Source organism: Crinia signifera, chromosome 3 (assembly GCF_055691185.1).
Source record: "Crinia signifera chromosome 3, ASM5569118v1, whole genome shotgun sequence".
Taxonomy (NCBI): domain Eukaryota; kingdom Metazoa; phylum Chordata; class Amphibia; order Anura; family Myobatrachidae; genus Crinia; species Crinia signifera.
Window position 1 is genome coordinate 341,684,203 of NC_139219.1, and position 288,358 is coordinate 341,972,560.

General features: G+C 48.4%; 2 protein-coding genes and 1 pseudogene across 7 annotated transcripts in view; 2 read left to right on the plus strand and 1 right to left on the minus strand.

The window, feature by feature from the left end:
• The first annotated feature begins 16,393 nt into the window (after positions 1-16,393).
• Positions 16,394-16,512, plus strand: LOC146065260 (5S ribosomal RNA; annotated as a pseudogene).
• A 30,162-nt stretch (positions 16,513-46,674) lies between these two features.
• Positions 46,675-187,805, minus strand: ABHD1 (abhydrolase domain containing 1). Of its 4 annotated transcripts, XM_083178991.1 has the most exons (11): positions 187,724-187,805; positions 187,537-187,635; positions 152,107-152,230; positions 108,909-109,069; positions 92,688-92,870; positions 75,411-75,456; positions 75,230-75,342; positions 59,661-59,834; positions 57,470-57,518; positions 47,168-47,333; positions 46,675-47,075 (listed from the first exon to the last, which is right to left on the minus strand). In XM_083178991.1, the coding sequence occupies exons 1-11, from the start codon at positions 187,726-187,728 to the stop codon at positions 46,885-46,887; spliced, it is 1,311 nt and encodes a 436-aa protein (XP_083035117.1). In that variant the 5' UTR covers positions 187,729-187,805; the 3' UTR covers positions 46,675-46,884. The 4 variants fall into 4 exon arrangements, with proteins under 4 accessions (XP_083035117.1, XP_083035118.1, XP_083035120.1 ...); XM_083178992.1 differs by lacking the exons at positions 187,537-187,635; positions 187,724-187,805 and adding an exon at positions 177,137-177,206; XM_083178994.1 differs by lacking the exons at positions 187,537-187,635; positions 187,724-187,805 and adding an exon at positions 177,164-177,200.
• Positions 187,806-199,113: 11,308 nt separating this feature from the next.
• CGREF1 (cell growth regulator with EF-hand domain 1) overlaps positions 199,114-288,358 on the plus strand; it is a 181,835-nt gene continuing 92,590 nt past the window's right edge. Inside the window, exons 1-3 of one of the 3 annotated variants that reach the window (XM_083179000.1) lie at positions 199,114-199,196; positions 220,138-220,221; positions 257,053-257,115. In XM_083179000.1, coding sequence (XP_083035126.1) covers positions 220,148-220,221; positions 257,053-257,115 — 137 coding nt within the window. In that variant the 5' untranslated portion in view covers positions 199,114-199,196; positions 220,138-220,147. Of the gene's footprint in view, positions 199,289-211,708; positions 211,828-220,137; positions 220,222-257,052; positions 257,116-288,358 lie in introns of those variants that run through there. The other 2 variants (XM_083178999.1, XM_083178998.1) reach the window with 2 other exon arrangements.

Here is a 288,358-nt window from a genome sequence, read left to right on the forward strand (position 1 = left end):
TGGCAGCTTTGCAGAGCTGTTCTGCTGAAGCTCTGCGGTGTGCTGCCCATGAAGGCCCTACTGACCGTGTAGAGTGGGCCAAAATGGAATTTGGAACTGTAAGATTTGGTCTTGAATATGCTTCGGAGATTGTCATGCAATGCCGCCGAGCCAACGTTTGTTTTGTAGCTGGCCATCCATGCCTGTGAAAACCAAAAAGTACGAACGGAGTATCTGTACATCTAATAGATGTAGTGTGATCTACGTAAATTTTGAGAGCCCGTACCACATCCAAGGAGGCTTCTCCAGGATGACAGAAAGGCCCGAACCACAATTTCCTCATTGACACCACTTTAGGGAGATAGCCCTTTTTTTGTCCGTATCATGATGAAAAATCAAGAAAGGTGACTGGCAGGATAGAGCACTTAGATCAGAAACTTGTTGCTGACGCAATGGCTAGAAGATACACTGTTTTAACAGTAAACCATTTAAGATCCATGTTTACAAAGGCTCAAAGGGAGGACCTTCCAATACTTTTAGAACAACACTGAACAAACGGAGGCTGAATGTGCAGCACTGCCTGCATGAAAGTGCGCACATCTGGTAAACAAGCAATTTTGCGTTGAAACTTGAACTTTAAAAGAGGCTAAATGTAAGCCTTCGTTATGAAAGAGGGAAGCCCTTCACCTCAGAAAAGCACTAGGAAATAAATATTACTCCCCTGTTAATCGGCACGTATCCAGGTTGAGTCTCTTACGGTATTTTTGTCAAATATGGAAGACAAAAAGGGTGAAAGCTCCACCCTTGTGTAATACTGATTGATATATATGTGTCAATACAGTATAAACGTATTGAATAAAACAAATCTGATAGTGTGGATCTGATGTCAGCTGGTATTGCAATCGGGGGGGGGGGGGGGGTCCCCCCTCTCAGAATACTCACACTAAAAAATTTAAAAACGGCTTATTAATGTCAGATGGATGGAAATCCTTATCCTACAGCAGTAGCCAAACAAAGTCGGGGATTCCCCCTTTCCAGGTACTCACTCTTTGGCGACTTGAATGTAGCGCGTATCACAAAGGATTCTCAACCTTCTTATTCTGTATAATGACACCAGAAATCCGCCAGAATAAAAGTAGAATGGATCCTTTATTTAAACAATGAATAAAAAAATATACACATGAGCTGGCTTACTCCTCTCAGGAAGACTGAAGCTCCAGAGGTCCAGATGGTAAGTAAAAAACAAGACCCCGTTTCTGGTCCCTCTGGTTACTATCAGACTGCCCAGGTGAGGTTTGCTGCTCCTTAGAGGTCACCACCAATCTTTAGAGAAGATCTTTTTCAAGGTGTCTGTGACCTCCATTAAGTGGGTTTAAATAGCCCTCCTAATAGTTGGACTCAAAACATCTTTGGGGCGATTATATCTATGTTTAATCTATACATTTGCCACCTTTTTCCTCTATATTATTATGGGAATTCATGTTCCCGGGTGCGGGGGTTTGTGCGCACACTTCCGGAGGTGAGGCCATCTTGTTTCTGCCGGAAGTGACGTGCCGGAGTGTGCTGTATTTTATCCCTAGTCTCTGCCTAGGGATACTAAGATGGCCGCCGATTATGAAAAACGGAGCCTAAGTACCACACGCGTCACTTCCGGGAGGAGGAGGAAGAGACACGCAGGACACAGCACTTCCGGGAACGCACAAACAGACAGAGACTAGGGATAGAATACAGCACACTCCGGCGCCTCACTTCTGGCGGAAACAAGATGGCCGCACCGCCCAAAGTGTGCGTAGGGGGCTGACCCCCCGATTGCAATACCAGCTGACATCAGATCCACACTATCAGGTTTGTTTTATTCGATACGTTTATACTGTATTGACACGTATATATCAGTATTACACAAGGGTGGAGCTTTCTCCCTTTTTGTCTTTCATATTTGACAAAAATACCGTAAGTGACTCAACCTGGATACGTGCCGATTTAACAGGGGAGTAATATTTATTTCCTAGTGCTTTTCTGAGGTGAAGGGCTTCCCTCTTTCATAACTTAATCTCTTTGGAGGTCTGGTGTTTCCTCCTACCTCTCATTCACCTCTAACAGCTGCTTCTTGCGCAGCGGGAATTCCACCTACCTATCTAGTTAAATGTAAGCCTAAGTCCAAGCCGAACTTAAGAAATTCCAGAAGTCTGGAAACTTCAAACATTTGCGTATTATAGGCATGAGCAGTGCACCACTGAAAGTATGCATGCCAAACTCTGTAATACTGTATATGCGAGAATAGACTGTTTGTTTTTCTTGCCTTAATTAAGATCTGAACCACTGCAGGGGAGAAACCTTAAGCACTTAGGACGGATGACTCAAGAGCCAAGCCACCAAAGAGAGCCTAGCTAGATCTGGGTGTAGGGCCCCTAAGACAATAAGTCCGGCCGTAGAGGTAGTGTGAACGGATCTTCTACTGCAAGAGTCAGTAAATCTGTGTACCAATGGCGCCTGGGCTATGCTGATGCAATGGGAATTAGTAGTTTTCCTTCCTTCCTGCTTGAACTTGTGCAGGACTCTTGGTATTAGGGAGAACAGAGGGAAAAGGATACGCCATGTGAAAGGTCCACTGTATCGCCAGAGCTTTTCATTTGTGTCTTGATAAAGGGTGTACAAGCCCGAAATGTTGTCACAGCAACCACTTGTGTGAGCTTGACTTTATTTCTTACTTATTGCCTTGAAAAGTGTTGCGAGTGCCTCCGTTTATCTGCATGCTATATATATATATATATATATATATATATATATATATATATATACACACACACACACACACACACACACATCCACAATATGCCGGCACTCAATTACATTGGAATTCCAGAAGGTGCCATGCCTGAATCTAATGTACAAAATCCAGCGGTGGGAGGCACGCAGAAAAAAATCACTCAAAATACATGTAAATGGAAAAAGTGTATTGGATCGCCAAGCGCTTTCGGGGTTACCCCGTGCTCAGGGCACAATAACGTTTCTCTCCTGTGTTATTGCGCCCGAGGACGGGGGTAACCCCGAAAGCGCTTAGCGATCCAATACACTTTTTCCATTTACATGTATTTTGAGTGATTTTTTTTCTGAGTGCCTCCCAGCGCTGGACTATATATATATATATATATATATATATATATATATATATATATATATATATATATATATATACATATATATATATATATATATATATATTTTTATATAATATATATATATATTAGCAAAAGATAAGAGGTGTGCTAGCCTTTGGCTTAACACTTAAAATGACTACACCTGTCTCAGTGGTAGTTTCTCAAATTACAGTCCTCCAACAGAGTCTGCTCCAATATGCACTAGATCCTAAATATCTAGGACCGCTGCTTCCAGGGAATCCCTGGATCCAAATGGGATTAGAACAAGATGTAGAAAAAGGTGCAGAAGGAAGCGCTTCTTAGTGCAATAACGTTTTCCCCCCCTACTGCATCCCAGACTCTTCAGTTCGTGTTAGGTGCCCACTGGAGTGGGTGCTATTCTAAAGGGCTGCGGGAGCAGCCGAAGGATTAGAGTTAGTTAGGGTTTTTTATTATTTTATTAACTTTTCACTCTAGCTAGGTAGGCACAGTGTGAGGATTCTCACTGAATCCTCACTCTGCTAGCGCAGCAGGAGCTGACAGAAGCGCGTCCTGTCAGCTCGCTGTGCACAGGGGAGACGCTGTCTGGCCTCCCTGTGCAGCGCTTACAGCTTCTTTTAAGAAGCTGCCTGGGCTCCGGAGCGCTCTGAAACCGGCTTCACGCTAGGTGGGGATCATGGGGGACAGGCGCTCCTTGATGGCGGCGGCCATTTTCTGCGGAGCTTACACACTGAGCTCCTATATGAGAGGAGAGCAGTGTGTTACAGGCATGTTCCAAGTGGTCCCCAGCTGAGGGGGAGATACTGGAACTAGGAGATCCTACTAAGGGAGCGGCTGACTGGGGGTGGTTGGTGCCAAAAGTCACGGACCCCGCAGCAGCAGGGACTTGGTCTCTTCCCTCACTCTGTTTTGGCGCCATTCGGAACGCTTGCAGCGGAGCTGAGCTGGCTGACAGATCCTGTCAGAGTGTTTGGATTTCCTGGGCATCGTTTCCCCACATCTGAAACCGACAGACAGATAAGTGGCTGGGTGCATTGACTCTGTATAAACGCAATTGTACATTGAATGCACTGTGATTGTTACTTTACATCATGTCTGAGCAACAAGCTGTGGTTTTGGGGTAGGGAGCCCTTAATACATTGAGCGCTTGCAGTGTCTGTACACTAAAATTTATCCCTGAGCAGATGGCCAAGGGGGGCTTGTGTATTACTTGCGCTGCTGTGAGACCCATGGGGAGTGAACCCCAGAGGGTAGAGCAAATTGAACCTGCGTGGGCCAGTGCCCTGGGCAGGTCTGTTAATGCTTTAGTGCAATTGCTGGACAGACAAAGTGATGTCTTGGTAGATTCTCAGAGACCTATGTCATCATCTCAGCAGTCCTCTGGCTCCTTGCCTCTTACCCAGGCAGATCCTGCTTTCCTACAGGTGATGCAGGATACTGCAAAGGGGATTAACAGGTTTAGTGAATTGCTAGACAAGATTGATGCTGTGGGGACCCCTAAAAGGTCTTACTCAGTGCCTTTAATGATTGATGAAGAGGAGGGAGCATATGCAGACATCCCCTGGGAGCAGGGTGATGATTTGGAGGATTCCTCAGCCGCAGGGGTGGAGGATTTTATTACTGCTGTTAAACAGGCTTTAAAATTGTCTGTGGAAGATAAAACACCTGCAAAAGGTGTATTTAAACGGCAGCGTAAGGAAGCTGTTACCTTCCCTTCAGATGAAGGTTTACAGGATTTATTGGAAGGGGCTTGGAAAACGCCAGATAAAAGGCTGCAGATGCCTAAGAGATTCTTAAGTCTGTACCCCATGCCTGAGTCTCATGCGGATCTCTGGGAAAAAGTTCCAGTGGTTGATGCTTCTGTGGCACGTTTGTCAAAAGCTACTGTATTACCAGTGCAAGGGGGAGCAGCTTTTAAGGACCCTGTAGACAAAAAGCTGGAGGGTAACCTCAAGGCAATATTTGAAGGGGTGGGATACACCCTACGTCCTCTGATTGCTTCAGCCTGGGTCTCTAAGGCCATGATTTGAGTGGGCCAATGATTTGTGCACGATTTTACATGCTGACCCTTGTGTGTTGTTGCTTGCGGAGAAGCTTAAAGCAGCTGCAGAGTATGTGCTGGAAGCTGAGGAGGAAGCTCTCAAAATGGCTGCCAGAGTTTCCACAGTGTCTGTCAATGCCAGGAGAGTGCTCTGGCTTAAGGCTTGGGAAGCAGATAACGAGTCTAAGAAGGCCTTGGAGGCATTAGCTTTTAAAGAAAAGCTGTTATTTGGTTCAGAACTGGAAGAGATTATTAAGCAGGCCACAGGTGGCAAAAGCACTTTTCAGCCTGCTCCTGCAGCCAAGCAGACATCAAGGTTTTCTGCTTTCAGGCCGTCCTTTCGGCCCTCCCCTAGAGGAGGTGCGTCCTTTCGAGGAGAGTCTTTTAGGGGAAAGTTTCAGTCCTCCAGGGGCAAGGCCCCAAAGTCAAAATTTGGTTCCTTTCATAAGAAACCAAGCACCAAAGGAGAGGACAAACCCTCCGCATGACTGCCAGGGGATTTGCCCGGCGGTGGTCAAGGTGGGGCGTCTGTCACAGTTCAGGGACACATGGGCATTGTTAGACCAGGATACCTGGGTGTTAGACATTATATCCCAGGGTTACAGAATACCCTTCAAAGGTCTTCCTCTGAGAAGATTCATTCCCACACCACTACCAAAGGAGGCTCGGCTCCGTACAGCTCTCTTGGGAGCGGCTCATTCTCTTTTAGAGAAGGGGGTGGTGATCCTGGTCCCCAGAGCGGAGTGGAAAAGAGGTTTTTATTCCACTCTGTTTCTGGTGCCCAAACCAGACGGGTCTTTCAGACCAATTCTCAATTTAAAGTCATTAAATATCCATTTGTGGGTAGACCATTTCAAAATGGAGTCTCTACGGTCAGTGCTGCTAAGCCTGGACCAGGGAGAATTTTTGGCGTCCATGGATGTCCAGGACGCGTACCTTCATGTTCCTATTCACCCAGAACATCAGGCCCTATTGAGGTTTGCGGTAGGAGACCTGCACTTGCAATTCCAGGCGTTGCCCTTCGGCCTGGCCACAGCGCCAAGGGTATTCACCAAGATAATGTCTGTAATGGCGGCTGTGCTTCGACTGAGGGGAATCACGGTGATTACATATTTAGACGACCTGCTGTTCAAAGCGGAGTCAGCAGACAGTTTGAGGAGTCACTTGGCAGAAGCCATCGGGTTTTTGCAGGCTCACGGCTGGCTTTTAAATTTACCAAAGTCTCAGTTGGTGCCGTCACAGAGACTCCAGTTCCTGGGAGTTGTTCTGGATACCCACCTACATCGGGTATTTCTACCAGAGGCAAAGGCCAGGGATCTGGCTGCCTTGGTCCAGGAGATCCTCGGGTCTCAGAGCACATCAGTATGGAGGTGCCTCAAGCTGCTGGGGAAGATGGTGGTGTCTTTCGAGACGTTGCAGTTCGCCAGGTTTCACTCTCGGGTGTTCCAGTGGAACATTTTGACAACTTGGTCAGGAAACACTCAGACCATGAAGTCAGAACAAATAGTGTTGTCTGCAGAAACTCGATCCTCCCTGAAATGGTGGATGGAGGTGGATTCCCTTCAGTGGGGTCGGTCCCTGCAGTCCTGGAGCTGGCTGGTAGTCACTACCGACGCCAGTCTCAGGGGCTGGGGGGCAGTAGTCTTGGACTTGCGTCTGCAAGGCTTGTGGACCTCAGAGGAGTCTGCCTTGCCGATCAACATCTTGGAACTGAGGGCTGTGTGGAAGGTGATTTCTCTGGCCGGAGAAAGATTACAGAGGCTCCCTTTAAGGATTCAGACCGACAACGCCACAGCTGTGGCATATCTGAATCACCAGGGAGGCACACGCAGCAAGCTGGCTATGTGGGAGGTGTCCCGGATCTTCATGTGGGCGGAACAGAATGTTCCAGCATTATCAGCAATATTCATACCAGGAGTGGAGAATATAGAGGCCGACTTCCTGAGCAGGGAGGAGCTGATGGAAGGGGAATGGAGCCTGAACCCACAAATATTTCACCAGATTACACTGAGGTGGGGAACTCCGGATGTGGACCTGATGGCATCCAGGTTCAATCATCAGGTACCCAGGTTTTATGCCAGGACGAGGGATCCACTGGCAGGAGCAGTGGATGCCATGACCATCCCCTGGGAGGGGAATCTACTTTATTCTTTTCCGCCAATTCCAATGCTGGCAAGAGTGTTGAAAAAGATACAGGCCCAGACAATCCCAGTGATTTTAGTGGCCCCAGATTGGCCAAGGAGGTCATGGTACTCGAGGCTTCAGAGATTGTCTGTGGACTCGTGGCGTCTACCTCTGAGGTCAGACCTTCTAAAACAAGGACCATTCAACCATCTGGATTCAGCTCAATTAAATTTGACGGCCTGGCTGTTGAAACCGCCATTTTGAGGAACAAAGGGTTCTCGGAGGCGGTGGTTAACACTATGATTAAAGCCAGAAAGTCAGTGTCTTCTGCAAATTATTATAGGGTCTGGAAGACCTATATTCGATGGTGTGAAAGACAGAAGTCACACACGTCGCGCTTTAAGTTGGCAAAACTGTTGGAGTTTTTGCAAGATGGATTTTCCTCCGGGTTAAGCCTTCAGTCACTCAAAGTACAGATCTCGGCCTTATCCATTTATTTCCAAAAGAGGATTGCTTTATTACCGGAAGTACAGACTTTCCTGCAGGGGGTGTCCCGATTGAAACCCCCCTACAAGCAACCAGTAGCACCATGGGATTTATCTCTGGTTCTGGAGTGTCTTCAAAAGGCACCTTTTGAACCACTAAGGTCGGCTGACCTTACATTTCTTACATGGAAACTGGTATTTTTGTTGGCAGTAGCGTCTGCAAAAAGAGTGTCGGAATTGGGAGCATTGTCCTGCAAGTCTCCCTTCCTTATATTTCATGATGATAGGGCTGTCCTTCGGACAGTACCCCAATTTTTACCAAAAGTAGTCTCTGCTTTTCATCTAAATCAGGAGATAGTTCTACCTGTGTTTCAACCCCCAGAGGGTTCAAGGAAAAGGGACAAATTGAGGAATTTGGATGTTGTGCGCGCCTTGCGCGTTTATGTGGACAGAGTTAAGAGTGTAAGAAAGACTGATACTTAACTGGTTTTGTATGACATACACAAAATTGGTTGGCCTGCTTCGAAGCAGACCATTGCTATGTGGTTGCGCTCTGTTATTGCATTTGCATATACTAAAGTTGGTAGGCCTGTACCGGCCAGGATTAATGCGCATACCACCAGGTCGGTTGCCACCTCTTGGGCGGTTCGACATGGGGCAACAGCTGAGCAGGTTTGCAGGGCTGCCACTTGGTCATCTGTTCATACCTTTGCCAAATTCTATAGGTTCCATGAGTTCGCGTCGGAGGACGCATCATTTGGGCGAGCAGTGATGAGAGCTGCAGACCTGAGCTTACCCACCCAAAGGACCGGCTCTGGAACGTCCCAATGTTGAGCTGTGTCACCAGGACCATTGAAAGAGAAAAAGGGATTTTTGTAAGAACTTACCGTTCGAATCCCTTTCTCTGATATGGTCCTGGTGACACAGCGATCCCTCCCTTACGCTCAGTAAGTATGCCAGGTTCATGATGTTTCATGTTATATGGTTAAAAGTTATTTTTGAAAAAATGTGCATGTAATGTGTGCAGGCGTTTGTACTGAGTTAATGTATTCCAGTGGCTTTAAAAGATTGAACTGAAGAGTCTGGGATGCATTAGGGGAGGAGCCTACCCTCAAAAGCTTTAGGATAGGTGCCTGGCTCCTACGGACCCTCCTACATCCCAATGTTGAGCTGTGTCACCAGGACCATATCAGAGAAAGGGATTCGAACGGTAAGTTCTTACAAAAATCCCTTTATAAAAAGCACAAATCGACAGGTACTCGTACCCCACAATTCATCAGTGTGGGCTTGGATACCACATGGTTTAAAAATCAATAATACCCCCCGGTCACCGTCAGTCTCCTACTGTACATCGTTGGGGACTCGCTGCAGCGTCTATGTTCAGCATAGGAATCTCACGCTGGTTCATGTCTCTCCCCCTTCTGACGGCGGCCGGCTGGAGTTTGCGTCTGCTGAGACACGCCCAAACGCGTTTCATCATGGACTTCGTCAGACGCCTAGCTAACACTTATCTACCCAGCACAATTAGTATTACATATCCCACCTAATGAAGAATACGAGTTTCCTGCTCCCAGCAGTTGGTTATACAAAGTTACATAAAACATCTACATTCACACAACATAGGACTTAAAACTACAAATACTGTCCATACAATCCTATCAAATTACCGGCAGAATTCCTTAGAAGGATATAGGGTCATTTTCACATGGTTATTGTATCAGGGACTACATAGTAGAAATACAATATTTCCTTCAATATATATCCAGCATTTTAAAAAATGGCTTCAAGTATAGATTCAGAACTATTTTCCCTGTGAGCCTCAATAGGTGAGACCTTACAGGAGTTACATATCTATAATCAATAAAACATCAGGAGACTTTGTTACAGAGACCTTAGTGGCATCACAGTATCGAACCCCTATTGGTTATGGTTAGATGTCAATAACCGTCTACTCACTTTAACAATAAACCATTGGTTACATAGAATATGGCAAGATCTAGTAGCCTACGGCACCCAAGCTAATCTTTCATAACTTTATAACATAATCTACCAGATATACTGGGCAGACAACTGGTGAACACATTCAATCCTTTTTCTATTTTTAGAGTTTCTTTCCGATATTACTGTAATGGTGAACTGATAGGCTTACAAAAAAGGATTATCGTTTCACTATATCCCTTTATTCCTATTTCTAACGATATATCGGTTTCTTTAGACCAGTGTTTTTCAACCAGTGTGCCGTGGCACACTAGTGTGCCTTGAGCTGTTCTCAAGTGGGCCCCCAGATCTAGAGATGCCCAAACCCATTTACAGCTACCAACAGTTCAAATGTTATTTACTGGTCTCTTCATCTAAAGGGCCAATGTATTTTATTTTTGTTACCTGTGGGGATCAGTGTGATTGTTTTTAATGTGGGGGCCAATAGGTTTTTTTTTTTTCCTGTGGTGTCCAATGTGTTTTGGCCTGTGGGGATCTTAGGGTGTGCCTTGGCAATTTTAAAGTCCTATTTAGTGTGCCGCAAGGTAAAAAGGTTGAAAATCACTGCTTTAGACCATAAGTCAATCACGAGTTGTTAATAAAAGGTGTTTTCATCACGGGCATGATAACACATATACTACGAATTTAGAATTACAGTTTATAAATGTCTTGATCGGGAACATTTTCCCGGACCTGTCTGTAAAGCTTTTAGCACCTTTATCTCCCAACGGGCATATTTTACACCCTCCACACGGGTAAAAACCTGTAAGACCCCCTAGGATTCTGACTGGTTCTTTTTTCATTAGGTTCAAGATAACTTTTAGATACCATCGATTTAAAATGTTTTGCTTTTTTAAAGTTTAGATCCGGTCTGTCCGACCGTTCTTTACTTAACTTGTTTTTCAGCATTATTGTAATGTGTAACAAAGTAGCAAAACATTTTCCTAGCTTGCATATCGATACTTGCATTCCTCCCGACCTTATTTTTCTTTTTATCTTTATAGACCAACATACTGTATCTGCTCTTTGCAGATTTTGTGCCCTATGTTTAGAAGACTCAATAAATGATGGCGGAGAGCCTCTCTCCAAGAATCTGTTCTTGTAAATATCCGATTGTTCTTCAAATCTATTAGGTTCACTGCAGTTACGTCTCAACCGTGAGAATTGAGAGAACGGTATATTGTTCTTCCAGGATGGAAGATGACAGCTAGAATATTCAAGATAACTGTTTGCATCCACTAATTTAAAATTGGTGGTTGTCTTAATCTTACCATTCTCACTCTTGAGACACAAGTCCAAAAATTCCAAACAGGACTCATTTATGGTATGCGTAAATTTTAGATTGTACGTATTTGTGACCGGACGCCTGCCCTTAGCTCTGGCTACGCCCTTCGGGTCCACAGATAGCGTTTCCTGGTCTCACGGGACCTGGCCAATAGGGGATTCCCTGTTACCGTCTGAACTGCCTGTTACTGACTCTGCCCACTACGCAGTGGGCGGGGTTATCGCTGCCACCACCAGACTCCTCCTACGTGTCGTCTGGAACCACGGATACTGACTCAGGTCCAACCATTGGCACCTGAGTACTACCTGCGTCGACACGCTGCTGGCGTCGACTGATCCCCCACTGGTCACGGACCAGACCTCTGCTTTGGTAGCTGGCAGAGCGGAGACTCGGAGACGCTGGATGCTATGCCCAGAACAGCCGGAGAACGGAATTATTGCAATTAATTCTGATGGTCGCAGATGAAGCAGACTTCTTGGGCAAAAGATGGTTCATTGCCAATGGATCTGAAAAGATCCCTTCTCCTTTCAGAGGTACAAAGCATACAAGTGATGTTTACAGCATTCAAATCAGGCAGATTGTACAACAACTTGGGCTCACAGGCCCTCCTTTTAAACTACTCCAACACACAGTACCACAGGGGGTAATCCCACCCTGTTCTCCCCACCCACTCAGCGTTGGGCAGGAGGTGTACATGCCTGGGGCATTTACATTCACATATCAATTGGAACATTTTCCTGTCATAAATAGATCCAGATTACATGTCAAAGGGTTCACTCCAATTTCCTTAGAATATTTACTAAATGGACAGGAAAGCAGGGATTTGTTGACACATCACATATACAAGTTTCCTTAGCAACACCTTTTACACAGGGCCCACAGACACCAAGCCCGCCACCTGTGGTGCAGTGTCATTCTGTTAGCAAAAGGACAATTTAGCATCTAATTTCCTTATCGCAGGAATTCCTTCCTTAAGTCATTTTCAAAGTGCATTTTCACATTTAAAATACATTTGGTACTTGTGAGTTATCCGGACGCCCGATTTCAAAATCGGGTCGGATCGGGCACATCGCATCGCATCGCATGCGACCATCGGATGCGATGCGATGCGATGCGATGACCCGATTTTTCCATAGGAATCAATGTTAAAATGGACTGAGTCCATTTTAACATGGAATTCAATGGGAAAAAGGGGTCCTTTTCATACCCCTACTATCCAAGTGGGCATGGAGTTGGATATAAACCTGTGGCGAGCGTAGCGAGCCACCGAGCCCGAAGCGTGGCGAGCGTAGCGAGCCCCGCGAGGGGACACGGAATACCGTCCCCTCGCGGGGCTCGCTTCGCTCGCCACGCTTCGGGCTCGGTGGCTCGCTACGCTCGCCACAGGTTTATATCCAACTCCATGCCCACTTGGATAGTAGGGGTATGAAAAGGACCCCTTTTTCCATAGGAATCATTTTAACATTGATTCCTATGGAAAAATCGGGTCATCGCATCCGATGGTCGCATGCGATGCGATGCGATATCGCATCGCATCGTATCTGATTGTATGCCTTAACTTAAGGCATACAATCAAAAAATCGGGCGTCCAGATAACTCACAAGTACCATACATTTAAATTACACTTTATACATCATACGGAGCCGGTGCTCAGCAGACGCTTCTGACACCACATAACACTGCAGCTGCGGACCCTCAGTCCCAGCTCAGTGATTCACATATATTAATACATTTAAAATATCTTTATTTAACCCATTTTGCCCAGTTCTGGGCCCCCATTTTGCCCAGCAGCAGGCTACAACTTACAGCAGCACTGCCGAAGGGGTTCTGTCCCAGCTCAGTGCTGCTCATACAGGTTAAAACATGTCAAGTGCCCTTGTGCTGAATAACGGCAAAGCATGGAGAGTTAACCCCTTCAGTGCTGTAGCCGCCATTAACCCCGTGTGCTGGGCTCTCCGGCCACACTGTATTCTTATTCATTTCTAGCATGAACTGTTCAAAATCGGATACAGTGCCATCCCAAACCACCAATATATCATCTATATATCGTCGGAGGCTAATTATGCATGGGTTTTTATACTTATCAAGCATTATTTATTATTTATTTATTAACAGTTTCTTATATAGCGCACACAGATTCCGCAGTGCTGTACAGAGAATAGTTATGAGCAAACACACATAACAAATTACAGCACAAGACAGTTTAGGACAAGTACATGGTTAATACAGATAGTTGCATCAGGGGACAGGACAGTGAAGCAATCATCAGGGTGGCAGAGGTTTATATATTCTAAGAAAGGCACATGAGAGAGGGCCCTGCCCGTGAGAGCTTACATTCTAAAGGGGAGGGTTAGACAGACAGGGGTGAAAGGCGAAGAAGTGAGCTTAAACATGTTAGGATGAGAGATGGTCAGGTTTTATGCAGAAGCATCTCGACTTCCCAATAGCCCATGTACAGATTTGCGAGACTCGGGTCACAGATACTGCCAATCGCAGTCCTGCAAACCGTTTGTCTCACCAGACGCTAACTCCAGCTGGCTGCCTGTCAGAAGGGGAAGAGACGCAAACCAGCATGAGATTCCTATGCTGAACACAGACGCTGCAGCGAGAGTCTCCAACGAAGTACAGTAGGAGACTGACGGTGACCGGGGGTTTATATTGATTTTTAAACCATGTGGTATCTAAGCCCTGTCGATTGTGCTTTTTATTTGTGAAGTGGCTAATTGCCTTTTATTAAAAAACTTTATTGCACTAAGAAGCGCTTCCTTCTGCACCTTTTTTATATATATATATATATATATATATATATATATATAATGTCCTGGCCCGGCAAGCGGGATGGGCTGAGCGGCACTCGTAGGTCTGGCGTTTTCTGTTACTATTTGAAGACCCCATCCCGCTTGCCGGGCCAGCACATGTATGGTTGCTGTGAGGCATCACTGAGGGGGCACCGGGCCCACTAACGCTGAGTGATTGGAGTGCTGGGTCATTCGACACTTTATATATACATCAGGCGGTAGTCACATCTGACATATTTATGGCTCACCACTAAATATCTAGTTTAATTACTTTAGAGGCTGAGATGTAAACCTATCTCTATTCGCATTTAGTAAATTTTATTACACTTTGTATGTTTATATAATGTGATTTTGAGCTAATGGCTTTGTATGGCGTACCCATTAATTTTATGGTCGTCATTTTCCCAGTATATTTGTGCCTTCTATTGCACTTAGAAGCGCTCCATTTCCGGCTTTTTCATGCGTTCCACAGCTGTGGAACGCATGTTACTTCCTGGATTGAACATCCTCCAGCGGCTTTGGCCGCTTCTAAGCATTTGGCGCGAACGGGCGCCCCACTTCCGGTTTCCGGGTGCGTTCCACAGCGGTGGAACGCATGGCCCTTCCGGTCCGGCCGGGTTTAGAGATTTAGTTATCTCTCAGCCTCCTTTTGGTCTATTTGTATGAAATTTTCTCTACTAAGCTAGCGCTATGGTACCTCAAGTATGAGGTTAATTTTACCTTTCAGTATTTGCCGCTTAGGTGTTTTTTGATCTACTTCCTGCCTGTCAGTTGACAGGAAGTGGGAGTGTCTTTCAATTAGAACTGTGATGCCATAAATAGTCGCCTGTGACACTGTATGATTACACTGCCTGGTGTTTCCTGTCTGTTGAGTGACATGTTCCTGTCTTGACAAAGGTCCCTGTTGTGGACCGAAACGTCGACTGACTTCTCATGAAAGAAATTGTTTTTCAACTATGAATTACTACCTGTGGTGAGTGCCTGCTTCAACCAGAACTTATATATATATATATATATATATATATATATATATATATATATATATATATATATATATATATATATATATATAGATGCAGTTGTTTGTTTGGCACTCTGGACAATGATATTGAGAACCAAGGTGCCCTCCGCGGGTTTGTAGATATCTGTGGTCTCACATGTGTATCCAGTTCCGGACCAGCATGTGAATAAGAGGCGGCACTCAATTGGGTTTGGTTTAGCTGTGTATTAGTAAAAGCATAGGTGCTCCAAGTGTTCCATTACATAGACAGACGACGTTTCAAGACCTGTGCGGTCTTTTCATCAGGTCAGATAACAGGTACATGGCATGTGAGCCGTGTCGTAGGCGAAACACGTGTCCACAGCGGCCCCCCACGTCACCTTCTTGGAACCAACAGCAGGACGACTCCAAGCCAGCTTTCCTGACCAGTTCCCCGCAGGACTCGTAACACTGCTCGGTGCCGGCTGAGACAGACGTCACTCAGCCCCCTTCAACCACGCAGCTCTGCGCAGGACACTACGGTCACCTGCCGGGATCAAAGCAGGTTCAGGTACAGGAGCAATCTCGGACGGCATTGCCTCTGAGCGCTGCTCCCCCATACATTCACCCACTCCATCTCGACTGTGCAAAGTATGGTAATGACCCATTTACGTGTGAGGTATTCTGGGTGTATCTACAGATGGGGCACTTCCCATCCTGGCTGGCGGATCGCCAGAATGTCCCCGCTGGCGACCCGCCAGCAGCCTCGCCAGCGAATATACTGAGACGTGCGTGCGTCTCACGCGCACGCGCGTCTCTGTCTCCGTCGCCAGCACGACGGAAACCCTGTCCGTCTCCGCCTCAGGAAGACGGACAGGGTTAGGGGGGGGTGCGGGCAGGCGGCGGGGACCCCGGGTTACCGCCGGCAAGCCGGCGTGGACCCGGGGGAACGGATGGAAGCGCCGTCGGAAGGGGACGCGCGCGCCTCTCGTGCGCGCGCGTCCCCTTCTCGCCATCGCCATGGCGCTGGCGGGGGATGGCGGCTGGCGACGCCAGCGCCATCCCCTGCCAAGATGAGACCTGCTCCATCTGTATTACAGCGCACCAACTTCAATCAGAGATAGTAACTAATACATTTGGGTGGATCAGATGAAATGGATTGATTCAGACTAATACCATCCAGTTAACTTTATTGGCAGAACTGAATGACTTAGACTAAATTAATTTAGTCAGCTATACAGGTATCAGTAATCGCTGCAAACACCACTCAGCCTAAGTGCTCTTTTTGTTACACTGTGAGTAACTGTTTTCTTTGTGACTCAATCGTGGAAGTACAATTCAGATGAACGGTTTCACAAGTGCGACTTTGCATATTTGACCCCAATTAAGTTTATTGCGTTACTTTTGGATACCATCAATGTACTATGTACTTGTCTGCACTGTGCTATATTATCCACTCTTATACCACCTATTTAACCACAGTATGTCACTAAAGTTTGAGGGGTATTCTGAAAATACATGTTTGTGCAATTATCCATGATACCGATAGTTAACTGGCGCAGCTGTCTGTGATTTGCACCCCTACCCATTATACCACCATACCTCACTGGCCTGCCCAAAACCCTTCCGAACTTGGAAGCCAAGCAGTGAAGGGCCTGGGCAGTATCCGGGTGGGAGACCCCTGGAGAAGTCCAGGTGTGGTATTACCCATTTGGTAAGCAGATTAGCAGCTTTGGAGCCGCCTACTATCAGTGTTCTAAAATCGGCCATTAGGCATAACTCTACTTTTTTTTCGTACAAGTGACGTGGGGCAGCCTAAATCCCCCCCCCAGAAATAAATCCCTACCCCGGGGGATAAACTCATTTTTGCAGCCTACTATCATCCAGGTCTATATACCTGTGTTGATCACATGCAGTAAATAATACATAAAATGTGTGGTGGAAAGTGATTTATTCGGATGAAAGTATTTAACATCAAAATAGATAACCACACAACAAAACCATCATCATTATATATACCATAATTTTCATTGCGCCCTACTCTTTTTAAGCAGTTCCCATTAAAAGTTAAATTTTAAAATAATTCTATTACACACATCTAAGATATTATTTAAAGAGTGCGCCCACAAAGCGTTCACTGTCCTTGGTTTGCTCCTCTTGCAAACACAAGAAAACAATCCCACTTTCAGTCTAGCTACTGAACGCTGGGCGCACCACCAACACCATAACTACCAGCATCAGCCTGGAGTAGTTTCTATGTTGGTTAGAGATTATTCAACAAAATATTTAACCACCTATTTTTCAGCTGTAGCGGGTCCACTCCCCCCTTTTTCAGAAAGAGACCTGTAACTGTAATCAACATTTCGAGAAGTTTATTCTCTTCATCAGGATACAGGGTAAATGCAAGGCACACAATATATAGCCCCAACCTCTGAGGAAGGCACCCGGTGCCATTACCAGGAGCTGAGCTGAGGAGTGCCGGCCTAACACTGTTTGTATGGCATGATCAACATTGAAGTTGGACATTGCAGCAAGGCACCGTGCTCATTTGGTGAGAACTCTCAACTATTGTGTTAGTTCTCTGTGGACCTATTTTTTCAGTGTGGCTACACTGCTGTGATACTGAAGAGATCCAATCGTGTGTCCAAGTGGAGATTGGTGACACATTCAGTTTTTCTGGTGTGGAAGCAGAGCATATTGTTTACAAAGAATGTCTAAATGATCCTGCTAAGACTCCTAAAAGAGACTGATTTTCTGTACCATTGCATATCGCTATCTGATTACTATAAATGCAAGAAAATACCGCGAGGCTTTCGGGTGAAAAATATTCAGACTATTGGAAGACATAATGCATTATTCTGTAAAAAAAGGGAAGCTATATTGAATAAATGTTCCCTCGACCTGACCCTATTGGTGATAGAGGAAGCTACCAAGGAGTTAAATCTTACAAGAGCTAAGATCCACACCTTTGAATTAAGCCAGAAAGAAACATTAATTGCAGATACGGATAATGGTTGGCTAGAAAAACTACAGAAACAAGTGGACAATTACACTGCGGAATTGATCAAATTCAAGAAAAATAAATGTAATATTGTCAACGATGATTACGACAAGCAGCGAGTGTATCCGTGGCTTACAGGTGCACAAGGCAGACCAGCGCGCACTGATTACCAGCGCCACAGAAACTATCGCTTTAAGGATTGTAGCGGATCATCTGGAGAATCCTCAGCTGGAACAAGTGAAGTGGAGAACACACCTGGTCCCAGCGCAGACAGCCTCACCCCTTTAGGCGTGCATACAAGGGCTGTTACCTCTGGCAAAAAGCCACCTACACGCAGCGGGGGCGCCAGAACCAGAGGCAGAAGAGGAAACTCCCGTCGACGCAGCCGAAGAGAACCTAGTGTTCAAACTGTCCCAAAGGAACCTCTCTACGGATGAGCTAAAACTCCTCAATAGAGGATTATCGTTTGTTCCATCTGTAAGATTTGACCCTTTCCAGTGGGAAATCGAGAACTTTAAACTGAATAGAACTCTTAGGTTAAAAGAACATTTTTCTGATAACATCAGTATCGCAGGGGAAGCGGGGGCAGTTATCCCTGCTAAGCTTAAAAATCTGATGCCTAGATCTAAGTTTAACCAATAATAGTGCTTTAAAAACATTCTCTGAAGTTTTGCATAGAGAAGTGATTAAAGATTAATCTGATGGTGTGTTCCCCAACTTGTCGGTAGTAGAAAGGGAAGCATTAGCAAATCTGGAGAAATGTCAACAAATTGTGATTCGCCCATCTGATAAAAAGGGGCTCTATTGTCATTTTGGACAAAGTGTATTATAAAACCGAAATTTACTCCCAGTTAGCTGATACTAACACTTACTCCAGATTGCTATGCAACCCTACTGCCCAGTTTAAAACTGAGTTAGACGTTTTACTGAATGATGCTTGCCTCAAAGGGATTATACCAAAAACAATTAAGGAGGCACTTACTGTACAATTCGTGCCGTTACTATACACACTGCCAAAGGTTCATAAATTGCTCCAAAACCCACCTGGCAGACCTATAACATCCGCCAGAGGGTCATTATACCAGCGCATTGCTATATATTTGGATAGTTTTTGAAAACACATTTCTTAAACACACCACTACCCTTTTAAGAGCTCTTAGGGGGTTGACTGGTCTGCCGAAAGATTGGCTGTTGTGTACGGTGGACATTAAAAGTCTGTACACTAGCATACCACATTTGAAAGGCTTGGATGCGATTGAACAACTGATTGGTAGTAGTGTGTGGTACTCTGGTCCTGATATCCAGTTTTTTATGCAGTTATTGAAATTAACTCTAGAATGTAATTATTTTTACTTTGATGGGTAGTTCTAGCTACAGCGAATGGGGTGTGCCATGGGATATTCCGTGGCACCCTCGTTCGCTAATGAGTACATGTTCTCGGTTGAAAAGTGTATTTTTTTCTCTGATCCAGTGATCTTGAGTAAGAATCAAATTTACATACGAGATAAGCAAGGATAGTGTCAACTTCCTTGATGTAGAGATCCAGCTGGTAGCAGATAAGATCGTTACGAAGTTATATACAAACCTACGGATAGGAATAATGTTTTGCATCATCAGAGTCACCAACCAGTACTTACCGTACTCTCTATTTCTGCGCATCAGACGCATTGTAAGCGATGATAATGAAGTCTTGCGATTCTTACTGAGAGATTCCAAGCTAGAGGTTTCCCCATCAAGGATTTAATTATGCAAAGTGAAAAAGCATTAAATATACCCAAAGAGGAACTGTTGGTAGCAAGTACTAGTAAAAATAAAGGAGACAGGATACCGTGGGTCAACCACTACAGCTCTAAGAGCGATGTGGTACGGAAGACATTAAATAGGCATTGGCATTTAGTGAGGGATGATCCAGGGCTAACTACCCTTCGTGGAACCAAGGTTATGCAAAGTTTCACTAGGGGTAGAAATCTAAGGGACATCCTAGTCAAATCAGATGTTACTGAGCAAAGAAGCGGACAAGGCACACTAGCACCCCAAAAAATGGGTTGTTTTAAATGTCCTAATTGTCACATGTAATTACATGATCAGTGGTAACACATTCAGACACCCGATGACCGGTATTAACATCCCTATCAAACACTATCTCTCCTGTAACTCTAAATTTGTTATTTATATCATAATATGTCCCTGCAGTAAATTTTACGTAGGTAAAACTGAGACCAGCTTCAAGGAAAGAATGGCGAACCACAGGAGTTCTATTACCAAAGGTCACAGCGACCAACCTGTGGCGCGCCACTTCCTTGAAGCTCGTCACCCATTAACCACCTTGAGATACCGTATTATTGATCAGGTCCCCTGTAACATCAGAGGAGGAGATAGATCGAAAAAACTGTTACAACTTGAATCCAAGTGGATTTTAGATTAAGAACATTGTCCCCGGCCGGTCTGAATGAACACTTGGGGCTTAGTGCTTTTTTGTAAAGCACTTATATATTTGTATACGCTCATAACCGTCAGCAAATTACTAATGCCTCTTCTCTCACTTAGGCCCTTATTCTGGTTGGTGCGGTATTATCCGCGTGCGTTCGTGCCGCCGATGTTTTGTGTCTGCGCATGTGCAGAGGCGTCTCTGCGCATGTGCGAGCGGGGCGTACGGCCAAATTCCGCATGAAATGTGAACACTCCGAACAGGGGGTGGAGAGGGGCGTGAAGGGCTATTTGGGCTCATTACCATATGTTTCCCCCCCTCGTTTCATGGGCGTTCCCATGCAAACGCTGGGCGTACGTATGGTAATGCAGTCGTGACGCACGTGTAGGGGGTGGACATATGACATCGCCGGATGTCAGCTGCCCGCCCAGATCCCTGCTTTTGCATGGAAAAATGTCCGTGTGGTCTGATTTTGCGGGAGCTGGTGGACCACTCGGTCCTGCATTCGATGGTCTGCGACCATCGAATGATGGGGGAGGTTCCCTGAGATGGAGGAGGCGTATTCCATGAAAAATACACGTGCGGTCCGTTCGGCCAGCTTCTTACCGCGTACGGACGGAGTTGGCGATCCGTATGGAAGGCGGAGTTTCGCACGCACGGTCCTGGCCGCATATTCGGATCCGGCCGCACCGATCAGAATAAGGCCCTTAGTGCTATTTGCCTACTCAAGTAGCGATATGTTTATTATCTGCAATCTGAAGATTTTTTCTGATGCCATTCTTCAAATCGACCACAAGATGTCTCTGGGATCGTCATGCTATGCTTCTACGCTGATTTGTATCACCTGAAAAACGAATGAATCTAGGTGTCTGTTTCAACAGTGTAATTTTGTATCTTTGTATGTTTGTATTTTTTATTATTTGTTTTTGCACTTGTAGTTCACTTTGTTTAAGTGATTTTGTATAATGATAGATGTATTTATGAACATGTTTTTTTGCATGTCTTTTCCACTACTCTGATGATTAACCCTCCCTCAGGTGTGTGCTGGGGGGTGTTGATTGATCAGCTGACACAGAGGTTGGGGCTATATATTGTGTGCCTTGCATTTACCCTGTATCCTGATGAAGAGAATAAACTTCTCGAAACGTTGATTACAGTAACAGGTCTCTGTCTGAAATTATTCCAAGTCGCCGGAGTGCCGCCTTCCTTCCATGATTATATATATATATATATATATATATATATATATATATATATATATATATATATATATATATATATATATATATATATATATACTGTAGCAGGGTGAGGCACTCCAGGATTCAGGCAAACAATTGACCGGGGTGCTGTCCAGGGAATTTGCAGACGGGGGTACACGGCAGCACTCACACGGATTTCGAAAATAACACGCCACACAGTGGAACTGGTGTCAAATAGCCGACGTTTCGGATATAACTCCTTTATCAAGACCAACAAATCCAACAATACAAACATATACAGCGCTTACCTAAATACCATGTCTACAGACCGCCTCCAGTCACGCCGCGCCCACAGCCGGCATGCTCTGGTCCCACAGGCGCTTCCGGGTATTGCCTGACCTCTCACCTTGCGCACAAGCGTCATGACGTCGGCTAAACTCCGGGTTTGTCTAGCGTTACCTAGCAACCTGACGCTGCTGGGCTCCAGCTGACGGAAGATCTGTGAAAACAAACAAATAAATCACAACAAGTGTACATCACCAACAGAAAGCAAGCATATCATTACAGTATTCAGTACATGTTAGTACAGGTGTATTACAGAAACATGTTGTATGACAGCTGTTCATTTAGACCTTTGGGGTGCATCGTATCCAACTTGTGGAACCAATATGTTTCTAGTTGTAATAATCTACGCCCACGGTCACCACCTCTCATATCTAGAGGTACATGGTCTATAATGACATACTTAAGGTTAGCCAAAGAATGCCTAGCAGTCACAAAATGCCAAGCTACCGGCTGATCGTTCTCTTTGTTATTGAGAGCTGCTTTAATGGCGGATCTATGCAAAGCGATCCGCTCACGGAAAGTCCTGATGGTCTTACCCACGTAGCATAAGCCACATGGGCATTTGATCAAATATACTACGTGGGTTGTCATACAGGTGACAGGGTGTTTAATATATATTTTGTAACCAAGGTGGGGATGGTAAAATACTTTGGTATTGGTCATACCTCCACACGTAGTGCACCCCAAACACTTATAGCACCCTCCTGCTTTCTTTTGGGTGTTGGGGCCCACACGTTTGGAGATATCCGTGTTCACCACCCAGTCTCGGATATTGCGACCCCGTTTATAGCAAGACATCAATGTTGTATTTTTGAGCTTGCTGAGATCTTTATCTCTCTGAATAACCGGCCAGATTTGCTTGGAACAATCTATAATGGTGGTGTCTGCTGCGTTATAATCTCTGACCCACCCAAGCCTATCGGACAAATTATCCCTAGGGGCTGACTTTTGTAGTAGCACACTGCGGGAGGTGCCCTCCACCTTAGACCTGGCAGCTGCCAAAATCTTCGGGGAGTATCCCCTCACCAAGAACTTATCACTCATGGTGTCCAGATCCCTGGACACCTGTTCCTCTTTGCTGGTAATTCTCTTTACCCGGATTAACTGGGAAAAGGGTAGCCCCCTAATGAGGGGTGGAGGGTGATGACTCTGGGCACTCAACAAGGTGTTCCAGTCCGTAGGCTTCGAGTAGATCGATATTTCGATTTTAACACCTTCTATCTCGATGTGAACATCGAGGTATTCAATGGCCTTTTGGCTCACATTATAAGTGAACTTTATGGGGCAATCACGAGCAATAATATCAGCCATCATTTGGTTAAAGGTTGATTCTGTCCCTGTCCAGAACAATAGGACATCGTCGATAAATCGACAATAAAAACAAATATCAGCAGCATATTGTGAGCTAAAGAATAACTCCTGTTCCACAGGCGGTGTTGGGTACAGCGAGTGCCCCCTCCCAGAAGTCGCGGCCTGGTCAGTCATGGGAGCCAGGACCTGTAGTACCACGGCACCTGAGGCGACCTGCTCCCACACACCACCACTGATTGCTGCCCACCATCCACTATGCTAGGGGATTGCTTCTTGTGTGACAACACAGCCAGGTACTCCTACCGACATGAACATTTTCCTGCTCACTGTTTATACCTCTCAGGCACTCCGGACCTATACTGCTACTCCTTTTCAAGGCCCCCTTGGCAACAAGCTATTTCAGTCCCCCTTGGCAACAAGCTATTTCAGTCCCCCTTGGCATCGAGCATATAGCCCCTTGGCATTAAGCATAAAGCCCCTGGCATCGAGCATGAAGTTCCTAGCAATGAGCATGTAGGTAAGTGCCACTTACAGTCAGGGCAGCCGAGAGGAATGCCGGGCCCCAGTAAAATGTTGGGGGTGTGGTCTAAGTGTGGGAGGTGTGACCACCTCCCTCATTTAGGCCACGCCCCCAAAATGTTTACAGGGGTAAAAGAAAACTCTAAAAACTCTAAACTCAGCAGCAGCACACACCTACAGCATGTGCTGTGCTGACAGCAGGCTCAGCATGAGCTATCATGCTGTCACTGAGACGCTCATGCTGAGTCTGTTATCAGCACAGCACATGCTGAAGGTGTGTGCTGTTGCTTCTGCCTGGGAGGGATGGAGGGGGTCGGACCAGGGCCCCTCCAGCAAGCCTGGGCCCGGGTAATTAGTACCCGCTCCCCCCTTCCTCTCGGCTGCCCTGCTTACAGTATGTCAGATGTGTAATGGGCATTACGGTGTTATATAGTATGTAATGGGCATCACGGTGTGTTATATAGTATGTAATGGGCATTACCGTGTGTTATATAGTATGTAATGGGCATTACGGTGTGTTATATAGTATGTCATGGGCATTACGGTGTGTTATATAGTATATAATGTGCATTACGCTGTGTTATATAGTATGTAATGGGCATTACGGTGTGTTATATAGTATGTAATGGGCATTGCGGTGTGTTATATAGTATGTAATGGGCATTACGGTGTGTTATATAGTATATAATGGGCATTACGGTGTGTTATATAGTATATAATGGGCATCACGGTGTGTTATATAGTATGTAATGGGCATTACGGTCTGTTACAGTATATAGTATGTAATGGGCATTACGGTGTGTTATGTAGTATGTAATGGGCATTACGGTGTGTTATATAGTATGTAATGGGCATTACGGTGTGTTATATAGTATGTAATGGGCATTACAGTGTGTTATATAGTATGTCATGGGCATTACGGTGTGTTATATAGTATGTCATGGGCATTACGGTGTGTTATATAGTATGTAATGGGCATTACGGTGTGTTATATAGTATGTAATGGGCATTACGGTGTGTTATATAGTATGTAATGGGCATTACGGTGTGTTATATAGTATGTCATGGGCATTACGGTGTGTTATATAGTATGTAATGGGCATTACGGTGTGTTATATAGTATGTAATGGGCATTACGGTGTGTTATATAGTATGTAATGGGCATTACGGTGTGTTATGTAGTATGTAATGGGCATTACGGTGTGTTATATAGTATGTTATGGGCATTACGGTGTGTTATATAGTATGTAATGGGCATTACGGTGTGTTATATAGTATGTAATGGGCATTACGCTGTGTTATATAGTATGTCATGGGCATTACGGTGTGTTATATAGTATGTCATGGGCATTACGGTGTGTTATATAGTATGTAATGGGCATTACGGTGTGTTATATAGTATGTAATGGGCATTACGGTGTGTTATATAGTATGTAATGGGCATTACGGTGTGTTATATAGTATGTAATGGGCATTACGGTGTGTTATATAGTATGTCATGGGCATTACGGTGTGTTATATAGTATGTAATGGGCATTACGGTGTGTTATGTAGTATGTAATGGGCATTACGGTGTGTTATATAGTATGTAATGGGCATTACGGTGTGTTATGTAGTATGTAATGGGCATTACGGTGTGTTATATAGTATGTTATGGGCATTACGGTGTGTTATATAGTATGTCATGGGCATTACGGTGTGTTATATAGTATGTAATGGGCATTACGGTGTGTTATATAGTATGTAATGGGCATTACGGTGTGTTATATAGTATGTAATGGGCATTACGGTGTGTTATGTAGTATGTAATGGGCATTACGGTGTGTTATGTAGTATGTAATGGGCATTACGGTGTGTTATATAGTATGTTATGGGCATTACGCTGTGTTATATAGTATGTAATGGGCATTACGGTGTGTTATATAGTATGTAATTGGCATTACGGTGTGTTATATAGTATGTAATGGGCATTACGATGTGTTATATAGTATGTAATGGGCATTACGGTGTGTTATATAGTATGTAATGGGCATTACGGTGTGTTATATAGAATGTCATGGGCATTGCGGAGTGTTATATAGTATGTAATGGGCATTACGGTGTGTTATATAGTATGTAATGGGCATTACGGTGTGTTATATAGTATATAATGGGCATTACGGTGTGTTATATAGTATGTAATGGGCATTACGGTGTGTTATATAGTATGTAATGGGCATTACGGTGTGTTATATAGTATGTAATGGGCATTACGGTATGTTATATAGTATGTAATGGGCATTACTGTGTGTTATATAGTATGTAATGGGCATTACGGTGTGTTATATAGTATGTAATGGGCATTACTGTGTGTTATATAGTATGTAGTGGGCATTACGGTGTGTTATATAGTATGTAGAGGGCATTACGGAGTGTTATATAGTATGTAATGGGCATTACGGTGTGTTATATAGTATGTAATGGGCATTACGGTGTGTTATATAGTATGTCATGTGGAATGCAGAGTGTTATATAGTATGTCATGGGCATTACTGTGTGTTATATAGTATGTAATGGGCATTACGGTGTGTTATATAGTATGTAATGGGCATTACGGTGTGTTATATAGTATGTAATGGGCATTACGGTGTGTTATATAGTATGTAATGGGCATTACGGTGTTATATATTATGTAATGGGCATTACGGTGTTATATAGTATGTAATGGGCATTATGGTGTGTTATATAGTATGTAATGGGCATTACGGTGTGTTATATAGTATGTCATGGGCATTACGGTGTGTTATATAGTATGTAATGGGCATTATGGTGTGTTATATAGTATATAATGGGCATTACGGTGTGTTATATAGTATGTCATGGGCATTACGGTGTGTTATATAGTATGTCATGGGCATTACGGTGTGTTATATAGTATGTCATGGGCATTACGGAGTGTTATATAGTATGTAATGGGCATTACCGTGTGTTATATAGTATGTAATGGGCATTACGGTGTGTTATATAGTATGTAATGGGCATTACGGTGTGTTATATAGTATGTAATGGGCATTACGGTGTGTTATATAGTATGTAATGGGCATTACGGTGTGTTATATAGTATGTAATGGGCATTACGGTGTGTTATATAGTATGTAATGGGCATTACGGTGTGTTATATAGTATGTGATGGGCATTACGGTGTGTTATATAGTATGTGATGGGCATTATGGTGTGTTAGTATGTAATGTGCATTACGGTGTGTTATATAGTGTGTAATGGGCATTACGGTGTGTTATATAGTATGTAATGGGCATTACGGTGTGTTATATAGTATGTAATGGGCATTGCGGTGTGTTATATAGTATGTAATGGGCATTGCGGTGTGTTATATAGTATGTAATGGGCATTGCGGTGTGTTATATAGTATATAATGGGCATTGCGGTGTGTTATATAGTATGTGATGGGCATTACGGTGTGTTATATAGTATGTGATGGGCATTACGGTGTGTTATATAGTATGTGATGGGCATTACGGTGTGTTATATAGTATGTAATGGGCATTACGGTGTGTTATATAGTATGTAATGGGCATTACGGTGTGTTATATAGTATGTAATGGGCATCACGGTGTGTTATATAGTATGTAATGGGCAGTACGGTGTGTTATATAGAATGTAATGGGCATTACGGTGTGTTATATAGTATGTAATGGGCATTACGGTGTTATATAGTATGTAATGGGCATCACGATGTGGTATATAGTATGTAATGGGCATCACGGTGTGTTATATAGTATGTAATGGGCAGTACGGTGTGTTATATAGTATGTAATGGGCATTACGGTGTGTTATATAGTATGTAATGGGCATTACGGTGTTATATAGTGTGTAATGGGCATTACGCTGTGTTATATAGTATGTAATGTGCATTACGGTGTGTTATATAGTATGTAATGGGCATTACGGTGTGTTATATAGTATGTAATGGGCATTACGGTGTGTTATATAGTATGTAATGGGCATTACGGTGTGTTATATAGTTTGTACTGGGCATTACGGTGTGTTATATTGTATGTAATGGGCATTACGGTGTGTTATATAGTATGTAATGGGCATTACGGTGTGTTATATAGTATGTGATGGGCATTACGGTGTGTTATATAGTATGTGATGGGCATTACGGTGTGTTATATAGTATGTGATGGGCATTACGGTGTGTTATATAGTATGTGATGGGCATTACGGTGTGTTATATAGTATGAACTGGGCATTACGGTGTGTTATATAGTATGTAATGGGCATTACGGTGTGTTATATAGTATGTAATGGGCATTGCCGAGTGTTATATAGTATGTAATGGGCATTACGGTGTGTTATATAGTATGTAGTGGGCATTACGGTGTGTTATATAGTATGTAATGGGCATTATGGAGTGTTATATAGTATGTAATGGGCATTACGGTGTGTTATATAGTATGTAATGGGCATTACGGTGTGTTATATAGTATGTAATGGGCATTACGGTGTGTTATATAGTATGTAATGGGCATTACGGTGTGTTATATAGTATGTAATGGGCATTACGGTGTGTTATATAGTATGTAATGGGCATTACGGTGTGTTATATAGTATGTAATGGGCATTACGGTGTGTTATATAGTATGTGATGGGCATTACGGTGTGTTATATAGTATGTGATGGGCATTATGGTGTGTTAGTATGTAATGTGCATTACGGTGTGTTATATAGTGTGTAATGGGCATTACGGTGTGTTATATAGTATGTAATGGGCATTACGGTGTGTTATATAGTATGTAATGGGCATTGCGGTGTGTTATATAGTATGTAATGGGCATTGCGGTGTGTTATATAGTATGTAATGGGCATTGCGGTGTGTTATATAGTATATAATGGGCATTGCGGTGTGTTATATAGTATGTGATGGGCATTACGGTGTGTTATATAGTATGTGATGGGCATTACGGTGTGTTATATAGTATGTGATGGGCATTACGGTGTGTTATATAGTATGTAATGGGCATTACGGTGTGTTATATAGTATGTAATGGGCATTACGGTGTGTTATATAGTATGTAATGGGCATCACGGTGTGTTATATAGTATGTAATGGGCAGTACGGTGTGTTATATAGTATGTAATGGGCATTACGGTGTGTTATATAGTATGTAATGGGCATTACGGTGTGTTATATAGTATGTAATGGGCATCACGATGTGGTATATAGTATGTAATGGGCATCACGGTGTGTTATATAGTATGTAATGGGCAGTACGGTGTGTTATATAGTATGTAATGGGCATTACGGTGTGTTATATAGTATGTAATGGGCATTACGGTGTTATATAGTGTGTAATGGGCATTACGCTGTGTTATATAGTATGTAATGTGCATTACGGTGTGTTATATAGTATGTAATGGGCATTACGGTGTGTTATATAGTATGTAATGGGCATTACGGTGTGTTATATAGTATGTAATGGGCATTACGGTGTGTTATATAGTTTGTACTGGGCATTACGGTGTGTTATATTGTATGTAATGGGCATTACGGTGTGTTATATAGTATGTAATGGGCATTACGGTGTGTTATATAGTATGTGATGGGCATTACGGTGTGTTATATAGTATGTGATGGGCATTACGGTGTGTTATATAGTATGTGATGGGCATTACGGTGTGTTATATAGTATGTGATGGGCATTACGGTGTGTTATATAGTATGAACTGGGCATTACGGTGTGTTATATAGTATGTAATGGGCATTACGGTGTGTTATATAGTATGTAATGGGCATTGCCGAGTGTTATATAGTATGTAATGGGCATTACGGTGTGTTATATAGTATGTAGTGGGCATTACGGTGTGTTATATAGTATGTAATGGGCATTATGGAGTGTTATATAGTATGTAATGGGCATTACGGTGTGTTATATAGTATGTAATGGGCATTACGGTGTGTTATATAGTATGTAATGGGCATTACGGTGTGTTATATAGTATGTAATGGGCATTACGGTGTGTTATATAGTATGTAATGGGCATTACGGTGTGTTATATACTGTAGTATGTAATGGGCATTACGGTGTGTTATATAGTATGTAATGGGCATTACGGTGTGTTATATAGTATGTGATGGGCATTAGGGTGTGTTATATAGTATGTGATGGGCATTGCGGTGTGTTATATAGTATGTAATGGGCATTGCGCTGTGTTATATAGTATGTAATGGGCATTACGGTGTGTTATATAGTATGTAATGGGCATTACGGTGTGTTATAAAGTATGTAATGGGCATTACGGTGTGTTATATAGTATGTAATGGGCATTGCGGTGTGTTATATAGTATGTAATGGGCATTGCGGTGTGTTATATAGTATGTAATGGGCATTACGGTGTGTTATATAGTATGTAATGGGCATTATGGTGTGTTATATAGTATGTAATGGGCATTACGGTGTGTTATAAAATATGTAATGGGCATGACGGTGTGTTATATAGTATGTCCTGGGCATGACGGTGTGTTATATAGTATGTAATGGGCATTACGGTGTGTTATATAGTATGTAATGGGCATTACGGTGTGTTTTATATAGTATGTAATGGGCATTACGGTGTGTTATATAGTATGTAATGGGCATTACGGTGTGTTATATAGTATGTAATGGGCATTACGGTGTGTTATATAGTATGTAATGGGCATTACGGTGTGTTATATAGTATGTAATGGGCATTACGGTGTGTTATATAGTATGTCCTGGGCATGACGGTGTGTTATATAGTATGTAATGGGCATTACGGTGTGTTATATAGTATGTAATGGGCATTACGGTGTGTTATATAGTATGTAATGGGCATTACGGTGTTTTATATAGTATGTAATGGGCATTACGGTGTGTTATATAGTATGTAGTGGCCATTACGGTGTGTTATATAGTGTGTAATGGGCATTACGGTGTTATATAGTGTGTAATGGGCATTACGGTGTTATATAGTATGTAATGGGCATTACGGTGTGTTATATAGTGTGTAATGGGCATTGCCGAGTGCTATATAGTATGTAATGGGCATTACGGTGTGTTATATAGTATGTAGTGGGCATTACGGTGTGTTATATAGTATGTAATGGGCATTACGGAGTGTTATATAGTATGTAATGGGCATTACGGTGTGTTATATAGTATGAAAATGGATGTAGTCTATAGGAGAAGACTAAAGAAGAACCAAAAAGGTTTTTGGGGCACACTTGATATGATAAAATACAGTTTAATGGATGTACAAATGATGTAACAATAAAACGTAACTTTTAATAGAAAGCTTTGTTAATAAAATAAGTTCATATTAATATTTCCACACACCGTTTATGTGATTATTGGAGAGCACCATATATGATGGACTCCCGCCAATTATTGTGACAATATCAGAAATCAAGTTATTACAACAAGAGCGAAAATGTTTAGGTAATAAATTGCCTAGTACCAAATTTTTAGGTAATAAATTACTTAGTACCAAATTTTTATATATAATAGACGGTATCGGCAATCGAAAAAGGGCACTGGTCACTGCGCACCGCCACTACGATATCCACCACAGTGTCGGTAAAGGTGGGTATGGACTGTAAGGGCATGAGATGGAAAAGAGAACAGGGGAGGGTTCAAGTTTGTTATGGCTGCACCTCAACAGTATTAACAGGCGTACTGCCCCAGTGGATAAATACAGCACTGGATGTTCCCTATAGGTCCCCCATATAGGTACTGGTCCAGCCTCTCACTGCTTAGCTTCTGTGTTCGGATGGATTACAGGCGGTCCAGTGAAGTATGGCTGTATAGCCCTTGCTGGTTAATTCCGATGTCAATAGGGTGGATGAGCCAAGGTAAGCTTCTGCTGTCCAAACCGTTCAGAGCAAGGCAGACCTGTTACCCATGTAGCATTGCAGGAGTGCTTGTGCTGGCTGGGTGGATGAGAGAGCCACGAAATAGGATAGTTTAGTGGTAGGAGGTGCTAACAAACAGAACCCTCATCTCTGCTGTCAAACATCATGCTAGCATCGGATAGTTTGATGAGAGTCAGAGGATCATGCGATAGCTTCCTCTAAGATGAAACAACGAGGAGGAATAGGGATGTGGGAGCCCTTAGGGCTAAGGAAAGGGTTTAAAGATGAAATGGTAAATGTACCCACGGTCCCTGGATGGAAGGGAAAACGGTCCCTAGTGTCAGTGTATGTGTTACTAAAGACACTAGAAACACACCGGGGAATCCGAATATTGATTGGGATAGTTAGGACTGAGAACAATTAATGATTCAGTCCTTAGAACTCAGTACTAAATAGATATAAAACAACTAAAATAGTAAGTCAGAGGTCTCCCAAAGGACCCTGTAGATGCTGTCAGATATTAGTTAAACAGGTAGTATTTAGCATGTGACACTCAGACGCCATGCATAATTGATTGGCATGTGTAAGTCACAGAGAACCACAATGCAGAGTGCAACTAAAATAGTAAGTCAGAGGTCTCCCAAAGGACCCTGTGGATGCTGTCAGATATTAGTTAAACAAGTAGTATTTAACATGTGACACTCAGACGCTATGCATAAGTGATTGGCATGTGTAAATCACAGAGAACCACAATGCAGAGTGCTTAGGAAAATGGGTATTAATAATATATCATGGAGAAAACGTATGCCGTTACCAGGTATACAGGGTTAAATGCAAGCACAAATGCAGTTGGTAAATAGATCAATATGTGCCTAAGGGGTACCAAGCTCTACGCGAAACACGTGTCAGGACACACGTGGTCACGCCCACCGCCCCCACCAGTGCCGGCTGTGAACTCCAAACTGTGACGGAGTTATCTTCCAGCCGTCCCGCTGTCACCCCCTTTACGGCGCAACAGCGCGCATCACACGGCTAGTACTCACTTCAGCCGCTTATGCTCCTGCCCCGGACTGGCACTTATCTCAGAGCAGCGGTTTCTCCACCGGCCGCAGCCGGCGCAGGTAATGGGGTTAACCCCCCACACCCTGATCTCCCGTGTAACGATCATTACTGTATATATTTTTTCTGAAATACCTACCAAACTCTGAAACGGGGGATTTTTTGAAGTGAGACTCCATTTGTCTATGTGATACATAACAGTACTGCCTGCTTATTTATCTGTTCAATCGCTGCATTTATCTATATGGTACAGAGTGGAATATTAACCCCTTAGGTACATATTGATCTATTTACCAACTGCATTTGTGTATGTGTACCCCTTAGGCACATATTGATCTATTTACCAACTGCATTTGTGTATGTGTACCCCTTAGGCACATATTGATCTATTTACCAACTGCATTTGTGCTTGCATTTAACCCTGTATACCTGGTAACGGCATACGTTTTCTCCATGATTTATTATTAATACCCATTTTCCTAAGCACTCTGCATTGTGGTTCTCTGTGATTTACACATGCCAATCACTTATGCATGGCGTCTGAGTGTCACATGCTAAATACTACCTGTTTAACTAATATCTGACAGCATCTACAGGGTCCTTTGGGAGACCTCTGACTTACTATTTTAGTTGTTTTATATCTATTTAGTACTGAGTTCTAAGGACTGAATCATTAATTGTTCTCAGTCCTAACTATCCCAATCAATATTCGGATTCCCCGGTGTGTTTCTAGTGTCTTTAGTAACACATACACTGACACTAGGGACCGTTTTCCCTTCCATCCAGGGACCGTGGGTACATTTACCATTTCATCTTTAAACCCTTTCCTTAGCCCTAAGGGCTCCCACATCCCTATTCCTCCTCGTTGTTTCATCTTAGAGGAAGCTATCGCATGATCCTCTGACTCTCATCAAACTATCCGATGCTAGCATGATGTTTGACAGCAGAGATGAGGGTTCTGTTTGTTAACACCTCCTACCACTAAACTATCCTATTTCGTGGCTCTCTCATCCACCCAGCCAGCACAAGCACTCCTGCAATGCTACATGGGTAACAGGTCTGCCTTGCTCTGAACGGTTTGGACAGCAGAAGCTTACCTTGGCTCATCCACCCTATTGACATCGGAATTAACCAGCAAGGGCTATACAGCCATACTTCACTGGACCGCCTGTAATCCATCCGAACACAGAAGCTAAGCAGTGAGAGGCTGGACCAGTACCTATATGGGGGACCTATAGGGAACATCCAGTGCTGTATTTATCCACTGGGGCAGTACGCCTGTTAATACTGTTGAGGTGCAGCCATAACAAACTTGAACCCTCCCCTGTTCTCTTTTCCATCTCATGCCCTTACAGTCCATACCCACCTTTACCGACACTGTGGTGGATATCGTAGTGGCGGTGCGCAGTGACCAGTGCCCTTTTTCGATTGCCGATACCGTCTATTATATATAAAAATTTGGTACTAAGTAATTTATTACCTAAAAATTTGGTACTAGGCAATTTATTACCTAAACATTTTCGCTCTTGTTGTAATAACTTGATTTCTGATATTGTCACAATAATTGGCGGGAGTCCATCATATATGGTGCTCTCCAATAATCACATAAACGGTGTGTGGAAATATTAATATGAACTTATTTTATTAACAAAGCTTTCTATTAAAAGTTACGTTTTATTGTTACATCATTTGTACATCCATTAAACTGTATTTTATCATATCAAGTGTGCCCCAAAAGCCTTTTTGGTTCTTCTTTAGTCTTCTCCTATAGACTACCTCCATTTTCAGTTGATTTTCTGAACTTTGTTTGGGAGCACCAACAACCGTTAATAGCCAGTCAGGGTTTTTCCCGCATGGCCTTTTGCTTATGTTGGTTCATACTAATTAATAACGCTTAAATTGTATTCAGTTACTGTCCCCCAAGCCTGTGCCAGCCCAATCCCTATCTCAATCGTGTTATATAGTATGTAATGGGCATTACGGTGTGTTATATAGTATGTAATGGGCATTACGGTGTGTTATATAGTATGTGATGGGCATTACGGTGTGTTATATAGTATGTAATGGGCATTACGGTGTGTTATATAGTATGTAATGGGCATTATGGTGTTATATAGTATGTAATGGGCATTACGGTGTTATATAGTATGTAATGGCCATTACGGTGTGTTATATAGTATGTGATGGGCATTACGGTGTGTTATATAGTATGTGATGGGCATTACGGTGTGTTATATAGTATGTACTGGGCATTACGGTGTGTTATATAGTATGTAATGTGCATCGCGGTGTGTTATATAGTATGTTGTGGGCATAACGGTGTGTTATATAGTATATAGTGGGCATTACGGTGTGTTATATAGTATGTAATGGGCATTATGGTGTGTTATATAGTATGTAATGGGCATTACTGTGCGTTATATAGTATGTAATAGGCATTACGGTGTGTTATATAGTATGTAATGGGCATTACGGTGTGTTATATAGTATGTAATGGGCATTGCGGTGTGTTATATAGTATGTAATGGGCATTGCGGTGTGTTATATAGTATGTAATGGGCATTGCGGTGTGTTATATAGTATGTAATGGGCATTACTGTGTGTTATATAGTATGTAGTGGGCATTACGGTGTGTTATATAGTATGTAGTGGCCATTACGGTGTGTTATATAGTGTGTAATGGGCATTACGGTGTTATATAGTATGTAATGGGCATTACGGTGTGTTATATAGTATGTAATGGGCATTACGGTGTGTTATATAGTATGTAATGGGCATTACGGTGTGTTATATAGTATGTAGTGGGCATTACGTTGTGTTATATAGTATGTAATGGGCATTACGGTGTGTTATATAGTATGTAATGGGCATTACGGTGTGTTATATAGTATGTATTGGGCATTGCCGAGTGTTATATAGGTACTTGTGAGTTATCCGGGCGTCCGATTTTTTGATTGTATGCCTTAAGTTAAGGCATACAATCAGATGCGATGCGATGCGATATCGCATCGCATCGCATCGCATCGCATGCGATATCGGATGCGATGACCCGATTTTTCCATAGGAATCAATGTTAAAATGATTCCTATGGAAAAAGGGGTCCTTTTCATACCCCTACTATCCAAGTGGGCATGGAGTTGGATATAAACCTGTGGCGAGCGTAGCGAGCCACCGAGCCCGAAGCGTGGCGAGCGAAGCGAGCCCCGCGAGGGGACGGTATTCCGTGTCCCCTCGCGGGGCTCGCTACGCTCGCCACGCTTCGGGCTCGGTGGCTCGCTACGCTCGCCACAGGTTTATATCCAACTCCATGCCCACTTGGATAGTAGGGGTATGAAAAGGACCCCTTTTTCCCATTGAATTCCATGTTAAAATGGACTCAGTCCATTTTAACATTGATTCCTATGGAAAAATCGGGTCATCGCATCGCATCGCATCGCATCGCATCCGATGGTCGCATGCGATGCGATGCGATGTGCCCGATCCGACCCGATTTTCAAATCGGACGCCCGGATAACTCACATGTACCGTTATATAGTATGTAATGGGCATTACGGTGTGTTATATAGTATGTAGTGGGCATTACGGTGTGTTATATAGTATGTAATGGGCATTATGGAGTGTTATATAGTATGTAATGGGCATTACGGTGTGTTATATAATATGTAATGGGCATGACGGTGTGTTATATAGTATGTAATGGGCATGACGGTGTGTTATATAGTATGTAATGGGCATGACGGTGTATTATATAGTATGTAATGGGCATGACGGTGTGTTATATAGTATGTAATGGGCATTACGGTGTGTTATATAGTATGTAATGGGCATTAGGGTGTGTTATATAGTATGTAATAGGCATTACGGTGTGTTATATAGTATGTAATGGGCATTACGGTGTGTTATATAGTATGTAGTGGGCATTACGGTGTGTTATATAGTATGTAATAGGCATTACGGTGTGTTATATAGTATGTAATGGGCATTACGGTGTGTTATATAGTATGTGATGAGCATTACGGTGTATTATATAGTATGTGATGGGCATTACTGTGTGTTATATAGTATGTGATGGGCATTACGGTGTGTTATATAGTATGTGATGGGCATTACGGTGTGTTATATAGTATGTAATGGGCATTACGGTGTGTTATATAGTATGTGATGGGCATTACGGTGTGTTATATAGTATGTGATGGGCATTACGGTGTGTTATATAGTATGTGATGGGCATTACGGTGTGTTATATAGTATGTACTGGGCATTACGGTGTGTTATATAGTATGTAATGGGCATTACCATGTGTTATATAGTATGTTATGGGCATTTAGTTCAGTGTGGAGATCAGTGTCCAGGTTGTTCAGAGTAGTGATATAGAATGAGGTTAGAGTGGTTTAGAATGAGGTTAGAGTGGTCTAGAATGAGCGGTGAGAAGGTGATGTACTGGAAGCGTGGAGAGCCTACAGGAAGTATAGTTCGTGTATGAGGGAGACAGAAGCCGTGCGTGACAGCATTTATGTCACACGTAGCCGCGACGGAGCGCGGCGGGTACAGTACTCACCCGTCCGCGCCCGCCGCCGGCTAGCGTGTGCAGGTCCCAGGCTGCGGCGTGCGTGTAGGGGCAGCTCCGGGTAGGGATGGCAGCAGGGGAGCGTCGGGTAGCGGCGTCCTTGCAGATAGCGGCGCCGGGAGGCCGGCGTCGCCATCTTGGTTGAGGGCAAGAGGCGGATTGGCCCAGAGTGGAGGTTCCCTCCTCATCCTGCGCTGACAGCCAATGGCAGCCGCCCCCTGGGGATATAGGGGATCTGCCTAGGCTGTTCAGTGTCAGTGCAATGAGACTTTGGAGTCATTCACAACTCCTAGCTGATTCCTGGATCCTGGCTCTTTCTCTCCTGACTCTGGTGCCTTGCTCCCTGCATCTTTCTACAAGGAAGTTTTCTCCTGACACCAATGCTGCAATTCCTACCTAGTGCTTGTCCCTGCTTGTGTCCCAGAATTACCCTGCACAGCATTCCGCTGTCCTCCTTCATACAACTCATTCATTCCATCATCTTTCAGTCATCCGGATCCATTTCTTCAGTCATCAAATCAACCTCTTTCCGGATCTTCCTCTATGTACTCTGGCTCACCAAGTATACGTTTTCAGAATTACCTGCTCTTTACTACGTATTGTGCTGGACTCTATTTAATTTATCTCAACTGTCACTTAAAGAAGTATTTGAGTGAAGTTTATTATTTATGAAATCCGTTATTAAACCTGCACGTTTCAATCCTTCTCCTCCTGGTCCGTCTCCGTCTCCTGTGCACCACACGACTTCATCCAGCCCTTCAGCCGTGACAGTTTGCACTGACCGGATGGAATCGGGTGAAGCACAGGCCTCCATGACGGATGTTCTTCAAGGCATCATGGCTCGCTTGGAACAAGTAGAGGCTACCCAGCGTCAAGTGGCTCAATTTCTCCAGACCTTGTCACCACCTCAGACGGCTCCCTCAGTTTCGGCAGCACCAACCTCCGGAGCTTCGGCCTTTGTTGTTCCTCCTGGGCCAGCTGCTCCTCACCATATACAGCTGTCAACCCCCAGTAAATATGATGGGTCCCCGAGGGGGTGTCGAGGATTCCTGAATCAATGTGACGTCCATTTTACCCTCCAGCCTTCCAATTTCCCTTCTCCCAAGACTCGGGTGGCTTACATCGTGTCCCTACTGGCGGGTCCAGCCCTGGAGTGGGTGTCCCCCCTTTGGGAGCGTGCGGATCCCATCCTCAACAACTATGAAGAATTTGTGGCTTCCTTCCGTCGCATCTTCGACGAGCCTGGCAGAGTGTCCTCCGCAGCCACGGAGATCCTAAGAATTCGTCAGGGCAGTCGCCCAGTGGGACAATATGTTGTACAATTTCAAACCCTGGCTTCCGAACTCAGATGGAACGAAGAGGCTCTCGTCTCTGCCTTCTGGAACGGCCTAGCCGGGCGCATCAAGGACGAGTTAGCAACTCGCGATTCTCCTTCCACCCTGGCTGAACTTATTTCATTATGTAACAAGGTCGATCTACGACTCCAAGAACGCCAACTTGAGAGGAATCGCTCTGATTGCCTTCGCCCTCGATTTCCTTCCAATGTCGCACCAGCTTCCAGACCAACCCCGCCTCCTGCAGTGTCAACTGATGAGCCCATGCAAATCAACCGCTCCCGTCTTTCCCTCGAAGAGAAGTCCAGAAGACGGCGAGAGAATCTGTGCATGTACTGTGGCTCCTCAGCTCACCTATTGGCTTCCTGCCCGCTGCGGCCGGGAAACGACCGCCCCTAATCTCCCCGAGGGAGGTCCGATTAGGAGTCTTGCTTCCATCTCCCTCTTCTTCTGATTCCACCATTCCGGTTACCCTTGTGTGTCCCCAAGGGAGAAAGAGAGTTCAGGCCCTATTGGACTCTGGAGCAGCGGGAAACTTCCTTTCGTCTTCTTTTGTCACCCAACATGCCCTGCCTGTACAACCTCTGGATCACTCGCTGGTCCTCACTGCAGTGGATGGGAGTCGAATTCGTAGTGGACAAATCACCCATCAGACCACCCCGGTGACACTGCTCATAGGAGCTTTACATCAAGAGACCCTCGAATTCTTCATTCTTCCACAGTCCTCACACCAAATGGTCCTGGGCCTTCCCTGGCTCTCCAAACATAACCCACACATCGATTGGACCAATATGGAGGTCAAGGCCTGGGGAACAGATTGCCAGTCTACTTGCATTCCTCAGATCCTTCCGGTATACCAGACCCATCCACAACGTGAGGATAACTGTCCTTCATCCTCTTCAGCTCCACCCTTGTCTATACCCGCACCATATCATTCATTTACAGATGTCTTCAGTAAAGGAGGGGCCGACACCCTGCCTTCTCACCGTCCTTGGGACTGCCCGATAGAACTGGTGGCCGGGAAATTCCCTCCTCGTGGCCGCATCTATCCCCTGTCGCTACCCGAGACTGAGGCCATGTCCTTGTACATTCAAGAGAACTTAAACAAAGGTTTCATTCGACCATCTACTTCTCCGGCCGGGGCCGGGTTTTTCTTTGTGAAAAAGAAGGATGGCGGTCTTCGGCCATGTATCGACTATAGGGGCCTAACCGACATCACCATTAAAAACCGCTATCCCTTACCCCTTATCGCAGAACTATTCGACAAGATCAGAGGGGCGGCAATCTTTACAAAATTGGACCTGCGAGGGGCCTACAATTTGATCCGGATCCGTCCAGGTGACGAGTGGAAGACGGCTTTTAATACGCGCGACGGTCACTATGAATACCTGGTGATGCCCTCCGGCCTTTGTAACGCCCCTGCCGTCTTCCAACAATTTGTAAATGATATATTTCGGGACTTATTGTACCACTCCATCGTAGTCTATCTAGACGATATACTCATCTTCTCTCCAAATCTTCAACTTCACAGACAGACAGTGTCCGAAGTCCTACGACGTCTTCGCCAAAATCAACTGTTCTGCAAGTTGGAGAAGTGCGTTTTTGAGGTCACGTCCATTCCATTCTTGGGTCACATTCTCTCCGCCACTGGGATAGAGATGGACCCAGAGAAGGTGAGAGCCATCCAAGACTGGGCAGCCCCCACAACGCTCAAAGGAATTCAGAGATTCCTAGGGTTCTCAAACTATTACCGGCGATTTATCCGGAACTTCTCTACTATCGCTGCTCCCCTCACTGCTCTCACTTGCAAAGGAGCTGATCCAAGCCGATGGTCGCCAGAAGCGTCCTCTGCCTTCCAGCAGTTAAAAAGAGCATTCGTGACGGCACCAATCCTCCTCCAACCAGACCTCGACAGGCCCTTCATTCTCGAGGTGGACGCATCCTCGGAAGGGATCGGGGCCATCTTGTCACAAAAAGGTGAGGATCAAGAATTACACCCTTGTGCCTTCCTCTCCAAAAAATTCCTTCCGGCAGAGAAGAATTACCCCATCGGGGAACAGGAGTTGCTTGCAGTCAAAACTGCGTTAGAGGAGTGGCGATACCTTCTGGAGGGGGCACGGCATAAGATCACCGTGTATTCAGACCACAAAAATCTATCCTTTCTTAAACAGGCTCAGTGCCTTACTGCCCGCCAAGCCCATTGGGCCATGTTTTTTGAACACTTTGATTTCCAAATAAAATTCCGACCTGGAACCACGAATACTAAGGCGGACGCTCTATCCCGCTCCTTTGAGACGACCTCTGACCTAGAGACACCTCCTCGTCCAATCCTCGATCCGGTGGTCTTCGCCCAAGTAACCATACAGCCATCGCCTCCTCCAGGTAAAACGTTCGTTCCTCCCGAACTCCGCAAGAAAATATTGACATGGGCACATTCTTCCCGCTTCGCAGGGCACGCAGGAGCACAAAAGATCTTGATGTTCCTGTCACGTTCTTATTGGTGGCCAACCATCCGCCACGACGTAACCAACTTCGTCGCCTCTTGTGTGAGATAAGGTGCCCAGAACAACTCCCGCTGGTTCTCTCCGCCCTCTAACCATTCCCACAGAACCATGGACCCATCTGTCAATGGACTTCATTTGCGAACTACCTCCCTCAAAAGGTCATACTGCAATCTGGGTAGTGGTTGACCAATTCTCTAAAATGGTCCATTTTTTCCCACTAAAAGGTCTCCCCTCTGCTCCAGTACTGGCCCAGCTATTTATCTCAACCATTTTTAAATTCCACGGACTGCCCAAAGAGATTGTATCCGACCGCGGAGTACAGTTCGTTGCAAAGTTCTGGAGAGCTCTCTGTGCCGCGGTACAGGTCAAACTCAAGTTTTCCACTGCCTTTCACCCCCAGACAAATGGCCAGACAGAACGGGTGAATCAAGACTTGGAGGCCTTTATCCGACTGTTTGTCTCGTCTTCCCAAGATGACTGGGTGGATCTTCTCCCGTGGGCAGAATATATGCATAACAACTCCTATCACTCTTCCTCCGGAACCACTCCCTTCTTTACAGTATTCGGCAAACATCCACGGTCTCCGGATTTCTCAGATTTATCCTCTTCCGAAGTTCCTGCAGCAACCACTTCATTACAACGCTTTGCTAAAATCTGGTCGGATGTCCACACCGCTCTTCTTAAATCTTCCGCCCGATACAAGAGGACGGCAGACAGAAAAAGAAGGGCAGCGCCCCGATTGAAAGTCGGAGACCGGGTATGGCTGTCTACCCGCCATATACGCCTCCGTCTGCCCTCTATGAAGCTGGCTCCTCGGTTCATTGGGCCATACCCTATCATCCAAGTCATTAATCCGGTCGCTTATAGACTTCAACTTCCTCCTTCCCTAAGGATTTCGAATTCCTTCCATGTGTCCCTCCTCAAGCCTTTAAGGTTGAACTCTTATCAAAATAAGATTCCCAAACCGCCCAAGATTAACTCCGAGAGTGGGGCTGAATTCGAGGTAAGACGCATTATAGACTCTCGTTGCCGCAATTCTCGTACCCAGTATCTGGTGGAATGGGTTGGGTTTGGTCCCGAAGAGAACTCTTGGGTGGATTCCACTGATCTGCACGCTCCGAAGCTGATAAAGCAATTTCTCCAGAGAAATCCTCACAAGGCCCATAGGCGCCCTGGGGTCACCCTGAAAAGGGGGGGTACTGTCACACGTAGCCGCGGCGGGTACAGTACTCACCCGTCCGCGCCCGCCGCCGGCTAGCGTGTGCAGGTCCCAGGCTGCGGCGTGCGTGTAGGGGCAGCTCCGGGTAGGGATGGCAGCAGGGGAGCGTCGGGTAGCGGCGTCCTTGCAGATAGCGGCGCCGGGAGGCCGGCGTCGCCATCTTGGTTGAGGGCAGGAGACAGATTGGCCCAGAGTGGAGGTTCCCTCCTCTTCCTGCGCTGACAGCCAATGGCAGCCGCCCCCTGGGGATATAAGGGATCTGCCTAGGCTGTTCAGTGTCAGTGCAATGAGTCTTTGGAGTCATTCACAACTCCTAGCTGATTCCCGGATCCTGGCTCTTTCTCTCCTGACTCTGGTGCCTTGCTCCCTGCCTCTTTCTACAAGGAAGTTTTCTCCTGACACCAATGCTGCAAGTCCTACCTAGTGCTTGTCCCTACTTGTGTCCCAGAATTACCCTGCACAGCTTTCCGCTGTCCTCCTTCATACAACTCATTCATTCCATCATCTTTCAGCCATCCGGATCCATTTCTTCTGTCATCAAATCAACCTCTTTCCGGATCTTCCTCTATGTACTCTGGCTCACCAAGTATACGTTTTCAGAATTACCTGCTCTTTACTAAGTATTGTGCTGGACTCTATTTAATTTATCTCAACTGTCACTTAAAGAAGTATTTGAGTGAAGTTTATTATTTATGAAATCCGTTATTAAACCTGCACGTTTCAATCCTTCTCCTCCTGGTCCGTCTCCTGTGCACCACACGACTTCATCCAGCCCTTCAGCCGTGACAATTTAGTTCAGTATGGAGATCAGTGTCCAGGTTGTTCAGAGTAGTGATATAGAATGAGGTTGGAGTGGTCTAGAATGAGCGGTGAGAAGGTGATGTACTGGAAGCGTGGGGAGCCTACAGGTGAGGTGAGGTGTATAGGTGAGACAGAAGCAGTGTGTGACAGCATTTAGTTCAGTATGGAGATCAGTGTCCTGGTTGTGCAGAGTAGTGATATAGAATGAGGTTGGAGTGGTCTAGAATGAGTGGTGAGAAGGTGATGTACTGGAAGCGTGGAGAGCCTACAGGTGAGGTGAGGTGTATAGGTGAGACAGAAGCAGTGTGTGACAGCATTTAGTGCAGTATGGAGATCAGTGTCCAGGTTGTGCAGAGTAGTGATATAGAATGAGGTTGGAGTGGTCTAGAATGAGTGGTGAGAAGGTGATGTACTGGAAGCGTGGAGAGCCTACAGGTGAGGTGAGGTGTATAGGTGAGACAGAAGCAGTGTGTGACAGCATTTAGTGCAGTATGGAGATCAGTGTCCAGGTTGTGCAGAGTAGTGATATAGAATGAGGTTGGAGTGGTCTAGAATGAGTGGTGAGAAGGTGATGTACTGGAAGCGTGGAGAGCCTACAGGTGAGGTGAGGTGTATAGGTGAGACAGAAGCAGTGTGTGACAGCATTTAGTGCAGTATGGAGATCAGTGTCCAGGTTGTGCAGAGTAGTGATATAGAATGAGGTTGGAGTGGTCTAGAATGAGTGGTGAGAAGGTGATGTACTGGAAGCGTGGAGAGCCTACAGGTGAGGTGTATAGGTGAGACAGAAGCAGTGTGTGACAGCATTTAGTGCAGTATGGAGATCAGTGTCCAGGTTGTGCAGAGTAGTAATATAGAATGAGGTTGGAGTGGTCTAGAATGAGCGGTGAGAAGGTGATGTACTGGAAGCGTGGAGAGCCTACAGGTGAGGTGAGGTGTATAGGTGAGACAGAATCAGTGTGTGACAGCATTTAGTGCAGTATGGAGATCAGTGTCCAGGTTGTGCAGAGTAGTGATATAGAATGAGGTTGGAGTGGCCTAGAATGAGCGGTGAGAAGGTGATGTACTGGAAGCGTGGAGAGCCTACAGGTGAGGTGAGGTGTATAGGTGAGACAGAAGCAGTGTGTGACAGCATTTAGGTCAGTATGGAGATCAGTGTCCAGGTGGTGCAGAGTAGTGATATAGAATGAGGTTAGAGTGGCCTAGAATGAGCGGTGAGAAGGTGATGTACTGGAAGCGTGGGGAGCCTACAGGTGAGGTGAGGTGTATAGGTGAGACAGAAGCAGTGTGTGACAGCATTTAGTGCAGTATGGAGATCAGTGTCCAGGTTGTGCAGAGTAGTGATATAGAATGAGGTTGGAGTGGCCTAGAATGAGCGGTGAGAAGGTGATGTACTGGAAGCGTGGAGAGCCTACAGGTGAGGTGAGGTGTATAGGTGAGACAGAAGCAGTGTGTGACAGCATTTAGGTCAGTATGGAGATCAGTGTCCAGGTGGTGCAGAGTAGTGATATAGAATGAGGTTAGAGTGGCCTAGAATGAGCAGTGAGAAGGTGATGTACTTGAAGCGTGGGGAGCCTACAGGTGAGGTGTATAGGTGAGACAGAAGCAGTGTGTGACAGCATTTAGGTCAGTATGGAGATCAGTGTCCAGGTTGATCAGAGTAGTGATATAGAATGAGGTTAGAGTGGTCTAGAATGAGCGGTGAGAAGGTGATGTACTGGAAGCGTGGAGAGCCTACAGGAAGTATAGTTAATGTATAAGTGAGACAGAGGCAGTGTGTGACAGCATTTAGGTCAGTGTGGAGATCAGTGTCCAGGTTGATCAGAGTAGTGATATAGAATGAGGTTGGAGTGGCCTAGAATGAGCGGTGAGAAGGTGATGTACTGGAAGCGTGGGGAGCCTACAGGAAGTATAGGTAATGTATACGTGAGACAGAAGCAGTGTGTGACAGCATTTAGGTCAGTGTGGAGATCAGTGTCCAGGTTGTGCAGAGTAGTGATATAGAATGAGGTTGGAGTGGCCTAGAATGAGCGGTGAGAAGGTGATGTACTGGAAGCGTGGGGAGCCTACAGGAAGTATAGGTAATGTATACGTGAGACAGAAGCAGTGTGTGACAGCATTTAGGTCAGTGTGGAGATCAGTGTCCAGGTTGTGCAGAGTAGTGATATAGAATGAGGTTGGAGTGGTCTAGAATGAGTGGTGAGAAGGTGATGTACTGGAAGCGTGGGGAGCCTACAGGTGAGGTGAGGTGTATAGGTGAGACAGAAGCAGTGTGTGACAGCATTTAGTTCAGTATGGAGATCAGTGTCCAGGTTGTTCAGACTGTAGGTGATGCTGAGTCAGGTAACTCACTGCAGTATGTTGATTGCTGGGGTTTCAGATGGAGGATGAAGTGTTCTCTGTCCTCCTGTTTCCCTCCTGGTCATCTCCTGTATATCTCCGATGTTATATTACTATAGTCTGCATACTTTACACCATAATACTTCGCAGCTATAAGACTACACAGCCAGATGGCTTCACAGCAGTGGCTTAAGTTCGTTCCAGTTGCCTGGAGACAAGATATATATTGGTGCCCCCACACACACACACAACCCTATATAACCTTGTATAAAATATGTATTTCTCTTCAGAAATATAGATAGATAACACATATATATGTTTCAGAAGTCAGCCTCAGAAGCAATATCGTTGGCTTTTAGATAACTGATTTAAACTTCCAGGGGGAGGAGAGGTGCCCCCTTGGGAGCAGGAGCCCTGCGGCAGATGACTCCATTGCCTCCCAGAGTTCTGACTCTGCTTCACAGCCTAAAACTCCACCCAGACCAAATGGTTTAATCAAAGGTGTGATCAATTTCAGTCCACTGCCCCCACTAACATGCAGAGATTTCCTTTTTACTATACATTTGGAGAGGAGTCAACAAGGCCTATGATGAAAGGTACACCATTCCCACTGTGAAACACGGAGGTGGATCGCTGATGTTGTGGGGATGTGTGAGCTACAAAGGCACTGGAAACTTGGTCAAAATTGATGGCAAGATGAATGCAGCATGTTATCAGAAAATACTGATCAGCCCGGAAGCTGCGCATGGGACGTACTTGGACGTTCCAACATGACAATGATCCAAAACACAAGGCCAAGTCGACCTGTCATTGGCTACAGCAGAATAAGCTGAAGTTCTGGAGTGGCCATCTCAGTCTCCTGACCTCAATATCATTGAGCCACTCTGGGGAGATCTCAAATGTGCAGTTCATGCAAGACAGCCCAAGAACTTACAGGAACCGGAGGCTTTTTGGCAAGAAGAATGGGCGGCTTTACCATCTGCGAAAATAGAGAGCCTCATCCACAACTGCCACAAAAGACTTCAAGCAGTCATTGATGTTAAAGGGGGCAATACACGGTATTAACAACTGGGGTATGTAAACTTTTGATCAGGGTCATTTGGGCAGTTTCTGTTGTCATTATGATGTAAAAAGAGTAAACACAGTTGTCTGACAATAAATGGCGTCACCCAACCACTGACCATGAGTGACAGAAACGTTTGTGAGTTACCATTCATATTCTCTGACAGATGGCCAGAAAATCACACATTCTGCTGCTGGGGTATGTAAACTTATGAGCACAACTGTATATAAGGGAAGCTTCTGCTGCCCTAGCTGTACATACCGGGTACATGTTAGTAAGTCTGTGCCTGTGCGTAATGTCCGTGTACATGGTTAGATTATCACTTTATTGTTTTTTTAGAAAATGTACAAAAATTAACTTCAGTGTTGTGTTCCCTGATAGTATTGACAATCCATATTGTTCCCTGGATTATTGTGTGTGGCTACGGACGGAGCTTGCCCTGTGATTGGCGGACATTGTGGGAGGAGATGACATCTACTTATTGGGTTTGAGCATAACTGTTTTCCTGCTTTTGGTTCAAAGCTTATTTTCTGTATCAGCCTCATCTTCCCAATGGCTGAACACAGCGCTGGCAAACTGTTTGAAGACACGATCTATATAGCTCTGGTGATTTGGAAAGAGACCTTCCAAGAAGCCAATGTGGCCACCATGGGCAAGGATCAGTAGAGCCACATGAGGGTTGCTGGAGGCTTCATGTAGTGGAATTCCTGGGACAGGGTAGAAAAGATTGGAAAACTCCGTCACATACAGTGAGAACACCTGCCTATAGGACGTAAGTCACTGGAACCACATTACTCACCATGGATGGGAGAGAAGGGGTCATCTGCTGCATTGATGCACAGAACTGGGGTCTTGATGTTGTGCAGCTTGTTGTCAGGGCTGGCATGGTGGTAGTAATCATCACACGACTTGTAACCAAACACCACTGAGGTGTAACGTTCATCAAATTCCCGGATCGAGCCAGACTGTAACAAGGCAGAAAACAAGCACTGTCAGTTGGGAAAGGTCTAGAAGAAGGGACAGCTACAGTGGTGTCATGTCCTCCATATTTGTCACAAAATCTTTTCAGAATATATGACGAAGGTAACATCAGAAAACATGTCATACAGTTTTTAGAGACATTTATCTAGGACAAAACCTGGATGAGCAGAGATTCTTCCCAGGAGTGACCGGCCAACCAACATCCTCCAACAGCACATCTATGACTTATCCAGGAAGTCATAAAAGAGCCCAGAGGAACATCTAACTCAGGGACGGGGAACCTTCAGCCCTCCAGCTGCTGTTGAACTACACATCCCAGCATGCCCTGTAACAGTTTTAGCATGGCCAAATAGTATAACTGTAGCAGGGCATGCTGGGATGTGTAGTTCAACAACAGCTGGAGAGGTTCCCCATGCCTGATCTAAGGAGACTTTACCTTAGTGTTCATGGTTCCTCCATAAGAGACTGGTCACAATTGTTATCCATGTGAGGTGCAAGGCAATAACCACTGCTTACCAAGAGTCATATTTCCCAAAGAAACACATTAGTCTTTTGGGTTTATGTTCTGTGGACTTATGAAGAAAAAATTTAATTTTTTGGAAGACGTGGGCCCTGTTCCATCTGGGGTAAAGCCAACTCCGGACCTACAATAAGAGTATCATTCAGTACCTGGCAAACATGGCAGCGGTAGTGAGATGACGTGGGGATACTTCTGGACCTGGGAGAGTTCTCAGAAATTCTACTAAATCAGGAATTACATTCTGAGGGACCACTCAGTGCAATTGGGTTATGCAGGAAGATCATGATCCGAGGCACAAGGGAAAGTCCACCTCTGGTGCCTCATGAGAAACAGAATGAAGGTTCTGGAGCAGTCTATTCAAGCCTGAACCGAACCTGAACTGAATCCAATTATGCTGTGGTCAGGCTTTATATACACGTCCATACTGTGATGTGCATGAACAGAAGCAATTCCCCCCGACCATCAGTGACGTGAGAGACTGATCTCCAGCCATCGGAAGCATATGGTGCAGCTGATGCACAACAGTTATTATGCTAGGGGCAATGGGTGGTATCGGGCCTGGATTGTGTTCTTCTGTTAATGAATGGTCATGTGGATACGCCGGTTGTCTTTCTCTTATAATTCATTTCGGTTGAAGATCTGAAACAATTAGATGTGACATATGCAATCAGGATGGGGCAAGCACACGTTGTCCTGCCACTGTAGCTCCAAGTTGTGAATAATCCCTCTGTAGGGTCCGGTTAAAGGTTAAAGGATCCGGTACCCCTGGAAAAAAGGAAATTCCGAGCCAGCAAAATCATCTCCACTGATGCCCCTCACATTCTGTCTACACTGGTAGGCACACGGAGCTCCCATTCACGCATGCACGGAAATGCAACATCACAGTGCCGCTGCCGGCAGAGCAGCAGGTGAGAGACGCGGCCTGCACATGGCAGACGTGAGACCACCTGTAACCTCGTTACAATTAGTGCAGAATATTGGATATAGTTCTTTATCTCTGTAGTTGGAGACCTACGTAGTGTCGGATCACCACCTAATTAGGTGTGATTACACGGTCACACCACCATTTCTGCCACTGAAGAGATTTAACTTTTATGGTGTGAGAGACGCGGCAAACCGGACTGACTACAAACTGCCGGATTCGGGCTAGTCTTCTCTCCTGGCATCTCACTCTCACCCCCATTACCTTGTATTAGCAGGTAGTAGTACGGAGGGCAGTGAACTTTGCACGGAATAGCCCTCCCGCCTCCCGGCATCACCATTACTCAAGCTATTCCTCTATGGAGAGTATTCAATGTTTGTATTCTCCATGTGCAGCACATTTGCTGCCAGCCCTCCCTATCACCCTATTCAATGCAGCAGGCGTTTGCTGCCCCTGCTGGCGAATTTTAACCCCTGCAGCGAATGCCGCAGGGAGCCGGGGGATGGAGGCAGGCAGGGAGATGTAAGCCTCCCAACCTGCCCCAGAATTTATGGAGGAGATGTTGAATGCAAAACGGTGAATCAGGGCAAAAATCAGGGAGAAAGCAGTTCTCCATCCTAGCATTGAATACACTCTCGGCGAATCCCAGTGAAAACCCCATTGAAATACACCAGTGAATTGCAGCGAGCATGAAATGGAGAACTGGCCGGCACTCACTGATCGCTTAAGGCGAACAGTGAACATTGAATAGGGGAGAATCAGATTGTCAGTGGAAAAAATTCACTGCAAGGAGTGAAAACAGCCCGATTCTCCGAAAACACGGTGAATCGGGAGCACTGAATACTGACCTGCAGTATATTGGGACTTGTAAGTATTGCGCTAGTAGTGGAGATATAAACACACACAGACCGGTTACTTATAAGTACTGGACTTTTTGCTTCATTAGATCTGGCTCATCGATTGGGACATTCTTCTCCATACACATAGAGGGGAGATTATTACTGGCTGACTATTGTTAGTTTGTCATATTTTAAAGTAGGAAGATTTTTAAGTAGGGCGAAAACAGTTACATAGATTAAAGCTTGGACTTATTCTGGACCAACTGTGATGTAACTCCTGTCTCCTTCTCATTACAGGTAACTCATATCATCAGTTACACCAGTATTGAAGTAGCTGCATGCAAACTGCTATATTTAGGTAACTCATACTGTATCATCTGTTACACCAGTATTGAAGTAGCTGCTTGCAAACTGCTATATTTAGGTAACTCATATCATCAGTTACACCAGTATTGAAGTAGCTGCTTGCAAACTGCTATATTTAGGTAACTCATACTGTATCATCTGTTACACCAGTATTGAAGTAGCTGCTTGCAAACTGCTATATTTAGGTAACTCATATCATCTGTTACACCAGTATTGAAGTAGCTGCTTGCAAACTGCTATATTTAGGTAACTCATACTGTATCATCAGTTACACCAGTATTGAAGTAGCTGCTTGCAAACTGCTATATTTAGGTAACTCATACTGTATCATCTGTTACACCAGTATTGAAGTAGCTGCTTGCAAACTGCTATATTTAGGTAACTCATACTGTATCATCTGTTACACCAGTATTGAAGTAGCTGCTTGCAAACTGCTATATTTAGGTAACTCATACTGTATCATCTGTTACACCAGTATTGAAGTAGCTGCTTGCAAACTGCTATATTTAGGTAACTCATATCATCTGTTACACCAGTATTGAAGTAGCTGCTTGCAAACTGCTATATTTAGGTAATTGTGCAAATATAGCATATAATATATAAGATTTGAAAGTGAGTGAGAATTTATTAGTGGCTGGGATGGTATGTAACCTCTTACCATTTGTTATCTTAGTTTTATTGCTAGTGGAAGAGGGGCTCTGGCTGGGTGGGGTCTCAATCAATTAACTTAGAAACAGCTTTTAGTATATACTGTATTGTGAACACAAGGCTGACCTCAGCCTGGCTGACTATTGCAAGCTGACTATTGTTAGTTTGTCATATTTTAAAGTAGGAATATTTTTAAGTAGGGTGAAAACAGTTACATAGATTAAAGCTTGGACTTAAACTGGACAGAAACTGCACAACCAACTTAACATCTTCGTATCAAAGTGAATCAGAAAGACACCAGCAACCCAGAAAACCAAGAGACTGCTTTGAGTGAGCTCATTTCATTCTCACATCATACTACTCCTGGCTGCTTAATCTGCCTATTCAGCTGTGATGTCACCATTTCTCCATCTGCTAAAACTTTTTGAATAAACTTTTTGAATATCACTCTTTATGCTTGTACTTGCACTGTCAGTTTTGAAAATGCCCAGCTGTACCTCTAATGACTTTACCTCTCTTGCTGTTCCATTGAGAGTAGGTGTCACTGATTATTTTATTCTTGGCCCTCTTCTCTATCTCTACATGTCCTCTCTGGGTGAACTTATTTGCTCACTCGACTTCCACTATGCCGAAAATACAAAAATCTACCCCTCGTTTCCTGATCGTTCTCCTTCCATCCTAACTCATATCTCCAACTGTCTCTCTGCTGTCTACTCCTGGATGACCCAGCGCTTTTTTAGACTTACAATTTCAAACACTAAGCTGACCTCTTCCGACCCTCCTGCATAAAACCTGACCATCTCTCATCCTAACCTGTTTATGCTCACTTCTCTCCCTTCTGTGTCACCCCTGTCTGTCTCACCCTCCCCTTTAGAATGTAAGCTCTCACGGGCAGGGCCCTCTCTCCTCATGTGCCTTTCTTAGAATATATAAACCACTGCCACCCTGATAATTGCTTCAGTCTCCTGTCCCCTGATGCAACTGTCCGTATTAACCATGTACTTGTCCTAAACTGTCTTGTAATGTAATTCGTTATGTGTTTGCTCATAACTTTGCTCTGTACAGCGCTGCGGAATCTGTGTGCGCTATATAAGAAACTGTTAATAAATAAATAATAATAAATTACCAATCAAAACACTGGTCCAATTTTATGCAGTTTTCATATATTATTTGTGCACATATGCTTATATGATTACATTAATTGACAACTAATTACAGTACGTCTAACTGTGAATGATAGGTGGTTATCTTAAGAAGCATATGAGCATTATAGTTCTATTGTATATTCATATTTTTAAATAATTTTTCATTTTTTTTGTTATATTTATTTATTTTTTTATAAATAAAAAATGATTTGATAAGATTGTGTATAGCTGTGGTTCCCAAACTTTTTTGAATCACGGCACTCCGGAGTATCATTTTTTTCCCCCACGGCGCACCTAGGATAAAAAGGTTCTTATTGAGAAATTTAGAAAAAATTTAGAAAAAAATAAAAGAATAAAATTGTGTTTACAGTATACAGTATGTCATCCTTAGGTTTAATTATGAGGTGAGGGACCAGATTCACATAGTTTATGATTTACAGCCACCAGCACTGGTTTTGACTATTACAATGACTATAAATAATTTGCATTGCTCCTAAACCATCACCCTGAGGCACCCCTGCAAGGGCCCCTAGGCACATAGTTTTGGAACCACTGGTGTAGTATTAATTCAGACCATTATGCACCTTGTTAAAATGAGTGCAGAATATTGGATATAGTTCTTTATCTCTGTAGTTGGAGACCTACGTAGTGTCGGATCACCACCTAATTAGGTGTGATTACACGGTCACACCACCATTTCTGCTGCTGAAGAGATTTTACTTTTATGGTAAAAATCATTTAACAATTTAGTGATCTAATACAAATAATTCTACTAGTGCCCGAATCAGGAGGGTAACCAGTGCACATATTACAGGCTCAGCCGCACACTGTAACAGAATCGCCCATGTGATCCTATGGCCATGCTGCGACATCATATACTATAGAACTGTCCCCTAACCCAACACTGCAGGTTATCAAAGGCTGTTATACAATAAGGGCTAGATATGATCTTATAGATGATGCTAATCCTAAAACTGGCTGCCTAGCGGTGGAGGCGGTTATAGGGGAGGAAGAGCGCTGGTTACCCGGTAGTTGTAGCCTTTAACCCATTAAAAAACCATTCAAATGAATGGGCAGCTGCTGATTGGCTGAGAGCTCTCTCAACCAACCAGTTTTGAAATCTCCTGACTGGGGCATCCCAGTTCTGCAGATTATAGGTGTGTGCCAGCAGTGGAGCACCGCTGGCACACAGCCCTGATTGATTGCGATACAAAGCGTGAGCACCCACGATGTACTGCTGATGGGTCAGATTCCAACTCATCTTATGGTCTGCCCATCCAACCTCTGATGAGCATGGGACAGGGCATCAGATCGAATGCCAACCACAACCAATTTCACAGCACGATCTGTCAGAAACAGGTGAAATCAGGCCCAAAAGTGTATGGGGGCCTTAACAAGAATGATAGTGAATCTACCCCTCAGAGTCAGTGTGCTGCTGTGGCCTCTTTATCTCCACCCACAGTCCATTTGAGTCCCTTTTGTCTGGACACAGAGTAGTGTGAGAGCCACCTGGCCTGCAGGGATCCCACTACTGTGCACTGCCCCAGCAGAGGTATCAGGATCATGAAGGCAGGGTGCTGCAGGAAAGTTATATTTCTTCTATGATCCCCATGGCAGCCATCACTGTTATGATCCCCATGGCAGTGCCCCTCACTAATATTAAGGGTTCGGTTGGAGTTGCCCTATATATGTCCGGTTCATCTGTGGATGGCGGTCGTAAGTCCCGGCTTCTGTGGGCAGGAAAAATGGAACCATTAGCATGGCAGTGCAGGCGCAGTGGATGGAGACACATGCTAGCGCTGTCTGGCTAGCAGGGAGTGTGCTGGACGCCGGCAGAGAGCCAGAAGCGTACGGGATTCACTTCCGGGTGCGGCGTCTATTGCCATCTGCCGGAAACAAAGCCCTGAATTTTTGTCCCACCTAATACATCCGGAAGCTGAGGAGTGTTTGAGCGCCTTGAGGGGTTTATAAGCTCATAGCTCAATGGATGTAAATGAGTTCCATACCTCCCAACTTCTGACGTCCCCGAGGCGGGACGCAACTGCTGCGCGCCATATGGGGCATGACCCAGAGGCTCTGTGAGCCTCTCGCCATGCCCCCAGGCCCCTGGCTGCGGGAATAGACGCTGTGCACATGCGCACAGCGTTTATTCCCCGCTGTTTAGCAGCAGACAGGGGCCCTCCCAACAGCCCCCCCTCACCGCGGGACACTGCCGGCCGCGGGAGGGACAGCGGGACAGGCCCATATAATCGGGACTGTCCCGCTGAAAATTGAGACTGTTGGGAGGTATGGAGTTCGGTTATACAGCAGGAGTACTATGTCTCAAGAAAGATTTGCTGAGATGCCGGATGAGGCCCCTGCGAGGTAAGACCTTGTTTACTATGGGCATCAGTTGGTTTATTTTTGTCAGTGGTAGTGAGACTTGTTATTTCTTGTTTTATTGCGTCTGGATGTGCAATAAGCAAGAAAAAGACGGCTAAGAAGAAGCATTTGGCGTAGACATGTATGGCATGTGAGAAAGTCTTTCACAGTTCTTGTAAAAGATCTAATCTGTGAGGAATGTGAACCCGGGGGAAAAAGACCCGTGTGACTGAACCTGAGGCCACAGTGCAACCAGAGGCCATTAAGCAATTAATGAACTGGATGAGGCAGACGTTTGTAGCTAAAGATGATCTGATGGGTCTGCAAAATGTGAAGAGATCCAGGGATTAAGCTGACTTTAGTGGTCATGAAGGGTCCTCAGGGGACGGTGACCTGGTTAACACGTCTGGTGCAGATTGTGAATTAGTGGATGAAGATAGAACCTTCAATCTAGATGTGGTGGAGAGTTTATTGAAGAATAATCATAAGGCTTAAAGAAACACCTGAAGCTGGGGAGCGTAACCCATTGTTTAAAGATTGAGTCAAGAAAGGCAGGGCTTTCCCGGAACAGAATGGTCTGGCTGGGATAAGAGAGTTGGTAGTCTGACTAGAATCGATAAGACGTTCCCATTTAAAGATGAACAGTTTCTTACTTGGTGTGGAAGTCCAAAAGTGGATGCTGCAGTAGCAGAATTAACCTCTAGTACCACTAGGGCCCTTAGATTATGGGGGGCCAATATGCATACAGACATAGAAGATAGAATATCTAAACAATACATTCTTCGTAGTCTGGAAATCATGCTGAAGGCCGTTGATTACCTGTGTGAAGCCTCCTTGAATACTGTGGTATTTTCGGCGAGGGCCATGGCTGCGGGGGTCACAGCTAGAAGCCATGGAATGCGGATGCACACCCCAAGAACAGGCTGTCAGCTATGCCATTTGAAGGTGACTTTCTGTTTGGCTCCAAATTAGATGATATGATCAAAAGGATTTCGGGAGGCAAATCTTTTAGGTTGCCCCAGGATCGAAGAAATGGATTTCCTGTACTGCAGTCTTACAGACAGCTATTTCACGACACTAGGTCCTACAGGCCAGGCCAATACTCTAGGAGAGGTTATTCTTGGCATTAGTTATTTCATACACCTTTTAGAAGAGGGATGCGGCAATGACTATGCCAGTCCAGTAAAGATAGGGGCTCATCTGTTGTGATATGTGACAGTCTGGGACTGTTCCATCACAGACAGATGGGTCTTAAAGCTTATAAAGGAAGGCTACAAAATCGAGTTTTTAAATTGTCCCAGGAGAGAAAAATTTGTCAGATTGAGTGTTCCGAAGGAAGAAGAACAGGAGAAAGTTCTTCTTCTAAAAGTCCAGCAATTACTGCAGATTGGTGAGATAGAGAAAGTACCTCACAGTCAACGAACAAAGAGTTTCTACTCAAACCTATTTCTCGTTCCAAAAAAGTACAGGTGGTTACAGAACCATTCTGGATTTAAGGTGCCTAAATGCATACGTAAAAACAATAAAGTTTTGGATGGAGACTTTAAGATATATCATGACTGGGATAAGGAAAGGTGATTTCTTAGCGTCAATAGATTTAAAAGACGCCTATTACCATGTGCCGATCAATCGGTACCACCGAAAATTTCTGCGGTTCTGTCTAAAGAATTTTCATTACCAATTCACCTGTTTGCCCTTTGGTTTCAAGACTTCACCAAGAGTATTCACAAAAGTTCTCATGGCAGAGTTGAGGAAGCAGGGCATTCATATATGGTGATACCTGGATGACCTTCTCATTTCGGGTGAGTCAGCAGACAGTGTAAAGAACAGTGTGACCCTGACAGTAGAGTTTCTAAAAAGACACGGTTGGGAGATAAACGAAGAGAAAAGCCAACCCCAGCCGACTCAGAACATCATGTTTCTAGGTATTGTCAGTTCAACATTGTCCTTTCGGGAGAGAGATGCACCAGAATACAGTCTCTGGTTTAGGAATTGGCTTTCTCAATAGAAGTGACTGTTCATGAGGCTATGATGCACCTAGGCATGATGGCATCGGCCGTGGGCTCAATGGAAGATGAGGGCGCTTCAGTGGCAAACATGAGTATAATTCGCCTCTTTCCCAGCCATACATACCATGTTTGTAGATACGAAGCATGGCACAGCTTTATTCTTGCATCTTTGAGGTCCAGGCAGATTGTGTGTTCCTTTGACACCAAGGACACTACAGCAATTCACCTCAGCATCAGAACACGAGTGCCATAATAAAAACACCTTACTCATGATTGGTTGGTTAAAGGCGCACCTCGCTTATTCATATAGAGGGAAGCAAGCGAAGAGCTGCTCACATTTCACAGTTTAACGTATGCAACAAGATAGACTCATAGATCTCTGGCCCCTCTTATCCGTCTACCCTGAAGGCTTGTATCTGAGCCTAAAAACTTCATTACTAAAATGTGTCCCTAACCGCGCCTTCACCGATTACACAATTGTTCCGCATGACTGGAATTTCCAACTCGCAATTTTGTTTTGTTCGACACGCCCTACTGCGGACGCCTCCGAATCTGTAGCTATACTAGTATACTGTACTGCCCGCTTCTTATCTGCTCTAATAGATTATCTTATACATATGGATTCCCGTATATTACTGTATTCTCACCTAGGTGTTTTATTTAGAGATTGTGATGACACTTTGTTCAGCCAACACCTTGTGTAACACACACACACACACACACACACACACACACAGTCACTTTCCCATGTTACCACAACCAATGCTGGTCTATTACTGGTATATGCTGTGTTACCCCACCCTGCTTATGGCTTAGCTAAACCTTCCTAGAGTATTAGCCGTGGTATTAGTAAGTTACCAATGACTGGATATCGGGTGGGGGCCCACAACCAGAAGGGACCGGTAGACTCACTCTCCTCCTCTTCAGTGACCACTTTGTTCTCTGCTACTTGCATCACATATTCCCCCCAGTTAGCGTCAGCAGGTCATTTGGTAGCTTCATCAGTGATTGGCATATAGCAGACTTCTCCAGAGCTGCACCTCTTCTCTGGAGCTCTCCCCTCTGCTCCATCTGTGTAACTATCTCACTCTTTCTGGAACTCATTATACCAGGCTCCTCTCTTTTCCCAGCTCTCTCAGTCCTATGTACAGAACTAGATCTCCACAAATAGAGCCACATATCTTCCCTGGAGTCCCTCATATCCCTACTCTGGAGGTCTCTGCCAGTAATGAAGGATGTGGCTCTACCAGAGAGAGGGGCTCACACACCTATAATACAAATTGTGCATGTTACACAGGAGACCGTCATACCTGTAGTACATAGTCCACATCAAGGACTTTGCCAATGATGTCGCGATACCTGCAAAGAAAGAAATAGTGACAAATGGGTCAATGCCAGAGTGGTCAGGAGACAAGACAGTGAGGTCAGAGGTTCCAGGAGAACATATGTCTACAACTTACAAATCTACAGGGACCAATACAAATGTAACCATGAACAAACACTACAGAGGCTAAGTCTACATATGACATCACAGGTACACATGTCCCCTGGCAAGAACTGTCATTGGGATAACATCCTGGCATAAAAATCAGGCTCTAAGAAGAATTATTTAGGAGAAAATTTGTAACAGGTTAATAGTGATGTCTTCATATCATGTACTGCACGCACCGGGGCAGGGCACAGATGTCTCCTTACCATCCACTGCACAGGGACAGGACACAAATATCTCCCTACCATCCACTGCACAGGGGCAGGGCACAGATGTCTCCTTACCATCCACTGCACAGGGACAGGACACAAATATCTCCTTACCATCCACTGCACAGGGGCAGGACACAGATATCTCCTTACTGTCTACTGCACAGGGGCAGGACACAGATGTCTCCTTACCATCTACTGCACAGGGGCAGGACACATATTTTCTTACCATCCACTGCACAGGGGCAGTACACAGATATCTCCTTACCATCTACTGCACAGGGACAGGACACAGATATCTCCTTAAAATCCACTGCACAGGGGCAGGACACATATCTCCTTACCATCCACTGCACAGGGGCAGTACACAGATATCTCCTTACCATCTACTGCACAGGGACAGGACACAAATATCTCCTTACCATCCACTGCACAGGGGCAGGACACATATCTCCTTACCATCCACTGCACAGGGGCAGTACACAGATATCTCCTTACCGTCTACTGCACCGGGGCAGGGCACATATCTCCTTACCATCCACTGCACAGGGACAGGACACAAATATCTCCTTACCATCCACTGCACAGGGGCAGGACACAGATATCTCCTTACCATCCACTTCACAGGGACAGGGCACAAATATCTCCTTACCATCCACTGCACAGGGGCAGGACACAGATACCTCCTTACCATCCACTGCACAGGGGCAGGACACATATCTCCTTACCATCCACTGCACAGGGGCAGGACACATATATCTTCTTACCAACCACTGCACAGGGGCAGGACACAGATGTCTCCTTACCATCTACTGCACAGGGGCAGGGCACAGTTGTTTCCTTACCATCCACTGCACAGGGACAGGACACAAATATATCCTTACCATCCACTGCACAGGGGCAGGACACATATCTCCTTACCATCCACTGCACAGGGGCAGGACACATATCTCCTTACCATCTACTGCACAGGGGCAGGACACAGATGTCTCCTTACCATCTATTGCACTGGGGCAGGACACAGATGTCTCCTTACCATCCACTGCACAGAGACAGGACACAAATATCTCCTTACCATCCACTGCACAGGGGCAGGACACAGATATCTCCTTACCATCCACTGCACAGGGGCAGGACACATATCTCCGTACCATCCACTGCACAGGGGCAGGACACATATCTCCTTACCAACCACTGCACAGGGGCAGGACACAGATGTCTCCTTACCATCTACTGCACAGGGGCAGGACACAGATGTCTCCTTACCATCTACTGCACAAGGACAGGACACAGATGTCTCCTTACCATCCACTGCACAGGGACAGGACACATATCTCCGTACCATCCACTGCACAGGGGCAGGACACATATCTCCTTACCAACCACTGCACAGGGGCAGGACACAGATGTCTCCTTACCATCTACTGCACAGGGGCAGGACACAGATGTCTCCTTACCATCTACTGCACAGGGGCAGGACACAGATGTCTCATTCACAGGGGCAGGACGCAGGTCTCTCCTTACCGACTACACAGGGGCAGGACACAGATGTCTCATACACAGGGGCAGGACGCAGGTGTCTCCTTACCGTCTACACAGGGGCAGGACAAAGATGTCTCATGCACAGGGGCAGGACGCAGGTGTCTCCTTACCATCTACACAGGGGCAGGACACAGATGTGGCTCTAGCTATGTGACAGTGATGGGTCTTTTCTCATAGGGGACAACACAGTCCTCTACTGACTCAGACGTGGCCCTATACTGACCCAGAGCCGAACAGGTGCACAGAATTGCTGTAACTTACCTCTGTACAGTGTTCCGTATGGTAGCAGTCAGAGTACGATTGAATAACATGTAGTTTAGTGGCTGTTCCAGGGATGCAGAGGACACAAAAACGTTCCATGGAGTGGACAGGACGAGAGCTGCCCGGAGCGGAGAGCTACAGTCAGTGGCAGCCAGGTAATTTAGGAGAACCATTCTAGGATGGATAGAGAAATATATATATAAGTAGGTACTGTGGCTCGGGCACTCTGGATGACAGGTGACTTGCCCAATGCTTTGCGATGTGCATGCTGCCAACATACAGCAACGGTATATAGAGGGTTGTGGCGGCGGCACTCAGGACTTAAAGAACTGACTCAGACAACGGTCAGGTGGTCAACATTTCAGCGCCTGCAGTACTTTTATAAAGAACAAGAACTGACGATAAAGCAGTCACCATATAAGAGGATAGCAAACCGGGCGGGGTGTCCTCCTCATGTCCACCTCCTGCTTTCCAACTAACGCGCAGGTCGCACGGTAGTCAAGTCATATGGCTGCCCACAGTAGCCTAGCAATCAGTACAAGCAATTACAGTGAGAGGAAATACCATGGGGGAAATTTACTAAGAATATGATTTTTCGTATTCTTAATACGACTGCATGCGGCTGTTTTAGCCATATGCAAATTCATGTTCCGGAGGGTAATTTACAAAGCAGTCAAATACGACTGCCTTGTAATCCCCAATGGCGTATTCACGTATGAATTCGTATTAGCAGCCGTACATACAAAGTCTGCACGGATCAGTCAAAGAGCCGGGGCTGGTTTTAATAAATCAGGAAACCAACAAAATAGGGCTCCGCTGAATTTTTAAAACCAGCCCCAGGCTCCAAGACCTGGGTAAGTAGAAATTACTTCCAGAGGTCCCACAAAGGATTTCTATGGACCCTGGACCAAGGATCGCCGGACCCAGGATCAGCAGGATTACCGGACCCAGGGCTACCTATGGGCTCAAGATAGGTAAGTATCAATATGTGTGGGCTTTGGATGCATTAAAGTTTTATTTTTCGCGTGTGTCAGTGTGCTTTTTTAACTATTTCTGTGAAACTGTAAAAAGTTCCAGCGGGCCCTTTAAAGCCCCGCATGCTGGGACTTGTGGTTCTCCAACTCCCAGCACGTGGGGGAGGCTTGCTGGAACACATAGTTCCACAGTATTAGACAATGGTTTATAATTCAATTTTTTACACTATTCATCAGCACGGTACCCAACGCCCAGGGGTACCGGGGACAGCACCAGGCTTCAGCCTGGGCAGGAAAGTCCTGGAGGGGGGGGAGGGGGCCCTTCATTGGGGGATCTCCACTCCCCCAGGGCCCCTGCCCAGGCTGACTGGTCAGTAGGGATGAATGCTTTGGCCGGGGGGACATGTATGGTCTCACCCCGGCTGTTCCCTGTATTTTGGAAACCAGCCCCGGCCCTGGAGCCTGGGACTGGTTTTAAAAATTCAGCGGAGCCCTATTTAGTTGGTTTCCTGATTTTTTTTTAAAACCAGCCCCGACTCTTAACAGGGACTCTATTGTTGCCCGTAATGCTTTGTCTTTCATGCTATTCAACAATTTGGCATCACAACCCCTCACCAGGAACTTTTTCTACATGGATTCTAGTTGGCCAACTTCCTCATCATGGTTGCTGGATATTCCAAGCGTTCTGATGAATTCAGTGGCGTAAGTTTGTCCCAGGCGCCTGGAGGCAAGATAAATGTTGGTGCCCCCGTCCGATAGGTAGATAGATAGATATGTGAATAGATTATGCCAGCGCTGCAATTACCACAAAGTACGGCTGCGAGAGTGGAGGTTAGGGGATAGGTTAGGGTAAGGCTGCTGGAGGGGAGAAGTTAGGGTAAGGCTGCTGGAGGGGAGAGGTTAGAGGATAGGTTAGGGTAAGGTTGCAGGAAGGGATAAGTTAGGGTAAGGCTGCTGGAAGGGAGGTTAGGAGAGAGATTAGAGTAAGGCTGCAGGAGGGGAGAAGTTAGGGTAATGCTGGGTACACACCAGGACGACTAGGGCCCGATCCCCTCAATCTAGATCAAATTCCGACCAATTGGATGTAGATTGTGTGCTGATTGGGCCCTTTTCTGTCCTGGTGTGGATCGATACCGATCCGATGAGCGGTCCCGCGGGTCGGTCGTTATTGAGATCCTACCTGCTGCAGGTAGGATCTCAATGACGACCATACAGCCGGGTGCAGGTCACCATCGGATCGGACCCGCTCACGGTGCACATCGTGAGCGGGTCGTTCCCCCCCGCGTCACCGTGAGCGGGTCGGACGAGCCACTGACGACCCGCTCACGATGTGCATCGTGAGCGGGACGTCCTGGTGTGTACCCTACATAAGGCTGCAGGAGGGGAGAAGTTAGGGTAAGGCTACAGGAGGGGAGAGGTTAGGGGATGGGTTAGGTTAAGGATGCTGGAAGGGATAAGTTAGGGTAAGGCTTCATGAGGAGAGAGGTTAGGGGATAGGTTAGGGTAAGGCTGCTGGAGGGGAGAGGTTAGGTTAAGGCTGCAGGAAGGGATAAGTTAGGGATAGGCTGCCGGAGGGGAGGCTAGGATTAGGGGAGAGGTTAGAGTAAGGCTGCAGGAGGGGAGAGGTTAGGGTAAGGCTGCTGGAGGTGAGAGGTTGGGATAGGCTGCAGGAGGGGAGGCTAGGATTAGGGGAGAGGTTAGAGTAAGGCTGCAGGAGGGAAGAGGTTAGGGGATGGGTTAGGGTAAGGCTGCTGGAAGGGATACGTTAGGGTAAGGCTGCATGAGGAGAGAGGTTAGGAGAGAGATTAGGGTAAGGCTGCTGGAGGTGAGTGGTTGGGATAGGCTGCCGGAGGGGAGGCTAGGATTAGGGGAGAGGTTAGAGTAAGGCTGCAGGAGGGAAGAGGTTAGGGGATGGGTTAGGGTAAGGCTGCTGGAGGTGAGAGGTTGGGATAGGATGCCGGAGGGGAGGCTAGGATTAGGGGAGAGGTTAGAGTAAGGCTGCAGGAGGGAAGAGGTTAGGGGATGGGTTAGGGAAAGGCTGCTGGAAGGGATACGTTAGGGTAAGGCTGCATGAGAGAGGTTAGGGTAAGGCTGCTGGAGGTGAGAGGTTGGGATAGGCTGCAGGAGGGGAGGCTAGGGTTAAGAGAGAGTCTGTAGCCCACTCCCTGCTCTGAATAAACTCCATTATGTCTGTAATCTCACTGACCTGTGTGAGCCATAGACAGGGGAAGTAGCTCCTGGCTGTGGCTGGTGGTACCTGCTCACAATGTTGGGTCTCCTCCTGTGCCTGCAGGGTGCTGGCTGCTGGAATCTGCATTGCGTGCTGTGTGCTAGCTAGCTGGGGGGGTCCCATTTATTGCTGCTGCTGAACATGTCCAGAGGACAGAGGAGCATGTGCTGGGCTCTCCTCCAATCAGAGCTCAGCCCATGATTGCTCCTCTGACCCCACTGCAGTGTCTCCTGGGATTTTTTCTACCCAGTAGTGCACTGCAGATTACTGTGTGCTGCCCCGACCACCCGGAGGCTGCAGCAGAGGTAATCGCCGGCAGAAGACGATTCCCTCCTGCTCCTCTACTTCAGGAGGGAGGGAAGGAGGTAGGGGCTGCTGCTGGTCTGTGAGTAGAGCGGAGCCGGAGACAATGGAGGAGATGTGCCCCCTCCGGAGCAGACGCCTGGCGGCAGGTCACTCCATTGCCTCCGGCAGTTCCGCCACTGGATCAACTGACTATAGGGCAGTGAATTGGTTTTAGGTTCACACTAGAGGCCATGAGCAAATTGTCCCTTTCCGTGAGTTTAGAATACATTTTTGTTGTTAATCTGTTGAGCTGTTTAGTTACATAGGCCCTTATTCTGATCGGTGCGGCCGGATCCGAATATGCGGCCAGCACCGTGCGTCCTAAACCCCGCCTTCCATACGGATCGCCAACTCCGTCCGTACGCGGTAAGAAGCTGTCCGAACGGACCGCACGTGTATTTCTCATGAATACACCTCCTCCATCTCAGGGAACCTCCCCCATCATTCGATGGTCGCAGACCATCGAATGCAGGACCGAGTGGTCCGCCAGCTCCCGCAACCTCAGACCACACGGGCATTTCTCCGTGCAAAAGCAGGGATCTGGGCGGGCAGCTGACATCCGGCAATGTCATATGTCCGCCCCCTGCACGTGCGTCACGGCCGCATTACCATACGTACGCCCAGCGTTTGCATGGGAACGCCCATGAAACGCGGGGTGTAAACATATGGTAATGAGCCCAAACAGCCCTTCACGCCCCTCTCCACCCCCTGTTCGTAGTGTTCACATATCATGCGGGATTTGGCCGTACGCCCCGCTCGCACATGCGCAGAGACGCCTCTGCACATGCGCAGACACAAAACATCGGCGGCACGAACGCACGCGGATATTACCGCACCAACCAGAATAAGGGCCATAGTTACATAGTAGGTGAGGCTGAATAAAGACTTGCGTCCATCTAGTTCAACCTCGGTTTTAGTGGGTATAATCTATTATCTTATCCCATAGTTATACTTGGTGTTTTCTGATGTCCTTAAAGATAGATTATGATTCTTATTTGTACCCCTGGATGTTTTTAACCAATAAATGTTTGTCCAATCTTATCTTAAATGTATTTATTGTGTCTGCCGACACCACCTCGCCCGGAAGAGAGTTTAGTGATGGTGACATCCAGATAGTTGACACTCTCACTGTCAATGGAAAAGGTGAACTTGACTGGGTGGTCTGTGTTGTTATGCTTATTAATGAGTTCCTCTAACTCAGTTGCTTCCCCCAACCAGAACAGTAATACCTGTACATCGTCAATTTAACGATAATAGGCTAGAATTTGGTACTTGTGTATTTTGGCGGCGCCCATCGCATCGCATACCATAAGGTATGCGATGCGACGCGATATCGCGTGATACTGTACAATGTCATACAATTTTAAAATTGTATGACATTGTACATGGCATACAATGCGATGCGATGCGATTAAACATTGTATAAGCACCGTAATGGGTGCTTACAATGTGAAATGCACCCCCACGCCACCCCCCCCCCCCACTATAAACGTGAACCCGAAGCGTGGCGAGCGCAGCGAGCCCGCGAGGGGCGGCGGTACGCGTCCTCCGACCTTTTCATACCCCCACTATCCACGTCGGCGTGGAGTTGAGAATAGAAAGTGTGGCGAGCGCAGCGAGCCACCGAGCCCGAAGCGAGGGGACGCGGATACCTGTGAAGCCCGTGAGGGGACTCCGATACCTGTGAAGGTATCCGCGTCCGCTCGCCATGCTTCGGGCTCGGTGGCTCGCTGCGCTCGCCACACTTTCTATTCTCAACTCCACGCCAACGTGGATAGTGGGGGTATGAAAAGGTCGGAGGACGCGTACCGCCGCCCCACGCGGGCTCGCTGCGCTCGCCACGCTTCGGGTTCACGTTTATAGTGTGGGGGGGGGGGGTGCATTTCACATTGTAAACACCCATTAGGATGCTTAAAAGCACCCTTTATGGTGCTTATACGATCTTTCATCGCATAGGGGCAAAAATCACGTCGCATGGCATGCGATGCGATGAAAACATCGCGCGATGCACATCGGGGGCGCCGCTATAATACACAAGTACCTAGAATTTTACTAGAAATCATCGAATTACTGAAAAACAAATCATGTTCTACCTCAAACATAAATAGGTTAGTGACTGATAGGGCCACATTGGACCCCATTGCCACGCCCCTTAGTTGTTGGTAGAAACTCCATCACAAAATTAATAAGTTTTGGATAAGGTCAATGCTAACAGGTGCATGAATACATCATTGTCAGGGCCTAAATAATATTGGTTGTTAGATAACAATCTCATGACCGCCTGCAGACCCATGGCATGGGGTATGCAGGAGTTCGGGTTGCAAATGTCCAATGAAATCAGCAGACACTGGTCAAGTAATTCAGGGAATTAGGAAAAAAGTACTAAACTGAGCGCATAAAACCTGGTTCGGGTTCATCCTGCTGCTGTTTCAAAAAGGGATACTCGGCCCTTTTAGAAAAGAAAATAAACTGTTTGCAATTTAAACTGCGCTTTTGGACCCAAACATAAAACTAGAACAGTTTATCTTAAAATGATTTTAGACATTTATTCTTTAAAAAAGATAAATCCACCGGCCGGTAGCACACTACATAAAATAAAATCACAATATATAGAACATGGACTCACAGTATAAACATTACTAGCTAGTCATAGAGAAGCAGCTGTTAGTAGTAAAGCGTATCCAGGCTCATCAGAAATGTAGCCGTTAGTGGTTAGTCCCATATTAGACATGCAAAGCAAAGTTCCTTTTCTGGCAATGTTTAGTCTCTTTTAGGATGTAATTAGCTTTTTATAGCACCATTTGAAGCAATCAAAGGAAAATGTTCCGTTAAATTGTTGCAAGCAGACTAAATTACACAGCATCTCCTTCCCCAGAAGCAGCAGGTTAGTAGGCTTGTTAATAGCAGCAGATATATGGCAAAAAAACGGATGTAGCCAGTGAGCAAGATATTCTGACTCCTCTGCCTGGTTTTACAGTCTACCTGCTGCGTGATGGTCTCTCCCACCAGAAACTCGGGGAAACGTGTCACAGGACCGTGCCTGTAACACACAACCACCGATCGTGGGACATTGGAACCGCGGCTGGATATTCCAGAAAAGGCTATATTTATAGGAGGCACCAACAGCCAGGAACAGCTTATGGTGGGAGAGACCATCACCCAGCAGGTGGACTGTAAAAACCAGGCAGCAGAATATTGGGTTACCATGGATCTATTGGGACCTTTTTGTTTGCTGTTACTATGCGAGCCAATAGTTGCTTGTTATATTTTTATTCTGAACGGTATATTGGTTCTGAAAATGTCCAAGACAAAGATATGGTAAAATATCTATCCCCACATTGACGTGTGTCTGGACTTCACTCTAAAATATTTGTCATGTTACATATTGCATATTATGTATTAACTGATATTAACAATAAGTGATATATCAATTCATGTATACAGATAATAAATAATTAATAAAAAGTATGCAATATTTCGTGTTGTGTCTGTTTTTCCCCCCTCAACATTATTGCTTGTAAATGTACAATTCTTTTGTATAGTCGGTACTTTTTAGAATGGTAGAGTTCCTCTAATAATTCATTGTTATACCATGTAGTTCTTCCGACAGTATTTGGTCTTTAGTTGTTGTTTGTGATGGGTTTTTTTTAGGGTAACCAGATAGTAAAGAACTTACTGGATCTAGTTTCCATGTCTAAAATACATTTCCATGTCTAAAATTGAAGTCTAGAGAACATCAATGCTCAGGGCATTGGGTCTCCATGGATCCATTGGGATAAGATAGCCTTCGCTATGCAGGCCAATAATCGCTTTGCATCTCGTGTTACATTTCTATTCTGGGCGGTATAGTGATTCCAAAATGCCCAAGACATGGATATATTAAATGGAATACCCATCTCAACATTGATGTACGTCTGGACTTCTATTATGTCTGCATCCTCAGTAAGACATTTGAAACATCTTGAATTATCTGATGTTCCTATTAAATGTCTCAGTTTAGGGGTAGTATGCTCGGTGAAGAAGTTTATTTTGCATTTCGACGTATGATGAGGAGACTAGTTGTTTATTTAAAGAACTGTTCCATTGAATAATAGTCTGTAAAGTTATATTCTTAAAAGTATCTTGCCATTTGGCCATACCTGTGTTCATTTTTGTAAGATCTATTATTTTCCTAGATAGATCATTAATTAGTGAGTATGGATGGTCCTGTTTATCACGTATTAGTCGGAAATTTGTTATCTGTTAAGAGTAATTGAGGTAGTCTACTTTGTATATAGCTTCGTGTTTGAAAATAAACAAAATATGAAAAAGATATATTTGGATATTTTTCTTTTCACTGATCTAAAGTTAGTATATTTGTACTATTCTTTTTTTGAGAATAGTTTTTGTTTCTTTTGAGTAAGCAAAAAACAATGTACATACGATACAGTTGTACAACCAGTGTACACATTGCACAGGTACAAAGCAATACAGACTATTTATTCAGTGAAACATTAAAACACTGTTTTAATGGATCTCAAGGGTTAGAAAAGCCAAGATGAGACGATTATGTGATGTGGTTAAATATGGTATTTGAGAGTAGCACTCAGCCAAATGTTACAGTATGAAGTGCTAAGGGGGAGGGATGGAAAAGAGGAGAAAAAGGGGGGGGGGATAGCCGGCTGGTTCTGTTTGCGTGAGATGGGTTCATAGTGATAAGAAATCAGTGTGTGAGTCTGATCATATAGTGTTTAGAGGGGGTTCGGCCCCAAAGTGTTCTGTCCACGGTGCCCAGGTCTTAATAGAGAGGTCAGGAGTGTCATGTAATATCGCAGTAATTCCTTCTAGTCTGTAGGTTTGCCATATAATAGTAGTGGTTATTGTTGGCGGTGTGATGACTTTCCAATTTCATATTTGACTGTGTTTAGAATATGTTTGTCTAGCTTTTGTTGGTGACTGAGAGCTTGTGGGATAGGGCGGGACAGTAGAGAGTAATAGGGGGAACTTGGGATTGTGATATCAAGGACGTCAGTTATTCATTAATGAATTTTATTCCTATTTGTACTATTCTTGTTCAAAAACTGGTATATGTAACATAGGCCCTGATGGTGCCAACTGCGGATGGTAGTATTGTTTTCTCCAGCCAGAAAATATGGATTGTCTAAGAGTGGCCTAAACCAAGAAAGTTGTACATGTAAGCCTCTTCTTTTCCTCAGAATTTGCCATGCCAAGCATGGAGTGTAAAGTAGTGGATTTTTTCTTATCTCTGAAGGTATTCTCGGTAGTATCCATTATAGTGCCATTTATACTATATTTAGTCTTTGGATTTCTTAGACCCAAGTGCATGATTTTGCATTTTTTGGCATTAAACTGTAGTTGCCATTCTCTTGACCATTTCTCTAATCTGCCTAGATCATCAATCATTTGTTTTACCCCTCCTGGTGTGTCTACCCTGTTACATACCTTTGTGTCATCTGCAAAAAGGCACATTTTACCCTCAATTCCATTTGCAATATCACCAATAAAGATATTAAAAAGCACCGGTCCAAGTACAGATCCCTGGGGAACTCCACTTCTAACCTTTCCCTCTTTTGACTGTACTCCGTTTACTACAACTCTCTGTTTTCTGTCCTGCAACCACGCTCTTATCCATTCAACTATCTTAGAATCCAATCCCAAGCTTTCAGATTTATTTAACAGTCTGCGATGTGGGACAGTGTCAAAAGCCTTACTAAAGTCTAGATAAGCTACATCTACAGCCCCACCTTGATCTATTACTTTAGTCACCCAGTCAAAAAAGTCAATAAGATTTGTTTGACATGATCTTCCCCCAGTAAACCCATGCTGTTTCCGATCCTGTAAATTGCTGGTTTTGAGATATTCTACAACTCTTTGTTTTAGGAGTGTTTCCATCAATTTCCCTACTACTGATGTAAGGCTCACTGGTCGATAGTTGTTTACCTCTTCCTTGCTTCCACTTTTGTGCAACTGTTTTCCAGTCCTCTGGGATTACTCCAGTAGCTAGTGACTGGTTGAATAATTCTGTTATTGGTTTTACCAGCTCCCCTTTAAGCTCTTTTAGTATCCTTGGATGTATCCCATCTGGCCCCATTGATTTATCCACTTTCAGTTTTGAGAGTTCTGTGAGGACTTTCTCCTCTGTAAATGTACTTGTCTCTCCCTCAGTTTTCTGACTATACTTGCAACTTAATTGTGGCCCCTTCCCCTCTCTTTCAGCAGTGAATACTGAGCAGAAATAATTATTAATATGATCTGCTATTACATTGCCCCCCTCAAGAAGACTTCCACTCTCTGTCTTTAGTCTTATTATTCCACTTTTTGTTTTTCTCCTTTCATGATTTTCATTGCACCATGTCTCTGTAATAGCCACAATATCCAGTTCATCCCTTGTCATTATTGCAATTAGTTCTGGGATTTTATTTCCTAAGCTCCTAGCATTTGCACACATAGCTCTTAAAGTTGTGTTTGTGCTTCTCCTGCTGCTAGCTATGTTCATCTTTCTGTCTATATCTATTGGGTTTTGATCGGCATTATCTTCTGTTGCAGTGGATAGGCTTTCTGTTCCATTTGCCTGCAGAGACAATACCTCTAGGTTGGGGGAGCAGATTTCTTCATTCTTATTTGGTTCACTGCCCCCTCTGCTAGTTTAAATAGTTGCTGATGAAGCTTCCAAACTTCTCACTTAGTATTCTCGTTCCCCTTGAAGATGGGTGAAGGCCACAACTTTTATATAAGGCTCTGTCTTGCCAGGTAGCTTGACTTTGACCTAAATATCCAAATCTCTCCTCATTGCACCAGTTCCTAAGCCAAACATTGAAGTTTCTAATTCTCAGAGTTCTATCTTCCCCTTGGTGTACTGGCAATACTTCTGAGAGAGTTACAGTGGCTGCCACCTATCTTAGAGCAGTTCCTAATGTCATCTTTTACAGCCATTACTTCAGCATTAACCAGGTCCAAGGGTATTTGTACCCTTTACCCAGACCAGGGCATATCTATAGTTGGCTGCCATTGCATTCTCTTCCACAGAGGGCAGGTTCACCCCTCCCAGTATTGTTGGTTGTTGCAATTTGAATAATGAAATTCTCGGGCGTTTATTTGCCCATATAAATTGTGTGAGTGCTCTATTCATAGTGTTATACCAAAACAAAAATGATAGATTATTCGTGGCGCAATGCTGCCTCTAAATCACAATTCCTGAAGTTACACCTTTACTTCAAAACATACAATTGGACAAAAATTGGAACATAGAAATAAAGGCGCAGTAGATACTCATAACTTTGTGCCAAATGTCCTCTTTTTTGATGGGGCGTGGTCTTTCTCAAAGTTGTTGGTTTCAAGCCGTGGTGTGCAGCAACACAAAAAAAAGAAAAATAAACAACACTACATTTCTGTGTGTTCCTTATTTCATAGCTAGGTGTGTTTTACGCGGAAGTGGTTTGTTTCAATGAAGCGTACCGAAATTCGCATTAGATTAGATGGTATCAAGCTTATAACGGTTTCTTTGATACGGTTCTGAGAAGCTCCACTTCCTAATGTAGGTGAAAGTAATCTGCTTTTCCCGTCAATTTTTCAAAATTGTGAAAGAGTGTCTCCACATGTGCTCAAAATAATAAAAAAACAGCTCATGTGTAGTACATAAGTGCAAAATTTGTGTTATTGGTGAGTGAGGAGCTGAGAAAATATATTTAACAGCATACCTCACTTACCCTTTTACAGGTGATAGAAACATATAAAGGTTTCTTTATTATGAAGGGTGTACCTGCACTCACGGTGTTATCTGTGGTTTTCAAACCTATAAAGGTTTCTTTATATGTATGAAGATAACTTCATGTGATAGTGGTCAAATAGATATTCAGATACCCTGTGATCTGGTGACTCCAGTTATTCAAAGTGCATAAGAGAATAAAAATAATTCAGTGTGTGATTGAGTATATTCAATGAGAGAGATTCCACCAACAGTATACTACCATTATTGGTGTACCTTACTCACCCCTTCAAATTGGGGGACAATGCCCGTAGCGGTTTCTTTATCCTCCTGGAGGTTACCATAGGTAAAGGGTTTGCCAGACAAAGTTTGTAAGACCAGGTTTGATAAAAAAATCACACTAATTTTAATCCAAAAAAATATTGCAAATGTCCCACACACACTATGAGGACTGTAACAATTCTTAAAAAAACGAAAGAATAAAAATACAAGTCACGAATAAAAATAGTCCAATACATACATCCAGGAGAAAAGGGGCTGTTCACTCTCCTCTGACAGGATCAACGCGTTTCGGTCTGATGGACCTTTATCACGCAGTGTCAGAGCAGAGTGAGAAGCCAGCTTTATATGGTGAGCAGCCAATGAAAAATGAGCAGGAAATGAGGTTGTCCTATTCATTACAAAAGTAGTTGCAATTATTAAAACATGAGACTAATTTCTTTAGATAAAAAGTCCTTTCCAATTATGCAGTGTTTTCTAAGACAGAGTCTAAAATTATTACAAGAGTCCATACTTTAATTCAGATACAGAATTCGTTCTGGGTAGGTTACCATGGAAACTCTCTGTCACTTCCGGGCACAGGCCTCCTCTTTGAATATCTACTGAACACAGAATAGTGATCTGGTGGTGGATACACCGGATCCATATAGCTAATGTGAAAGAAGCAGTGATCAGCGCTATATCACCCTGGCGATGTTTTACTATCGCTCTCCGGTATTTGTTATAATTGATCAAAAAGCCTGATATCCGATGAAATGTTTGTAGGATATTCATTATATTGGGAAGGGATAGTCTTGGTTCCCTGAGATATAATATCAGATAGTCTAGAAATGCAGAGACCTTGATCAAGTCTGCTTTTAACAAAACATTTTCCTTTGATTGCTTTAAATGCTGCAATAAAAGATAATTACATCCTAAAAGCGACTAAACATTGCCAGAAAAGGGACTTTGCTTTGCATGTCTAATATGGGACTAACCACTAACTGCTACATTTCTGATGAGCCTGGATACGCTTTACTACTAACAGCTGCTTCTCTATGACTAGCTAGTAATGTTTATATAATGAGTCCATGTTCTATATATTGTGATTTTATTTTATGTAGTGTGCTACCGGCTGTTCTTGTTTTATGTTTGGGTCCAAAAGCGTTGCTTAAATCACAAACAATTCAGGGAATTGCTTTACGGCACGTAAGAGAGAGGCTTCGCTTGTACAACTGGTTGGTGGTATCCATCCAGAAATACTGCTGAAAGATTGACCTGTGAGCCGGAATAAAGGGATTCCTGGTGGTCTAGTGAGGTCTAGTGAGATCTTAGGAATTGTCTAGAAAAGAGGCCTAATGGGATACTCTGCCATGATGCATTCTCTACACGGATCCGTAATAAATTGGTTTTCCACCATGGACTCCAAGTAACCATCTAACTCTCTCTTGTATGCCAAAGTGGGATCTTGTAGTAACCGGACGTAGGTGGTTGCATCCTGTAGATGTCGTTGTGTTTGTTCTCTGTAATTGGATAAGTTTTGGATCACAATGGACCCACCCTTGTCCGAATGTCTCACAATGATGTCCTTGTAGGACTCCAAATGTTTTAATGCCTCCCATTCACTCTTGGGTACATTTCAGTGTTTGGGGATGACGGCATCACTAGTTGGAATGTCATGTTTGAGGATTACCACTCACTGGCTCAAAGGTGGACTTTGACCTGAAAGGCATAAGGTGTTTGGGAATGGGTAGAGTGCCGGCGCTCTCTAAGACTTTGTCTTTAAAATGATCCTTTAGTTTCAAATGGCGGTTCAAACAAAATGAGCCTAGTTCCCACTGGAAGAGATTGAAGGGAGCTGTAGGAACGAATGAGAGGCCATGTGATAAGACCTAATTTGCCTCAACCGATCGTATACGGGATAGATTAAAGAGATTTTTGGCCCCGGTGTCAGAAAACAAACTATTTTTGTCTTGTGTCCTTCAAAAGCAGACAAGGTCAATTAACTGTCCCAGGGCCGGACCACAGACACAGTTTAATGAGTGTGGGACAAGCCCTTATTTCCCAACGCAACGGAGCAATTTAATTGACCTTGTCTGCTTTTGAAGAACACAGACAAAAATAGTTTGTTTTCTGCCACCGGGGCACAAACGCATCCAATTGGATTCATATAGCCCAGCACTATCAGCATGAATCATACTTGGAGTGGGAGGCAATTCCCAATACCATAGTGAAGGATACACCAGATATACACCAGAGGGTTGTGCTCACCCCCGGGGCTGTTCAGAAGCAGAGAACATTATTTTTACAGAAACGCAAGGAGATCACAGTACACATGAGAGTCCACAGGACAGAGACATTCTTAAATAAAACGTGAGCACCTTGTCCAATTTCTACCGTGACAAAAAACTACAGAGGGGTTTTATAATAAAAAACACCACCACAATCGAGAGGTATAATTCCAAATTTTGCGTCAAGTGGACATCCATATTAAACAGATGTTCGCTTGATCTGTTATTACTGGCAATAAATAGGCAAAAAGGGAGATAGATATAACCAAGGCTAAGTTAAGTGACCTGGAAAGTGTTCACATGCCTACTGTACCTTACAGGCCGACAAAGATGGGGACTGTATTTCCAAACTATCAAAGGATATCGAACTATACAAACAAGAGCGTCCCCATTTTAAAAAAGAAAATTGTTGCAAAGTAGAGGAGGACTATAATCACCAGAGTCTACAATTGGCTCCCTGGGGCGTACACTAATAAAGGAGACAGTTATTCAGAAGACTTCGCCCCCAGAGAGATTTGCACTTTGACAGAGAGTGAACGTGACAATTTTGAAGATGGCCGGAGCTCTGGTCCAGGGCACAAATCGCAGAACCAAAAGGCGCCACACCTGGAACACCCACCGGCCACCACAGAACTGACACTCACCCGCCCCACCAGCCACCACAGAACGGACACTCACCCGCCCCACCAGCCACCACAGAACGGACACTCACCCGCCCCACCAGCCACCACAGAACTGACACTCACCCGCCCCACCAGCCACCACAGAACTGACACTCACCCGCCCCACCAGCCACCACAGAACTGACACTCACCCGCCCCACCAGCCACCACAGAACGGACACTCACCCGCCCCACCAGCCACCACAGAACGGACACTCACCCGCCCCACCAGCTACCACAGAACGGACACTCACCCGCCCCACCAGCCACCACAGAACTGACACTCACCCGCCCCACCAGCCACCACAGAACTGACACTCACCCGCCCCACCAGCCACCACAGAACTGACACTCACCCGCCCCACCAGCCACCACAGAACGGACACTCACCCGCCCCACCAGCCACCACAGAACGGACACTCACCCGCCCCACCAGCCACCACAGAACTGACACTCACCCGCCCCACCAGCCACCACAGAACTGACACTCACCCGCCCCACCAGCCACCACAGAACTGACACTCACCCGCCCCACCAGCCACCACAGAACGGACACTCACCCGCCCCACCAGCCACCACAGAACGGACACTCACCCGCCCCACCAGCTACCACAGAACGGACACTCACCCGCCCCACCAGCCACCACAGAACTGACACTCACCCGCCCCACCAGCCACCACAGAACTGACACTCACCCGCCCCACCAGCCACCACAGAACTGACACTCACCCGCCCCACCAGCCACCACAGAACTGACACTCACCCGCCCCACCAGCCACCACAGAACTGACACTCACCCGCCCCACCAGCCACCACAGAACTGACACTCACCCGCCCCACCAGCCACCACAGAACTGACACTCACCCGCCCCACCAGCCACCACAGAACTGACACTCACCCGCCCCACCAGCCACCACAGAACTGACACTCACCCGCCCCACCAGCCACCACAGAACTGACACTCACCCGCCCCACCAGCCACCACAGAACGGACACTCACCCGCCCCACCAGCCACCACAGAACTGACACTCACCCGCCCCACCAGCCACCACAGAACTGACACTCACCCGCCCCACCAGCCACCACAGAACTGACACTTACCCGCCCAGGGAGACCCCCACAGCCAGTAGAGGTGATGCTGGTAGCTGGCTGGAGACATGCCTGATCACCAGGGCCAGATCCTTGGTGTTTGCTGCACAGAAAGTCCGATGTGTCTGATAAGAGATGGAGAAGATGAGAGATGGCCGAGCTTCCAGTGGTCGCACCAGTGTCTGATACTCACCAGTAACTTCTCTCCCCCAAAGCCACGGTTATTGAACACCACACTCCTGCCGAGAGAAGAGGTCACTGGTACATCACGTGTACTGCATGTTACATGTACTGGGCGTGCCCTTATGTATGTACTGCATTTTACATGTACTGGGCGTGCTGTCATTTATTTACTGCATGTTGAATGTACTGAGAGTGGCCCTATGTATGTTCTGCATGTTACATGTACTGGCGAGCCCCCTATGTATGTACTGCATGTTACATGTACTGAGAGTGGCCCTATGTATGTTCTGCATGTTACATGTACTGGCGAGCCCCCTATGTATGTACTGCATGTTACATGTGCTGGGCGAGCCCCCTATGTATGTTCTGCATGTTACATGTACTGAGAGTGGCCCTATGTATGTTCTGCATGTTACATGTACTGGCGAGCCCCCTATGTATGTACTGCATGTTACATGTGCTGGGCGAGCCCACTATGTATGTAGTGCATGTTACATGTACTGAGAGTGGCCCTATGTATGTTCTGCATGTTACATGCACTGGCGAGCCCCCTATGTATGTACTGCATGTTACATGTACTGGGCGAGCCCGCTATGTATGTACTGCATGTTACTCGTACTGGGCGAGCCCGCTATGTATGTACTGCATGTTACATGTACTGGGCAAGCCCCCATATGTATGTACTGCATGTTACATGTACTGGGCGAGCCCGCTATGTATGTACTGCATGTTACATGTACTGGGCATGCCCTCTATGTATGTACTGCATGTTACATGTACCGGGCGAGCCCCCTATGTATGTACTGCATGTTACAGGTACCGGGCGAGCCCCCTATGTATGTACTGCATGTTACATGTACCGGGCGAGCCCCCTATGTATGTACTGCATGTTACATGTGCCGGGCGAGCCCCCTATGTATGTACTGCATGTTACATGTACCGGGCTAGCCCGCTATGTATGTACTGCATGTTACATGTACCGGGCGAGCCCCCTATGTATGTACTGCATGTTACATGTGCTGGGCGAGCCCCCTATGTATGTACTGCATGTTACATGTGCTGGACGAGCCCGCTATGTATGTACTGCATGTTACATGTACTGGGCGAGCCCGCTATGTATGTACTGCATGTTACATGTACTGGGCGAGCCCGCTATGTATGTATTTCATGTTACATGTACTGGGCGAGCCCGCTATGTATGTACTGCATGTTACATGTACTGGGCGAGCCCCCTATGTATGTACTGCATGTTACATGTACCGGGCATGCCCTCTATGTATGTACTGCATGTTACATGTACCGGGCATGCCCCCTATGTATGTACTGCATGTTACATGTACCGGGCGAGCCCCCTATGTATGTACTGCATGTTACATGTACCGGACGAGCCCCCTATGTATGTACTGCATGTTACATGTACCGAGCATGCCCTCTATGTATGTACTGCATGTTACATGTACTGGCGAGCCCCCTATGTATGTACTGCATGTTACATGTGCTGGGCGAGCCCCCTATGTATGTACTGCATGTTACATGTACCGGGCATGCCCCCTATGTATGTACTGCATGTTACATGTACCAAGCATGCCCTCTATGTATGTACTGCATGTTACATGTACTGGCGAGCCCCCTATATATGTACTGCATGTTACATGTACTGGGCATGTCCCCTATGTATGTACTGCATGTTACATGTGCTGGGCGAGCCCCCTATGTATGTACTGCATGTTACATGTACTGGGCATGCCCGCTATGTATGTACTGCATGTTACATGTGCTGGGTGAGCCCTCTATGTATGTACTGCATGTTACATGTACTGGGCGAGCCCGCTATGTATGTACTGCATGTTACATGTGCTGGGTGAGCCCTCTATGTATGTACTGCATGTTACATGTACAGTATGTACCTTTTATGTATGTACTGCATGTTACATGTACTGGATGTGCCCCTCAACGTATGTACTACATGTTACATGTGCCGAGCGTGTGACTATGTATATACTGCATGTTACATGTACTTAGAGTGCCCCCTATGTATGTACTGCACCTACCCCCTGGCAGAGAGCATGTTACCCACTGGCATAGAGCATGTTACCCACTGGCAGAGAGCATGTATCCCCTGGCACAGAGCATGTATTCCCTGGCACAGAGCACGTACCCCCTGGCAAAGAGCATGTAACCCCTGGCACAGAGCACATACCCCCTGGCAGAGAGCATGTACCGCCCTGGCAAAGAACATGTACCCCCTTGGCATAGAGCTTGTACTCCCTTGGCATAGAGCTTGTACCCCCTTGGCATAGAGCATGTATCCCCTGGTAGAGGGCATGTACCCCCTGGCATAGAGCATGTACCCCCAGGCATTGAGCATGTACCCCCAGGCATTGAGCATGTACCCCCAGGCATTGAGCATGTACCACCTGGCAGAGAGCATGTACCCCCTGGCAGAGAGCATGTATCTCCTGGCATAGAGCATGTATCCCCTGGTAGAGAGCATGTACCACCTGGCAGAGCGCATGTATCCCCTGGCATAGAGCATGTACCCCCAGGCATTGAGCATATATCCCCTGGCAGTGAGCATATATCCCCTGGCAGAGAGCATGCACACCCTGGCAGAGAGCATGTACCACCTGGCAGAGAGCAAGTATCCCCTGGCAGAGAGCATGTATCCCCTGGCATAGAGCATGTACCCCCTTGGCATAGAGCATGTACCCCCTTGGCATAGAGCATATACCCCCAGGCATTGAGCATATATCCCCTGGCAGTGAGCATATATCCCCTGGCAGAGAGCATGTACCACCTGGCAGAGAGCATGTACCATCTAGCAGAGAGCATGTACCACCTGGCAGAGAGCATGTACCACCTGGCAGAGAGCATGTACCACCTGGCAGAGAGCATGCGACACCTGGTATCGAGCATAAAGGGGCTACCTACGTGCTCAAGGTAGGTAAGTATCAGTTTGTGTGGGCTCAGTGTGAAATAAAAATTTATTTTTCTTGTGTCAGTGTATTTATTTGTATTGCTGTGGAACTACAAGTTCCAGCAGACCCTTTAATGCGCCGCATGCTGGGACTTGTGGTTCTCCATATTCAGCGCGCAGTATCCCTATTTCTAGTTTGTCTGGCTCCTGCACTTTCATCCTGACTCCTACAGATTAGTATTGGTTGTCCCTGAGCGCCCGTGCTTTACCTATTCTACATAGAAGGTTTGCTAGGCATCACCTCCAGTGGTTGGCAGCGGGGCAAGACACATTCACCAGCTCACCTGAGTGACCATTCTCTCTCATTTATATATATATATATATATATATATATATATATACACATATATACATATACACACACACATATATACACACATAATTACATACATATATACATATACAGGCACACACACAAAGGGGGTCTTTTCCGTCTGGTGCGGCCAAACGTGCGTACGTTCCATATTAGCGTACGCTCTCCGTACGCGGCCGTTGAGGTTAAGTCCACCCACAAATCAGCCGCATACGTACGGCCAGAAACAACGTCGAAGGGGAGTGGCGTACAACAGAGCGTACGCCACCGTTTACGGACGTCTCTCGTCCGTCTTCCCACCGACTTCTTGCGGCTATCTGAGCGTACGCCACCGTGCACGGACGGGTCTCTATTGTTTTCAATGGAAAACTCAGCGTATGTCACCGCTCATGAGAGTGAGCGTACGTCCGTGTACGCTGACATACCCTTCACATATATGGACCTGCAAATCTTGCCTTTCAACTATAATGAAGACAATTAATTAATTATTCTAATTGTTATTCAATTATTAACTATTTAAATATATATATGAGTTTACAGTGTCATAAGCAGATGTAGGAATCCTTTGTTAGAGAGATGTGAGTGCAATAATGTGATTGGTGGCATCTTACATCCAGAGTGTAGTAAAATCCAATTCATAGCAGATCAGATAGTGGTACAGTTCTGTATTTTGGGTACTATACAAAGATTGTGTGCAAAATAGTGGGCATGGGCTTAAAACATTGCTGAAACATCCTTTGTAGGTGTTAGATGTGGTTTATGTTATTGTATCATAAATACAAAACCTATGTTTGTATTAGAGTGAACACGTTGACACATGTCGACTTGTGTAGATTGAGTGTGCTACTGTGTAAAGTCTATGAAAGCACGTAGTGAATGTGTCTAACTGTTTAACAAATACCTACCTTAGCATATATAAGCAGGTCTTAAAAAGATTCTTACCTTAAATTAAACAAACCTTTAAATGTCGAGAAGTATAGAAAGAGAAGCTTCCAATGTGTTTGAGTGCTGTGTGTGGCTTGCAGGTAGTGAAATCATGGTTTGGACTTAATAGACTGCAGCATTGCTTATTACATTCAGGTGTATGTGTTTGGTAGTAATCAGCGTTAATTAGCAAACCCAGGCGCACGCTGGCATGCGGTATCTGTAGGGGTGGTCTGAGGTGGCGGTTGGCGGCCGCCTGTTTTGTGTCCGAAATGAACGGTACTTTAGCCGATCGTGCGGTAGTAGCACCGTTCATTTTTTGTGCACACCCCCGTGTACACCCATGTTTACGCCCATTTTCCCTCATTATTTCGGCCGCTCCCCTCAACACGCCCCTATGCCGCCCACAATGACCGTACTCTCGCGTACAGGTTTTTTCGCACGGAAAGACCCGTCCGTGACCGCTGTGGAGTGGTCGCGCCTGCGCATTGCAGATGGTACGCATGCGCAGATGAAAAAAAACCCCGGAACGTACGCATACGGCCCAGCCGCACGAACCAGAATAAGGCCCATAGTGACTGACTTGAGAAGGGAGACCTGTGGATGGATGATCACATATATACCATACGTACAGTATATTGGGACACTGACAATTCTCATATTTTGGGCTCCACACACACCCACAATGGGTTTGAAATGAAACAAAGGTGATGTGCTTTATCTGCAGACTTTCAGCTTTAATTTGATGGTATTTACGTCCGGATCAGGTGACCGGTGTAGGAATTACAATGGTTTCTACTGTATATGCGCCTCCCACTTTTTAAGGGACCAAAAGTAATGGGACAAACTGAATCCTAAAACAACCTTTACTTGTTAATACTTTGTTGCAAATCCTTTGCCTGAAGCCCGGGACACATAGACATCACCAGACGCTGGGTGTCATCCAGGGGCGGATTGGCCATTAAAGTCACCGGGAGGTTTCCCGGGAGGCCGGCCGCCCCTGAGGCCGAAAGCTGTACTGCACGTGGCTGCCCCTCTTCCTGCTGCAGCTTCAAGCATATGCACAGCGTGAGCAGGAGGCCAGCCAGAACGAACACCAGCAGCAGCTCATCAGGTAGTGGAGCTGCTGCTGGGAAGACAGCGGGGATGCCACAGGGGGATTGGGCAAGTATCAAAGGAGCCCCTCTCCCCCCGTGACACACAGGACCCCTTGCCTTTCCCCCTGCTGCTGTTGCACTCTGTGGCTGCCGCTGTCTGTCACAGTACAGGCAGCGGCGCCAGCAGCATCAAGCACAGCAGAGGCTGAGCTGAGACTAATTCCCAAGTCACAAGTCCCAACCCCCTCACCTACATTATAGTGTCACAGCAGCAGGCAGCAAAGCCTGGACAGGGGGGCGGAGCTACACGGTGCACGAGTGGGCGGGGCTACACGGACGAGGGGGCGGAGCTACACAGGAGAACACCAACAGGGCTGATGAAAGGAGAGGGTGAGCTGCCTGCCACACAGATTGCAAGGTAAAAAAAAAGTTTGTGAGAGAGAGTGTACTGTCATAATGGTGTGGGCATTATGTCCAGAAGGAGCCATTCTCATTGTACCTGTCCCCAGCGTGCCAATCGCCGCGGTGCGCTGAGGACTCTGACATGTGTTCGTCTCCAATGCCCGCCCCATTCCCGGCAATGGACATGTGAGTGTCTGAGACACTGGCATGTCCATGTATGCTGGTGGGCCACCTGCTTTTTTGGCGCATCTGGGGCGCCAGCAGCAACAATGACGCTACTACTGTCATCAACTGTTGTGGGCATAACATATAGGCAGCACTACTACTGTCGGCAACTGGTGTGGGCACTACGTATAGGCAGCACTACTACTGTCGGCAACTGGTGTGGGCACTACGTATAGGCAGCACTACTACTGTCGGCAGCTGGTGTGGGCACTACGTATAGACAGCACTACTACTGTAGGCAGCTGCTGTGGGGGCACAACGTATAGGCAGCGCTACTACTGTCTGCAACTGGCGTGGGAGTTAGGTATAAGAAGCGCTACTACTGTCTGCATCTGGTGTGGGTGTTACGCATCACTACTTCTATCGGCAACTGTTGGGGGCACTACGTATAGGCAGCACTACTACTGTCAGCAGCTGGTGTGGGCACTACGTATAGGCAGCACTACTACTGTCAGCAGCTGGTGTGGGCACTACGTATAGGCAGCACTACTACTGTCGGCAGCTGCTGTGGGGGCACTACGTATAGGCAGCGCTACTACTGTCTGCAACTGGCGTGGGAGTTAGGTAAAAGAAGCGGGATGCAGTGTAAATCCCGGCGGTCGGGATCCCGGCGTTCAGAATCTGGACGCTGGAATCCCGTTCGCCGAAATCCCGACACTTTCTCCCCCTGTGGGTGTCCACGACACCCCCGGAGGGAGAAAAAATTAGCGTGTCGAGCGCAGCGAGGCACCGGGCCTGCTGCGTGGCGAGCGCAGCGAGCCCGCAAGGGGGGACGATCCACGTCTCCCCCTTGTCGGGATTTCGGCGATCGGGATTCTGAACGCCGGGATCCCGACCGCCGGGATTTAATACTGAATCCTAAGAAGCACTACTACTGTCTGCATCTGGTGTGGGTGTTACGTATCACTACTACTGTCGACAGCTGGTGTGGGCATAACATATAGGCAGCGCTACTACTGTCGGCATTACGTATAGGCAGCGCTACTACTGTAAGCAACTGGTGTGGGCATTACGTATAGGCAGCGCTACTACTGTCGGCAACTAGTGTAGGCATTATGTATAAGCAGCGCTACTACTGTCAGCAACTAGTGTGGGCATTAGGTAAATGCAGCGCTACTACTGTCGGCAACTAGTGTGGGCATTAGGTAAAAGCAGCGCTACTACTGTCTGCATCTGATGTGGGCTTTAGGTATACGCAGCGCTACTACTGCCGGCAACTAGTGTGGGCATTAGGTAAAAGCAGCGCTACTACTGTCAGCAACTGGTGTGGGCATTAGGTATAAGAAGCGCTACTACTGTCTGCATCTGGTGTGGGCATTAGGTATAAGAAGCGCTACTACTGTCAGCATCTGGTGTGGGCATTTGGTATAAGAAGCGCTACTACTGTCTGCATCTGGTGTGGGCATTAGGTATAAGAAGCGCTACTACTGTCAGCAACTGGTGTGGGCATTAGGTATAAGAAGCGCTACTACTGTCAGCATCTGGTGTGGGCATTTGGTATAAACAGCGCTACTACTGTCGGCAACTAGTGTGGGCATTAGGTAAAAGCAGCGCTACTACTGTCGGCAACTAGTGTGGGCATTAGGTAAAAGCAGCGCTACTAATGTCAGCAACTGGGGTGGGCATTAGGTATAAGCAGCACTACTACTGTCAGCAACTGGTGTGGGTGCATGTATAATCAGTGCTAAAGACTTTTGGCAACTGGTGTGGGTGTTACATATTTAGTGCTACTACTGAGGGCAACAGTGGACATTAAGGGGGGAATTTACTAAAGGAAATTTGTAAAAAATAGGTGTATTTGTATCCAGAAATACACTTATTTTTGACATTTACTTTCCCGAAAATACGACAATTCATATTCGTATTGATAGCACATCAATACGAATACGAATTGCCCAGTGTCCCGTATCAGTCCAGGGGTGCCCACATGTGTGCCGTATAATTCCATGTCTGCCGCTATGTGTGCCTTATCAGTCCAGGGGTGCCGCCATCTGTGCCATATAATTCCAAGTGTGCTCTATCAGATCAGGGGTGCACGCATGTGTGACGCATAATTCTTGGGGTGAGCAAAGTGTGTCATATAATTCATGGGTTGTTGCCAAGTCGGTTGTATAATTCATGGGGTGCTGCTAAGTGTGTCGTATCAGTCCATGGGGTGCCTGCATGTGTGTCGTATAATTCCTGGGGTGAGCCAAGTCTGACGTATAATTCATGGGGTGCTGCCAAGTGTGCCATATCAGTCCAGGGGTAAGCCAAGTGTGCTGTATAATTAATGGGATGCAGCTAAGTGTGCCTTTTCAATCTAGGGGTGCTGCAATTTTTCATTAATATAATAAAACAGTTTTTTTTCTTTTTACTGCAGGAGTGTCACCATGTGTGCTGTATCAGTCCACGGGTTCCGCCATATGTGCTGTATAATACCATGTGTGCCGCCATGTGTGCTGTATCAGGTCAGGGGTGCCACCATCTTTGCCGTATTATTCCTGGGATAAGGCAAATCTGCCGTATAATTCATGGGGTGCTGCCAAGTGTGCTGTATTAGTCTAGTGGTGATGCTAAGTGTGCCGTATCAGGTGATGCTAAGTGTACCATATCAGTCCAGGGGTGAGCCAAGTCTGCCAAATAATTCCTGGGGTGAGCCAAGTCTGCCGTATAATTCATGGGGTGCTGCTAAATCTGCTGTATTAGTCCAGGGGTGATGCTAAGTGTGCCGTATAAGTCCAGGGGTGGTGCCAAGTGTGCTGTATCAGTCCAGGGGTGCTGCCAAGTGTGCTGTATTAGTCCAGGGGTGGTGCTAAGTGTGCTGTATTAGTCATGGGGTGATGCCAAGTGTGCTGTATTAGTCCAGGGGTGATGCTTAGTCTGCCGTATCAGTCCAGTGTTTGTGCCGCCCACTTGTGTCGCTTATCATAGTCATCCAGCTACCTTGGTGCAACCTTTTGTCCTAAAAACCATATTGTGAGGTGTTCAGAATAGACTGGAAATGAGTGGAAATGAATTCTGCGATTTTAGCAGTTTTTATGCTTTTTTTGAAAAAAAAAAAAATCGGCGATTTTAGCAGTTTTTATGCTTTTAAAAAAGAAAAAAAAAAACCTGAGGGTAATCGGAACCCAAAACATGAAAAGTGGTCGGTGTACACCCCTATATATAAGCAAAGCTACTACTGTGGACATTTTGTTTAATTGGCACTACTGTGAAGAGTAATGTGAATAAGGGGCACTAGTTGCTGTGCAGGGCAATAACTAGGAGTGTGCCAGTAGTGCCTTGCTTAGGACTGTCCAGTAGTGCCTTGCTTAGGACTGTCCAGTAGTGCCTTGCTTAGGACTGTCCAGTAGTGCCTTGCTTAGGACTGTCCAGTAGTGCCTTGCTTAGGACTGTCCAGTAGTGCCTTGCTCAGGACTGGACATGACTGGATTACACAGTGAGCAGTACTGAAGGCATACTGTAATAGGCACTTCTCTTGGCATTGTGTGTATAAGCAGGAGTACTTCGGGCATTACGCATAGCATAATGTCATATGGGCATTAAAGTGTGCAACATATTGTGTAAGGGGAATTACGGTGTGTGGCAGAATGTGTAAGTGCATCACAATGTGTGTCATAATGTGAAATAGGCAGTACTGTGTGGCATTACCGTGTGTGTCATAATGTGTAATGGGCATTACTGTGTTATTGGTACTGTTATGTTGCCACGCCCCTTCCCCATGAAGCTTAGGTGGAAAAGCATGCATCTTTCAGCTTCAAGTTTGGCAGCCATACTGATGTAGTAACCCTGCCTACTGCTGTGCTGGCCCCGCCCATTTTGTTTTGGTGCCGCCCACATGAGGCCGCTTCCTGAGATTTTCCAGGGCCACTTTTGGTCCCCAATCCGCCCCTGGTGTCATCCCTGGTGAAGCTCTGCCAGGCCTCTACTGAAAGGTCTCCAGTTCCTGCCTGTTCTTGGGGCATTTCCCCTTCAGTTTTGTCTTCATCAAGTGAAATGCGGAATGGGATTCAGGTCATGTGACTGACTCGGCCACTGCAGAACCTTCCACTGGGATTCAGGTCATGTGACTGACTCGGCCACTGCAGAACCTTCCACTTATTTACCTAAACTCTTATACTCCGGGTCATTGTCCATCCGGGATACGGTCGTATTGTCGACCCCACTTAGGTCAACAGTCATTAGGTCGACACCGTTGGGTCGACAGGTGGCAAGGTTGATGTGTCTAGGTCGACAGGTCACGAGGTCAGTGTTTTTTGAGCCGACAGGTGGTATTTCATGCCCTACCAGCCACTAGGGCGGGAGAATAAAATAGTGTGCCGAGCGCAGCGAATGATGCGAGGGGCTGTGGTTCACTTCCAACCGTGTCCATGTCAACATTCAGGTAAAAAAAAAAAAACCATGTCGACCTTCCGACCTAACGCTATGTCGACCTTATGACTGTTGACAATATGACCCACACCCGTCCATCTGCACTGTGAAGCATATGACTGAATATGAGCAGATAACATTGCCAGAAACACTTCAGCGTTCATCCTGCTGCTTCTGTCAGCGGTCACATGATCAATAAATACAAGGGAACCAGTTCCACTGGCAGCCATACATGCCCACGCCATGGCACTACCACCGCCATGCATCACTGATGAGGTGGGATGTGTTGGATCATGAGCCGTTCCTTTCCTTCTCCGTAATCTTCTCTTCCCATCTCTCTGGTACAAGTTGATCTTTGTCTCATCTGTCGATAGGATGTTGTCCCAGAACTGTAAAGGCTTCTGAGATGTTGTTTGGCAAAGTCTAATCTGCTCTTCCTGTTTCTGAGGCTACATCTTGTGGTGAACCCTCTATAGTCCCTCTTGTGAAGTCTTCTCTGGACTCTGACAAACATATATATATATATATATATATATATATATATATACATACATACATACATATACACCTACCTCCTGGAGAGTGCTCTTGATCTGGCCAATTGTTGTGAAGGGGTTTTTGTTGACAAGGGAAATTCTTCTGTCATCCACCACAGTTGATTTCCATGGTCTTCCGGGTCTTTTGGTATTGCTGAGCTCTCTGGTGCGTTCTTTCTTTTTAAGAATGTTTCAAACAGTTGATTTGGCCACACCGATTTTTTGCTATATCTCGGATGGGTTTGTTTTGATATTTCGGCCTAAAGGTGCCCATACACGTTACAATTATTGTATACAATATCGCATCTCATAGCATATCGGTTTTGCGATGAGATCAGATGAGGTGAGATCTAGTACAAAAAGCACATACTTTTTGAACTAGATTTCATCTCATCTGATCTCATCGCAAAACCGATATGCTATGAGATGCGATATTGTATACAATAATTGTAACGTGTATGGGCACCTTAATAGTAAATGAAAGTGACAGATCTTTGGATCTCATATTGAGAGTCGACAGCAACAGATTGTCACACCTGGAACCAACTCCCAACCTTTTACCTGCTTATAACGCGGGAATAGCCACCACCGGGCCATGAAATAGCTTTTCAGTTGAATTGACTGCAAAGGATTTGCAACAAAGAATTGTTTTAGGAAAAGTTTGTTTTAGGAATCAGTTTGTCCCATTACTTTTGGTCCCTTAAAAAGTGGGAGGCGCATATAAAAACCATTGTAATTCCTACACCGGTCACATAGTTTGGATGTAAATACCCTCAAATTAAAGCTGAAAGTCTGCAGATAAAGCACATCACCTTTGTTTCATTTCAAACCCATTGTGGTGGTGTATGGAGCCCAAAATATGAGAATTGTGTTATGTCCCAATATGGACCTGACTGTATATCCGGCATACATTATGGGCGGTATTCAATGAGGCTGATTCGCCAGGTTTTTATGGCGATTTTGTGCTGTAAGGCGAATTTCTGACTAAAACGGTGAATCACCCTATTCAATGACCAGATGGCGAATACATTTGAAGGTTTTTTTTCGCCATGATTCACCGAGTAGCAATCGCTATCTTTTTATGGTGAAGTGGAAGGTGAACTTTTAAAATAAAGTGTTTTGTTTTTTACAATTGGTGTAAAAAAATCAGGAATTTTATTCTGAGGAGGGGCATGCTATTTTTATTCATGTGCTGTAAGCACATGAATATATATTTAATTTAAAAAAAAATTTTTTTTTTACACAGACCAGCCAGCAGGGGGCCGGAGCCGAGCCGCTCATTAGATATTCATATATTCACTTCACCCGATCATTACATATGCATGATCGGGTGTAGTGAATATACCCGGTCCCCTGCTGGCACCCCCGGGGGGCAGCCTGTGCTGCCTGGCTCCCGGGGAGCCCACATCCCCCCCACAAACGTTCTGGGGCAGGCAGAGAGACTTCCATCTCCCTGCCTGCCACCGTCCTCAGGCTCCCTGCGGCGTCTGCCGCAGGAGCTCAAATTCGCCAGTCAGGGGCAGCGAACGCAGCGAGCAGTGGCGAATGTGCAGCGAATCCTAAACAGGATTCGCTGCACGTCGCCGGTATTCACATTGAATACTGCCATATATATATATATATATATATATATATATATATATATCCTGGAACAGGTTGGCACTCTCTTATATAGGTATAAATGCCTGGGGTGACAATCTAATGGTCCCTCGTCGGAGCCATACAATATATCCACAGAAAAAATAGCACTCACCAGGGCTTTTATCGATTTCTCACTGCTGTCTTTATTCCATCAGCAGGGCATACATCAATACAGATAAGTCAGGTCGACGTTTCGGCCACAGAACGTGGCCTTAATCATGACCACATCAAAGATGTGGTCATGTGGTCGTTCTGTGGCCGAAACGTCGACCTGACTTATCTGTATTGATGTATGCCCTGCTGATGGAATAAAGACAGCAGTGAGAAATCGATAAAAGCCCTGGTGAGTGCTATTTTTTCTGTGGATATATATATATATATATATATATAATATATATATATACACATATATACACACACATAGATGCTACTGGTGAAAGCTGATCACAGAACCACATTCTCATCATCAGACATTCAGAAGTGTAAGTCTAACAGTATGGCGGAGATTAATGCCAGGGAGATAAAGAGCAATAAACGGCCAGCCAATCAGCCCCTGACTGTCATTTTTCAAACACACCATATACAATGACAGTTAGGAGTGGCCGACCATTTGTCACTCTTTATCACCCTCGTGTTTATCTCTTTTTAAGGCATAATACACCTGCCCTTAAGTTGGCTGATGAGTCGTTGCTCTTATTCCCATTGGTCTGTGTAACAATGTGACCCTACTGCCATCTGCTGGTTACCCTGATAACTGCCACTGGTACATCAACACATCTGTATCCTGCTCAGAGTCACAGAGCAGACTGCTGTCTGACAGGTATCCCTACAGATAGCGTGTAACATATTCTACTGCTAACATGTGTGTAACATGTACTCTCACCTGTAGCCGTCACAGCGGGCCTGCCGCACTACGTGCAGTATATAGTATTACTGGCTGTTCCCTGTAAGCCCGGGAAGGAGTAGGACAGTGGGGCGAGCGGCTGCCTTACATGTGTAGATAGCGTGTAACATGTGATACATGTGTGTGTACTCTCACCTGTAGCCGTCACAGTGGGCCTTCCGCACAAGGTGCAGTATATAGGATTGCTGGCTGTTCCCTGTAAGCCCAGGCAGGAGTAGGACAGTGGGGCGAGCGGCTGCCTTACATGTGTAGATAGCGTGTAACATGCAGTTCATGTGTGTGTGTGTGTGTGTGTGTACTCTCACCTGTAGCCGTCACGGCTGGCCTGCCGCACTAGGTGCACTATATAGGATTGCTGGCTGTTCCCTTTAATCCAGGGCAGGAGTAGGACAGTGGGGCGAGTGGCTTCCTTACATGTGTAGATAGCGTGTAACATGTGGTACATGTGTGTGTACTCTCATCTGTAGCTGTCCCGGCTGGTCTGCCACACTACGTGCAGTATATAGGATTGCTGTCTGTTCCCTGTAAGTCCAGGCAGGAGTAGGACAGTGGGGCAAGCGGCTGCCGTACATGTGTAGATAGCGTGTAACATGCAGTACATGTGTGTGTGTACTCTCACCTGTAGCGGTCACGGCTGGCCTGCCGCACTAGTTGCAGTATATAGGATTGCTGGCTGTTCCCTGTAAGCCTGGGCAGGAGTAGGACAGTGGGGCGAGCGGCTGCCTTACATGTGTAGATAGCGTGTAACAAGTGATACACGTGTGTGTGTATGTGTGTACTCTCACCTGTAGCGGTCACGGCTGGCCTGCCGCACTAGCATACCTCCCAAGTTTTGTCTTGAACAAATAAGGACACCGAAAAGGGGGCGGGGCGTATGCAAATGAGGGCGCGGCTTATGCTAATTAGCCGCGACCTCATTTTCATACGAGAATAGACGCTGTGCGCATGCGCACAGCGTCTATTCTACTAGATTGGGGGGTCTCCCAACTGTCACCCCCTGCAGCGGGACAATGCCTGCCGCGGGTGGGACAGCGGGACAGGACCCGAAAATCGGGACTGTCCCTCTAAAATCGTGACAGTTGGGAGGTATGCACTAGTTGCAGTATATAGGATTGCTGGCTGTTCCCTGTAAGCCTGGGCAGGAGTAGGACAGTGGGGCGAGCGGCTGCCTTACATGTGTAGATAGCGTGTAACATGCAGTACATGTGTGTGTGTGTGTGTACTCTCACCTGTAGCCGTCACGGCTGGCCTTACGCACAAGGTGCAGTATATAGGATTGCTGTCCGTTCCCTGTAAGTCCAGGCAGGAGTAGGACAGTGGGGCAAGCGGCTGCCTTACATGTGTAGATAGCGTGTAACATGCAGTACATGTGTGTGTGTGTGTGTACTCTCACCTGTAGCCGTCACGGCTGGCCTTACGCACAAGGTGCAGTATATAGGATTGCTGTCCGTTCCCTGTAAGTCCAGGCAGGAGTAGGACAGTGGGGCAAGCGGCTGCCTTACATGTGTAGATAGCGTGTAACATGCAGTACATGTGTGTGTGTACTCTCACCTGTAGCGGTCACGGCTGGCCTGCCGCACTAGTTGCAGTATATAGGATTGCGGGCTGTTCCCTGTAAGCCCGGGCTGGAGTAGGACAGTGGGGCGAGCGGCTGCCTTACATGTGTAGATAGCGTGTAACATGTAGTACATGTGTGTGTGTGTGCACTCTCACCTGTAGCCGTCACGGCTGGCCTTACGCACAAGGTGCAGTATATAGGATTGCTGTCCGTTCCCTGTAAGTCCAGGCAGGAGTAGGACAGTGGGGCGAGCGGCTGCCTTACATGTGTAGATAGCGTGTAACATGCGGTACATGTGTGTGCACTCTCACCTGTAGCCGTCACGGCTGGCCTGCCGCACTAGGTGCAGTATATAGGATTGCTGGCTGTTCCCTGTAAGCCCGGGTAGGAGTAGGACAGTGGGGCGAGCGGCTTCCTTACATGTGTAGATAGCGTATAACATGTGATACATGTGTGTGTATTCTCACCTGTAGCAGTCACGGCTGGCCTGCTGCACTACGTACAGTATATAGGATTGCTGGCTGTTCCCTGTAAGCCCGGGCAGGAGTAGGACAGTGGGGCGAGCGGCTGCCTTACATGTGTAGATAGCGTGTAACATGCGGTACATGTGTGTGCACTCTCACCTGTAGCCGTCACGGTTGGCCTTCCGCACAAGGTGCAGTATATAGGATTGCTGGCTGTTCCCTGTAAGCCCAGGCAGGAGTAGGACAGTGGGGCGAGCGGCTGCCTTACATGTGTAGATAGCGTGTAACATGCAGTTCATGTGTGTGTGTGTGTGTGTGTGTACGCTCACCTGTAGCCGTCGCGGCTGGCCTGCCGCACTAGGTGCACTATATAGGATTGCTGGCTGTTCCCTTTAATCCAGGGCAGGAGTAGGACAGTGGGGCGAGTGGCTTCCTTACATGTGTAGATAGCGTGTAACATGTGGTACATGTGTGTGTACTCTCATCTGTAGCTGTCCCGGCTGGTCTGCCACACTACGTGCAGTATATAGGATTGCTGTCTGTTCCCTGTAAGTCCAGGCAGGAGTAGGACAGTGGGGCAAGCGGCTGCCGTACATGTGTAGATAGCGTGTAACATGCAGTACATGTGTGTGTGTACTCTCACCTGTAGCGGTCACGGCTGGCCTGCCGCACTAGTTGCAGTATATAGGATTGCTGGCTGTTCCCTGTAAGCCTGGGCAGGAGTAGGACAGTGGGGCGAGCGGCTGCCTTACATGTGTAGATAGCGTGTAACAAGTGATACACGTGTGTGTGTATGTGTGTACTCTCACCTGTAGCGGTCACGGCTGGCCTGCCGCACTAGCATACCTCCCAAGTTTTGTCTTGAACAAATAAGGACACCGAAAAGGGGGCGGGGCGTATGCAAATGAGGGCGCGGCTTATGCTAATTAGCCGCGACCTCATTTTCATACGAGAATAGACGCTGTGCGCATGCGCACAGCGTCTATTCTACTAGATTGGGGGGTCTCCCAACTGTCACCCCCTGCAGCGGGACAATGCCTGCCGCGGGTGGGACAGCGGGACAGGACCCGAAAATCGGGACTGTCCCTCTAAAATCGTGACAGTTGGGAGGTATGCACTAGTTGCAGTATATAGGATTGCTGGCTGTTCCCTGTAAGCCTGGGCAGGAGTAGGACAGTGGGGCGAGCGGCTGCCTTACATGTGTAGATAGCGTGTAACATGCAGTACATGTGTGTGTGTGTGTGTACTCTCACCTGTAGCCGTCACGGCTGGCCTTACGCACAAGGTGCAGTATATAGGATTGCTGTCCGTTCCCTGTAAGTCCAGGCAGGAGTAGGACAGTGGGGCAAGCGGCTGCCTTACATGTGTAGATAGCGTGTAACATGCAGTACATGTGTGTGTGTGTGTGTACTCTCACCTGTAGCCGTCACGGCTGGCCTTACGCACAAGGTGCAGTATATAGGATTGCTGTCCGTTCCCTGTAAGTCCAGGCAGGAGTAGGACAGTGGGGCAAGCGGCTGCCTTACATGTGTAGATAGCGTGTAACATGCAGTACATGTGTGTGTGTACTCTCACCTGTAGCGGTCACGGCTGGCCTGCCGCACTAGTTGCAGTATATAGGATTGCGGGCTGTTCCCTGTAAGCCCGGGCAGGAGTAGGACAGTGGGGCGAGCGGCTGCCTTACATGTGTAGATAGCGTGTAACATGTAGTACATGTGTGTGTGTGTGCACTCTCACCTGTAGCCGTCACGGCTGGCCTTACGCACAAGGTGCAGTATATAGGATTGCTGTCCGTTCCCTGTAAGTCCAGGCAGGAGTAGGACAGTGGGGCGAGCGGCTGCCTTACATGTGTAGATAGCGTGTAACATGCGGTACATGTGTGTGCACTCTCACCTGTAGCCGTCACGGCTGGCCTGCCGCACTAGGTGCAGTATATAGGATTGCTGGCTGTTCCCTGTAAGCCCGGGCAGGAGTAGGACAGTGGGGCGAGCGGCTGCCTCTGGGAACTGGGCGTTGTCATCGTTATCGCTCCAGTCCAGCGATATCTGACCCCCGTCATCAGTCTGGATTATCTCCCTGTATGGAACACGTTATATAACACCACATTAGAATACACAGCAGGTATACCGCAGGTAAGCCTGGCTATTCCGCACAGTGAGGGGGTGCGGCTGCTCCTCACAGGCACATGCCACGAATCACTCTGGCCACATCTTGTGGCACATCCCTATCTACCTGTCTGCTGGGTGAGACGCCTCCAGTGTGCTCAGGAATAGGATAAGGGAATGACTGGATCTGGGTCATGTTGCAGGTGAGAGGGTGAGGATGCAGGGATGCTTCTCCTCCCCGCTCTACAGGCTGGGGGAGGCACAACTCATATTGGCACATAGCCCATGCCTCGGAGGAAAAAAAAGCTGTAACGCCACGGGGGTCCTAATAATTTGGTCGCCCTGCCTACAATTCTGACGCCCCAGCACACAATCTTCACACCCCGGCACACTTTCCTGACACCCGGCACACAATCCTGATGCCCTGGTACACAATCTTCATTCCCCGGCACACTATCCTGACACCCAATCATCATGCCCCGGCACACTATCCTGACACCCAATCTTTATGCCCCGGCACACTATCCTGACACCCAATCTTCATGCCCCGGCACACTATCCTGACACCCAATCATCATGCCCCGGCACACTATCCTGACACCCAATCATCATGCCCCGGCACACTATCCTGACACCCAATCTTCATGCCCCGGCACACTATCCTGACACCCAATCTTCATGCCCCGGCACACTATCCTGACACCCAATCATCATGCCCCGGCACACTATCCTGACACCCAATCATCATGCCCCGGCACACTATCCTGACACCCAATCATCATGCCCCGGCACACTATCCTGACACCCAATCATCATGCCCCGGCACACTATCCTGACACCCAATCTTTATGCCCCGGCACACTATCCTGACACCCAATCGTTATGCCCCGGCACACTATCCTGACACCCAATCATCATGCCCCGGCACACTATCCTGACACCCAATCATCATGCCCCGGCACACTATCCTGACACCCAATCTTCATGCCCCGGCACACTATCCTGACACCCAATCATCATGCCCCGGCACACTATCCTGACACCCAATCATTATGCCCCGGCACACTATCCTGACACCCAATCTTTATGCCCCGGCACACTATCCTGACACCCAATCTTTATGCCCCGGCACACTATCCTGACACCCAATCTTTATGCCCCGGCACACTATCCTGACACCCAATCTTCATGCCCCGGCACACTATCCTGACACCCAATCTTTATGCCCCGGCACACTATCCTGACACCCAATCATCATGCCCCGGCACACTATCCTGACACCCAATCTTTATGCCCCGGCACACTATCCTGACACCCAATCTTCATGCCCCGGCACACTATCCTGACACCCAATCTTTATGCCCCGGCACACTATCCTGACACCCAATCTTCATGCCCCGGCACACTATCCTGACACCCAATCTTCATGCCCCGGCACACTATCCTGACGTCCTGGCCAGAGCCGGCCCTAGGCATAGGTGGCTAGGCAATTGCCTGCCTTGCCGAGATCAGGAGTCAGCTTCCAGTGAAGCTCACACCTCAGAGTTGAGCGTACGCGGCAATGGGGTGGCCAAATCTCTTCACCGGCTCGCCCAATCCCTGCCAATGCAGCATTAAGGTCAGCTCAGCCGCACTGCAGACGGCTGCCACACTTGGAGTGACATGTTTATTACTGGCAACAAAAGCTAGTGCAGAGCCTCCTCTCGCTGCCAGTAATAAACATGTCACTCTGAGCGGGGCGGCCATCGGCACTGGGGCTGAGCTGACCTAACTGGCTGTATCAGCAGGGATCGCGGGAGCTGGTGCAGAGCCTCCTCTCGCTGCCAGTAATAAACATGTCACTCTGAGCGGGGCGGCCATCGGCACTGCGGCTGAGCTGACCTAAGTGGCTGTATCAGCAGAGAACGCGGGAGCTGGTGCAGAGCCTCCTCTCGCTGCCAGCAATAAACATGTCACTGAGCGGGGCGGCCATCGGCACTGCAGCTGAGATGACCTAACTGGCTGTATCAGCAGGGAACGCGGGAGCTGGTGCAGAGCCTCCTCTCGCTGCCAGTAATAAACATGTCACTCTGAGCGGGGCGGCCATCGGCACATCGGCTGAGCTGACCTAAGTGGCTGTATCAGCAGAGAACGCGGGAGCTGGTGCAGAGCCTCCTCTCGCTGCCAGCAATAAACATGTCACTGAGCGGGGCGGCCATCGGCACATCGGCTGAGCTGACCTAAGTGGCTGTATCAGCAGGGATCGCGGGAGCTGGTGCAGAGCCTCCTCTCGCTGCCAGTAATAAACATGTCACTCTGAGCGGGGCGGCCATCGGCACTGCGGCTGAGCTGACCTAACTGGCTGTATCAGCAGGGATCGCGGGAGCTGGTGCAGAGCCTTCTCTCGCTGCCAGTAATAAACATGTCACTCTGAGCGGGGCGGCCATCGGCACTGCGGCTGAGCTGACCTAACTGGCTGTATCAGCAGAGAACGCGGGAGCCGGTGCAGAGCCTCCTCTCGCTGCCAGTAATAAACATGTCACTCTGAGCGGGGCGGCCATCAGCAGTGCGGCTGAGCTGACCTAACTGGCTGTATCAGCAGGGATCGCGGGAGCTGGTGCAGAGCCTTCTCTCGCTGCCAGTAATAAACATGTCACTGAGCGGGGCGGCCATCGGCACTGGGGCTGAGCTGGCCTAACTGGCTGTATCAGCAGGGATCGCGGGAGCTGGTGCAGAGCCTCCTCTCGCTGCCAGTAATAAACATGTCACTCTGAGCGGGGTGGCCATCAGCAGTGCGGCTGAGCTGACCTAACTGGCTGTATCAGCAGGGATCGCGGGAGCCGGTGCAGAGCCTCCTCTCGCTGCCAGTAATAAACATGTCACTCTGAGCGGGGCGGCCATCGGCAGTGCGGCTGAGCTGACCTAACTGGCTGTATCAGCAGGGATCGCGGGAGCCGGTGCAGAGCCTTCTCTCGCTGCCAGTAATAAACATGTCACTCTGAGCGGGGCGGCCATCGGCACTGGGGCTGAGCTGACCTAACTGGCTGTATCAGCAGGGATCGCGGGAGCTGGTGCAGAGCCTCCTCTCGCTGCCAGTAATAAACATGTCACTCTGAGCGGGGCGGCCATCGGCACTGCGGCTGAGCTGACCTAAGTGGCTGTATCAGCAGAGAACGCGGGAGCTGGTGCAGAGCCTCCTCTCGCTGCCAGTAATAAACATGTCACTGAGCGGGGCGGCCATCGGCACATCGGCTGAGCTGACCTAAGTGGCTGTATCAGCAGGGATCGCGGGAGCTGGTGCAGAGCCTTCTCTCGCTGCCAGTAATAAACATGTCACTGAGCGGGGCGGCCATCGGCACTGCGGCTGAGCTGACCTAACTGGCTGTATCAGCAGGGATTGCGGGAGCTGGTGCAGAGCCTCCTCTCGCTGCCAGTAATAAACATGTCACTCTGAGCGGGGCGGCCATCGGCACTGCGGCTGAGCTGACCTAACTGGCTGTATCAGCAGAGAACGCGGGAGCCGGTGCAGAGCCTCCTCTCGCTGCCAGTAATAAACATGTCACTCTGAGCGGGGCGGCCATCAGCAGTGCGGCTGAGCTGACCTAACTGCTGTATCAGCAGGGAACGCGGGAGCTGGTGCAGAGCCTTCTCTCGCTGCCAGTAATAAACATGTCACTGAGCGGGGCGGCCATCGGCACTGGGGCTGAGCTGACCTAACTGCTGTATCAGCAGGGAACGCGGGAGCTGGTGCAGAGCCTTCTCTCGCTGCCAGTAATAAACATGTCACTCTGAGCGGGGTGGCCATCAGCAGTGCGGCTGAGCTGACCTAACTGGCTGTATCAGCAGGGATCGCGGGAGCTGGTGGAGAGCCTTCTCTCGCTGCCAGTAATAAACATGTCACTCTGAGCGGGGCGGCCATCGGCAGTGCGGCTGAGTTGACCTAACTGCTGTATCAGCAGGGAACGCGGGAGCTGGTGCAGAGCCTTCTCTCGCTGCCAGTAATAAACATGTCACTCTGAGCGGGGCGGCCATCGGCACTGCGGCTGAGCTGACCTAACTGGCTGTATCAGCAGAGATCGCGGGAGCTGGTGCAGAGACTTGGCAAGTCTGTATGAGTGTCGGGATGGGATAGAGACTAGGGATGACCATCGATGATTCGAAATCATCGATGGTTCATGGCTGATGTTGAATACTTTTGCCATCGATGGTTTCCCTCCATCGATGGAACAGCAAAACGATGTTTTGCTTTTTTTCCCTTCAAAGCACCCCCGACACCCACGAAGCCCCGCCCCCATGTTTTGATTGGCTCACAGGCGATGGTCAGCCATTGTATAGTTTAGCACTATCGATGGCCAGTTGCAGAATTGCCATCGATGGCAACCATCCCTAATAGAGACTGCCAATAACATATATGTCGGAAGGGGGCTGCTGGGCATACCCTCTCTCAGCAGCTCCTCCTCCCATGTTCTGCAGTTTATCAGGCACCAATCCTCCCTTCCCAACTGAAGAGCAGCTGACTAACCCCGCATATATAACTAGGGACAGAGGTGTATATGTTATCCCAGCTGTCACCATTGGGAGAGGAGGTGCTTAGAGATATTCTATGCTTCGTGATGGGTGCAGTGAGGGGAAAAGGATTCTGTGATAGGGGATTCTGGGGTGTTCTGCTGGGTGGAGCATATATAATGCCTTATATACAGTATCTCTCCATGTGAAGGAAGCCGCTGTCACGGCATGTCAACAAAAACAATCCACGAGCCAACAGTTTGCAGGCGCGCCATATTTTCTCACTTACTTGCACTCACAATATTTTCGTGTATAATTGGATTGACCCCTAAGTGTGGTGGTTAGAATGTCTGCTAGGGGGCATCAGCCAAGATCTTGCCTAGGGCATCAAATTGGCTAGGGCCGGCACTGGCCCCGGCACACTATCCTGACGCCCCGGCACACAATCTTCATGTCCCGGCACACTATCCTCACGCCCCGGCACACTATCCTCACGCCCCGGCACACTATCCTCACTCCCCGGCACACTGTCCTGACGCCCCGGCACACTATCCTCACGCCCCGGCACACTATCCTCACGCCCCGGCACACTATCCTCACGCCCCGGCACACTATCCTCACTCCCCGGCACACTGTCCTGACGCCCCGGCACACTATCCTCACTCCCCGGCACACAATCTTCATGTCCCGGCACACTATCCTCACGTCCCGGCACACTATCCTCACTCCCCGGCACACTGTCCTGACGCCCCGGCACACTATCCTCACTCCCCGGCACACAATCTTCATGTCCCGGCACACTATCCTCACGTCCCGGCACACTATCCTCACGCCCCGGCACATTATCCTCACGCCCCGGCACACTATCCTCACGCCCCGGCACACTATCCTCACGCCCCGGCACACTATCCTCACGCCCCGGCACACTGTCCTCACGCCCCGGCACACTGTCCTCACGCCCCGGCACACTGTCCTCACGCCCCGGCACACAATCTTCATGTCCCGGCACACAATCCTGACGCCCCGGCACACTATCCTCACGCCCCGGCACACTATCCTCACGCCCCGGCACACTATCCTCACGCCCCGGCACACTATCCTCACACCCCGGCACACTATCCTCACGCCCCGACACACTGTCCTGACGCCCCGACACACATTCTTCATGTCCCGGCACACTATCCTGACGCCCCGGCACACTATCCTCACGCCCCGGCACACTATCCTGACGCCCCGGCACACTATCCTGATGCCCCGGCACACTATCCTGACGCCCCGGCACACTGTCCTCACGCCCCGGCACACAATCTTCATGTCCCGGCACACAATCCTGACGCCCCGGCACACTATCCTCACGCCCCGGCACACTATCCTCACGCCCCGGCACACTATCCTCACGCCCCGGCACACTATCCTCACGCCCCGACACACTGTCCTGACGCCCCGGCACACATTCTTCATGTCCCGGCACACAATCCTGACGCCCCGGCACACTATCCTGACGCCCCGGCACACTATCCTCACGCCCCGGCACACTATCCTGACGCCCCGGCACACTATCCTGACGCCCTGGCACACATTCTTCATGTCCCGGCACACAATCCTGACGCCCCGGCACACTATCCTCACGCCCCGGCACACTATCCTCACGCCCCGGCACACTATCCTCACGCCCCGGCACACTATCCTGACGCCCCGGCACACTGTCCTGACGCCCCGGCACACAATCTTCATGTCCCGGCACACTATCCTGACGCCCCGGCACACTATCCTGACGCCCCGGCACACTATCCTGACGCCCCGGCACACACTCTTCATGTCCCGGCACACTATCCTCACGCCCCGGCACACTATCCTCACGCCCCGGCACACTATCCTCACGCCCCGGCACACTATCCTCACGCCCCGGCACACTATCCTCACGCCCCGGCACACTATCCTCACGCCCCGGCACACTATCCTCACGCCCCGGCACACTATCCTCACGCCCCGGCACACTATCCTCACGCCCCGGCACACAATCTTCATGTCCCGGCACACAATCCTGACGCCCCGGCACACTATCCTCACGCCCCGGCACACTATCCTCACGCCCCGGCACACTATCCTCACGCCCCGGCACACTATCCTCACGCCCCGACACACTGTCCTGACGCCCCGGCACACATTCTTCATGTCCCGGCACACAATACTGACGCCCCGGCACACTATCCTGACGCCCCGGCACACTATCCTCACGCCCCGGCACACTATCCTGACGCCCCGGCACACTGTCCTGACGCCCCGGCACACAATCTTCATGTCCCGGCACACTATCCTCACGCCCCGGCACACTATCCTCACGCCCCGGCACACAATCTTCATGTCCCGGCACACTATCCTGACACCCCGGCACACTATCCTGACGCCCCGGCACACTATCCTGATGCCCCGGCACACTATCCTGACGCCCCGGCACACTATCCTCACGCCCCGGCACACTATCCTCACGCCCCGGCACACAATCTTCACGTCCCGGCACACTATCCTGACGCCCCGGCACACTGTCCTGACGCCCCGGCACACTATCCTGACGCCCCGGCACACTATCCTGACGCCCCGGCACACTATCCTGACGCCCCGGCACACAATCTTCATGTCCCGGCACACTATCCTGACGCCCCGGCACACTGTCCTGATGCCCCGGCACACTATCCTGACGCCCCGGCACACTATCCTGACGCCCCGGCACACTATCCTGACGCCCCGGCACACTATCCTCACGCCCCGGCACACTATCCTCACGCCCCGGCACACTGTCCTGACGCCCCGGCACACTATCCTGACGCCCCGGCACAGGAGGGGGAGGAAGCTGCTATAATAGGCTGATAGAACAGCAGGATAACGCCAGTAAGAAGTGGCGTTATTATCACTAGGCTTCCGAATTAATTTTACAATTGAAGGTTAATAAATATGAGTAGATCACATTTCCCATTATAATTATGTGAAATGCGATAATTCGGAATATGAGGAGAAATTTGCGAAAACCTCTACAATACATGGTTTTAAGTGAAACAAAAAAAAAATGCGGAAAGGTACAAAAACACCCACTTTTTACATTGTTCGTAAGAATGGGCCCCAAATGTAATATTAGAACTACACATACCAGTAGACCGTTTAATGCCCTGCATGCTGATACTTGTTGTTCTCCTAGTACCAGCAGGTGGGGCATGCTTGCTGTGACCTGTAGTTCCACAAGTAAAGCATATTATTAGAACTTTAACACGTTAATGTTATGAGCTCAGCAGCCCCCACCTAGCGGTGCCGGCATAACATGGGGCTTCAGTCCTGAAGGGAGGGCACGATTGGGGAAGGGGTCCCCACTCTCCCAGGGACCTCCCACAGGGCTCAATAGCTAGGGCATGGATCTTCAAACTGTGGCCCTCCAGATATTGTGGAACTACATGTCCCAGCATGCCCTGACAGTTTTGGCATGCTCTTATAGGAAAAAATGTGGCAATGCATGCTGGGACATGTAGTTTCACAACATCTGGAGGGCCGCAGTTTGAAGACCCATGAACTAGGGGGTTAATGCCACAAGGACTGGAACAAACGTGTCTCCCGGCTGTGTCATCACCTTACTGACAAGTGAAGCCAAGTTTTGGTCTAAAAAAATCCCAGAGACCCCTGTATCTTTTTTACCCCCGTACTTTTGGAACCAGGACCAGAGCAAGGGCCCAGGGCTAGTTCTTTAAATGCAGGGGAAGCCTATACAAATATTTCCCTGTACATTTAGAACCAGCAGAAGGTTAAACAGCCCAGGGCCAGTTATGCTCTGGGGGGACGGGGACCCCATGATGTTTATTTTTCACCCTTTCTTTTCCTCACGGATCTGAGTGATCTCTGCATTTTGAGCTGAGTTATCGGCAGAGATTGCTGAAATCAATGACAGCAAATTTCCTTGTTGTACTTGCGTCGGTGGAAAGTCCTGAGATTTTGGCTGATGGTCTCTTAACTCTTAATGTGTGTGTGGACTGCCGCAAATGGCACTCGTATTTCAGCAAACTCTGCCGGGTTTTGTAACTTGCTGAGATGCATTTGATGGCTGACACATAAATCACAAAACCAGGAGAAGGTGACCACTGGTGCGCTGTCTGTAATTGTAAACGTGGTGCTGGTCCTCTCATTGGATGGATATTCGCCACAGGTCAGCGGCCACACAAGGATAATAAAAACAAGGAAAAGCAGGTCAGTGGCAACTCCGCAGGACACTATTTGGAATCGGTGAGTGACTCCTATGGACTCACCTGTCTATCAGGCTCTATGTGCATATAAGGGTATATTTGGGTCATCACATGTCCCGTTCCCATGAAATCATGGTTAACCCTAAAATGGTGCCGTTTTCACTCAAAGGTTTCTTTATTCCAGGATATCACCGACTGCCACTGAAGTATCTCATATCCAGACAGTCGTAAATAAATCAATTATTCCAATGATGTGGCCCAAAAAAGCAATATGTACAGTGATAAAACCAAGCCAAAGACGTCCTTCCATCACTGACCCTCATAAACCACCTTAGCTCACCCGGGCTTAGAGACAAGGTGGGATGCTGCTAGATGGAAAATACAGCCTTAAAATCAGTGACGTTGGAAATTCCTCCTCAATACCAACGCGTTTGGGGCCCAATTTGGCCCTTTTGCAAGGTGTGGAGGAGGAAGATACAATGAGGGTTTTTATGCCCCTTCCACAAACCCAGTAATAAGCGCAAAAAATAAAAGTGGGATTAGATCAGTACGGCTTATCTAACACAGAGACATATCAGAACGGGATTTAACAAGATGCGATATCCATACAATCATTCAATGGTATAGCGTTAAAGCGGACATACTGTATACAAGCATGTTTGTAAAATGCATATATAGCAGGGTTGCCGACCCTCCCGGAATTACCGGGAGTCTCCCGAAAATCGGGTCCCCCGGAAGGGTGGGGAACCCTCCCGGAATCAGGGGGACCCCCATTGAGCCCCCCGATCGCTGCATTTAAATGCTGCAATCCGCGGGTCTCAGAGGAGGGGGCGGAGCTAAAGCGACACTCGTGTCATTTTAGCCCTGCCCCCTCCATGGAGATCATTGATTTTGGCTATTTCCCAAAATGAGGCGGGGCTTAATGACGTCACAGTCAAGCCCCGCCCCCGAATGGGTAATGAAAGTCTCCTCTCCGGGCCACTGGGCCCCACGAGGGGACGCGCATTACATCAAAAGTATTACGCGTCCGCTCGCCGCGCTTTGGGCTCGCCACACCATACAAAATCAACTCCACGCCGACGTGGATAGTGGATGTATGAAAAGGTCAGAGGACGCGTACCGCTGCCCTCACCACGCTTCAGGTTGGCGGTAACAATGGGGGGGGGGGGGGAATTTAACATTGTAATTACCCATCTGGGTGCGGATACAATTAAAAATCGGGTCTGGGTGAGCATTTAACATTGAAATCGCGTCGCATGCCATTATAATGGCATGCGATGCGACGCAATATTAAAATTGTACACTCATCCCGGGAAAAGCCTCAAATGGGGTCCATCGCATACCTTAATTAGTGGTATGCGATGCGACGGGCGCCGTGATACTACACAAGTACCTATAAAAGTTCCTTATAGTAGAAGCAGCAAACCAAACAAACATCCCCGATCCAGCGGCAAAGCGCTGCCACCCATGGCCGGCAATCAGAAGCGACGTCAGCCTCTGGAATTGGCACCCAGAACGCACATTGGGGAACACATGAGAATCTGCGCTCTCCATTGGTCCCGGCCTTGACAACCATTCCCCCATGCCATCAAACAACGATGTCCCCACTAGAACACGATATGCAACAAATAAAGGAATGATAAAGGTAATCCTAAAAAAAAAATATATATATATATTTTTTTTTATTTTAAAATTTTTTTTATCTCAAAATCTACATTTAGACCTGGCGGGACCATTGTTTTTAGTTTATAAATGGTCTGCATCTCTGTATGGGCCAGTGTTTGATCAATGTCATTCATTCTCCAGTGTGTCTTCCCAATTCTAAAACCCCACACAATGAAGATAAATGATCCATGTTACAGTGATGAGGTTTTGTTATGTGATCTGATAGGTTGGGAGACTCTAGACCTTTATTACGTTCCGATAGCCTCGTGTTTATGCCCGCGAGGTTCCTCCCAATTACATTCTATTAGGTACAGTAGATGCAATATTTACTATTACATGTAATACAATCCTCTATTGCATATGTACTTTCGGCACTTGTGTAGTATCACGGCGCCCATCGCATCGCATACCACTAAATAGGGTAGGCGATGGTATGCGTTTTCCGAGTGAAAAAGCCCAAATGTACAATTCATTATCACATCGCATCGCATGCCAGCAAATGGCCGGGACCAAGGGAGAGCGCAGATTCTCCTGTGTTCCCCACTGTGCGTTCCATTCGGGGGGCCAATTCCAGAGGCTGACGCAGCAAGCCCCGCTAGTGGACGCGGAAGACATGTAAAGTAATCTGTGTCCGCTCACCTCGCTGCGCTCGCCACACTATCTAAAATCAACTCCACGCCGATGTGGATAGTGGGGGTATGAAAAGGTCAGAGGACGCGTACCGCCGCCCCTCGCAGGTTTGCTGCGCTCGCCACGCTTCGGGTTGGCGTTGATAGTGGGGGTGGCGTTGATAGTGGGGGTGGCGTTGACAATTGGGGTGCATTTAACATTGTAAGCACCCATCAGGGTGCTTGTACAATTAAAAATCGCATCGCATGCCGCTATATTGCATGCACTGCAGTACGATCAACATCGTGGGCGCCAGGATAATACACAAGTACCGTACTTTCTTTGTGTGTGCAGGCTACTCTTGTACGACGGTCACTGAGCTTTTCCATAGGCGGCATAGACTACACACACCACGGCTATAGAAGCCTTTCGGTAAGAGGTGACATATATATATATTTATAGCACGTTTACAATTATGCCTTTAATATTCTTGGTTCTTCTATATACAGATTTGGGATCTGATTTCACAAATGTAGTAAGGTGCGGGTCATTAGAAGAATATTCCGGTGCTTTTTAATGACCCGTTCTAACTGTTGACTGGTAAATTGAGTAATGAACATTGAGATTTGTTTGACATGACATTTGGTTGAGGATTCTGAATTTATTAATAAATCCCTTCCGCTATCCCGTGCTCTCTTAATAATCTTTTTTTTTTTTTTTTATTCAATAATTTTTATTGATTTTGCATACAGAAATTAAACAAGACAACACACAAAAAGACACATCAGTATACAGGTGGTACGCGTCCAATTACAAGCGTAGTACAGTGCCGACATATACAAAAATAAAAACGAGAAGCCATTGTAAGATATAGATAGCAATTCCTGTATAGGTTTTACCAGTAGAAATACCCGAAGGCGCCATTCGGGTATGTGTTTGGTATAAAGGAGTATGAATCTTACAGTAAGTGAAATGTACTACCCCACCTAGTACATATTATAAACAGGATATCCATTCATGCATTCAGGCTGTAATCAGAATATTATAGTGATACTGATGTGTCAACCAAAAACTAAAATAAGAATAAACCCCTTACAAAAGCAAACCTCCCAATAACCGCCCACCCTGTATGACCTAACCCCAACCCAGGTATACTTGGATCCCTTAAACACTACTACCCCCTTCTACTGAACTAACTACCTATATCCCCCCACCCACCCATATTTCTATAATAGGGAATAAATTAGCGGCTGTTAGCTATCAGCTAACCTATGCCTAAAAAAAACAAACTAATTTACCCCTACCTCCCACCCACCCCACAAAAGGATAGCAATAGGATGGACTATCTGGGGAAGCGGACAAATGTTATCAAAATGTTTTGGACACATTGTTTAAGGATAATATCCACCGTATCAAACTGGAGCAGTAGGACAATCACATGAACAAACCCCCCTCCCCCCCATACAGGATAATACAAGTAGACAGTAGGAATAGAAATATAGAAACTGGTCTGCACAAAATGTTGCTCAGGCCGGGCCCTCCGTCTCCGAAATGACATATGAACATCAGAAGCCGGGAAGTCAGTCCAATAATAGAAATATTAAAGAGCATTATCTTTAATCTGGCCAAGTGTCATAGCTTCTCAGACGTAGCAGCATAGCAATAGTATGGCCCCTTCTCATATAGTAGAAAACATACAGGACATATAGTGACCACGGGAATCCGAATATCCCCATAATGAGTCTGTAGCTGCCAAGGCAAGAAGCCTAAGATTCTCCGGTCAAGTCCTGGAGTGGCATATACGCAGGATATAGAGTCAGGTGCATAGATCTGGAAATGCATATTTACTGCTGCAGCTGGATAAACAACACCCTTGTCCGAAGAGTCAGGAGTACCGGGGGTGATACAGGATTGCTCTGTTTGATGGGATAATCCCAGAGGCTGTGAAGGCGTGGAAGTAGTGCAGATCAAGGTTGTAGGATATACAGGAGGAGTCTCCATCTGATCAAATGCATGCAGAAGCCGCTGAGTGGAGGCATTATTGGCCTCGATTATGTGCTGCAAAGTTACTGACATGGTGTGTTTCAAGTTGCCCCACACAACTACAGTGACGAGACGGTGGCGGCTAGCACACCACCAGGTAGATAAAATAGTGCCTCTGGTAGAATCAAGTAGAAAGCATCCAGTACAGCAGTTGGCCCACAATAAAATCCAATTTAACTGTTGAAGCCCTGCAAACCAACATAAAGGATATGTAGCAGAGAGCAATAGTAACAGGTTCTATTTGTATCCAATATAGAAACAGTGTTCCAGGGAACCCGACTCAGAATAAACAAATGTAGCACAGTACCTTTCCAATGGTGTAGAAACAGAAGCACCAGTGAGCCAGACACCGCTAGCCGTCTGCAGCAGGGGAGATGTACACAGATAACAGGGTCCAGGATATGTATCAAATGTCAGGAACAGTGAACGCGGCTGGGCAGGATGTCAGCGGCGGGTGGCAGCAGCAGTATATTCCGTTCCTCCGCTCAGAAGCCGCACGACAGGCCAAAGACCCCGGTCCCCCGTCTCGGAAGGCCAAGATGGCGGCCGGCCGCGATCCCGCCACCCACCCCAGCAGCAGGATAGAACCTTAGCGGTGCCGCGTCTCCTCAGCTCACCGCAGGAAGCAGACCGGAGAAAGGGTCCCAGCAGCAGCGCGCCCAGCCCCAGATCTCGCCGCCACGACTGGCAGATAGGGCCGCAGGAAGAACCGCCGAGGTAGAAGGCTCCAAGATGGCGTCCGCAGCGCGGTACGCTGCAGGCCCAAGCAGCCGCCTCACCCTGCACGCACCAACCAGGAGCACCACAAACGTCCAAGGGGAAGCAGAGAAGGCTCTGGAAGGTAAGCGACAAGGGGTAGAATGTCCGCGGCCCCCGGGGAAGGATATTTAGGCAGGATAGATGCGGAGCCCAGAGCACACACGTCCACTCAGCTAGTAGGTCAAGCCACGCCCTAATCTTTATATCCTTTACTGTGGAATTTGTCCTCAAGTCTAGTCGTCTGGTCTTCAGAAGTTACCAGGTCAGTAGAATTTCACCTGATGCGTTGAAACGGACTTCCAGGTTCTCTTTAACCAGTTGAAATGATGGTTACTCTCAGCACCAATAAATTAATAACAGTCTGTTTTTCTGACAAAATTTATTGTCTTGTGATGTCCATCTTCTACATATCACGTTAGATTCAAGAAGTCTACAGACTTGTGGCTAATAGTAAGAGTAAGTTTTATAATTTGGACATTTAAGTTAAGGTGTTGACAGAATTGATCCAATTCCACCGCAATTCCCTGCCAAACAATTTTTTTTTTTATCATTCCTTTATTTGTTACTGATGTTTTTTGCTGATGTTTTGTTGCATATCGTGTTCTAGTGGGGACCTCGTTGTTTGATGGCATGGGGAACGGTTGTCAAGGCCGGGACCAATGGAGAGCGCAGATTCTCCTGTGTTACCCACTGTGCGTTCCATTTTGCATTCCGGGGGACAATTCCAGAGGCTGACGTCGCTTCTGCTTGCTGGCCGGGGGCTGGGCTGGCGGTTTGCCACTGTATCGGGGATGTTTGTTTGGTTCGCTGCTTCCACTGTGGCTACATTGAAAATGGATCTGTACCATCAGATTAGGAACTTTTATATACTCCGGACTATCTACTATATATGCATTTTACAAACATGCTTGTATATGTCCGCTTTAACGCTATACCATTGAATGATTGTATGGATATCGCATCTTGTTAAATCCCGTTCTGATATGTCTCTGTGTTAGATAAGCCGTACTGATCTAATCCCACTTTTATTTTTTGCGCTTATTACTGGGTTTGTGGAAGGGGCATAAAAATCCTCATTGTATCTTCCTCCTCCACACCTTGCAAAAGGGCCAAATTGGGCCCCAAACGCGTTGGTATTGAGGAGGAATTTCCAACGTCACTGATTTTAAGGCTGTATTTTCCATCTAGCAGCATCCCACCTTGTCTCTAAGCCCGGGTGAGCTAAGGTGGTTTATGGGGGTCAGTGATGGAAGGACGTCTTTGGCTTGGTTTTATCACTGTACATATTGCTTTTTTGGACCACATCTTTGGAATAATTGATTTATTTACAACTGTCTGGATATGAGATACTTCAGTGGCAGTCGGTAATATCCTGGAATAAAGAAACCTTTGAGTGAAAACGGCACCATTTTAGGGTGAGCCATTATTTCATGGGAACGAGACATGTGATGACCCAAAGATACCCTTATATGCACATAGAGCCTGATAGACAGGTGAGTCCATAGGAGTCACTCACCGATTCCAAATCGTGTCCTGCGGAGTTGCCACTGACCTGCTTTTCCTTGTTTTTATTATCCTTGTGTGGCCGCTGACCTGTGGCGAATACCCATCCAATGAGAGGACCAGCACCACGTTTACCATTAGAGACAGCGCACCAGTGGTCACCTTCTCCTGGTTTTGTATGTCTGTATTTGGGGTTGGTATCCCTAGGTCAGGCATGTCCAAACTATGGCCCTCCAACTGTTGTGAAACTACAAGTCTCATCATGCCTTGCCACAGTTTTGCTATTGGGGAATGCTAAAGCTATGGCAAGGCATGCTGGGATGTGTAGTTTCACAACAGCTGGAGGGCCACAGTTTGGACATATCTGCCCTAGGTGATATACAGCACAGCAGCCTTTTGATGCGGTTATACCCTTTAAAATATTTTTTCTTGTAATCTGAAATCAATACAAACATTAGGGGTACATTTCCTAACAGTCTTCTTTCTGACTGACTCTGGGGAACACCATGGACCCATAGTTATGATTTCCCAGCAATAGGGACAACACTAGAGTGGGTTGGTCCTCTCTAGTGTTCCCAGTGTCAGAAGAACTCTGGGGGGGAAATCTTGTTGGGAATTTAACCAGTGCTACTTTCACTTAAGATTAGAATAAGATTGTCTCAAACTGTTATACTGATTTATGAGACATTATCTATTGTGCCAAGCAGTTCCAGGTCACTTACTTCCTGTAGGACACATGAGGTCTCGAAACCAACAGGACCCGGGCAAGGGTCTGCAATCTCCCCCCAGGACACCAGAACGTTGGGCAGAACTTCTCCATTATAACAGGACAATGAGATTCCAGGATCTGGCGGAGAGCTCCGGACGATACCAAGTGAGGTCTCTATAAAAACAAAGTGAGACATGGAGCCACGGACACTAACAAGGCCAGACATGGAGCCACGGACACTAACAGGGAGAGACATGGACAATAACAAGGCGAGCCATGGAGCACCGGACAGTAACAAGGAGAGACATGTAGACACTGACAATAACAAGGACAGACATGGAACGACGGAAGATAACAAGGTGAGACATGGAACCACTGACACTAACAAGGAGAGAAATGGACAACAAAAAGGAGAGACATGTAGGTATGGACACTAACAAGGAGAGACACGGAGCCACAGACGATAACAAGGAGAGAAATGGAGCCACAGACGATAACAAGGAGAGATATGGAGCCACAGACGATAACAAGGAGAGACATGGAGCCACAGACGATAACAAGGAGAGACATGGAGCCACAGACGATAACAAGGAGAGACACGGAGCCACAGACGATAACAAGGAGAGAAATGGAGCCACAGACGATAACAAGGAGAGATATGGAGCCACAGACGATAACAAGGAGAGACATGGAGCCACAGACGATAACAAGGAGAGACACGGAGCCACAGACGATAACAAGGAGAGACACGGAGCCACAGACGATAACAAGGAGAGAAATGGAGCCACAGACGATAACAAGGAGAGACATGGAGCCACAGACGATAACAAGGAGAGACATGGAGCCACAGACGATAACAAGGAGAGACATGGAGCCACGGACGATAACAAGGAGAGACATGGAGCCACAGACGATAACAAGGAGAGACATGGAGCCACAGACGATAACAAGGAGAGACATGGAGCCACGGACGATAACAAGGAGAGACATGGAGCCACGGACGATAACAAGGAGAGAGATGGAGCCACGGGCGATAACAAGGAGAGACATGGAGCCACAGACGATAACAAGGAGAGACATGGAGCCACAGACGATAACAAGGAGAGACATGGAGCCACAGACGATAACAAGGAGAGACATGGAGCCACAGACGATAACAAGGAGAGACATGGAGCCACGGACGATAACAAGGAGAGACATGGAGCCACGGACGATAACAAGGAGAGAGATGGAGCCACGGGCGATAACAAGGAGAGAAATTGAGCCACGGGCGATAACAAGGAGAGAGATGGAGCCACGGGTGATAACAAGGAGAGAGATGGAGCCACGGATGATAACAAGGGAGGACATGGAGCCACGGACGATAACAAGGGAAGACATGGAGCCACGGATGATAACAAGGGAAGACATGGAGCCACAGACGATAACAAGGAGAGAAATGGAGCCACAGACGATAACAAGGAGGGAAATGGAGCCACAGACGATAACAAGGAGAGAAATGGAGCCACGGACGATAACAAGGGAAGACATGGAGCCACGGACGATAACAAGGAGAGAGATGGAGCCACGGGCGATAACAAGGAGAGAAATGGAACCACAGACGATAACAAGGAGAGAAATGGAACCACAGGCGATAACAAGGAAAGACATGGAGCCACGGACGATAACAAGGAAAGACATGGAGCCACGGACGATAACAAGGAGAGCCATGGACGATAACAAGGACATGGAGCCACGGACGATAACAAGGAAAGACATGGAGCCACGGACGATAACAAGGAAAGACATGGAGAGGCGGATGATAACAAGGAGAGACATGGAGCCACGGACGATAACAAGGAGAGACATGGAGCCACGGATGATAACAAGGAGAGACATGGAGCCACGGACGAGAACACTGTGGTACACTTTGATAATGCACCTGACTTCATGACATGTCTTGTTATAATTCAATCTGTTTCTATAGTAGATCATACTGTATATAGAATCAGTTTGCTGTGCAATAACATACAGTAATCAGCTGTTTTGACATCATATATAAATACAATAAAATAATAACTTATAAGGGCTAATTAGGATGTTAGTACACAAATATACCGCACAGGGTAACAGCAATAATAACATATAAGGGCTAATTAGGATGTTAGTACACAAATATACCGCACAGGGTAACAGCAATAATAACATATAAGGGCTAATTAGGATGTTCGTACACAAATATACCGCACAGGGTAACAGCAATAATAACATATTAGGGCTAATTAGGATGTTAGTACACAAATATACCGCACAGGGTAACAGCAATAATAACATATATGGGATAATTAGGGTGTTAGTACACAAATATACCGCACAGGGTAACAGCAATAATAACATATAAGGGCTAATTAGGGTGTTAGTACACAAATATACTGCACAGGGTAACAGCAATAATAACATATATGGGATAATTAGGATGTTAGTACACAAATATACCACACAGGGTAACAGCAATAATAACATATAAGGGCTAATTAGGATGTTCGTACACAAATATACCGCACAGGGTAACAACAATAATAACATATTAGGGCTAATTAGGATGTTAGTACACAAATATACCACACAGGGTAACAGCAATAATAACATATAAGGGCTAATTAGGGTGTTAGTACACAAATATACCGCACAGGGTAACAGCAATAATAACATATAAGGGCTAATTAGGGTGTTAGTACACAAATATACCGCACAGGGTAACAGCAATAATAACATATAAGGGATAATTAGGATGTTAGTACACAAATATACCGCACAGGGTAACAGCAATAATAACATATATGGGATAATTAGGATGTTAGTACACAAATATACCGCACAGGGTAACAGCAATAATAACATATAAGGGCTAATTAGGGTGTTAGTACACAAATATACCGCACAGGGTAACAGCAATAATAACATATATGGGATAATTAGGATGTTAGTACACAAATATACCGCACAGGGTAACAGCAATAATAACATATAAGGGCTAATTAGGGTGTTAGTACACAAATATACCGCACAGGGTAACAGCAATAATAACATATAAGGGCTAATTAGGATGTTAGTACACAAATATACCGCACAGGGTAACAGCAATAATAACATATAAGGGCTAATTAGGGTGTTAGTACACAAATATACCGCACAGGGTAACAGCAATAATAACATATAAGGGCTAATTAGGATGTTAGTACACAAATATACCGCACAGGGTAACAGCAATAATAACATATAAGGGCTAATTAGGATGTTAGTACACAAATATACCGCACAGGGTAACAGCAATAATAACATATAAGGGCTAATTAGGGTGTTAGTACACAAATATACTGCACAGGGTAACAGCAATAATAACATATAAGGGCTAATTAGGGTGTTAGTACACAAATATACCGCACAGGGTAACAGCAATAATAACATATAAGGGCTAATTAGGGTGTTAGTACACAAATATACCGCACAGGGTAACAGCAATAATAACATATAAGGGCTAATTAGGATGTTAGTACACAAATATACCGCACAGGGTAACAGCAATAATAACATATATGGGATAATTAGGATGTTAGTACACAAATATACCGCACAGGGTAACAGCAATAATAACATATAAGGGCTAATTAGGGTGTTAGTACACAAATATACCGCACAGGGTAACAGCAATAATAACATATAAGGGCTAATTAGGGTGTTAGTACACAAATATACCGCACAGGGAAACAGCAATAATAACATATAAGGGCTAATTAGGGTGTTAGTACACAAATATACCGCACAGGGTAACAACAATAATAACATATAAGGGATAATTGGGATGTTAGTACACAAATATACCGCACAGGGTAACAGCAATAATAACATATAAGGGTTAATTAAGATGTTAGTACACAAATATACCGCACAGGGTAACAACAATAATAACATATAAGGGATAATTAGGGTGTTAGTACACAAATATACCACACAGGGTAACAGCAATAATAACATATAAGGGCTAATTAGGATGTTAGTACACAAATATACCGCACAGGGTAACAGCAATAATAACATATATGGGATAATTAGGATGTTAGTACACAAATATACCGCACAGGGTAACAGCAATAATAACATATAAGGGCTAATTAGGGTGTTAGTACACAAATATACCGCACAGGGTAACAGCAATAATAACATATAAGGGCTAATTAGGGTGTTAGTACACAAATATACCGCACAGGGAAACAGCAATAATAACATATAAGGGCTAATTAGGGTGTTAGTACACAAATATACCGCACAGGGTAACAACAATAATAACATATAAGGGATAATTGGGATGTTAGTACACAAATATACCGCACAGGGTAACAGCAATAATAACATATAAGGGTTAATTAAGATGTTAGTACACAAATATACCGCACAGGGTAACAACAATAATAACATATAAGGGATAATTAGGGTGTTAGTACACAAATATACCACACAGGGTAACAGCAATAATAACATATAAGGGCTAATTAGGATGTTAGTACACAAATATACCGCACAGGGTAACAGCAATAATAACGATGAACCCATTTATTAGCTCCTGAAAGTGTACTGGAAACCTCCAGGTGATAAACCAGGTCTCTGCCACAGCTCTGGTGCCTCACTCAGGAGAGGCACCAGGTCTCTGCCACAGCTCTGGTGCCTCACTCAGGGGAGGCACCAGGTCTCTGCCACAGCTCTGGTGCCTCACTCAGGGGAGGCACCAGGTCTTCGTCACAGCTCTGGTGCCTCACACAGGAGAGGCACCAGGTCTCTGCCACAGCTCCAGTGCCTCACTCAGGGGAGGCACCAGGTCTTCGTCACAGCTCTGGTGCCTCACACAGGAGAGGCACCAGGTCTCTGCCACAGCTCTGGTGCCTCACTCAGGAGAGGCACCAGGTCTCTGCCACAGCTCCGGTGCCTCACTCAGGGGAGGCATGGTGAACACAATGAGTAATTGGGAATGATTCAGTCCCTAGAGCTAAAGCTGGATAGAGCCAGACAGTGACCCAATGAGGCGTGATTATTACCCACGTCTGGCATCATTGCACCACACCAGGGCATTGCATTGTCTGATCTGGTCACAGCACTGCCCATACACATATACATACAAACACGCATGTTCTGACACCAACACAAGAAGCACTGAGTATTAGTGCAGGGGCAATAAAGACAATTAGCTCATTACAAGGCAGTCGCAGTGGTTAATGGACACTAGACATATATATTATAGATAAGTGGCGCACGTGGAAAGGGGTGTGGTATAACTCAGACAATGTCTAATCAGACAGTCAATAGTCAACAGCAAAAGTTAGACATTGACTAAAGTTAGACATGCATTAGTTAGACATTGACTAAAGTTAGACATTGACTAAAGTTAGACATTGACTAAAGTTAGACATGCATTAGTTAGACATTGACAAAAGTTAGACATGCATTAGTTAGACATTGACAGAAGTAACAGCACAAATAATAAGAGAGAACATACAGTACATTAACCAATATCAACTGTAATAGCTTTACTAAGGAGAACTGATAAATCTGTTTGTGTCATCTGTGCTTACTAGGGAAGAGCAGACAGTGGAACACACAGGTACCACAAATGGGATGAGCCAACTAGAGGTTAGCATTGAATTCACGACAGATGAGATAAAATTGAGGCAAAATCAAAACAAACAAATCCCCAGGCCCAGATGGGATTCATCCTAGGGCACTAATGGAATTAAGGGAGGAATTAGAAAACCCTTTTCTATTACAATTTTGAGAACTCATGAGAGTATCAAATGCGATACTTGGTTTACACTTGTGTACAAAAGCCATACAAATAATAATCAATAAACCCGAAAATTGGACAGAACCAAGAGATTATCCAGAAAGGGTAACAGATTCCAGTTTTGCTAATAATCATGATATATAAGAGACAAAAGAATTATTAAATTCTCTATATTAAATATGCAAGGTATATAACAAATAACAAGTAGATATAACAGAGAAAGTGCGGTATGTGTGTGTGTGCGTGTGTGTGTGCGTGTGTGTGTGTGTGTGTGTGGGGGGTGACGGGTATATTTCAGACTGTGGGGTAGTCTAAGTAGGCAGTATTTATAACACCCATCCATGCAGTTTTTTACTACAGGGTATCTATAGCTCTGTTGTTTTGTATGCAATCTGACAACCTATTGCATGCATATTATCAATAACTCTCACTGTGCTAGCTCAATTTCTCTCCAATTGTGATCCTACCAATTGTCTTTGACCGCACATTGAATGCATATGGTTTAATTCCTGATGTGCTAGTTTAAATTGTCTCTTTAATTGCTCAAATTACAAACAGAAACTGTTTCCGTTAAGGAATAACATTGTCTCTGAGGCGGTTGTATGAGATACATTACTTTATACTTTATTACATTACTTTATACTTTATTAGAGCATTTTAAGCATTAATTGCTAAACAGTGCAACATTGTCTTTTCTTTTGAGTAACAACTACTTGACCCCTGTAAGTCCATGATTGCACAGCACTACATTGCTGGCAACTCAGACACATCCGAGAAACAGTGGGTACATATTCATTTTGTTTCCCACTATCTAACCTCTATACCAACTCTGCCACTCTCTCATTCAACTGGGTCACACCAGGAGAACAGCAGAAGTGGCACTTAGCTCCTCATACCACTTTGGGGCTCTCTCGTCTGTAAGGTTATACGGCCATACATCACTGTGCCGTCTGACCCCATCCGTACTCAGCATACATCACTGTGCCGTCTGACCCCATCCGTACTCAGCATACATCACTGTGCCGTCTGACCCCATCCGTACTCAGCATACATCACTGTGCCGTCTGACCCCATCCGTACTCAGCATACATCACTGTGCCGTCTGACCCCATCCGTACTCAGCATACATCACTGTGCCGTCTGACCCCATCCGTACTCAGCATACATCACTGTGCCGTCTGACCCCATCCGTACTCAGCATACATCACTGTGCCGTCTGACCCCATCCGTACTCAGCATACATCACTGTGCCGTCTGACCCCATCCGTACTCAGCATACATCACTGTGCCGTCTGACCCCATCCGTACTCAGCATACATCACTGTGCCGTCTGACCCCATCCGTACTCAGCATACATCACTGTGCCGTCTGACCCCATCCGTACTCAGCATACATCACTGTGCCGTCTGACCCCATCCGTACTCAGCATACATCACTGTGCCGTCTGACCCCATCCGTACTCAGCATACATCACTGTGCCGTCTGACCCCATCCGTACTCAGCATACATCACTGTGCCGTCTGACCCCATCCGTACTCAGCATACATCACTGTGCCGTCTGACCCCATCCGTACTCAGCATACATCACTGTGCCGTCTGACCCCATCCGTACTCAGCATACATCACTGTGCCGTCTGACCCCATCCGTACTCAGCATACATCACTGTGCCGTCTGACCCCATCCGTACTCAGCATACATCACTGTGCCGTCTGACCCCATCCGTACTCAGCATACATCACTGTGCCGTCTGACCCCATCCGTACTCAGCATACATCACTGTGCCGTCTGACCCCATCCGTACTCAGCATACATCACTGTGCCGTCTGACCCCATCCGTACTCAGCATACATCACTGTGCCGTCTGACCCCATCCGTACTCAGCATACATCACTGTGCCGTCTGACCCCATCCGTACTCAGCATACATCACTGTGCCGTCTGACCCCATCCGTACTCAGCATACATCACTGTGCCGTCTGACCCCATCCGTACTCAGCATACATCACTGTGCCGTCTGACCCCATCTGTACTCAGCAGCTAAGCAGTGACTGGCCGGATCAGTACTTTTTGGGAGACCACCAGGGAATATCCGGTGCAGTATTCATACCCAGAAAGCAGAAGCAACAGTGTGGATCTAGTGGGCAGCCTTCCTCTATACTGCATCAGCAAATCTAAAAATTTCTCTCTCCCCGTGTGGATGCCCAAACCCAGATTATCTAACAGAGTGTGATCGTATAAAGTGTGGGACGTGCAAAAAGAGATGCACAATGGAAGTGTAGTCTTATTACAAACAGTATTTATAACTAAATATTTGTACATAATACTTTCCAGTGCCAACAGTATACCTATTGTATGTATTGAAATTGGATATCCCGCTGTCAATCATTTTCGCCCTAATTACAGTACAATTTAGAACTGTAAAAGTTTTTTCTTGTCATTTTAGTCTTCTTGTAAGTTTTGATGATACGCTATACCAAATTATTCAATTATTGAATGTATGTATTTTAACTTGTGTAATAAAAGTTATATTTTAATTTAACTCATTTTCACATCACCTTTATACTATAAATTTTCATAAGTGTGCCCCAAAACCCTTTGTGTTCTTCCTCTGTCTACTTTAGACATATCCTTGTAATCAGTGCTATAGCTGAACTCTTTGGGAGCACCACCAACCAAGTACCCAGCCATATAGATAAGGCTAATGGGTCATATGTTGGTTCTTTCTTCATATTTAACTACATTAATCTGTTTTTCATTTTGCCTGTGACAATCCCACCACATAGTAAAGACTGTGGGGTAGGTAAGATTTGCAAAAAGAGACTACAATTTTGATGAATGTCACACCGGCTAGAACTGAAGGCGTAGTCCTCTTTCAAATATCTACTACGGATGGGAGAACAGTTTGTCAGTCTAAGCAAACCCCACTCCGTATGTGCAAATACCTTGATAAGATTTTTTTGTTGAACCTGGTAGAGGGAATCAATATAAGGACCCCAATTTCTGTAAAACAGAAAGACTCCTTTTTCTATGTCAGGGAAAGCAGAATATCTGTTGAAAAACAATGTTTTCAGGAGAAGATTATGATCTTCCATCAACGTGAGGGAGGTTGAGGAAATCCAATGATTTTTCTAGCTACTGTGACCGGGACCATGAGAAATGGCAATAATAATTTCCTCTGCTCAAGGGACAATGGGCCTCATTCAGGTCACACCGGCATTCGCACGCAGGACCGATATTGCGTGTCTGCGCCTGCGGGTATCTGCGCATGTGCAGGCGTATGGTGCGTGCACCCACGGCGACCTTACGGTTCTGTGCGTGAGAACACACGCGCGAGAACACACGCTGTGAGGGGGGGGGCAGGTGGGAATTCGCCGGGTATGGTTTGGTGGACTCACAAGGCTGCAAATTGTAATGTAATTGTTAATGTAATGTTGTATTTGCATATAAGCAAAGTAATAAGAATAGTTCAGACCAAATTTATTACAAAGATCAGAAAAGGAGTAGAGACGACCACATGGACCTTTGCAATCTTACATGAATAACAGGGCATAACAGTATAGCAGAGTATAACAGACTATAATAAAGTATAGGAGTATAACAGGGTATATCAGGGTATAAGAGTATAACAGGGTATAAGGGTATAACAGGGTATAAGAGGGTATAACAGGGTATAAGAGGGTATAACAGGGTATATCAGGGTATAAGAGTATAACAGGGTATAAGAGTATAACAGGGTATAAGGGTATAACAGGGTATAAGGGTATAACAGGGTATAAGAGTATATCAGGGTATAAGAGGGTATAAGAGTATATCAGGGTATAACAGGGTATAAGAGTATATCAGGGTATAAGAGTATAACAGTATATCAGGGTATAACAGGGTATAAGAGTATATCAGGGTATAAGAGTATATCAGAGTATAAGAGTATATCAGAGTATAAGAGTATATCAGGGTATAAGAGTATATCAGGGTATAAGAGGGTATAAGAGTATATCAGGGTATAAGAGTATAACATGGTATAACAGGGTATAAGAGAATAACATGGTATAACAGGGTATAAGTATATCAGGGTATAAAAGGGTAAGAGTATATCAGGGTATAACAGGGTATATCAGGGTATAAGAGTATATCGGGGTATAAGAGTATAACAGAGTATATCAGGGTATAAGAGTATATCAGGGTATAAGAGTATATCAGGGTATAAGAGTATATCAGGGTATAAGAGTATATCAGGGTATAAGAGTATATCAGGGTATAAGAGTATATCAGAGTATAAGAGTATATCAGAGTATAAGAGTATATCAGGGTATAAGAGTATATCAGGGTATAAGAGTATATCAGGGTATAAGAGTATATCAGGGTATAAGAGTATATCAGGGTATAAGAGTATATCAGGGTATATCAGGGTATAAGAGGGTATAAGGGTATAACAGGGTATAAGAGTATATCAGGGTATAACAGGGTAAGTGTATATCAGGGTATAACAGTATAACAGAGTATATCAGGGTATAAAAGTATATCAGAGTATAAGAGTATATCAGAGTATAAGAGTATATCAGAGTATAAGAGTATATCAGGGTATAAGAGTATATCAGGGTATAAGAGTATAACAGGGTATATCAGGGTACAAGAGTATAACAGGGTATAAGAGTATAACAGGGTATATCAGGGTATAAGAGTATATCAGGGTATAAGAGTATATCAGGGTATAAGAGGGTATAACAGTATATCAGGGTATAACATGGTATAAGAGTATATCAGGGTATATCAGGGTATAAGAGTATATCAGAGTATAAGAGTATATCAGGGTATAAGAGTATATCAGGGTATAAGAGTATATCAGGGTATAACAGGGTATAAGAGTATAACGTGGTATAACAGGGTATAAGTATAACAGGGTATAAGAGTATATCAGGGTATAACAGGGTATAAGAGTATATCAGGGTATAAGAGTATAACAGAGTATATCAGGGTATAAGAGTATATCAGGGTATAAGAGTATATCAGGGTATAAGAGTATATCAGGGTATAACAGGGTATAAGAGTATATCAGGGTATAAGAGTATATCAGGGTATAAGAGTATATCAGGGTATAACAGGGTATATCAGGGTATAAGAGGGTATAAGGGTATAACAGGGTATAAGAGTATATCAGGGTATAACAGGGTAAGAGTATATCAGGGTATAACAGTATAACAGGGTATAACAGTATAACAGAGTATATCAGGATATAAAAGTATATCAGAGTATAAGAGTATATCAGGGTATAAGAGTATATCAGGGTATAAGAGTATATCAGGGTATAACAGGGTATATCAGGGTATAAGAGGGTATAAGGGTATAACAGGGTATAAGAGTATATCAGGGTATAACAGGGTAAGAGTATATCAGGGTATAACAGTATAACAGAGTATATCAGGGTATAAAAGTATATCAGGGTATAAGAGTATATCAGGGTATAAGAGTATAACAGGGTATATCAGGGTATAAGAGTATAACAGGGTATAAGAGTATAACAGGGTATAAGAGTATAACAGGGTATAAGAGTATAACAGGGTATTTATAGTATATCAGGGTATAAGAGTATATCAGGGTATAACAGTATATCAGGGTATATCAGGGTATAAGAGTATATCAGAGTATAAGAGTATATCAGGGTATAAGAGTATATCAGGGTATAAGAGTATATCAGGGTATAAGAGTATATCAGGGTATAAGAGTATAACAGGGTATATCAGGGTATAAGAGTATAACAGGGTATAAGAGTATAACAGGGTATAAGAGTATATCAGGGTATAAGAGTATATCAGGGTATAACAGTATATCAGGGTATATCAGGGTATAAGAGTATATCAGAGTATAAGAGTATATCAGGGTATAAGAGTATATCAGGGTATAAGAGTATATCAGGGTATAAGAGTATATCAGGGTATAAGAGTATATCAGGGTATAACAGGGTATAAGAGTATAACATGATATAACAGGGTATAAGTATAACAGGGTATAACAGGGTATAAGAGTATATCAGGGTATAAGAGTATAACAGAGTATATCAGGGTATAAGAGTATATCAGGGTATAAGAGTATATCAGGGTATAAGAGTATATAAGGGTATAAGAGTATATCAGGGTATAAGAGTATATCAGGGTATAAGAGTATATCAGGGTATAAGAGTATATCAGGGTATAACAGGGTATATCAGGGTATAAGGGTATAACAGGGTATAAGAGTATATCAGGGTATAACAGGGTAAGAGTATATCAGGGTATAACAGTATAACAGAGTATATCAGGGTATAAAAGTATATCAGAGTATAAGAGTATATCAGGGTATAAGAGTATATCAGGGTATAAGAGTATATCAGGGTATAAGAGTATAACAGGGTATATCAGGGTATAAGGGTATATCAGGGTATAAGAGTATAACAGGGTATAAGAGTATAACAGGGTATAAGAGTATAACAGGGTATATCAGGGTATAAGAGTATATCAGGGTATAAGAGTATAACAGGGTATAAGAGTATAACAGGGTATAGCAGGGTATAACAGTATAGCAGGGTATAAGAGGGTATAACAGGGTATACGAGTATAACAGGGTATAAGAGTATAACATGGTATAACAGGGTATAAGAGTATAACAGAGTATATCAGGGTATAAGGGTATATCAGGGTATAAGGGTATATCAGGGTATAAGGGTATAAGAGTATATCAGGGTATAACAGGGTATATCAGGGTATAAGAGTATAACAGATTATACGAGTATAACAGGGTATAAGAGTATAACAGGGTATAAGAGTATAACAGGGTATATCAGGGTATAAGAGTATATCAGGGTATAAGAGTATAACAGGGTATAAGAGTATAACAGGGTATAAGAGTATAACAGGGTATAAGAGTATATCAGGGTATCAGGGTATATCAGGGTATAACAGGTTATAAGAGTATAACAGGGTATAAGAGTATAACAGGGTATAAGAGTATAACAGGGTATAACAGGGTATAAGAGTATATCAGGGTATCAGGGTATAACAGGGTATACGAGTATAACAGGGTATAAGAGTATAACAGAGTATATCAGGGTATAAGGGTATATCAGGGTATAAGGGTATATCAGGGTATAAGGGTATAAGAGTATAACAGATTATACGAGTATAACAGGGTATAAGAGTATAACAGGATATAACAGGGTATAAGAGTATATCAGGGTATAAGGGTATATCAGGGTATAACAGGGTATAACAGGGTATAAGAGTATAACAGAGTATATCAGGGTATAAGGGTATATCAGGGTATAAGGGTATAAGAGTATATCAGGGTATAACAGGGTATAACAGGGTATATCAGTATAACAGATTATACGAGTATAACAGGGTATAAGAGTATAACAGGGTATAAGAGTATAACAGGGTATATCAGGGTATAACAGGGTATAACAGGGTATACGAGTATAACAGGGTATAAGAGTATAACAGGGTATAAGAGTATAACAGGGTATAAGAGTATAACAGGGTATACGAGTATAACAGGGTATACGAGTATAACAGGGTATACAAGTATAACAGGGTATACAAGTATAACAGGGTATATAAGAGTATAACTGGGTATAAGAGTATAACAGGGTATAACAGGGTATACGAGTATAACAGGGTATAAGAGTATAACAGGGTATAAGAGTATAACAGAGTATATCAGGGTATAAGGGTATATCAGGGTATAAGGGTATAAGAGTATATCAGGGTATAACAGGGTATATCAGGGTATAAGAGTATAACAGATTATACGAGTATAACAGGGTATAAGAGTATAACAGGGTATAAGAGTATAACAGGGTATAAGAGTATAACAGGGTATAAGAGTATAACAGGGTATAAGGGTATATCAGGGTATAACAGGGTTTAACAGGGTATAACAGGGTATATAAGAGTATAACAGGGTATATCAGGGTATAAGGGTATATCAGGGTATAAGAGTATAGCAGGGTATAAGGGTATATATATATATATATGTGTCAGTGGTAGCACACCCCTAAAGAGTACTACAATATCAATCAATTATCTCAATAAGAGGGGGCCTTCATTCATATCCAAAGACATAACTACCAATCCTGTGCGGAAGACTACCCAACTCTGTCTTTTATAACAGGGTATACGAGTATAACAGATTATACGAGTATAACAGGGTATAAGAGTATAACAGGGTATAAGAGTATAACAGGGTATAAGGGTATATCAGGGTATAACAGGGTATATAAGAGTATAACAGGGTATAACAGGGTATACGAGTATAACAGGGTATAAGAGTATAACAGGGTATAAGAGTATAACAGGGTATAACAGGGTATATGAGTATAACAGGGTATAAGAGTATAACAGGGTATAAGAGTATAACAGGGTATAAGAGTATAACAGGGTATAAGAGTATAACAGGGTATAAGAGTATAACAGGGTATAAGAGTATAACAGGGTATAACAGGGTATAAGAGTATAACAGAGTATATCAGGGTATAAGGGTATATCAGGGTATAAGGGTATATCAGGGTATAAGAGTATATCAGGGTATAACAGGGTATATCAGGGTATAAGAGTATAACAGATTATACAAGTATAACAGGGTATAAGAGTATAACAGGGTATAAGAGTATAACAGGGTATAAGAGTATAACAGGGTATAACAGGGTTTAACAGGGTATAAGAGTATATCAGGGTATAAGAGTATATCAGGGTATAAGAGTATGACAGAGTATAAGAGTATGACAGGGTATAAGAGTATATCAGGGTATAAGAGTATGACAGGGTATAAGAGTATGACAGGGTATAAGAGTATAACAGGGTATAAGAGTATAACAGGGTATAAGAGTATAACAGGGTATAAGAGTATAACAGGGTATATCAGGGTATAAGAGTATAACAGGGTATAACAATATAACGGGGTAGAACAGGGTATAACAGGGTATAACAGGGTATAAGAGTATAACGGGGTATAAGAGTATAATGGAGTATAAGAGGGTATAAGAGTATAACAGAGTATAAGAGGGTATAACAGGGTATAGGAGTATATCAGGGTATAAGAGTATATAAGGGTATAAGAGTATAACAGGGTATAAGAGTATAACGGGGTATAAGAGGGTATAAGAGTATAAGAGGGTATAACAGGGTATAAGAGTATAACGGGGTATAAGAGTATAATGGAGTATAAGAGGGTATAAGAGTATAACAGAGTATAAGAGGGTATAACAGGGTATAAGAGTATATCAGGGTATAAGAGTATATAAGGGTATAACAGGGTATAACAGGGAACCTTGGCAATTACAACGGTGAATTCGCTTACAATAAAGGGATTCAAAGTTTTTAGATATGAGAGAAAGAAGCTGACGACGGCAGTGTGGCAGACCACCCGGGAGAACATCTCAGCGAGGCATGTATAAGGACCAAAAGCGAGTAATGGGAAAAATAGAAATAATAAGAAGAAATAAAACAGACAGGAAAGAGAGGGAGGAGGGGGAAAAAAAGAAAAAAATACACAAAACCATCAGCTCGATGCCCACCGCCCAGGGGCATCGAGGACAGCACCAGGCTTCAGCCTGGTCAGGTAAGTCCTGGAGGGGGGGGACCCCTTTATTGGGGGGGTCCCCACTCCCCCAGGGCCCCTGGCCAGGCTGACTGGTCGGTAGGGTTAATGCTTTGGCCGGGGGGACTTGCATAAAAAGTCTCCCCCCGGCTGTGGCATTACCCTGCTGGCTGGTTTTGCCTGGGGCTGGTTCTTGAAATACGGGGGACCCCTAGTCATTTTGTCCCCCGTATTTTGGGAACCAGCCCCGGAGCAGGAGCCTGGGGCTGGTTGTTAAAAATCAGGGAACCCCTATTTGTCGGGTTCCCTGATTTTTAATTACCGGCTCCAGGCTCTGTCAGCCTGGTGCTGGTTTCGGCTGTGGGGGGGACCCCACGCCGTTTTTTTTTTTAATTTATTTATTTTTCTATTTTTTTACACTGAAGCCTGCACGGATCTGACTGATCCGTGCAGGCTAAAACGCAAATAGAACAGGAAAATGGTGTTCTATTTTCCTGTCGTATTTGCGTGGGTGTTTCACACCACTAAGCAGCCGTATTATCAGTACGGCTGCTTAGTAAATCAGAAACCACCATTCTTTGAATGGTGATTTCTGTCGTATTCTATCGATGGTGTAGACATTCGTATTTGTAAATACAAATACGAATGTTCCATCTTTAGGACTACGATTTGTTGTATTTTTGGGATTGTAAATCCCGAAAATACAAATTCGTAAAAAAAAGGTGTATTTCTCCCTACGAATACACCTTTTTTCTACGAATCCATTTTGGTAAATTTCCCCCTAGGGGTCTAGCAGGGACAGTCGTTACAGGTTTAGAGTGGAAGTGTTGAATTTGTAAGTATCAAAACAATCTGTGGTTGGGACAGACGTTCTAGCACGAATATCCGAGAACTGAGGAAAACTGGGATCACTGGCTATATCGTTCAGAGAACACATATTTCCAAGTCTCCAAGATTTACAAAGACCAGGAGGGAAATCCTGGATATGAAACAATGGGATCAGTGGGGATGGGTTTGGGGCTAAATCCCAGATAGCTAATGACTGGGAGAGTGTTGCACAGGGACGCTTAATCCCAGGGAGGACATTATGGTCATTCCCAACTCTCCTGCCTCAATGTTCACCCAGACCTTCCCCGCACCCCCAGGATTCCACCATTGGACACATTGGGAGAACGGTGCAGCATAAATATATTTTTCGTATTCAAGGAATACCTAAACCTCCCTGTCTAGCAGGGCGTTAAAGCAGTTTAACTCTAATCCGAGGGCGTTTTTTGATACCTGTAAAATGGGTGGATTGATGTTGTAGGAATTTAAAAACATATGGGAGGGATACAGTATATATATATTTTTTTTGGAAGGATTTTAAAATAAGTAAAAGGAGACAATGGAGGACGTTCATTTTAACAGTTTATTCTACCTATCCAAGAAATGAAATAGGTAGACCACATAGTAAGATCAGATTTAATGGTATCTACAAGGCAAGGGAAGTTTGCTGGAAACAGATGATGATGATGGTGGGTCAGAAAGATCCCTAGATATTTGATTTTTCTTTTGTGCCAATTACAGGGAAGCAGGGCCTCCATATCCGGCCTGAGTGATTGTAGAAAAGACTGATGTCCTTGATTTTCATATTCCACATTCATTTTATAACCTGAATGTTCAGAATAAAGCCGTATCTCAGAGAGAAGAGAGGGACGGGATCGGGCTGGATCCGAGATGGATATTAATATATTGTCAGCCTACAATGCAATTTTATGTTCGGATGGCCCTGTATGAATGCCGTGGATAGTTATCTTTACCCCTGCGTACTTCTCACCTGCTCTGTCCCTATCTCTCACCTGCTCTCACCCCTGCGTGCCTCTCATCCGGCCCTCTCCCCCTGCATGCCTCTCACCTGCTCTCACCCTCTGCATGCCTCTCACCTGCTCTGTCCCTATCTCTCACCTGCCCTCTCCCCCTGCGTGCCTCTCATCCGGCCCTCTCCCCCTGCATGCCTCTCACCTGCTCTCACCCTCTGCATGCCTCTCACCTGCTCTGTCCCTATCTCTCACCTGCCCTCACCCTCTGCATGCCTCTCATCCGGCCCTCTCCCCCTGCGTGCCTCTCACCTGCCCTCTCCCTCTGCATGCCTCTCACCTGCTCTCACCCCTGCGTGCCTCACCTGCTCTCACCCCTGCGTGCCTCTCATCCGGCCCTCTTCCTCTGCATGCCTCTCACCTGCCCTCTCCCTCTGCATGCCTCTCACCTGCTCTCACCCCTGCGTGCCTCTCACCTGCTCTCCCCCTGCGTGCCTCTCACCTGCCCTCTCCCCCTGCGTGCCTCTCATCCGGCCCTCTCCCCCTGCATGCCTCTCACCTGCCCTCTCCGCCTGCACGCCTCTCACCTGCTCTCACCCCTGCGTGCCTCTCATCCGGCCCTCTTCCTCTGCATGCCTCTCACCTGCCCTCTCCCTCTGCATGCCTCTCACCTGCTCTCACCCCTGCGTGCCTCTCACCTGCTCTCCCCCTGCGTGCCTCTCACCTGCCCTCTCCCCCTGCGTGCCTCTCATCCGGCCCTCTCCCCCTGCGTGCCTCTCATCCGGCCCTCTCCCCCTGCATGCCTCTCATCTGCTCTCTCCCCAAGCATGCCTCTCACCTGCATGCTTCATATCTGCTCTGTCCCTATCTCTCACCTGCCCTCTCCCCCTGCATGCCTCTCACCTGCCCTCTCCCCCTGCGTGCCTCTCACCTGCTCTCTCCCCCTGCGTGCCTCTCATCCGGCCCTCTCCCCCTGCATGCCTCTCACCTGCCCTCTCCCCCTGCATGCCTCTCACCTGCCCTCTCCCCTGCATGCCTCTCACCTGCCCTCTCCCCCTGCATGCCTCACCTGCCCTCTCCCCCTGCGTGCCTCACCTGCCCTCTCCCCCTGCGTGCCTCACCTGCCCTCTCCCCCTGCGTGCCTCTCACCTGCTCTCACCCCTGCGTGCCTCTCACCTGCCCTCTCCCCCTGCGTGCCTCACCTGCCCTCTCCCCTGCGTGCCTCTCATCCAGCCCTCTCCCCCTGCATGCCTCTCACCTGCCCTCTCCCCTGCGTGCCTCTCACCTGCCCTCTCCCCCTGCGTGCCTCTCACCTGCTCTCACCCCTGCATGCCTCTCATCCGGCCCTCTCCCCCTGCGTGCCTCTCACCTGCCCTCTCCCCCTGCGTGCCTCTCACCTGCTCTCACCCCTGCGTGCCTCACCTGCTCTCACCCCTGCGTGTCTCTCATCCGGCCCTCTCCCCCTGCGTGCCTCTCACCTGCTCTCTTCCCCTGCGTGCCTCTCACCTGCTCTCACCCCTGCAAGCCTCTCACCTGCCCTCTCCCCCTGCATGCCTCTCATCCGGCCCTCTCCCCCTGCGTGCCTCTCACCTGCCCTCTTCCCCTGCGTGCCTCTCACCTGCTCTCACCCCTGCGTGCCTCTCATCCGGCCCTCTCCCCCTGCATGCCTCTCACCTGCCCTCTCCCCCTGCATGCCTCTCACCTGCCCTCTCCCCCTGCATGCCTCACCTGCCCTTTCCCCCTGCATGCCTCACCTGCCCTCTTCCCCTGCGTGCCTCACCTGCCCTCTCCCCCTGCATGCCTCTCACCTGCTCTCACCCCTGCATGCCTCTCACCTGCCCTCTCACCTGCTCTCACCCCTGCGTGCCTCTCACCTGCCCTCTCCCCCTGCATGCCTCTCACCTGCTCACACCCCTGCGTGCCTCATCCGGCCCTCTCCCCCTGCATGCCTCTCACCTGCCCTCTCCCCCTGCATGCCTCTCACCTGCTCTCACCCCCTGCGTGCCTCTCATCCGGCCCTCTCCCCCTGCATGCCTCTCACCTGCCCTCTCCCCCTGCATGCCACTCACCTGCTCTCACCCCTGCGTGCCTCTCACCTGCCCTCTCCCCCTGCATGCCTCTCACCTGCTCTCACCCCTGCGTGCCTCTCATCTGCCCTCTCCCCCTGCATGCCTCTCACCTGCTCTCACCCCTGCGTGCCTCTCATCCGGCCCTCTCCCCCCTGCATGCCTCTCACCTGCTCTCACCCCTGCGTGCCTCTCATCCGGCCCTCTCCCCCCTGCATGCCTCTCACCTGCCCTCTCCCTATCTCTCCCCCTGCATGCCTCTCACCTGCTCTCACCCCTGCGTGCCTCTCATCCGGCCCTCTCCCCCCTGCATGCCTCTCACCTGCCCTCTCCCTATCTCTCCCCCTGCATGCCTCTCACCTGCCCTCTCCCCCTGCATGCCTCTCACCTGCTCTCACCCCTGCGTGCCTCACCTGCTCTCACCCCTGCGTGCCTCTCACCTGCCCTCTCCCCCTGCATGCCTCACCTGCCCTCTCCCCTGCGTGCCTCTCATCCAGCCCTCTCCCCCTGCATGCCTCTCACCTGCCCTCTCCCCCTGCATGCCTCACCTGCCCTCTCCCCTGCGTGCCTCTCATCCAGCCCTCTCCCCCTGCATGCCTCTCATCCCGCCTTCTCCCCCTGCATGCCTCTCACCTGCCCTCTCCCCCTGCGTGCCTCTCACCTGCTCTCACCCCTGCGTGCCTCTCATCCGGCCCTCTCCCCCTGCATGCCTCTCATCCGGCCCTCTCCCCCTGCGTGCCTCTCACCTGCCCTCTCCCCCTGCATGCCTCTCACCTGCCCTCTCCCCCTGCATGCCTCTCACCTGCCCTCTCTTCCTGCGTGCCTCTCACTTGCTCTCACCCCTGCGTGCCTCTCATCCGGCCCTCTCCCCCTGCATGCCTCTCACCTGCTCTCACCCCCTGCATGCCTCTCACCTGCTCTCACCCCCTGCGTGCCTCTCATCCAGCCCTCTTCCCCTGCATGCCTCTCACCTGCCCTCTCCCCCTGCATGCCTCTCACCTGCCCTCTCCCCCTGCGTGCCTCTCACCTGCTCTCACCCCTGCGTGTCTCTCATCCGGCCCTCTCCCCCTGCATGCCTCTCACCTGCCCTCTCCCCCTGCATGCCTCTCACCTGCTCTCACCCCTGCGTGCCTCTCATCCGGCCCTCTCCCCCTGCATGCCTCTCACCTGCCCTCTCCCCCTGCATGCCTCTCACCTGCTCTCACCCCTGCAAGCCTCTCACCTGCCCTCTCCCCCTGCATGCCTCTCACCTGCCCTCTCCCCCTGCATGCCTCTCACCTGCTCTCACCCCTGCATGCCTCTCATCCGGCCCTCTCCCCCCTGCGTGCCTCTCACCTGCCCTCTCCCCCTGCATGCCTCACCTGCCCTCTCCCCCTGCATGCCTCACCTGCCCTCTCCCCCTGCATGCCTCACCTGCCCTCTCCCCCTGCGTGCCTCACCTGCCCTCTCCCCCTGCGTGCCTCACCTGTCCTCTCCCCTCTGCGTGCCTCTTATCCAGCCCTCTCCCTATCTCTCCCCCTGCATTCCTCTCACCTGCTCTGTCCCTATCTCTCCCCCTGCATGCCTCTCACCTGCCCTCTCCCCCTGCATGCCTCTCACCTGCCCTCTCCCCCTGCATGCCTCTCACCTGCTCTCACCCCTGCGTGCCTCTCACCTGCCCTCTCCCCCTGCATGCCTCTCACCTGCTCTCACCCCTGCGTGCCTCTCACCTGCCCTCTCCCCCTGCATGCCTCTCACCTGCTCTCACCCCTGCATGCCTCTCATCCGGCCCTCTCCCTATCTCTCCCCCTACATTCCTCTCACCTGCTCTGTCCCTATCTCTCCCCCTGCATGCCTCTCACCTGCTCTCACCTGCCCTCTCCCTATCTCTCCCCCTGCGTGCCTCTCACCTGCTCTGTCCCTATCTCTCCCCCTGCATGCCTCACCTGCTCTGTCCCTATCTCTCCCCCTGCATGCCTCTCACCTGCTCTCTCACCCCTGCGTGCCTCTCACCTGCTCTGTCCCTATCTCTCCCTCTGCGTGCCTCTCACCTGCTCTCTCCCTATCTCTCCCTCCTGTGTGCCTCTCACCTGCTCTCACCCCAGCGTGCCTCTCGCCTGCCCTCTCCCTATCTCTCCCCCTGCGTGCCTCTCACCTGCCCTCTCCCTATCTCTCCCCCTGCATGCCTCTCACCTGCTCTCTCCCTATATCTCCCCCTGCGTGCCTCTCACCTGCTCTGTCCCTATCTCTCCCCCTACATTCCTCTCACCTGCTCTGTCCCTATCTCTCACCTGCTCTCACCCCTGCCTGCCTCTCACCTGCTCTGTCCCTATCTCTCCCCCTGCATGCCTCTCACCTGCTCTGTCCCTATCTCTCCCCCCTGCATGCCTCTCACCTGCTCTCTCACCCCTGCGTGCCTCTCACCTGCTCTGTCCCTATCTCTCCCTCTGCGTGTCTCTCACCTGCTCTCTCCCTATCTCTCCCCCCTGTGTGCCTCTCACCTGCTCTCACCCCTGCATGCCTCTCACCTGCCCTCTCCCTATCTCTCCCCCTGCGTGCCTCTCACCTGCTCTGTCCCTATATCTCCCCCTGCATGCCTCTCACCTGCTCTCTCCCTTTCTCTCCCCCTGCGTGCCTCTCACCTGCTCTGTCCCTATCTCTCCCCCCTGCATGCCTCTCACCAGCTCTCTCACCCCTGCGTGCCTCTCACCTGCTCTGTCCCTATCTCTCCCCTCTGCATGCCTCTCACCTGCTCTGTCCCTATATCTCCCCCTGCGTGCCTCTCACCTGCTCTCTCCCTATCTCTCCCCCTGCGTGCCTCTCACCTGCTCTCTCCCTATCTCTCCCCCTGCGTGCCTCTTACCTGCTCTCTCCCTTCACGTGCCTCTCACCTGCTCTCTCCCTATCTCTCCCCCTGCGTGCCTCTTACCTGCTCTCTCTCTTCACGTGCCTCTCACCTGCTCTCTCCCTATCTCTCCCCCTGCATGCCTCTCACCTGCTCTGTCCCTATCTCTCCCTCTGCATGCCTCTCACCTGCTCTGTCCCTATCTCTCCCTCTGCGTGCCTCTTACCTGCTCTCTCCCTATCTCTCCCCCTGCATGCCTCTCACCTGCTCTGTCCCTATCTCTCCCTCTGCATGCCTCTCACCTGCTCTCTCCCTATCTCTCCCCCTGCGTGCCTCTCACCTGCTCTCTCCCTATCTCTCCCCCTGCGTGCCTCTCACCTGCTCTCTCCCCCTGCGTGCCTCTTACCTGCTCTCTCCCTTCACGTGCCTCTCACCTGCTCTCTCCCTATCTCTCCCCCTGCGTGCCTCTTACCTGCTCTCTCCCTTCACGTGCCTCTCACCTGCTCTCTCCCTATCTCTCCCCCTGCATGCCTCTCACCTGCTCTGTCCCTATCTCTCCCCCTGCATGCCTCTCACCTGCTCTCTCCCTATATCTCCCCCTGCATGCCTCTCACCTGCTCTGTCCCTATCTCTCCCCCCTGCATGCCTCTCACCTGCTCTCTCACCCCTGCGTGCCTCTCACCTGCTCTGTCCCTATATATCCCCCTGCATGCCTCTCATCTGCTCTGTCCCTATCTCTCCCCCCTGCATGCCTCTCACCTGCTCTGTCCCTATCTCTCCCCCTACATTCCTCTCACCTGCTCTGTCCCTATCTCTCACCTGCTCTCACCCCTGCCTGCCTCTCACCTGCTCTGTCCCTATCTCTCCCCCTGCATGCCTCTCACCTGCTCTGTCCCTATCTCTCCCCCCTGCATGCCTCTCACCTGCTCTCTCACCCCTGCGTGCCTCTCACCTGCTCTGTCCCTATCTCTCCCTCTGCATGTCTCTCACCTGCTCTCTCCCTATCTCTCCCCCCTGTGTGCCTCTCACCTGCTCTCACCCCTGCATGCCTCTCACCTGCCCTCTCCCTATCTCTCCCCCTGCGTGCCTCTCACCTGCTCTGTCCCTATATCTCCCCCTGCATGCCTCTCACCTGCTCTCTCCCTTTCTCTCCCCCTGCGTGCCTCTCACCTGCTCTGTCCCTATCTCTCCCCCCTGCATGCCTCTCACCAGCTCTCTCACCCCTGCGTGCCTCTCACCTGCTCTGTCCCTATCTCTCCCCCCTGCATGCCTCTCACCTGCTCTCTCCCTATCTCTCCCCCTGCATGCCTCTCACCTGCTCTGTCCCTATCTCTCCCCCTGCATGCCTCTCACCTGCTCTGTCCCTATCTCTCCCTCTGCGTGCCTCTTACCTGCTCTCTCCCTATCTCTCCCCCTGCATGCCTCTCACCTGCTCTGTCCCTATCTCTCCCTCTGCATGCCTCTCACCTGCTCTCTCCCTATCTCTCCCCCTGCGTGCCTCTCACCTGCTCTCTCCCTATCTCTCCCCCTGCGTGCCTCTCACCTGCTCTCTCCCCCTGCGTGCCTCTTACCTGCTCTCTCCCTTCACGTGCCTCTCACCTGCTCTCTCCCTATCTCTCCCCCTGCGTGCCTCTTACCTGCTCTCTCCCTTCACGTGCCTCTCACCTGCTCTCTCCCTATCTCTCCCCCTGCATGCCTCTCACCTGCTCTGTCCCTATCTCTCCCCCTGCATGCCTCTCACCTGCTCTCTCCCTATATCTCCCCCTGCATGCCTCTCACCTGCTCTGTCCCTATCTCTCCCCCCTGCATGCCTCTCACCTGCTCGCTCACCCCTGCGTGCCTCTCACCTGCTCTGTCCCTATCTCTCCCTCTGCGTGCCTCTCACCTGCTCTCTCCCTATCTTTCCCCCCTGTGTGCCTCTCACCTGCTCTCACCCCAGCGTGCCTCTCACCTGCCCTCTCCCTATCTCTCCCCCTGCATGCCTCTCACCTGCCCTCTCCCTATCTCTCCCCCTGCATGCCTCTCACCTGCTCTCTCCCTATATCTCCCCCTGCGTGCCTCTCACCTGCTCTGTCCCTATCTCTCCCCCCTGCATGCCTCTCACCTGCTCTGTCCCTATATATCTCCCTGCATGCCTCTCACCTGCTCTGTCCCTATCTCTCCCCCCTGCATGCCTCTCACCTGCTCTGTCCCTATCTCTCCCCCTACATTCCTCTCACCTGCTCTGTCCCTATCTCTCACCTGCTCTCACCCCTGCCTGCCTCTCACCTGCTCTGTCCCTATCTCTCCCCCTGCATGCCTCTCACCTGCTCTGTCCCTATCTCTCCCCCCTGCATGCCTCTCACCTGCTCTCTCACCCCTGCGTGCCTCTCACCTGCTCTGTCCCTATCTCTCCCTCTGCATGTCTCTCACCTGCTCTCTCCCTATCTCTCCCCCCTGTGTGCCTCTCACCTGCTCTCACCCCTGCATGCCTCTCACCTGCCCTCTCCCTATCTCTCCCCCTGCGTGCCTCTCACCTGCTCTGTCCCTATATCTCCCCCTGCATGCCTCTCACCTGCTCTCTCCCTTTCTCTCCCCCTGCGTGCCTCTCACCTGCTCTGTCCCTATCTCTCCCCCCTGCATGCCTCTCACCAGCTCTCTCACCCCTGCGTGCCTCTCACCTGCTCTGTCCCTATCTCTCCCCCCTGCATGCCTCTCACCTGCTCTGTCCCTATATCTCCCCCTGCGTGCCTCTCACCTGCTCTCTCCCTATCTCTCCCCCTGCGTGCCTCTCACCTGCTCTCTCCCTATCTCTCCCCCTGAGTGCCTCTTACCTGCTCTCTCCCTTCACGTGCCTCTCACCTGCTCTCTCCCTATCTCTCCCCCTGCGTGCCTCTTACCTGCTCTCTCTCTTCACGTGCCTCTCACCTGCTCTCTCCCTATCTCTCCCCCTGCATGCCTCTCACCTGCTCTGTCCCTATCTCTCCCCCTGCATGCCTCTCACCTGCTCTGTCCCTATCTCTCCCTCTGCGTGCCTCTTACCTGCTCTCTCCCTATCTCTCCCCCTGCATGCCTCTCACCTGCTCTGTCCCTATCTCTCCCTCTGCATGCCTCTCACCTGCTCTCTCCCTATCTCTCCCCCTGCGTGCCTCTCACCTGCTCTCTCCCTATCTCTCCCCCTGCGTGCCTCTCACCTGCTCTCTCCCCCTGCGTGCCTCTTACCTGCTCTCTCCCTTCACGTGCCTCTCACCTGCTCTCTCCCTATCTCTCCCCCTGCGTGCCTCTTACCTGCTCTCTCCCTTCACGTGCCTCTCACCTGCTCTCTCCCTATCTCTCCCCCTGCATGCCTCTCACCTGCTCTGTCCCTATCTCTCCCCCTGCATGCCTCTCACCTGCTCTCTCCCTATATCTCCCCCTGCATGCCTCTCACCTGCTCTGTCCCTATCTCTCCCCCCTGCATGCCTCTCACCTGCTCGCTCACCCCTGCGTGCCTCTCACCTGCTCTGTCCCTATCTCTCCCTCTGCGTGCCTCTCACCTGCTCTCTCCCTATCTTTCCCCCCTGTGTGCCTCTCACCTGCTCTCACCCCAGCGTGCCTCTCACCTGCCCTCTCCCTATCTCTCCCCCTGCATGCCTCTCACCTGCCCTCTCCCTATCTCTCCCCCTGCATGCCTCTCACCTGCTCTCTCCCTATATCTCCCCCTACATTCCTCTCACCTGCTCTGTCCCTATCTCTCACCTGCTCTCACCCCTGCGTGCCTCTCACCTGCTCTGTCCCTATCTCTCCCCCCTGCATGCCTCTCACCTGCTCTGTCCCTATATATCCCCCTGCATGCCTCTCACCTGCTCTGTCCCTATCTCTCCCCCCTGCATGCCTCTCACCTGCTCTGTCCCTATCTCTCCCCCTACATTCCTCTCACCTGCTCTGTCCCTATCTCTCACCTGCTCTCACCCCTGCCTGCCTCTCACCTGCTCTGTCCCTATCTCTCCCCCTGCATGCCTCTCACCTGCTCTGTCCCTATCTCTCCCCCCTGCATGCCTCTCACCTGCTCTCTCACCCCTGCGTGCCTCTCACCTGCTCTGTCCCTATCTCTCCCTCTGCGTGTCTCTCACCTGCTCTCTCCCTATCTCTCCCCCCTGTGTGCCTCTCACCTGCTCTCACCCCTGCATGCCTCTCACCTGCCCTCTCCCTATCTCTCCCCCTGCATGCCTCTCACCTGCTCTGTCCCTATCTCTCCCCCCTGCATGCCTCTCACCTGCTCTCTCACCCCTGCGTGCCTCTCACCTGCTCTGTCCCTATCTCTCCCTCTGCGTGTCTCTCACCTGCTCTCTCCCTATCTCTCCCCCCTGTGTGCCTCTCACCTGCTCTCACCCCTGCATGCCTCTCACCTGCCCTCTCCCTATCTCTCCCCCTGCATGCCTCTCACCTGCTCTCTCCCTTTCTCTCCCCCTGCGTGCCTCTCACCTGCTCTGTCCCTATCTCTCCCCCCTGCATGCCTCTCACCAGCTCTCTCACCCCTGCGTGCCTCTCACCTGCTCTGTCCCTATCTCTCCCCCCTGCATGCCTCTCACCTGCTCTGTCCCTATATCTCCCCCTGCGTGCCTCTCACCTGCTCTCTCCCTATCTCTCCCCCTGCGTGCCTCTCACCTGCTCTCTCCCTATCTCTCCCCCTGCGTGCCTCTTACCTGCTCTCTCCCTTCACGTGCCTCTCACCTGCTCTCTCCCTATCTCTCCCCCTGCGTGCCTCTCACCTGCTCTCTCCCTTCACGTGCCTCTCACCTGCTCTCTCCCTATCTCTCCCCCTGCATGCCTCTCACCTGCTCTGTCCCTATCTCTCCCCCCTGCATGCCTCTCACCTGCTCTGTCCCTATCTCTCCCTCTGCGTGCCTCTTACCTGCTCTCTCCCTATCTCTCCCCCTGCATGCCTCTCACCTGCTCTCTCCCTATCTCTCCCCCTGCGTGCCTCACCTGCCCTCTCCCCCTGCCTGCCTCTCACGTGCCTCTCTCCCTTCACGTGCCTCTCACCTGCTCTCCCACCATCTCTCCCCCCCACGTGCCTTTCTCCTGCTCTCTCCCCCTGCATGCCTCTCACCTGCTCTGTCCCTATTTCTCACCTGCTCTCTCCCTCTGCGTGCCTCTCACCTGCTCTGTCCCTATCTCTCACCTGCTCTCTCCCCTCTGCGTGCCTCTCACCTGCCCTCTCCCCCTGCGTGCCTCTCACCTGCCCTCTCCCTCTGCGTGCCTCTCACCTGCTCTCTCCCTATCTCTCCCCCTGCGTGCCTCTTGTCATGAACCATCATTTGGGCACCCCCGCACCTGGATCATGAGGGGGTAGACACCCCAAAATTCCTAAATACAGCCCAGAGACACAGACACCCTCTTAGCTGAATTCATAGACTGCAACCTCCTGGGAGCCGTGCCTCTCACACTAATGGAGCTATCTACAGGACTGTGTGTTCTATAGTAATAAAATGTGACTTTATTAGATACCAGTTGTTTCGGGAAGTAGTCCCTTGTTCTTATAAGTGTTGTGCCTATCAGGGCATATACCCCTGAGCCTGATAGATGTCTGTCTCCGTAATGTACTGTTTATTGCATGTGTGCAATTTCCTGCCATCCAGTGTGTGAGTGATACATGGGAAAGCCAGGACTGACCCCCCCCTCTCCCCCTGCACAGGAAGCAGCAATCAGCTGAGGGGGCTGTGACATCACAAATGACTACAAGGGGTTAACATGGCTCATTATACAATCCCAAAGTGGACATTTTCCTTATCAGCATAATTACCTGGCCTTTGTTCTAAGGGCAGTCATTGCAGACTACATGTCTCCAAAACCACAGGGGGTCTCCACATAGCTCTGAGACACCTTCTAAAGAGCAGGATTGAAATCCCTCCAATCAGGACACTCCGTGAGGTCACCAGGGGAGCGGAGCATTCTGGGAGGATGGAAGTTTTGAAGAGGGCACGCACCAGGGGTGGGGGTTGTTGTTGAGTTTGAGAGACTGCAGAGAGAGGCGGCTGCCAGGAACCAAGCCTGTCCGCCTGGTGCTGGTAGATGGGGACACAGCCAAGCATACTGCCCCCACCAGAGCATCACAGGTGCCTGGCTTAAGTGTGCCAGCAGGAGCTGGGTGACTTTTGCAGGGTGCCCTACTCCCAGGAGTAGTGATTGGCGCAGGCCAAGATCAGCAGGACACCATCATCGCCCTCCCAGCAACCAACATCCAGCAGACGCAAGTATTCCCTGAGGTGGATATTCCCGGTATTGGGGCAGGGGTTCTTGCTTTGTGTGGTTCTAGTCATATTGGTCTATTCATAACTGTGTTTAATGTTAATGCTACCTGTATATATATGTACATAGTGTGGTTACGGTTTACATGTTTATTTAGTCTCTATGTAATAAAGGTTCCGTTGGACCTTGCTATTGCGTGCTTTCTGTGTGATCACAGAATCGTGTGTGGCCCCAGGACCCGTGCAAAGCTCTAAACGCTGCCTTTCTCAAGGCGGAAAATACATGAGGCAAAAGTAATGCACATTATGAGCCTGGGGTCGTCACAATTGGTGGCAAGCAGTGGGGATCACACAGGCCCGACGTCCGGGCAGAGCCAGGGGTCCGTATCGGTATGCGGCCAAGCTCTAAAGGCGCAATAGTCCGTAACCCAGTAGTATAGAACCACACAGAGCAGAGCTCTTATAAACCTAGCTGGAACACCGGGGAGGAAGAAAAAGGTTCCTGTGCGAGGGCATTACGCGAGGGAAGAATTCCGCTTAAGTGCCTGCTTGTCCAGGGGACTTTCCCTGCAAGCGTGAGAACGGTGGAGTGTGCCGTGGCCCAGAAACGGAAGCTGAAGTGAGGGGGTTCAGCAAGTGACGCTGGCCAAGCCCTACTAGTGCAGCACGTTTGGAGAATGGGGCCAGGAAAAGGACAGAAACGTCTAAAGAGAGGCAAGAGGTGCCCACAGTCGCCCAGAGCAGTGAGGCTCATAGATGAGGAATCGTCATGGAGGCGTCTGGCCGAGGAGTGGGACCTGAGCAGTCCAGCCGAAAGGATGCAGCCCCTCTGGGATGATTGGGAAGCAGCATGTCGGTGGATTAATGTATGGACAGGAGCTACTACAGAGGTGAAAGCAGCTTACCTGACCGATGAATTTGAGCAGTATGTATTTGAGGCTGCTGCAGGGAACCTGCTGCATACGGTGGCGTGGAAGGCTTTTGCCACAGAAGTAAGTAACGCCACGCATCAGCTAATGCACAGAAGCCGGGTCGCTGAGGCCAGCGTGCCAGCACCGGGTAAAGTGGGTCCTGGGAAGGAGCCCGCGAAGAGAACTCAAAGGGAGGAGGAGTTGATGGTGCCACCGGGGTGGATGACCGAGGGGTCCACTACCGAGATCCCAGGGGGGGAGGCGGAGGATCAGTGGCCTGCAGAATCTGGAGCTCCATTAGCAAGAATGAGTCTGGAGGACCTAACTGACGAATGGAGGCTACGATGCAGCACACCCCCCGAAGGCCGCTCACACTGCACTCTTATTCGATGGGTGTACGAGCAGCAAGAGGACCCGCTACATGCGTTCAGCGCGTATAGAAACTGGGTCCTGTGTCCAGGGGAACTGAGAAGTGTCCAGGAGCAGTTGCAGTGTCTCCTGCATTGCTATGAGAACGCCGAGAGAGTCGCCCTAGCACAGGGGCAGCTGAATTCCCCAGAGTGGCTGGACCAGTGTCAGAGGGTAGAGGCAGAGGAACGTCGGCTGCTGCAGTTTGTGCATCCGCACAGAGACACTGAACTAAATTCCCCTCTGACACCGGGAGAAATCACAGAACTGTTCCCATTCAGTGAGTTGGGAAATGAGGAACGAGCTGTGGAGTGTCCCTGTGATATCGCACCAGGGACCCCGGACTCTAAAGGAGCCCTATCATCATGGACTGTGTCTGTTGCAGATGGACATTGGGAAGGGGATATTTATTCCCCCTGCATTGTGCCAAGTAGTGTGGCAGAGCTGGGCACTGTGGCCCCACATGGTGATGATGGACTGGTGCACACGGAGCCCGTGATAGATGGAGCAGTGCCAGTATACAGTGCAGGGGCTGCCCCAGAGAATAGCCCCAGAGCAGAGCAGACCTCGGAGGCTGGGACTGTGATTGCTGAGTCCTCGCCACAGGAGGTACAAAGCAGTGGTCAGCCACTGCTCCAAGCGGCTAGCCACAGGATGGGGGTGCACACAAAAATGGCACCCCAGGAAGAATGGCAGTACATCTTCCCTTTTGCAGATGTGGGAGATGGAGACTTTGAAACTAGGGGCCAGGGGGTCTGCAATGATTGTGCCCCAGCCGAGGGGGCAGTAATTCTCCCTTACAGGACCACCAGCGGCCCAGCGAATGAGGGCATCTTGCCACAGGATCCCCAGCATATTCAGCAGGGGGAGATGGAAGAAAATGTGTCTGGTGTGTGCTCCGCCGCTCCACCCCCCCAGGAGGATTATCCAGGACTGTTCCCACTTAGCCATCAGAGCCAGGAGGATCTGAAGACAAAAGGCAGGTATGTGACCGGGGTGCCAGAGCAGGGAGCCGAGGCTGGGGTGCAGCGCTACTGTGAGTCCCCTGCAAGAGTGACTGACTGTAATTATGTGCCCGGGGAGCCGCTGCAGCCAACAGGCAGCCAAGCAAGCAAACATGGAGGGGATGGTCAGAGGCATAGCTCATCACCCCCCTGCGCCTCAGAGGAAGACACCTCACCACCCAGCATGGCACGAGCAAGAGAATGTGAGTTTGCACCTGGGGCTGTAAGGGAGATGCCAGCAGTGCTGCCGTACAATGCCACCCCACCAGTCCCTCTCATAGCCAGGCTGGGGAAGATGGAAGTTTGCCCAGGGGAGGCCCAGCAGTTGTTGTTCCAAGGGCTGGGGGAGGTGTTCGGCCCAAAGGGGGAAGCTTTTGAGGGAAGAGCAGGAGAAGGAATGCGGATACCCCCTGCTCTTCTGCAGCCATGGGGTGGAGGAGAATTCCCTGGGCCACTGCCTATTGCTAGGGGCAGGTGGGGGCAGAGTGTGCGGAAGCCCTGCGAGGTGGATGAACAGACAGGGATGGAAGGTTGCCCAGTGGAGGCCCAACAGTTTCCGGGGCTGGGGGAGGTTTCCGACCCAAGTGGGGTGGATGTGAAGGCGTTGGAGGGAGGAACATTGTCGGTACCTACCACTCCTCTACAGCCAACATCAGCACTGTTGTTGAGAGCGGCCAGGTTCCATTATGCTGGTCTGAGTGTGCAGATCAAGCCCCTCCCAGTTGCGCCAGAGGCGGAGGGAGGAGGAACAACCAAAAGGGAAGGCGAGGAGGAAAGCTTTCCACATGACAGGGGAAAACCCGGTCACGGGGATGCGGGAAGGTGTGTTACAAATGGTAAACTGCTGACCTCAGACCCCACTCACCCGGACCAGGAGCCGGTCCTCCCCAAGGGTAACATATGCACACCTTGGGGTGACCCAGGCGGGAAAGGGGTGATGTCGGCCCAGGCCACAGGGGTAGTGGTTATACCTGACCCGCAGCCCCTGGGACGATTCGCCAAACCCAAGAGGAAGAAGGAACGCCCAAAGGGTTGTGGGTTGTCCCGACAGGATGAGCGGGATCATGCCCGCATGCGATCTCTGGGCCCGGTCATCCTGACTGGCTCCGATCGCGGAGCTAGCCCCTCTGACCGGATTTAGGAAGGGGGAGGTGTGTCATGAACCATCATTTGGGCACCCCCGCACCTGGATCATGAGGGGGTAGACACCCCAAAATTCCTAAATACAGCCCAGAGACACAGACACCCTCTTAGCTGAATTCATAGACTGCAACCTCCTGGGAGCCGTGCCTCTCACACTAATGGAGCTATCCACAGGACTGTGTGTTCTATAGTAATAAAATGTGACTTTATTAGATACCAGTTGTTTCGGGAAGTAGTCCCTTGTTCTTATAAGTGTTGTGCCTATCAGGGCATATACCCCTGAGCCTGATAGATGTCTGTCTCCGTAATGTACTGTTTATTGCATGTGTGCAATTTCCTGCCCTCCAGTGTGTGAGTGATACATGGGAAAGCCAGGACTGACCCCCCCCTCTCCCCCTGCGCTCACAACCCCCCTGCACAGGAAGCAGCAATCAGCTGAGGGGGCTGTGACATCACAAATGACTACAAGGGGTTAACATGGCTCATTATACAATCCCAAAGTGGACATTTTCCTTATCAGCATAATTACCTGGCCTTTGTTCTAAGGGCAGTCATTGCAGACTACATGTCTCCAAAACCACAGGGGGTCTCCACATAGCTCTGAGACACCTTCTAAAGAGCAGGATTGAAATCCCTCCAATCAGGACACTCCGTGAGGTCACCAGGGGAGCGGAGCATTCTGGGAGGATGGAAGTTTTGAAGAGGGCACGCACCAGGGGTGGGGGTTGTTGTTGAGTTTGAGAGACTGCAGAGAGAGGCGGCTGCCAGGAACCAAGCCTGTCCGCCTGGTGCTGGTAGATGGGGACACAGCCAAGCATACTGCCCCCACCAGAGCATCACAGGTGCCTGGCTTAAGTGTGCCAGCAGGAGCTGGGTGACTTTTGCAGGGTGCCCTACTCCCAGGAGTAGTGATTGGCGCAGGCCAAGATCAGCAGGACACCATCATCGCCCTCCCAGCAACCAACATCCAGCAGACGCAAGTATTCCCTGAGGTGGATATTCCCGGGATAGGGGCAGGGGTTCTTGCTTTGTGTGGTTCTAGTCATATTGGTCTATTCATAACTGTGTTTAATGTTAATGCTACCTGTATATATATGTACATAGTGTGGTTACGGTTTACATGTTTATTTAGTCTCTATGTAATAAAGGTTCCGTTGGACCTTGCTATTGCGTGCTTTCTGTGTGATCGCAGAATCGTGTGTGGCCCCAGGACCCGTGCAAAGCTCTAAACGCTGCCTTTCTCAAGGCGGAAAATACATGAGGCAAAAGTAATGCACATTATGAGCCTGGGGTCGTCACACCTCTCACCTGCTCTCTCCCTATCTCTCCCCCTCCGTGCCTCTTACCTGCTCTCTCCCTTCACGTGCCTCTCACCTGCTCTCCCACCATCTCCCCCTCCCACGTGCCTCTCTCCTGCTCTCTCCCCCTGCATGCCTCTCACCTATTCACTCCTTATCTCTCCCCCCCTGTGTGCCCCTCTTCTGCTCTCTCGCCCCGTGTGCCTCTCACCTGGTCATTACGTTGTGTGAATGTCTAATGGGCCTTAGTGTGTGGCATAATGTGCAATGGACATTACAGTGTGTGGCATAATGTGCAATGGACTTTAAATTTGAAGTGGACAAAACAAAACAAACAAAATAAAAACTATGTTTTTCTATTGTGTGTTGGGGGGCCCCAAATAATTTTGCACCTTGGCCCACAACTCGCTTGTTCCACCTCTGCTGGATACGTTACTACTGGAGTAAAGTAGATCTACTGAAAAAAAACAATTACTGCGGGAAAGTCTCCTGTCACCCCACAATAAATGCAATGACAGCACATGCAGGAAGTCCCAGTCCCCATTAAGAGCACTTTGTGCACTCACCCAGTGTGCTGCTAGATGTCACTATGCTGTGCTTCCTGTGTGACATCAGGCACCCCTCCTTTCTCCAGCCTGCCCCCAGCACATACACAGCCAACAAAGGCAAATAAGTGCTTCTTAGTGACACCGCCTGAAGCGGTGGGGGCTGAGGAGGGCAGATCACTCTGCACCAAGGCCCGGTTAATGACAGCTTATAGAAATAACACCTTGATAGAGAGCGTCCCTGGTTTAGGTGCGCGGGTCGTATGCAATGTAACAGCGCCATGTCATTATATTGTTAAATCAATGCTTCCAAACATGTGCAAAGATGCTGGGTATCAGCAGTGAGCCGTATACGTAAACCATAGCACCAACCTCTGATGGCACCAAGTGTTAACGAGCAAGTGATGAAGAAAGGGAGGGGGGGGGGGGATGTTGCCCACTTGATACAGGAATTATACGTCCCATAATGCCCACTGATGGGTTACAGGTGATGACATGACAGTGAGGGGCTTACTGAGACCAGGTAGGTGATGTGGTGGAGCCTGCAGCTGTCAGGCACCGTGTCACATGTGCCAGCAGCACCGGGCACCGCTTACCGTGTCCCAGAGATTGGAGATCCGAGCTCCCTGCTCCCGCTGCCAGCGCCGCTTCTTCCCAATCAATGTCAGGTTCATCAGCGCTATAGGAAGGGCAGAGCGGGCGGGAGGGAGGATGGTGCCAAAACCCCAATTTTATCTGAAAAACCCTTAACCCCAGATGGCACTACACTGGGACAAGCTCTAGCTAATAACACAAACCCCAAGACTTAATTCTTCCTCTACCCTGAGTAATGCCTTCCCTCACAGGCTACATGGGAAAACGGTCCTAAAAAGCCTAACAGGAAGTGGCAGAAAAAACTTACAGGTGAAACTTTAGGTGAATCCCAATTTCTCATTTGTAACTATTTAGCCCCTCAGACACCATGCCCCCATCTCAGAGCCCCCCATCTTAATATAAGGGCACGACTGTGCTTTTATAATCAGCGCGGTCTCATAATAGCGATTATCTTTGAGCTTTGCTTCTCAGAAACCAGAACATTGCAGACACAGCGTTGCTGTTGAATATACATTAATGTGGATAAAGCACAACCAGCCGTTAGTTCGCCCACCAGTGTGGTCATTAGCCCTGTCATTAGAGACCGTTATTGTCAACATAGCGCAGTCGCCAATAACAATCAGGTGACTTACAGCGCTCGCCACAAGTCACAGCAGTGAGAACATTAGCGCTATCCCAGAGGATACATTGGGGTTAGTACCAGCGCTATTTGTATAACATTATTAGTGTGGACCCAGCGCTGCCTCCAATAACAATCAGGTGACTTACAGCGCTCGCCACAAGTCACAGCAGTGAGAACATTAGCGCTATCCCAGAGGATACATTGGGGTTAGTACCAGCGCTCGCCACAAGTCACAGCAGTGAGAACATTAGCGCTATCCCAGAGGATACATTGGGGTTAGTACCAGCGCTATTTGTATAACATTATTAGTGTGGACCCAGCGCTGCCTCCAATAACAATCAGGTGACTTACAGCGCTCGCCACAACTCACAGCAGTGAGAACATTAGCGCTATCCCAGAGGATACATTGGGGTAAGTACCAGCGCTCGCCACAAGTCACAGCAGTGAGAACATTAGCGCTATCCCAGAGGATACATTGGGGTTAGTACCAGCGCTCGCCACAAGTCACAGCAGTAAGAACATTAGCGCTATCCCAGAGGATACATTGGGGTTAGTACCAGCGCTCACCACAACTCACAGCAGTGAGAACATTAGCGCGATCCCAGAGGATACATTGGGGTTAGTACCAGCGCTATTTGTATAACATTATTAGTGTGGACCCAGCGCTGCCTCCAATAACAATCAGGTGACTTACAGCGCTCGCCACAACTCACAGCAGTGAGAACATTAGCGCTATCCCAGAGGATACATTGGTGTTAGTACCAGCGTTATTTGTATAACATAATTAGTGTGGACCCAGCGCTGCCTCCAATAACAATCAGGTGACTTACAGCGCTCGCCACAAGTCACAGCAGTGAGAACATTAGCGCTATCCCAGAGGATACATTGGGGTTAGTACCAGCGCTCGCCACAACTCACAGCAGTGAGAACATTAGCGCGATCCCAGAGGATACATTGGTGTTAGTACCAGCGTTATTTGTATAACATTATTAGTGTGGACCCAGCGCTGCCTCCAATAACAATCAGGTGACTTACAGCGCTCGCCACAACTCACAGCAGTGAGAACATTAGCGCTATCCCAGAGGATACATTGGGGTTAGTACCAGCGCTCACCACAACTCACAGCAGTGAGAACATTAGCGCTATCCCAGAGGATACATTGGGGTTAGTACCAGCGCTATTTGTATAACATTATTAGTGTGGACCCAGCGCTGCCTCCAATAACAATCAGGTGACTTACAGCGCTCGCCACAACTCACAGCAGTGAGAACATTAGCGCTATCCCAGAGGATACATTGGGGTTAGTACCAGCGCTCGCCACAAGTCACAGCAGTGAGAACATTAGCGCTATCCCAGAGGATACATTGGGGTTAGTACCAGCGCTCGCCACAAGTCACAGCAGTGAGAACATTAGCGCTATCCCAGAGGATACATTGGGGTTAGTACCAGCGCTCGCCACAAGTCACAGCAGTGAGAACATTAGCGCTATCCCAGAGGATACATTGGGGTTAGTACCAGCGCTATTTGTATAACATTATTAGTGTGGACCCAGCGCTGCCTCCAATAACAATCAGGTGACTTACAGCGCTCGCCACAACTCACAGCAGTGAGAACATTAGCGCTATCCCAGAGGATACATTGGGGTTAGTACCAGCGCTCACCACAACTCACAGCAGTGAGAACATTAGCGCTATCCCAGAGGATACATTGGGGTTAGTACCAGCGCTCGCCACAACTCACAGCAGTGAGAACATTAGCGCGATCCCAGAGGATACATTGGGGTTAGTACCAGCGCTCGCCACAAGTCACAGCAGTGAGAACATTAGCGCGATCCCAGAGGATACATTGGTGTTAGTACCAGCGTTATTTGTATAACATTATTAGTGTGGACCCAGCGCTGCCTCCAATAACAATCAGGTGACTTACAGCGCTCGCCACAACTCACAGCAGTGAGAACATTAGCGCTATCCCAGAGGATACATTGGGGTTAGTACCAGCGCTCACCACAACTCACAGCAGTAAGAACATTAGCGCTATCCCAGAGGATACATTGGGGTTAGTACCAGCGCTATTTGTATAACATTATTAGTGTGGACCCAGCGCTGCCTCCAATAACAATCAGGTGACTTACAGCGCTCGCCACAAGTCACAGCAGTGAGAACATTAGCGCTATCCCAGAGGATACATTGGGGTTAGTACCAGCGTTATTTGTATAACATTATTAGTGTGGACCCAGCGCTGCCTCCAATAACAATCAGGTGACTTACAGCGCTCGCCACAACTCACAGCAGTGAGAACATTAGCGCTATCCCAGAGGATACATTGGGGTTAGTACCAGCGCTCACCACAACTCACAGCAGTGAGAACATTAGCGCTATCCCAGAGGATACATTGGGGTTAGTACCAGCGCTATTTGTATAACATTATTAGTGTGGACCCAGCGCTGCCTCCAATAACAATCAGGTGACTTACAGCGCTCGCCACAACTCACAGCAGTGAGAACATTAGCGCTATCCCAGAGGATACATTGGGGTTAGTACCAGCGCTCGCCACAAGTCACAGCAGTGAGAACATTAGCGCAATCCCAGAGAATATATTGGTGTTAGTATCAGCGCTATTTGTATAACATTATTAGTGTGGACCCAGCGCTGCCTCCAATAACAATCAGGTGACTTACAGCGCTCGCCACAACTCACAGCAGTGAGAACATTAGCGCTATCCCAGAGGATACATTGGGGTTAGTACCAGCGCTCGCCACAAGTCACAGCAGTGAGAACATTAGCGCGATCCCAGAGGATACATTGGTGTTAGTACCAGCGTTATTTGTATAACATTATTAGTGTGGACCCAGCGCTGCCTCCAATAACAATCAGGTGACTTACAGCGCTCGCCACAACTCACAGCAGTGAGAACATTAGCGCTATCCCAGAGGATACATTGGGGTTAGTACCAGCGCTCACCACAACTCACAGCAGTGAGAACATTAGCGCTATCCCAGAGGATACATTGGGGTTAGTACCAGCGCTCGCCACAAGTCACAGCAGTGAGAACATTAGCGCTATCCCAGAGGATACATTGGGGTTAGTACCAGCGCTCGCCACAACTCACAGCAGTGAGAACATTAGCGCTATCCCAGAGGATACATTGGGGTTAGTACCAGCGCTCGCCACAAGTCACAGCAGTGAGAACATTAGCGCTATCCCAGAGGATACATTGGGGTTAGTACCAGCGCTATTTGTATAACATAATTAGTGTGGACCCAGCGCTGCCTCCAATAACAATCAGGTGACTTACAGCGCTCGCCACAACTCACAGCAGTGAGAACATTAGCGCTATCCCAGAGGATACATTGGGGTTAGTACCAGCGCTCACCACAACTCACAGCAGTGAGAACATTAGCGAGATCCCAGAGGATACATTGGTGTTAGTACCAGTGTTATTTGTATAACATTATTAGTGTGGACCCAGCGCTGCCTCCAATAACAATCAGGTGACTTACAGCGCTCGCCACAAGTCACAGCAGTGAGAACATTAGCGCTATCCCAGAGGATACATTGGGGTTAGTACCAGCGCTCGCCACAAGTCACAGCAGTGAGAACATTAGCGCTATCCCAGAGGATACATTGGGGTTAGTACCAGCGCTCGCCACAAGTCACAGCAGTGAGAACATTAGCGCTATCCCAGAGGATACATTGGGGTTAGTACCAGCGCTATTTGTATAACATAATTAGTGTGGACCCAGCGCTGCCTCCAATAACAATCAGGTGACTTACAGCGCTCGCCACAACTCACAGCAGTGAGAACATTAGCGCTATCCCAGAGGATACATTGGGGTTAGTACCAGCGCTCACCACAACTCACAGCAGTGAGAACATTAGCGAGATCCCAGAGGATACATTGGTGTTAGTACCAGTGTTATTTGTATAACATTATTAGTGTGGACCCAGCGCTGCCTCCAATAACAATCAGGTGACTTACAGCGCTCGCCACAAGTCACAGCAGTGAGAACATTAGCGCTATCCCAGAGGATACATTGGGGTTAGTACCAGCGCTCGCCACAAGTCACAGCAGTGAGAACATTAGCGCTATCCCAGAGGATACATTGGGGTTAGTACCAGCGCTCGCCACAAGTCACAGCAGTGAGAACATTAGCGCTATCCCAGAGGATACATTGGGGTTAGTACCAGCGCTCGCCACAAGTCACAGCAGTGAGAACATTAGCGCGATCCCAGAGGATACATTGGGGTTAGTACCAGCGCTATTTGTATAACATTATTAGTGTGGACCCAGCGCTGCCTCCAATAACAATCAGGTGACTTACAGCGCTCGCCACAACTCACAGCAGTGAGAACATTAGCGCTATCCCAGAGGATACATTGGGGTTAGTACCAGCGCTCGCCACAAGTCACAGCAGTGAGAACATTAGCGCTATCCCAGAGGATACATTGGGGTTAGTACCAGCGCTATTTGTATAACATTATTCGTGCGGATCTAGGACTGCCTCCAATAACAATCAGGTGACTTACAGCGCTCGCCACAACTCACAGCAGTGAGAACATTAGCGCTATCCCAGAGGATACATTGGGGTTAGTACCAGCGCTCGCCACAAGTCACAGCAGTGAGAACATTAGCGCTATCCCAGAGGATACATTGGGGTTAGTACCAGCGCTATTTGTATAACATTATTAGTGTGGACCCAGCGCTGCCTCCAATAACAATCAGGTGACTTACAGCGCTCGCCACAACTCACAGCAGTGAGAACATTAGCGCTATCCCAGAGGATACATTGGGGTTAGTACCAGCGCTCACCACAACTCACAGCAGTGAGAACATTAGCGCTATCCCAGAGGATACATTGGGGTTAGTACCAGCGCTATTTGTATAACATTATTAGTGTGGACCCAGCGCTGCCTCCAATAACAATCAGGTGACTTACAGCGCTCGCCACAACTCACAGCAGTGAGAACATTAGCGCTATCCCAGAGGATACATTGGGGTTAGTACCAGCGCTCGCCACAAGTCACAGCAGTGAGAACATTAGCGCGATCCCAGAGAATATATTGGTGTTAGTATCAGCGCTATTTGTATAACATTATTAGTGTGGACCCAGCGCTGCCTCCAATAACAATCAGGTGACTTACAGCGCTCGCCACAAGTCACAGCAGTGAGAACATTAGCGCTATCCCAGAGGATACATTGGGGTTAGTACCAGCGCTATTTGTATAACATTATTAGTGTGGACCCAGCGCTGCCTCCAATAACAATCAGGTGACTTACAGCGCTCGCCACACCTCACAGCAGTGAGAACATTAGCGCTATCCCAGAGGATACATTGGGGTTAGTACCAGCGCTCACCACAACTCACAGCAGTGAGAACATTAGCGCTATCCCAGAGGATACATTGGGGTTAGTACCAGCGCTATTTGTATAACATTATTAGTGTGGACCCAGCGCTGCCTCCAATAACAATCAGGTGACTTACAGCGCTCGCCACAAGTCACAGCAGTGAGAACATTAGCGCTATCCCAGAGGATACATTGGGGTTAGTACCAGCGCTCGCCACAAGTCACAGCAGTGAGAACATTAGCGCTATCCCAGAGGATACATTGGGGTTAGTACCAGCGCTCGCCACAAGTCACAGCAGTGAGAACATTAGCGCTATCCCAGAGGATACATTTGGGTTAGTACCAGCGCTCGCCACAAGTCACAGCAGTGAGAACATTAGCGCGATCCCAGAGGATACATTGGGGTTAGTACCAGCGCTATTTGTATAACATTATTAGTGTGGACCCAGCGCTGCCTCCAATAACAATCAGGTGACTTACAGCGCTCGCCACAACTCACAGCAGTGAGAACATTAGCGCTATCCCAGAGGATACATTGGGGTTAGTACCAGCGCTCGCCACAAGTCACAGCAGTGAGAACATTAGCGCTATCCCAGAGGATACATTGGGGTTAGTACCAGCGCTATTTGTATAACATTATTCGTGCGGATCTATGGCTGCCTCCAATAACAATCAGGTGACTTACAGCGCTCGCCACAACTCACAGCAGTGAGAACATTAGCGCTATCCCAGAGGATACATTGGGGTTAGTACCAGCGCTCGCCACAAGTCACAGCAGTGAGAACATTAGCGCGATCCCAGAGGATACATTGGTGTTAGTACCAGCGTTATTTGTATAACATTATTAGTGTGGACCCAGCGCTGCCTCCAATAACAATCAGGTGACTTACAGCGCTTGCCACAACTCACAGCAGTGAGAACATTAGCGCGATCCCAGAGGATACATTGGGGTTAGTACCAGCGCTATTTGTATAACATTATTAGTGTGGACCCAGCGCTGCCTCCAATAACAATCAGGTGACTTACAGCGCTCGCCACAAGTCACAGCAGTGAGAACATTAGCGCGATCCCAGAGGATACATTGGGGTTAGTACCAGCGCTCGCCACAACTCACAGCAGTGAGAACATTAGCGCTATCCCAGAGGATACATTGGGGTTAGTACCAGCGCTCGCCACAAGTCACAGCAGTGAGAACATTAGCGCTATCCCAGAGGATACATTGGGGTTAGTACCAGCGCTCGCCACAAGTCACAGCAGTGAAAACATTAGCGCTATCCCAGAGGATACATTGGGGTTAGTACCAGCGCTCGCCACAAGTCACAGCAGTGAGAACATTAGCGCTATCCCAGAGGATACATTGGGGTTAGTACTGACAGTGCTCCTCCTATTACTCCTTGCACTAAGACAGAGGTAGCGGTCCTACTGCTGGGTTGTTGCCCTCCTATGGCCTCCTCCACGTCTCCTGATGTACTGGCCTGTCTCCCGGTAGTGCCTCCATGCTCTGGACACTACGCTGACAGACACAGAAAACCTTCTTGCCACAGCTCGCATTGATGTGCCATCCTGGATTAAAGGGGCGGATCCAGGATAAAATGACAGGGGGGGGGGGCACCATGATAAAAGAGGGTTTAGGTGGGGGAGGGGCGGTGTTAGTGGTGCCAGTGTACATGCTAAGAGAGCGGCAGAGAGAGGGTGGGAATTGGATTAAAAATAGGCCCTGGCATTTAAAATCCACAGGCCCACCGTGGAGACAAAAGTGAAGGGTGTAGTTGTGCACGCGCCGAAGTCGCGGTCCGGAAAAGGGGGTGTGGCCACTCAACAGGGGGCGTGTCCTTGAGTGTAGTGTACAACTTCTACACATTATGCAACAAAATACTAGAACCCATTATACTTGCCCCTTACACATGATGCCACACGGATTGAGCCAAAATTCACATAATGCCACACGGATTGAGACAGAATTCACAATACGCTTCATAAACAGGGACATTGTCCACCAAAGGCTCGCATTAAACATTTACACCATAATGTCCATTACACGTTAAGTTACACGCCATTATGTCCATTATGTATTATGCCAAACACCATAATGCCTATTAAAATTATGCTACATAAGTGCTGCTTCTCTACATGCTCATTGCCAAGGGTTCCATGCTCATTGCCAGAGGTTCCATCCTCGTTGCCATGTGGTATTACATGCTCATTGCCAACGGGGAATACATGCTCGCGGTAAATGGGGGACAGCCGCCGCCAGGCAGAAGTGATAGCCACTGACAGTGGCAGAGCCTGGCTGTATTCCGAGCACTGCAGGTCCCAGCTATTTGAAATAATACCCATTTCACACCAGAAAATGCATTCCCAGGTTGGCCCCTTTTACACCAGCCTAGTCCCTGCATTTTCTGGTGTGAGGGGGAGAGAACCCCCCCCCCCCCTCCCCCCCTTTAACCAGTTATCTCATTTAACCGGCTATATCTTCGGAACCAACTGACCCATTTACATGACACAAGTATCATATTGAAGAACTTTTGAGTGGGCTTTGAATGATTTTGGTCCAGTGAAACTGGAACGTTTGGTTCCAGAGTAATCTGCCCTCAAAGAACATGAACAGCCATTAAATTACATTTCAAAAATAAAAAAATCGGTTTACCCGCAATATCTCTGGAACCGATTGACCGATATGGACCAGCCTGGTATCATATTGAAGGCCCAGCGATTTGGAATTGAATCAGATCAACCACAAGCTTCTGTGATGTTAGGGGGAGAACTGGCAGCTGTTGGAACTGGGTGGGGGTCGGAATTAACCGGTCCCCTATTATCCTATGTGGAAAAACGTTACAGCTTTGCCAGGCGATATCTCCGGCTCCCGGGGGGCTAGAGACACGGGGCTGGGCTCGTTGGAAAACCCTGATCCCCCACGGGGGAAAATAGCAGGTGGCCGCCGGGCACCCGGCTGTCGGCGTTTTGACAGTCGGGATCCCAACGTCGGGTACCCTTAAACAACACGTGGGGTGTACGCCAGGACAGTGACCAGAACACTACATACGGTAACATCAATAGCTGGACTGACCTTACACATGTGAGTGCGGTAATACCATAACCACGTCGCTCCAATTCCCAGAAGTAGTGCAGACAGACTCCAGCTGGAATACGCAGAAGGATTCTGGGGTTCTCCCTGCATGTTTCCCGCACACCTGACACAACACAATACACACAAAGATATAACATTACTGTATGATACACACAGTTACACCACTACACAATGAGCCCAGTATGATACACACACCTGACACAATACACACAAAGACATAACATTACTGTATGATACAGTTACACCACTACACAATGAGCCCAGTATGATACACACACCTGATACATAACACAATACACACAAAGACATAACATTACTGTATGATACACACAGTTACACCGCTACACAATGAGCCCAGTATGATACACACACCTGACACAATACACACAAAGACATAACATTACTGTATGATACAGTTACACCAGTACACAATGAGCCCAGTATGATACACACACACCTGACACATAACACAATACAAACAAAGACATAACATTACTGTATGATACACACAGTTACACCACTACACAATGAGCCCAGTATGATACACACACCTGACACAACACAATACACACAAAGACATAACATTACTGTATGATACACACAGTTACACCACTACACAATGAGCCCAGTATGATACACACACCTGACACATAACACAATACACACAAAGACATAACATTACTGTAGGATACAGTTACACCACTACACAATGAGCCCAGTATGATACACACACCTGACACATAACACAAAGACATAACATTACTGTATGATACACACAGTTACACCACTACACAATGAGCCCAGTATGATACACACACCTGACACAATACACACAAAGACATAACATTACTGTATGATACAGTTACACCACTACACAATGAGCCCAGTATGACACACACACCTGACACATAACACAATACACACAAAGACATAACATTACTGTATGATACACACAGTTACACCACTACACAATGAGCCCAGTATGATACACACACCTGACGCAATACACACAAAGACATAACATTACTGTATGATAGTTACACCACTACACAATGAGCCCAGTATGACACACACACACCTGACACATAACACAATACACACAAAGACATAACATTACTGTATGATACACACAGTTACACCACTACACAATGAGCCCAGTATGATACACACACCTGACACATAACACAATACACACAAAGACATGACATTACTGTATGATACACACAGTTACACCACTACACAATGAGCCCAGTATGACACACACACCTGACACATAACACAATACACACAAAGACATAACATTACTGTATGATACACACAGTTACACCACTACACAATGAGCCCAGTATGACACACACACCTGACACATAACACAATACACACAAAGACATAACATTACTGTATGATACACACAGTTACACCACTACACAATGAGCCCAGTATGATACACACACCTGATACATAACACAATACACACAAAGACATAACATTACTGTATGATACACAGTTACACCACTACACAATAAGCCCAGTATGATACACACACCTGACACATAACACAATACACACAAAGACATGACATTACTGTATGATACACACAGTTACACCACTACACAATGAGCCCAGTATGATACACACACCTGAAACAATACACACAAAGACATAACATTACTGTAGGATACAGTTACACCACTACACAATGAGCCCAGTATGACACACACACACCTGACACATAACACAATACACACAAAGACATAACATTACTGTATGATACACACAGTTACACCACTACACAATGAGCCCAGTATGATACACACACCTGACACATAACACAATACACACAAAGACATAACATTACTGTATGATACAGTTACACCACTACACAATGAGCCCAGTATGATACACACACCTGACACATAACACAATACACACAAAGACATAACATTACTGTATGATACAGTTACACCACTACACAATGAGCCCAGTATGATACACACACCTGACACATAACACAATACACACAAAGACATAACATTACTACACAATACATTACTGTATGATACACACAGTTACACCACTACACAATGAGCCCAGTATGATACACACACCTGACACATAACACAATACACACAAAGACATAACATTACTGTATGATACAGTTACACCACTACACAATGAGCCCAGTATGATACACACACCTGACACATAACACAATACACACAAAGACATGACATTACTGTATGATACACACAGTTACACCACTACACAATGAGCCCAGTATGATACACACACCTGATACATAACACAATACACACAAAGACATAACATTACTGTATGATACACAGTTACACCACTACACAATAAGCCCAGTATGATACACACACCTGACACATAACACAATACACACAAAGACATGACATTACTGTATGATACACACAGTTACACCACTACACAATGAGCCCAGTATGATACACACACCTGACACATAACACAATACACACAAAGACATGACATTACTGTATGATACACACAGTTACACCACTACACAATGAGCCCAGTATGATACACACACACACCTGACACATAACACAATACACACAAAGACATGACATTACTGTATGATACACACAGTTACACCACTACACAATGAGCCCAGTATGATACACACACCTGACACATAACACAATACACACAAAGACATGACATTACTGTATGATACACACAGTTACACCACTACACAATGAGCCCAGTATGATACACACACCTGACACATAACACAATACACACAAAGACATGACATTACTGTATGATACACACAGTTACTCCACTACACAATGAGCCCAGTATGACACACACACACCTGACACATAACACAATACACACAAAGACATAACATTACTGTATGATACACACAGTTACACAATGAGCCCAGTATGACACACACACACACCTGACACATAACACAATACACACAAAGACATAACATTACTACACAATACATTACTGTATGATACACACAGTTACACCACTACACAATGAGCCCAGTATGATACACACACCTGACACATAACACAATACACACAAAGACATAACATTACTGTATGATACACACAGTTACACCACTACACAATGAGCCCAGTATGACACACACACCTGACACATAACACAATACACACAAAGACATAACATTACTACACAATACATTACTGTATGATACACACAGTTACACCACTACACAATGAGCCCAGTATGACACACACACCTGACACATAACACAATACACACAAAGACATAACATTACTACACAATACATTACTGTATGATACACACAGTTACACCACTACACAATGAGCCCAGTATGATACACACACCTGACACATAACACAATACACACAAAGAAATAACATTACTGTATGATACACAGTTACACCACTACACAATAAGCCCAGTATGATAAACACACCTGACACATAACACAATACACACAAAGACATGACATTACTGTATGATACACAGTTACACCACTACACAATGAGCCCAGTATGATACACACACCTGACACATAACACAATACACACAAAGACATGACATTACTGTATGATACACAGTTACACCACTACACAATGAGCCCAGTATGACACACACACACACACCTGACACATAACACAACACACACACACCTGAAACATAACACAATACACACAAAGACATGACATTACTGTATGATACACACAGTTACACCACTACACAATGAGCCCAGTATGACACACACACCTGACACATAACACAATACACACAAAGAAATAACATTACTGTATGATACACAGTTACACCACTACACAATAAGCCCAGTATGATACACACACCTGACACATAACACAATACACACAAAGACATGACATTACTGTATGATACACAGTTACACCACTACACAATAAGCCCAGTATGATAAACACACCTGACACATAACACAATACACACAAAGACATAACATTACTGTATGATACACAGTTACACCACTACACAATAAGCCCAGTATGATACACACACCTGACACATAACACAATACACACAAAGAAATAACATTACTGTATGATACACAGTTACACCACTACACAATAAGCCCAGTATGATAAACACACCTGACACATAACACAATACACACAAAGACATAACATTACTGTATGATACACACAGTTACACCACTACACAATGAGCCCAGTATGACACACACACCTGACACATAACACAATACACACAAAGACATAACATTACTACACAATACATTACTGTATGATACACACAGTTACACCACTACACAATGAGCCCAGTATGACACACACACCTGACACATAACACAATACACACAAAGACATAACATTACTACACAATACATTACTGTATGATACACACAGTTACACCACTACACAATGAGCCCAGTATGATACACACACCTGACACATAACACAATACACACAAAGACATGACATTACTGTATGATACACACAGTTACACCACTACACAATGAGCCCAGTATGATACAGTACACACACACAATGTTACAGACATCTCTGCACAATGGGGGTTATTCTGGTACGGTCACAAGGACTGTACGTTCACATGGGGAGCGATGTTGTGCATACTCGGGGTGCGTGCGCCCAGGGCGAACAGACTGTTCCATGGGTGACTCACCCAAAGCTGCGTCCGGGGTGCGGTGGAGGATAGTCTCACCCATGGGAAGAATAAGGCCCTATGAGTCCAGTATAATACACACACACACACACACAGTACACACACACACACACACACACCACCTATATTATGCTGCTTTCAGACCGCATAACTGGCTTTGACCCTGTATTTGAAAACGTTTCCAAATATGGGTCTGCCAAGTAAAACCCCTTTCACACCGCATCTCTTAAACAGTATATAACCATTTAAATGGCTTTTTTTACCTGGCAGACCCGTTTACGGAAACTTTCCAAATACAGGGTGAAAGCCAGTGCGGTCTGGGCAGCCCCGCCCCCCGTACCTGGACAGCCATGGGCAGCCCCGCCCCCCGTACCTGGACAGCCAGCGGAGGATGGTCCGTGGTTTCTTCTCCCCCATTGTCTGGCACTGCCAGCTCTTCCTGCCGTGTACTGTCCACTGGCGCCTCACTGCGCATGCGCTACTGCCGCTGTCTCCTCGCCATCCTCCGCTGCCAGCCAGGCTGTCACTGTGCGCTCATAGGGCGGTATTCAATGTGAATACCTGCGAGGTGCAGCGAATCCTTTTTAGGATTTGCTGCACATTCGCCACGTTCCGGAGCCAGCGGGCTCCGGTATTCAACGTGTCAGGGGCTCGCTGCCCCTGACAGGCGAATATGAGCTCCTGCGGCGAATGCCGCAGGGAGCCTGAGAAGGGTGCCAGACAGAGAGGTGGAAGTCTCTCTGCCTGCCCCAGAACGTTTGTGGGGGGCAGGTGGGCTCCCCGGGTGCCAGGCAGCACAGGCTGCCCCCCGGGGGTGCCAGCAGGGGAGTGTATATTCACTATACCCGATCGTAACGATCGAGTGCAGTGAATATATGAATATGTAATGAGCGGCTCGGCTCCGGCGCCCCATGCTGGCTGCTGTGTAAAAAAAAAATATATATATATATATATTTTTGTAAAATTAAATATATATTCATGTGCTTACAGCACATGAATACAAGTAGCATGCCCCTCCTCAGAATAAAATTCCTGATTTTTTTACACCAAATGTAAAAAACAAAACACTTTATTTTAAAAGTTCACATTCCACTTCTCCATAAAAAGATAGCGATTGCTACTCGGTGAATCATGGCGAAAAAAACCTTCAAATGTATTCGCCATGTGGTCATTGAATAGGGTGATTCACCGTTTTTGTCAAAAATTCGCCAAACAGCACAAATTCGCCATAAAAACATGGCGAATCAGGCTCATTGAATACCGCCCAGTGAGTGCTGTCTGGGAAGGGAGGGGGGAGACTGTAGTATATCTGCACCGCAGCAGGACAGCACCGTGCGATCGCCTCTGTGCTGCAGCTCTGCGCTCGGAGGATGTGTGCTGTGTGCAGGGTGGGTAGGGAGGGGGGAGACTGTAGTATATCTGCACCGCAGCAGGACAGCACCGTGCGATCGCCTCTGTGCTGCAGCTCTGCGCTTGGAGGATGTGTGCTGTGTGCGTGGTGGGTAGGGAGGAGAGGATGCCTCTCTCCCCCGTGCACATCTAATGAGCGGGTCATTAAATATGCACGCAGCGGGACCACTATTGGCTGGGTCCTAAATACCGGGTCTGTAGGACCCTCCATTTTAACCGTTTACCATAAACTGCTTTTTTAAAACGGTAAATCGGTTCTGCACCTTTCAGACCGCACATATAACCGCTTTGAAACGGTTAAAACAATGCAGTTCCTGTTCCCTGCCTGGGGTGGCGCTATCTTTATTTATAAAAAAGCACCATCTCTCAGGGACAAACTTGTACATAGCGGTGTGGAGCCAGAAATCCGACAAAGCATTCGTACCAAGGCTTTCCACCGCTGCGTGCTTGATATGGAAAACGGTGAAGAGCACTAGTAAAATGAATAATTGTGGTAAATGGCAACACCTACCCTATAAATGAGTTTATAACACATAACCCTAGGAATATTATTTATTTTCTTGAATGCCCGAGCCACTTAATTTACATCGGAAAAACCACTGGGGATGCAAAAATATCAGAAATGGTGTCGACACACATTCTGTGTCGGCACACTTTAAGGCCGTTCAAAATAAAAATGATTGTGCCATCATCAATTTCACCGGGATCCAAAAGTTAGGAGCAGGGATCTGGAAAAAGGCCTATCCCAGGCAGAAATGAGATGGGTCTATGAACTCAAATCTCTCATTCCAAATGGCCTGAACAATGATTTTGAGCTCAAATGCTTTAACTTAAAATGATTCATTTTTCCTTATTTTGTCTCTTCACCGTTCATAGAATCTATGTTTTTAGCCTGTATTTTAATATTGGATATTTAATGCCTTTTTATCTTTTACTTATTTGCACATTCTTTTCAGACATACCCCCTAAAAAACGGACTTGCACACCCATACACATTTGGCGTTATATTGAAACAATTGCCAGAAGTGGAACACTAAAAAAAGAGTATACTAGTGAACTTCCTGGTTCATACAGGAAGAATCTGTCAATCGCAGCTATGGTGGAACGCAGGTGCGACTTCCAGGAACCGCTAATGACGCACTTCCGCCTCCTGGACAATGGCGTTCTCCGTGATTTTATTTGCTCCCTCTGTTCTACCGCGGGAAACCGGATATTGCTAATACTGTAGGTGTGTTTATTGCTGGGGGTATAAATATGTGCTGTATTGTGACTTACACACACTTCTGACGAAGGACCCAGCGTCCGAAACGCGTAAAGTGTGTGGACTGCCTGCTCCGCTATCCCTTTCACTGGACATTGGATCCTTGAGCCGGCACTTGGACTCCGTTCACCTCCCCTGGTTCCATCGTGGGCGAGAGATCTTGTGGGGGACTGGCCCAGCAGTATTTGCCTGGTGGATACGTTCTTGCTTGTTTAATAAGTGTGTTTTTGTGAGTGCATTTTATCAATAAATACTTTGCCATTGCACCAATTGCTCTCCTTTCTGGTCTCCAACACAGCCCATTATAAAACCTCTATATTTGGATGCCTTGGAGACCTGTGTACTGTCAGAGGTGCTGCACCGTCTATGGAAATACTGAGGTCCTGTGGAATAGTAAAAATGGGGATAGTTGTAGGACAACACAATTAGGCGCTGTGAGGGGTTGTGGTGCGAAGCAGCTACTAAACAAGGGATCGAGAGTCCCTATGATAGGAAAACAGAAAAGATATACAATAGTAGCGCTAAAAATTAAAATATAAAAAATTTAATGACATAAAAAAAGGGGGGTACACAATAGGATCAACAATGTGAATAACCAGCATAAACACCATTGGTTTGCAAATTGAGCTGCTTAGACTGGATCCATTCCTAGTATGCCGTCAGAGTCTATCCAGAGAAAACAAATAATGTCTCCTCATATGGTATATTTACCGCAGGTCGGTCCAAATGTGGTATTAATCCTTTTCAGGAAAGCGTTTCTGCAAAGTCCATCACTTGGTGAGGGGAGATTCCCCAATGTTTCCAATTGTGCGGATAGGAGGTTAAAATTGATACTCTGGTGACGGCTGGTCTGGGTCCAATTTGATAGGCAGGCAATAGGTAGCAGGTGGTAAGCTGGTGTAGTCACTTCTGACGCGTTTCGCTACCTAAGAATAGCTTTATCAAAGGATAATTCTGAGTGGTGGGTAAGGGTTTTTATACCCTGTTCTTTTTTTTTTTTTTTTTTTACTTTTTATTAACTTTCACTTTTTCTCATTTAATACATACATACATTCATAAAAATAACATTACAGCCGTAGTGTACCCATTACCACTCGGGTCCAGCTGACAATCATACATAGCTGTTTCCCTTTTATAAAGTAAATTTATCCAGCTGTTCCCTGTGGTCTGTACAATACCTTACACTTACATTTACCTTGCCCAGCCTTACCATTTCCTATACTTATCGGCTGTTCCACTCCTATATTTATTAATTGAGTGTGTTATCGTTTCTATTTTGTGTCTTGTAACCATAAATGAGGAGGGTCTATCTATAACTGCGGCCTAGTTTTTCCTAACCTTTTTGGCACTATATTTTATCCCCCTTTTTGTATTTCCTTGGTTTTCTTACCATTTTTACGCTATAACCCTTTGGCAGTATTCTGAAGGACTTTTCTAGTTTTCTTGCTGCATTCCTATAAATTCCTCGGTTTATTAATAAGGCCAAATTTCTATTCCTACCCCCCACTGTGTCTTGTGATATTTTTTCTTTTTTTCTAGCTCTTAATTGAGAGGTGAATTAATTTCCCCATATGTGACCTCCCCCCCCCTCCCTCCCCCCCCCCCCCAAAGTGAATAAAGTAGCTTGTGTATACGCTATATAATGTGTTTACTTAACGTCTATAATTCCTTCATTGATTTATCCATTTACCCCACACTTTATCAAATTTATTTAACGTATCCCTACATATATGGATGAATTTTTCATGTGTTATTGTGTTATTCCATCCCATTATATCCGGCCCTGTGTCAGCAAGCCACGTCCTGGTTATCATTACCTTGGCCAGTGCACATATATTGATAATGAAGGCCTTATCTTCTCCACTCATACTCCCATCCCTGATTATATTCAAAAGGCAGCATTTAATTGTAAGGCTCTCCCTATTAATTCCCACATCTACAAGGGTTTGCTTAACATTGTCCCAGAATTTCTGTATTACTGGGCAATCCCAAGCCAAATGGTAGAATGTACCTGACGCAGATTTACATTTTGGGCATTCATTTGAGGTTCGTCCTCCAAATTTTACCAGTCTTACAGTTGTTAAATATGACCTATGTAACATATACAGTTGTATTTGTTGAACTCGAATTGAATTTGTGGCTTTTAAGACTGATGATGTTGCGCTTGACCATTCCTCAGCTTCTATAGGCCCCACATCCTTCTCCCATTTCTCTTTCAGAACATCTAGACCAGGCATGTCCAACGTTGGCCCTCCAGATGTTTTGAAACTACACATCCCAGCATGCTTTGCAATAGTTTTAGCATTCTCTAATAGCAAAACTGTGGCAAAGCATGCTGGGATGTGTAGTTTCACAACATCTGGAGGGCCAACGTTGGACATGCCTGATCTAGACCATCCTCATCATACTGCATTAATCGCTTGTATATTTTAGAGATTTTTTTAACACTTTTATCAACTTTTTAATTGGAGATATCCCGAAAATCGGGGGGTTTTCCTTAAATTGTGCCTCCAGCGCACTTCTCAGTTGTATATATCTAAAGAAGTGACCTGTAGGCACAGAAAACTCTTCTTGCAATTGTATGAATGATTTTAATCTATTATTGCTGTATATCTGACTTAACATGGTTATCCCATATTGGTCCCATACTTTATATACTTGGAGATGTTTTGTTTCTTTCAGGCCTTGTGTGTCATTTAATGGATGTTCTACATCTACTGCATGAAATTTCACTAGTTTATTGGCTTCCCTCCATATCTTCACTGCTTGTACAACCACCGGAGCGTCTTTCCTGCTTGTCCGACCCTTCAATAATTTCTGCAGTGGGGTACTCCTCCTCTCACTCTGAGTTACTACACCTTTTACCCCCTCATTCTCAATATTGGTTCCCATCCATTCTGAAAGCTGTGCCACTTGACTCGCTATGTAATATAATTTAAGATTAGGTAATGCCATTCCACCGTCTTCCCTTTCCCTCATCAGGGCTTGTAGTCGTATTTTTGGACGTGCATTATTCCAAATAAAAGAGGAAAAAATACTATTAATTTTTCTAAAAAAAGAATCTGCAATATAATATGGTGAGTTTTGTAGTGCATATAGGAACTTGGGGAGGATTACCATTTTTATTAGGTTCACTCTACCCGTAGTGGTCAATGGTAATTTCTTCCAAATTTTTATTTTACAATTTAGATATGTTACTAATGGTTCCAAATTCAATTTCATGTATTCGCTGGGGTCTCGGGAAATCCATATCCCAGATATTTGAATGTTTGAACCCATTTCAGGGGTGTATCCACTTGGGGGGTTCCCGAGTCCTCAGCTTTTACAGAAAGAATACTTGACTTGTTCCAATTGACACTAAACCCTGAAAACCCTCCAAACCTCTTGATCTCCTCCATTACTATTGGCGCTGCCCTAGTGCCATTCGCCAAGAATATCAATACATCATCCGCATAAAGTGCTGCTACCTCTGATCTGACCCCCGTCCTGAATCCCTCTATTCCTGGATGACCGCGTAGGATACATGCCAGGGGCTCGATTGCTAGTGCAAACAGGACGGGTGACAGGGGACACCCCTGTCTTGTTCCTCTAAAAAGAGGAAATGGTTGTGATATCCGGCCGTTTATGGCCATTCTGGCACTAGGGGTTGCATAAAGCAATTGCACCCATTTTGTAAATCTTGGTCCTATTCCAAATGATTTCATTACTTCCCATAAGTAATGCCACTCGACAGCATCAAACGCCTTGACCGCATCGAGTGACATTACTACCGGGAGAGGGTCCTTAGCATGGGAGGTTTGCAAATGTATATGGAGCTTCCGCAGGTTTATTGATGTCGACTTTCCCGGCATAAAGCCGGTCTGGTCTGTATGGATTATCTTCCCTATATGTTTGTTTAATCTTGCTGCCAAGACTTTAGCAATGATTTTAGCTTCCGTGGATATTAGCGATATTGGTCTGTAAGATTCTAGCATTACCGGATTTTTCTCTGCCTTCAACAGGACTACCATTTTTGCTTCCAGCATAGAATTGGGGATCGCATTATCTTTATAACCATCATTAAATGTCTCTAATAACATGGGGGCTATAGTTTCTGAGTACTTCTTATAGATCTCCCCCGGGATACCATCAAGTCCTGGTGACTTACCACTTGGTAAGGAACTAATTGCCTCTTTTATTTCTTGTAAATTAATTGGGTTATCTATCTCTGACATGGCCTCTGGCGGTAAAGATGGTATCTCGATATTACTCAAAAACTCTTTAATTTCTGTCTGGCTGTGTTTTAGTCTGGACTGATATATTTCTTTAAAGTAATCCCTGAACGTACTTTCAATTTCTGTATTCTCCAATACAACTTTCCCTGTTTTATCCGTTATTTTTTATAATGGTGTTTGGTGGGGTGTCTGCTTGGGCAATATTAGCTAAGAAACTTCCAGGTCTATCAGATGTTGCATATCTAATATGGGAGCTATGTAGCATCATTCTAGAGTTCTCCTCCTTTATACAGTTAAGCCATTTTTCCTGCGCCTCTAGCCATTCCTTTTTTGTCTCTTCAGAGCTATTTATTATATAGAGTTTTTCCAGTTTTTCACACTTATTTTCTAGCTCTAGCACTTTCCCTCTACTTGTTCTCTTTATTTCACTGATGCCTTTTTTTAGTGTGCCCCTCATAAATGCTTTAAAGCGATCCCAGACAATTGCTCCTCGGGCGGTACCTCTGTTTATTTCCCAGTATTCTGCCCATTGCTCTTTTAATTTATCCTTATTTTTTATTTTATTCAACCACCTAACATCAAATTTCCAAAAGAAATACTCTCTACCCCTAGAATCTGACAGTTCTAGTAATACAGGGGAATGATCTGATATCCCTCTATTTTTGTATTCCACTTTTACTACATTTGGCATTATTTTGCTGGACACCAACATCATATCGATTCTAGAAAAAGACTGAAAAGAGGCTGAGAAGAATGAAAATTGTACTGCTTCTGGGGATCTCTCTCTCCACGGATCTACCCAGCCCAAATTTTTAATATATTCATCAAAACCTCCATCGCCCCTTCTGCTAGCTGCTGGTGATTTACTCCACCTATCTAACTGGGTATCAAGTACGTTGTTGAAATCACCTGTGCATACTACTGGAAGTTCAGGTGTTATAGCCATGAACTCTACTGCTTTTTTTAATACATCGTAAGAAAATGGTGGTGGAATGTAAACCACCAGCAGGAGCATCTGTTTTGAATGTATCGTACAATCTAAGAAAATATATCGTCCTAACATATCTACTTTACTCCTATTACAGACAAATGGGAGAGATTTTCTAATCAATATTGAAACACCCCTTGACGATGTTGAAAATGGGGCGTGATATGTCCATCCCACCCATGGTTTTTTAAGGCACATAAGTTTACTGCCTGTCAAATGGGTTTCAACTAAGCATGTTACATCGGCATTATATTGTTTTATTTGCTTCATTACTAATGATCTTTTAATCTTCTCATTCAAGCCCCTGGTGTTCCATGTCAATATAACCACCATTCAATAGATATTTTGTTCATTTTTAACCACATAGTACGCATTTAGCTATTTCCTGTAATACCCTGTTCTTAATGCCAGATCAAGTGCACCTGTGCTGGTTCAGCAACAATCATGGTTTAAACATACACAAAAAGTAAGGGAGGTATAATAGAATGAACAAGGAGGCAATGAAAATTAATAAAATATCTAAACATACAGAAAACGATTAAAAATACCACAATTAATATTCAGCTTTATTATAAAGGTCAAAGTGCATTGTGCTGTTATTGGTCGAATAGGGGCAATCCCCCATTACGTAATTAAACCTGTCACTGCAGTGACATGGGTAAAACGGGTTGTTAGCCTATCGGTATGAGAGTTGGTGGACACGTGGGGCGGAGCGCACAAGTGGGCTATCTAATAAACTGTGTCATTGGATTTAAGCCGTTCTATTGGCGGCGTGCGTCTCAAGCCTCATTCTGAAATGGTTAACCCGGACATCCGGGTGCTGGTGATCGCGTACTCAGTGGGCGTGTGATTGGGCGTGCCTATAGTACGTATAACAGAGTTCTCGTTGGCACTTCTCTGACTCCGTATTTAATATATTAGTAATCCCCACTCTCGTTAGAAGTATTAGAAACGAGAACTGAATGAGGCTTGAGACGCACGCCGCCAATAGAACGGCTTAAATCCAATGACACAGTTTATTAGATAGCCCACTTGTGCACTCCGCCCCACGTGTCCACCAACTCTCATACCGATAGGCTAACAACCCGTTTTACCCATGTCACTGCAGTGACAGGTTTAATTACGTAATGGGGGATTGCCCCTATTCGACCAATAACAGCACAATGCACTTTGACCTTTATAATAAAGTTGAATATTAATTGTGGTATTTTTAATCGTTTTCTGTATGTTTAGATATTTTATTAATTTTCATTGCCTCCTTGTTCATTCTATTATACCTCCCTCACTTTTTGTGTATGTTTAAACCATGATTGTTGCTGAACCAGCACAGGTGCACTTGATCTGGCATTAAGAACAGGGTATAAAAACCCTTACCCACCACTCAGAATTATCCTTTGATAAAGCTACTCTTAGGTAGCGAAACGCGTCAGAAGTGACCACACCAGCTTACCACCTGCCACCTATTGCCTGCCTATCAAATTGGACCCAGACCAGCCGTCACCAGAGTATCAATTTTAACCTCCTATCCGCACAATTGGAAACCTTGGGGAATCTCCCCTCACCAAGTGATGGACTTTGCAGAAACGCTTTCCTGAAAAGGATTAATACCTCATTTGGACCGACCTGCGGTAAATATACCATATGAGGAGACATTATTTGTTTTCTCTGGATAGACTCTGACGGCACACTAGGAATGGATCCAGTCTAAGCAGCTCAATTTGCAAACCAATGGTGTTTATGCTGGTTATTCACATTGTTGATCCTATTGTGTACCCCCCTTTTTTATGTCATTAAATTTTTTATATTTTAATTTTTAGCGCTACTATTGTATATCCTGTGGAATGTCAGAGGTGCTGCACCGTCTATGGAAATACTGAGGTCCTGTGGAATAGTCCAGCAGTGTTTGCCTGGAGGAATTTCCTATGTGCCCTTTTTACATCGTACGCTGTGAGTGCATCTCATTGAATAAAAACCTTTGATTCTCTTTAAGATTGACTGCACCGATTGTTGTGTTAGATATATATATATATATATATATATATATATATATATATATATATATATATATATATATATATATATATATATATATATATATATATATATATATATATATATAGTACTCTTTACCTAGATGGGCGCCCGTCGCGGGCATCGCGGGTACATTTATGTGTGGCCGCGACGCGACCGACGCCCGCGATTTCCCATTGAAACCCATGTTAAACATGGAAATCGCGTCGGTCGCGTCGCGGCCGTCCATAAATGTACCCGCGATGCCCGCGACGCGATGCTCCCGATTTGCCATAGGAATCAATGTTAAAATGCACGATGGACACGATTTTACTGTTAAATGCCTCAATGGACCCGATTTGGCCATAGGAATCAATGTTAAATGGGCCACAGAGCCCAAATAAGCACAATTAACCCTTAAATGTCCCCCCCAAATTTTAAACGCCACCCCACGATCCACGCCAACCCGAAGCGTGGCGAGCGCAGCGAGCCCGCGAGGGGCGGCGGTACGCGTCCTCCGACCTTTTCATGCCCTACTATCCACTAGGGCGTGGAGTGAGAATAGAATAGTGTGGCGAGCGCAGCGAGCCACCGAGCCCGAAGCGTGGCGAGCGCAGCGAGCCCCGCGAGGGGACGCGGATACCTTCACAGTTATACGCGTCCCCTCGCGGGCTTCACAGGTGTCGGTGGCGACGCGGACACCTGTGAAGCCCGTGAGGGGACGCGTTTACCTGTGAAGGTATCCGCGTGCGCTCGCCACGCTTCGGGCTCGCCACACTATTCTATTCTCACTCCACGCCGACGTGGATAGTAGGGCATGAAAAGGTCGGAGGACGCGTACCGCCGCCCCTCGCGGGCTCGCTGCGCTCGCCACGCTTCGGGTTGGCGTGGATCGTGGGGTGGCGTAAAAAATTTGGGGGGACATTTTAAGGGTTAATTGTGCCTATTTGGGCTCTGTGGCCCATTTAACATTGATTCCTATGGCCAAATCGCGGGCATTGAGGCATTTTCCATGAAAATCGCGCTCAATCAGCCTTTTTAACATTGTTCCCTATGGGAAAATCGCGGTCATCGCGGGTAGCAGATTTTTATGTACCCGCGATTTACCCGCGATTTTTACCCCCGACGCCCGCGATTTCAATCGCGGGCGCCCTTCTAGGTAAAGAGTACGATAGATAGATAGATATATATATATATATCTATATATCTCCAAAAACTCCAATTGTGGGGTGCTAGAAGATTGTCTTTTCAGATTTGGGAAGGATATTCCCTTCATTGGGACATATGAAGCCGCAGGCACCAGTGTTGTTTTCCATCTCATATGCATGGTCTGTCATAGGTTTAAAAACTGGAGGTAGCGCTTAAGGGTGTCAACTGACTTTCTGCACTATTGTGTGTGTATCATACCCAGCTCATTGTGTAGTGTTGTGTGTGTGTGTATCATACCGGGCTCATTGTGTAGTGTTGTGTGTGTGTGCATCATACCGGGCTCATTGTGTAGTGGTGTCAGTGTGTGCATCATACCGGGCTCATTGTGTAGTGTTGTGTGTGCATCATACCGGGCTCATTGTGTAGTGTAGTGTTGTGTGTGTGTATCATACCGGGCTCATTGTGTAGTGGTGTGTGTATGTGCATCATACCGGGCTCATTGTGTAGTGTTGTGTGTGTGTGCATCATACTGGGCTCATTGTGTAGTGTTGTGTGTGTGTGCATCATACCGGGCTCATTGTGTAGTGGTGTCAGTGTGTGCATCATACCGGGCTCATTGTGTAGTGTTGTGTGTGCATCATACCGGGCTCATTGTGTAGTGTAGTGTTGTGTGTGTGTGTGTATCATACCGGGCTCATTGTGTAGTGTAGTGTTGTGTGTGTGTATCATACCGGGCTCATTGTGTAGTGGTGTGTGTGTGCATCATACCGGGCTCATTGTGTAGTGGTGTCAGTATCATACCGGGCTCATTGTGTAGTGTTGTGTGTGTGTGCATCATACCGGGCTCATTGTGTAGTGGTGTGTGTGTATCATACCGGGCTCATTGTGTAGAGGGGTCAGTGTGTGTATCATACCGGGCTCATTGTGTAGTGTTGTGTGTGTTTGTGCATCATACCGGGCTCATTGTGTAGTGGTGTCAGTGTGTGTATCATACCAGGCTCATTGTGTAGTGGTGTCGACTGACTTTCTGCACTGTTTGATTGTTGGTGATTGACAAACACTGATTCGGTTGGTACCTGAGCTGCATAACCTCTTTTTTGCACTGTAATTCTAGAATATCTTTTTAAGTATGATACACACACACACACACTACACAATGAGCCAGGTATAATACACACACTAAACTACACAATAAACCCGAAATGATACTCACACCACTACAAACTGAGCACGGTATGATACACACAAACACTACAACAGGAGCTTGGTACAATGCACACACAGACCACTACACACACACACAAAATGAGCACAGTACGATACACACACACACCAATACACAATGAGCCTGGTATGATGCACACACACACACAACATGGATCTGATACGCACACACACACACCACTACACAATGAGTCCGGTATGATACACACTGACACCACTACACAATGTTACACTCAGTCACACCGCTACACAATGAGCCTGATAGGATACAACACAATAAACATGGATCTGATACACACAAACACACTACACACATGGAGCCCGGTATGATGCACACAACACTACACAATGAGCCAGGTACAATGCACACAACACTACACAATAACATGGCTCTGATACACACACACACACACACACACAGACACAAACTACACAGTGAGCCAGGTATGATACACACACACACACACACACACACACAATGAGCCCGGTACAATGCACACAACACTACACAATAACATGGATCTGATACACACAAACACTACACAATGAGCCTAGTATGATGCACACACACAACTACACAATAACATGGATCTGATACACACACACAAAGACAAACCACTACACAATGAGTCCGGTATGATACACACTGACACCACTACACAATGTTACACTCAGCCACACCACTGCACAATGAGCCAGGTATAATACAACACTACACAATAACATGTATCTGATACACACAATACTACACAATGAGCCAGGTATGATACACACACACACACACACACACACAATGAGCCCGATATGATGCACACAACACTACACAATAACATGGATCTGATACACACACCACTACACAATGAGCCAGGTATGATACACACACTACACATACACAATGAGCCAGGTATAACACACACACACACACAATGAGCCAGGTATAACACACACACACACACACACACACTACACAATGAGCCCAATATGATGCACACAACACTACACAATGAGCCAGGTATGATACACACACCACTACACAATGAGCCAGGTATGATACACACACACACACACACACACACACACACACACACACACACTACACAATGAGCCAGGTATAATACACACACTACACATACACAATGAGCCCAATATGATACACACACAACACTACACAATGAGCCAGGTATGATACACACACCACTACACAATGAGCCAGGTATGATACACACACCACTACACAATGAGCCAGGTATGATACACACACCACTACACAATGAGCCAGGTATGATATACACACCACTACACAATGAGCCAGGTATGATATACACACACACACACACACACACACACACACACACACACACACACACACTGAGCCAGGTATGATACACACACTACACAATGAGCCAGGTATGTTACACACACACAACCCTACACAATGAGCCATGTATGATACACACACCACTACACAATGAGCCAGATATGATACAACACTACACAATAACATGGATCTGATACACACACACACACACACACTACACAATGTTTTCTGGTTAGGAAAAAAAAACATTTTGTATCCCAATTGCACACTGAATGAGAAAACACCCACACCCCAGACCCAGACCCATACCCAGTATTAGGGACCCCCAGTGACAGAGAGGCCTTGACGTACGGCCTGGGGGCTTAGCCCTATATCTGCAGATATATGCAACCAAGATCTCTGTATTATCTGATTAATATGTCGATATTTTCTCATTCAGTGTGCAATTGGGATACAAAATGTTTTTTTTCCCTAACACTACACAATGTGCCTGGTATGATGCACACAAAAAACAACATGGATCTGATACACACACAAACCACTACACAATGTCCGGTATGATACAATGTCCGGTACGATGCACACAACACTGCACAATAACATGGATCTGATACACACACACACAATGAGCCAGGTATGATACACACACACTACACATACACAATGAGCCCGGTACGGTGCACACAACGAGCCAGGTATAATACACACACTACACATACACAATGAGCCAGGTATGATACACACACACACACAATGAGCCCGGTACGATGCACACAACACTACACAATAACATGGATCTGATACACACACACACCACTACACAATGAGCCAAGTATGATACACACACCACTACACAATGAGCCAGGTATCATACTCACACACACACACAATGAGCCAGGTATGATACACACATACACAATGAGCCCGATACGATGCACACAACGCACACAACACTACACAATGAGCCAGGTATGATACACACACACAGACACACACTACACATACACAATGAGCCCGGTACGATGCACACAACACTACATAGAAACATAGAATTTGACGGCAGATAAGAACCACTTGGCCCATCTAGTCTGCCCCTTTTTTTAAACATGTTACCTCAAACCATATTTGATCCTTATTTTTTTGTAAGGATATCACTATGCCTATCCCAAGCATGTTTACATTGTACTCCTGTATTTGCCTCTACCACCTCTGATGGTAGGCTATTCCACTTATCTACTACTCTTTCTGTGAAAAAATTCTTCCTCGCATTTCCCCTGAATCTTCCTCCCCCTAGTGTCAGTGCATGTCCTCGTGTTCTGTTGCTCCTCTTCCTGTGACTGTCTCCCACCTGTACCTTCCTCCCTCTAGTGTCAGTGCATGTCCTCGTGTTCTGTTGCTCCTCTTCCTGTGACTAATGTCTCCCACCTGTACCTTCCTCCCTCTAGTGTCAGTGCATGTCCTCGTGTTCTGTTGCTCCTCTTCCTGTGAAGAATGTCTCCCACCTGTACCTTCCTCCCCCTAGTGTCAGTGCATGTCCTCGTGTTCTGCTGCTCCTCTTCCTGTGACTAATGTCTCCCACCTGTACCTTCCTCCCCCTAGTGTCAGTGCGTGTCCTCGTGTTCTGCTGCTCCTCTTCCTGTGACTAATGTCTCCCACCTGTACCTTCCTCCCTCTAGTGTCAGTGCATGTCCTCGTGTTCTGCTGCTCCTCTTCCTGTGACTGATGTCTCCCACCTGTACCTTTCTCCCTCTAGTGTCAGTGCATGTCCTCGTGTTCTGCTGCTCCTCTTCCTGTGACTAATGTCTCCCACCTGTACCTTCCTTCCTCTAGTGTCAGTGCATGTCCTCGTGTTCTGCTGCTCCTCTTCCTGTGACTAATGTCTCCCACCTGTACCTTCCTTCCTCTAGTGTCAGTGCGTGTCCTCGTGTTCTGTTGCTCCTCTTCCTGTGACTAATGTCTCTCACCTGTACCTTCCTCCCTCTAGTGTCAGTGCATGTCCTCGTGTTCTGCTGCTCCTCTTCCTGTGAAGAATGTCTCCCACCTGTACCTTCCTCCCTCTAGTGTCAGTGCGTGTCCTCGTGCTCTGCTGCTCCTCTTCCTGTGAAGAATGTCTCCCACCTGTACCTTTCTCCCCCTAGTGTCAGTGCATGTCCTCGTGTTCTGCTGCTCCTCTTCCTGTGACTAATGTCTCCCATCTGTACCTTCCTCCCTCTAGTGTCAGTGCATGTCCTTGTGTTCTGTTGCTCCTCTTCCTGTGACTAATGTCTCCCACCTGTACCTTTCTCCCCCTAGTGTCAGTGCATGTCCTCGTGTTCTGCTGCTCCTCTTCCTGTGACTAATGTCTCCCATCTGTACCTTCCTCCCTCTAGTGTCAGTGCATGTCCTTGTGTTCTGTTGCTCCTCTTCCTGTGACTAATGTCTCCCACCTGTACCTTCCTCCCCCTAGTGTCAGTGCATGTCCTCGTGTTCTGCTGCTCCTCTTCCTGTGACTAATGTCTCCCACCTGTACCTTCCTCCCTCCCCCCCCTAGTGTCAGTGCATGTCCTCGTGTTCTGCTGCTCCTCTTCCTGTGACTAATGTCTCCCACCTGTACCTTTCTCCCCCTAGTGTCAGTGCATGTCCTTGTTTTCTGCTGCTCCTCTTCCTGTGACTAATGTCTCCCACCTGTACCTTCCTCCCTCTAGTGTCAGTGCATGTCCTCGTGTTCTGCTGCTCCTCTTCCTGTGAAGAATGTCTCCCACCTGTACCTTCCTCCCTCTAGTGTCAGTGCATGTCCCCGTGTTCTGCTGCTCCTCTTCCTGTGACTAATGTCTCCCACCTGTACCTTCCTCCCTCTAGTGTCAGTGCATGTCCCCGTGTTCTGTTGCTCCTCTTCCTGTGAAGAATGTCTCCCACCTGTACCTTCCTCCCCCCAGTGTCAGTGCATGTCCTCGTGTTCTGCTGCTCCTCTTCCTGTGACTAATGTCTCCCACCTGTACCTTCCTCCCTCTAGTGTCAGTGCATGTCCTCGTGTTTTGTTGCTCCTCTTCCTGTGACTAATGTCTCCCACCTGTACCTTCCACCGCCTAGTGTCAGTGCATGTCCTCGTGTTCTGTTGCTCCTCTTCCTGTGAAGAATGTCTCCCACCTGTACCTTCCTCCCTCTAGTGTCAGTGCATGTCCTCGTGTTCTGCTGCTCCTCTTCCTGTGAAGAATGTCTCCCACCTGTACCTTCCTACCCCTAGTGTCAGTGCATGTTCTCGTGTTCTGTTGCTCCTCTTCCTGTGACTAATGTCTCCCACCTGTACCTTCCTCCCCCTAGTGTCAGTGCATGTCCTCGTGTTCTGCTGCTCCTCTTCCTGTGACTAATGTCTCCCACCTGTGCCTTCCTCCCCCTAGTGTCAGTGCATGTCCTCGTGTTCTGCTGCTCCTCTTCCTGTGAAGAATGTCTCCCACCTGTACCTTCCTCCCCCTAGTGTCAGTGCATGTCCTCGTGTTCTGCTGCTCCTCTTCCTGTGAAGAATGTCTCCCACCTGTACCTTGTTAAAGCCCTTTCTATCATGTCCCCCCTTTCCCGTCTCTGCTCTAAAGTATACATATTAAGATCTTTTAGTCTTTCCTGGTATGTTTTGTGATGTAGGCCATGCACCATTTTAGTTGCTCTTCTTTGTACAGTCTCTAATGTATTTATATCCTTCTGGAGATATGGCCTCCAGAACTGAACACAATACTCTAGATGAGGTCGTACCAATGACCTATATAGTGGCATTATTACTTCTTTCTTTCTACTTCTGATACCTCTCCCTATGCAACCAAGCATCTGACTTGCCTTCTTCATTGCTTTGTTACATTGCCTAACTGCCTTTAAGTCCCCTGAAATAGTGACACCTAGATCCCTCTCTTCCTCAGTAGTTTCCATTATAGTGCCATTTATACTATATTGAGTCTTTGGATTTCGGAGACCCAAGTGCATGATTTTGCATTTTTTGGCATTAAACTGTAGTTGCCATTCTCTTGTCCATTCCTCTAATCTACCTAGATCATCAATCATTTGTTTTACCCCTCCTGGTGTGTCTACCCTGTTGCATACCTTTGTGTCATCTGCAAAAAGGCACATTTTACCCTCAATTCCATTTGCAATATCACCAATAAAGATATTAAAAAGCACCGGTCCAAGTACAGATCCCTGGGGTACTCCACTTGTAACCTTTCCCTCCTTTGACTGTACTCCGTTTACTACAACTCTCTGTTTTCTGTCCTGCAACTACACAATAACATGGATCTGATACACACACACACACACACACACACACACACACACACACCACTACACAATGAGCCAAGTATGATACACACACACACACACACACACACACACACACAATGAGCCCGGTACGATGCACACAACACTACACAATAACATGGATCTGATACACACACACACACCACTACACAATGAGCCAGGTATCATACACACACGCACACACACACACACAATGAGCCAGGTATGATACACACAGACTACACATACACAATGAGCCCGGTATGATGCACACACACAGCACTACACAGTGAGCCAGGAATGATACACACACACACACTACACAGTGAGCAAGGTATGATACACACACACACACACACACAACACTACACAATGAGCCAGGTATGATACACACAACACTACACAATGAGCCCGGTATGACACACACAGCACTACACAATGAGCCAGGTATGATACACACACACACACACACACACACACACACACACACACACACTACACATACATATACACGAGCCCGGTATGACACACACAGCACTACACAATGAGCGAGGTACTGTATGATACACACACACACACACTACACATACACAATGAGCCAGGTATGATACACACACACACTACACAATGACCCAGGTATGAGATACACACACACACACTACACATACACAATGAGCCCGGTATGATACACACACACACTACACATACACAATGAGCCCGGTATGACACACACACTACACATACACAGTGAGCCCGGTATGACACACACAGCACTACACAATGAGCCAGGTATGATACACACACACACACACACACACACTACACATACATATACACGAGCCCGGTATGACACACACACACACACACACAGCACTACACAATGAGCGAGGTATGATACACAAACACACACACACACACTCTACACATACATATACGCAATGAGCTGGGTATGATACACACACACACACACACACACACACTACATATACACAATGAGCCAGGTATGATACACACACACACACACACACACACACTACACATACATATACACGAGCCCGGTATGACACACACACACACACACACACACACACACACATATACGCAATGAGCTGGGTATGATACACACACACACACTACACATACACAATGAGCCAGGTATGATACACACACACTACACATACAGCACTACACAATGACCCAGGTATGAGATATACACACACTACACATACACAATGAGCCCGGTATGATACACACTACACATACACAGTGAGCCCGGTATGATACACTCTACACATACACAGTGAGCCCGGTATGATACACACACTACACATACACAATGAGCCCGGTATGATACACACTACACATACACAGTGAGCCCGGTATGATACACACTACACATACACAGTGAGCCCGGTATGACACACACACTACACATACACAGTGAGCCCGGTATGACACACACACTACACATACACAGTGAGCCCGGTATGATACACACACTACACATACACAGTGAGCCCGGTATGATACACACACTACACATACACAGTGAGCCCGGTATGATACACACACTACACATACACAGTGAGCCCGGTATGACACACACACTACACATACACAGTGAGCCCGGTATGATACACACACTACACATACACAGTGAGCCCGGTATGACACACACACTACACATACACAGTGAGCCCGGTATGACACACTCACTACACATACACAGTGAGCCCGGTATGACACACACACTACACATACACAGTGAGCCCGGTATGACACACACACTACACATACACAGTGAGCCCGGTATGATACACACACTACACATACACAGTGAGCCCGGTATGATACACACACTACACATACACAGTGAGCCCGGTATGATACACACACTACACATACACAGTGAGCCCGGTATGATACACACACACACACAGCACTACACAATGACCCAGGTATGATACACACACTACACATACACAATGAGCCATGTATGATACACACACACACACACACACTACACATACATATACACAATGGGCCCGGTATGATATACACACACTACACATACATATACACAATGAGCCCGGTATGATACACACACACACAGCACTACACAATGACCCAGGTATGATACACACACTACACATACACAATGAGCCATGTATGATACACACACACACACACACACACACACACACACACTACACATACATATACACAATGGGCCCGGTATGATATACACACACTACACATACATATACACAATGGGCCCGGTATGATACACACACACACTACACATACATATACACAATGAGCCCGGTATGACACACACTACACATACATATACACAATGAGCCCGGTATGACACACACTACACATACATATACACAATGGGCCCGGTATGACACACACACTACACATACATATACACAATGAGCCCGGTATGACACACACACTACACAATGTTACACACTTACTCTTTAGACCCAGGAAATGTAACTCACTTCTCCCACGGAGAATCTGTCACAGCACTGACCTTGTGCAACGCCCACAGGAAGAACCTGGACCCTCCCACCCTTAGAGAAAAGCCGCCATCTTTGTGTTGGGAAGCTTGCCCTCACCAACCACATGCTGTACAGTGCAGACATTGATTAGTCCACAATGCTCCCTACTCTGCTCCATACCTACTGTGCCACCTGTGCTCCATACCTACTGTGCCACCTGTGCTCCATAAATACTGTGCCACCTGTGCTCCATACCTACTGTGCCACCTGTGCTCCATAAATACTGTGCCACCTGTGCTCCATAAATACTGTGCCACCTGTGCTCCAAACCTACTGTGCCACCTGTGCTCCAAACCTACTGTGCCACCTGTGCTCCATACCTACTGTGCCACCTGTGCTCCATACCTACTGTGCCACCTGTGCTCCATAAATACTGTGCCACCTGTGCTCCATAAATACTGTGCCACCTGTGCTCCATAAATACTGTGCCACCTGTGCTCCAAACCTACTGTGCCACCTGTGCTCCATACCTACTGTGCCACCTGTGCTCCAAACCTACTGTGCCACCTGTGCTCCATAAATACTGTGCCACCTGTGCTCCATAAATACTGTGCCACCTGTGCTCCATACCTACTGTGCCACCTGTGCTCCAAACCTACTGTGCCACCTGTGCTCCAAACCTACTGTGCCACCTGTGCTCCAAACCTACTGTGCCACCTGTGCTCCAAACCACCTGCGCTCCAAACCTGTGCCACCTGCACTCCATTCCTACTGCGTCACCTGCGCTCCATACCTACTGCGCCACCTGCTACCGCCTGTGCTCCACACCTTATTTGCACCATGCACTCCTTACTGTGCCAGATGCTACCACCCATGCTCTATACCTACTGTGCCACATGCTGCCCCCCTGGGCTCCATACCTACTGTGTCACATGCAGCCATCTGTGCTCCGTACATACTGTGCCACATGGGCGCCATACCTACTGTGCCAGATGCTACCACCCATGCTCTATACCTACTGTGCACCATATCTACTGTGCCACATGCTGCCACCTGTCCTCCATACCAACTGTGCCACTTGCTGCCACCTGTGCGCCATACCTACTGTGCCACATGCTACCACCCATGCTCTATACCTCCTGTGCTCCATACCTACTGTGCCCCCTGGGCTCCATGCCTACTGCGCCACATGCTGCCCCCTGGGCTCCATGCCTACTGCGCCACATGCTGCCCCCTGGGCTCCATGCCTACTGTACTGTGTAACTTGCTGCCACCTTTGCTCTATACCTACTGTACTGTGCCACCTTTTTACTAAATCTCCTGTACCACATGCTGCCATCTGTGATCGATACCTACTGTGCCAAATGCAGCCACCTGTGCTCCATACCTACTGTGCCACCTGTGCTCCATACCTACTGTGCCACATGCTGCCACCTGTGCTCCATGAATACTGTACCACCTTTTTACTGGACCTCCTGTACCACATGCTGCCACCTGTATCCATATCTACTGTACCACATGCTGCCACCTTTCCACCAAACCTACTGTGCCATATGCAGCCATCTGTGTTACATACCTAATGTGCACCTTACCTACTGCGCCAGATGCTACCACCCATGCTCTATACCTACTGTCCTCCATACCAACTGTGCCACATGTACTCCATACCTACTGTGCCACAGGCTACCACCTATATTTAATACCTACTGCGCCACATGCTGCCCCCTGGCTCCTTGCCTACTGTGCCACCTGTGCTCCATACCTACTGTGCCACTTGCTACCACCTGTGCTCCATGCCTACTGTGCCACCTGTGCTCCATACCTACTGTGCCACATGCTGCCATCTGTGTTACATACCTAATGTGCACCTTACCTACTGCGCCAGATGCTACCACCCATGCTCTATACCTACTGTCCTCCATACCAACTGTGCCACACGTACTCCACACCTACTGTGCCACAGGCTACCACCTATATGTAATATCTACTGTGACACATGCTACACCTGTGTTCCATACCTACTGTGCCACCTGTGCTCCATACCTACTGTGCCACCTGTGCTCCATACCTACTGTGCCACAGGCTACCACCTATATGTAATATCTACTGTGACACATGCTACCACCTGTGTTCTATACCTACTGTGCCACCTGTGCTCCATACCTACTGTGCCACCTGCTGCCACCTGTGCTCCATACCTACTGTGCCACAGGCTACCACCTATATGTAATATCTACTGTGACACATGCTACCACCTGTGTTCCATATCTACTGTGCCACCTGTGCTCCATACCTACTGTGCCACCTGTGCTCCATACCTACTGTGCCACCTGCTGCCACCTGTGCGCCATACCTACTGTACCACTTGCTGCCACCTGTGCTCCATACCTACTGTGCCACCTGTGCTCCATACCTACTGTGCCACCTGTGCTCCATACCTACTGTGCCACCTGCTGCCACCTGTGCTCCATACCTACTGTGCCACCAGTGGCGGGCTGGGCCGGGGGGCAGGGTGCCATGTGCCCCCCGGGCCACTCTGTTACCCAGTGTCTTGGGCCGCCGCCACTTCGAGTCACATTCATACCCCCCTCTCCCCTCCTGCGCTCCCTATTACAGGCAGAGCGCACTGTAAAGCACAGGCTTCCCCCACCCCAGTCAATTAGTTTCTATTTAATATGTGGCACCAGCCGCCAGTCAATCAAAACTCGTGTTCCGGCAGCCGCGGTGATTGGCTGCCGGGACGCGAGCTCCGATTGGCTCACGAACTGGAGCCATATTTCAAACGCCTGCCAGAGGGGATAGCAGCGGCGGTGGCGGCGGCAGTGTGAGTCGGGCTGGGCTGGGGGAGAGATAGAGTTCTGAGAGGTGGCCACATCTATAACAGCCACCCCAGCCCCCGCAAGACCAGGTAAACACATGGCTCTGTCCCCTCTATTGTACTTTCTCCTCCTCCTACCTTACCTGCTGCTACAAGGGATGTGTCAGCATCGCAGCAGTGACAGTCCCCTCACTCTCTTTAATGAGTGTGACAGTCCCCAGCTCCCACCTAGTCTGTCCTGGCTCTCCTCTAACATGCAGCATCTCTCATCCTAATTCGGTACCAGCCAATTCCCCCTTTCCCCGGCTTCCACCTCAACCTGCATCTCTCTGCCCTCCCTAGTGCCCTGCATCTCTCTGCCCTCCCTAGTGCCCTGCATCTCTCTGCCCTCCCTAGCGCCCTGCATCTCTCTGCCCTCCCTAGCGCCCTGCATCTCTCTGCCCTCCCTAGCGCCCTGCATCTCTCTGCCCTCCCTAGCGCCCTGCATCTCTCTGCCCTCCCTAGCGCCCTGCATCTCTCTGCCCTCCCTAGCGCCCTGCATCTCTCTGCCCTCCCTAGCGCCCTGCATCTCTCTGCCCTCCCTAGCGCCCTGCATCTCTCTGCCCTCCCTAGCGCCCTGCATCTCTCTGCCCTCCCTAGCGCCCTGCATCTCTCTGCCCTCCCTAGCGCCCTGCATCTCTCTGCCCTCCCTAGCGCCCTGCATCTCTCTGCCCTCCCTAGCGCCCTGCATCTCTCTGCCCTCCCTAGCGCCCTGCATCTCTCTGCCCTCCCTAGCGCCCTGCATCTCTCTGCCCTCCCTAGCGCCCTGCATCTCTCTGCCCTCCCTAGCGCCCTGCATCTCTCTGCCCTCCCTAGTGCCCTGCATCTCATCTCTACGCCCTCCCTAGTGCCCTGCATCTCTCTGCCCTCCCTAGCGCCCTGCATCTCTCTGCCCTCCCTAGCGCCCTGCATCTCTCTGCCCTCCCTAGTGCCCTGCATCTCATCTCTACGCCCTCCCTAGTGCCCTGCATCTCTCTGCCCTCCCTAGTGCCCTGCATCTGTCTGCCCTCCCTAGTGCCCTGCATCTCTCTATCCCGCCCTAGCACCCTGTGTCACCCCACCGTCACTGTCCCTGTGTCTCCAACTACGCTGTCCCTGCATCCCCGCTGACACTGTCCCTGCCATCTCTGTCCCTGCATCTCTCTACAACCATGCTGTCCCCGCCGACATGGTCCCTGTATTGTGGCCCACTCCATGTGGCATAATGTTAATTTTGGACCATTCCGTGTGACATAATTTAAATTTTGACGCAATCCGTGTGGCATAATGTGAATGTTGGCTCAGTCCATGTGAATTTTGGCTTATTTTGTGGCATAATGTGAAGGACATGCCCCTTTTTGAGTGGCCACAAAAACGGCAGTCTTAATATTTAAAAAAAAAATGTTATAAAGGGGCCGCCCCCACACACACACATATTGTATATATATATATATATATATATATATATATTTTTTTTTTACTGAAAACCTCCATTTTGGCCTTTACTTATGGGCCGGGGCTCTGTACTTGCCCCCCAGCCTAAAAGTTGCCAGCCAGCCCCTGTGTGCCACATACCTATTGTGCCACATGCTGCCACCTGTGCTCCATACCTACTCTGCCACCTGTGCTCCATACCTACTCTGGCATCTGTGCTCCATACGTACTGTGCCACTTGCTGCCACCTGTGCTCCATACCTACTGTGCCACATGCTGCCACCTGTGCTCCATACCTACTGTGCCACATGCTGCCACCTGTGCTCCATACCTACTCTGCCCCATGCTGCCACCTGTGCTCCATACCTACTCTGCCACATGATGCCACCTGTGCTCCATACCTACTCTGCCACTTGCTGCCACCTGTGCTCCATACCTACTCTGCCACTTGCTGCCACCTGTGCTCCATACCTACTCTGCCACTTGTGCTCCATACCTACTCTGCCACCTGTGCTCCATACCTACTCTGCCACATGCTGCCACCTGTGCTCCATACCTACTCTGCCACCTGTGATACCTACTCTGCCACATGCTGCCACCTGTGCTCCATACCTACTCTGCCACCTGTGCTCCATACCTACTCTGCCACCTGTGATACCTACTCTGCCACATGCTGCCACCTGTGCTCCATACCTACTCTGCCACCTGTGCTCCATACCTACTCTGCCACCTGTGATACCTACTCTGCCACATGCTGCCACCTGTGCTCCATACCTACTCTGCCACATGTGCTCCATACCTACTCTGCCACATGATGCCACCTGTGCTCCATACCTACTCTGCCACATGCTGCCACCTGTGCTCCATACCTACTGTGCCACATGCTGCCACCTGTGCTCCATACCTACTCTGCCACCTGTGCTCCATACCTACTCTGCCACTTGCTGCCACCTGTGCTCCATACCTACTCTGCCACATGCTGCCACCTGTGCTCCATACCTACTCTGCCACATGCTGCCACCTGTGCTCCATACCTACTCTGCCACCTGTGCTCCATACCTACTCTGCCACCTGTGATACCTACTCTGCCACATGCTGCCACCTGTGCTCCATACCTACTCTGCCACATGTGCTCCATACCTACTCTGCCACATGATGCCACCTGTGCTCCATACCTACTCTGCCACATGCTGCCACCTGTGCTCCATACCTACTCTGCCATCTGTTATACCTACTCTGCCACATGCTGCCACCTGTGCTCCATACCTACTCTGCCACATGCTGCCATCTGTGATACCTACTCTGCCACATGCTGCCACCTGTGCTCCATACCTACTCTGCCACATGCTGCCACCTGTGCTCCATACCTACTCTGCCACATGCTGCCACCTGTGCTCCATACCTACTCTGCCACATGCTGCCACCTGTGCTCCATACCTACTCTGCCACATGCTGCCACCTGTGCTCCATACCTACTCTGCCACTTGCTGCCACCTGTGCTCCATACCTACTCTGCCACATGCTGCCACCTGTGCTCCATACCTACTGTGCCACATGCTGCCACCTGTGCTCCATACCTACTCTGCCACCTGTGCTCCATACCTACTCTGCCACATGCTGCCACCTGTGCTCCATACCTACTCTGCCACATGCTGCCACCTGTGCTCCATACCTACTGTGCCACATGCTGCCACCTGTGCTCCATACCTACTCTGCCACCTGTGCTCCATACCTACTCTGCCACATGATGCCACCTGTGCTCCATACCTACTCTGCCACATGCTGCCACCTGTGCTCCATACCTACTCTGCCACATGCTGCAACCTGTGCTCCATACCTACTCTGCCACATGCTGCCACCTGTGCTCCATACCTACTCTGCCACATGCTGCCACCTGTGCTCCATACCTACTCTGCCATCTGTTATACCTACTCTGCCACATGCTGCCACCTGTGCTCCATACCTACTCTGCCACATGCTGCCATCTGTGATACCTACTCTGCCACATGCTGCCACCTGTGCTCCATACCTACTCTGCCACATGCTGCCACCTGTGCTCCATACCTACTCTGCCACATGCTGCCACCTGTGCTCCATACCTACTCTGCCACATGCTGCCACCTGTGCTCCATACCTACTCTGCCACATGCTGCCACCTGTGCTCCATACCTACTCTGCCACTTGCTGCCACCTGTGCTCCATACCTACTCTGCCACATGCTGCCACCTGTGCTCCATACCTACTGTGCCACATGCTGCCACCTGTGCTCCATACCTACTCTGCCACCTGTGCTCCATACCTACTCTGCCACATGCTGCCACCTGTGCTCCATACCTACTCTGCCACATGCTGCCACCTGTGCTCCATACCTACTGTGCCACATGCTGCCACCTGTGCTCCATACCTACTCTGCCACCTGTGCTCCATACCTACTCTGCCACATGATGCCACCTGTGCTCCATACCTACTCTGCCACATGCTGCAACCTGTGCTCCATACCTACTCTGCCACATGCTGCCACCTGTGCTCCATACCTACTCTGCCACATGCTGCCACCTGTGCTCCATACCTACTCTGCCATCTGTGATACCTACTCTGCCACATGCTGCCACCTGTGCTCCAAACCTACTCTGCCACATGCTGCCACCTGTGCTCCATACCTACTCTGCCACCTGTGCTCCATACCTACTCTGCCACATGATGCCACCTGTGCTCCATACCTACTCTGCCACCTGTGCTCCATACCTACTGTGCCACATGCTGCCACCTGTGCTCCATACCTACTGTGCAACATGCTGCCACCTGTGCTCCATACCTACTCTGCCACCTGTGCTCCATACCTACTCTGCCACATGCTGCCACCTGTGCTCCATACCTACTGTGCCACATGCTGCCACCTGTGCTCCATACCTACTCTGCCACTTGCTGCCACCTATGCTCCATACCAACTGTGTCACATGCTGCCACCTGTGCTCCATACCAACTGTGCCACATGCTGCCACCTGTGCTCCATACCTACTCTGCCACCTGTGCTCCATACCTACTCTGCCACCTGCTGCCACCTGTGCTCCATACCTACTCTGCCACATGCTGCCACCTGTGCTCCATACCTACTCTGCCACATGCTGCCACCTGTGCTCCATACCTACTCTGCCACATGCTGCCACCTGTGCTCCATACCTACTCTGCCACATGCTGCCACCTGTGCTCCATACCTACTCTGCCACATGCTGCCACCTGTGCTCCATACCTACTCTGCCACATGCTGCCACCACCTACTGTGCCACATGCTGCAACCTGTTCCTCCTCTGCCCCAGGTTTCCTGTCTGTGTTCCATACTCTACCTCCAGTGACACATGCTGCCACCTGTGCCCCATACGGCTTCAGAAAGAAAATAATAGTAAGTGCAGTATCTGGCATTGTGAGCATTATGGATATAATCTCTCTCTTGCTACTGGTGCTCAAACATGCAGTGATTACTCACATTCTGAAAAAACATAATTCTGACCCGAACGCTCTCTCTAACTACCGTCCTATCTCTCAGCTCCCATGCCTCTCCAAGCTACTCGAGAGACTTGTCTACTCTCGCCCCACACACTTTTTTAACTCACACCCTATTAGACCCGCTTCAGTCAGGCTTTCTTTCCCAACACTCCACTGAGACAGCACTGACTAAAATGGTGAATGTTCTGGTAACTGTCAAGTCTAAAGGCCATTACTACAGATCTTTCTGCAGCATTTGACACAGTTGATCACAAACTTCTCATACAAACACTGCACTCCCTAGGTCTTAATACAGCCATTTCCTGGTTCTCATCTTACCTATCTGATCGCTCTTTCAGTCTGACTCTACTACCTCCTCCTCATTACCTCTGTCAGTCGGCGTTCCGCAAGGCTCAGTCTAAGGTCCTCTGCTGTTCTCAATTTATACCTCCTCTCTTGGCAAACTCATCAGCTCTTTCGGATTTCGGTATCACTTATATGTGGATGATGCTCAAATCTTTCTATCAACCCCAGAGTTGTCACCAATGGTCTTGGGTCGAGTTTCTGAATGTCTCTCTGCTATGTCATCTTGGATGTCTTCTCGCCACCTCAAACTCAATATTTCCAAAACGGAATTACTTATATTCCCACCAGCTAAGAACAGTTACCATCTTCAGATTGCCATCACTGTTGACGTCAATCTACCCTACTCCACAAGCTCGTTGCCTAGGGGCCATCATTGACTCTGAACTGTCCTTTCTTCCACACATTCAATCTGTCTCCAAATCATGTTACATGCATCTAAAAAACATATCCAAAATACGGCCCTATCTCACACAAGACACTACCAAATCTCTTATCCATGCACTCATTATATCCCGCATTGATTATTGCAATAGTCTCCTAATGGTCTTCCCAAGAACAGACTCTCACCACTGCAATCCATTCTAAATGCTGCTGCTAGGCTGATCTTCCTTGTAAGACTCTCATCGTCTGCTGATCCGCTCTGCCAGTCCCTCCATTGGTTGTCTGTATATTACCGTATTCAATACAAAACACTTCTACTCGCATATAAAGCTATTAACCATACTGCACCAGCATATATCTCTGCACTTATCACAAAATATCTCCCATCTCGACCACTCCGCTCTACACAAGATCTGTGTCTCTCTTCTGCACGGATCACTAGCTCCCACTCACTATTGCAGGACTTTCATCGGGCTGCTCCCATCCTATGAAATGCCCTTCCACGCACTATAAGACTCTCCACTAGCATCCAAACTTTCATGCGTTCCCTGAAAACTCACCTCTTCAGGCAAGCCTATCATATTTATATACCGCACACATAACCCTCTGATGCACTTATATATTATATAGCTTCCCTTCTGGACTTGTAACTTGGTGGGACTGCTATGCTATTATTGGTGCCTTCCCTTGTGTTTCCATCCTATATACCTATAGATTGTAAGCTTGCAGCAGGGCCCTCCTACCTCCATGCTTGTATGTTGTTACCCAGTTTGTTTTATCACTGTCTAGTATTGTAAAGCGCAACAGAATCTGCTGCGCTATATAAGAAACTGTAACGGAATCTGCTGCGCTATATAAGACACTGTAACGGAATCTGCTGCGCTATATAAGACACTGTAACGGAATCTGCTGCGCTATATAAGACACTGTAACGGAATCTGCTGCGCTATAAAAGACACTGTAACGGAATCTGCTGCGCTATATAAGACACTGTAACGGAATCTGCTGCGCTATATAAGACACTGTAACGGAATCTGCTGCGCTATATAAGACACTGTAGCTGAATCTGCTGCGCTATATAAGACACTGTAACGGAATCTGCTGCGCTATATAAGACACCGTAACGGAATCTGCTGCGCTATATAAGACACCGTAACGGAATCTGCTGCGCTATATAAGACACCATAACGGAATCTGCTGCGCTATATGACACTGTAACGGAATCTGCTGCGCTATATAAGACACTGTAACTGAATCTGCTGCGCTATATAAGACGCAGTAACGGAATCTGCTGCGCTATATAAGACGCTGTAACGTAATCTGCTGCGCTATATAAGACGCTGTAACGGAATCTGCTGCGCTATATAAGACACTGTAACGGAATCTGCTGCGCTATATAAGACGCTGTAACGGAATCTGCTGCGCTATATAAGACGCTGTAACGGAATCTGCTGCGCTATATAAGACGCTGTAACGGAATCTGCTGCGCTATATAAGACGCTGTAACGGAATCTGCTGCGCTATATAAAACACTGTAACGGAATCTGCTGCGCTATATAAGACACTAACGGAATCCGTTGCACTTTACAAAAATAAATAAATAAATAATAATAAGGGAGGGCTGTCACATTATATGAGTTTGTGAACCCGGCGTGTGTGTGTGAAATCTGTGCGAGAGGGTGGAAACGGGCAAAGAGACAGATCAATCACTGACTGGGAATCGAACCCTGGCTTCAGCAGAGAGCGGTGTCCTGACCACTGGATCACCAGGGAGTTGGCATTGAAAGCAGAATGATGAATGTATAGTTGTATGACTGAATTATACAGGGTATTAGTGTTGATGAGATGAGACAAGATATAGATAGGACTGTACCAGATCGGATACTGGAAACAACTGGACTGGCTGGATACAGGATACGACTGGAGACCGGAACGAGTGACCAGGATACTGGACCGGACATCAGGAGGTGCACTGGTGGTAGAATCAGGTTAAGCACAGGTGCTGCATGCAGGTAACAGGTGTTGGATAAAGTTAACTGGCAGTGGATGCAAGCAATTACCGCATGATGCTTGTTACTGCCACTGGATGCTGGTAACTGCCACTGGGTGGAGGTAAACATGAACCAGGGAGATCAGTATAGACACTGGAGGCTCAGATACAAAGCTCACACTGAGCTGCGTGACTTAAGGAACTGACAACCCTGAAGTCCCAGGTCTCTGTATTTATACCTGGGTGATTGATGACTGGAGACAGGTGATACTGAGAGACCCAGGCTGAGACATGATTGGAGGATTCATGGTCAGGTGTTCAGACCCTGGCCCTTATTCTAATCGGCACGGTACGGCCCGCGTGCGGCCGTACCGCCGATGTTTTGCCACTGCACATGCGCAGAGGTCATTCTGCGCATGTGCAGCCCCCTTCGCCGCAGACGGATTTCGTCCGCCGCAAAGGGGGCGTATAGGGGCGTGAGGGGCTTCATCCCCTCATTTCCCTATGTGTACGCCCCGCGTTTCATGGGCGTTCCCATGCAAACGCGGGGCGTATGCATGGTAATGAGGGCATGACGCCCTCATTACCATGACATGGGGGCGGAAAGCTGACGTCGCCGGATGTCAGCTTTCAGCCCCCATACAAGCTACCACACGGACGATTGTCCGTGTGGTCTCAGCTTGCGGGGCTGCCGCGGCGTGCGGCCCTGCCTTCGATGGTCGACGACCATCGAAGGCAGGGGGCAGCTCCCACCATGGTGGAGGCGTACGCCTCCACCATTTTGATGCGGATCGCCAGCCGTCCGTGTACGGACGGCAGTGGCGATCCGTCGGGTGGGCGGCCCTTGGTTTGTGCGGTCGGAGCCCCGTGTGCGGCTCTGACCGCACCAACCAGAATAAGGGCCCATGTGATGTCAGTACTCCAGGCAGGCTTGAATTGGAGAGAGGCCTAGCAGGCCGAAAAACACTGAAGCCTAAGGCCGGTTTCACACAGTCCGGCTCCTGCCGGACGGTGAAATCCCGCACGGCCAGGGAGCCTAGCCGCACACATTAGTTGTGAATGGACACTATTGTGTCCATTCACACAGGACGGCCACAGCCCGGCCGCACGGTTGCAGCCGGATCCCGCCACTGGAAGGGACGGTTGCCGGGCTGTGGCCATCCCCTCCATAATAATCTACTGTGTGCGGCACGGCTTCCTGGCCATGCGGGATTTCACCATCCGGCAGGAGCCGGAGTGTGAGAAACCGGCCAAACTCCTAACATCAGGGTTGCCGACTTTCTTATTCTTCTCTCCGGGAGAAGCCCAGAGAGGAGAGATTCAGTAGCCGCTCAGGGGGCAGGGCTTAAGCGTGACATCACTAAGCCCCGCCCACATGCTGTTAAACCAGCAAATTCAGTGATCTCTGTGGAGGGGGTGGGGCTAAAATGAAGCAATTGTGTCATTTTAGCTCCGCCCCCTCCTCTGAGACCCGAGGATTGCGGCATTTTAATGCCGCAATCCGGGGGACAGCGGGGGTCCCCCCTGAATCCGGGAGGGTTGCGCACCCTTCCGGGGGGATGGGAGGGAGCCCCGATTTTCGGGAGACTCCCGGAAATTCCGGGAGGGTCGGCAACCCTGCCTAACATACACAAGGAATGCTGGCTTTCAGATCCGGATAGGGCTAGATGTATCAAGCTTCACAAAGTGATAAAATGGAGAGTGATAAACAACCAGCCAATCAGCTCCTACCTGTCAATTTTCAAACACAGTCTGTGACAGAACAGTTAGGAGCTGATTGGCTGGCTGTTATCACTCTCCATTTTATCACTTTTTGAAGCTTGATACATCTGGCCCTTAGTGCTGATTTGCAGAGGTTTATCAAGGGCTGCACCACGGCTGTAATAATTACTTATAGAGGATTTCCATGAGAGTTCAGATGGAGAAATGCTAACTACTGCTAGCTGGGAGCTAAGGGGTTACAGCTGTCAGAACCTGGGCTAGAGAAGTCTCACAGGTGTGTAATTAGGGAGAGCTGACCATAGTTCACACACACAGTGATTGCGGCCTATGTGCAGGCTGAATGATTCCAGGCCGAACATACTGAAGGACCATGTAGAAACTGGGAAACAGAAGGACAAACACCCAGGTTCCTGACAAGGGCAGTGCAGGGGTTACGGCTATAATAGTAAGAGAGGGCAGTGCAGTGTCTGGCAGTGCAGGGCTTACGGATATAATAGTAAGAGAGGGCAGTGCTGCGTCTGGCAGTGCAGGGGTTACGGCTATAATAGTAAGAGAGGGCAGTGCTGCGTCTGGCAGTGCAGGGCTTACGGCTATAATAGTAAGGGAGGGCAGTGCAGTGTCTGGCAGTGCAGGGCTTACAGATATAATAGTAAGGGAGGGCAGTGCTGCATCTGGCAGTGCAGGGCTTACGGATATAATAGTAAGAGAGGGCAGTGCTGCGTCTGGCAGTGCAGGGGTTACGGATATATTAGTAAGGGAGGGCAGTGCTGTGTCTGGCAGTGAAGGGGTTACGGCTATAATAGTAAGGGAGGGCAGTGCTGCGTCTGGCAGTAGGGTTACCACCTCTCCCCTTTAATTCCGGACACATATTAATTACACAGGTTCTGTGGAAGTTTAAAACCAGGTGATATGGAGTCTTGAAGTGAGCCAGCCACAGAACCTGTGTAATTAATATGTGTCCGGAATTAAAGGGGAAGGTGGTAACCCTATCTGGCAGTGAAGTGGTTACGGCTATAATAGTAACGGAGGGCAGTGCTGCGTCTCTCAGTGCAGGGGTTATGGCTATAATAGTAAGGGAGGGCAGTGCTGTGTCTGGCAGTGCAGGGGTTATGGCTATAATAGTAAGGGAGGGCAGTGCTGTGTCTGGCAGTGCAGGGGTTACGGATATAATAGTAAGGGAGGGCAGTGCTGTGTCTGGCAGTGCAGGGGTTACAGATATAATAGTAAGGGAGGGCAGTGCTGTGTCTGGCAGTGAAGTGGTTACGGCTATAATAGTAACGGAGGGCAGTGCTGCGTCTCTCAGTGCAGGGGTTACGGCTATAATAGTAAGGGAGGGAAGTGCAGTGTCTGGCAGTGCAGGGGTTACGGATATAATAGTAAGGGAGGGCAGTGCTGCATCTGGCAGTGCAGGGGTTATGGATATAATAGTAACGGAGGGCAGTGCTGCGTCTGGCAGTGCAGGGGTTATGGATATAATAGTAAGGGAGGGCAGTGCTGCGTCTCTCAGTGCAGGGGTTACGGCTATAATAGTAAGGGAGGGCAGTGCTGTGTCTGGCAGTGCAGGGGTTATGGCTATAATAGTAAGGGAGGGCAGTGCAGTGTCTGGCAGTGTAGGGCTTACGGATATAATAGTAAGAGAGGGCAGTGCTACGTCCGGCAGTGAAGTGGTTACGGCTATAATAGTAAGGGAGGGCAGTGCTGCGTCTCTCAGTGCAGGGGTTACGGCTATAATAGTAAGGGAGGGCAGTGCTGCGTCTGGCAGTGCAGGGATTACGGCTATAATAGTAAGGGAGGGCAGTGATGCGTCTGGCAGTGCAGGGGTTACGGATATAATAGTAAGGGAGGGCAGTGATGCGTCTGGCAGTGCAGGGGTTACGGATATAATAGTAAGGGAGGGCAGTGCTGCGTCTGGCAGTGCAGAGGTTACGGATATAATAGTAAGGGAGGGCAGTGCTGTGTCTGGCAGTGCAGGGCTTACGGATATAATAGTAAAGGAGGGCAGTGCAGTGTCTGGCAGTGCAGGGCTTACGGATATAATAGTAAGGGAGGGCAGTGCTGCGTCTGGCAGTGCAGGGGTTACGGATATAATAGTAAGGGAGGGCAGTGCTGTGTCTGGCAGTGAAGTGGTTACGGCTATAATAGTAACGGAGGGCAGTGCTGCGTCTCTCAGTGCAGGGGTTACGGCTATAATAGTAAGGGAGGGCAGTGCAGTGTCTGGCAGTGCAGGGCTTACGGATATAATAGTAAGGGAGGGCAGTGCTGCGTCTGGCAGTGCAGGGGTTATGGATATAATAGTAACGGAGGGCAGTGCTGCGTCTGGCAGTGCAGGGGTTATGGATATAATAGTAAGGGAGGGCAGTGCTGCGTCTCTCAGTGCAGGGGTTACGGCTATAATAGTAAGGGAGGGCAGTGCAGTGTCTGGCAGTGCAGGGCTTACGGATATAATAGTAAGGGAGGGCAGTGCTGTGTCTGGCAGTGCAGGGGTTATGGCTATAATAGTAAGGGAGGGCAGTGCTGCGTCTGGCAGTGCAGGGGTTATGGATATAATAGTAAGGGAGGGCAGTGCTGCGTCTCTCAGTGCAGGGGTTATGGCTATAATAGTAAGGGAGGGCAGTGCTGTGTCTGGCAGTGCAGGGGTTATGGCTATAATAGTAAGGGAGGGCAGTGCTGTGTCTGGCAGTGCAGGGGTTATGGCTATAATAGTAAGGGAGGGCAGTGCAGTGTCTGGCAGTGTAGGGCTTACGGATATAATAGTAAGAGAGGGCAGTGCTACGTCCGGCAGTGAAGTGGTTATGGCTATAATAGTAAGGGAGGGCAGTGCTGCGTCTGGCAGTGCAGGGGTTCGGATATAATAGTAAGGGAGGGCAGTGCTCATTCTGGCAGTGCAGGGGTTACGGATATAATACTAAGGGAGGGCAGTGCTGCGTCTGGCATTGAAGGGGTTACGGATATAATAGTAAGGGAGGGCAGTGCTGCGTCTGGCAGTGCAGGGGTTACAGATATAAAAGTAAGGGAGGGCAGTGCTGCATCTGGCACTGAAGGGGTTACGGATATAATAGTAAGGGAGGGCAGTGCTGCATCTGGCAGTGCAGGGGTTAGTGATATAATACTAAGGGAGGGCAGTGCTGCGTCTGGCAGTGCAGGGGTTATGGATATTATAGTAAGGGAGGGCAGTGCTGTGTCTGGCAGTGCAGGGGTTACGGACATAATACTAAGGGAGGGCAGTGCTGTGTCTGGCAGTGAAGGGGTTATGGATATAATAGTAAGGGAGGGCAGTGCTGCGTCTGGCAGTGAAGGGGTTACGGATATAATAGTAAGGGAGGGCAGTGCTGTGTCTGGCAGTGAAGTGGTTACGGCTATAATAGTAACAGAGGGCAGTGCTGCGTCTCTCAGTGCAGGGGTTACGGCTATAATAGTAAGGGAGGGCAGTGCAGTGTCTGGCAGTGCAGGGCTTACGGATATAATAGTAAGGGAGGGCAGTGCTGCGTCTGGCAGTGCAGGGGTTACGGATATAATAGTAAGGGAGGGCAGTGCTGTGTCTGGCAGTGAAGTGGTTACGGCTATAATAGTAACGGAGGGCAGTGCTGCGTCTCTCAGTGCAGGGGTTACGGCTATAATAGTAAGGGAGGGCAGTGCAGTGTCTGGCAGTGCAGGGCTTACGGATATAATAGTAAGGGAGGGCAGTGCTGCGTCTGGCAGTGCAGGGGTTATGGATATAATAGTAACGGAGGGCAGTGCTGCGTCTGGCAGTGCAGGGGTTATGGATATAATAGTAAGGGAGGGCAGTGCTGCGTCTCTCAGTGCAGGGGTTACGGCTATAATAGTAAGGGAGGGCAGTGCAGTGTCTGGCAGTGCAGGGCTTACGGATATAATAGTAAGGGAGGGCAGTGCTGTGTCTGGCAGTGCAGGGGTTATGGCTATAATAGTAAGGGAGGGCAGTGCTGCGTCTGGCAGTGCAGGGGTTATGGATATAATAGTAAGGGAGGGCAGTGCTGCGTCTCTCAGTGCAGGGGTTATGGCTATAATAGTAAGGGAGGGCAGTGCTGTGTCTGGCAGTGCAGGGGTTATGGCTATAATAGTAAGGGAGGGCAGTGCTGTGTCTGGCAGTGCAGGGGTTATGGCTATAATAGTAAGGGAGGGCAGTGCAGTGTCTGGCAGTGTAGGGCTTACGGATATAATAGTAAGAGAGGGCAGTGCTATGTCCGGCAGTGAAGTGGTTATGGCTATAATAGTAAGGGAGGGCAGTGCTGCGTCTGGCAGTGCAGGGGTTATGGATATAATAGTAAGGGAGTGCAGTGCTGCGTCTGGCAGTGCAGGGATTATGGCTATAATAGTAAGGGAGGGCAGTGATGCGTCTGGCAGTGCAGGGGTTATGGAAATAATAGTAAGGGAGGGCAGTGCTGTGTCTGGCAGTGCAGGCGTTATGGAAATAATAGTAAGGGAGGGCAGTGCTGTGTCTGGCAGTGCAGGGGTTATGGCTATAATAGTAAGGGAGGGCAGTGCTGTGTCTGGCAGTGCAGGGGTTATGAATATAATAGTAAGGGAGGGCAGTGCTGTGTCTGGCAGTGCAGGGGTTACGGCTATAATAGTAAGGGAGGGCAGTGCTGTGTCTGGCAGTGCAGGGGTTACGGCTATAATAGTAAGGGAGGGCAGTTCTGCGTATGGCAGTGCAGGGGTTATGGATATAATAGCAAGGGAGGGCAGTGCTGCCTCTGGCAGTGCAGGGGTTACAGATATAATAGTGAGGGAGGGCAGTGCTGTGTCTGGCAGTGCTGCATCTGGCAGTGCAAGGGTTACGTATATAATAGTAAGGGAGGGCAGTGCTGCGTCTGGCAGTGCAGGGGTTACGGATATAATAGTGAGGGAGGGCAGTGCTGTGTCTGGCAGTGCAGGGGTTATGGATATAATAGTAAGAGAGGGCAGTGCTGCGTCTGGCAGTGAAGGGGTTATGGATATAATAGTGTCACGGACCCACCGGTCGCCTGCTCCGATACGTCAATCTGAGCAGCTCTGGCCGTGACTGGGGTTCACTTTGGACTCTCGGGTCCCTTACTTGAGGTACACTGCCACCAGCCAAAACCTGATTTTAGAGCTTGAATCTGCGCAAGGGGCGGCTTGGCTCGCACCTGACCGCACAATACAATATACAAATGGTAACACGCTGAAGCATTCTCTTCTGAGGCTAATGAGTCTTAACCCCTTCCCGACATATGACGTACATTTACGCCATATGTCGGTTGGGGGTGAATCAAGCCAGCTCACGGAGTGAGCTGGCTTGATAGAGAGCAGGTAATGGCTGTATATTACAGCCATGTCCCTGCTCTCACGGCCACGAGCGGCGAGTTCGCCGATCGCGGCCGTTTAACCCTTTAAGCACCGCGGGCAAAGCGCCCGCAGTGCTTAAATAGCTGATCGGAGGGGGGGGCGCCCCCCTCCGGCGCCGATCGGGGCCCCCCGCAGCGCGATCGGAGGGTGCCGATCGGTTGCCATGGTAGCCAGGGGTCTAATGTAGACCCCTGTGCTGTCCGTGTATTCATACCTATTACATCCTGCCTCAGGCAGGATGTAATAGGAAGTGCAAAAAATCACTACGTTCAGCCATAGAGCTCTATGGCTGAACCTAGTACAGGCGATCGCGCCCCCTAGTGGTCAAGTACACTAGGGGGCCTTGTAGTAAAAGTAAAAAAAAAAAAAAAATAAAGTTTAAAAATAAAAAAAAAATAATAAAATATTAAAAGTTCAAATCACCCCCCTTTCCCCATTTCCCAAATAAAAATAAATAAATAATAAAAAAAATAAACATATTTGGTATCGCCGCGTTCCTAAAAGTCCGATCTATTAAAATATAACATTAGTTATCCCGCACGGTTAAAGGCGTAAACGGAAAATAATCCCCAACGCCAAAACTACGCTTTTTGGTCGCATCGCGTACCCAAAAAAAAATAACTAAAAGAGATCAGAAAGTCGCCCATATCCCATAATGGTATTAATTAAAAAGTACACTTCAGCCCGCAAAAAATGAGCCCTCACCCAGGTCCGTAGGTGGAAAAATAAAAAAGTTATAAGCCGCAGAACATGGCGACGCGACGCAAATTCGAAAAACCGTAACATTTTCTATTTTTTTTTTTAGTGGTAAAATGTAACGAAAACTATATAAGTTTGGTATTACCGGAATCGTAACGACCCATAGAATAAAGATAACCCATCATTTTAAACGAACTATGAACTCCAAAAAAACCGTAACCAGCGCAAAATTGTGGAATTGCGTTTTTTTTTTTTTTTACCCCACATTGAATTATTTCCTGATTCCCCAGAATATTATACGGTATAGTAAATGGTACCATTAGAAAGTACAACTTGTCCCGCAAAAAAAAAGCCCTCATGTGTCTATATAGCCGGAAAATTAAAAAAGTTACGCTTATTTGAACACAAGGAGGAAAAAAAAAAAAAAATTACCTTAAAAGGCAATGTCGGGAAGGGGTTAAGAACACAGAACCAGGACTGAGAATATGTATTATTTATTCCTAGAAATACTACAGAGCTTTAGAAAATAGTTACAAGATTTTACAATGATTTTAAAAGTACACACAAGGTTAAATGCAATTTCAGAAATAAAATAAAAGGGAAAAATGACAGAACCGTATCTTACACTTAAGTACCAATCCTGACGTGGGGGGGTTCTCCACAAGAAATCTCTGGTCGCTTACAGCCTGTTTGCTAGACCCCCAGGTAGTGACCACTGACTATCCCAAGGTACAGAGGTTTTATCTGCAGCCTCCCTCCTCCCTCCCACCCTTGGGATTTTTAACCATTCCCTTGCTGAGCCTAGTAAAGGTCCCTAGATATAGGATCTTTCCCATAAAGAATTTGTCCCTGCTTTGAAGTAGATTTTATACATTCCTCAAGTGATAAGAGGTAATTTAGTGGAGGGCCAGAGCAACTTTGGCCTGTTGGCTGGACACTATTGCTCTCCCCCCCCCAATCTGGTTTATGAGGGGTCTCAGATCTTTATCTTACATCCTAACTCCAGAGGAGTCCACAGATGTCAACCAGAGGGAATACAGGCCTCAAACTCAAACCAGGGTCACCTACAGTTTACCCACATAATAAAAGACATGTCCTGATTCCAATACTCACAGGAGACATAACTTTACAACAGTACCAGACATACATTGATCGAACAGATAATCATAACAGGAGGCATACGTTAATTTGATCGATCACCTGATCTGATCGTTACAAATAGTAAGTGAGGGCAGTGCTGCGTCTGGCAGTACAGGGGTTATGGATATAATAGTAAGGGAGGGCAGTGCTGTGTCTGGAAGTACAGGGGTTATGGATATAATAGTAAGGGAGGGCAGTGCGGTGTCTGGCAGTGCAGGGGTTACGGATATAATAGTAAGGGAGGGCAGTGCTGCGTCTGGCAGTGCAGGGGTTACGGATATAATAGTAAGGGAGGGCAGTGCTGCGTCTGGCAGTGAAGGGGTTATGGATATAATAGTAAGGGAGGGCAATGCTGCGTCTGACAGTGCAGTGGTTATGGATATAATAGTAAGGGAGGGCAGTGCTGCGTCTGGCAGTGAAGGGGTTATGGATATAATAGTAAGGGAGGGCAGTGCTGTGTCTGGCAGTGCAGGGGTTACGGATATAATAGTAAGGGAGGGCAGTGCTGCGTCTGGCAGTGCAGGGGTTACAGATATAATAGTAAGGGAGGGCAGTGCTGTGTCTGGCAGTGTAGGGGTTACGGATATAATAGTAAGGGAGGGCAGTGCTGTGTCTGGCAGAGCAGGGGTTACGGATATAATAGTAAGGGAGGGCAGTGCTGCGTCTGGCAGAGCAGGGGTTACGGATATAATAGTAAGGGAGGGCAGTGCTGTGTCTGGCAGTGCAGGGGTTACGGATATAATAGTAAGGGAGGGCAGTGCTCTGTCTGGCAGTGCAGGGGTTATGGATATAATAGTAAGGGAGGGCAGTGCTGTGTCTGGCAGTGTAGGGGTTACAGATATAATAGTAAGGGAGGGCAGTGCTGTGTCTGGCAGTGAAGGGGTTATGGATATAATAGTAAGGGAGGGCAGTGGTGTGTCTGGCAGTGCAGGGGTTACGGATATAATAGTAAGGGAGGGCAGTGCGGTGTCTGGCAGTGTAGGGGTTACAGATATAATAGTAAGGGAGCAGGGCAGCCGAGAGGGGGGGAAGGGGGTACTAATTACCCGGGCCCAGGCTTGCTGGAGGGGCCCCGCAGGGGCCCTGGTCCGACCCCTCCCTTCCCCCTCCGTCCCTCCTGGGTAGCAACAGCAGCACACACTTCTACAGCATGTGCTGTGCTGACAGCAGGCTCAGCATGAGTGTCTCACTGACAGCGTGAGAGGTCATGCTGAGCCTGCTGTCAGCACAGCACATGCTGTAGGTGTGTGCTGCTGCTGAGATTACAGTTTTTAGAGTTTTCTTTCACCCGCCTCTAACATGTTGGGGCGTGGCCTAAGTGCGGGAGGTGCCCACACCTCCCACACTTAGGCCACGCCCCCAAAATTTTACCGGGGCCCGTCATTCCTCTTGGCTGCCCTGTAAGGGAGGGCAGTGCTGTGTCTGGCAGTGAAGGGGTTATGGAAATAATAGTAAGGGAGGGCAGTGCTGTGTCTGGCAGTGCAGGGGTTACGGATATAATAGTAAGGGAGGGCAGTGCGGTGTCTGGCAGTGTAGGGGTTACAGATATAATAGTAAGGGAGGGCAGTGCTGCGTCTGGCAGTGCAGGGGTTATGGATATAATAGTAACGGAGGGCAGTGCTGCGTCTGGCAGTGCAGGGGTTATGGATATAATAGTAAGGGAGGGCAGTGCTGCGTCTGGCAGAGCAGGGGTTACGGATATAATAGTAAGGGAGGGCAGTGCTGTGTCTGGCAGTGCAGGGGTTACGGATATAATAGTAAGGGAAGGCAGTGCTGTGTTTGGCAGTTTAGGGGTTACGGATATAATAGTAAGGGAGGGCAGTGCTCTGTCTGGCAGTGCAGGGTTTATGGATATAATAGTAAGGGAGGGCAGTGCTGTGTCTGGCAGTGTAGGGGTTACAGATATAATAGTAAGGGAGGGCAGTGCTGTGTCTGGCAGTGAAGGGGTTACGGATATAATAGTAAGGGAGGGCAGTGCTGTGTCTGGCAGTGCAGGGGTTACGGATATAATAGTAAGGGAGGGCAGTGCGGTGTCTGGCAGTGTAGGGGTTACAGATATAATAGTAAGGGAGGGCAGTGCTGTGTCTGGCAGTGTAGGGGTTACGGATATAATAGTAAGGGAGGGCAGTGCTGTGTCTGGCAGTGTAGGGGTTACAGATATAATAGTAAGGGAGGGCAGTGCTGTGTCTGGCAGTGAAGGGGTTACGGATATAATAGTAAGGGAGGGCAGTGCTGTGTCTGGCAGTGCAGGGGTTACGGATATAATAGTAAGGGAGGGCAGTGCGGTGTCTGGCAGTGTAGGGGTTACAGATATAATAGTAAGGGAGGGCAGTGCTGTGTCTGGCAGTGCAGGGGTTACGGATATAATAGTAAGGGAGGGCAGTGCGGTGCCTGGCAGTGTAGGGGTTACAGATATAATAGTAAGGGAGGGCAGTGCTGCGTCTGGCAGTGCAAGGGTTACAGATATAATAGTAAGGGAGGGCAGTGCGGTGTCTGGCAGTGTAGGGATTACAGATATAATAGTAAGGGAGGGCAGTGCTGTGTCTGGCAGTGTAGGGGTTACAGATATAATAGTAAGGGAGGGCAGTGTTTTCCAGCCAGCACTGCAGAGAGGAGGTGACACCGCAGGCAGCAGATGATAGAAGCTACATTAGCCAGTAAGTGCCACGAATACACTGGGATATGGTTATGTTACACCTCAGTATCCTGCTGCTGCTTATTACACAAGGGACAGGAACCCACAGGCCAGGTGAGTGCGTGTTATATAATCTGTGATCCTGAGAACAGGCGTGTGACCGCCGGCCATAATACATCTATTACACCCTATACAGACATAGGACACTACACCCCCAACATGTCCTGACCGCTGGCCATTACACATCTATTACACCCTATACAGACATAGGACACTACACCCCAACATGTCCTGACCGCTGGCCATAATACATCTATTACACCCTATACAGACATAGGACACTACACCCCCAACATGTCCTGACCGCTGGCCATAATACATCTATTACACTATATACAGACATAGGACACTACACCCCAACATGTCCTGACCGCTGGCCATAATACATCTATTACACCCTATACAGACATAGGACACTACACCCCAACATGACCTGACCGCTGGCCATAATACATCTATTACACCCTATACAGACATAGGACACTACACCCCCAACATGTCCTGACCGCTGGCCATTACACATCTATTACACCCTATACAGACATAGGACACTACACCCCAACATGTCCTGACCGCTGGCCATAATACATCTATTACACCCTATACAGACATAGGACACTACACCCCCAACATGTCCTGACCGCTGGCCATAATACATCTATTACACTATATACAGACATAGGACACTACACCCCAACATGTCCTGACCACTGGCCATAATACATCTATTACACCCTATACAGACATAGGACACTACACCCCAACATGACCTGACCGCTGGCCATAATACATCTATTACACCGTATACAGACATAGGACACTACACCCCAACATGTCCTGACCGCTGGCCATAATACATCTATTACACCCTATACAGACATAGGACACTACACCCCAACATGTCCTGACTACCGTCCATAATACATCTATTACACCATATACAGACATAGGACACTACACCCCAACATGTCCTGACCGCCGACCATAATACATCTATTACACCCTATACAGACATAGGACGCTACACCCCAACATGTCCTGACCGCCGACCATAATACATATATTACACCCTATACAGACATAGGACACTATGCCCCAACATGACCTGACCGCCGGCCATAATACATCTATTACACACTATACAGACATAGGACACTACACCCCAACATGTCCTGACCGCTGACCATAATACATCTATTACACCCTATACGGACATAGGACACTACACCCCCAACATGTCCTGACCGCCGGCCATAATACATCTATTACACCCTATACAGACATAGGACACTACACCCCAACACGTCCTGCCCGCCGGCCATAATACATCTATTACACTATATACAGACATAGGACACTACACCCCAACATGTCCTGACCGCTGGCCATAATACATCTATTACACCCTATACAGACATAGGACACTACACCCCAACATGTCCTGACCACTGACCATAATACATCTATTACACCCTATACATACACAGGACACTACACCCCAACATGTCCTGACCGCCGACCATAATACATCTATTACACCCTATACAGACATAGGACGCTACAGCCCAACATGTCCTGACCGCCGGCCATAATACATCTATTACACCCTATACAGACATAGGACACTACACCCCAACATGTCCTGACCGCTGGCCATAATACATCTATTACACCCTATACAGACATAGGACACTACACCCCAACATGTCCTGACCGCCGGCCATAATACATCTATTACACCCTATACAGACATAGGACACTACACCCCAACATGTCCTGACCGCTGGCCATAATACATCTATTACACCCTATACAGACATAGGATACTACACCCCAACATGTCCTGACGGCCTGCCATAATAAATCTATTACACCCTATACAGACATAGGACAATACACCCCAACATGTCCTGACCACCGACCATAATACATCTATTACACCCTATACAGACATACGACACTACACCCCAACATGTCCTGACCGCTGCCCATAATACATCTATTACACCCTATACAGACATAGGACACTACACCCCAACATGTCCTGACCGCTGGCCATAATATATCTATTACACCCTATACAGACATAGGACACTGCACCCCAACATGTCCTGACCACAGGCCATAATACATCTATTACACCCTATACAGACATAGGACACTGCACCCCAACATGTCCTGACCGCTGGCCATAATATATCTATTACACCCTATACAGACATAGGACACTACACCCCAACATGACCTGACCGCTGGCCATAATATATCTATTACACCCTATACAGACATAGGACACTACGCCCCAACATGTCCTGGCCTCTGACCATAATACATCTATCACACCCTATACAGACATAGGACACTACACCCCAACATGTCCTGACCGCTGCCCATAATACATCTATTACAACCTATACAGACATAGGACACTACAACCCAACATGTCCTGACCAATGCCCATAATACATCTATTACACCCTATACAGACATAGGACACTACACCCCAACATGTCCTGACCGCCGGCCATAATACATCTATTACACCCTATACAGACATAGGACACTACACCCCCAACATGTCCTGACCGCAGTACCAGTTTCAGGTTTAGGAGTCAGAGAGTATTACCAGGTGCTGGTGTAGGAGCCTGGGAGAAGCATTACCAGGTGCTGGTGTAGGATCCTTGGAGAAGCATTACCAGGTGCTGGTGCAGGAAGCTGGGAGAAGCAGTACCAGGTGCTGGTGTAGGAGCCTGGGAGAAGCATTACCAGGTGCTGGTGTAGGATCCTTGGAGAAGCATTACCAGGTGCTGGTGCAGGAAGCTGGGAGAAGCAGTACCAGGTGCTGGTGTAGGAGCCTAGGAGAAGCATCACCAGGTGCTGGTGTAGGATCCTGGGAGAAGCATTTCCAGGTGCTGGTGTAGGAGCCTGGGAGAAGCAGTACCAGGTGCTGGTGTAGGAGCCTGGGAGAAGCATCACCAGGTGCTGGTGTAGGATCCTGGGAGAAGCATTTCCAAGTGCTGGTGTAGGAGCCTGGGAGAAGCATTACCAGGTGCTGTTGCAGGAAGCTGGGAGAAGCATTTCCAGGTTCTGGTGTAGGAGCCTGGGAGAAGCAGTACCAGGTGCTGTTGCAAGAAGCTGGGAGAAGCAGTACCAGGTGATGGTGTAGGAGCCTGGGAGAAGCAGTACCAGGTGCTGGTGTAGGAGCATGGGAGAAGCATTACCAGGTGCTGTTGCATGAACCTGGGAAAAGCAGTACCAGGTGCTGGTGTAGGAGCCTGGGAGTAGAATAACCAGGTGCTGGTGTAGGAGCCTGGGAGAAGCATTACCAGGTGCTGTTGCAGGAAGCTGGGAGAAACAGTATCTGGTACAGGTTTAGGAACCTAGGAGAAGTAGTACCAGGTGCTGGTGTAGGAGCCTGGGAGAAGCAGTACCAGGTGCTGGTGTAGGATCCTGGGAGAAGCAGTACCAGGTGCTGGTGTAGGAGCCTGGGAGAAGCAGTACCAGGTGCTGTTGCAGGAAGCTGGGAGAAGCAGTTCCAGGTGCTGGTGTAGGATCCTGGGAGAAGCAATACCAGGTGCTCGTGTAGGAGCCTGGGAGAAGCAGTACCAGGTGCTGGTGTAGGAGCCTGGAAGAAGCAGTACCAGGTGCTGGTGTAGGATCCCGTGAGAAGCAATACCAGGTGCTGGTGTAGGAGACTGGGAGAAGCAGTGCTAGATGATGGTGTAGGAGCCTGGGAGAAGCAATACTAGGTGCTGGTGTAGGAGCCTGGGAGAAGCATTACCAGCTGCTGGTGTAGGAGCCTGGGAGAAGCATTACCAAGTGCTGTTGCAGGAAGCTGGGATAAGCAATACTAGGTTCTGGTGTAGGAGCCTGGAAGAAGCAGTACCAGGTGCTGGTGTAGGATTCTGGGAGAAGCAGTACCAGGTGCTGGTGTAGAATCCTGGGATGAAGCAGTACCAGGTGCTGGTGTAGGAGCCTGGGAGAAGCAGTACCAGGTGCTGTTGCAGGAAGCTGGGAGAAGCATTACCAGGTGCTGGTGTAGGATCCTGGGAGAACCAATACCAGGTGCTGGTGTAGGAGCCTGGGAGAAGCAATACCAGGTGCTGGTGTAGGAGCCTGGGAGAAGCAGTAGTAGGTGCTGTTGTAGGAGCCTGGGAGAAGCAGTACCAGGTGCTGGTGTAGGAGCCTGGGAGAAGCATTACCAGGTGCTGGTGTAGGATCCTGGGAGAAGCAATATCAGGTGCTGGTGTAGGAGCCTGGGAGAAGCAGTACTAGGTGATGGTGTAGGAGCCTGGGAGAAGCATTACCAGGTGCTGGTGTAGGAGCCTGGGAGAAGCAGTACAAGGTGCTGTTGCAGGAAGCTGGGAGAAGCATTACCAGGTGCTGGTGTAGGAGCCTGGGAGAAGCAGTACCAGGTGCTGTTTTAGGAAGCTGGGAGAAGCATTACCAGGTGCGGTTGCATGAAGCTGGGAGAAGCAATTCCAGGGTCTGGTGTAGGAACCTGGGATAAGTAGTACCAGGTGCTGGTGTAGGAGGCTGGGAGAAGCAGTACCAGGTGCTGGTGTAGGAGCCTGGGAGAAGCATTACCAGGTGCTGGTGCAAGAAGCTGGGAGAAGCATTACCAGGTGCTGGTGTAGGAGCCTGGGAGAAGCAGTACCAGGTGATGGTGTAGTAACCTGGGAGAAGCATTACCAGGTGCTGGTGTAGGAACCTGGGAGAAGCATTACCAGGTGCTGGTGTAGGAGCCTGGGAGAAGCATTACCAGGTGCTGGTGTAGGAGCCTGGGAGAAGCATTACCAGGTGCTGGTGTAGGAGCCTAGGAGAAGCATTACCAGGTGCTGGTGTAGGAGCCTGGAAGAAGCAGTACCAGGTGATGGTGTAGGAGCCTGGGAGAAGCAGTACTAGGTGATGGTGTAGGAGCCTGGGAGAAGCATTACCAGGTGCTGGTGTAGGATCCTGGGAGATGCAGTACCAGGTGCTGGTGTAGGAGCCTGGGAGAAGCAGTACCAGGTGCTGTTGCAGGAAGCTGGGAGAAGCAGTACCAGGTGCTGGTGTAGGAGCCTGGGAGAAGAAGTACCAGGTGCTGGTGTAGGAGCATGGGAGAAGCATTACCAGGTGCTGTTGCAGGAACCTGGGAGAAGCAGTACCAGGTCCTGGTGTAGGAGCCTGGGAGAAGCATTACCAGGTGCTGGTGTATGAGCCTGGAAGAAGCATTACCAGCTGCTGGTGTAGGAGCCTGGGAGAAGCATTACCAGGTGCTGTTGCAGGAAGCTGGGAGAAACAGTATCTGGTACAGGTTTAGGAACCTAGGAGAAGTAGTACCAGGTGCTGGTGTAGGATCCTGGGAGAAGCAGTACCAGGTGCTGGTGTAGGATCCTGGGAGAAGCAATACAAGGTGCTGGTGTAGGAGCCTGGGAGAAGCAGTACTAGGTGATGGTGTAGGAGCCTGGGAGAAGCAGTACTAGGTGCTGGTGTAGGAGCCCGGGAGAAGCAGTACCAGGTGCTGTTGATGGAAGCTGGGAGAAGCATTACCAGGTGCTGGTGTAGGAGCCTGGGAGAAGCAGTACCAGGTGCTGTTGCATGAAGCTGGGAGAAGCATTACCAGGTGCTGTTGCAGGAAGCTGGGATAAGCAATACTAGGTTCTGGTGTAGGAACCTGGGATAAGTAGTACCAGGTGCTGGTGTAGGCAGTACCAGGTGCTGGTGTAGGATCCTGGGAGAAGCAGTACCAGGTGCTGGTGTAGGATCCTGGGAGAAGCAGTACCAGGTGCTGGTGTAGGAGCCTGGGAGAAGCATCACCAGGTGCTGTTGCAGGAAGCTGGGAGAAGCATTACCAGGTGCTGGTGTAGGATCCTGGGAGAAGCAGTACCAGGTGCTGGTGTAGGAGCATGGTAGAAGCATTACCAGGTGCTGTTGCAGGAACCTGGGAGAAGCAGTACCAGGTGCTGGTGTAGGAGCCTGGGAGAAGCAGTACCAGGTGCTGTTGTAGGAACCTGGGAGAAGCATTACCAGGTGCTGGTGTAGGAACCTGGGAGAAGCAGTACCAGGTGCTGGTGTAGGAACCTGGGAGAAGCATTACCAGGTGCTGGTGTAGGAGCCTGGGAGAAGCATTACCAGGTGCTGGTATAGGAGCCTGGGAGAAGCATTACCAGGTGCTGGTGTAGGAGCCTGGGAGAAGAATTACCAGTTGCTGGTGTAGGAAGCTGGGAGAAGCATTACCAGGTGCTGGTGTAGGAGCCTGGGAGAAGCAGTACCAGGTGCTGTTTCAGGAAGCTGGGAGAAGCAGTACCAGGTGTGGTTGCATGAAGCTGAGAGAAGCAATACCAGGTTCTGGTGTAGGAACCTGTGATAAGTAGTACCAGGTGCTGGTGTAGGAGGCTGGGAGAAGCAGTACCAGGTGCTGGTGTAGGAGCCTGGGAGAAGCATTACCAGGTGCTGGTGCAAGATGCTGGGAGAAGCATTACCAGGTGCTGGTGTAGGAGCCTGGGAGAAGCAGTACCAGGTGCTGGTGTAGGAACCTGGGAGAAGCATTACAAGGTGCTGGTGTAGGAGCCTGTGAGAAGCATTACCAGGTGCTGGTGTAGGAGCCTGGGAGAAGCATTACCAGGTGCTGGTGTAGGAGCCTGGAAGAAGCATTACCAGGTGCTGGTGTAGGAGCCTGGGAGAAGCATTACCAGGTGCTGGTGTAGGAGCCTGGGAGAAGCAGTACCAGGTGCTGTTGCAGGAAGCTAGGAGAAGCAGTACCAGGTGCTGGTGTAGGAGCCTGGGAGAAGAAGTACCAGGTGCTGGTGTAGGAGCATGGGAGAAGCATTACCAGGTGCTGTTGCAGGAACCTGGGAGAAGCAGTACCAGGTCCTGGTGTAAGAGCCTGGGAGAAGCATTACCAGGTGCTGGTGTATGAGCCTGGAAGAAGCATTACCAGCTGCTGGTGTAGGAGCCTGGGAGAAGCATTACCAGGTGCTGTTGCAGGAAGCTGTGAGAAACAGTATCTGGTACAGGTTTAGGAGCCTGGGAGAAGCAGTACTAGGTGCTGGTGTAGGATCCTGGGAGAAGCAGTACCAGGTGCTGGTGTAGGATCCTGTGAGAAGCAATACAAGGTGCTGGTGTAGGAGCCTGGGAGAAGCAGTACTAGGTGATGGTGTAGGAGCCTGGGAGAAGCAGTACTAGGTGCTGGTGTAGGAGCCCGGGAGAAGCAGTACCAGGTTCTGTTGATGGAAGCTGGGAGAAGCATTAGCAGGTGCTGGTGTAGGAGCCTGGGAGAAGCAGTACCAGGTGCTGTTGCATGAAGCTGGGAGAAGCATTACCAGGTGCTGTTGCAGGAAGCTGGGATAAGCAATACTAGGTTCTGGTGTAGGAACCTGGGATAAGTAGTACCAGGTGCTGGTGTAGGAGCCTGGGAGAAGCAGTACCAGGTGCTGGTGTAGGATCCTGGGAGAAGCAGTACCAGGTGCTGGTGTAGGATCCTGGGAGAAGCAGTACCAGGTGCTGGTGTAGGAGCCTGGGAGAAGCAGTACCAGGTGCTGTTGCAGGAAGCTGGGAGAAGCATTACCAGGTGCTGGTGTAGGATCCTGGGAGAAGCAGTACCAGGTGCTGGTGTTTGAGCATGGTAGAAGCATTACCAGGTGCTGTTGCAGGAACCTGGGAGAAGCAGTACCAGGTGCTGGTGTAGGAGCCTGGGAGAAGCAGTACCAGGTGCTGTTGTAGGAACCTGGGAGAAGCATTACCAGGTGCTGGTGTAGGAACCTGGGAGAAGCAGTACCAGGTGCTGGTGTAGGAACCTGGGAGAAGCATTACCAGGTGCTGGTGTAGGAGCCTGGGAGAAGCATTACCAGGTGCTGGTATAGGAGCCTGGGAGAAGCATTACCAGGTGCTGGTGTAGGAGCCTGGGAGAAGAATTACCAGTTGCTGGTGTAGGAAGCTGGGAGAAGCATTACCAGGTGCTGGTGTAGGAGCCTGGGAGAAGCAGTACCAGGTGCTGTTTCAGGAAGCTGGGAGAAGCATTACCAGGTGCGGTTGCATGAAGCTGGGAGAAGCAATACCAGGTTCTGGTGTAGGAACCTGTGATAAGTAGTACCAGGTGCTGGTGTAGGAGGCTGGGAGAAGCAGTACCAGGTGCTGGTGTAGGAGCCTTGGAGAAGCATTACCAGGTGCTGGTGCAAGATGCTGGGAGAAGCATTACCAGGTGCTGGTGTAGGAGCCTGGGAGAAGCAGTACCAGGTGCTGGTGTAGGAACCTGGGAGAAGCATTACAAGGTGCTGGTGTAGGAGCCTGGGAGAAGCATTAACAGGTGCTGGTGTAGGAGCCTGGGAGAAGCATTACCAGGTGCTGGTGTAGGAGCCTGGAAGAAGCATTACCAGGTGCTGGTGTAGGAGCCTGGGAGAAGCATTACCAGGTGCTGGTGTAGGAGCCTGGGAGAAGCATTACCAGGTGCTGGTTTAGGAGCCTGGGAGAAGCAGTACCAGGTGATGGTGTAAGAGCCTGGGAGAAGCAGTACTAGGTGATGGTGTAGGATCCTGGGAGAAGCATTACCAGGTGCTGGTGTAGGATCCTGGGAGAAGCAGTACCAGGTGCTGGTGTAGGAGCCTGGGAGAAGCAGTACCAGTGATGGTGTAGGAGCCTGGGAGAAGCAGTACCAGGTTATGTTGCAGGAAGCTGGCAGCAGCATTACCAGGTGCTGGTGTAGGAGCCTGGGAGAAGCAGTACCAGGTGCTGGTGTAGGAGCCTGGGAGAACCATTACCAGGTGCTGGTGTAGGATCCTGGGATAAGCGGTACAAGGTGCTGGGGTAGGAGCCTGGGAGAAGCAGTACTAGGTGATGGTGTAGCAGCCTGGGAGAAGTATTACCAGGTGCTGGTGTAGGAGCCTGGGAGAAGCATTACCAGGTGTGGTGGAGGATCCTGGGAGAAGCATTACCAGGTGCTGGTGTAGGAGCCTGGGAGAAGTAGTACTAGGTGATGGTGTAGGAACCTGGGATAAACAGTACTAGGTGATGGTGTAGGAGCCTGGGAGAAGCATTACCAGGTGCTGGTGTAGGATCCTGGGAGAAGCAGTACCAGGTGCTGGTGTAGGAGCCTGGGAGAAGCATTACCAGGTGCTGGTGTAGGAGCCTGGGAGAAGCATTACCAGGTGCTGGTGTAGGAGCCTGGGAGAAGCAGTACCAGGTGCTGGTGTAGGAGCCTGGGTGAAACAGTACCAGGTGCTGGTGGAGGATCCTGGGAGAAGCAGTACCAGGTGCTGGTGTAGGATCCTGGGAGAAGCAGCACCAGGTGATGGTGTAGGAGCCTGGGAGCAGCATTACCAGGTGCTGGTGTAGGAGCCTGGGAGAAGCAGTACCAGGTGTTGGTGTAGGAGCCTGGGAGAAGCAGTACCAGGTGCTGGTGTAGGAGCCTGGGAGAAGTATTACCAGGTGCTGGTGTAGGAGCCTGGGAGAAGTATTACCAGGTGCTGGTGTAGGAGCCTGGGAGAAGCAGTACTAGGTGCTGGTGTAGGAGCCTTGGAGAAACAGTTCCAGGTGCTGGTGTAGGAGCCTGGGAGAAGCAGTACCAGGTGCTGGTGTAGGAGCCTGGGAGAAGCAGTACCAGGTGCTGGTGTAGGAACCTGGGAGAAGCAGTACCAGGTGCTGGTGTAGGAACCTGGGAGAAGCATTACCAGGTGCTGGTGTAGGAGCCTGGGAGAAGCATTACCAGGTGCTGGTGTAGGAGCCTGGGAGAAGCAGTACCAGGTGATGGTGTAGGAGCCTGGGAGAAGCAGTACCAGGTGCTGTTGTAGGAGCCTGGGAGAAGCATTACCAGGTGCTGGTTTAGGAGCCTGGGAGAATCAGTACCAGGTGATGGTGTAGGAGCCTGGGAGAAGCAGTACCAGGTGCTGGTGTAGGATCCTGGGAGAAGCCGTACCGGGTGATGGTGTAGGAGCCTGGGAGAAGCAGTACCAGGTGATGGTGTAGGAGCCTGGGAGAAGCAGTACCAGGTGTTGGTGTAGGAGCCTGTGAGAAGCAGTACCAGGTGCTGGTGTAGGAGCCTGGGAGAAGTATTACCAGGTGCTGGTGTAGGATCCTGGGATAAGCAGTACAAGGTGCTGGGGTAGGAGCCTGGGAGAAGCAGTACTAGGTGATGGTGTAGGAGCCTGGGAAAAGCATTACCAGGTGCTGGTGTAGGAGCCTTGGAGAAGCATTACCAGGTGCTGGTGTAGGAGCCTGGGAGAAGCATTACCAGGTGCTGGTGTAGGATCCTGGGAGAAGCAGTACTAGGTGCTGGTGTAGGAGCCTTGGAGAAGCATTACTAGGTGCTGGTGTAGGAGCCTGGGAGAAGCAGTACTAGGTGCTGGTGCAGGAGCCTTGGAGAAGCATTCCTAGGTGCTGGTGTAGGAGCCTGGTAGAAGCATTACCAGGTGCTGATGTAGGAGCCTGGGAGAAGCAGTACCAGGTGCTGTTGTAGGATCCTGGGAGAAGCAGTACCAGGTGCTGGTGTAGGATCCTGGGAGAAGCATTACTAGGTGATGGTGTAGGAGCCTGGGAGAAGCATTACCAGGTGCTGGTGTAGGAGCCTGGGAGAAACAGTACCAGGTGCTGGTGTAGGAGCCTGGGAGAAGCAGTACCAGGTGCTGGTGTAGGATCCTGGGAGAAGCATTACTAGGTGATGGTGTAGGAGCCTGGGAGAAGTATTACCAGGTGCTGGTGTAGGAGCCTGGGAGAAGCAGTACCAGGTGTGGTGGAGGATCCTGGGAGAAGCATTACCAGGTGCTGGTGTAGGAGCCTGGGAGAAGCAGTACTAGGTGCTGGTGTAGGAGCCTGGGAGAAGCAGTATCTGGTACAGGTTTAGGAACCTAGGAGAAGTAGTACCAGGTGCTGTTGTAGGAACCTGGGAGAAGCAGTACCAGGTGATGTTGCAGGAAGCTGGGAGAAGCAGTACCAGGTGCTGGTGTAGGAACCTGGGAGAAGCAGTACCAGGTGCTGGTGTAGGAGCCTGGGAGAAGCAGTACCAGGTGCTGGTGTAGGAGCCTGGGAGAAGCAGTATCTGGTACAGGTTTAGGAACCTAAGAGAAGCAGTATAAGGTGCTGGTGGTCGAGCTTTGTAGAAGCAGTACCAAGTGCAGAATTAGAAACCTGAGAGAAGCAGCTCTCAGTGCAGGAATCTGGGAGAAGCAGTAAAGTCCGGATCCGCCCCCTACCCATTGCTCCCTGCACCTGTCAGCTGTCAATCAAATGACAAACAGATAGAAGAGGAGGGACTGCACAAGAGTTAAACAGCAAAAGAGCAGTGAGTCTTTTATTATACATGTTTATAACAATTTTTTTAATAATTGCAGATTTTTTTAATATTAATTTAGACACTTTTTAAATAATGGGCTGGGTTATGTGCCTAAAGGTGGCCATACACGCTGCAATAGCAGCATGCGATGTGATGTGCGCTCCTGCGGGCATCGCATCGCACAGTGCAAACAGTATGTGCTGCACATACTTTTTTTACTGCTTTCGGATCGCATCACACACACATTGCATGCATGCCATGCGATGCGATGCGATCTAGCCCATAAGGAATGCGATTCTCGCAGCGTGTATGGGCACCTTTAGTGCCTGCCACATTTTGCGGACACAGCACTGAGATGGTGTATGCATACATGTACATGCACCCGAGATCCTCCATAGGATCGCATGTTGCATATGCTCCCACAATCGGGCTGCAGCTTGTTGCAATGGCAATGTGAAAGGGCACAACATTTATGGTTTGCAGGAGGGCGCCGGACACACTAGCACCGGCCCTGCACATATTCCTAACATTGCTTTATGCAGGTGAACTACAAGTGCCAGCACACCTCCCCCGCATGCTTGGACTTTGAGAACCGCAAGTCCCAGCATGTGGGCATTAATAGCCCACTCGGACTTGTAGTCCACCTGTAAAAAGAATATAAAAATAAAACACACACAGAAAAGTATAACTTTATTACACACACAAACACACACCTCACTTTTACACCAACATACTTACCAATCCAGGGTCCAGCGCTGGTCTGTCTCCTGCATAGCCTGATAGGGTCAAATCACACATTTCTAACATTGCTTTATGCAGGAGAACTACATGTGCCAGCAGACCTCCCCCGCATGCTGGGACTTGGAGAACCACAAGTCCCAGCATACTTACCAATCCAGGGTCCAGCGCTGGTCTGTCTCCTGCATAGCCTGACAGGGTCAAATCACACATTTCTAACATTGCTTTATGCAGGAGAACTACATGTGCCAGCAGACCTCCCCCGCATGCTGGGACTTGGAGAACCACAAGTGCCAGCATACTTACCAATCCAGGGTCCAGCGCTGGCCTGTCTCCTGCATAGCCAGCTCACCCCACACTGACAGCGGGGTGAGCCGGCTTTCTCCTGCACAGTTAACACCTTGGGACAGCGCTACAGAGGCTGATAGCATGATTGGCCGATGCGACTCCATGGAGACACAAAGCTCAGCCCTGACTGCTATCAGCCTCTGTAGAGCTGGGACAGAGCTACAGAAGGTGTTAACTGTGCAGGAGAAAGCCGGCTCACCCCGCTGTCAGTGTGGGGTGAGCTGGCTATGCAGGAGACAGACCAGTGCTGGACCCTGGATTGGTAAGTATGCTGGGACTTGTGGTTCTCCAAGTCCCAGCATGCGGGGAGGTCTGCTGGCACATGTAGTTCTCCTGCGTAAAGCAATGTTAGAAATGTGTGATTTGACCCTATCAGGCCGGCGTCCACTGGCCATGGACGCCGGTTTCAGCCCTGGATGGGTGAAGCCTGTGGGGGGACCCCTTTATTGGGGGGGGGGTCCCCATTCCTCCATGTACCCTGTCAAACAGCCACGGTGCTCATGTTTCGGCCGGGTGACCTTATGTAAAAAGTGTCCCCTGGGTGTGGCATGACACCGCGGGATGTTGGAGCCCAGTGCTGGTTTCAAAATATGGGGGACCCCCAGATTTTTTCCCCCTGTATTTTTGGAACCAGGTCCGGCTCAATGAGCCCGGGGCTGTTTATGCTCAGGAGGGGGGACCCCACACCATTTAAAAAAACAAACTAACAAAAAAACACTTTAACACATTTATTTTACACTGGACCATGCACAGATCTCAGTGATCTGTGCAGGGTTCTGTCCAATTCGCATATCAGAACCTGGTTTACATATGTAGCGAATTTTAGACTAATTTTCCTGATTTTGCATCTCATTAAATATGCAAATTGTATACGTTTCAATGGGAGTTTGCGGCAAAATCTGCGTTTTTAGCCATATTTTGCATCTCATTTAATATGCGAATTCAGGAAAAAGTGCGATTTCGGAAGATTTTTGGCGAAAAATCACAAGAATCACATTTTCGCATCCTATTAAATGTCACCCTTGGTAAGAAGTTTTTTTAAAGCAGCAATTACACTGCAAAACCAGTCTGATTTTGCAGTGTAAATGATTGCCGCTTTAAAAACACTGGAGAGTTCTTACCAAATCTCTCACTCTCTGATTCTCTCATCCTATTACATTTCACCCACAATCTATTTTTACACATTTTTTATTGATATTTATGTAACAAATGTGAGCGACGCTGGCATGTTTAGCAGACATTTTTGCCCATCTTTCACAGAGATGTTGGCATTGTTCTGAGTGAACATGACATCACTGCTACATGTGGCAAACATTGCACCTCCCAAATGTAAACACTTCTCTGTGTAACCAGCTCTCTGCAAACATTTCCACTCGCGGCCATGATGCGGGAGCAGCAAGCACCCATATTCCCGTTCTCCACTTGGGGTGACTGGCTCAGTAGAGGGGGGTATAGGTGCAGTGTATGGGAGCTCACTCAGGATACAACATGCTTGCCGATACTCCCGCTTTAGCCCTCAGTCCCCCAGTGCCTCGCAAAGACCTCCCAATCCCCCGGAATTTCAAAGGCCAGACTGATAATCTGGACTGCGCATGCGCTAGTCCGGCGCGATGGGGGCGGAGCTTGGGCTAGCACGCATATACTTGCATAGTGTGTGAGAGCTGCCGCCCAGCAACGCCTTCATGGAGACTTTCCAGCAGCAGTGGCAGCAGCAGCTGCTGCGGAGTCTTCAGGGCACCCCCTCATGGTGAAACCTGCAGGATGGAGACACAGAGGAGGAGGAGGAGTGACAGGGAGTTACCGCTAGCAGGAAGCAGCTCGGAGGAGAGGCTGGAGCATCACTTCAGTGTGTAGTTCTGCAGAGCCACATCTGCAGAGCATCACTTCAGTGTGTAGTTCTGCAGAGCCACATCTGCAGAGCATCACTTCAGTGTGTTGTTCTGCAGAGCCACATCTGCAGAGCATCACTACAGTGTGTAGTTCTGCAGAGCCACATCTGCAGAGCAACACTTCAGTGTGTAGTTCTGCAGAGCCACATCTGCAGAGCATCACTTCAGTGTGTAGTTCTGCAGAGCCACATCTGCAGAGCATCACTTCAGTGTGTAGTTCTGCAGAGCCACATTCCTTTAGTGTCTTATTACTGTAGAATTTGCAGAGACTCTTTGTCTTTGTGCATTGGTTATTTTCAGCTTGCAGAGCCGCCTGTGTTAGTAACAGTGCTTGTATTTCTGGGCTGGCTGGCACTGTGTTGTAGGCAGCAGTGTTTTGTAGTGTTTGATTTTGTGCATAATACAGTATGTAACGTGGAACTATCTCTAATGTATGTTTGTAGGTGACCCATGGCACTGCCCCCTGTGTGTGTGTGTGTGTGTGGATATCAGGGTTGCCAACCCTCCCGGAGGGTCCTGGAAATCTGGTCCCCCTCCCGGGGGTGGGGGGGGGCAACCCTCCCGGGGGGGGGGGGGGGGGGGTCCGTGGGTCAAATGACGCAATCTCGTCATTTTAGCCCCACAGTGCAATGACTGAAATACCAACATTGCACTGCGGGGTGCAGGGCTAAAATGACGTGTTTGCTCTAGCCACGCCCCGATAGAGCAGCCCGCACGTGGCTCCACCCACGAACCGCCCTTTCCCCTCCCGGGGATGACCCGCCCCCCTACTTCAGTGAGCTGAGGGCTTAATTTTTCTTGTCCTAACAGTGCGTCACGTACATAACAGTCTTTCTTCTCTTCCCTTATATATATATATATATATATATATATATATATATATATATATATATATATGTGTGTGTGTGTAGGCTGGTAGTGACCCCTGTGTGTGTGTGTATGTGTGTGTGTGTGTGTGTAAGCTGGTAGTGACCCCTGTGTGTGTGTGTATGTGTGTGTGTGTGTGTGTAAGCTGGTAGTGACCCCTGTGTGTGTGTGTAGGCTGGTAGTGACCCCTGTGTGTGTGTGTGGGCTGGTAGTGACCCCTGTGTGTGTGTGTATGTGTGTGTGTGTGTGTAAGCTGGTAGTGACCCCTGTGTGTGTGTGTAGGCTGGTAGTGACCCCTGTGTGTGTGTGTAGGCTGGTAGTGACCCCTGTGTGTGTGTGTGGGCTGGTAGTGACCCCTGTGTGTGAGTGTGTAGGCTGGTGGTGACCCCTGTGTGTGTGTGTGTGTGTGTGGGCTGGTAGTGACCCCTGTGTGTAGGCTGGTAAGGACCCCTGTGTGTGTGTGTGGGCTGGTAGTGACCCCTGTGTGTGTGAGTGTGTGTGTGTAGGCTGGTAGTGACCCATGTGTGTAGGCTGGTAAGGACCCCTGTGTGTGTGTGTGGGCTGGTAGTGACCCCTGTGTGTGTGAGTGTGTGTGTGTAGGCTGGTAGTGACCCCTGTGTGTGTGAGTGTGTGTGTGTAGGCTGGTAGTGCGCCATGTGTGTAGGCTGGTAAGGACCCCTGTGTGTGTGTGTGGGCTGGTAGTGACCCCTGTGTGTGTGAGTGTGTGTGTGTGTAGGCTGGTAGTGCGCCATGTGTGTAGGCTGGTAGTGACCCCTGTGTGTGTGAGTGTGTGTGTGTAGGCTGGTAGTGACCCCTGTGTGTGTGAGTGTGTGTGTGTAGGCTGGTAGTGACCCATGTGTGTAGGCTGGTCAGGACCCCTGTGTGTGTGTGTAGGCTGGTAGTGACCCCTGTGTGTGTGAGTGTGTGTGTGTAGGCTGGTAGTGACCCCTGTGTGTGTGTGTGGGCTGGTAGTGACCCCTGTGTGTGTGTGTAGGCTGGTAGTGACCCATGTGTGTAGGCTGGTAAGGACCCCTGTGTGTGTGTGTGGGCTGGTAGTGACCCCTGTGTGTGTGAGTGTGTGTGTGTAGGCTGGTAGTGACCCCTGTGTGTGTGAGTGTGTGTGTGTAGGCTGGTAGTGACCCATGTGTGTAGGCTGGTCAGGACCCCTGTGTGTGTGTGTAGGCTGGTAGTGACCCCTGTGTGTGTGAGTGTGTGTGTGTAGGCTGGTAGTGACCCCTGTGTGTGTGTGTGGGCTGGTAGTGACCCCTGTGTGTGTGTGTAGGCTGGTAGTGACCCATGTGTGTAGGCTGGTAAGGACCCCTGTGTGTGTGTGTGGGCTGGTAGTGACCCCTGTGTGTGTGAGTGTGTGTGTGTAGGCTGGTAGTGACCCCTGTGTGTGTGAGTGTGTGTGTGTAGGCTGGTAGTGCGCCATGTGTGTAGGCTGGTAGTGACCCGTGTGTGTGGTTTAGTAGTAGGCTTGCAGACACTTCCGCATTTTGCAGGAGGCTCCCACTTTAGCCACCAGTCCCCCCCAATGCCCCGCATTGCCCTCTAATACCCCCAGAATACTAATAGGCCTGCCAAGCACCACTGGCTGTGCATACAGTATGTAACGTGGAACTATCTCTAATGTATGTTTGTAGGTGACCCATGGCACTGCCCCCTGTGTGTGTGTGTGTGTGTGGATATCAGGGTTGCCAACCCTCCCGGAATGGCCGGGAGGGTCCTGGAAATCGGGTCCCCCTCCCGGGGGTGGGGGGGGGGGGTGTCCGTGGTGTCCGTGTTCCTGAGGAAGCTCCACCCAGCGAAACGGCCGTCTGATCCTGACCGTAGCCACACTAGCGGCTCACCCCTACACCCTGCCGCACTTAGCGGCTCATAGCAGTCCCAGTATTTAGGCGAACGAGACCAAGACAGCTCAGGATAAGCAGTGGTAACCGCCACCTTCTACAAATGCGCACTGTTTATCATCATTTTACTATTAGCAATTACTAACAGCTCAGTGCAGTCTTTTTCTTTTCTCCCCACTACCAGGGGTTTTCTATCCCTCACGCAGACTAGTGGCAGGTGTCGCTCATCCGCTATCAATGTTTGGTATATAAACACATAGCGGAAAGCAGCACACCTACCCCTAACAGTAAGACGTTATCTGATACTTTTTAAAGTACATCTATACACCTGTCACTAAGGGCACTCTCAACTCTGAAAGGCATTATAATCATTTAAACCCTGCACTGACCATGGTATATCAGGGTTTCTGATCAACCTAAAGAGACAGCAGATGCCCTAATTTCTCTTCTTCTGACACTCTTTTCATACAGATATAATATCCTTGATCGCTCACTGATTGTCATAGAAACCTGGACGGTTGCGATAGTCAGCAGCAGCCTCAGGGATCTTTACTACTGTGAGTGTCACTCACTGACCTTTCTTTATCTACAAATTTGTATCCCTATGTGAGTGGTCACCGTCGCATTACAAATACCCTACCTTGGTACTCATCTCCTTACTTACAAATTACGGCAATAAAAATAATTAAAACAATAACTATTATTTTATACATAATTGTGTAGTGTAATTTATAGTGTTCCGGACTGTACCAGAGCAGGACAATTCCTCTTTTGCGACAATATTCTAAGTACAATATATTTCGCTTACTAAACTTCCCTCATTGTCAAGATGGGACTAAAATATTGAGAAATTGACATAATAGCAGCATATCCTACCCATAATACTGCTCCTCCCACTTGACAAATCTCAGGAGTCTATTACACTCATAGGATTGTATCAAATTATTCTATAAAGTTACTTTTACTCTACCTATGACATATGTTTGATGTTGTGTGTCTGTTTGTCTAAAAATCCCTATTTTAAATGATCATTAAAAGTTACATTTTATAATTATTCTTTGAAACACTATCTTTTTGACAATTTAAAGAGTGCCCCCAAACAAAAGAGAGTACTTTTTTTTCTTTTACTTTGGTACTTATTCTTACTCTCAGGGGAGCACCGCCACGTCATCACCCACCGTACCAGCGGTTCACTACTTTACAGTGGTAATTACATCTGTTATATCTTACTTTTGTAATAATTGCAATTACACTATAAACAGAAATCTCTAGTGTCACTTGTGCTCAGGTCATCCCTCTCCAGAACCCCCTCCCATCCCCTTCTCCCTTATCAAATACCTAAGAAAGGTGTCACCACAGGTGCTGGCAATCCTACATTACCAGGGAAGCCCAGGAACAGAGCACTGTGTCCTCCTGGAGAGGGGCATGCTGGGAGGTATGGATAATGTAGGATTGCCAGCACCTGTGGGAGCTAGGTAACTGATAAGAAAGGTGTCACCACAGGTGCTGGCAATCCTACATTACCAGGGAAGCCCAGGAACAGAGCACTGTGTCCTCCTGGAGAGGGGCATGCTGGGAGGTATGGATAATGTAGGATTGCCAGCACCTGTGGGGAGCTATGTAACTGATAAGAAAGGTGTCACCACAGGTGCTGGCAATCATACATTACCAGGGAAGCCCAGGAGCAGAGCATTGTGTCCTCCTGGAGAGGGGCATGCTGGGAGGTATGGATAATGTAGGATTGCCAGCACCTGTGGGGAGCTAGGTTACTGATTAGAAAGGTGTCACCACAGGTGCTGGCAATCCTACATTACCAGGGAAGCCCAGGAACAGAGCATTGTGTCCTCCTGGAGAGGGGCATTCTGGGAGGTATGGATAATGTATGATTGCCAGCACCTGTGGGGAGCTAGGTAACTGATAAGAAAGGTGTCACCACAGGTGCTGGCAATCATACATTACCAGGGAAGCCCAGGAACAGAGCACTGTGTCCTCCTGGAGAGGGGCATGCTGGGAGGTATGGATAATGTAGGATTGCCAGCACCTGTGGGAGCTAGGTAACTGATAAGAAAGGTGTCACCACAGGTGATGGCAATCCTACATTACCAGGGAAGCCCAGGAACAGAGCATTGTGTCCTCCTAGAGGGGCATGCTGGGAGGTATGGATAATGTAGGATTGCCAGCACCTGTGGGGAGCTAGGTAACTGATAAGAAAGGGGTCACCACAGGTGATGGCAATCATACATTACCAGGGAAGCCCAGGAGCAGAGCATTGTGTCCTCCTGGAGAGGGGCATGCTGGGAGGTATGGATAATGTATGATTACCAGCACCTGTGGGGAGCTAGGTAACTGATAAGAAAGGGGTCACCACAGGTGATGGCAATCATACATTACCAGGGAAGCCCAGGAACAGAGCATTGTGTCCTCCTGGAGAGAGAGGCATGCTGGGAGGTATGGATAATGTATGATTACCAGCACCTGTGGGGAGCTAGGTAACTGATAAGAAAGGTGTCACCACAGGTGCTGGCAGTCATACATTACCAGGGAAGCCCAGGAACAGAGCATTGTGTCCTCCTGGAGAGGGGCATGCTGGGAGGTATGGATAATGTATGATTGCCAGCACCTGTGAGGAGCTAGGTAACTGATAAGAAAGGTGTCACCACAGGTGCTGGCAGTCATACATTACCAGGGAAGCCCAGGAACAGAGCATTGTGTCCTCCTGGAGAGGGGCATGCTGGGAGGTATGGATAATGTATGATTGCCAGCACCTGTGAGGAGCTAGGTAACTGATAAGAAAGGTGTCACCACAGGTGCTGGCAGTCATACATTACCAGGGAAGCCCAGGAGCAGAGCATTGTGTCCTCCTGGAGAGGGGCATGCTGGGAGGTATGGATAATGTATGATTGCCAGCACCTGTGGGGAGCTAGGTAACTGATAAGAAAGGTGTCACCACAGGTGCTGGCAGTCATACATTACCAGGGAAGCCCAGGAACAGAGCATTGTGTCCTCCTGGAGAGGGGCATGCTGGGAGGTATGGATAATGTATGATTGCCAGCACATGTGGGGAGCTAGGTAACTGATAAGAAAGGTGTCACCACAGGTGATGGCAATCATACATTACCAGGGAAGCCCAGGAACAGAGCATTGTGTCCTCCTGGAGAGGGGCATGCTGGGAGGTATGGATAATGTATGATTGCCAGCACCTGTGGGGAGCTAGGTAACTGATAAGAAAGGTGTCACCACAGGTGATGGCAATCATACATTACCAGGGCAGCCCAGGAACAGAGCATTGTGTCCTCCTGGAGAGGGGCATGCTGGGAGGTATGGATAATGTAGGATTGCCAGCACCTGTGGGGAGCTAGGTAACTGATAAGAAAGGTGTCACCACAGGTGCTGGCAATCATACATTACCAGGGCAGCCCAGGAACAGAGCATTGTGTCCTCCTGGAGAGGGGCATGCTGGGAGGTATGGATAATGTATGATTGCCAGCACCTGTGGGGAGCTAGGTAACTGATAAGAAAGGTGTCACCACAGGTGCTGGCAATCCTACATTACCAGGGAAGCCCAGGAACAGAGCATTGTGTCCTCCTGGAGAGGGGCATGCTGGGAGGTATGGATAATGTATGATTGCCAGCACCTGTGGGGAGCCAGGTAACTGATAAGAAAGGTGTCACCACAGGTGCTGGCAATCCTACATTACCAGGGAAGCCCAGGAACAGAGCATTGTGTCCTCCTGGAGAGGGGCATGCTGGGAGGTATGGATAATGTATGATTGCCAGCACCTGTGGGGAGCTAGGTAACTGATAAGAAAGGTGTCACCACAGGTGCTGGCAATCCTACATTACCAGGGAAGCCCAGGAGCAGAGCATTTTCTCCCTGAAGGAGAGGGTCAGGTAGGCAACACTGCTTTAAATCAGGCTCACTGTGTATAACTGTAATACTCACCCAATATGGTTCTTGTCTTCCAGGAAGTCCACAATGACAGCTCTGGTTCTGTTACTGGTGCCCCTGCTGGTCAGCCCTGGTCTAGCAGCCCCCCGGATAGACAGCAGGTAAGGGCGCATTTCCTGCCTCATCCTCTCCTTATTCAACATGTGGTAAATCAGCTTAATCTGTGCAACCAGGGTCCCCATAGAGACTCACATGTAACAGGCCTGGTCCCTGCTCAGGTGTCACAGGTCAGGTGTCAGAGGTCGCAGATCAGGGGACAAAGCTCAGATGTCACAGATCAAGGGACACAGCTGAAGTGTAAAGCTGGCCATACATCAGAAAGATTGATCTTAAGATCGATTGCGCTCATGATTGTGTACAATTTCCCTTGAAATCCCTGGCAGTCCTTGGTGGTTTTTGGACACACAATCTACACACAATCCATCTTACAATCAGTCATACAATCCATCTGATAATAGATTGTATGCAATCATACAATCTGCATACAATCCATCTTACAATCAATTGAGATTGTATGATTGGGTACAATATCTTTCTGATGTATGGCCACCTTTAGGGGCTGCTCGTCAGGGAACACAGCTCAGGTGTCAGGGGTAGCAGGTCAGGTGTCACAGGTCAAGTCTCAGGGGTCACAGGTCAGGGGACATAGCTCAGGTGTCAAAAGTCACAGGTTAGGGACACAGCTCAGGGGTAGCAGGTTAGGGGACACAGTTCAGGTGTCAGGGGACACAGCTAAGGTGTCAGGGGTCACAGTTCAGGTGTTACAGGTTAAGGGACACAGTTCAGGTATCACAGGTCAGGGGACCCAGCTCAGGTGTCACAGGTCAGGGGACACAGCTCAGATGTCAGATGTTGCAGGCCAGGGACACAGCTTAGGTTTCAGTTGTCAAAAGGTCAGGTGACACAGCTCAGTTGTCAGGGTTCGCAGGTCAGGGTACACAGGTAATGGAACACAGGTCAGGTGTCACAGGTCAAAGGACGCAGGTCAAGGGACACAGTTGAGGTGTCAGGGGTTGCAGGTCAGATTACATAGGTAATTGGACACAGCTCAGGGTCAGGTGTTGTAGGTCAGAGGACACAGCTCAGATGTCAGGGGTCACAGGTCAGTTATCACAGATCAGGGGGAAAACCCAGGAGACACAGGTCCGGTGTCATAGGTCAGGGAACACAGGTGAGGTGTCAGTAGGGTTACCACCTTTTTGTTGAGAGATTCCCGGACAGTGGCCCGCCCCTTGGCACACCCACTGCCCCGCCCCTTGGCACACCCCCAGCTCCGCCCTTTGACCCACCTTATGTTGATTTTTTTTAACCTTTGCTTCAATTTCATTCTTGATTTTGCATACCATAATGCCAATTACATGTTACATCATACACAGTAATACCCATTACACGTTATGCCCCACACCATGATGCCCATTACATGTTACAACATACACTGCAATGCCCATTCCACAATATGCCAGGACTGAAAAAGCTTTTTGGAAAGGAGGAATAATATAGACAGTGCGCGCCGCGCGTCAAAAATTCTCAACATAATGCCGACTACAAGTCACACACCCATTACATAGTGTACAAAATGCCATAATGCCCATTACACGTTATGCCACACAGCTTCAGGTGATAAACCATTGTATTTATCATATATGAAGGAGTCTATTTGTTGTTTTTAAATACATGATGTAAGTACATACTTTATATTTCTTCTAAGAGGCCCAGGGTCGGTGGTGGAGCCTGGAGGCTGGGTGGCTGACCTGGCTCTGCCGCTCTATCCTCTCTGGCAGCTGATGGATGGTGAAGCCAGGACTCGGAGCCTAGGAGGGTGGGAGGCTGGCTGGGTGGAGGAGCCGCTGCTGACTGAGCTCCTGACTGTCCTAACCTCACCTTGGCCTGCCTGCTTTGCCTTGGTTGGTGACTGTCAGAGAGAGAGCGACGAGGCTGGCTGTGTCACCCTGAGGCCGCGCGCCAAATGCGGAGGAGGAGCCGGGAGATTGAAAGGGTTGGAGTCAGACAGTGACACACACACACACACTATCTGTGTGTGTGTCCATTCAGTCTCCGTCCGACTCCGCCTCCCTCCTCCCAGCGAGCGCCGCCCCCGGCCTGCCCTGCATCGATCCCCGCCTCCTTGCTGGCTTCAGCAATCATGGCGACCCGCAGTCCCGCACCCGCACGGCGCCACTGCACAGCGGAGGGAGCCGGGCGGCCGGGGCGGGCAGAGAGGGTGACTCATTCCCGGACTATGTATAGTCCGGGAACGCCACCTGTCCGGACTCCGGACACCCGGTCTAATTACCGGACTGTCCGGAGTAATCCCGGACAGGTGGTAACCCTAGGTGTCAGGTTGCAGGTCAGGGTACACAGCTCAGGAGTCGGGTGTCACATGTGATGGTACACAGGTCAGAGGTCAGCAGACAAGGGGCAGATGACCCTGTTGTATGATCTTGCAGTCTACAGCAGGCATGGGCTACTTGTGGCTCTCCAGCTGTTGTGAAACTACAGGTCCCAGCATGCCCTGCCACAGTTCTGCTATTAGGGAATGCTTAAACTTTGGCAATGCATGCTGGGATGTGTACAGCTGGAGAGCCACAGGTTGACCATGCCTGGTCTACAGAGATAAGGTTGGTCACATGATTCCCCACCTGGAGCACTGGACGCAGGTGTACATTGCCGGCATTCTGCATGTGCGGCCGGATCTTATGGCAAATTCCGTAGGACTCCGCATGAGCCCCTTATAGTTTTTGCTCAGCTCGCCTTAAGGGTCACTTTATTTCTGTCTGTGTGGTTTTGTGCTTGTGGAGTGGGGCATCGTCACACCCTAATCATGGGATCTCATTGTATGTCTACCTTAATACTGGCGTCATAGTCAGACGTGTATACCCCAGTACAGTCCAGGATATCAGGACCACAGAACCCGGGACTGGCACCACTGATAAGATAGTATCAGATTTAATGTAGGAATGGGACCAGACTGGAGTATATAGACTGAACTGCAGTATACTCAAGGTTCCCTCCTGCCTCAAAAGCTCCACTTTTGTTCTAGTCCCCAAGAAATCCACTATTACAAATCTGAACGACTACCGGCCGATCTGACTCGGGTATATTGAGTTAGACTGAACAGCTAGACCCCCTCCAGTTCGCCTACCAATCTAATCGATGCATTGAGGACGCAGTCAACCTGGGCCTGCACTACATTCTGCAGCACCTGGATATGCCTGGTACCTATGTAAGGGTCCTGTTTGTCGACTTCAGCTCGGCTTTCAACACAATCATCCCCAACATCCTCCTTCCCAAACTACTCCGCCTAGGAGTCCCTGAAGCTACATGTTCTTCGATTGTGGACTTTCTGACTGATAGAAAACAAGTTATGAAAGCAGGGATATTGACCTCCCAAGTGCGGCCCATCAGCACAGGAGCCTCCCAGGGCTGTGTACACTCACCCCTGCTCTTCTCCCTGTACACCGTCTGCAAACAGTAACGGTAATCAAACTTGCCTATGACACTACCTAGCCTTATCAAGGACGGGGACGAATTGGCCTACTGACAAGAAGTGGACCGGTTGATTCGGTGGTGCAGCAGCAACCATCTAGAGCTCAACCCACTCAAAATCGTTGAGATGGTAGTGGACTTTAGGAAGAAATTGGCTTTTGGTGTTCCTCTACTAACAATTGCTGACAGTGTGGTGTCGCTAGTGGACTCCTTCAAGTTCCTAGGAACCCCGATCTCCTGGGACCTTAAATGGGGGCCCAACACTGATACTATTGTTGGAAAAGCACAGCAGAGGCTATTCTTCCTTAGGCAACTGAGGAAGTTCAACATCTCACAGAAGCTTCTGCTCCTCTTCTACTCCGCAATTGTGGACTCTGTACTGTGCCCCTCAATACTGGTCTGCTACGGCTCCGCCAGCGAGAGAGACAAATGCAGACTCCAAAAGGTAGTCAGAACTGCGGAGAAGATAATCGGGACGGACCTTCCCTCTGTCCAGGACCTGAACCTGTCCAGAGCAAAACAGCGGGCAACGAAGATAGACAAGGACCAACTCCATCCTGGCCATGGCTTGTTTAACCTGCTGCCATCAGGCAGACGCTACAGGGCTATTCCCACCAGGTCCACCAGAAGCCTAAAAAGTGTCTTCCCCAATCGGTTCACCTGTTGACACATGAGCTCCTGAACTCCTCACTGTCTATTCGCACCATAACCCTCTGCACATAATCTAACACGGTGTCCCCTCGGAATATCTATCTGTATGACTGTACATGTTCCCCCACCTGGTTATACTGTATGCTGTGTACTTGTTACCCACCCGGCTGCTGCACAGCAAACCAAGAACAAATTCCTAGTATACGCAAGTATACCTGGCCAATAAAGCTGATTCTGATTGTGGTATAGAATGAACTGGAATATGACCAGACTGGAATATATAGACTGGACTGAACTGGAATGGGATCAGACTAGGGTATATTGAGTTAGACTGAACTGGAATGGGATCAGACTAGGGTATATTGAGTTAGACTGAACTGGAATGGGATCAGACTAGGGTCTATTGAGTTAGACTGAACTGGAATGGGATCAGACTAGGGTCTATTGAGTTAGACTGAACTGGAATGGGATCAGACTAGGGTATATTGAGTTAGACTGAACTGGAATGGGATCTGACTAGGGTATATTGAGTTAGACTGAACTGGAATGGGATCAGACTAGGGTATATTGAGTTAGACTGAACTGGAATGGGATCAGACTAGGGTATATTGAGTTAGACTGATCAGACTAGGGTATATTGAGTTAGACTGAACTGGAATGGGATCAGACTAGGGTATATTGAGTTAGACTGAACTGGATAGGGGTCAGACTAGAGTATATTGAGTTAGACTGAACTGGAATGGGATCTGACTAGGGTATATTGAGTTAAACTGAACTGGAATGGGATCAGACTAGGGTATATTGAGTTAGACTGAACTGGAATGGGATCAGACTAGGGTATATTGAGTTAGACTGAACTGGAATGGGATCTGACTAGGGTATATTGAGTTAGACTGAACTAGAATGGGATCAGACTAGGGTATATTGAGTTAGACTGAACTAGAATGGGATCAGACTAGGGTATATTGAGTTAGACTGAACTAGAATGGGATCAGACTAGGGTATATTGAGCTAGACTGAACTGGAATGAGAGCCGACTGCAGTATATAAACTGAACTGTAATGGTCTGGAGTATATAGACTGACCTAGAATGGGACTGGACTGGAGTATATAGACCTCAATAGGGTCGCCTTGCAGTTAGGCTAAGTTGCCGATTCCCACTATAGGAGCCCATATTAAATTCATAACATGAGCTTCTATGGAACCGCGCAGAGCTTATCAGGTGCTGAGCTTCCCCGGAGCAGGTAACTGACATCACCGGGACTTCCCTCATTCTCAGGGAGGCACTGTGTCAGCACTTTCATAGATCCTTCCATAATAACACATTGGAGATATATATATCTATATCTCCCATATACAGTATATGTGCAGCTCCCTCAGTCCACTGGATAGGGGGGGCGGGGGGGGGGGGGGATGGGGGGAAATGTAATAGGATGAGAGATTCAGAAAGTGAAGAAATCTCCAGTTTTTTTAAAGCGGCAATCATTTAAAATCAAACTGGTTTTGCAGTGTAAATGATTGCCACTTTAAAAAAACTGTAGATTTCTTCCCAAATCTCTCATTTTCTGAATCTCTCATCCTATTACATATTACCCAGGATTTGTTTGTTTTTTTGATCCCTGGATGCTATAGTACTTGGACTGAAGAGAACGTGATCTTCACCAGATGTGTGGTGAGTAATAACAAGAAAAAGTTTCAAACCAACTTATCATGCGCTAGAAAGCAGCTTCGGGACAATTCAACAGATTATTGAAGAACCACTTCAATCACAAACATACAATACCACACAAGTTTCTGAGAAATCCCAAAGCGCTATCCAAGATGATTTTTTTCTTATCTCATTTGGATGTAATACCCCAAAAAAACAGGAAAAATAGTGTGATATCATTAAGACATTTTTACACAATAAACCATGGTATAGAAGTTTTCAACTCCTACCAGAATATTTTGTCTACTATTGTTGTAGACTTAAGTGTTTGATTAAGGGAAATAAAGCTTTCACCAGTGGATCCCTTCTCCTCCTTTCTTGCCCACAATATAGTGATAAACACTGAAAGGGATGAGAGAGATATTTATGGTGCAATACGTTTAATAAAAACAGTGTACAGGATAAAATGACAACAGAGATAGGGTCATAGGACTCTCTCCATAAGCTTTTGTCCACAATAAAAATGAAGACAAAAGAGGCATAGATGTTTAAATAACAGTCGTCCCTGGATGCAAACAGTAAGGTGAAGAGTCCCCTGGTATCCTATTCTGTGTCCACAGGCCAACCGGTTTCGATACAGGAGTATCTTTATCAAGGCATGTGGAACCAGTATAGTGGTACCAGTATTTATACCCCCTTCCGGGAGTTAACAAGAGAAACCTAATTCCCAGACTACACTTAGGTTCCGCTGGGAATTTAAAGTATTGTATGTGGGGGGATTTTAGCTGTTAGGCAAATCTATGTCTGGGAATTAGTTTTCTCTTGTTAACTCCCGGAAGGGGGTATAAATACCGCACTGTCTAACCATCAGCAGCACAGGTGAGAGACGCGCTGCCGCACTGTCTAACCACCAGCAGCACAGGTGAGAGATGCGCTGCCGCACTGTCTAACCACCAGCAGCACAGGCGAGAGATGCGCTGCCGCACTGTCTAACCACCAGCAGCACAGGTGAGAGATGCGCTGCCGAACTGTCTAACCACCAGCAGCACAGGTGAGAGACGCGCTGCCGCACTGTCTAACCACCAGCAGCACAGGTGAGAGACGCGCTGCCGCACTGTCTAACCACCAGCAGCACAGGTGAGAGATGCGCTGCCGCACTGTCTAACCACCAGCAGCACAGGTGAGAGACGCGCTGCCGCACTGTCTAACCACCAGCAGCACAGGTGAGAGACGCGCTGCCGCACTGTCTAACCACCAGCAGCACAGGTGAGAGACGCGCTGCCGCACTGTCTAACCACCAGCAGCACAGGTGAGAGATGCGCTGCCGCACTGTCTAACCACCAGCAGCACAGGTGAGAGACGCGCTGCCGCACTGTCTAACCACCAGCAGCACAGGTGAGAGACGCGCTGCCACACTGTCTAACCACCAGCAGCACAGGTGAGAGACACGCTGCCGCACTGTCTAACGACCAGCCACCAGCAGCACAGGTGAGAGACGCGCTGCCGCACTGTCTAACCACCAGCAGCACAGGTGAGAGACGCGCTGCCGCACTGTCTAACCACCAGCCACCAGCAGCACAGGTGAGAGATGCACTGCTGCACTGTCTAACCCCCAGCAGCACAGGTGAGAGATGTGCTGCCGCACTGACTAACCACCAGCCACCAGCAGCACAGGTGAGAGACGCGCTGCCGCACTGTCTTACCACTAGCCAACAGCAGCACAGGTGTGAGAGGTGCTGCTGCACTGTCTAACCACCAGCAGCACAGGTGAGAGACGTGCTGCCGCACTGTCTAGCCACCAGCCACCAGCAGCACAGGTGAGACGCGCTGCCGCACTATCAAACCACAAGCCACCAGCAGCACAGATGAGAGATGCACTGCCGCACTGTCTAACCACCAGCAGCACAGGTGAGAGACGCGCTGCCGCACTGTCTAACCACCAGCCACCAGCAGCACAGTTTTTGAGGGGATAAATGCTGAGGAAATGTGGGATACTCTAAAAAATATACTCGAATCATTAACTATTAAATACATTCCTAAAGTAACTAAGGGTAAATTCAATAAAAAAAAGCCACCATGGTTGGACAAAAAAGTAAGGTCAGCTATCAACAATAAAACAAGAGCATTTAAATTCTATAAAAATAACTTAAATGAGGAGGCGTTCACCAAATACAAAGAATCAAACAAAATTTGCAAAGGGGCAATCAAAGTAGCTAAAAGGGATTATGAAGAGTGCATAGCCTCTGAAAGCAAAACTAACCCCAAGACGTTTTTCAAATACATAAATAGTAAACGTATAATTAAGGACAACATAGGCCCACTAACCGATATCACGGGAAAAAGTTTTACGGAGGACAAGGGAAAAGCAGAACTGTTAAATGAGTTCTTCTCATCAGTGTTTACTAAGGGAGAGCAGACTGTGGAACGCACACATACCACAAATGGGATGAACAAGCCGGACCTCAATATTGAATTCTCTACTAAGGAAATAATATTGAGGCTCAGCAAAATAAAAAACAAATAAATCACCTGGGCCAGATGGGATTCATCCTAGGGTACTAATGGAATTAAGGGAGGAATTAGCTTCCCCTCTACATTATATCTTTGATAATTCACTATCATCAGGAAAGGTACCAAAAGACTGGAGAATAGCAGAGGTAGTGCCAATATTCAAAAAAGGAAAAAAGGAGGATCCCGCTAATTACAGACCTGTGAGTTTAACATCAATAGTGGGTAAACTATTTGAAGGATTTTTAAGAGATGGTATCCAGGAATATTTAGACCTTCATAGTTTACTCAGTAATAACCAGCATGGGTTCGTGAAAAATCGTTCATGCCAAACTAATCTACTTGGTTTCTATGAGGAGGTTAGCAAAAACCTTGATAATGGAAATGCTGTAGATGTTATTTTCCTAGATTTTGCTAAAGCCTTCGACACAGTACCACACAAGAGGTTGATAAATAAAATGGAGGACATGGGATTAGGGGCAAATATCTGCAGATGGGTAGGGAACTGGCTGTGTAATAGAGAACAAAGAGTGGTCGTGAACAGTGCCATATCTAATATGATACCGGTACTAAGCGGAGTGCCACAGGGTTCGGTTCTAGGGCCCATTTTATTTAACATATTTATTAACAATATTGGGAGGGGGTTACTCAGCAATGTATCCATCTTTGCAGATGACACAAAACTGAGCAGAGTTATTAAATCATCAGAAGATGTCACCACGCTTCAAAATGATCTTGACAATCTGGATGAGTGGGCAAAAAAGTGGAAGATGAGGTTCAATGTGAACAAATGCAAGGTCATGCACCTTGGGAGACATAACCAGTGTGCTAGTTACAACCTAAGCGGGGAGGAATTGGGTAATTCAGTACTCAAAAAGGATCTAGGAGTCCAAATAGACAACAAACTGGGGTGTAGTGCTCAATGTAATATAGCAACTAAAAGGCCAACAAAATTCTAGCATGTATTAAAAGGGGCATGGAAACTAGGGACTCAAAAGTAATTATACCTCTGTACAAATCATTGGTGAGACCGCACCTCGAATACATCATAGAATTAGAAAAAAATCCAAAGAAGAGCAACAAAGCTTATTAGGGGAATGGAGACTTTAAGCTACGAGGAGAGATTAAACAATCTGGGACTATTTACATTAGAGAAAAGACGTTTTAGGGGGGACATGCTCAACATGTATAAATATATTAGGGGCCAATATAAGGAACTGTCAAGCACCCTTTTTCTGCTAGACAGGAATCTAGGACGCGAGGGCACGAGTTTAGATTAGAAGAAAAAAGATTTTGTTCATCTATAAGAAATAATTTCTTTACAGTCAGAGCAGTCAAACTTTGGAACTCTCTTCCTGGAGAGGTGGTGTCGGCAGACACTATAAATACGTTTAAAATAAGGTTGGATAAACATTTATTGGTTAAAAACATCCATGGGTACGAATAAGTAACATAATCTGTCTTTAAAATATCAGAACATACTATACAACAAGGGATAAGCTTCTATAAACATAGTTTGAACTAGATGGACGCAAGTCTTTATTCAGCCTCACCTACTATGTAACTATGTGTCACGGATCACAGAGGAGGACACTACCTGTGTGAGAATTTGACTTTACCTGAGCAGAGGCGCGGAGTCTAACCGTGCCAGGGGTTTTCTGCCAGTGACCCCTCCAAGCGGGATTTGGGCTTTTGCGGCACCTGGCACGTCGGTCGCGGCCCTCTGCCCAGGCTTCTCGTACAGGTGCTGGTTACACTGGAAGTAGCAGTAGTCAGACAAGGGTTTAGCAGGTGCAGGTCACAGGGATAGCCGGGTCAGTAGCAAATAACAGATGGCTGGAGGTACACAAGGATTGAGCAGGTTCTTTGTCACAGGAATAGCCAGGTCAGTACCAGATATCAGGGAGCGTAGTGCAGACAAGGATTTAGCAGTTGCAGGTCACAGGGATAGCCAGGTCAGTACCAGATATCAGGGAGTGTAGTGCAGATAAGGATTTAGCAGTTGCAGGTCACAGGGATAGCCAGGTCGGTAACAGTAAATCAGAAGGCTGGATACACACAGGTATAATACTGGAATGGTGTGAGTACCTGAGACACTGGACACTGATAATACTATGCAGCACTGGATGACTTCAGGAATGAGCTTGAAACCAACAAGCAGTGAACAGAGACTGAATGAGCAAACTGAGAGTGGATCTCCCCAGGTACTGTGCAGATGGTGATTGCAGTCAGCTGTATAGGCAGGTAACACTGGAGTTTGCAGGATGAGCTTGGTGAACAGGTATTTGCAGGATTGATTACTTGCAGACAAGTACTTAGCTGGAGTGCAGGGAATTACAGCAACTGCAATTCTGGGCCAGATAACAGAATCTTTCACTTGACATGGGAGACAAGGAACAGCATGTAGCTCAGGGAAATAACACCTTGCTTCTGGCACCAGTGGGAATTCTCACAGGGAGTATCACTCAGCTGTAGGGGTGTGATAGGCTGCTGAGATCAGCTGACAAGGTGATGTCAGAGTACCAGGTATTCACACAATATAACAGAGTGTGACATTACTCCCCCCTGAATGGGTGGCCTCCGGACACCCCTTGGACTGGTAGCAATTAATGCTTTCGACGACTCTTCTTCCCTCCTCGGGAACGTCTTGATCTACTTGGAAGAGGTGGAATCTCCGGTTCAACAAAAACTGCTTTCCGAAATATAGGACCACCAGGAAACGGTGCTTCATCCATTACGGGATCAAAATCAGAATCAGAGTCCTGGTCTAGTGTTAGAACCATGTTTTTCTTTTTGACAGTAGTATCAGAAATGGATGAAGAATCCAAAGAACCAGAATACCTAGAGGAGTCGTCATGAAGAGAGACCAAGGAAGCAACCCCGAGTCTCAAAATAGCAGACTGTGGACCTGGTACAGATCTTGATGCTTTTGGAGCAAACCTTTGCAGAACTGCTTCAGTAAAAGCTGAGAGATCTTCTAAAATAGGATCCTTGGTCTCTATGAGTGGGTTAGCCCAATCCAAAGCCTTACCCCTAAAGGCCAAAAGGAAATATTTCACAACCTTGGAAGAAGAAAGCGATGTCAGCAATCCCGAATCCACATCGGCAAGATATTGACGAACCAATGCATAAAACTGATCCAGATCTCCATCAAAATAAACGGATGGTCGACCATCCTCTAAACTTCTAGGCAGAGAATCAAATGAAGAGTCCACAACTGCTGGAATATTATTCATTTCAGAAAACTTTACTTCTTTTTTGGGACCCAGTATTGGAAGGTTTCCACTTGACTGTATAGACAGAACTGAACTAGGACTGGAGGCACTGGAGTCACTTCCTGAAACTGCCAACTCAGACATCTCCCCTGGCATTAGAAGCTCAGCTGCCCATCCTGGAGAAAAAAAATCATACACCCCTTCTGGAGTTACAAATTCAGATGCCCTTCCTAGGTCTACAAGACCAGATACCCTACTGGGACTGGAGATCTCTCCTGGGGCATGGCATACTGTGACCCCTCCTGGTGCATGGCACACTGATCCATCTTGGAGCACGCCACACAATGATCCATCTTGGGGCACGCCACACAATGATCCATCTTGGGACACCATACTCTGAGGGCGCTCTTGGGGTATGATGCTCTGAGGCCCCTCCTCGGGCTGGAAGGCCAGAATCCCCTCTTGGGGCTGGATTGGCGGAACCCCCTCTTGGGGCTGGATTGGCGGAACCCCCTCTTGGGGCTGGATTGGCGGAACCCCCTCTTGGGGCTGGATTGGCGGAGCCCCCTCTTGGGGCTGGATTGGCGGAGCCCCCTCTTGGGGCTGGATTGGCGGAGCCCCCTCTTGGGGCTGGATTGGCGGAGCCCCCTCTTGGGGCTGGATTGGCGGAGCCCCCTCTTGGGGCTGGATTGGCGGAGCCCCCTCTTGGGGCTGGATTGGCGGAGCCCCCTCCTGGGGCTGGACTGACGGAGCCCCCTCCTGGGGCTGGACTGACGGAGCCCCCTCCTGGGGCTGGACTGACGTAACACCCTTTTCAGGGTTTTCAGAATCGGGTTTTTGGCCTTGGAACCGATCATCGATAGAAACATCGGTCATTCCTCCTGATGTTGCAGGAACAGATTTCCCACTGACTTTAAGAGATTTGAGAACTCTCTTTTGAAGTCCAAACCTGTAATTGGGTGCTTTTGTCACAGGACCCCAATCTTGAACTTTAATTCCTCTTTGGACACTCTCCTTAACACCCATAGTCTGAATGGTGCAAACTGGAACTGATGAGGACCCTCGAGATGTTTTATCACTGATGCCATTACTCTGATTCCTGGATTTGCGCAGGGAGCAATTCTCAATGAAATGATCAGGACCCGCACAATAAAGACAAAGTTGCAATTCCTTGCGCCGTTGGCGTTCAGCTTCCGACAACTTGGGCCTTAGAAAGCTCTGATGCCTCTCTCTTTTCTGTCCAGAGAACGTTATCTCAGTTTTTAGGGCTCCTAAATCAACAGACTCCTTCAATGCAGTGCCTTGCGCTGGGGTTTTAATGGAATCAGGCATTTTTTCAAAAAGTTCTGGTAGAAACTGAATAATCCTGATTAATATCTTTTGCAGCTGCTCTAACATCTGCCCAAAAACTCTCAGTCTCACAGAAGTCTGGATACCTGGTGACTGGAAGGTCTGTGAATAATTGTGAGTGGTCCCTTTAACTGAGTCATCTGTTTTCAGATTACCAGCAAATTCATTGGAAAAGACTGGAGGAATGCAAGGGTTAACTGAGTCAGCAAAAAGTCTTTGGGACTGAGAAGCCATGGTAAAACAATCAGCTAAATAATGCAACATGGATGCTTGCGACCTCTCACATATCTTCATTAAGTCCACATGAAGGTCTGTCACCTGGGTCTGACCAGCAGTGTCCATTTTTATTAGGCCAGAAGCAATCTGTCACGGATCACAGAGGAGGACACTACCTGTGTGAGAATTTGACTTTACCTGAGCAGAGGCGCGGAGTCTAACCGTGCCAGGGGTTTTCTGCCAGTGACCCCTCCAAGCGGGATTTGGGCTTTTGCGGCACCTGGCACGTCGGTCGCGGCCCTCTGCCCAGGCTTCTCGTACAGGTGCTGGTTACACTGGAAGTAGCAGTAGTCAGACAAGGGTTTAGCAGGTGCAGGTCACAGGGATAGCCGGGTCAGTAGCAAATAACAGATGGCTGGAGGTACACAAGGATTGAGCAGGTTCTTTGTCACAGGAATAGCCAGGTCAGTACCAGATATCAGGGAGCGTAGTGCAGACAAGGATTTAGCAGTTGCAGGTCACAGGGATAGCCAGGTCAGTACCAGATATCAGGGAGTGTAGTGCAGATAAGGATTTAGCAGTTGCAGGTCACAGGGATAGCCAGGTCGGTAACAGTAAATCAGAAGGCTGGATACACACAGGTATAATACTGGAATGGTGTGAGTACCTGAGACACTGGACACTGATAATACTATGCAGCACTGGATGACTTCAGGAATGAGCTTGAAACCAACAAGCAGTGAACAGAGACTGAATGAGCAAACTGAGAGTGGATCTCCCCAGGTACTGTGCAGATGGTGATTGCAGTCAGCTGTATAGGCAGGTAACACTGGAGTTTGCAGGATGAGCTTGGTGAACAGGTATTTGCAGGATTGATTACTTGCAGACAAGTACTTAGCTGGAGTGCAGGGAATTACAGCAACTGCAATTCTGGGCCAGATAACAGAATCTTTCACTTGACATGGGAGACAAGGAACAGCATGTAGCTCAGGGAAATAACACCTTGCTTCTGGCACCAGTGGGAATTCTCACAGGGAGTATCACTCAGCTGTAGGGGTGTGATAGGCTGCTGAGATCAGCTGACAAGGTGATGTCAGAGTACCAGGTATTCACACAATATAACAGAGTGTGACACTATGTAACTATGAGAGACGCGCTGCCGCACTGTCTAACCACCAGCAGCACAGGTGAGAGACGCGCTGACGCACTGTCTAACCACCAGCCACCAGCACCACAGGTGAGAGACGCGCTGACGCACTGTCTAACCACCAGCCACCAGCACCACAGGTGAGAGACGCGCTGCCGCACTGTCTAACCACCAGCCACCAGCACCACAGGTGAGAGACGCGCTGACGCACTGTCTAACCACCAGCCACCAGCACCACAGGTGAGAGACGCGCTGACGCACTGTCTAACCACCAGCCACCAGCAGCACAGGTGAGAGACGCGCTGCCGCACTGTCTAACCACCAGCAGCACAGGTGAGAGACGCGCTGACGCACTGTCTAACCACCAGCCACCAGCACCACAGGTGAGAGACGCGCTGCCGCACTGTCTAACCACCAGCAGCACAGGTGAGAGACGCGCTGACGCACTGTCTAACCACCAGCCACCAGCACCACAGGTGAGAGACGCGCTGCCGCACTGTCTAACCACCAGCCACCAGCAGCACAGGTGAGAGACGCGCTGCCGCACTGTCTAACCACCAGCAGCACAGGTGAGAGACGCGCTGACGCACTGTCTAACCACCAGCCACCAGCAGCACAGGTGAGAGACGCGCTGACGCACTGTCTAACCACCAGCACCACAGGTGAGAGACGCGCTGCCGCACTGTCTAACCACCAGCCACCAGCAGCACAGGTGAGAGACACACTGACCACTTCACTCGGCCCGGTCCACCCATCAGTCTCCTGCAAGCAGGACACTTCACCGCATTACAACACCCAGGACAGTGTTTCACGGCAGCACAGGTGAGAGACGCGCTTTCCGTGTATATATTTATATACTATCTTTAACACAAAAACTGTATGGTCACAGCTTACAGCAGCAGATAGAGCAGACGCCGTGGGCAGAGAGACACGCTGTTCAAGTGTGACCATTGAATCGGCCCTGTGAATCCGCCACTGACTATACAGCTGGGCAGCGCACAGATCTCTGTGCCGGCTGTCATTTCTTTAAATTGTGTGCGGCTGGCGGTCTAATGGGTGGTCCGGTGCACCCCCAGACCACCTCTTAGATTCGCCTATGGTTACCGAATAAGTGCAATACCAGTGATCATCCACCAGATGTCACTTTTGAAAATCTCCATTTCGCATGCGTAAGATGTGTACTGCAAAGCTTTAGCGAAAGAATCCAGATTGCGTGTGCATGAAGTGACTATTAGTGCAGGAACTACTGTAATTACTGTACTGTTCAGTCAATTATATAGAAACTTTTATTACCTAAACACAATTGCATGGACGTGCTTCTTATTACACTATTTTAACTGGCTATGGGGACAAGTGAGCGATTACTGAGTATACAATTAATACTTAGCCAAGAAAATGGCGTGTGCGAAGGTGAGGCAGGGGCGAATTTAGGGGTCAGGCCACCCCTAGGCACAACATTTTTGTGTGTGCCCCCCCCCTATTTTAATGTAATCATATATGTATATACATTGTTATTTATATATTTCATTAAAATTTAACTGTAGCCCACCTCAATATTTTTTTAAGCACTCTGGACTGCTCACTGTACAGAGGACCCGGAGGGAGGGAGGCACTTATTAGTACAGTGATTAGCGCAGTGTCTCCGTCGGTCTCTCTCTGGACTGCTCACTGTACGGAGGACCCGGAGGGAGGGCGGCACTTATTAGTACAGTGATTAGCACAGTGTCTCTGTCAGTCTCTCTCTGGACTGCTCACTGTACGGAGGACCCGGAGGGAGGGAGGCACTTATTAGTACAGTGATTAGCGCAGTGTCTCCGTCAGTCTCTCTCTGGACTGCTCACTGTACGGGGGACACGGAGGAAGGGCGGCACTTATTAGTACAGTGATTAGCGCAGTGTCTCCGTCAGTCTCTCTCTGGACTGCTCACTGTATGGAGGACCCGGAGGGAGGGCGGCACTTATTAGTACAGTGATTAGCACAGTGTCTCCGTCAGTCTCTCTCTGGACTGCTCACTGTACGGAGGACCCGGAGGGAGGGAGGCACTTATTAGTACAGTGATTAGCAGCACAGTGTCTCCGTCAGTCTCTCTCTGGACTGCTCACTGTACGGAGGACCCGGAGGGAGGCACTTATTAGTACAGTGATTAGCACAGTGTCTCCGTCAGTCTCTCTCTGGACTGCTCACTGTACGGAGGACCTGGAGGGAGGGCGGCACTTATTAGTACAGTGATTAGCACAGTGTCTCCGTCAGTCTCTCTCTGGACTGCTCACTGTACAGAGGACCCGGAGGGAGGGAGGCACTTATTAGTACAGTGATTAGCACAGTGTCTCCGTCAGTCTCTCTCTGGACTGCTCACTGTACGGAGGACCCGGAGGGAGGGAGGCACTTATTAGTACAGTGATTAGCACAGTGTCTCCGTCAGTCTCTCTCTCTGGACTGCTCACTGTATGGAGGACCCGGAGGGAGGCACTTATTAGTACAGTGATTAGCACAGTGTCTCCGTCAGTCTCTCTCTGGACTGCTCACTGTACGGAGGACCCGGAGGGAGGGCGGCACTTATTAGTACAGTGATTAGCACAGTGTCTCCGTCGGTCTCTCTCTGGACTGCTCACTGTACGGGGGACCCGGAGGGAGGGAGGCAATTATTAGTACAGTGATTAGCACAGTGTCTCCGTCAGTCTCTCTCTGGACTGCTCACTGTACGGGGGACCCGGAGGGAGGGAGGCAATTATTAGTACAGTGATTAGCACAGTGTCTCCGTCAGTCTCTCTCTGGACTGCTCACTGTACGGAGGACCCGGAGGGAGGGAGGTACTTATTAGTACAGTGATTAGCACAGTGTCTCCGTCAGTCTCTCTCTGGACTGCTCACTGTACGGAGGACCCGGAGGGAGGGAGGCACTTATTAGTACAGTGATTAGCACAGTGTCTCCGTCAGTCTCTCTCTGGACTGCTCACTGTATGGAGGACCCGGAGGGAGGGAGGCACTTATTAGTACAGTGATTAGCACAGTGTCTCCGTCAGTCTCTCTCTGGGCTGCTCACTGTACGGAGGACCCGGAGGGAGGCACTTATTAGTACAGTGATTAGCACAGTGTCTCCGTCAGTCTCTCTCTCTGGACTGCTCACTGTACGGAGGACCCGGAGGGAGGGAGGGAGGCACTTATTAGTACAGTGATTAGCACAGTGTCTCCGTCAGTCTCTCTCTCTGGACTGCTCACTGTACGGAGGACCCGGAGGGAGGGAGGCACTTATTAGTACAGTGATTAGCACAGTGTCTCCGTCAGTCTCTCTCTGGACTGCTCCCTGTACGGAGGACCAGGAGGGAGGGCGGCACTTATTAGTACAGTGATTAGCACAGTGTCTCCGTCAGTCTCTCTCTGGACTGCTCACTGTACGGAGGACCCGGAGGGAGGGAGGCACTTATTAGTACAGTGATTAGCACAGTGTCTCCGTCAGTCTCTCTCTGGACTGCTCACTGTACGGAGGACCCGGAGGGAGGTACTTATTAGTACAGTGATTAGCACAGTGTCTCCGTCAGTCTATCTCTGGTCTGCACACTGTACGGAGGACCCGGAGGGAGGGCGGCACTTATTAGTACAGTGATTAGCACAGTGTTTCCGTCAGTCTCTCTCTGGACTGCTCACTGTACGGAGGACCTGGAGGGAGGGAGGCACTTATTAGTACAGTGATTAGCACAGTGTCTCCGTCAGTCTCTCTCAGGACTGCTCACTGTACAGAGGACTCGGAGGGAGGGAGGCACTTATTAGTACAGTGATTAGCACAGTGTCTCCGTCAGTCTCTCTCTGGGTTGCTCACTGTACGGAGGACCCGGAGGGAGGGAGGGAGGCACTTATTAGTACAGTGATTAGCACAGTGTCTCCGTCAGTCTCTCTCTGGACTGCTCACTGTACGGAGGACCCGGAGGGAGGGAGGCACTTATTAGTACAGTGATTAGCACAGTGTCTCCGTCAGTCTCTCTCTGGACTGTTCACTATACGGAGGACCCGGAGGGAGGGCGGCACTTATTAGTACAGTGATTAGCACAGTGTCTCCGTCAGTCTCTCTCTGGACTGCTCACTGTACGGAGGACCCGGAGGGAGGGTGGCACTTATTAGTACAGTGATTAGCACAGTGTCTCCGTCAGTCTCTCTCTGGACTGCTCACTGTACGGAGGACCCGGAGGGAGGGAGGCACTTATTAGTACAGTGATTAGCACAGTGTCTCCGTCAGTCTCTCTCTGGACTGCTCACTGTATGGAGGACCCGGAGGGAGGTACTTATTAGTACAGTGATTAGCACAGTGTCTCCGTCAGTCTATCTCTGGTCTGCACACTGTACGGAGGACCCGGAGGGAGGCACGTATTAGTACAGTGATTAGCACAGTGTCTCCGTCAGTCTCTCTCTGGACTGCTCACTGTACGGAGGACCCGGAGGGAGGGAGGCACTTATTAGTACAGTGATTAGCACAGTGTCTCCGTCAGTCTCTCTCTGGACTGCTCCCTGTACAGAGGACCTGGAGGGAGGGAGGCACTTATTAGTACAGTGATTAGCACAGTGTCTCCGTCAGTCTCTCTCTGGACTGCTCACTGTACGGAGGACCCGGAGGGAGGCACTTATTAGTACAGTGATTAGCACAGTGTCTCCGTCAGTCTCTCTCTGGACTGCTCACTGTACGGAGGACCCGGAGGGAGGGAGGCACTTATTAGTACAGTGATTAGCACAGTGTCTCCGTCAGTCTCTCTCTGGACTGCTCACGGTACGGAGGACCCGGAGGGAGGGAGGCACTTATTAGTACAGTGATTAGCACAGTGTCTCCTTCAGTCTCTCTCTGGACTGCTCACTGTACGGAGGACCCGGAGGGAGGGCGGCACTTATTAGTACAGTGATTAGCACAGTGTCTCCGTCAGTCTCTCTCTGGACTGCTCACTGTACGGAGGACCCGGAGGGAGGGAGGCACTTATTAGTACAGTGATTAGCACAGTGTCTCCGTCAGTCTCTCTCTGGACTGCTCCCTGTACAGAGGACCTGGAGGGAGGGAGGCACTTATTAGTACAGTGATTAGCACAGTGTCTCCGTCAGTCTCTCTCTGGACTGCTCACTGTACGGAGGACCCGGAGGGAGGGAGGCACTTATTAGTACAGTGATTAGCACAGTGTCTCCGTCAGTCTCTCTCTGGACTGCTCACTGTATGGAGGACCCGGAGGGAGGTACTTATTAGTACAGTGATTAGCACAGTGTCTCCGTCAGTCTTTCTCTGGACTGCTCACTGTACAGAGGACCCGGAGGGAGGCACTTATTAGTACAGTGATTAGCACAGTGTCTCTGTCAGTCTCTTTCTGGTCTGCTCACTGTACGGAGGACCCGGAGGGAGGGAGGCACTTATTAGTACAGTGATTAGCACAGTGTCTCCGTCAGTCTCTCTCTGGACTGCTCACTGTACGGAGGACCCGGAGGGAGGGAGGCACCTATTAGTACAGTGATTAGCACAGTGTCTCCGTCAGTCTCTCTCTGGACTGCTCACTGTACGGAGGACCCGGAGGGAGAGAGGCACTTATTAGTACAGTGATTAGCACAGTGTTTCCGTCAGTCTCTCTCTGGACTGCTCACTGTACGGAGGACCCGGAGGGAGGGCGGCACTTATTAGTACAGTGATTAGCACAGTGTCTCCGTCAGTCTCTCTCTGGACTGCTCACTGTACGGAGGACCTGGAGGGAGGGAGGCACTTATTAGTACAGTGATTAGCACAGTGTCTCCGTCAGTCTCTCTCTGGACTGCTCACTGTACGGAGGACCCGGAGGGAGGGAGGCACTTATTAGTACAGTGATTAGCACAGTGTCTCCGTCAGTCTCTCTCTGGACTGCTCACTGTACGGAGGACCCGGAGGGAGGGAGGGAGGCACTTATTAGTACAGTGATTAGCACAGTGTCTCCGTCAGTTTCTCTCTGGACTGCTCACTGTACGGAGGACCCGGAGGGAGGGAGGCACTTATTAGTACAGTGATTAGCACAGTGTCTCCGTCAGTCTCTCCCTGGACTGCTCACTGTACGGAGGACCCGGAGGGAGGGAGGCACTTATTAGTACAGTGATTAGCACAGTGTCTCCGTCAGTCTCTCTCTGGACTGCTCACTGTACGGAGGACCCGGAGGGAGAGCGGCACTTATTAGTACAGTGATTAGCACAGTGTCTCCGTCAGTCTCTCTCTGGACTGCTCACTGTACGGAGGACCCGGAGGGAGGGCGGCACTTATTAGTACAGTGATTAGCACAGTGTCTCCGTCAGTCTCTCTCTGGACTGCTCACTGTACGGAGGACCCGGAGGGAGGGAGGCACTTATTAGTACAGTGATTAGCACAGTGTCTCCGTCAGTCTCTCTCTGGACTGCTCACTGTACGGAGGACCCGGAGGGAGGGAGGCACTTATTAGTACAGTGATTAGCACAGTGTCTCCGTCAGTCTCTCTCTGGTCTGCTCACTGTACGGAGGACCCGGAGGGAGGGAGGCACTTATTAGTACAGTGATTAGCACAGTGTCTCCGTCAGTCTCTCTCTGGACTGCTCACTGTACGGAGGACCCGGAGGGAGGGAGGCACCTATTAGTACAGTGATTAGCACAGTGTCTCCGTCAGTCTCTCTCTGGACTGCTCACTGTACGGAGGACCCGGAGGGAGGGAGGCACTTATTAGTACAGTGATTAGCACAGTGTTTCCGTCAGTCTCTCTCTGGACTGCTCACTGTACGGAGGACCCGGAGGGAGGGCGGCACTTATTAGTACAGTGATTAGCACAGTGTCTCCGTCAGTCTCTCTCTGGACTGCTCACTGTACGGAGGACCTGGAGGGAGGGAGGCACTTATTAGTACAGTGATTAGCACAGTGTCTCCGTCAGTCTCTCTCTGGACTGCTCACTGTACGGAGGACCCGGAGGGAGGGAGGCACTTATTAGTACAGTGATTAGCACAGTGTCTCCGTCAGTCTCTCTCTGGACTGCTCACTGTACGGAGGACCCGGAGGGAGGGAGGGAGGCACTTATTAGTACAGTGATTAGCACAGTGTCTCCGTCAGTTTCTCTCTGGACTGCTCACTGTACGGAGGACCCGGAGGGAGGGAGGCACTTATTAGTACAGTGATTAGCACAGTGTCTCCGTCAGTCTCTCTCTGGACTGCTCACTGTACGGAGGACCCGGAGGGAGGGAGGCACTTATTAGTACAGTGATTAGCACAGTGTCTCCGTCAGTCTCTCTCTGGACTGCTCACTGTACGGAGGACCCGGAGGGAGAGCGGCACTTATTAGTACAGTGATTAGCACAGTGTCTCCGTCAGTCTCTCTCTGGACTGCTCACTGTACGGAGGACCCGGAGGGAGGGCGGCACTTATTAGTACAGTGATTAGCACAGTGTCTCCGTCAGTCTCTCTCTGGACTGCTCACTGTACGGAGGACCCGGAGGGAGGGAGGCACTTATTAGTACAGTGATTAGCACAGTGTCTCCGTCAGTCTCTCTCTGGACTGCTCACTGTACGGAGGACCCGGAGGGAGGGAGGCACTTATTAGTACAGTGATTAGCACAGTGTCTGTCAGTCTCTCTCTGGACTGCTCACTGTACGGAGGACCCGGAGGGAGGCACTTATTAGTACAGTGATTAGCACAGTGTCTCCGTCAGTCTCTCTCTGGACTGCTCACTGTACGGAGGACCCGGAGGGAGGCACTTATTAGTACAGTGATTAGCACAGTGTCTCCGTCAGTCTCTCTCTGGACTGCTCACTGTACGGAGGACCCGGAGGGAGGCACTTATTAGTACAGTGATTAGCACAGTGTCTCCGTCAGTCTCTCTCTGGACTGCTCACTGTACGGAGGACCCGGAGGGAGGGAGGCACTTATTAGTACAGTGATTAGCACAGTGTCTCCGTCAGTCTCTCTCTGGACTGCTCACTGTACGGGGGACCCGGAGGGAGGGAGGCACTTATTAGTACAGTGATTAGCACAGTGTCTCCGTCAGTCTCTCTCTGGTCTGCTCACTGTACGGGGGACCCGGAGGGAGGGAGGCACTTATTAGTACAGTGATTAGCACAGTGTCTCCGTCAGTCTCTCTCTGGACTGCTCACTGTACGGAGGACCCGGAGGGAGGGAGGCACTTATTAGTACAGTGATTAGCACAGTGTCTCCGTCAGTCTCTCTCTGGACTGCTCACTGTACGGAGGACCCGGAGGGAGGGAGGCACTTATTAGTACAGTGATTAGCACAGTGTCTCTGTCAGTCTCTCTCTGGACTGCTCACTGTACGGAGGACCCGGAGGGAGGGAGGCACTTATTAGTACAGTGATTAGCACAGTGTCTCCGTCAGTCTCTCTCAGGACTGCTCACTGTACAGAGGACTCGGAGGGAGGGAGGCACTTATTAGTACAGTGATTAGCACAGTGTCTCCGTCAGTCTCTCTCTGGGTTGCTCACTGTACGGAGGACCCGGAGGGAGGGAGGGAGGCACTTATTAGTACAGTGATTAGCACAGAGTCTCCGTCAGTCTCTCTCTGGTCTGCTCACTGTACGGAGGACCGGGAGGGAGGCACTTATTAGTACAGTGATTAGCACAGTGTCTCCGTCAGTCTCTCTCTGGACTGCTCACTGTACGGAGGACCCGGAGGGAGGGCGGCACTTATTAGTACAGTGATTAGCAGCACAGTGTCTCCGTCAGTCTCTCTCTGGACTGCTCACTGCACGGAGGACCCGGAGGGAGGGAGGCACTTATTAGTACAGTGATTAGCACAGTGTCTGTCAGTCTCTCTCTCTGGACTGCTCACTGTACGGAGGACCCGGAGGGAGGGAGGCACTTATTAGTACAGTGATTAGCACAGTGTCTCCGTCAGTCTCTCTCAGGACTGCTCACTGTACAGAGGACTCGGAGGGAGGGAGGCACTTATTAGTACAGTGATTAGCACAGTGTCTCCGTCAGTCTCTCTCTGGGTTGCTCACTGTACGGAGGACCCGGAGGGAGGGAGGGAGGCACTTATTAGTACAGTGATTAGCACAGTGTCTCCGTCAGTCTCTCTCTGGACTGCTCACTGTACGGAGGACCCGGAGGGAGGGAGGCACTTATTAGTACAGTGATTAGCACAGTGTCTCCGTCAGTCTCTCTCTGGACTGTTCACTATACGGAGGACCCGGAGGGAGGGCGGCACTTATTAGTACAGTGATTAGCACAGTGTCTCCGTCAGTCTCTCTCTGGACTGCTCACTGTACGGAGGACCCGGAGGGAGGGTGGCACTTATTAGTACAGTGATTAGCACAGTGTCTCCGTCAGTCTCTCTCTGGACTGCTCACTGTACGGAGGACCCGGAGGGAGGGAGGCACTTATTAGTACAGTGATTAGCACAGTGTCTCCGTCAGTCTCTCTCTGGATTGCTCACTGTACGGAGGACCCGGAGGGAGGGAGGCACTTATTAGTACAGTGATTAGCACAGTGTCTCCGTCAGTCTCTCTCTGGACTGCTCACTGTACGGAGGACCCAGAGGGAGGGAGGCACTTATTAGTACAGTGATTAGCACAGTGTCTCCGTCAGTCTCTCTCTGGACTGCTCACTGTACGGAGGACCCGGAGGGAGGGAGGCACTTATTAGTACAGTGATTAGCACAGTGTCTCCCTCAGTCTCTCTCTGGACTGCTCACTGTACGGAGGACCTGGAGGGAGGCACTTATTAGTACAGTGATTAGCACAGTGTCTCCCTCAGTCTCTCTCTGGACTGCTCACTGTACGGAGGACCCGGATGGAGGGAGGCACTTATTAGTACAGTGATTAGCACAGTGTCTCCGCCAGTCTCTCTCTGGACTGCTCACTGTACAGAGGACCCGGAGGGAGGGAGGCACTTATTAGTACAGTGATTAGCACAGTGTCTCCGTCAGTCTCTCTCTGGACTGCTCACTGTACGGAGGACCCGGAGGGAGGGCGGCACTTATTAGTACAGTGATTAGCACAGTGTCTCCGTCAGTCTCTCTCTGGGCTGCTCACTGTACGGAGGACCCGGAGGGAGGGAGGCACTTATTAGTACAGTGATTAGCACAGTATCTCCGTCAGTCTCTCTCTGGACTGCTCACTGTACGGAGGACCCGGATGGAGGGAGGCACTTATTAGTACAGTGATTAGCACAGTGTCTCCGTCAGTCTCTCTCTGGACTGCTCACTGTACGGAGGACCCGGAGGGAGGGAGGGAGGCACTTATTAGTACAGTGATTAGCACAGTGTCTCCGTCAGTCTCTCTCTCTGGACTGCTCACTGTACGGAGGACCCGGAGGGAGGGAGGGAGGCACTTATTAGTACAGTGATTAGCACAGTGTCTCCGTCAGTCTCTCTCTGGACTGCTCACTGTACGGAGGACCAGGAGGGAGGGCAGCACTTATTAGTACAGTGATTAGCACAGTGTCTCCGTCAGTCTCTCTCTGGACTGCTCACTGTACGGAGGACCCGGAGGGAAGGAGGCACTTATTAGTACAGTGATTAGCACAGAGTCTCCGTCAGTCTCTCTCTGGTCTGCTCACTGTACGGAGGACCGGGAGGGAGGCACTTATTAGTACAGTGATTAGCACAGTGTCTCCGTCAGTCTCTCTCTGGACTGCTCACTGTACGGAGGACCCGGAGGGAGGGCGGCACTTATTAGTACAGTGATTAGCAGCACAGTGTCTCCGTCAGTCTCTCTCTGGACTGCTCACTGCACGGAGGACCCGGAGGGAGGGAGGCACTTATTAGTACAGTGATTAGCACAGTGTCTCTGTCAGTCTCTCTCTGGACTGCTCACTGTACGGAGGACCCGGAGGGAGGGAGGCACTTATTAGTACAGTGATTAGCACAGTGTCTCCGTCAGTCTCTCTCAGGACTGCTCACTGTACAGAGGACTCGGAGGGAGGGAGGCACTTATTAGTACAGTGATTAGCACAGTGTCTCCGTCAGTCTCTCTCTGGGTTGCTCACTGTACGGAGGACCCGGAGGGAGGGAGGGAGGCACTTATTAGTACAGTGATTAGCACAGAGTCTCCGTCAGTCTCTCTCTGGTCTGCTCACTGTACGGAGGACCGGGAGGGAGGCACTTATTAGTACAGTGATTAGCACAGTGTCTCCGTCAGTCTCTCTCTGGACTGCTCACTGTACGGAGGACCCGGAGGGAGGGCGGCACTTATTAGTACAGTGATTAGCAGCACAGTGTCTCCGTCAGTCTCTCTCTGGACTGCTCACTGCACGGAGGACCCGGAGGGAGGGAGGCACTTATTAGTACAGTGATTAGCACAGTGTCTGTCAGTCTCTCTCTCTGGACTGCTCACTGTACGGAGGACCCGGAGGGAGGGAGGCACTTATTAGTACAGTGATTAGCACAGTGTCTCCGTCAGTCTCTCTCAGGACTGCTCACTGTACAGAGGACTCGGAGGGAGGGAGGCACTTATTAGTACAGTGATTAGCACAGTGTCTCCGTCAGTCTCTCTCTGGGTTGCTCACTGTACGGAGGACCCGGAGGGAGGGAGGGAGGCACTTATTAGTACAGTGATTAGCACAGTGTCTCCGTCAGTCTCTCTCTGGACTGCTCACTGTACGGAGGACCCGGAGGGAGGGAGGCACTTATTAGTACAGTGATTAGCACAGTGTCTCCGTCAGTCTCTCTCTGGACTGTTCACTATACGGAGGACCCGGAGGGAGGGCGGCACTTATTAGTACAGTGATTAGCACAGTGTCTCCGTCAGTCTCTCTCTGGACTGCTCACTGTACGGAGGACCCGGAGGGAGGGTGGCACTTATTAGTACAGTGATTAGCACAGTGTCTCCGTCAGTCTCTCTCTGGACTGCTCACTGTACGGAGGACCCGGAGGGAGGGAGGCACTTATTAGTACAGTGATTAGCACAGTGTCTCCGTCAGTCTCTCTCTGGATTGCTCACTGTACGGAGGACCCGGAGGGAGGGAGGCACTTATTAGTACAGTGATTAGCACAGTGTCTCCGTCAGTCTCTCTCTGGACTGCTCACTGTACGGAGGACCCAGAGGGAGGGAGGCACTTATTAGTACAGTGATTAGCACAGTGTCTCCGTCAGTCTCTCTCTGGACTGCTCACTGTACGGAGGACCCGGAGGGAGGGAGGCACTTATTAGTACAGTGATTAGCACAGTGTCTCCCTCAGTCTCTCTCTGGACTGCTCACTGTACGGAGGACCTGGAGGGAGGCACTTATTAGTACAGTGATTAGCACAGTGTCTCCCTCAGTCTCTCTCTGGACTGCTCACTGTACGGAGGACCCGGATGGAGGGAGGCACTTATTAGTACAGTGATTAGCACAGTGTCTCCGCCAGTCTCTCTCGGGACTGCTCACTGTACAGAGGACCCGGAGGGAGGGAGGCACTTATTAGTACAGTGATTAGCACAGTGTCTCCGTCAGTCTCTCTCTGGACTGCTCACTGTACGGAGGACCCGGAGGGAGGGCGGCACTTATTAGTACAGTGATTAGCACAGTGTCTCCGTCAGTCTCTCTCTGGGCTGCTCACTGTACGGAGGACCCGGAGGGAGGGAGGCACTTATTAGTACAGTGATTAGCACAGTATCTCCGTCAGTCTCTCTCTGGACTGCTCACTGTACGGAGGACCCGGATGGAGGGAGGCACTTATTAGTACAGTGATTAGCACAGTGTCTCCGTCAGTCTCTCTCTGGACTGCTCACTGTACGGAGGACCCGGAGGGAGGGAGGGAGGCACTTATTAGTACAGTGATTAGCACAGTGTCTCCGTCAGTCTCTCTCTCTGGACTGCTCACTGTACGGAGGACCCGGAGGGAGGGAGGGAGGCACTTATTAGTACAGTGATTAGCACAGTGTCTCCGTCAGTCTCTCTCTGGACTGCTCACTGTACGGAGGACCAGGAGGGAGGGCGGCACTTATTAGTACAGTGATTAGCACAGTGTCTCCGTCAGTCTCTCTCTGGACTGCTCACTGTACGGAGGACCCGGAGGGAAGGAGGCACTTATTAGTACAGTGATTAGCACAGAGTCTCCGTCAGTCTCTCTCTGGTCTGCTCACTGTACGGAGGACCGGGAGGGAGGCACTTATTAGTACAGTGATTAGCCCAGTGTCTCCGTCAGTCTCTCTCTGGACTGCTCACTGTACGGAGGACCCGGAGGGAGGGCGGCACTTATTAGTACAGTGATTAGCACAGTGTCTCTGTCAGTCTCTCTCTGGACTGCTCACTGTACGGAGGACCCGGAGGGAGGGAGGCACTTATTAGTACAGTGATTAGCACAGTGTCTCCGTCAGTCTCTCTCAGGACTGCTCACTGTACAGAGGACTCGGAGGGAGGGAGGCACTTATTAGTACAGTGATTAGCACAGTGTCTCCGTCAGTCTCTCTCTGGGTTGCTCACTGTACGGAGGACCCGGAGGGAGGGAGGGAGGCACTTATTAGTACAGTGATTAGCACAGAGTCTCCGTCAGTCTCTCTCTGGTCTGCTCACTGTACGGAGGACCGGGAGGGAGGCACTTATTAGTACAGTGATTAGCACAGTGTCTCCGTCAGTCTCTCTCTGGACTGCTCACTGTACGGAGGACCCGGAGGGAGGGCGGCACTTATTAGTACAGTGATTAGCAGCACAGTGTCTCCGTCAGTCTCTCTCTGGACTGCTCACTGCACGGAGGACCCGGAGGGAGGGAGGCACTTATTAGTACAGTGATTAGCACAGTGTCTGTCAGTCTCTCTCTCTGGACTGCTCACTGTACGGAGGACCCGGAGGGAGGGAGGCACTTATTAGTACAGTGATTAGCACAGTGTCTCCGTCAGTCTCTCTCAGGACTGCTCACTGTACAGAGGACTCGGAGGGAGGGAGGCACTTATTAGTACAGTGATTAGCACAGTGTCTCCGTCAGTCTCTCTCTGGGTTGCTCACTGTACGGAGGACCCGGAGGGAGGGAGGGAGGCACTTATTAGTACAGTGATTAGCACAGTGTCTCCGTCAGTCTCTCTCTGGACTGCTCACTGTACGGAGGACCCGGAGGGAGGGAGGCACTTATTAGTACAGTGATTAGCACAGTGTCTCCGTCAGTCTCTCTCTGGACTGTTCACTATACGGAGGACCCGGAGGGAGGGCGGCACTTATTAGTACAGTGATTAGCACAGTGTCTCCGTCAGTCTCTCTCTGGACTGCTCACTGTACGGAGGACCCGGAGGGAGGGTGGCACTTATTAGTACAGTGATTAGCACAGTGTCTCCGTCAGTCTCTCTCTGGACTGCTCACTGTACGGAGGACCCGGAGGGAGGGAGGCACTTATTAGTACAGTGATTAGCACAGTGTCTCCGTCAGTCTCTCTCTGGATTGCTCACTGTACGGAGGACCCGGAGGGAGGGAGGCACTTATTAGTACAGTGATTAGCACAGTGTCTCCGTCAGTCTCTCTCTGGACTGCTCACTGTACGGAGGACCCAGAGGGAGGGAGGCACTTATTAGTACAGTGATTAGCACAGTGTCTCCGTCAGTCTCTCTCTGGACTGCTCACTGTACGGAGGACCCGGAGGGAGGGAGGCACTTATTAGTACAGTGATTAGCACAGTGTCTCCCTCAGTCTCTCTCTGGACTGCTCACTGTACGGAGGACCTGGAGGGAGGCACTTATTAGTACAGTGATTAGCACAGTGTCTCCCTCAGTCTCTCTCTGGACTGCTCACTGTACGGAGGACCCGGATGGAGGGAGGCACTTATTAGTACAGTGATTAGCACAGTGTCTCCGCCAGTCTCTCTCTGGACTGCTCACTGTACAGAGGACCCGGAGGGAGGGAGGCACTTATTAGTACAGTGATTAGCACAGTGTCTCCGTCAGTCTCTCTCTGGACTGCTCACTGTACGGAGGACCCGGAGGGAGGGCGGCACTTATTAGTACAGTGATTAGCACAGTGTCTCCGTCAGTCTCTCTCTGGGCTGCTCACTGTACGGAGGACCCGGAGGGAGGGAGGCACTTATTAGTACAGTGATTAGCACAGTATCTCCGTCAGTCTCTCTCTGGACTGCTCACTGTACGGAGGACCCGGAGGGAGGGAGGCACTTATTAGTACAGTGATTAGCACAGTGTCTCCGTCAGTCTCTCTCTGGACTGCTCACTGTACGGAGGACCCGGAGGGAGGCACTTATTAGTACAGTGATTAGCACAGTGTCTCCGTCAGTCTCTCTCTGGTCTGCTCACTATACGGAGGACCCGGAGGGAGGGAGGCACTTATTAGTACAGTGATTAGCACAGTGTTTCCGTCAGTCTCTCTCTGGACTGCTCACTGTACAGAGGACCCGGAGGGTGGCACTTATTAGTACAGTGATTAGCACAGTGTCTCCGTCAGTCTCTCTCTGGACTGCTCACTGTACGGAGGACCCGGAGGGAGGGAGGCACTTATTAGTACAGTGATTAGCACAGTGTCTCCGTCAGTCTCTCTCTGGACTGCTCACTGTACGGAGGACCCAGAGGGAGGGAGGCACTTATTAGTACAGTGATTAGCAGCACAGTGTCTCCGTCAGTCTCTCTCTGGACTGCTCACTGTACGGAGGACCCGGAGGGAGGGAGGCACTTATTAGTACAGTGATTAGCACAGTGTCTCCGTCAGTCTCTCTCTGGACTGCTCACTGCACGGAGGACCAGGAGGGAGGGAGGCACTTATTAGTACAGTGATTAGCACAGTGTCTCCGTCAGTCTCTCTCTGGACTGCTAACTGTACGGAGGACCCGGAGGGAGGGAGGCACTTATTAGTACAGTGATTAGCACAGTGTCTCCGTCAGTCTCTCTCTGGACTGCTCACTGTACGGAGGACCCGGAGGGAGGCACTTATTAGTACAGTGATTAGCACAGTGTCTCCGTCAGTCTCTCTCTGGACTGCTCACTGTACGGAGGACCCGGAGGGAGGGCGGCACTTATTAGTACAGTGATTAGCACAGTGTCTCCGTCAGTCTCTCTCTGGACTGCTCACTGTACGGAGGACCAGGAGGGAGGGCGGCACTTATTAGTACAGTGATTAGCACAGTGTCTCCGTCAGTCTCTCTCTGGACTGCTCACTGTACGGAGGACCCGGAGGGAGGGAGGGAGGCACTTATTAGTACAGTGATTAGCAGCACAGTGTCTCCGTCAGTCTCTCTCTGGACTGCTCACTGTACGGAGGACCCGGAGGGAGGGAGGCACTTATTAGTACAGTGATTAGCACAGTGTCTCCGTCAGTCTCTCTCTGGACTGCTCACTGTACGGAGGACCCGGAGGGAGGGAGGCACTTATTAGTACAGTGATTAGCACAGTGTCTCCGTCAGTCTCTCTCTGGACTGCTCACTGCACGGAAGACCAGGAGGGAGGGAGGCACTTATTAGTACAGTGATTAGCACAGTGTCTCCGTCAGTCTCTCTCTGGACTGCTAACTGTACGGAGGACCCGGAGGGAGGGAGGCACTTATTAGTACAGTGATTAGCACAGTGTCTCCGTCAGTCTCTCTCTGGACTGCTCACTGTACGGAGGACCCGGAGGGAGGCACTTATTAGTACAGTGATTAGCACAGTGTCTCCCTCAGTCTCTCTCTGGACTGCTCACTGTACGGAGGACCCAGAGGGAGGGAGGCACTTATTAGTACAGTGATTAGCACAGTGTCTCCGTCAGTCTATCTCTGGACTGCTCACTGTACGGAGGACCCGGAGGGAGGGAGGCACTTATTAGTACAGTGATTAGCACAGTGTTTCCGTCAGTCTCTCTCTGGACTGCTCACTGTACGGAGGACCCGGAGGGAGGGAGGCACTTATTAGTACAGTGATTAGCACAGTGTCTCCGTCAGTCTCTCTCTGGACTGCTCACTGTACGGAGGACCCGGAGGGAGGGAGGCACTTATTAGTACAGTGATTAGCACAGTGTCTCCGTCAGTCTCTCTCTGGACTGCTCACTGTACGGAGGACCCGGAGGGAGGGAGGCACTTATTAGTACAGTGATTAGCACAGTGTCTCCGTCAGTCTCTCTCTGGACTGCTCACTGTACGGAGGACCGGGAGGGAGGGTGGCACTTATTAGTACAGTGATTAGCACAGTGTCTCCGTCAGTCTCTCTCTGGACTGCTCACTGTACGGAGGACCCGGAGGGAGGGAGGCACTTATTAGTACAGTGATTAGCACAGTGTCTCTGTCAGTCTCTCTCTGGACTGCTCACTGTACGGGGGACCCGGAGGGAGGGAGGCACTTATTAGTACAGTGATTAGCACAGTGTCTCCGTCAGTCTCTCTCTGGACTGCTCACACTGTACGGAGGACCCGGAGGGAGGGAGGCACTTATTAGTACAGTGATTAGCACAGTGTCTCCGTCAGTCTCTCTCTGGACTGCTCGCTGTACGGAGGACCCGGAGGGAGGCACTTATTAGTACAGTGATTAGCACAGTGTCTCCGTCAGTCTCTCTCTGGACTGCTCACTGTACGGAGGACCCGGAGGGAGGCACTTATTAGTACAGTGATTAGCACAGTGTCTCCGTCAGTCTCTCTCTGGACTGCTCACTGTACAGAGGACCCGGAGGGAGGGAGGCACTTATTAGTACAGTGATTAGCACAGTGTCTCCGTCAGTCTCTCTCTGGACTGCTCACTGTACGGAGGACCCGGAGGGAGGCACTTATTAGTACAGTGATTAGCACAGTGACTCCGTCAGTCTCTCTCTGGACTGCTCGCTGTACGGAGGACCAGGAGGGAGGGAGGCACTTATTAGTACAGTGATTAGCACAGTGTCTCCGTCAGTCTCTCTCTGGACTGCTCACTGTACGGAGGACCCGGAGGGAGGGAGGCACTTATTAGTACAGTGATTAGCACAGTGTCTCCGTCAGTCTCTCTCTGGACTGCTCACTGTACGGAGGACCCGGAGGGAGGGAGGCACCTATTAGTACAGTGATTAGCACAGTGTCTCTGTGAGTCTCTCTCCAGCTCACACACTGGGACTGACTGAGCGCAGGGAGGATCTGTGCGCCGCTCAGCTCAGCTGCTGGATACACAGCAGCCAATAGACTGTGTGTGTGTAGAGTAGCCAATGGGCGGGAGCCGGCAGCAGTGAGCCTGAGCCATTTCTGGATGCGCAGGGGGACCATCGGACCCAGCCACTAAGCGGTGATGTAATGTGCATGGCAGAGTGGGTGACGAGCGGCGCTGCCGCCGACATATGATAATTCATGTCTGCGGCGGCGGCGCTCGTCACTCACCGCTGCCCACCCGCTGTGCCATGCTGATATTTAACAGAATGTCAGCCTGCCTGCCGCCCTTAATTGTTGCCGCCCTGAGGCCGGTGCCTCATGGGCCTAGGCACAAATCCGGCCCTGGGATGAGGTGCTCGTGAAAAATAACCTACTGTATAGTAACATACAGTATGAAGCTTCAACACCTGTAGCATACTGGAGGTACAGTATACTGTAGGATCCACAGATATACAGTACGCTACACCAGGAATGACGTACTGTACTGTAATGTAGAGTATGAAGCTTCAACACCTGTAGCATACTCTAGGTACAGTATACTGTAGGATCCACAGATATACAGTACGCTACAGCAGGAATGATGTACTGTAATGTACAGTATGAAGCTTCAACACCTATAGCATACTCTAGGTACAGTATACTGTAGGATCCACAGATATACAGTACGCTACAGCAGGAATGATGTACTGTACTGTAATGTAGAGTATGAAGCTTCAACACCTGTAGCATACTCTAGGTACAGTATACTGTAGGATCCACAGATATACAGTACGCTACAGCAGGAATGATGTACTGTAATGTACAGTATGAAGCTTCAACACCTATAGCATACTCTAGGTACAGTATACTGTAGGATCCACAGATATACAGTACGCTACAGCAGGAATGATGTACTGTACTGTAATGTACAATATGAAGCTACAACACCTGTAGCATACTGTAGGTACAGTATACTGTAGGATCCACAGATATACAGTACGCTACAGCAGGAATGACGTACTGTAATGTACAGTATGAAGCTTCAACACCTGTAGCATACTGGAGGTACAGTATACTGTAGGATCCACAGATATACAGTACGCTACAGCAGGAATGATGTACTGTAATGTACAGTATGAAGCTTCAACAACTATAGCATACTCTAGGTACAGTATACTGTAGGATCCACAGATATACAGTACGCTACACCAGGAATGACGTACTGTACTGTAATGTAGAGTATGAAGCTTCAACACCTGTAGCATACTCTAGGTACAGTATACTGTAGGATCCACAGATATACAGTACGCTACAGCAGGAATACAGTATGAAGCTTCAACACCTGTAGCATACTGGAGGTACAGTATACTGTAGGATCCACAGATATACAGTACGCTACAGCAGGAATGATGTACTGTAATGTACAGTATGAAGCTACAACACCTGTAGCATACTCTAGGTACAGTATACTGTAGGATCCACAGATATACAGTACGCTACAGCAGGAATGACGTACTGCAATGTACAGTATGAAGCTACAACACCTGTAGCATACTGTAGGTACAGTATACTGTAGGATCCACAGATATACAGTACGCTACAGCAGGAATGATGTACTGTACTGTAATGTACAGTATGAAGCTACAACACCTGTAGCATACTGTAGGATCCACAGATATACAGTACGCTACAGCAGGAATGACGTACTGTACTGTAATGTACAGTATGAAGCTACAACACCTGTAGCATACTGTAGGATCCACAGATTTACAGTACGCTACAGCAGGAATGATGTACTGTACTGTAATGTACAGTATGAAGCTACAACACCTGTAACATACTGTAGGTACAGTATACTGTAGGATCCACAGATATACAGTACGCTACAGCAGGAATGATGTACTGTACTGTAATGTAGAGTATGAAGCTTCAACACCTGTAGCATACTCTAGGTACAGTATACTGTAGGATCCACAGATATACAGTACGCTACAGCAGGAATGACGTACTGTAATGTACAGTATGAAGCTACAACACCTGTAGCATACTGGAGGTACAGTATACTGTAGGATCCACAGATATACAGTACGCTACAGCAGGAATGACGTACTGTACTGTAATGTAGAGTATGAAGCTTCAACACCTGTAGCATACTCTAGGTACAGTATACTGTAGGATCCACAGATATACAGTACGCTACAGCAGGAATGACGTACTGTAATGTACAGTATGAAGCTACAACACCTGTAGCATACTGTAGGTACAGTATACTGTAGGATCCACAGATATACAGTACGCTACAGCAGGAATGATGTACTGTACTGTAATGTAGAGTATGAAGCTTCAACACCTGTAGCATACTCTAGGTACAGTATACTGTAGGATCCACAGATATACAGTACGCTACAGCAGGAATGACGTACTGTAATGTACAGTATGAAGCTTCAACAACTATAGCATACTCTAGGTACAGTATACTGTAGGATCCACAGATATACAGTACGCTACACCAGGAATGACGTACTGTACTGTAATGTAGAGTATGAAGCTTCAACACCTGTAGCATACTCTAGGTACAGTATACTGTAGGATCCACAGATATACAGTACGCTACAGCAGGAATACAGTATGAAGCTTCAACACCTGTAGCATACTGGAGGTACAGTATACTGTAGGATCCACAGATATACAGTACGCTACAGCAGGAATGATGTACTGTAATGTACAGTATGAAGCTACAACACCTGTAGCATACTCTAGGTACAGTATACTGTAGGATCCACAGATATACAGTACGCTACAGCAGGAATGACGTACTGCAATGTACAGTATGAAGCTACAACACCTGTAGCATACTGTAGGTACAGTATACTGTAGGATCCACAGATATACAGTACGCTACAGCAGGAATGATGTACTGTACTGTAATGTACAGTATGAAGCTACAACACCTGTAGCATACTGTAGGATCCACAGATATACAGTACGCTACAGCAGGAATGACGTACTGTACTGTAATGTACAGTATGAAGCTACAACACCTGTAGCATACTGTAGGATCCACAGATTTACAGTACGCTACAGCAGGAATGATGTACTGTACTGTAATGTACAGTATGAAGCTACAACACCTGTAACATACTGTAGGTACAGTATACTGTAGGATCCACAGATATACAGTACGCTACAGCAGGAATGATGTACTGTACTGTAATGTAGAGTATGAAGCTTCAACACCTGTAGCATACTCTAGGTACAGTATACTGTAGGATCCACAGATATACAGTACGCTACAGCAGGAATGACGTACTGTAATGTACAGTATGAAGCTACAACACCTGTACTGTACTGTACAGTACGAGCAGGACAGACTCGAGCACAGAAGAGGTTAACAAAATGGCTACCGGCTGTCAGCCAGGGCTTCATGGGAGCACACAACTATTGAGATACAGTAGCAATGTTATACAGTAGGTTCCACATGTGTAAGGGCACTGCTGTCCAATCTCCTTCTTTGTGAGCAGAGCAGAATATTGTCAAATAATGTAATTTTCTGCTCGTTGTCATAGAAATCATTCATCCCTGGTGGTCCGATGTTGTTTATAGGAGACAGTAATGGTGGTTTTTACCTATGGGCCGCAGGGCTGCAGCCCCCCCCCCCCCCCCCCCCCAGGTAAAATCCACCACTGTCTCTGCCTAAAGTGAAGCAGATGCAGTCTGTGAGACTGCTCTGGCTTCAATGGCTTCCTATTGGAAGTCCGACCTGCCAGTCACTTAAGGCAGTTCTATTGGGAGGTGTTCCCTCCCTCCAGGATGCCTCTCTGTGCGCAAATGCGTGGCAGCCCTGAAATAGGTTCTCGCATGTGCAGTACCACGGAACATACTGCGCATGCACCGGACCCAGGAACCAGATTAAGCCTCCGGGGGCTTGGGCCAGTGCATGCACAGTATGTATGAAGGGGATGCGGTCATTTGGTCTACTGCATTATGGTCGACAGTCATTAGGTCGAATCCATTAGGTCGACATGACTCTAGGTCGACATGGGAAAAGGTCGACATGATTCTAGTTCGAAAGGTCATTAGTTCGACAGGTCATTAGTTCGACAAGGTCATTAGTTCGACATTGTCTATGTCGACATTCACAAGGTCGACATGGAGTTTTTCACTGTTTTTTGAGCCAACATGTGCTGACAGGCGGTATTTCATGCCCTACCATCCACTAGGGCGTGGTGGGAGAATAAAATAGTGTGCTGAGCGTAGCGAGGGGATGCAGTGCACTTTAAACTGTGTCCATGTCGACTGTGTTGACATTCAGGTAAAAAAAACAGTGAAAAACCCCATGTCGACCTTGTGAATGTCGACATAGACAATGTCGAACTAATGACCTTGTCGAACTAATGACCTGTCGAACTAATGACCTTTCGACCTAGAATCATGTCGACTTTTCCCATGTCGACCTAGAGTCATGTCGACCTTTTAGCATGTCGACCTAATGGATTCGACCTAATGACTTTCTACCATAATGCAATAGACCAAATGATCCCAACCCGTATGAAGTAACTGTGCATGCCTTGGCCCCATGCAGACCGGAACATGCGGAGAGCGCAGTGGAGGCAGCGGCAGCGGCAGCGGGGGGGGGACGGCACATTGCGGCAGCTCCTCTCCTCCAGAAGGGTGATTGGTATATTGATATACATACTAACAATGCTACCAGTGGTGCTCAATCTCCAGCCTGCAGTAATACTGTCTCTGCTCTGATGCCTGTATCAGTATATTTCTGTTCTTGCTTCTCAGATCACAGCAACAAGAAGGGGGACATATCCAAAATCTGTTCATCCCAGGACCTGACCACCTCAGGTAAGAACTCCAACATTAGCTCAACCAGATCACATGCTAGGGGGGGGGAGGGGGGGCATGGAGAGTTCTAAATACAACAGAAATTGCACCCCAAAAATACATTGTTTACTAAACTTGTCAAGCTGGAATTACAATCAAGGTATCGACAGCTTAGCAAGCATGAGATATCATCCTGCCGGGATATTATTGCTTTATTAAGCACTTGCAACTTTTATACAAAAAATATATAAATATATACAGAAAACTAACTGCACATCTATACATAGGAATATAAACCGTACATCTGAAAACATGGTCAGAACCCTCAATATAATTTCACTGCAAAACCCTCATCCTTCCCTACTTGACTGGCTAATCATTCATAACAACATTCACCCCCCATTCATACACCCTCCACCATCACTCACTCACACATCCATCCACAAACACTCCCTCACTAACACCATACACCAACCACTCATTCTGGACAACACCAACAATAAATATAAGGGAAGTAAAGGACAATCATGGTTTTAGGTATATGCAAACCCTTCCTATAAAAATCACATTTCCATAACATCTAATCAAACTGAAAAAAGTGAGAAAGGACAGAAAGATCCCAAGACTAGAGAGACCAGGTCATTCACCACCCACTAAGGGGGCTTCAGCTGGTGCCACAATCTGGACCAACTGACGGTGTCTAACCTCCTCCTCTCTAGCTCCATCATCAAACTCACCTCGTGAAGGATCAAACCCACCACCTGTTCGCAGGGGAGGACTTTACGTCTCTATGAAACCAGACACCGTGCCTGCCACTTATGAAATCTGACCACTAAACTAACTAAGAAAATTGTGCCCAAAAAATAATCCCCATACCTTTTGAATGCTCCATAGACCCATTCCAGGTAACTCAGCCCCAAAAAGCAAGAGATGCCTATGACACTGTTTGATATTTTTTTTACGTTAAAGGGACATCCACACAAGAAGTGGTCCATAGTCTCCTCCACCCCTAGACATTCCTCCCGTGGACAAACACGTTCATCTGCACTTCTGAATCTGGTATTCCCTCTAACGTAAAGCTTTCCTTGAAAGGAGAGCCAGGCAATGTCTCTGAACTTCAAAGGTATCCTCTGAGAATTTATCAGATTCAAAGCCTCCGAAAGTACATCACCTGGGCAGTCTCTCAGGGCCAATGGAACATTGAAGTGTGATTGCAAAACCCTCTTCCCCAACTCCTTTCTAGAGAGATCACTTACTTCTCCCACTCCCAAACTCCACTGTCCTATTACCTTCAAGCATTGGACCACGTAGATTGGGAGGTAGCTTCTTTGAGCCCGAAAACTTTTCAATTGACGATCCTGTAACCATGCTCCGATAAAGGGACCACCAAAAGTTTAACCTTAAAAAAAGTTGTTAGGAAGAAGACTACAGGGTTTACCATGTACAAACCCCCTTCTGCCCTCGATTTGTAAGTGATGCCCATTTTCAGTAGCAGGAAAAACAAAGAACTCAATTTGGTCCACAAAGATTGAGACAAAAAACAAACATAGCTAACAAGTAAGTCTTAAGGGGTGTACACTCTGAGAACTTTTAATAGGAGATTTTGACTAGATTTTACCTAGAAGGTAAGCCAAAATCTCTATATTTTTCTCCTGCTTAGTCTATATTATCTAGCAGAAATTACTTAGTATAGATTGACTGTGCAGGCAAGGCAATTTTGACTAGATCATAGACTATCATTGCTTAGACAAAATCGCTTAGTCAAAATCTCCAGTGCATCTAGCCAAAATCTCTCCCAAAATTGCTTAGTCAAAATTGCTTAGTCAAAATTGTCCATTAGCCAAAATCTCCCCGTGTGTACACCCCTTTACACAGATCAACCCTTTCCTTCAGAAAGACCGTCCATCCTCTGCAGATCTTTACTTTCTGGGTGGCATTCTCTAGTTTCTCAAACCAAATTTGGTGGCATAATCACCATGCTCGAATCTGATGCCCAAGATCTTTATAAGCTGACTAGGCCTGAGGAAGGTGTCCGTAAGGTCAAACCCCTTCCTCCCCCATTTAGAAAGATTCACACTTGTTCGATTTATTATGGAACCCAAGGTACTTGAATATTCCATAATCAGTTGGTCTACAGTAGGAGCAAGTTTCATCTTTGCTCCTTTGGCCATGGCTAGCCATGGCTAGCCATGGCTATCCTATTGTTCTCAGCTGCAATATGTATTGTATTGCAGCTGAGAACAATAGAATAGCCATGGCTAGCCATGGACAAAGGAGCAAAGATGAAACTTGCTCCTACTGTATGTCATTCGCTTCTGCCACTGATGACAGAATGTTCGTGACACTACTATACTACACTCTGGTCCCAGCTGCACCCGTTGCACCATGCTGCTCTCAATCCTTATGAAAGGAATTAATTGCGAACATGTATAGAAGAGGGCTCAGGGGACAACCCTGACGGACACTCGAGTCCACCGGAAATGTAGTCCCTACCCAGCCATTCACAAGCGGGAAGTTTTTTGCCTTTTTATACAAAATTCTAAGCCAATTTACCACCCTTATGGAAAAACCATACATTTCAAGCAAGGCCCACAAGTACTAATGGTTGACCTTATCAAAGACTGATAGCAGATATTTGTTCAACTTTCCAGCTGTTACGATTCTGGGGGATTCCCAAGCAAGTTTACCAGTGAGGACAGGCCACAATCCCAACCCTGACTCCCTCTAGAGATTATAGGCACCTGCAGAGCTAAAACTTCACTTATAATAGCCACATTTGAAGGGGAATATTAGGTCTGCCCCAACTACCCACCAGGCCTTACAGGGAGACATGGTGTCCAACACCTCCAGAGTGTTATGCCACTTGGCAGTATGAATGCCCCTGGGAGTGCACAAACTAGATACCGTGGAGAGGACCATGGACGGAGACACAGGGGCAGTGCTAGGCAGACTCACAGAGACATAGGAGCAGTGCAAACATCAGTAGCGAACAAGTACTAACACTAAAACAGACTGGGAGCATACACACAATACACAGAGAGGATACTGGGGGAACTCACAGGCACAGGTAGGGGCTGGGAGGATGAGAGCCCAACTTATAGAGCGTCTCCCAGTATCAGAGAATAAGTATCTCTCCGGTAACAGGAGAGATACCTATAGTGGAGCTTGGTGTAATGCTTCGACACGTGAATGTACTAGTTGCTATAGGCAACCCCAGTCCCAACAGGGTACAACAGAGGGAGGCCTATAGATTCCTAGGTCAGCGATGAAGAAGACCATAGGAAAATATCCTAAACCCGTACCCCTCGCTTGCAGTACACAGGTTCAGCTAGCTTCCACCAAGCTGACACCCGTGGGCTCTGCACTGAGGGAATGGGTAAGATATCAGGACCTGAGCTCACCTGCAGCACACAGGTTCAGCTAGCTGCCACCAAGCTGACACCAGTGAGTGCTGCACAGTGAGAGGTAACAAAGGAAATGAGGGAGTGTAACAGCAACCTTGCTGGATCCACAAGGTGGTAAAGGGACCCATCAGCTACAGTCACAACTCCTGATTACTGCTAGGTCTGGATCAAGGCGCAAAGACACAAACTCCAAGACCTATATTACTGTAATCAACATGCAATACAATTGCTAGAAACTAACTAGGCACAGGACAAGGCTGACTGGCAATCTGACTAGGATTCTGCAGCACCTGCCTAGCCTGAGAGGAAGGTTTATATAGCAGGTGCTGCCACGCCCCACTCAGACATCACAGACTGTGAGCACAAAACCAGTGCCGGATTCCCTGCTGTGAACAGACTGCCTGTCACCACTGCAACAGCAAAAACCCGAACCGGAGTATCAGCTGCGCTCAGTATCAGTAATTCCTTTAAACTATGCAATAATGCATGAAGATATTCATAATAAGAAAAACAAGACACACCTTGCTGTTGAAAAGATTATGCATGAAAGAAAGAAAGACAATATAACTCCACGCAGATGAAGATGCACATACGATCATGGAAGAAACAAATTATGGCAGAAAGAACGGTACTTGTGTATTATCACGGCGCTCGATTTTACTACGTACGCAAATGTAGTGAAATCGCATCGCATGCCATTATTGTATGGCATGCGATGCGATGAGATGCGATTTTACCTGTTATAATTGCATTTAATGTACTATACCATTAAATGACATATGGGGCCTTATTTTGGTTCATTCTTTCTGACAAAATCCTTCTTAGATGGACAAAACCATGTGCACTGCAGGGGGGCAGATGTAACATGTGCAGAGAGAATTAGATTTGGGTGAGTTATTTTGTTTCTGTGCAGGGTAAATACTGACTGCTTTATTTTTACACTGCAATATAGATCTCAATTTGAAGTAAAACCCCACCCAAATCTAATTCTCTCTGCACAAGTAACACCTGCCCCCCTGCAGTGCACATGGTTTTGCCCATCTAAGAAGGATTTTGTCAGAAAGAATGAACCAAAATAAGGCCCATAATGTCATTTATTTACGCACCCCCCCCCAGTATCCACGACATCCAAAAGCATGGCGAGCAGTGGCGGAACGCGTCCGCCTGAACATTTCATACCCCCACTATCCACGTCGGCGTGAAATTGATTTTATATAGTGTGGCGAGCATAGCGAGCCATTGAACCCGAAGCATGGCGCTTCGGGCTCGGGGGCTCGCTGCGCTCACCACACTATAATAAATCAACTCCACGCTGACGTGAATAATGGGGGTATGAAAAGGTCACCCGGACGCGATCCGCCGGCCCTCGCAGAGCTTGCTGCGCTCACCACGCTTCAGGACGACGTGCATAGTGGGAGAGGCCTAAATAAATGACATTATGGGGGAAATTTACTAAAGGAAATTTGTAAAAAAAATAGGTGCATTTGTATCCAGAAATACACTTATTTTTGACATTTACTATCCCGAAAATACGGCAATTTGTAGTCGTATTGATGTGCTATCACTACAAATACGAATTGCCGTATTTTCGGGTTAGTAAATGTCAAAAATAAGTGTATTTCTGGATACAAATACACCTATTTTTTTACAAATTTCCTTTAGTAAATTCCCCCTATATGTCATTTAATTGTATAGCACAGTGGTTCCCAACCTTTTTTCTCTCCCGTACCCCTTGATTAGGCTTTTCATTGATAAGTACCCCCTCCTCTCATTTTGAAATATGGACAGTACTTAGTGGTATGCGGATCCTTATGCATGTCCTTATATTAAGGAGGAGTAGTATACAGCAAGGAATCATGCCCTTCTGTGTCTAGACACTGGTTGTGTATTATCTCCAGGATTACCGCTAACACCGGTAGGATTAATGCCGCTGCTTCCTCCACCTTTGTCAGTGCTGGGCAGATGACTGCTGATGTCTGAGGGCAGCATGGGAAGCTCTCAGTGGATTTCTGGTCAGGCATGTGGCAATGGGTCTTCTTCAGCCATCAAAAGACCTTTTCATCGTCCGCCATTAGCAATATTATTTTCAAGTACCCCCAACTGGTCTGCAGAGTACCCCCAGGGGTACTAGTACCCCAAGTTGAGAACCACTGGTATAGCACATTAAATGCCTTTATTATATGTTAAAACGGAACCTATATCTGATCGCATCGCATGCCATACAATATTTTTATAATTTTTATCGGACCCGATTTTTGTAATGTATTCTCTGACAGAGAGCAGTGAATAGATTACATCGGAAAATTGCATCGCATCGTATGCCATACAATAATGGCATGCAATGCGATTTCACTACCCTGAATAGCCCACTACGCAAATGCCGTAGATAATTCACAAGTACCGAAAGAACTTATCTCCGTAACTGGAATGAGGAGATCTACTAGGCTGGGACCAAGACAGGACTGGAAAGCAGGAGATCTGTGGCAGTCAATGAACCCTCCAGCGACCAGACACCTGAAGCAAAGAGTATAACTGGCACCTGATAGAAGGCACCCACAAAACTTAAACTTAGACCTCCCAATCAGGCATCCACTGGAGCTATGATATCAGACACCCCCATCCCTTCGGGAGCAGGATCAAGGGGGTTCTTTGTGCTCACAATCTCAGGGCCACCCCCTGGATCATTCTGTACAACTATTACATTGAGTGGTTCTACACCCATTACCTTCTTCATCACCTCAACAACTTCCATCTGACCTACCTCTTGTTTTTTGGAACCTTTAGTAACCCTTCCCATCTAGATCAGTACCCAGTGGGTCCTGTTTTAGAGTATCACCCTTCTCACTCTCTCCACTGCTTTTCACATAACTCTTCCCTTCCTCCCTCCTTCTCTATGAAACTTTCCCCACCTACTCTACCTTTAATAGGTTTGGACACACACCCCTTCTTAAATATTAAGACTCAGGTGAGGTGACTCAGATGCTTAGTTGCAAGGGAGAAGAATCAGCAGCAGAAATAAGTTATAAAGCCACTGTATAGGTCACTGGTGCGGCCTCATCTAGATACTGTGCCCGGCTCTGTATAGGTCACTGGTGCGGCCTCGACTAGATACTTTGCCCAGTTCTGTATAGGTCAATGGTGCGGCCTCATCTATATACTGTGCTCGGTTCTGTATAGGTCACTGGTGCGGCCTCATCTAGATACTGTGCCCAGTTCTGTATAGTCACTGGTGCGGCCTCATCTAGATACTGTGCCCAGTTCTGTATAGGTCACTGGTGCGGCCTCATCTAGATACTGTGCCCAGTTCTGTATAGGTCACTGGTGCGGCCTCATCTAGATACTGTGCCCAGTTCTGTATAGGTCACTGGTGCGGCATCACCTAGATACTGTGCCCAGTTCTGTATAGGTCACTGGTGCGGCCTCATCTAGATACTGTGCCCAGTTCTGTATAGGTCACTGGTGCGGCCTCATCTATATACTGTGCTCGGTTCTGTATAGGTCACTGGTGCGGCCTCATCTAGATACTGTGCCCAGTTCTGTATAGGTCAATGGTGCGGCCTCATCTAGATACTGTGCCCAGTTCTGTATAGGTCACTGGTGCGGCCTCATCTAGATACTGTGCCCAGTTCTGTATAGTCACTGGTGCGGCCTCATCTAGATACTGTGCCCAGTTCTGTATAGGTCACTGGTGCGGCCTCATCTAGATACTGTGCCCAGTTCTGTATAGGTCACTGTTGCGGCCTCATCTAGATACTGTGCCCAGTTCTGTATAGGTCACTGGTGCGGCATCACCTAGATACTGTGCCCAGTTCTGTATAGGTCACTGGTGCGGCCTCATCTAGATACTGTGCCCAGTTCTGTATAGGTCACTGGTGTGACCTCATCTAGATACTGTGCCCAGTTCTGTATAGGTCACTGGTGTGACCTCATCTAGATACTGTGCCCAGTTCTGTATAGGTCACTGGTGCGGCCTCATCTATATACTGTGCCCAGTTCTGTATAGGTCACCGGTGCGGCCTCATCTAGATACTGTGCCCAGTTCTGTATAGGTCACTGGTGTGACCTCATCTAGATACTGTGCCCAGTTCTGTATAGGTCACTGGTGCGGCCTCATCTATATACTGTGCCCAGTTCTGTATAGGTCACCGGTGCGGCCTCATCTAGATACTGTGCCCAGTTCTGTATAGGTCACTGGTGCAGCCTCATCTAGAGCACTGGGCCCAGTTCTGTATAGGTCACTGGAGCGGCCTCATCTAGGTACTGTGCCCAGTTCTGTATAGGTCACTGGTGCAGCCTCATCTAGATACCATGCCCAGTTCTGTATAGGTCACTGGTATGCCTCATCTAGATACTGTGTCCAGTTCTGTATAGGTCATTGGTGAAGCCTCATCTATATACTGTGCCCAGTTCTGTATAGGTCACTGGTGCGGCCTCATCTATATACTGTGCCCAGTTCTGTATAGGTCACTGGTACGGCCTCATCTAGATACTGTGCCCGGTTCTGTATAGGTCACTGGTGTGGCCTCATCTAGATACTGTGGCCAGTTCTGTATAGGTCACTGGTGCGGCCTCATCTAGATACTGTGACCGGTTCTGTATAGGTCACTGGTGCGGCCTCATCTAGATACTGTGCCCGGTTCTGTATAGGCCATTGGTGCGGCCTCATCTAGGTACTGTGCCTGGTTCTGTATAGGTCACTGGTGCGGCCTCATCTAGATACTGTGCCCAGGTCTGTATAGGTCACTGGTGCAGCCTCATCTAGATACTGTGCCCAGTTCTGTATAGGTCACTGGTGCGGCCTCATCTAGATACTGTGCCCAGTTCTGTATAGGTCACTGGTGCGGCCTCATCTAGATACTGTGCCCAGTTCTGTATAGGTCACTGGTGCGGCCTCATCTAGATACTGTGCCCAGTTCTGTATAGGTCACTGGTGCCGCCTCATCTAGATACTGTGCCCGGTTCTGTATAGGTCACTGGTGCGGCCTCATCTAGATACTGTGCCCAGTTCTGTACAGGTCACTGGTGCGGCCTCCTCTATATACTGTGCCCAGTTCTGTATAGGTCACTGGTACGGCCTCATCTAGATACTGCGCCCGGTTCTGTATAGGTTACTGGTACGGCCTCATCTAGATACTGTGCCCGGTTCTGTGTAGGTCACTGGTGCGGCCTCATCTAGATACTGTGCCCAGTTCTGTATAGGTTACTGGTACGGCCTCATCTAGATACTGTGCCCGGTTCTGTGTAGGTCACTGGTGCGGCCTCATCTATATACTGTGCCCAGTACTGTATAGGTCACTGGTGCGGCCTCCTCTAGATACTGTGCCCAGTTCTGTATAGGTCACTGGTGCGGCCTCATCTAGGTACTGTGCCCGGTTCTGTATAGGTCACTGGTGCGGCCTCATCTAGATACTGTGCACAGTTTTGTATAGGTCACTGGTGCGGCCTCATCTATATACTGTGCCCAGTTCTGTATAGGTCACTGGTGCGGCCTCATCTATATACTGTGCCCAGTTCTGTATAGGTCACTGGTGCGGCCTCATCTAGATACTGTGCTCACTTCTGTATAGGTCACTGGTGCGGCCTCATCTAGATACTGTGCCCAGTTCTGTATAGGTCACTGGTGCAACCTCATCTAGATACTGTGCTCGGTTCTGTATAGGTCACTGGTGCGGCCTCATCTAGATACTGTGCCCGGTTCTGTATAGGTCACTGGTGCAGCCTCATCTAGAGCACTGGGCCCAGATCTGTATAGGTCACTGGTGCGGCCTCATCTAGATACTGTGCCCAGTTCTGTATAGGTCACTGGTGCGGCCTCATCTAGATACTGTGCCCAGTTCTGTATAGGTCACTGGTGCGGCCTCATGTAGACACTGTGCCCGGTTCTGTATAGGTCACTGGTGCGGCCTCATCTAGGTACTGTGCCCAGTTCTGTATAGGTCACTGGTGCAGCCTCATCTAGATACCATGCCCAGTTCTGTATAGGTCACTGGTATGCCTCATCTAGATACTGTGTCCAGTTCTGTATAGGTCATTGGTGAAGCCTCATCTAGATACTGTGCCCAGTTTTGTATAGGTCATTGGTGAAGCCTCATCTAGATACTGTGCCCAGTTCTGTATAGGTCACTGGTGCAACCTCATCTAGATACTGTGCTCGGTTCTGTATAGGTCACTGGTGCGGCCTCATCTAGATACTGTGCCCGGTTCTGTATAGGTCACTGGTGCAGCCTCATCTAGAGCACTGGGCCCAGATCTGTATAGGTCACTGGTGCGGCCTCATCTAGATACTGTGCCCAGTTCTGTATAGGTCACTGGTGCGGCCTCATCTAGATACTGTGCCCAGTTCTGTATAGGTCACTGGTGCGGCCTCATGTAGACACTGTGCCCGGTTCTGTATAGGTCACTGGTGCGGCCTCATCTAGGTACTGTGCCCAGTTCTGTATAGGTCACTGGTGCAGCCTCATCTAGATACCATGCCCAGTTCTGTATAGGTCACTGGTATGCCTCATCTAGATACTGTGTCCAGTTCTGTATAGGTCATTGGTGAAGCCTCATCTAGATACTGTGCCCAGTTTTGTATAGGTCATTGGTGAAGCCTCATCTAGATACTGTGCCCAGTTCTGTATAGGTCACTGGTGCGGCCTCATCTAGGCACTGTGACCAGTTCTGTATAGGTCACTGGTGCTGTCTCATCTTGATACTGTGTCCAGTTCTGTATAGGTCATTGGTGAAGCCTCATCTAGATACTGTGTCCAGTTCTGTATAGGTCATTGGTGAAGCCTCATCTAGATACTGTGCCCAGTTCTGTATAGGTCATTGGTGAAGCCTCATCTAGATACTGTGCCCAGTTCTGTATAGGTCACTGGTGCGGCCTCATCTAGAGCACTGGGCCCAGTTCTGTATAGGTCACTGGTGCGGCCTCATCTAGATACTGTGCTCGGTTCTGTAGAGGTCACTGGTGCGGCCTCATCTAGGTACTATGCCCAGTTCTGTATAGGTCACTGGTGCGGCCTCCTCTAGATACTGTGCTCGGTTCTGTAGAGGTCACTGGTGCGGCCTCATCTAGGTACTGTGCCCAGTTCTGTATAGGTCACTGGCGCAGCCTCATCTAGATACCATGCCCAGTTCTGTATAGGTCACTGGTATGCCTCATATCGATACTGTATCCAGTTCTGTATAGGTCATTGGTGAAGCCTCATCTAGATACTGTGCCCAGTTCTGTATAGGTCATTTGTGAAGCCTCATTTAGATACTGTGTCCAGTTCTGTATAGGTCACTGGTGCGGCCCCATCTAGATACTGTGCCCTGTTCTGTATAGGTCACTGGTGCGGCCTCATCTAGATACTGTGCCCAGGTCTGTATAGGTCACTGGTGCGGCCTCATCTAGATACTGTGCCCGGTTCTGTATAGGTCACTGGTACGGCCTCATCTAGAATACTGTGTCCAGTTCTGTATAGGTCACTGGTGCGGCCTCATCTAGATACTGTACCCAGTTCTGTATAGGTCACTGGTGCGGCCTCATCTAGATACTGTGCCCGGTTCTGTATAGGTCACTGGTGCGGCCTCATCTAGATACTATGCCCAGTTCTGTATAGGTCACTGGTGCAGCCTCATCTAGAGCACTGGGCCCAGTTCTGTATAGGTCACTGGAGCGGAAAAAGGACAGAAAAGGATTGTCTTTTTGGCTGGCGCACTAAAGAAGAGAAATGAATTTCGTTTAAAATTTAACTTTTAATAATGTCAATAAAAGGAAAGCCATTTAAAGTGAAATATAAGTTACATACATGACTGACGAAAACATTGAACAATTAATAAAAATGCACGTGCTGTATGTGTGTCCTGTGTTTGTAAACAGTGGCGTGAGATTCTTGTTCTTGATTTTCACTACAACAATAATTGAATTGTGTCAAATCTTTATAGTATGTGTTACTATGTGGTATTGGATGGGTAGTCTGACCATGTGTATGTAATCAGATACCTCTATTAAGTTCCAATTTCTGTTAGATCGTATACCTCAGAGCCGTATCATATTCAGATTCACGTTGCTGTGGATATGATCATAGGGGGGGGGGGTTTTCTTTGGATGGGTAATTCGACCGTGTATATGCGGTCAGATGCCTCTATTATATTCCAATTAGCCCCAGACCATATGTCCTCACAATATGTCGCTGTTATGCACCTTTATTTAGAAAAGATAGTATGGTATCTGTACAGTATTCAGTTATACTGAATGGATACCTGGGCAGGCGTGCGTACCGTGCCTTCTGATGTAGTGAGCAACCGTGGTTTTGATGGTATGCACAAATATAATTATGTGCTGTATGGAAGTTGCTGATAGGGAAAATTGTCTGGGTGATCCAACAATATTGGTAGTTGGATCCCTCTATTCAATTTCCAACCCACAAATATCAGGGTGCGTGATGGTTGCAATATTTAGCAAGTTAGATGCTGGTGTATGTTTACTGCACGTTAATGCAACGCAGGGCATACAGCGATTTTTGTAATGTTTGTGATTTCACATAAACTGAATGATGAGGAAATTCTAGGAAAAAATTGCATGGGTGATCTGGCAGTGTGTACGGACAGACCCCTCTATTTTATTGCAATATTGTCCTTTCGAACGGTGGATATTCTGATAGGCAACTGTTATATTATATTGGGTAGGCTCATATTGGTCTCAAATACATAATTGGCACAATTAATATAAAATTGTTAAAGTTAGTTGAAATATCACGCTATTATTAAAAGACTGTACCGGGCGAGTAAAGGTTTATTTGATTATCTATTTTGCATTTGTAATCCCTCGCTTATCTGGGGTACATATGAAAAGGTCTCAGGAGCAGTTTGTTTAATTAGGCTGCAGGTTTAATAATGGGAGCAGGGTTTTTAGATTGTAGTTCCAATAATAATTATACAGTGTCAAATACGTCCAGTACTCTATCTATCAGTACGCAAGTCTCTTTAGGTAGGTCACTGGAGCGGCCTCATCTAGGTACTATGCCCGGTTCTGTATAGGTCACTGGTGCGGCCTCCTCTAGATACTGTGCCCAGTTCTGTATAGGTCACTGGTGCGGCCTCCTCTAGATACTGTGCCCAGTTCTGTATAGGTCACTGGTGCGGCCTCATCTAGATACTGTGCCCAGTTCTGTATAGGTCACTGGTGCAGCCTCATCTAGATACCATGCCCAGTTCTGTATAGGTCACTGGTGCGGCCTCATCTATATACTGTGTACAGTTCTGTATAGGTCACTGGTACGGCCTCATCTATATACTGTGCCCAGTTCTGTATAGGTCACTGGTGCGGCCTCATCTATATACTGTGCCCAGTTCTGTATAGGTCACTGGTGCGGCCTCATCTAGATACTGTGCCCAGTTCTGTATAGGTCACTGGTGCGGCCTCATCTAGATACTGTGTCCGGTTCTGTATAGGTCACTGGTGCGGCCTCATCTAGATACTGTGCCCGGTTCTGTATAGGCCATTGGTGCGGCCTCATCTAGGTACTGTGCCTGGTTCTGTATAGGTCACTGGTGCGGCCTCATCTAGATACTGTGCCCAGGTCTGTATAGGTCACTGGTGCAGCCTCATCTAGATACTGTGCCCAGTTCTGTATAGGTCACTGGTGCGGCCTCATCTAGATACTGTGTCCGGTTCTGTATAGGTCACTGGTGCGGCCTCATCTAGATACTGTGCCCGGTTCTGTATAGGCCATTGGTGCGGCCTCATCTAGGTACTGTGCCTGGTTCTGTATAGGTCACTGGTGCGGCCTCATCTAGATACTGTGCCCAGGTCTGTATAGGTCACTGGTGCAGCCTCATCTAGATACTGTGCCCAGTTCTGTATAGGTCACTGGTGCGGCCTCATCTAGATACTGTGCCCAGTTCTGTATAGGTCACTGGTGCGGCCTCATCTAGATACTGTGCCCAGTTCTGTATAGGTCACTGGTGCAGCCTCATCTAGATACTGTGCCCAGTTCTGTATAGGTCACTGGTGCAGCCTCATCTAGATACTGTGCCCAGTTCTGTATAGGTCACTGGTGCGGCCTCATCTAGATACTGTGCCCAGTTCTGTATAGGTCACTGGTGCGGCCTCATCTAGATACTGTGCCCAGTTCTGTATAGGTCACTGGTGCAGCCTCATCTAGACCACTGGGCCCAGTTCTGTATAGGTCACTGGTGCGGCCTCCTCTAGATACTGTGCTCGGTTCTGTATAGGTCATTGGTGCAGCCTCATCTAGAGCACTGGGCCCAGTTCTGTATAGGTCACTAGTGCGGCCTCCTCTAGATACTGTGCCCAGTTCTGTATAGGTCACTGGTGCGGCCTCATCTAGGTACTGTGCCCAGTTCTGTATAGGTCACTGATGCGGCCTCATCTAGATACTGTGCCCAGTTCTGTATAGGTCACTGGTGCGGCCTCATCTATATACTGTGCCCAGGTCTGTATAGGTCACTGGTGCGGCCTCATCTAGATACTGTGCCCGGTTCTGTATAGGTCACTGGCGCGGCCTCTTCTAGTTACTGTGACCAGTTCTGTATAGGTCACTGGTGCGGCCTCATCTAGATACTGTGCCCAGTTCTATATAGGTCACTGGTGCGGCCTCATCTAGATACTGTGTCCAGGTCTGTATAGGTCACTGGTGCGGCCTCATCTAGATACTGTGCCCAGTTCTGTATAGGTCACTGGTGCGGCCTCATCTAGATACTGTGCCCAGTTCTGTATAGGTCACTGGTACGGCCTCATCTAGATACTGTGTCCAGGTCTGTATAGGTCACTGGTGCGGCCTCATCTAGATACTGTGCTCACTTCTGTATAGGTCACTGGTGCGGCCTCATCTAGATACTGTGCCCAGTTCTGTATAGGTCACTGGTGCGGCCTCATCTAGATACTGTGCACAGTTCTGTATAGGTCACTGGTGCGGCCTCATCTAGATACTGTGCCCGGTTCTGTATAGGTCACTGGTGCGGCCTCATCTATATACTGTGCCCAGTTCTGTATAGGTCACTGGTACGGCCTCATCTAGATACTGTGCCCAGTTCTGTATAGGTCACTGGTACGGCCTCATCTAGGTACTGTGCCCAGTTCTGTATAGGTCACTGGTGCGGCCTCATCTAGATACTGTGCCCAGTTCTATATAGGTCACTGGTGCGGCCTCATCTAGATACTGTGTCCAGGTCTGTATAGGTCACTGGTGCGGCCTCATCTAGATACTGTGCCCAGTTCTGTATAGGTCACTGGTGCGGCCTCATCTAGATACTGTGCCCAGTTCTGTATAGGTCACTGGTACGGCCTCATCTAGATACTGTGTCCAGGTCTGTATAGGTCACTGGTGCGGCCTCATCTAGATACTGTGCTCACTTCTGTATAGGTCACTGGTGCGGCCTCATCTAGATACTGTGCCCAGTTCTGTATAGGTCACTGGTGCGGCCTCATCTAGATACTGTGCACAGTTCTGTATAGGTCACTGGTGCGGCCTCATCTAGATACTGTGCCCGGTTCTGTATAGGTCACTGGTGCGGCCTCATCTAGATACTGTGCCCGGTTCTGTATAGGTCACTGGTGCGGCCTCATCTAGATACTGTGCACAGTTCTGTATAGGTCACTGGTGCGGCCTCATCTAGATACTGTGCCTAGTTCTGTATAGGTCACTGGTGCAGCCTCATCTAGATACTGTGCCCAGTTCTGTATAGGTCACTGGTGCGGCCTCATCTAGATACTGTGCCCAGTTCTGTATAGGTCACTGGTGCGGCCTCATCTAGATACTGTGCCCAGTTCTGTATAGGTCACTGGTGCAGCCTCATCTAGACCACTGGGCCCAGTTCTGTATAGGTCACTGGTGCGGCCTCCTCTAGATACTGTGCTCGGTTCTGTATAGGTCACTGGTGCGGCCTCATCTAGGTACTGTGCCCAGTTCTGTATAGGTCACTGGTGCAGCCTCATCTAGATACCATGCCCAGTTCTGTATAGGTCACTGGTATGCCTCATCTAGATACTGTGTCCAGTTCTGTATAGGTCATTGTTGAAGCCTCATCTAGATACTGTGCCCAGTTTTGTATAGGTCATTGGTGAAGCCTCATGTAGATACTGTGCCCAGTTCTGTATAGGTCACTGGTATGCCTCATCTTGATACTGTGTCCAGTTCTGTATAGGTCATTGGTGAAGCCTCATCTAGATACTGTGTCCAGTTCTGTATAGGTCATTGGTGAAGCCTCATCTAGATACTGTGCCCAGTTCTGTATAGGTCATTGGTGAAGCCTCATCTAGATACTGTGCCCAGTTCTGTATAGGTCACTGGTGCGGCCTCCTCTAGATACTGTGCTCGGTTCTGTAGAGGTCACTGGTGCGGCCTCATCTAGGTACTGTGCCCAGTTTTGTATAGGTCACTGGTGCAGCCTCATCTAGATACCATGCCCAGTTCTGTATAGGTCACTGGTATGCCTCATATAGATACTGTGTCCAGTTCTGTATAGGTCATTGGTGAAGCCTCATCTAGATACTGTGCCCAGTTCTGTATAGGTCATTTGTGAAGCCTCATCTAGATACTGTGTCCAGTTCTGTATAGGTCACTGGTGTGGCCTCATCTAGAGCACTGGACCCAGTTCTGTATAGGTCACTGGTGCGGCCTCCTCTAGATACTGTGCTCGGTTCTGTGTAGGTCACTGGTGCGGCCTCATCTAGGCACTGTGCCCAGTTCTGTATAGGTCACTGGTGCAGCCTCATCTAGATACCATGCCCAGTTCTGTATAGGTCACTGGTATGCCTCATCTAGATACTGTGTCCAGTTCTGTATAGGTCATTGGTGAAGCCTCATCTAGATACTGTGCCCAGTTCTGTATAGGTCATTGGTGAAGCCTCATCTAGATACTGTGCCCAATTCTGTATAGGTCACTGGTGAGGCCTCATCTAGAGCACTGGGCCCAGTTCTGTATATGTCACTGGTGCAACCTCATCTAGATACCGTGCTCAGTTCTGTATACGTCACTGATGCAACCTCATCTAGATACAGTGCCCAGTTCTGTATAGGTCACTGGTGTGGCCTCATCTAGATACTGTGCCCAGTTCTGTATAGGTCACTGGTAAGGGCTCATCTAGATACTGTGCCCGGTTCAATATAGGTCATTGGTGCGGCCTCATCTAGATACTGTGCCCAGTTCTGTATAGGTCACTGGTGCGGCCTCATCTAGATACTGTGCCCAGTTCTGTATAGGTCACTGGTACGGCCTCATCTAGATACTTTGCCCGGTTCTGTATAGGTCATTGGTGCGGCCTCATCTATATACTGTGCCCAGTTCTGTATAGGTCACTGGTGCGGCCTCATCTAGATACTGTGCCCAGTTCTGTATAGGTCACTGGTGCGGTCTCATCTAGATACTGTGCCCGGTTCTGTATAGGTCACTGGTGCGGCCTCATCTAGATACTGTGCCTAGTTCTGTATAGGTCACTGGCACAACCTCATCTAGATACTGTGCCCAGTTCTGTATAGGTCACTGGTGCGGCCTCATCTAGATACTGTGCCCAGTTCTGTATAGGTCACTGGTGCGGCCTCATCTAGATACTGTGCCCAGTTCTGTATAGGTCACTGGTGCGGCCTCATCTAGATACTGTGCCCAGTTCTGTATATTGTCACTGGTGCGGCCTCATCTAGATACTGTGCCCAGTTCTGTATAGGTCACTGGTGCAGCCTCATCTAGATACTGTGCTCAGTTCTGTATAGGTCACTGGTGCGGCCTCATCTAGATACTGTGCCCAGTTCTGTATAGGTCACTGGTGCGGCCTCATCTAGATACTGTGCCCAGTTCTGTATAGGTCACTGGTGCAGCCTCATCTATATACTTTGCCCAGTTCTGTATAGGTCACTGGTGCGGCCTCATCTAGATACTGTGCCCGGTTCTGTATAGGTCACTGGTGCGGCCTCATCTAGATACTGTGCCTGGTTCTGTATAGGTCACTGGTGCGGCCTCATCTAGATACTGTGCCCGGTTCTGTATAGGTCACTGGTGCGGCCTCATCTAGATACTGTGCCCGGTTCTGTATAGGTCACTGGTACGTCCTCATCTAGATACTGTGCCCGGTTCTGTATAGGTCACTGGTGCGGCCTCATCTAGATACTGTGCCCAGTTCTGTATAGGTCACTGGTGCGGCCTCATCTAGATACTGTGCCCGGTTCTGTATAGGTCACTGGTGCGGCCTCATCTAGATACTGTGTCCAGTTCTGTATAGGTCACTGGTGCGGCCTCATCTAGATACTGTGCCCGGTTCTGTATAGGTCACTGGTGCGGTGCGGCCTCATCTAGATACTGTGCCCAGTTCTGTATAGGTCACTGTTGCAGCCTCATCTAAATACTGTGCTCAGTTCTGTATAGGTCACTGGTGCGGCCTCATCTAGATACTGTGCCCAGTTCTGTATAGGTCACTGGTGCAGCCTCATCTAGATACTGTGCCCAGTTCTGTATAGGTCACTGGTGCGGCCTCATCTATATACTTTGCCCAGTTCTGTATAGGTCACTGGTGCGGCCTCATCTAGATACTGTGCCCGGTTCTGTATAGGTCACTGGTGCGGCCTCATCTAGATACTGTGCCCAGTTCTGTATAGGTCACTGGTGCGGCCTCATCTAGATACTGTGCCCGGTTCTGTATAGGTCACTGGTGTGGCCTCATCTAGATACTGTGTCCAGTTCTGTATAGGTCACTGGTGCGGCCTCATCTAGATACTGTGCCCGGTTCTGTATAGGTCACTGGTGCGGCCTCATCTAGATACTGTGCCCGGTTCTGTATAGGTCACTGGTGCGGCCTCATCTAGATACTGTGCCCGGTTCTGTATAGGTCACTGGTGCGGCCTCATCTAGATACTGTGCCCGGTTCTGTATAGGTCACTGGTGCGGCCTCATCTAGATACTGTGCCCGGTTCTGTATAGGTCACTGGTGCGGCCTCATCTAGATACTGTGTCCGGTTCTGTATAGGTCACTGGTGCGGCCTCATCTAGATACTGTGCCCGGTTCTGTATAGGTCACTGGTGCGGCCTCATCTAGATACTGTGCCCAGTTCTGTATAGGTCACTGGTGCGGCCTCATCTAGATACTGTGCCCGGTTCTGTATAGGTCACTGGTGCGGCCTCATCTAGATACTGTGCCCAGTTCTGTATAGGTCACTGGTGCGGCCTCATCTAGATACTGTGCCCGGTTCTGTATAGGTCACTGGTGTGGCCTCATCTAGATACTATGCCAGATTCTGGTATAGGTCATTGGTGCGGCCTCATCTAGATACTGTGCCCGGTTCTGTATAGGTCACTGGTGTGGCCTCATCTAGATACTGTGCCAGATTCTGTATAGGTCACTGGTGCCGCCTCATCTAGATACTGTGCCCGGTTCTGTATAGGTCACTGGTGCGGCCTCATCTAGGTACTGTGCCAGTTCTGTATAGGTCACTGGTGCGGCCTCATCTAGGTACTGTGCACAGTTCTGTATAGGTCACTGGTGCGGCCTCATCTACATACTGTGCCCGGTTCTGTATAGGTCACTGGTGCTGCCTCATCTAGATACTGTGCCCGGTTCTGTATAGGTCACTGGTGCGGCCTCATCTAGATACTGTGCCCGGTTCTGTATAGGTCACTGGTGCGGCCTCATCTAGATACTGTGCCCGGTTCTGTATAGGTCACTGGTGCGGCCTCATCTAGATACTGTGCCCAGTTCTGTATAGGTCACTGGTGCGGCCTTATCTAGATACTGTGCCCAGTTCTGTATAGGTCACTGGTGCGGCCTCATCTAGATACTGTGCCCAGTTCTGTATAGGTCACTGGTGCGGCCTCATCTAGATACTGTGCCCAGTTCTGTATAGGTCACTGGTGCGGCCTCATCTATATACTGTGCCCAGTTCTGTATAGGTCACTGGTGCGGCCTCATCTAGATACTGTGCCTGGTTCTGTATAGGTCACTGGTGCGGCCTCATCTAGATACTGTGCCCAGTTATGGAGTCCATATCTCCTGTTTGATAGAAAGAATTGATGGGTCTATCGGTTTAGAACTGCAGTTGCATTCTATGTTTCATGTAGAGGTTAATAACATGTAATGAGCGTTATGTGGGGATGTGTATATAAGAGGCTAGGAGATGATCGATCAAGTCTGTATGAGGAATCCTCTCCCAGCCAATCATCAGCATAGGGGGACTTTACCTAATGTAGGGTTTAGTAGATATAGAACCATCATATGGTGTGTTACAACGGACAGCTATCCAAACATATTGGATGAAGAATGCGTATTACACTGGACTAAACCTGGCCAGTTCTAGCAGTGTTGATGTTTTATGTGTCATATAAAGACATATTTAAAAGAGTCAATATTAAAGAGTGTCTACAAAAACAAGATGCATATACAGTACATTACATAAGCTGGCCAGGAAAAACCATGATCTACCTATTATATATAAATCAACAATGGCAATGTGACTTGGTCTCGCTCATACATCTTGCGAAGTTCAAGGATGGGTAGTACATTTATTGTTTTATTTATTAACAGTTTCTTATATAGCGCAGCATATTCCGTTGCGCTTTACAAAGGGGACAGTGATACAACAAAACAGGGTATTTACAGACAGTCAAAATGTAGGAGGGCCCTGCTCGCAAGCTTACAATCTATAGGGAAATAGGCATTGATACATAAGGATAGATACTGTATTCTTTATTGCATCGATTCCACCAGAACGCAAGGTTCTATGACTGGTTCTGGAATTTGATAAGCTTGCCTGAAGAGATGAGTTTTTAGGGAACGCTTATAGGTTTGGAGACTGGAGGAGAGTCTTATTGTGCTTGGGAGGGCATTCCACAGAGTGGGTGCAGCCCGAAGAAAGTCCTGCAGTCAGGAATGGGAGCGAGTAATGAGTGTGGATGATAGACGTACATCTTGGGAGGAGCGTAGAGGTTGTGTTGGAGGATATTTTGAGATAAGAGAAGATATGTATGTTGGTGTAGTTTGGTTTATGGCTTTGTGTGTAAGTAAAATAATTTTGTATTGAATACGCTAGAATACAGGTAACCAATGAAGTGACTGACAGAGTAGCTTTGCAGAAGATGAACGTCTGGCTAGGAAGATTAGCCTCGCAGCTGCATTCATAATGGACTGTAGTGGTGAGAGTCTGTATTGGGGAAGGCCAATAAGGAGACTTATTGGCCTTACATATTAACCATCATCGCTATTTTCAGTAAGCGATCATGGGCTGAAAGCCTAATGACCAAGAACGCTACATCTGTTGCTAATGCTTTTGAAAAGAAATATTTCAGCAGGGTTGTGTAGCAAAGAATCTAAAAACCGTTCACGATAAAGAGTTTCTAAACAAAAACCTAAAAAAGTGTTAAAAAAATGATATAATAATTTTACAACTAATAACGATGTAAAGGTTGCGGTCATTTTAATAGAACTTTAAAAAAATGGATGTGGCGTTATTTCACAGCACAGAATACTTACAGATATATTTATTTATAAGCTGCCACAAGTGTTTCATTATATTCATTATATAGAGTGTGAACACTAAGGGTGATATTTAATAGGATGCGCTTGTTGAATTTGTGTGATTTTTAGGCAACAAAATGGTGTTTTCACTCTTTTTGCCGAAATCACTTACTTAATAGGGTGCGCATATTTTGTGTGATAACTCACACTTTCTCACTTGCCGGTTTCAATTCCCATTTTTATCGCATCCAGATGTTTTCGTATTGAAAAGTATACAAATCGCTTATTTAATGGAATGTGCTAACGGAAACCGCATTTCAGAAGTGTCTAAAAATTGCCAATGATGCAGACCAGGCCCTGATGGGCGAATTGACCCAAAAGCAACGTTGTTCAAGTGCAGAAATGGTTAATTTTCTCACAGGTGTCCTCAATTTTATTCATAAACTCCCCTACATATACCCAAACATCATTAAGGACACCGGTGAGGGTGTGAGAGATGGAGAGTTCGCAGAGTGGTGTTGATCTTTCTGTTTGTGACATTGTTCATTTGGAGGAGCTGCGCAGGAGGAGGGAGGAAGCTGCGCGCCAGATCCAGGTACCCCGACTACTGCGTATGTATCGTGCTCGGCTGTACCTGGACTCCCTCTCAGATCAACAGGTTGTGGGGATGTTTAGGCTGAACCGCAATAACCTGTTAGACTGATATGAGCAGGTGAGATGATTTGGACCCTTACGGGGGGAGGCAACTATGCAGTGTCTGGGCTGCAGAAATTAATGTGTGCCCTCTACTTCTTGGCCACAGGCTCCACTCAGGCTGTGACCTCATGGTCATTGGTGGTCTCACAAGCCACTTTCTACAAGCATTTCACTCAAGTGTCAAATTCAAGAAGTTGTGGTGCAAATATATCATATTCCCACATTGTTACTCCTAGTGGCAGGACCTGAAGGTGGCTTTCAATCGGCTCTCAGCATTTCCAAACGTGCTTGGAGCCATAGATTGCACCCACATTGGGCTTCGTGCACCGCACGTGAGGGGACACATCTACATAAATAGGCATGGCCGCCTCTCCCTGAATGTGCAGGTGGTATGTGATGTCAACCTCATAATACTCAGTGTGGTTGCAGGCTACCCAGGGAACTGCCATGACACCTATATTCTGCGGCACTCAGCCCTCTGGGACCGATTCCAGGACCACCAAATGCCGGAGGGCTGGCTACTTGGTAATGACATTTTAATATATATATAAATGTTTGCCCACTATGTATAGTGCTACAATGTGTTCATTTACATACTAAACAATTATTACACTCCTGTGCAGTGTCCCAATAGTGTGTAAATTATACCCACAAATGAATCTAACCCTTAATCCCTTTTCAAGCTGATTTCAGTCTGCCTAAATTATGGGTATGCTTGTTTATAAAACCACTAATTACCAACAGTAAATGTACTCTGTACTATACTGCATTATTATCTCTAAAGTGGCACTTTAGTGTGTAGTCCCTTCTGATATGTGCAATATATAGGTGGAATCTGTCCCTCTCCTTTACCAGAATTGTTGGCATATTGCTGTTGTCCCCCTTACTCATGTAAACCAAATGCACATATGTTACCATATACTGCACTGACTGCATCTTTTCTGTAGAGGTGACTCAGGATATGGGTGTCTTCCATGGTTCATGACACCTCTGCGATCCCCACAAGGCCCTGCACAGCACCGCTATAACGAATCACATGTTGCCACCTGCAATGTTGTGGAACGCACCTTCGGGGTGCTGAAAAGTCGGTTCAGGTGTTTGGACCGATCATCAGGAATACTGCTTTACCACCCAGCAAAAGTAGCGATGATCGTCCAGGCTTGCTGCATGTTACACAACATTGCCCTTTCCCAACCACGTTATGTGGAGGATGGCAATGCAGCAGTCGTGCCGGAAGCTGAAACTATCCAACCTACAGTAGTTAGGGGTACGCGGAGGGGGGATCTGATGTGTAGGGAAAAATGCACCTTAAGGCCACTTTGGGTGCGGTCACTTTCTGCCTCCTCCTCCATCTCCTCTGCGGCCATGTCCCCCCCTCCTCCATGGCAGGCTCACCCTCCTCCTCCTCACCTCCATTTTCCTCCACCTCAAGCCAGTCGACCTCAGACATGTGGGCCTCCTGCAGCTCCTCCTCGGACTGTGTGCTGAACAGGTCCTGTGTGAGGGGATGAGATGGGAATGCAAGAGGGTCCTCCGCCTCCTCCTGCTGTGCCTGCTCCTCCGTGGTCCAGGCTGGGCCAGGCGTTGCTGTGGCCATGCTGCCTGGCATACTGCCGCCTCTCCCTCTCACACTGCTGCCTCTCTCCCTGGCTCCTCTGGCGCTGCTGCTGCCTGTAACTGTGCCTCTGCTGCCTCTCCCCCTGGCTCCTCTGGTGCTGCTGCCTGTAACTGTGCCACTGCTGCCTCTCTCCCTGGCTCCTCTGGTGCTGCTGCTGCCTGTAACTGTGCCACTGCTGCCTCTCTCCCTGGCTCCTCTGGTGCTGCTGCTGCTGACTGTAACTGTGCCACTGCTGCCTCACTCCCTGGCTCCTCTGGCGCTGCTGCTTCCTGTAACTGTGCCACTGCTGCCTCTCTCCCTGGCTCCTCTGGCGCTGCTGCTGCCTGTAACTGTGCCACTGCTGCCTCTCCCCCTGGCTCCTCTGGCGCTGCTGCTGCCTGTAACTGTGCCTCTGCTGCCTCTCCCCCTGGCTCCTCTGGTGCTGCTGCTGCCTGTAACTGTGCCTCTGCTGCCTCTCCCCCTGGCTCCTCTGGTGCTGCTGCTGCCTGTTACTGTGCCTCTGCTGCCTCTCCCCCTGGCTCCTCTGGTGCTGCTGCTGCTGCCTGTAACTGTGCCACTGCTGCCTCTCCCCCTGGCTCCTCTGGTGCTGCTGCTGCCTGTAACTGTGCCTCTGCTGCCTCTCCCCCTGGCTCCTCTGGTGCTGCTGCTGCCTGTAACTGTGCCTCTGCTGCCTCTCCCCCTGGCTCCTCTGGCGCTGCTGCTGCCTGTAACTGTGCCTCTGCTGCCCCTCCCCCTGGCTCCTCTGGCGCTGCTGCTGCTTGTAACTGTGCCTCTGCTGCCTCTCCCCCTGGCTCCTCTGGTGCTGCTGCTGCCTGTAACTGTGCCACTGCTGCCTCTCTCCCTGGCTCCTCTGGTGCTGCTGCTGCCTGTAACTGTGCCACTGCTGCCTCTCTCCCTGGCTCCTCTGGCGCTGCTGCTGCTGCCTGTAACTGTGCCACTGCTGCCTCTCTCCCTGGCTCCTCTGGCGCTGCTGCTGCTGCCTGTAACTGTGCCACTGCTGCCTCTCTCCCTGGCTCCTCTGGCGCTGCTGCTGCCTGTAACTGTGCCACTGCTGCCTCTCTCCCTGGCTCCTCTGGCGCTGCTGCTGCTGCCTGTAACTGTGCCACTGCTGCCTCTCTCCCTGGCTCCTTTGGCGCTGCTGCCTCTCCCCCTGGCTCCTCTGATGCTGCTGCTGCCTGTAACTGTGCCACTGCTGCCTCTCTCCCTGGCTCCTCTGGTGCTGCTGCTGCTGCCTGTAACTGTGCCACTGCTGCCTCTCTCCCTGGCTCCTCTGGCGCTGCTGCTTCCTGTAACTGTGCCACTGCTGCCTCTCTCCCTGGCTCCTCTGGCGCTGCTGCTGCCTGTAACTGTGCCACTGCTGCCTCTCCCCCTGGCTCCTCTGGTGCTGCTGCTGCCTGTAACTGTGCCTCTGCTGCCTCTCCCCCTGGCTCCTCTGGTGCTGCTGCTGCTGCCTGTAACTGTGCCTCTGCTGCCTCTCCCCCTGGCTCCTCTGGTGCTGCTGCTGCCTGTTACTGTGCCTCTGCTGCCTCTCCCCCTGGCTCCTCTGGTGCTGCTGCTGCCTGTAACTGTGCCACTGCTGCCTCTCCCCCTGGCTCCTCTGGTGCTGCTGCTGCTGCCTGTAACTGTGCCTCTGCTGCCTCTCCCCCTGGCTCCTCTGGTGCTGCTGCTGCCTGTAACTGTGCCTCTGCTGCCTCTCCCCCTGGCTCCTCTGGCGCTGCTGCTGCCTGTAACTGTGCCTCTGCTGCCCCTCCCCCTGGCTCCTCTGGCGCTGCTGCTGCTTGTAACTGTGCCTCTGCTGCCTCTCCCCCTGGCTCCTCTGGTGCTGCTGCCTGTAACTGTGCCACTGCTGCCTCTCTCCCTGGCTCCTCTGGTGCTGCTGCTGCTGCCTGTAACTGTGCCACTGCTGCCTCTCTCCCTGGCTCCTCTGGCGCTGCTGCTTCCTGTAACTGTGCCACTGCTGCCTCTCTCCCTGGCTCCTCTGGCGCTGCTGCTGCCTGTAACTGTGCCACTGCTGCCTCTCTCCCTGGCTCCTCTGGCGCTGCTGCTGCTGCCTGTAACTGTGCCACTGCTGCCTCTCCCCCTGGCTCCTCTGGTGCTGTTGCTGCTGCCTGTAACTGTGCCACTGCTGCCTCTCTCCCTGGCTCCTCTGGCGCTGCTGCTGCCTGTAACTGTGCCACTGCTGCCTCTCCCCCTGGCTCCTCTGATGCTGCTGCCTGTAACTGTGCCACTGCTGCCTCTCTCCCTGGCTCCTCTGGCGCTGCTGCTGCTGCCTGTAACTGTGCCACTGCTGCCTCTCTCCCTGGCTCCTCTGATGCTGCTGCCTGTAACTGTGCCACTGCTGCCTCTCCTCCTGGCTCCTCTGGTGCTGCTGCTGCCTGTAACTGTGCCACTGCTGCCTCTCCCCCTGGCTCCTCTGGTGCTGCTGCCTGTTACTGTGCCACTGCTGCCTCTCCCCCTGGCTCCTCTGGCGCTGCTGCTGCCTGTAACTGTGCCACTGCTGCCTCTCTCCCTGGCTCCTCTGGCGCTGCTGCTGCCTGTAACTGTGCCACTGCTGCCTCTCCCCCTGGCTCCTCTGGTGCTGCTGCTACCTGTAACTGTGCCACTGCTGCCTCTCTCCCTGGCTCCTCTGGCTCTGCTGCTGCCTGTAACTGTGCCACTGCTGCCTCTCCCCCTGGCTCCTCTGGTGCTGCTGCTGCTGCCTGTAACTGTGCCTCTGCTGCCTCTCCCCCTGGCTCCTCTGGTGCTGCTGCTGCCTGTAACTGTGCCACTGCTGCCTCTCTCCCTGGCTCCTCTGGTGCTGCTGCTGCCTGTAACTGTGCCTCTGCTGCCTCTCCCCCTGGCTCCTCTGGTGCTGCTGCTGCCTGTAACTGTGCCTCTGCTGCCTCTCCCCCTGGCTCCTCTGGTGCTGCTGCTGCCTGTAACTGTGCCACTGCTGCCTCTCCCCCTGGCTCCTCCAGGGCAGGCGACAGGGGGGGTCAAGGGGGACAAGTGTGACGGGCCCCAGAGATCTGAAGGGCCCCAGAGTTTCCATACCCCGGCACGGCCACTGCCTGTACTAGCTGGCCTGTCAGTGACCCTTGCAGCCTGGCCATCTACTGTGCACCATCTGTTTTTGGCTGAGTCTGACTGACTCACTCACTGTGTGCCACTGCCATCTACGGTGTGTGTGCACCCTGCCACTTGGTGCACAGAGCCATCTACTCTGTGTGTGCGCATGGCCTGGGGCCGCAGGCGCACAGCCGTACCCTCCACTGGTGCTGTGGCCTCAGTCTCTGGCTCCTGTACTTTTACTGCGCATGCGCGGGTCGAGACTGAGAACGAGAAAGGAGGATCTGGAGCAGCAAAAGGTTAAATGAGGCTCATGCAGAAGAGCGTTGTGTTGATTTGAGATTAGGTGGGGGGCCCCAGAAATATAATTGTACAGGGCCCCAAGATTTGTGTTGCCGGCCCTGGGCTCCTCTGGTGCTGCTGCTGCCTGTAACTGTGCCACTGCTGCCTCTCTCCCTGGCTCCTCTGATGCTGCTGCTGCCTGTTACTGTGCCTTTGCTGCCTCTCTCCCTGGCTCCTCTGGTGCTGCTGCTGCTGCCTGTAACTGTGCCACTGCTGCCTCTCTCCCTGGCTCCTCTGGTGCTGCTGCTGCTGCCTGTTACTGTGCCTTTGCTGCCTCTCTCCCTGGCTCCTCTGGTGCTGCTGCTGCCTGTAACTGTGCCACTGCTGCCTCTCTCCCTGGCTCCTCTGACGCTGCTGCTGCCTGTAACTGTGCCTCTGCTGCCTCTCCCCCTGGCTCCTCTGGTGCTGCTGCTGCCTGTAACTGTGCCACTGCTGCCTCTCCCCCTGGCTCCTCTGATGCTGCTGCTGCTGCCTGTTACTGTGCCTTTGCTGCCTCTCTCCCTGGCTCCTCTGGCGCTGCTGCTGCCTGTAACTGTGCCACTGCTGCCTCTCTCCCTGGCTCCTCTGGTGCTGCTGCTGCCTGTAACTGTGCCACTGCTGCCTCTCTCCCTGGCTCCTCTGACGCTGCTGTTGCCTGTAACTGTGCCTCTGCTGCCTCTCCCCCTGGCTCCTCTGGTGCTGCTGCTGCCTGTAACTGTGCCACTGCTGCCTCTCTCCCTGGCTCCTCTGGCGCTGCTGCTGCCTGTAACTGTGCCACTGCTGCCTCTCTCCCTGGCTCCTCTGGTGCTGCTGCTGCCTGTAACTGTGCCACTGCTGCCTCTCTCCCTGGCTCCTCTGACGCTGCTGCTGCCTGTAACTGTGCCTCTGCTGCCTCTCCCCCTGGCTCCTCTGGTGCTGCTGCTGCTTCCCTGGCTCCTCTGGCGCTGCTGCTGCCTGTAACTGTGCCACTGCTGCCTCTCCCCCTGGCTCCTCTGATGCTGCTGCCTGTAACTGTGCCACTGCTGCCTCTGCCACCTGCGCTCACTGACACTCCTCTCCCAGACATCGCTCTCCATGCTCCTTACTACCTTTCAAAGGTCAAAATGGCGCCTGTGCCCCTTTATATAGGGGTGTGATGCATAATGTAGGGGACTTAGGTGGGCCAATAGGTTAGGGGGTTATTTGGCATGCGGAGGCAGTGTTGTAATTCGCATTTCGGTTGGTCAGAAAATCACACATGACCGGCGCCGGAAATCGCACATTACTGTGTCATAAAATCGCATCACATTGCACCACACTTTTTGGGCGCATTCACGCATCCCCTTAAATAATCAGTTTTGGAGGAAGAAATGCGAATTGAAAAAGTGTGATACGGTGCGATAGGGTGCGATAGGGTGCGATAGGGTGCGATTTCAAAATGTTACTAAAAATTGCATTCTATTAAATGTCACCCTAAAGGTCTAAAGGCACTTTATACGTTGGCAGATCTGTATGGCAAAGTTGTTGTATAACAGGCAGTTTTCACCTCAAAAACCTACAAAGCATACCCAAAAGCTAATTAGAATTAACAAAGTGGAATAGAGTTTAAAAAATAAGACGGTCAGAGGTTGAAAATAAGCATTAGTTAGTGACAAGGATTCCCCACAAAATGTAACAGTTGGGTCGCGGCGTTGGAGATAAAACAAGTATAACGCACATCACGCTCTAAACAAGATGAATGATGGACGACAAATCATTTTCCATAACTGCGCTTTGAGGAAGGATTATGTAGTAAACTATAAACAATTTATTCATATATACTGTTATGACACATAATAATTTGATATCCTTGAATTGAGGGAAATGACACCCCTATTGACTTCTCAGTGCTCCTATAACGGACAATATTGGAGAGGCAAACGATTAGCGGTAGAAAGTAATGCAGTTTTTTATAACAGATGATTGCTGACCCTTTGGAGTGGTGATGACGGCTTGTTGTCCCTTTGCTGACCATGAGTTGCTACACATACATTATATATATATATATATATATATATATATATATATATATATATATATATATATATATATATATATATATATAATGTCCACAGAGTCTTGGTTCAGGTATCCGGTGGAAAGTTCATATTTGTAATCCGATCGTGCGCTTTATCCAAAAACACCGATTAGAAACAGAACAAAACAGAGCATTCTAAATCATAAGCAGATTTTATTGTAACATAAAAATCATATTTACAGATTCATCAATGTTGCAATATTATAACAATTGTAATCAGAACAATATTTGAAGCTTTTTTATACAATGTTTTATCGCTATATTAAACAAACTTTCAAAAAAACTTTGACACAATACCATCACTTAAAAACAATATACAATAGAAAAACAATATAGACTCAACCATGGGGAATCCTGTAACAAACACACAGTTCTAAGCATTAAAGGGCCTTTTTGTGATTGTAGCAATGGAGTCATTTCCATCAGCGGATGTTTCTGGTACATTCTATTTGATGCATTGCTGAGTACGGTGGACAGTATATTGAGGGGGATATTCTGGTTCCCTCACAAAGGCACAATCACTCTCTAATGGACAAAACCATATGCATTGCAGGTGGGGCAGATGTAACATTTGCAGAGAGAGTTAGATTTGGGTGGGGTTTGTACTTATTTATTTATTAACAGTTTCTTATATAGCGCAGCATATTCCGTTGCACTTTACAAAAGGAGACAGTGATGCAACAAACGGTATTTACAGACAGTCAAAGGTAGGAGGGCCCTGCTCGCAAGCTTACAATCTATAGGGAAATAGGCATTGATACATAATGAAAGATACTGTATTCTTTATTGCATCGATTCCTCCAGAATGCATACTTCAAACTGATATCTACTGTCTATTGCAGTGTAAAAATAAAGCAGCCAGTATTTACCCTGCACAGAAACAAAATAACTCACCCAAATCTAACTCTCTCTGCACATGTTACATCTGCCCCCCTGTACTGCACATGTTACATCAGCCCCCCCCTGTACTGCACATGTTACATCAGCCCCCCTGTACTGCACATGTTACATCAGCCCCCCTGTACTGCACATGTTACATCAGCCCCCCTTTACTGCACATGTTACATCAGCCCCCCTGTACTGCACATGTTACATCAGCCCCCCCTGTACTGCACATGTTACATCAGCCCCCCTGTACTGCACATGTTACATCAGCCCCCCCTGTACTGCACAAGTTACATCAGCCCCCCTGTACTGCACATGTTACATCAGCCCCCTGTACTGCACATGTTACATCAGCCCCCCTGTACTGCACATGTTACATCAGCCCCTCCTGCAGTGCACATGTTACATCAGCCCCCCTGTACTGCACATGTTACATCAGCCCCCCCTGTACTGCACATGTTACATCAGCCCCCCCTGTACTGCACATGTTACATCAGCCCCCCTGTACTGCACATGTTACATCAGCCCCCCTGTACTGCACATGTTACATCAGCCCCCCTGTACTGCACATGTTACATCAGCCCACCTGTACTGCACATGTTACATCAGCCCCCCTGTACTGCACATGTTACATCAGCCCCCCCTGTACTGCACATGTTACATCAGCCCCCCCTGTACTGCACATGTTACATCAGGCCCCCTGTACTGCACATGTTACATCAGCCCCCCTTTACTGCACATGTTACATCAGCCCCCCTGTACTGCACATGTTACATCAGCCCCCCTGTACTGCACATGTTACATCAGCCCCCTGTACTGCACATGTTACATCAGCCCCCCTGTACTGCACATGTTACATCAGCCCCCCCCTGTACTGCACATGTTACATCAGCCCCCCTGTACTGCACATGTTACATCAGCCCCCCTGTACTGCACATGTTACATCAGCCCCCCTGTACTGCACATGTTACATCAGCCCACCTGTACTGCACATGTTACATCAGCCCCCCTGTACTGCACATGTTACATCAGCCCCCCCTGTACTGCACATGTTACATCAGCCCCCCCTGTACTGCACATGTTACATCAGGCCCCCTGTACTGCACATGTTACATCAGCCCCCCTTTACTGCACATGTTACATCAGCCCCCCTGTACTGCACATGTTACATCAGCCCCCCTGTACTGCACATGTTACATCAGCCCCCTGTACTGCACATGTTACATCAGCCCCCCTGTACTGCACATGTTACATCAGCCCCCCCTGTACTGCACATGTTACATCAGCCCCCCCTGTACTGCACATGTTACATCAGCCCCCCCTGTACTGCACATGTTACATCAGCCCCCCCTGTACTGCACATGTTACATCAGCCCCCCTGTACTGCACATGTTACATCAGCCCCCCCTGTACTGCACATGTTACATCAGCCCCCCCTGTACTGCACATGTTACATCAGCCCTCCTGTACTGCACATGTTACATCAGCCCCCCCTGTACTGCACATGTTACATCAGCCCCCCTGTACTGCACATGTTACATCAGCCCCCCCTGTACTGCACATGTTACATCAGCCCCCCCTGTACTGCACATGTTACATCAGCCCCCCTGTACTGCACATGTTACATCAGCCCCCCTGTACTGCACATGTTACATCAGCCCCCCTGTACTGCACATGTTACATCAGCCCCCCTGTACTGCACATGTTACATCAGCCCCCCCTGTACTGCACATGTTACATCAGCCCTCCCTGTACTGCACATGTTACATTAGCCCCCCTGTACTGCACATGTTACATCAGCC

Coding starts and splice junctions, on each gene's coding strand:
- ABHD1 (XM_083178991.1), bottom strand. Junction 57,519..59,660: donor ATACGGAACACTGTACAGAG/GTAAGTTACAGC, acceptor CTTTCTTTGCAG/GTATCGCGACATCATTGGCA. Junction 47,076..47,167: donor CCCCTTCTCTCCCATCCATG/GTGAGTAATGTG, acceptor ACCCTGTCCCAG/GAATTCCACTACATGAAGCC.